The following is a 288,358-nucleotide window of genomic DNA, read 5'->3' on the forward strand; positions in this document are numbered from 1 at the left end:
TGATGGTAAAAAGTATACGCAAATTAATAGGGGTCGATCGTCCAGGCATAATTCCGGTTTGGCCTGCCCCTTTAATGGTTATAATTACTGTATTTAATCGTTGGGCAAGCACCTTGGCCAGAATTTTAACATCTGAATTGATAAGCGAAATCAGTCTATATGATTTGCATAGGAGGTGATCCTTAAGAGGATCCTTAAGAGGTTTGGGAATCAAAACTATTAGTGCTTCCGACATGGAAGGCAGAAACTGTCCTGTTTTAAGGGCAAAATTGTACATTCGCAGCAAGAGTGGGATCAATAGGTCCCGAAATTGCATGTACCACTCAATAGGAAATCCATCTAGGCCTGGAGTTTTATGTCTGACGAACAACAGTATAGCCTCCCCTATTTCTTCCATCGTCAACGGAGCATCAAGTCCAGAGACCTGTTGGTCCATTAGTCTCGGGAGTGAAATATCTGAAAGATAGTCATCTAGTTCCACTATTGTATAGTGAGCTCTAGTAGCATAGAGCGTGGAGTAGAAAGTGACAAACGCTTTCATAATGTCATCATTTTTCTCAACCAGTGTGCCTGCTGAATTTGTTATTCTAGGAATATTACATGGCTGATAATCAGGCCTGGCTAATTAGTCCAGTAGGCGGCTATTTTTATCAAATATTCGTTGATTCTGATATAGTAGTTTTTTTGTGTGTGTTCCAGAAGTACCAGCTCCAATTCTCGGGCCCTGTGTTGCCATGTAGTGTGTGCTTCGGGGGTAGGGTTTGCAGAATAAGCAGTTTCCGCATCCCTAAGTCCTCCTTCTGCGTCCAACAGTCTGGACTGCGACGCCTTGCGGGCCCGCCCAATCGCAGCAGCAAATGAGCTGCGGGCAGTGGCCTTAAAGGCATCCCAGACCACAGGGACGGGCGCACTTAGTTTGTTAATCACCCAAAATGATTTAATGTCTGCCGAACTCTGGTCTATCACAGCCTGGTCTGCTAACCATAATGGGCTCAATCTCCATACCCAGTACGATAAGGGTGTGCCCAGAGCAAGGTCCACCATCAAAGGCGAGTGGTCGGACACCGCTCTGGGGAGATATTTGATTCCTGCCACTAAGTGAAGCATATCGGATGAGACAAGGCAGAGATCAATACAGGCATACCCCGGTACATGATAATGTACCATGAGAGTCAGACTGGCACGAGTATTCCCGCACATTTGCATGTTTCCATCTCCAGGCCTCCACTAGGTTAAATTGGGTTAGCAAGGATCCAAGGGGCATGGGGGGTAGCGTAGAGCATCTAAATCTATCCATAGAGTTGTCTAGAACTGTGTTGTAGTCCCCAGCTATTATTAAGGGGCCTTCAGCAATCTCCAGTATCGTGCCCATCGCCCTCTCAAAAAATTTCTTGGTAAAAGGTGGTGGGACATATATATTTGTCACTGTATGTTTACCCAGAAGTTCAAGCACCAGGACTACTAAACAGCCATTAGGGTCAAGTTTATATGTTTAATTGAGATTGGTGCTGATTTGGCAATGGATAGACGTCCCTCGAACATATGTGGAATAAGTGGAATGAAGAGCGTACGCTATTTTAGCTCTTTTAAGGACCATAACCCTGGATTCCTGGAGAAGGATTACATGCGGTTTGTGTCGTGCTAAATAGTCAAACATTATAGAGCGTTTCACTTTAGAATTAAGCCCCCTACCATTCCACAAATTCAGGCGTAAATTAGCCATGTGTGGGCGTTGGTCAAAAAAAATATGCGCGTCCATCTCTCGCGATGCTCCAGAGCCAACCAGAGTTGGGGACTCTCTGCTTCTTGAGAGGTGGGGGCGAATCCTGATAAATACATATGAGAGAACATTGTGCTTCTATTCAATAATACCTGAGTACCCTGATGGCCTGTCTGGCCTGTGAACCTGTAAACAATTGGTATAAAATAACAGTCATGTAACAACAACAACAACAAAATAGGGAAAATTCCCCAACCCTCCCAGGCCACCCTAACCCTCCCGGCTCCCATACCCAAACACATGAGAGCTTTGTTCCCTGAACTAGAACCACAAAGCAGGGGGGTTTATAAAGTAATCCCGTGGCCAACAAACCCTAGATAATAATAAAAAGGGGGACTGTGGATGTAAGCTACCATCCGTGTGCGCTTACTGGGCTGGATAGATAATAGCCCGGCCATGACGCATTATTTTCCAGAGTGGCTGGAGGATGTTCATAATTTAAGCTAGCATGGTGGTGGTGAGGATAGTCAGCCAAAAAGGATAATGGTAGTGTGGTCTCCTTTGGAGCATCATCAGGTATCTCAACCTTCCTGTAGGTGGAGAAGTGCAAGTGTGGGTATGTCGGATTCCATGTGTTGACCCCTAGTCTCTCCTATCGACACCAACAGGCAGTGGAGTTAGGATATCAGGAAATGGAAAGTTCTGTTTCATGTGTTCAGTGAGGCATTGTGCTGGTCAGCGAGGAGGGGATCTCCGTTGCTGGTTCCTCTGTTCCAAGGGGCCTAGTGTGTCTGCACAGTGGGCTGCTTCTTTAGGATCAGTGAAGATCTACCTTGCCCTGGTAGATGACACGTAGGCGTGCCAGGTATAGCATGCTGTATGGCAACTGTAGATCACATAATCGCCGTTTAACCGCTAAGAAAGTGGCACGTTGCTTTTGTGTGGCTACTGAAAAGTCAGGAAAGATGGTGATGCCATTGCCATTAAAGAGCAGGCGTCCGTTTTCTCTGGCTGCCCTGATGATAGCCTCCCTGTCTCTGTAGTGCAGTAGTTTAATAAGTATGGTGCATGGAGGTGCCCCAGGGGGTAGGGGGCGCAGTGGGACCCTATGCACTCTCTCAATGGCAAACATAGTTGAAAATGTATTGGCGCCAAATGTGGATGCCATTGTTCTATGAACATTTCTGGAGCCTTGCCCTCTGAGTCTTCTGGAAAGCCTAGGAAGCGGAGGTTATTGCGTCTCAGGCGATCCTATATGTCTGTGAGCTTATCAGATGTGTACTCTTGGGTCTGGCGCAGCTCCCTGAGTGAGCCCTGCAACTGACGTGTTTCATCCTCTAAATCCCCTATACGTTCAGCATTCTGTACTCTGTGCCTCAGATTCTGTACATCATGCTTTAGAAAGGATAAGTCAGTTTTAATTGAGTCCATCTGAGTGGTAAGGGAAGCATGGCTGTGCTGTATAGCCTCCATGATTTGTGAGAGAGAGGGCTCTGCAGGGCCTGTAGTTATGATAGCAGCATGAGGGGTTGCTGGGTCAGTGTCCTCTGGGGGGGAGAACAGGAGGGGGTCTTCAGGGCTGCAGGCAGGGGCATGTTGTGACTCACCCTTCCCACAATGTTGCTGGGCTGCCAGAGAGGTGGATGGATGGCTGAGCTTCAGTGGATGGAGCCGGCTGGCGCCATTTTGCTGCGGCTGGCATGGCGGCGCTGGTGGCGTGAATCCCAGGGCCTCCTCCATGGCTGGGCCGTATTTGACCATTGCCTGGTGTGCACAGGAGTCTCGGGGGTCTGCTAAGGCTGGAGATGGCTTCGGATGGCGGTCGGGCTAGGAGGATTGCTGCGGGATCTAAGCGGCACAGACGGAGCTCAGCGCCTCACGTCCTCACATCTCGGTTGTTGGCCACGCCCCCAGCATCTTCATCTGTGTACTTACCCATGAGGCTGTGAATGCTCTTTTGTATAGTGCAAAGCAACATTTCTTATCTAGTCTTCAGGAGATTTCAAAATCACTAAACATTTCAATTATACACATCATCTTTTTTATAACTGCTGTGCTGCACTTTTTTCTTGACTGTTCACAACAGTATTGAAAGTAAGGAAGCAAAATTATCAGGGGTCAAGTCCTGGGAAAAAAAGTGTGGGAACTCACCCAAGATTCCCCCCCCCACACCTCAAAAATAAAAAAGTGTATGTGTGTGTGTGTATATATATATATATATATTGTATATATAAATTATGTGCTCCTTTTTTAACAAATAAAGTGCAACATTTATTGTAAAGTGCCAGTTTACGAGGACACCTCCACCTTCGAGACCTGCTTGTAATGATCTCTATGCTAAATCTTCACTTAGGGTGAGGCGCCGTGGCGTGAAGGCATCATGACATCATCGAGTCATCACTCGCCTTCCGACCAATAGGTGATCCTTTCTCACACAGCCACTGCCAGACCAGCCCCGGGCTCCACTGGCCGAATACAGGATTGAATGATGGATGATTCCCCAGGATGTGGTGGCGGTTGTTAATGGGCAGGGTGTTCCTGCTGTGGAATAAGTGAAGGAATGTCATTCTCACTCGTTCCTGCAGAACTCGAGCCCTGAAAATTATCCATGTTTAACCTTCAGTCTATTTTTCAGGGAAGTGGCTCCAAAAGATGTAAATAATTAAATTGGCTTTGGTAATCAAGAGATGAGAAGGACAAGATCTGGACAAATCAGAACCAAACTGACGCTACTAGGCTGTCTGTGTCTGTAAAAAAAAAAAAAAAATCCCATCTGATTAAGATTTCACAAACATGCACAACAAATGGTTACTTTCATGTACTTAAAAGATACATGAATAAGAGATATTTACCATGTGTACAATAATGGTGGACAGTATTGTTATAGCTATAGATAAATTAGAGTTCTAATAAATCTATGATTAATCATTGACAGTATGAAGTCTGCTTAAAGCAGACTTTCAGTCATTTGTTCAACTTTCCATCTATTAAATCTTCTGCCCTTGTTGTTTTAATATTGGATAGTAAAACATTTTTTTTCTGCCAGTAAATACCTTATACAGCCCACTTCCTTTTTCTTGTCTGGTAAAAAGCCTAGGCTTATGACCTCATGCACAGCTCTCTCTCACTCTCGTGAGAAATTGCCAGGAAGGGAGGGGGGTGAGTCATAAGAGGGCCAATGAGAGCTGCAGAGCTGGAGGTGTGACTGTGTAAATCCAGGAAGTGAACAAGCAGCAGCTTCAGCTGCCTACAGTTAAAATGGATGCAGCCAGACTCAATGGAGGGAGATTTCTGCAGCATATTTGGCAAGTACAGAATCACAGTTCCTGCTAGATGCATGTCGTATGGTCTACAGAGCGATGTACAGCATGCCAGTTCACTTCTTTTATGGATGCAGAGAAAAACTCCCATTCATTCTTATGAAGAGGTTGTTTATTATGTGTTCCAACAGTAAAAAGCTTCTCTATAGTAATAAAAATTATCTTTTTGTGAATGTGCAGATAAAGCAAGGGCCCTCCTGTGTTCCAATTCAATTCATGTTTTTTTGGTTTGCAATGGTAATGGTTATTTACTACATGCATTATTATGTTTAATTGATTTTTTTTGCCACAATATTAGAATTATAATTAAAATACATATGTGATAGCAGTTCTATCATTTACTGTGAAAAAAAAATAGAAATGATGGGTTTCAGTTTTATTGTCTGGTGCAAGTAATTTGCTTCCTGCCTCCCTGGGAAAATTGAGTCTTTACTACACCGGACACTTTCATTTTGAGCAATATTTGCAAACGTGTGAATACCACTTCCTCAACATGTTTTCTGTTATATTTCATAAACGTAAAGTTCCTTCCTAAGAACATACAAAAATTAGGCAATAACATGTCTTTAGATATTACAGGAAATTGCAAAAACCCTTTGAAAAAATGCAACAAGATGCTACAAATGTAGCAGCTAGAAACCAAATTTGATTATATTTAATTAAAGAAAGCAAATTCCCCCCAAAATGTTTTTTTTTTTTCTATTTTGGGTATAGTGGGATCTTGTGGGTACAGGTTGAATGTTATAGCTGTTGGAGGAGCAGAGATAATTTGATATAGAACCTGAAAGTAGTGAAGATAGGAGGAAAGGGACACTAGAGATTGCATGGAGGATTTTATCTGTGAGCCATGACAGGAATCTGCAATGGAAATGGGATTAATCGTAGATTGATTTTAGACAATTAAAGAACAGCAGGTGATAACTTTAGTTTTAATAGTTATGGTGAAACCGTGTGACTGTATAATGGGAAGTAAGCGGAGTCTATGTACTTTTTACTGGGAAAGGAATAGCGTGTTTGAGGAATCCCAATGCCGCGCACACACGACCGGACTTTCCGGCAGAAAAGGTCCGACGCAATCAATCCATCAGACATTCCGATCGTGTGTGGGCTCCATCGGACTTTTTCTTTCGAAAATTCTGATGGACCTAGAAATAGAACATGTTTCAAATCTTTCCGACGAAATCAGTTCCTATCGGGAAAACCGCTCGTCTGTATGCTATTCCGACGGACCAAAAAACAACGCAAGGGCAGCTATTGGCTACTGGCTATTGAACTTTCTTTTTCTAGTCCGGTCGTACGTCATCGCGTTCTAAACGATCAGACTTTGGTGTGATCGTGTGTAGGCAAGTCCGTTTCAGCGGAACTCCATCGAAAAACCCGTCAGAGTTCATTCCAATGGAAAGACCGGTCTTGTGTACGCGGCATAGGTATAGTGGTGCACTGAACCATTTTTATAATAAATGCTCGCAATAGGGCAGCTATGTACAGGTTTGCCATGAGTTGACGGCAACTAGCAGCACCAGGCAAATTTGATGATATCACATCTTGACCTTAGAATAATAAATCTGTAGTTGGAAATTCAGCAACCTGGACCAAGAACAGAGAAGATCCTACATTTCTTTTCCTCTGTATACCTATATCTTTTTTTATAAAGATCAAAGATGTCACATTGCCTATTACTTGGACCAATGTAAGTATACATATGCCATACCTTTGTGCCAACTGAAATTTCCATATATTGCTTAGTAAAATGTTTTGCATATGCCATACCTGTGTGCCTACTGAATAGTCCATATATTGCTGAGTAGAACATTTTTCCTCTATTACTTTTCTGGGGACAACCCAAAATTTATTTTATTTCCACTTTCAATGATAATGGAAAACGAAACAAATAGAGAGGGTGATTAAATAACAAAACGAAGAATAAATGGGATTTTAATGGTGCTGAAACCTCCCCACAGATGAAACCTTAGACAAACATATTTTTAATAACACTGATTTTATTACAAAAAATCTTTAAAAATGGTGGGGTCTTAATCTCCATAAATGCATGTAGCTTGAGTACAATTCATGTTTAGCTCAGTCACCTTTAATATCATCCTCCCTCACATAATAGTCAAAATACAATATGAAAGAGTAAGGTCGTCGAATACAGTGCCTTGAAAAAGTATTCATACCCCTTGAAATTTTCCACATTTTGTCATGTTACAACCAAAAACATAAATATATTTTATTGGTTTTTTATGTGATAGACCAATGCAAAGTGGCACATAATTGTGAACTGGAAAGAAAATGATAAATGGTCTTCAGATATCACCTAATTAGTAAATAGAGTCCACCTGTGTGTAATTTAATTTCAGTATAAATACAGCTGTTCTGTGAAGCCCTCGGAGGTTTGTTAGAGAACCTTAGTGAACAAACAGCATCATGAAGGCCAAGGAACACACCAAACAGGTCAGGGATAAAGTTGTCGAGAAGTTAGGTTAGGTTAGGTTAAAAAAAAAATATCCCAAGCTTTGAATATCTCATGGAGCACTCTTCAATCCACCATCCAAAAATGGAAAGAGTATGGCACAGCTGCAAACCTACCAAGCCATGGCTGTCCACCTAAACTGACAGGCCAGGCAGGGAGAGCATTATTCAGAGAAGCACTCAAGAGGCCTCAAGACACTCCACAAATCTGGCCTTTATAGAAGAGTGGCAAGAAGAAAGCCATTGTTGAAATAAAGCCATAAGAACTCCTGTTTGCAGTTTGGGGGGGCACAGTAAACAAGTGATAGAAGGTGCTCTGATCAGATGAGACCAAAGTTGAACTTTTTGGGCTAAAAGCAAAACGCGAGTTGATGGAAAGATGGATGGAGCAAAATACAGGGCAATCTTAGAAATAAACGTGTTTGAGTCTGCAAAAGGCTGGGGCGGAGGTTCACCTTCCAGCAGGAGAATAACCCTAAACATACAGCCAGAGCTACAATGGAATGGTTTAGATCAAAGCATTTTCATGTGTTAGCATGGCCCAGTCAAGGTCCAGACCTAAAACCAATTGAGAATCTGTGGCAAGACTTGAAAATTGCTGTTCACAGACGCACGCCATCCAATCTGACAGAGCTTGACCCATTTTGCAAAAAAGAATGGTCAAATGTCACTCTCTAGATGTGGAAAGCTGATAGAGACATACCCGAAAAGACTTGCAGCTGTAATTGTAGCAAAAAGTGGTTCTACAAAGTATTAACTCAGGGGGCTGAATACAAATGCATGCCACACTTTTCAGATTTTTTTTGTAAAAAATGTTGAAAACCATTTATCATTTTCCTTCCATTTCACAATTATGTGCCACTTTGTGTTGGTCTATCACATAAAATACCAATAAAATACATTTACATTTTTGGTTGTAACATGACAAAATGTGGAAAATTTCAAGGGGTTTGAATACTTTTTCCTTGTCAAAAGAAGTTTATTGAGTATACAATATTATAAAGATACATAAAGTAAGTTTACAATGATCTATAAAGTAAGCTCATTGTTTTACAGTAGGGTTTATATAGGTAAATATCATGAAATTTCAAATATTAAACATTGGGTTCACATAAACCTAAATTAAAAATATATATCATTTCCTTAGTTACTTTTGTAGGTATTTAAATGATTTATACCTACTATACATATTGTTTACAAGTAGAGTGTATATAGGTCAAATAAATTCTGATAATGAGCTTTAATCGTAAGGTGGAGAAAAAGAAAGAGAAAGAAGAAAAAGGGTTGAAAGGTAGAGGTATGGTCCACAAGGTTGTCCCGCTCGTCAGTTTATTATTCTTTTTAGTTCTCTTTGAAGCCTTAGAATGGGTGTCTCTGTAAGTCATTTAATCTGTTACCATGGCAACAGGACAGAGTCATTGAAGTTTGACAGGAACTGTTGTTTTATCCAAGGATGCCAAAGTTTTTCAAATTTTGGAATTTGATTTTGATCGATGGCTACCATCTTAGCATGGGACATTGTATTATTCATTCTGTGAATTGTTTCTGCTAGTACCAACGTAGGAGATTTCCATGCCTTGGCCACTGTTTGTTTTGCAGCCGTTATTTGTTGGATCATAAGTTTGAATTGAGAGAGTGTTAACCATTCCGGTTTTAGATTAAGTAAAGTTAAATATGGATCTGGTTGTATTATTTTTTTAAATATTTTAGATGCAATCACGAAGACTTCCTTCCAGAAGGTTTGGATTACTGGGCACATCCACCATATGTGTAAATATGTGCCTATTTCTGGGCATCCTTGAAAACAAAGAGCTGAGGTATTAGGTGAATATTTTTCCACTCTAGCGGGTACAAGGTACCAGTGAGTTAGGACTTTATAATTTGTCTCCAGTGCTAAGATGTTGGGTGAAGATGACTTAGATGTGTGCCATATGTTAGACCAGTCCGTGTCTTCTAAAGTTCGTCCCAGGGCCTCCTCCCACCTCTGAACGTAAGAGGGTCTATTAAGATTTGCTACTCCATATAATTGATTATAAAGTGATGAAATTGTACCTTTAGCAAATGGATCTTTTGTACAGATTGATTCAAAAATGGATAATTGGGATAATGGTGTATCCCCCTTTAGGAATGGTGTATAGAAATTTTTGATTTGGAGATATCTAAATATCTCAGAGTTTGGTAGATCATATTTTTCTCTAAGCGATGGGAATGAAAGAAATGATTTAGATGCTATGAAGTCATTTAGTGTCTGAATGCCTGATGTTGTCCAAGCTTTAAAAGAATTTGGGTAGATCCATGCCGGATAAAAGGCCGGATTTCTGATAAAAGAAAGGAGAGGATTGTGTGGAGATTGTAACTGATATTTGGTTTTTAGTTTATCCCAGAGAGATAAGAAGTGTTTAGTTATGGGATTATGAATTTTAAAGCGGTCTTTAGGATCGAACCATAATAAATTTGATATTAATAGAGGGTCATTTTCTGAAGTCTCTATAAATACCCATAATGGGATTTCCTGTTTTGCATGGTATTTGGACAGACTGGCCAAATGTGCTGCTCTGTAGTAGTTAGTAAAATTAGGGTATCCCAGGCCTCCTTTATTTTTGGGAAGATGTAGTGTGTGTATAGGTATACGTGGTTTAGAAGAGCCCCATATAAACAAAGTTGCTCTTTTTTGTACTATTCTCAAAAAATAGGAAGGAATTGGAATAGGGAGGACTCTGAATAGATAAAGCAATTTGGGTAGAATAGTCATTTTGATTGTATTAATCTTCCCTATCCAGGATAAAGGAAGTTGCGACCATTGTTTTATTAGATTTGTGATCTGTCTTAATACAGGAGGATAATTGGTTGAGAATAAGTCAGAATGAGATGCTGTTAAATGAATTCCAAGATATGGGATTGATTTTTCTGCCCATGTGAATGGGAGTGCAGCCCTAGCCGGGATCAATTCCATGTTTGTGAGTGAAATATTAAGCACTAGGCATTTCTTAGGATTAATCATAAGGCCGGATAGGGCTGCAAATCCATCAAGAGCTGGTATTAAGTTAGGACCAGAGACCTGTGGTGATGATAGAAAAAGTAATATATCGTCTGCAAATATACATAATTTGTGTGTAATACCTCCTACTTCAATGCCAGTTATAGTTTGGTTTGTTCTGATGTATTGGGCCATGGGTGTGAGTATAAGGGCAAATAATAAGGGAGATAATGGGCAACCCTGTCGGGTACCTCTTTTGATATTAAAGGCATCAGATTTGTATCCAGCATATTTTATATAGGCTTTGGGTTTATTATATAATGCTTTGATCCATGTTAAAAAGTGGGGTCCAAAACCCCATTTTTGTAATGAATATTGCATATATTGCCAGGATACTGTGTCAAATGCCCTGTTAATATCGAGAGATAGAAAACATAAAGGGATTTTCCGTTTTTTAGCAATATGTGCCAATAACACTGCCCTGCGTATATTATCGCCTGCCTGTCTATTTGGCATGAAGCCTACTTGATCTCTATGTATTAATTTTCCTATAATGCTATTGAGGCGTTTTGCTATTATTTTTGCTAATAATTTAATATCGAGGTTTAACAGAGAGATAGGCCGATAATTCACACAGGAAGTATCATCAGAAAGGGGTTTTGGGATCATACAAACAATTGCCATTAGTGTTTCTTGCCGAAAAGAATGTCCATCTAGAAGTTTGTTAAAAGTTTCAGTGAGAATGGGAGAGAGTATTTCTGAGAATGTTTTATAGTATAAAGCCGAGTAGCCGTCTGGGCCTGGTCTTTTGTTAAGTTTTAGGTCTTTTATGGCGTTAGCAACTTCATCTATAGTTATAGGCTCATCCAAACTGCTTTTTTGATTCTGAGATAACTCAGGTAAGGTTTTTTTTTGAGAAGAAGGATTCAGCCTCTGTAGGATTAAATTCATTGTTTGTCTTGTATAAAGTTGCGAGATGTGAGTGAAATTTATGGACTATTTTAACTGGATTACAAGTGTAAACATTTTTTGATAATTTCAAACGTATTGGTTTGAAAGATTTGTTAGTTGAATTTAATGCCCGAGCCAAATATGTACCTGGTTTGTTTGTATTCATGTAGAAATTGTGTTTGGAGCGTTTGAGGGATTTATCAACTGACTCAGTGAGAAATAGATCGTATTCCAATCTAGATTTTTCCAGATGAGATTTTCTACTCTGAGATGGATTATCTTGAAATGATATGTAGGCTGCATTAAAATTGAGTTCTAGTTTTTTTGCTAGATTTTTGCGTTCCCGTTTAAATAGTGCCATTTGTCTTTGTATTGTACCAGGCAAGACAGGCTTATGAGCTTCCCACAGTGTTATTGGGGAGATGTCTGTTGTATTATTAATTGATATGTATTCCTTTAAAGCTTGTTCAATGGCCATCTGATGTAGTGGGTGTTTGAGCATTATGTCCGGTAAGTACCACGTTGGGTCATGCGCTTTTGGTATGGCTGAGGCTATAGTAGTGTATACTGCATTATGGTCAGACCACGGAATCGGAATTATATCTGATGCAATAATTTCTGGTATCATTCCTATTGTTAGAAAAATATGATCTATTCTGGTGAAGGTTTGATGAGGGTGCGAGAAATAAGTGAATTTCTTTTTCATTGGGTTACTTTCTCTCCACGAATCTACCAGATTGTATTTGGAAAGAAGTTGAGAAAAAGGTAATCTAGAGGTTATTTTGGATGGTGTAAAAGGTGATTTATCTAGAAATGGGAGGAGGACCTGGTTCGAATCCCCACACATTATCACTGTTCCTATTTTGTGTGTATTAATCACTTGTAATATATGTGAGAGGAATGGTGTAGGTTGTTTGTTAGGAGCGTAGTAGGAAATCACCGTGATTGCTGTATCCATTATATAACCCATGAGTATCAGGTATCTACCTTCTGGGTCTTTAATTTCTGATGATAAGGTGAATGGTGTGGATCGGTGAAATGCAATTAGAGTTCCCCTTTGCTTGGTACAGGCAGAAGCCGTGTAAATTTGTTGATAAAAAGGAGAAATATATTTTGGAGTAGAATCTTTGGTGAAGTGTGTTTCTTGGAGGCATACTATGTGAGCCTTCTTGTTATGGAAAGTACGGAAGGCTTTGGTCCTTTTTTGAGGGACATTTATTCCCTGAACATTCAGGGAAAGTATATTCAGTGGTGCCATGGCAACAGATCAAATAGTTTTAACTTACTTTTTGTTATGCAGAGCTGACTGCGCAGATCAACCTGTGTGGACTGAAGAGATGAATAGATAGAAAAGAAACCAGTGAATTCTGGAGTAAAGAGTAAACAAAAAACATATGAGATTAGATGATACATTGTATAAATTATTTTTTGCAAGTAATCACAATTTACCCGTGAAAGAGAATAAATATCTCTCTCAGGGGAATAAGTGCCTTCGTCACACTCCCACATAATATGGTTGGGAGAATGAGGAGGGCTAATGGGGGTACACGGATCTTCCGCTTACAGGAGAGAAGTGCTATGTCAAAAGACATCAAAATGATGTTTCATTAATTGGAGTGCAGAATATAGTTTTTGTTGAAATTATTTATTCCAGGGTGGTTGTATATGGTTAGTCTTGCCCTAGGCTAAATAATTCAGTTAGAAAGGTACTGTTAATAACTTTGGTATTGATGAAGATAGTTTGAATTATTTTGGGATTTTAACCCTTTTAGAGTAAACAATTACATATTTTATTCATATGTAACTGTTTAGATATGTTAACTCATAAAATTGAGGTTGTATTGCTTTAGATTAGAATAAACAAAAACATAATTCTAGGAACTAGTTAGGTAATAATATATTTGTTTTAAGAAAAGAAAAAAAAAAAGCTTCCATTACTTCTGGATTATTGAACATATTTGTCCTAAAAAGTAATAAATCTATTGTTATTACCTGATAATATATAACTGAACAAGAATTTCCTTATTTCACTTATATATTCTAAGGCTACATGAATCAGAAGTAATAAGAAATATAACTGGAATGTAACATGATCCCACACAGTGTGTGACTATCAGAATGCAGTTACATTCGGTTATAAATACAAGTTTTTTATAGAGAACCATCTCTTAGTATAATAAATGAAGAGATATCAGGAATTAGGATGTCAGTCCATTGAATCTTCTTGGTCCATGGATGATGTGGCATAACGGCCTCTTTTGTGAGAATGATGATTCCCATTTTGTTCTGAAATTTTCGGAGTGCTGCCTGAAGGTGAAGATGATGCCATTCTTCTGCGTGTGGGAGAGTTGCTGCTTGTGGGTTCTGTCAGATTTAATTTTAAAAGGGTTTGTTGTAGTTCATCTGCTGATCTGCTTCTGTAAATTGTACCTTGGTAGTTAAATCTGACTGAAAAGGGGAAGCCCCATTGATACATAATGTTGTGGCGTTGCAGTTCCATTAGTTGGGGTTTCATGGATCGTCTTTTAGTAATAATAAGTTGGGATAGGTCAGCAAAAATGTGATAATTGTGTCCTTGAAAATTAAGTTCCTTTTTTTCTCTTGCAGCAATTAGTATTTGTTCTTTCGTTCTGTAATAATGAAATTTTGTGATTATATCACGTGGGGGTCCATCTTTCTTTTTGGCTGTGAGGGCTCTGTGTACTCTGTTCAGTTCTAAACGTTCAATAGGGATATCTGGCTTTAGTTCTTGTAATAGAGCAGTAATAGTAGATTGCAGGTCTGTCACAGTTTCAGGTATTCTCCTTATGCGCAAGTTTGAACGTCTGGCTCTATTTTCGTAATCTTCGAGCTTAGTTTGAAGTATTAAATTCTCTTCTTTTAATTGTTCCAATTCTGTTATATTTACTTGGGTTGTAATTTCAATTTCATCCATTTTTATTTCTAAGGCTGCGGTGCGGTTTCTCAGCTCTCTTATTTCTTTGGTTAGGCTTTTTGTTATTTGGTCTGAGGTTTGTTTTAAAGCCTTATGAAGCATCTTTTCAAATTGTAATAATATTACTGGGGATGCTGAGGAGGCTTGTGGAGAAGTTTGTGAGAGGATTTGTTCTGTATCTGACTCAAATGGAGAGTCTTGCTGTGACATTTTCTGTCTGTGAGAGCGCCCTGATGCTGTATCTTGTGAGGTGACTGGAGCTGCTTCAGCTGCAGTGAGTGCCTGTGAGCTCTTTGTGAGGTGATTTTTATTTCTGCCACGGTTTCCTCCCAGTACCATATTTCCTGCCCAAACTTTCACAGTTTGTTCCCTGGGGCAAAAAGGTTCAAATGGATACCTTTTGAGCCTGCAGGCTCTGCTTTGTCCTTCTCTTCTCTCCTCAGCGGTGCGGAGCTCTAACAATGCATGTCTGCTCCGCTATGCTCCGCCCATCTCTTGAATACTTTTGCAAGGCACTGTACTTATGTACAGTGGAAGGGAGATGATGGTGTGATCCTAATGCATTTCACAATTATAGCTTCCCCAGGGGTTCAGAGGGTGTTGTTGGATATAATAGCTAATAAAAAGGAAAATAAACAGAACATATTACTACACAAAAAACAACTATATACACATACACATTGGACAGCTAAAGTGTAAATAATGAGCAAACAATACATAATACATTACTCACAGTCAATCCCCAAAAAGGGGGGGTGTATATTTTGAGCTGGTAAGAACTTCAAAGACCTGGATAAGGGGTTAACTGCAATGGATGGATGGACGTGTTCAACTCAGAAGCCCAACAGGCTACGCATAGAGGTAAAAGAACATGGCTTAATCCTCAATCTCCCTATGTAAATGATATACAAACAACTAGAAAGGAGGTAGGCTATAGTCTTTGTAAAGCTGGTGGTAAAGGAGTATAACAGCAATAACTACCTTTCAGAAGAGAAAGACATCCATAGAAAAATGTTTTTTTTCGCTGCAACGCTCAACTTCATCCAAAAGGAAGAGGAGGGAAAAATCCCTCCACCTAAAAGATAAATATGACAAGGTTTGCATTAGGTGAGAGATATTCAGCAAAAAATGGGAAGGGGGCTTATTTATTTAAAGAAGTATAGAATGTACAATAAGTTACCTATAGGTGCATTTTTACACCATTCCAGTTTTCTGCATGCAGTATCAGAATAAAACTACAGCCTGTAAATGCAATTTTACAGAAGCAAACCTGTCTTATATCTGTGATTTGTTTATAAAGTGCAGTAAAGACAATTATATAAAAGGAAGGCAGTAGGTGTTGTTGACCCTCTGTTATAAGAGAGTTTCCAAAAAAAGTGAAATAAATAGTTTAAAGGAGCTCAGGTTTTCTGATGCTTTACGTAAATGCTTTACATATAAAAGTATAAAACATCTAATGTAACATGCTGGCACATGAAATCTTCCCTGCTGAAGACTTGAACTTGACTGCCCTAAATTATATTGGCATTACACAATTCCCTTCTTTACTGAGAAAGCCAAAGTTCAAGAACTGACAGCTTGGTGTTGCGTAATAAATAAAGGAGAGGAGTGCCACATTAGCATTGTCTTGCCTTTCACTTTCATTCGCATATATGGCTGGTGGAAATTACTCAACTGACGCCTCTGATGATCTAAACTTCTCTCTGATTGCGGAGAAATCCTGAAGATTTCACTGATACATACAAGCACAAATGCACAATAAATAAATTTCTTCCAAGCAATTGAAGAAAAACGGCAATACCAAATTTTCAGATACACCCTGCAAAATGTAACAGAATAATCATATCAGGTAAGAAAACAACGTGTTTGTTGTATGTGAAGAATAGGAAATATGGGCAGTGATTTGAATCACTGCCCAAATGGTAAAAGAGTCTCAGCAACGTGCTATCATCTGCATTCAACAGCTTTAAAAGGTAGTATTGTATATATCCAGTACCCAACACTGCACCGTGGGTGTTTCACATTCTTAGACATTGCAGAGAGAATATAGTCTTGATTGATGGATTTGTTGGTTCTGCCCCACTTAGTTAAATTCCAATAAACACATGCAGTAGATTGGTTTAAACAGTCACAGCAGTTCTTTATTTAACCACAAAACCATTAACAGTTTCAGTTTACAATAATCAAAACGATCTTGACAACTGTTGGTTACAAGAAGAGGTCTTTGGTGTCTGCTAGTCAAAAGGATTTATCTAAAATCCACCCTTGTTCCCAGACACACCTCACTGGCTCAAGGACAGCTCCCTGGGCAGTACTGTATACCTGAAATTCCACTAGGCCCCAACAACTGCAGTAAAACTGTGGTAATACCTCACTCTATTGCCTTCCTTCCTAGACCCAAGTCCCTGATCCCTGTCTATAGAAGAGGAGAAAGAAAGGGTCTCACCAGGCTGCCTCTGCGCTGCCCCATGATCAGCCAGAGCTGAACCTAGATGGCTCCTCAAATGTTGCCACCACTGAAGGACTTGGTCAGGCTGCATCACTGTAAATCTCCCACAATTCGATAATAACATCTCTGGCACCACAGCCAGCCTGACTCTGCATCGTGATGAACCATGACCTCCAGCTGGGCATGTTGGGAAGCTCAGTCATGCTTGTGCCTATCGAGCCATCACCAGGTCTTCCCAGATCCGATCTCCTGCAGCTGTGTGGACTACTGGAGTAGCAGAGCAGAAGTGCTCAGCTCTGCTGCTTGAGGTGGTTCTCTTTCTATGTCGGGCTCCCCCTTTGCTCAGTACATCAGCTGTCAGGGAGGCATCAGATTAAGGTGCAGGAGCAGCAAAGAGAACTGGGCCACCCCACTGCCTGAAACTTCAGCAGCAGGAGAGTTCATCATTTCTGGACATCTAGAGTGGCGAGGGGGAAAGTGAGATGATGGCTTGGGACCCAGGCTCCCAAGGGTCCCATTGGTGGTGGAGATTCTCCCAGCCCTCACAGCTGTACTGACAATGTTGTGAAGGTCGAGAGGTGCTGGAGGGTCACTGTCAGGGCTCTCAGAGTGACAGCAGACCTGGGTGGTGTGGGAAGGACTGCGTCACTTTGGATTCCTAGACCTTCTAGTATGCTTTGCGACCGGAGGTGATGCCGAGACCTCCCTGGACCACTCCAAAACCTCTGATAGCTTCTCTGTAAGCCATTGTGGTCTCCTCTGTTCCACAGCTCACCTGACCTGTGTCAGCATGTGTTCTTATTGTATTCCTGCAGGGAGAAGATCCTGGACAACTTTTTTCCCTCATCAGTCTTCCAGAAGGAACTCTCAGAAACCCCTACAAGCCCCTGCAGCTCATTCCTGCTACCTTACCCTTGACTCCAATCAGGTGAGGCCTGCAGTTTTCTTCCAAGTTCTAACTCTTCCTGAGGACTATTCTTCCCGCAGCCAAGCAGCCCCAGTTTATTACTTTTGGGGCTCTCGGTAGATGAGCAGTGTGCATATCTAAATAGTTACCAATAGGGATTATAAACATTAACATTATATTTATTTTTTGTAACTGTTTATGTATAAGCTAGCAATGGATTTATATAATCATATTAGGGCGACGACTCTGGTTCCTGCTTTGCAGTGCTAAACTATAGTTGTGCTTTTTTAGGGATTTTTATCACAATTGAAGTCACTGGGGTCTCTTTAGGGGGTCTATGTTTTCACCCAAGATTCACAAATTTTCCCAATTGAATCAAACTAAAAATTGTATGATCTAAGGTTAACCACTTCCCATCCCAGACATAGTCATACGACGTCCGCAGGAGGGATCTCCCATACTGGGCGGGCGTCATATGACGTCCTGGGCTTCCCGGCCGCCTGGGGGGTGCGCCTCGGGACTCGGGAGCCGATGCATGTGCCAGGTGGCTGAGATGTCTGCCGGGCACCGGCGATTGCCCGGTAACAGGGCCAGGACGTGGATCTGTGTGTGTAAACACACAGATCCACGTCCTGTCAGGTGAGAGGAGACAGATCATGTGTTCCTACTACAGAGGAACACAGATCGGTCTCCTCCCCTTGTGAGTCCCTTCCCCCTACAGTTAGAATCACTCCCTAGGACACACAGTTAACCCCTTGATCACCCCCCAGGGTGTTAACCCCTTCCCTGTCAATGACATTTATACAGTAATCAATGCATTTGTATAGCACTGATCGCTGTATAAATGCCAATGGTCCCAAAATGGTGTCAAAAGTGTCCAATCTGTCCACTGCAATGTCACAGTCACAATAAAAATTGCAGATCGCCGCCATTGCTAGTAAAAAAAAAAAAATGATAAAAATGCCATAAAACTATCCCCTATTTTATAGACGCTATAACTTTTGCGCAAACCAATCAATATACGCTTATTGCAATTTTTTTTTTACCAAATATATGTAGAAGAATACATATCGGCCTAAACTTAGGGAAAACATTTTTTTTTTAAATTGGGATATTTATTATAGCAAAAAGTAAAAAATATGTGTTTTTTTTCAAACTTGTCGCTCTTCTTTTGTTTATAGCACAAAAATAAAAACTGCAGAGGCGATCAAATACCACCAAAAGAAAGCTCTATTTGTGGGGAAAAAAATGATAAAAATTTCATTTAGGCACAGTGTTGCATGACTGCAATTGTCATTCAAATTGCGACAATGCTGAAAACTTAAAATTGGCTTGGGCAGGAAGGGGGTGCAAATGCCCTGTATTGAAGTGGTTAAAGTGTCACTAAACCCACATCATAAAAAACTATCAATAAATGCTGTATTACATGCTGTTCATACTCACTCAGTCACTCACTCAGTCACTGAGATTCATTTTCTGTGTTCTACAAAAAAACCTGGTTGATCTCACTTCTCTCTATCTCCACCTTCTGTCCATGTCCCCAATTCAGCTAGGGATTTTGTAGTGGCAACTCTGCACATGCTCAGTTTCCAGTGAGTTTCCTACCTATCACATCTGAGCAGCTATGTGACTATAGAGTCACACATGTGGGTGTATACACAGTAGTAAATGACATTGCACTCTTTCCCTCCTCCTCCATGCTCACTAACCAGCTAAACAGAATAGGGGTGGGATATTACATGTAAAATGATGGTGGCTTTAGCTCCCTCTTATTCTAAAACCCAGGCTCGAGGGGAGTGACACAGCCTGTGACTGGCAGAAATCCACCTACACCACGTTATTTCCACAAAATTATAAAGATTTGGTTTCAAATATACATTTATATTCCAATTTAAAACAGTTCATTTATATTATTTTTTTATTTTTAATCTGTATTCTAAGGGCTGTTTTTTTTTTTTTTTTGAACATGTGGCCAGCAGCATAGGACTAGAAACTGCTCCTGCTTATGTTTCCCTACAGGCAGGATGAGAAAGATTTGGGTCATGTGACAGCTGTATATACACACATACACCCACATACAGAAATAGAAGGGACAATGTAAATTAAACAGTGTGCGTTTAGTATCGCTTTAAGGTCATGTGAATCTTGGGTAAAAGCATTGATAAGTAGACCCTAATGTAGTTGTTATTTTATCTCAACGATTGTTCAGAGACAGAATAATTGCACTGAGCCACTGGGGTTAATTCAGTAAGGGCAAATATGCTTTTCATTTGGCAAGGTAAGTTACACTCTGCAAGTGAATTTTCCTTTAGATTAGTGAATGAAGTGACTTCCATCAGCCAGTTATGCACAAGCAAAAATACAGTTTTTGTTTATTTTCCTTGCATGTGATCAGGGCCATCTTAAGAGCATTATAGGCCCCCGGGCAATACAGTGCACTGGGGCCCTGTCTACACAATCACACACGAGAATAAAAATGCAAATTATCAATAAGGCTATATTTATTGGTACTTCCAACAAAACCAGTGTTTAAAAATTAACACAACGTTTGGACTATATAACATGAGTTTGATGGGCACAGTAGCTGCGTTTGAAGGGCACAGTGGCTGCGTTTGATGGGCACAGTGGCAGCGTTTGATGGGCACAGTGGCAGCTTTGATGGGCACAGTGGCAGCTTTGATGGGCACAGTGGCTGCATTTGATGGGCACAGTGGCAGCTTTGATGGGCACAGTGGCAGCTTTGATGGGCACAGTGGCTACATTTGATGGGCACAGTGGCTGCATTTGGTGGGCACCGTGGCAGCTTTGATGGGCACAGTGGCTGTTTGATGGGCACAGTGGCAGCTTTGATGGGCACAGTGGCTGTGTTTGATGGGCACAGTGGCTGTGTTTGATGGGCACAGTGGCAGCTTTGATGGGCACAGTGGCTGTTTGATGGGTACAGTGGCAGCTTTGATGGGCACAGTGGCTGTGTTTGATGGGCACAGTGGCAGCTTTAAAGAGGCACAGACAGTGGCTGTGTTTGATGCACAACTTGAACTTACTTAAGTAGACAGTGTTAGACTTACTTGAAGCCGCCGGCCTAGTGCAGTACAGTCTGTCACTCACAGCAGCAAGGCAGCGCCAGCTATCAAGGGCCATCCTTCTGCTCCGCTCCCTCTCCACACTGTCGGAAGAACATGACAGAGGTGGGTGGAGCTTGTTCACTAGCTGCTGGGGCGGCCGCGTCCTCTGACTGATGTCACTGGTTGCTAGCTAGAGGCCGGGCGGCAACCAGTGCAGTCAGTCAACTTAAGCAGCAGATTGCAGCGCTGAGGATTGGCCCTGGATGGGGGCCTCCAGACAAGTGGGGGAGTGTAAAAACCACCTTTAGTATGATCTGCCATCATAGTTGCAGCTATATAAACTATATGTAGACTATATAGCCCCATCTGGGAAACAAACTGGAAAATGTGCTGTCAAGGAATTTTAACAGTGATTGCAGGAAAGAGAATACGTGACCTGTGTGATATACTCTTTCACAGCATCTACACCAGTAAGCAGAGTAAGTAGACAGTCTGCTTCCAGGAAGGAGCCTTTAAAACTGCTTTATATTTCACTTGGCTTTGGTGGTACACAGACAGGGACTGGTGATCATAAGGAATGAGCGAACTGGGCAAAGTTTGGGTCATAGAAAGCAAAAATAAAAAGCATAAATAAAAAGCACTAAGCATAAACATAGCTCTGAACCCTATTGAAAGTGGTTCTAAAGATAAAATGTTTTTTGCAGCAGGAGTCATTGGCTCCTTCTGCTGTCAGTCAAATCCTATGAGGAGGGAGCCAGGGGGGCAAGCCGCTCTGTGTGTGTCTATAGATGCACACAGCCTGGCTCAGGAGCAAGCCCGCTGGTACCCTCCCATAGGAAGCGGTTTCCTATGGTGGTGCATCAAGAAGAGGAGGAGCCTAGAGCACCGGCAGGGGACCCTAGAAGAGGAAGTTTGGGGCTGCTCTGTGCAATACTAATTCACAGAGCAGGTAAGTATAAATTGTTTGTTATTTCACAGAAGAAAAATTATGCTTTACAGTCGCTTGAAGTGGATTGGAGCTTAAACTTATTTTTTTACTTTTTTCAAGGCCAGTTTGCAACTTTTTGTTACAAAAAGGACCTGCCACATGTTCCAACATCTCCGAATGGCATTAATCAATTTCCATAATATCAAATTGCACCACCTCCTACTGCTCCAGCAATCGTTGTAGTCTATGCAAAGTTATCAGCATTGCTCATCTCAGTAATCCAGCCCTTTCTGGGATGTCACAGCCTTGCATTTTCAGGTCCACTGCAGCACAAGACCCCCTTGTTGTGTATCATCAATCTAGTACTGAAGCTGAGTTTAATTTGGTCGGCCCACAGAGTTAAATATTTTAATCAGCTTGAAGGAAGACAGCAGCTTCTGGTAGACACTGCTGATGAGGAGCTTCTGGTAGTTCACCTTCCAGAGCCCTGTAAGTTGCCTTTTTTTCTGGGTATATGGGGGTATGTGACCCTCTCCCTTTACTCCCAGTAAGCAGCACACTGCACTTTTGTGGCCACATGTTGGGCACTCTAACATGTACAGAAGGTCCTTATAGCTGTGTATGCTCCAATACTGAGCTTATTTAGGGCTTATGCTCTATATGGGGCAGAGGGTAGTGCAATAATGTTACTTTGCTATGCATGAGCATTTTACAATTAACCTTACCCTAACACTTAAATCTTACATCTCTTAAAGTGTTGCTTTACCCAAAACAGTAAACCAGTCTGTATATGCAGTAAAGCATGCTTGTTATACTCACTGTTACATAGTTACATAGTAGGTGAGGTTGAAAAAAGACACAAGTCCATCAAGTCCAACCTATGTGTGTGATTATGTGTCAGTATTACATTGTATATCCCTGTATGTTGTGGTCATTCAGGTGCTTATCTAATAGTTTCTTGAAGCTATCGATGCTCCCCGCTGAGACCACCGCCTGTGGAAGGGAATTCCACATCCTTGCCGCTCTTACAGTAAAGAACCCTCTATGTAGTTTAAGGTTAAACCTCTTTTCTTCTAATTTTAATGAGTGGCCACGAGTCTTGTTAAACTCTCTTCTGCGAAAAAGTTTTATTTCTATTGTAGGGTCACCAGTACAGTATTTGTATATTGAAATCATATCCCCTCTCCAGAGAGAATAAGTTCAGTGTTCGCAACCTATCCTCATAACTAAGATCCTCCAGACCCTTTATTAGCTTTGTTGCCCTTCTTTGTACTCGCTTCATTTCCAATACATCCTTCCTGAGGACTGGTGCCCAGAACTGGACAGCATACTCTTGGTGCGGCCGGACCAGAGTCTTGTAGAGTGGGAGAATTATCGTTTTATCTCTGGAGTTGATACCCTTTTTAATGCATGCCAATATTCTGTTTGCTTTGTTAGCAGCAGCTTGGCATTGCATGCCATTGCTGAGCCTATCATCTACTAGGACCCCCAGATCCTTTTCCATCCTAGATTCCCCCAGAGGTTCTCCCCCCAGTGTATAGATTGCATTCATATTGTTGCCACCCAAATGCATTATTTCACATTTTTCTACATTGAACCTCATTTGCCATGTAGTTGCCCACCCCAATTAATTTAGATCTTCTTGCAAGGTTTCAACATCCTGCAGAGAAGTTATTGCCCTGCTTAGCTTAGTATCGTCTGCAAATACAGAGATTGAACTGTTTATCCCATCCTCCAGGTCGTTTATGAACAAATTAAATAGGATTGGTCCCAGCACAGAACCCTGGGGAACCCCACTACCCACTCCTGACCATTCCGAGTACTCTCCATTTATCACCACCCTCTGAACTCGCCCTTGTAGCCAGTTTTCAATCCATGTACTCACCCTATGGTCCATGCCAACGGACCTTATTTTGTACAGTAACCGTTTATGGGGAACTGTGTCAAATGCTTTTGCAAAATCCAGATCCACCACGTCTACGAGCCTTCCTTTATCTAGATGGCAACCTCCTCATAGAAGGTTAGTAGATTTGTTTGGCAAGAACGCTTCTTTGTGAATCTATGCTGATTACTGCTAATGATACCGTTCTCATTACTAAAATCTTGTACATAGTCCCTTATCATCCCCTCCAAGAGTTAGGCTAACTGGCCTGTAATTCCCAGGGATGTATTTTGGGCCCTTTTTAAATATTAGTGCTACATTGGCTTTTTTCCAATCAGCTGGTACAATTCCAGTAAGTAGACTGTCAGTAAAAATTAGGAACAACGGTCTGGCAATCACTTGACTGAGTTCCCTCGGATGCAAGCCATCTGGTCCCGGTGATTTATTAATGTTAAGTTTCTCAAGTCTAATTTTAATTCTGTCCTCTGTTAACTATGGAGGTGCTTCCTGTGTTGTGTCATGAGGATAAACACTGCAGTTTTGGTTACTGAAGCCCCCCGATTCACTCATGAAGACTGAGGAGAAGAATAAATTCAATACCTTCTCCATCTCCCCATCCTTTGTAACCAGATGTTCTTCCTCATTCTTTATGGGGCCAATATGGTCTGTCCTCCTTTTTTTACTGTTTACATACTTAAAGAATTTCTTGGGATTTTTTTTGCTCTCCTCCGATATGTGTCTTTCATGTTCTATCTTAGCCATCCTAATTGCACCCTTACATTTCTTGTTGCATTCTTTATAAAGACTGAGTGCTGAGGATGATCCCTCAACCTTATATTTTTTGAAGGCCTTCTCCTTTGCTTTTATATGCATTTTTACATTGGAGTCAAGCCATCCAGGACTTTTGTTCGCTCTTTTAAATGTATTACCCAATGAGATACATTGGCTAATGCCCTTATTTAATATGCTCTTAAAGCAACCCCATCTCTCCTCCGTATTCTTTGTTCCTAATATTTTATCCCAATTTATGCCTTTTAGCAAGGTTTGTAGTTTAGGGAAGTTGGCTCTTTTGAAATTCAGTGTCTTTGTACTCCCTTTATGTTTCCTATTTGTGTGATTTATACTGAAACTAATTGACCTGTGATCGCTGTTACCTAAATTGCCCTGTATTTCCACATCTGTGATCAGGTCTGTATTGTTGGTAATCAGTAGATCCAGTAATGTTTTGTTTCTAGTTGGTGCATCTACCATCTGACCCATAAAATTGTCCTGCAAGACATTGAGGAACTGGCGAGCCTTAAATGAATGCGCGGTTCCCTCCGCCCAGTCTATGTCTGGATAATTAAAATCCCCCATTATGATAACACTTCCCATCCTTGCTGCTAATCCAAATTGTGATAGGAGATCTGTCTCGACTTCCTCCCTCAGGTTAGAGGGCCTATAGCATACTCTCAGTATTATTTTCCCCTTAGCTTCATCCCTTTGGAGCTCTACCAATAAGGATTCCACCTCCTCCCCAGCTCCCTCAATGATGTCATCTCTCACATTCCCTTGTACATTATTCTTGATATATAGGCATACCCCTCCCCCTTTTTTACCCTTTCTATCCTTGCGGTAAAGGGTATACCCTTGAATGTTTGCCAGCCAATCATGAGAGCTGTTGAACCAGGTCTCTGAAATTACCACAAAATCCAAATCCTCCTCGTACAACAGTATCTCTAGTTCACCCATCTTGTCTGCCATGCTCCTGGCATTGGTGAACATGCCACATAGTTTAGACCGGTCGCATATTGTCCTCGTATTGAGTGTTTCGAGATTGCAACTAGGACTTGCTACTATACTTACCTTGTGTTTTTGTGCTTTGGTCAACCTACCACTAATGCCCCCAATACTACCCTCTGGAATATCTTCTGCCCTATCTCTACCTCTGAACCCCCCCCCATCACCTAGTTTAAAAACCCCTCTATCTTTTTGGCCATCTTCATTCCCAGCAGATCTGCACCCTCCTCATTTAGGTGCAGTCCATCCCTTCTATAGTACCGGTTATCGACTGAGAAGTCGGCCCAGTCCTCCAGGAACCCAAACCCCTCCTTACTACACCAGCTCTTCAGCCACTTGTTTACTTCCCTAATCTCCCTCTGCCTTTCTGGTGTGGCTCGATGTACCAGTAGTATTCCTGAGAATACTACCTTGGAGGTCCTTTTCCTCAATTTAGCTCCTAAGTCCCTAAAATCGTTCTTTAGGACACTCCATCTGCCTCTGACTTTGTCATTGGTGCCAACGTGCACTATGACAGCTGGGTCTTCCCCAGCCCCTCCCAGTAATCTGTCCACAAGATCCGTGATGTGCCGAACCCGAGCGCCCGGTAGACAACATACTGTCCGGCGCTTCAGGTCTTGGTTACAGATTGCCCTCTCTGTCCTTCTAAGAATTGAGTCCCCTACCAACAGAATCTGTCTTTCCTTTCCCTTCGCTGCCCCCCCCACTCTCACTGGAGGAGTTCTTCCCCCGGCTGCTAGGAGAGTCCCTCATCTCCAGCAGTGCTGGTCCCTGACTGGTTTCACCAATGTCACTCAATGGAGCGTACTTATTGGGATGCTCCAGTCCTGGATCGGCCTCCCTGGCACTTCCCCCTCTACCCTTCCTGACTGTCATCCATCTACTCTTTGCTAGTGCCTGCACCTCTTTGTCTCCACCCGCCCCTGTGCTGGCCCCTGCCGTATACGTTCCTGGCTTAGTATGGAGGGATTTCTCAGTGCCGACAGTTGCTTCCCCAGATTCAGAACCTGGGCTTCCAGGGAAACAATGTGCTTACATTTTGCACAGCAGTATTCGCCCTCGATCGGATGACCAATGAATGCATACATGCAGCAAGATGTACAAAGAGTTGCCTCTCCACATCCGCCGGGCATCGTACCTATTAAATTTAGTGAGGATTGGGGATTTTACCCTGTCCAAATTACCTAACAGCTAGCTTCCTTGCACTAATACTCAAGACAATACACAGGTACACAACAAGACAATACACAGGTACTCACAGACCTACGTGCACTCGCAGAACACTCGCAGACCTACGTGCACTCGCAGACCTACATGCACTCGCAGGCCACTCACAGACCTACGTGCACTCGCAGACCTACGTGCACTCGCAGACCACTCGCAGACCTATGTGCACTCGCAGACTTACATGCACTCATAGACCTACGTGCACTCGCAGACCACTCGCAGACCTATGTGCACTCACAGGCCACTCGCAGACCTACATGCACTCGCAGGCCACTCGCAGACCTACATGCACTCGCAGACCACTCGCAGACCTACGTGCACTCGCAGACCACTCACAGACCTACGTGCACTCGCAGACCTACGTGCACTCACAGGCACCGCATTGTGTAAAAAAGCTGTTCGATCCTGTCTTCTCTGATCCTCCCTTTCCTTTACTGTCCCCAATAAATCTGCTGATAGTACAGATCCCTAGGAGGCACTCTGCACATGTTCAGTTGGGTGTGTATTGCTAGAAAGCTTTTTTTTTTGGGGGGGGGGAGGGTGCATGTGATCAGCACAGAGCCAATCAGCACTGTCCAGACAGAAAGTCAGGGGTCCTACAGCCTCATAGGACAGTCAACAGAGAATGAAAACTCCTCCTACAAGCTTTAACCAGTGCTCGGCCAGACACTGATAGAAGTCACAAGACTGCTATATACTGCTAATGAGAAAAGATGTTTAGCAATTTATATTTACTAAAATAATTGCATTTCCATGTTCTATGTACTGTTGGAGACCAGATATAGTGAATGCAGGGCATACCTCCCGACTTTCTGAGATGGGAACAAGGGACAATTAAATGTAAGTAAGGTCCTTTGCGCTATCAAAGTGAATGTATAATATTGTACTCTGATAAATTGCAGCTAGATCTAAAGTGTATGAGTGCACTAAATTGGTATAAAATAAATAAGTGATCAGCGCAACTTAACATTATAAATATAGATGATTTAGCACTGTGCAATAATCTGTGCAAAAATTGCTAAAAAATGTGACTGTGCAAAAAAACGCTAAAGATGTTGTGCAAAATTGCTAGGTGTAAATATGAGCTTGTGTTCAAATAAATCAATACCAATGAACGCTCATGGCGCTGTGTAAAATACAAATATGAATCTGTGCACATAAGATGATTTCAGTGCAAAAAAATTATATAAATATCAATAATACAATTCCTATGCATATGCAATATATCAATGAGCACATGTAATTATTATAGATGAATGTAGCAATAATCCGTATAATCTCTCTTTATCACACTGCTGACACAACAAATAGTGGTGGCCTAATGATAGATGATTTAGCACTGTGCGATAATCTGTGCAAAAATTTCTAAAAATGCGACTGTGCAGAAAAAACGCTAAAGATGTTGTGCAAAATTGCTAGGTGCAAATATGAGCTTGTGCTCAAATACCAATGAACGCTCATGGCGCCGTGCAAAATACAAATATGAATCTGTGCACATAAGATGATTTCAGTGCAAAAAAAAAAAATATATAAATATAAAAAAAAAATTCCTATGTATATGCAATATATCAATGAGACACATGTAATTTATATAGATGAATGTAGCAATAATCCGTATAATCTCTCTTTATCACACTGTTGACACAACAAATAGTGGTGCTGCAATAGTTCATGAAGTGAAAATAAATAAAGTCTATGATAAAACAAAGTGCAGACAGTGCTTCAATAAGTGCTTTTCAATAAAATCGCCGGTGTGTTCCTCTTTGTGTGTATCACTCAGTGTTCACTAGACTCTTACCTCCATATGGATAGTGAAAAGCAGTGGAGATGGGTATAGCTGGAGACCTTTCCAAGATGTTGTGATGGTAGATGGCCCTCTCCAGGTATTGTACAAGTATATTAGATGGTGGCTCCGGCTTAGTCCATACGGACGTTGATCCCCAGCGGATATGTACAGGGGATAAAGAAGAATCTCCCATAGTGTAGAATGTATAAACTGATTAATTTATTTAAAAACTAAGTGGAAACTTACAACAGAGTAGTGAAAAAACAGCAGATCTGTAATTTGGACGGCGTTACAGGTGCCTCTTACATCACTTCCGGTTCTCGCGTGGTCCGGTCACTTCCTATGCATTACGTCACACCACGTGACGTAACACCCCTGGCTTTAGGACTGGAATGGGACTGGGAATGGAATGGGACACAGATGGTAAAAAAAAATACACTGACAGGGATATAAACCTACCTTACTCAATCCAAAAAAAAAAGTTTTTACTATAGTTCTACTAACTGAAAACGTAACCTGAACCCTAAGCCTTAACTCTAATGCCGCGTACACACGAGCGGACTTTTCATCGGACTGAACTCCGAAGAACTTTTCGACGGAGTTCCAACAAAACGGACTTGCCTACACCAAAGTCCAATCCTTTCGAACGTGATGACGTATGACCGGACTAGAATAGGGAAGATCATAGCCAGTAGCCAATAGCTTTCGAACGTGATGACGTATGACCGGACTAGAATAGGGAAGTTCATAGCCAGTAGCCAATAGCTGCCCTTGCGTCGTTTTTGGTCCATCGGACTAGCATACAGATGAACTGATTTTTCGATAGGAATCGAGTCCGTCGGAAAGATTTGAAACTTGTTCTATTTCTAAGATCCCTCAGATTTTTAGACAGAAAGGGTCGGACGAAGCCCACACACGATTGAATTGTCTGATGGATTTGTTCCGTCGGACCTTTGATGCCGAAAAGTCTGGTCGTGTGTACGCGGCATATCTCCACCCTTAACCACCAGACTACTTACGTAATTGTCACTGAATATCTTTGATGCCTGATTCAGACCTATATTGAAACTATTGTGCTGGAAACTGGTCAAATATCAAATATTTTCTTGCATTTAAAGCTGCTTGCTGAGACTTATACTGATGCACCAGTTATCACTGTCCCCTCCTTTCTCTTTCACATCTTATCTTGTTATTGCTTTCACACATTGAGTATCAAAACTCAGTCTGTTCATTCTAATGCCAACTGTGTGGGCTATACAGCTGAAAATCTGCTGCTACTGTATAGCTTAGACTGATTAGATGTACTGTACAGTATCTAGAGTAATAAAGTATACGAATGACAGAATAGAGGTATACAGTGTATGCACTTTTGCAAAAAAAAGTTAAGAACTTTTTGGAATAAATCATCGCCTGGATGAATGTTTTTATAAACGTGGTCTACTTTTTCTAGGTCAAAATAATAAACTGTCTTAGTTAACACAGATGTAGCGCCCCGGGGTTTAGTCAGGGAGCTCCTCATCAAATTTCTTGTCAGGAGTAGCTATTGTAGTTAATTACTAGGGATCCATTGACTTCTCCCGAAGTTTGGCCTGGTTGTACTTTCCTCTTCTACCACCAGGTGGCCCAGGTACTCAAAGGTATTAGATTGAGAAGGGCAACTCAAGGCCAGGTTATGGGTATATGGGGTATCTCTGCCAATGGGCAGAGATTTTTTTGAATCCCTTGGTCTGCTGGGAGAGCCTATATATTTGGGTGAGGTCAGGTGATCAATTGTTCTTGTGTGCCACCCAGGATGGACGTGTGTTGCCTGCCCCGGGCTGCTAGGCCAGAGATTGGGCCTGTTCTGGGGGCATCAGGCTGCCGGGCTGTGTGAGGGCCTATCCAGAAGTAAGAGGGTAGCGCAGGGTTGGGACTACGGCTTGCAGTCCAACAAAAAGTGACGGTCCTGCCAGCCAGAGAACCTGTCGTGGTCGAAGGTAGAAGAGGAGCTGTCTCCACTAAGGGACCAACCACCTTTACCAGAGACCACAGTGATTAACTGAAGCAAATACCGGAGCAGTATTCTCACCAAACGGGCACGGTTGAGAATCGGGAAACTTCAGACGGTGATCATGTCAGGGACCTAACCAGTGGAGGTGATGCTTGCAGAGCAGCCTTGTGTGCCAAGCAAGGGGCCGAGTCGGTCAGCAGGGGTGAAGCTTGAAGGTATCCGAAGTGCCAAGCTGGGGACCCAGCAGGGAAGCGTGGGTGACGCTTGAGGGAGATACCACCGCAAAAGCCTTGAGGAGCTCATGGGATTCAGAGTCAGTGAATCAGAGGATCCAGTGAGAGACCAGGAGCTCAAGGGGCTGAAGAGCTACAGGAGAAGTTGTAGTACAGGTGAGAGAACTGTTATGTTGCGTTAGAAACTGTTTAAGTACTGTTGGCATAGAAGACAGCAATCCTGTACGTGCAGAAGTGGCACCTTGCTAGAGCTTTTCCCTGTACAGCTGTCCTCCTGTTGAAGTCTCAGAGTCTGCCATTTGAAATTGCAATTACTGAAGGGTGTCCTGGCCCTAACCCTCTTTCCCTTGCGAAATATAAAAAGGACTGTCAAAGAAATAAAACCTCTTTTACATCCAAGAAGTGCCTGGCGCCCAATGACTTTTACCACCTTTGCACCCACTATGCCTCACAACCCACTACATATTGAAGGATGTCAGCTATCTTTGGCCTTGAAGGTTCTCATTAGACTGGAAGAGGTCAGAGATTCTGCTACACATAGCACATATGTAGGGGTGTGTTGCCACTAGTTACTAACATCCACCATATCACCCTGCTGCCAGACCTCCATATATCACCTCTGAGACAATAAACAGTAATTTGCTTTGTTTTGTTTTTGTTTATTGGGGGTATAACTTGGTTGGGGGAAAGGGTATATGGGATGCCCATAGATCAAATTACTTTGCCATCATATTAATAAATTAGAACTTCATTTGAGCCTTGAAGAAATGATACACATGTATAACATCTACAGTCCCCTCCCTGCATCACCATGCAGATTATTGCTCCTCCTCTGCGTAACTCCTGCAGACTATTACTCCCAGGAATCCTTACCTCCTACACAAACTTATTCTGTAGCACATTATGTTTCTTGTACATCCTCTTCTATATGCAAAAGAACCCACTCTGAATAGTCTCTAATGCTGACTCTAATTGGTTGCTGCTACTAGGCCAAAGGTCTGCAGTACCTCTCCCCGGAGGCCTAGTAGTTTAATAGCATGTGCTGAATAGTGGACTACGGTTCCCAGCTAGCCCAGCTTGCAAATCCTGTGCCCTCGGGCCGCGTCGATTTGACACTATTCCCCACAGTCTCTCCTCTGTTTCAGGACTCCTCATCAATGACCGTGTAAAGATGAGGACTTCATCCATGACCGTGTAAGGACAAAGTTCCCTCACAGACTTCCTGGCATGTCTCCACATCCAGCCCTCCACTGTGGTACACTCACCAACCTTTACCCTGAGTCCATGATGGAGAACTTAACCGGACTGTATGACAGCTTCTCCTGCCCCTCTGCTCCAGAAACTCCTTATCAATGACCGTGTAAAGATGAGGACTTCACCCTGTGTAAGGGTGGAGTTCCCTCACAGTTCTCCCGGGCCTCCTCCTGCGATCGGCGCACCCCCCCAGATAGGGGTGGCCTCATGCTGCTGTCTAGTACTCCATTATCCACTTCACCCGGCCGACAACTCCTCCTAGTGGCCTGTTACCTTATATGGGAGGCCTGCCCCCTGCCAATTCCAGTTGGGGATTGGTCAGGGCTCCTCACATGAGCTGCCTGCCACTCCAATTCTAGGCCCTGCCGCTCTTCCAGAACATTATCCCTGGAAGCAGGGGAGGCACTTCAGAACCAAAGCACAGTGGTCACACCTACTGCTATAGTAACCACTCCCTGCCACCAGATCAAAACAAACAGGCCTAGCCTGAAGCATAAGCCTGCCTAAATTTACCTGTACTGATAGTTCCTTACCAAAAAATCCTCACTCTAGCACCTACCTATGGCATAAGGGTGCTACACATATATAACTTAATGTAATTTATTTAATGAACAAATACTTTAAAGTAAATGAGGACAGGTTTACACCAGAGATGGCTTTCTCAAGGCAGTAAGACCGTTTTCACACTGGGGCACTTTTCAGGCATTTTAGCGCAAAAAATAGCACCTGAAAAGCTCCTCTCATGCCTCCCCAGTGTGAAAGCCCGAGTGCAAAAACTAGCGGCGCTTTACTGCTAACGCTGGTACCGCCCCAGTGTGAAAGTATAAAAGCCCATTTGCATCAAGGAGAGTCAATATCCCTGCAACTGAACTGAAGATCGGTGAATATGCCAAAGGGATGGGGCAGTCTCTGTGAAAAGCCCCAGTGTGCCCACTGGCAGACCTTTGGGAAGAGAGGACAGTCTGGAGAGAGTCTGGCAAAGAGCATGGAACCACCAGTGCTGGCATGAGGTCATACCAGAGGGAAGATGCCAAATTGCACCTCTCCTTGTGGAATACGGAGCAAGGGCTAATAGCAGTGCATGCAGCATGAGCCAAAACTTATGTAATGGTTGTGGCATGCACTAAAATGCTGCCTATGGTTGTGACACACCACAGTACATCATGGACTAACGGCAGTGAAGGAAAAAATGTCCCTCTGCCCTTGTTGTCACTGTAAGGAAAAAAAATGCCACTGTGTTTTTATTGTCACTGGGGGCAAATATGCAGCTGCTTCGGTGTTGGTAGGAAAAAATGCCAATGCATCAGCGGTGTCAGCCTGAGGAGGACTAATTTGGCATCTGTGTCAGTGGGATAAAGGAGGCAAGCTGAGAGGTTCTTGGGGGACAGTAGTCGTTTCTCCTGGCCAGGTTAAATATTGTGCCAGTGAAAAAAGGTGGGCCAGTAAAAGGAGCATGCCAGGTGTGTTACAGTACACCATGGCTGTGTAGAAGTGTGGGAGGCGGATCATCTGTATCAGCAAATGAGGTGCCTATTGAGTTCCTTGGTCTTGGCTTGACCTGGACCTGGAGGAACAAGTCTTCTTGGATAAAAGCATTGATAAGTAGACCCTAATGTAGTTGTTATTTTATCTCAATAACTGTTCAGAGACAGAATAATTGCACTGAGCCACTGGGGTTAATTTAGTAAGGCCAAATAGGCTGTTCATTTTGCTCTGCAAGTGTAACTTAACCTTTATTTTATTAGATCAACCTGATTCTAAATGTCCTTGCCTTGGTCAAATATAAATGGACTGCTTGTCTGTTTACACCCGACTGCCATCCAATCCGCCAGAAGGATGGGGAATGGATCTACATTTTTTTTTTTTTTTAAAGCAGTGATACGGCAATACACTGTTTTTTTATTTAAATCACGAGGAGCGATAAACAGCAGATAAAGCTAAACATAGTGGGACCCCACAGACCAAAAAGAGCCATCTATGAATAGGAACTGAAAATGATGCTCTTCTGTAGTAAACTGAGAGAGGGTATGCTTGAATATTTTATGGGGCTGGGGTCCTATCTTGCATGGCCTCATCCCGAAACTATACAGCAGAGCCTTGGTCTTGGTTACCTTTCATATGCTGCTTAGCCAGTTCAAATCCTTCCCACTCTCCTATAATACATTTTCGCTGGGATTTAAGTTTAATGATGATTGAGATAAGCACAGTAATCCTCATTTTTAACAAAAAGCATTTGTCTGCATTAATGTATGGTGTACTAAAATAAATATAAGGTAATAAATGGTGACATTCCCAAGGCGAATGCTTTAATGTTTCTATGTAAATACACCTTTACCTGCATTGCAGACATATTACCTGCATTGCAAACATGATAAACAAAAAAAGGGTGAACATGAACAGTTCACCAGGCAAGCAATCATGGAGATATCACCTATTACCTTGAAAACAGCCTTAGGCTAGGTTCACACTGCTGCGAATTCCATTGCGAATTTGAGCCGTTGCGATCGCTCAAATTCGCAAGTCATTTAAATGACATAGATTAACATTAGTGCCGCTCACATCAATGCGTTGCGAATATAACCTGCGTGGAAAAAAGGTCCTGTGCGAGTTTGATCCGTGTGCGATGCGAATTCAGCTCCATAGACTGCAAAATTTGCAGTAGAATCGCAAGAACACATATAGAATTCGCAATGCAAATTCGCAACGCAATCGGAACAAAATCACGCTAAATTCGCACTGCAGCAGTGTGAACCTAGCCTAAAAAACAAACTAAAATCCTAATGTATTAACTTTTATTTTGGCTAGAAAAATATAAGCTCACCAACCATGCTTTGTCTGCTGAGCTTAAATTCTGCTGTACAAAGAAGCATTTTTGATTAGTTTCTTTTGTATGAAATGCATATTAATTGATATAAAGGCACATTAGAATAATTTAAATAAGATGAATTATTTATACAAGGATGTTCTTTATTTTATCTTACAATGATTTCCCATTAAAATGTTCAATTCACATACATGAATAGTGCATAAGTGCAGGGTTGTGATTAATCATCAAGTAGTTATTTAAAGCTGTACTGCAAGCAGATATGAAAAAAATGTGGTTATATATTTATTAAAATATAATTACAATTATTTTCAAATTCAATTTGAGAAAGTCCCCATTAGGGATGAGCCGAACACTCCCCGGTTCGGTTCGCACCAGAACCTGCGAACGGACCGAAAATTCGCACGAACGTTAGAACCCCATTGATGTCTATGGGACTCGAACGTTTGAAATCAAAAGTGCTCATTGTAAAGGCTAATTTGCAGGGTATTGTCCTAAAAAGGGTTTGGGGACCCTGCCCCAGGAGACATGTATCAATGTAAAAAAAACTTTTAAAAATGGCCGTTTTTTCGGGAGCACTGATAGCAGAGGAGAGCAAAAAAATCCCAAGAAATTCTTTAAGTATGTAAACAGTAAAAAAGGGAGGACAGACCATATTGGCCCCATAAAGAATGAGGAAGGACATCTGGTTACAAAGGATGGGGAGATGGCGAAGGTATTGGATTTATTCTTCTCCTCAGTCTTCACAAGTGAATCGGGGGGCTTCAGTAACCAAAACTGCAGTGTTTATCCTCATGACACAACACAGGAAGCACCTCCATGGTTAACAGAGGACAGAATTAAAATTAGACTTGAGAAACTTAACATTAATAAATCACCGGGACCAGATGGCTTGCATCCGAGGGTACTTAGGGAACTCAGTCAAGTGATTGCCAGACCGTTGTTCCTATTTTTTACAGATAGTCTACTGACTGGAATGGTACCATCTGATTGGAGAAAAGCCAATGTAGCACCAATATTTAAAAAGGGCCCAAAATACATCCCTGGGTACTACAGACCAGTTAGCCTAACATCAATAGTATGTAAACTCTTGGAGAGTATGATAAGGGACTATATACAAGATTTTAGTAATAAGAAAGGTATCATTAGCAGTAATCAGCATGGATTCATGAAGAATCGTACTTGCCAAATCAATCTATTAACCTTCTATGAGGAGGTGAGTTGCCATCTAGATAAAGGAAGGCCCGTAGACTTGGTGTATCTGGAATTTGCAAAAACATTTGACACAGTTTCCCATAAACGTTTACTGTATAAAATAAGGTATGTTGGCATGGACCATAGGGTGAGTACATGGATTGAAAACTGGCTACAAGGGCGAGTTCAGAGGGTGGTGATAAATGGGGAGTACTCAGAATGGTCAGGGGTGGGTAGTGGGGTTCCCCAGGGTTCTGTGCTGGGACCAATCCTATTTAATTTGTTCATAAACGATCTGGAGGATGGGATAAACAGTTCAATCTCTGTATTTGCAGACGATATTAAGCTAAGCAGGGCAATAACTTCTCCGCAAGATGTGGAAACCTTACAAAAAGACCAGAAAATTAATGGGGTGGGCGACTACATGGCAAATGAGGTTCAATGTAGAAAAATGTAATGCATTTGGGTGGCAAAAATATGAATGCAATCTATACACTGGGGGGAGAACCTCTGGGGGAATCTAGGATGGAAAAGGACCTGGTAGATGATAGGCTCAGCAAGGGCATGCAATGCCAAGCTGCTGCTAACAAAGCAAAGAGAATATTGGCATGCATTAAAAGGGGGATCAACTCCAGAAATAAAACGATAATTCTCCCACTCTACAAGGCTCAGGCCCGGCCGCACCTGGAGTATGCTGTCCAGTTCTGGGCACCAGTCCTCAGGAAGGATGTACTGGAAATGGAGCGAGTACAAAGAAGGGCAACAAAGCTAATATAGGGTCTGGAGGATTTTAGTTATGAGGAAAGGTTGCGAACACTGAACTTATTCTCTCTGGAGAAGAGATGCTTGAGAGGGGATATGATTTCAATTTACAAATACCGTACTGGTGACCCCACAATAGGGATAAAACTTTTTCGCAGAAGAGAGTTTAACAAGACTCGTGGCCACTCATTAAAATTAGAAGAAAAGAGGTTTAACCTTAAACTACGTAGAGGGTTCTTTACTGTAAGAGCGGCAAGGATGTGGAATTCCCTTCCACAGGCGGTGGTCTCAGCGGGGAGCATTGATAGCTTCAAGAAACTATTAGATAAGCACCTGAATGACAGCAACATACAGGGATATATAATGTAATACTGACACATAATCACACACATAGGTTGTACTTGATGGACTTGTGTCTTTTTTCAACCTCACCTACTATGTAACTATGTAACTATGATTTTAATAATACTTAAAGTAAAAAAAAAAAGGGGAACTATTCCTTTAAATATCATACCTGGGGGGTGTCTATAGTATGCCTGTAAAGTGGCGCATGTTTCCCGTGCTTAGAACAGTCCCTGCACAAAATGTCATTTTTAAAGAAAAAAAAGTAATTTAAAACTGCTTGCAGCTTTAATGTAATGTCACGTCCTGGCAATATGGATGAAAATCAGTGAGACAAATGGCATGGGTACCCCCCAGTCCATTACCAGGCCCTTTGGATCTTGTATGGATATTAAGGGGAACCCCGCACCCAAATTAAAAAAGGAAACAGCAGTATACAGGCTCTGTACTCTGAACAGCAGTATACAGGCGATGCAAACAAGACAGGGACTGTAGGTTTGTTGTTAAGTAGAATCTGTTTGTAATTTTGAACTGGTACATTTTTAACGTGTTTAGCTCCAGCCAAAAAATCTATTTTAAGCTTTTTGGAAAACATAGGGAAGGGTTATCACCCCTGTGACATTTGTTTTGCTGTCTGTGCTCCTCTTCAGAAGATTTCACCTCACTTTTTGTCCCAATGACAAATGTTTTTTGAAAATTTGGGGTTTTTTGTGAAACAAGGATTGGCGATAAAGCATCAGTGGAAAGGAGAAATGTTTTTCCCATATTAACTCTTACAGGAGAGAATTTCCCTTCCTAGGGGTAGATTTCATCTCACTTCGTGTTGTCTCCTTCCGTTTGCAAGTAGGAGTCGTTTGCAAGTTGGATGTTTGAAAGTAGGGGCCTGCCCTATATACTCAGCAGAAATTTGGCCCTTAGGTGTTGTTGTGGCCACAACACTGTAAGTCCTCACAGGGCCCTGCTGTGAAATATTAGATAAAGAATTGTAATTACATGCCCCTGTTGAACAGGGGCAGAAAAATTGGGCCTTTGGTGGTGGTGGTGGTGCTGGTGCCACAGCACTGTAAGTCCTCACTCGCTCTTGGTGGGCGCAGAAACGGGCCCTGCTGTGAAATATTAGATCAAGAATTGTAATTGCATGCCCCTGTTGAGCAGGGGCTGAAAAATTGGGCCTTAGGCACTGGTGCTGGTGCCACAACACTGCAACCCCTCACTGATACTCTGGTCGGAACGCAGGAACGAGCCATGCTGCAAAGTATTGCATCAAAAATTGTAATTACATGCCCCTGTTAAGCAGGGGCTGAAAAATTGGGCCTCAGGCACTGGTGCTGGTGCCACAACACTGCAACCCCTCACAGATACTCTAGTTGGAACACAGGAACGAGCCCTGCAGCAAAGTATTGCATCAAAAATTGTAATTACACACCCCTGTTAAACAGGGGCTGAAAAATTGGGCCTTAGGCACTGGTGCTGGTGCCTCAACACTGCAACTCCTCACAGATACTCTAGTTGGAACGCAGGAACGAGCCCTGCTGCAAAATATTGCATCAAAAATTGTAATTACACGCCCCTGTTAAACAGGGGCTGAAAAATTGGGCCTTAGGCACTGGTGGTGGCGCCCAGAACCAAAAATGTTCTTACAAGCTATCAGCGTGATCATTGAGGAGGAAGAGGATAATTACTCAGGATAGTCATTCAGCATCAGCATAGGCAGTCTTTGAAGGGATCTGAGATTTAAAAAAAAATTATTCGGTTACATCAGCATCAGGTGCTTGGTAGCTGGTGGTGATCCAAGACTGATTCATTTTTATGAAGGTCAGTCAATCGACCGAGTTGGTGGACAGACGCACCCTGTGATCGATTACACAGCCTCCAGCAGCACTGAATGTGCGTTCCGAAAGAACGCTGGATGCAGGACAGGCCAGTAGCTCAATTGCATACTGTGCAAGCTCTGGTCAGTGATCCATCCTCAAGACCCAGTAACCCAAAGAATTTTCGGTGGGAAAGGTGTCCAAGTCAGATCTTGCCCCTAGGTATTCCTGCACCATGTAAAACAGACGCTGGCAATGGTTGCTGGAACCAACCATACCTTGGGGCTGCGGACTAAAAAATTGTCTGAACGCATCGGTCAGACGGCCACCTTCTCCACCGCTCCTTCTTTGACTGACCGAAGCCTCAGCAACACGTTGTCCAGAAACAGGAGTTTGTAACCTCCCAGTCTCTGGGAACGCGTTGCACAGACCTTTCTGCAAGGCCTCCCGAAGATGTTTCATCCTCTGCTCCCTCTTCGACAGCAAGATAAGGTCCGCAACCTTACCCTTGTAACGTGGATCAAGGAGGGTTGCCAGCCAGTATTGGTCCTTCTCCTTGATACCACGAATACGAGGATCCTTACGCAGGCTTTGCAGGATCAGGGAGGCCATGCAGCGTAAGTTTGCTGAGGCATTCGGTCCGGAGTCCTCTGGGTCACTAAGGACGACATGGTCCAAAGCCACCTCCTCCCAGCCACGTACAAGTCCATGTGTTTCTTGGGACTGATCCCTTAAAGACTGCTGCTGATGCTGAGTGCCAGGCTCCACCTCCATACTGACACAATCCTCCTCCTCCTCCTCTTCCTGTGTGATCGGCGGGCACGCAGGAACACTGTCTGGATAAAGGGGGCCTTGAGAGCTAAGGAAGTCCTCCTCTTCCTGCCTCTGTTCTGCCTCAAGTGCCCTGTCCATTATTCCACGTAGCATGTGCTCCAACAGGTGGACAAGGGGGACAGTGTCACTGATGCATGCACTGTCACTGCTCACCATCCTCGTGGCCTCCTCAAATGGTGACAGGACAGTGCATGCATCCATGATCATGGCCCACTGGCGTGGGGAAAAAAAACAAGCTCCCCTGACCCTGTCCTGGTGCCATAGTCTCACAGGTACTCATTGATGGCCCTCTGCTGCGCGTGCAGCCGCTGCAGCATGGCCAACGTTGAGTTCCACCTGGGGGGCATGTCACAGATTAGGCGGTTCTTGGGCAGGTTAAACTCCTTTTGGAGGTCTGCCAGCCGAGCACTGGCATTATATGACCGGCAGAAATGCACACAGACTTTCCTGGCCTGCCTCAGGACATCCTGTAAGCCCGGGTACATGCCCAAGAACCGCTGCACCACCAAGTTAAGGACGTGAGCCAAACAGGGCACATGGGTCATTTGTCCCTGTCAGAGGGCAGAGGGGAGGTTGGTGCCATTGTCGCAAACCACCATTCCTGTCTTAAGTTGGCGTGGCGTCAACCACCTCTGAACCTGCCCCTGTAGAGCTGACAGAACCTCTGCCCCAGTGTGGCTCCTGTCCCCCAAGCACACCAGCTCAAGCACCGCATGGCATCCATTGGCCTGCATACTTGCGTAGCCCCTTGAACGGCTACGGAGCACTGCTGGTTCCGAGGACCAAGCACAGGAAGAGGCCATGGAGGAAGAAGAAGAGGAGGGGGTGGAGGAGAGAGGTGTGTCACAATCATTAGTAGTAGCATTTTGGAGGCGTGGTGGCAGAACAACCTCCAACACTACTGCACCTTGTCCTGCATCCTTCCCAGCTGCCAGCAGAGTCACCCAATGCGCGGTGAAACTTAGGTAACGTCCCTGTCCATGACTGCTGGACCATGAGTCAGCGGTAATATGCTACTTACCACTGACTGCCCTGTCCAGCGAGGCATGGACATTGCCTTCCACATGCCGGTAGAGAGCAGGAATCGCCTTCCGTGAGAAAAAGTGGCGTTTGGGTACCTGCCACTGAGGAACCGCACATTCCACAAACTTATGGAAGGGGGCAGAGTCTACCAACTGAAAAGGCAGCAGTTGAAGTGCTAGCAATTTTGCCAAGCTAGCATTCAACCGCTGGGCATGTGGATGGCTGGGAGCGAACTTCAGCAGCAGCTGGGGCAGGGAAATTTGCCTGGTACAATCTGACGTCGGTGTACCGAAAGCAGATTGCCCACAAGTACTTGGCTGTGACACACCTAATTCTACACCTTCATTCCTCTCAGTGCAGGTCTCAGAGAGGACTGAGGGTGTAGTGGGTTTGGAGATCTCAGCTGATGAGGAGCAAGAAGAGGTCCTCTTTGTTCTTTGGTGTGAGTCTTTTAGATATGCTTGCCAACGAACTGCATGGCAGGTCAACATATGTCTGGTCAAGCATGTGGTGCCCAAGCGGGAGATATTTTGGCCACGCGAGATACGCTTGAGACATATGTTGCAAATAGCAGCGGTGCGATCTGATGCACTCGTCTCAAAAAACGCCCACACCAAAGAACTTTTGGAATAACGCGCAGAGACAGCAGCGCCCTGCACATGTGGAGATTTGGGGTATGATGCAGTCAGTGTGCTGCCCTTAGGCTGGCCCCTGGAGGGCATCCTGCCTCGTTGGTGATGTGCCTCCTCCTCCTCTCTCCTATCAGGCACCCACGTTGAGCCAGTGACCTCATCATCCCCTCCCTCCTCATCACTGGAGCAAACCTGGCAGTATGCTGCAGCAGGGGGAGCATGACTGCCAGATTGCTGTCCTTCTTGGGCACCCCCTCTGTCCGTGCTCACGTTACTGCCTTCATCTAGCTCAGTATCATCATCAGAGCCTTCTAAACGCTGGGCATCCTCCTGGAGCATGTACCCAACATTGTGGTCAAACAGTTCGAGGGACTCCTCAGGAGGACATAGTGGGGCTAGGGAAGGAGTCACTGATGCCATTGAGCCGAGGGAAGAGGCCGCGTTGGCAGCTGCTTTGTCAGACAAAGTACCCTGAGCATGGATGAGAGAAGATGAGGAGGATGAGGACGGCTTGGTCATCCACTCGACCAAGTCTTCCGCATGTTGCGGCTCAACACGGCCAGCTGCCGAAAAAAAGGCCAAGAGTGTCCCACGGCCACGTGCTGATGAGGATGCACCGTCTCCACGACCAGCACTGTTGCCTATATATATATATATATATATATATATATATATATATACTGATACTGCAGCTAGCAAAATCAACTGCCTGCCTGTAGTATGAGAACACCACCAACCTTCTACAGGTAGCTTTAGCTGAACACTGTGCAGAGCTCGCAAAAAACTAACTTGTAGCTTATTTAGCTGCCTGCGGTAGTGATAGGATCAGGAAAACACCACCAACCTTCTACAGGTAGCTTTAGCTGAACACTGTGCAGAGCTCGCACTACACTAACTTGTAGTTTTAGCTGAACACTGTGCAGAGCTCGCAAAAAACTAACTTGTAGTTTATTTAGCTGCCTGCGGTAATAATAGGATCAGGAAAACACCACCAACCTTCTACAGGTAGCTTTAGGTGAACACTGTGCAGAGCTCGCAAAAAACTAACTTGTAGCTTATTTAGCCGCCTGCGGTAGTGATAGGATCAGGAAAACACCACCAACCTTCTACAGGTAGCTTTAGGTGAACACTGTGCAGAGTTTGCAAAAAAATAACTTGAAGCTTATTTAGCTGCCTGCGGTAGTGATAGGATTAGGAAAACACCACCAACCTTCTACAGGTAGCTTTAGGTGAACACTGTGCAGAGCTCACAAAAAATAACTTGTAGCTTATTTAGCTGCCTGCGGTAGTGATAGGATCAGGAAAACACCACCAACCTTCTACAGGTAGCTTTAGCTGAACACTGTGCAGAGCTCGCACTACACTAACTTGTAGTTTTAGCTGAACACTGTGCAGAGCTCGCAAAAAACTAACTTGTAGCTTATTTAGCTGCCTGCGGTAGTAATAGGATCAGGAAAACACCACCAACCTTCTACAGGTAGCTTTAGGTGAACACTGTGCAGAGCTCGCAAAAAACTAACTTGTAGCTTATTTAGCTGCCTGCGGTAGTGATAGGATCAGGAAAACACCACCAACTTTCTACAGGTAGCTTTAGGTGAACACTGTGCAGAGCTCGCAAAAAACTAACTTGTAGCTTATTTAGCTGCCTGCGGTAGTGATAGGATCAGGAAAACACCACCAACCTTCTACAGGTAGCTTTAGCTGAACACTGTGCAGAGGTCGCACTACACTAACTTGTAGTTTTAGCTGAACACTGTGAGGAGGACGCACTACACTAACTTGTAGCTTTAGCTGAACACTGTTCAGAGGACGCACTACACTAACTTGTAGCTTTAGCTGAACACTGTGCAGAGGTTGCACTACACTAACTTGTAGTTTTAGCTGAACACTGTGAGGAGGACGCACTACACTAACTTGTAGCTTTAGCTGAACACTGTGCAGAGGTCGCACTACACTAACTTGTAGTTTTAGCTGAACACTGTTCAGAGGACGCACTAAACTAACTTGTAGCTTTAGCTGAACACTGTGCAGAGGTCGCACTACACTAACTTGTAGTTTTAGCTGAACACTGTGAGGAGGACGCACTACACTAACTTGTAGCTTTAGCTGAACACTGTGAGGAGGACGCACTACCCTAACTTGTAGCTTTAGCTGAACACTGTGCACTACACTAACTTGTAGTTTTAGCTGAACACTGTGCAGAGCTCGCAAAAAACTAACTTGTAGCTTATTTAGCTGCCTACGGTGGTGATAGGATCAGGAAAACACCACCAACCTTCTACAGGTAGCTGAACACTGTGCAGAGGTCGCACTACACTAACTTGTCGTTTTAGCTGAACACTGTGAGGAGGACGCACTAGACTAACTTGTAGCTTTAGCTGAACACTGTTCAGAGGACGCACTACACTAACTTGTAGTTTTAGCTGAACACTGTGAGGAGGACGCATTACACTAACTTGTAGCTTTAGCTGAACACTGCGCAGAGGTCACACTACACTAACTTGTAGTTTTAGCTGAACACTGTGAGGAGGACGCACTACACTAACTTGTAGCTTTAGCTGAACACTGTGCAGAGGTCGCACTACACTAACTTGTAGTTTTAGCTGAACACTGTTCAGAGGACGCACTACACTAACTTGTAGCTTTAGCTAAACACTGTGCAGAGGTCGCACTACACTAACTTGTAGTTTTAGCTGAACACTGTGAGGAGGATGCACTACACTAACTTGTAGCTTTAGCTGAACACTGTGAGGAGGACGCACTACCTTAACTTGTAGCTTTAGCTGAGCACTGTGCACTACACTAACTTGTAGTTTTAGCTGAACACTGTGAGGAGGATGCACTACACTAACTTGTAGCTTTAGCTGAACACTGTGAGGAGGATGCACTACCCTAACTTGTAGCTTTAGCTGAACACTGTGCAGAGGTCACACTAAACTAACTTGTAGCTTTAGCTGAACACTGTGAGGAGGACGCACTACACTAACTTGTAGCTTTAGCTGAACACTGTGAGGAGGACGCACTACCCTAACTTGTAGCTTTAGCTGAACACTGTGCACTACACTAACTTGTAGTTTTAGCTGAACACTGTGCAGAGCTCGCAAAAAACTAACTTGTAGCTTATTTAGCTGCCTACGGTGGTGATAGGATCAGGAGAACACCACCAACCTTCTACAGGTAGCTGAACACTGTGCAGAGGTCGCACTACACTAACTTGTAGTTTTAGCTGAACACTGTGAGGAGGACGCACTAGAATAACTTGTAGCTTTAGCTGAACACTGTTCAGAGGACGCACTACACTAACTTGTAGTTTTAGCTGAACACTGTGAGGAGGACGCATTACACTAACTTGTAGCTTTAGCTGAACACTGCGCAGAGGTCACACTACACTAACTTGTAGTTTTAGCTGAACACTGTGAGGAGGACGCACTACACTAACTTGTAGCTTTAGCTGAACACTGTGCAGAGGTCGCACTACACTAACTTGTAGTTTTAGCTGAACACTTTTCAGAGGACGCACTACACTAACTTGTAGCTTTAGCTAAACACTGTGCAGAGGTCGCACTACACTAACTTGTAGTTTTAGCTGAACACTGTGAGGAGGACGCACTACACTAACTTGTAGCTTTAGCTGAACACTGTGAGGAGGACGCACTACCCTAACTTGTAGCTTTAGCTGAGCACTGTGCACTACACTAACTTGTAGTTTTAGCTGAACACTGTGAGGAGGATGCACTACACTAACTTGTAGCTTTAGCTGAACACTGTGAGGAGGATGCACTACCCTAACTTGTAGCTTTAGCTGAACACTGTGCAGAGGTCACACTAAACTAACTTGTAGCTTTAGCTGAACACTGTGAGGAGGACGCACTACACTAACTTGTAGTTTTAGCTGAACACTGTGCAGAGGTCACACTAAACTAACTTGTAGCTTTAACTGAACACTGTGAGGAGAACGCACTACACTAACTGTAAATAGTCTATCTGCCTGACTGTGGTACTAATAGGATCAAAAGAACACAATTTTCTTCAGGTAGCTGTAAATACTGTAACAAGACAAGCCTGCCTGTCAGTAGGAAGATAACAGGAACGGATCTAGCTAAACTGAATACAGTGTGTATATATATATATATATATATATATATATATATATATATATATATATACACACAACACCTGGGATGCATATATATACACAATACACTGTAAGTGCAGCTAACTCACTGACTGTCCTGCCTAATCTATCTAACTTAAATCAAATGACACTGTCTCTCTGTCTATCGCTTTCAACGCCGGAACACACACTACACAGGGCCACCGCGCAGGTGGCCTTATATAGTGTGGGGCGTGTACTAAATCCCCTGAGCCATAATTGGCCAAAGCCTCCTTGGCTTTGGCCAATTACGGCTCTCTGTTCAGACGGCGCTGTGATTGGCCAAGCATGCGATGCCACAGTGAATTATGGGCCGTGACGCGCCATGCGAATTTGGCGCGAACGGCCCATATCGTTCGCAGTTCGTGAAGGGGCAAACACACGATGTTCGAGTCGAACATGGGTTCGATTCAAACACGAAGCTCATCCCTAGTCCCCATATCTGACTTGGTATCAGCCTCATATAATCCCCGGGACAACAGTATTCTGAATAGGATAATAAAAAGCAGCACTACAGGCCAATCAGATGTTCTGCATTCGCATTTGTGTTGATATAAAGAACAAGATGAAAGAAGCAAAGAGCAGAGTGAGCAGTGGAATAAACTCATGCATTTCTGCTGATCCTTCATTGTCCAAAGACTAGTGACAGAGAGGTGGCCAGGCTTTTTTATTTTATTATATTATATTATTTATTTATTATTATATTTTATTTTTTTAACAATATTTTTTCACTAATCACTCACATGGAGTATTGATTGTTTAGTACACCCCCTATCATAACCAGACACGTCTATTTGATGGTTGGAGGGTACTAAACATATGCTTGTTGGCTCTATGAGCTTTCACCTTTATATATGTATTTAATTGGTTTACTACACAGATTGTAGAGGGGAATTTCACAGATTAGACCCCCTTCACTTAATAGGTGGGGACATTATTTATGCACAAAGTTTTTTGCTGTTGAGCGGTTGTCCTTAATCACTTATTTAGCACACTTATCACAACAGATACCCCATTACAGGTAGCGCCACTTACCCCTACCTTAACATTCTCTTTACCATTAGCCACCCTCTAGGAGGGTTGTTTAAGGGGAGGCTGCACACCTAAGTCCGTGAGCGCGGAAACCCTCCTTTATCCTTTATCCAGGCTTATTGCTTAACAGCAAAAGAAAAGTCAGGTCACCAACTTGGCTCTGCTGTTTGGCAGGGCTGTATAATCTCAGGACGGGGTGAACATAGATTCAAATTCTTTAGCAGGTAAAACAGCTTCTCTATATGAATTCCAATTGTGCATCATCTAAAATACCTCCATTCTCTGCTGTCCTCAACAAACTCCTTGTGGAGACTTTAAACAACAGTGAAAAGTTTATTGCTTCCTTAAAGTGACACTAAACTCAAGATGTATTCTTAGAAGACCTAATCTGATCTTTAATGAAGCGCCCTAATATTACATTGAATAGCACATGTCGGTTGGGATTTTTAAGACACCGATGAATAAAAAAATATATTAAAGAAAAGTACAAGTTTCCTTTATTAGACCTCACATAAAAACACAATTCAATAACAATAAAATTTTTTTAAAAAATCATCCGTTAGATGGCATAATGTTATACAAAGACCACCCTTAATATGTTATATGTAAACACTCAAATTCACCAATGATGGTCAATCTGAAACATTGATAAATATAGCTTTACAAATATATAATAACATCCTCTGCACATATACAATAAATTAACACAATCCAGTGTCTCCACACACTTACATCAGATATAAAGCATCAACAGCATTGTTCAAAATACAAAGAGGTGTGTCCATGTGTCACATGGACACACCTCAAAGGCACTAAAAACTTCCAACTGTTAAAAACATAATAATAAATATCATATACCACGCAGAGGGTTTCTATAAGTCACACAATCAAAATAAATATAGTCTCACTGGGGGTTATTTACTACAACTGGAGCATGCAAAATCTGGTGCAGCTCTATATATAAACCAATTAGTTTCCAGGTTTTACAACCAAAGCTTAATTGAACAAGTTGACGTTAAAAACTGATTGGCTACCATACACAGCTGCACCAGATTCAGAGTGCTCCAGTTTTAATAAATCTCCCCCCCACTGTGTCCTTACCCCAGTATGGGAGAGCCAAAAAATGAGTTAGCTTGGTTGGATGTGCCACATAAGACTCATGGTAAAAATCAAAATAAGCCCATATAATTGACACATACCATCTCCTATTTAAGTTAGATCATATATACGTTCGTGGAGGAAAAATATAGCAAATAAAGAAAAAATAATATAGCGTGTACGATTGCGATACAAGTCATATTGTTTGTTTTTTTTACATTACTTCTTTATTCAACATTTTCTTATTTACGTGTTACAATATCCATACATACAGCAATTTTAACACGGATTTTACAAAGTATATGTTTTTAAATTCTAATTTCTTATTTCCATCGATCCCCAGCAGTGACTATATACCACAAGTAGAATTACCTGCACAAAACCATTCATAACAAAACAAAAAAACAGGAAAAACAAATAAGAAAACAAAAAGGGGAAGAAAAGAAAAAAAAAAAAGAAAGAAAGAAATAAAACAAGCCCCCTCCCTCTCCCTCTCCTCCTCCCACACTGCTCAACACTTCCCATACAGCCTATACTTTTCCTATGTACTCTTTCTTCTTACATTCTTTACTATTATATTTGGAATCCAAGAGAATGAGGCCAGACCTGGTGTTATTAACCAGGGACCCCACAACTTAGCTAATATATCCATTGTACCCCTTTTCTGACAAACCTATCGCTCCATTAATATTGCCTCATTTACCTGGGAGAGCTATTCCTCAAATACTGGTACACTGGAAGACATCCATTTTCTAGCTATTAGTTTACGGGCTGTAAATAATAGTCTACCAATTGAAATTGACATTTCCCTCGGGTATAGCTCTTCATTAAGATAACCCAGTAAACATATTTTGGGGTCCAATTCTATCTGGCTGTTATAAGCCCCATTAATTGTAGACACCACTTCTCGCAAGTACCTAACCAGTTTAGGACATTTCCAAAGCATATAAAGCAAATCTGTCTGGGGTTGCTTACATTTTGGGCAATCCGAAGTTTCCCTCCGCCTCCACTTATATAATTTTACTGGAGTACTATATGTCCTATAGATAATGAGCAGTTGTAATAGGCAGTGTGTAGATGATAAAGAAACCATCGGTGCCCTCTTCAAAATATTTTGCCATTCCTCGTCCAGTATAACCCCCAGATCCATCTCCCAACCCTTTCTGCCTGGGCTATCCAAAATATCTTGATAATTCGCCATAAGTTGACTATATACTAGAGAGGTTAAACCTTTTTTTCTCCCTGCACCTGCTAATAAAGATATCATTGGTATTGGTCTTATATTCATCCCTCCTCCTTTAAACTGGGAATAGACTGCATGTCGTAGTTGTAGATATTTATAAAAGTTATTATGCGGCAATTTATATAATTCCTGTAGCTCCTGAAAAGACCGTATAGCGCTTTAAGCATGATGCTGAGGAATATATTGTATTCCTTTAGAATGCCAATATTCAAACCCCTCTAGTTTACAGAGTTCTCCAAAGTACCTATTCCCCCCATATTGGAGAGAATTCTGACACCCCTTCATATTTCATTGTACGCCTCATTTCCTGCCATACTTTATTTATTAGCACCAATGTTGGGCTAGAGTGAGTGCAGGCAAATGATCCTAATTCTAGTTGGGCCGTAAGGTTATAGATCGAACATTGACTTAATAACATAGCCTGTATTGGATCTCTCCAATCCATCGTCCCCCACCCCGCAAAATGCTGCAATTGGGAAGCTATAAAATACACTCTTGGCTGTGGCACTGCTAGACCCCCTCCTTCTTTAGTTCTCTGAAGGGTAGACAGTCTAATCCTAGAGCTCTTACCTTTCCATAATAGCTTACGAAACAAAAAATCGATTTTTTTAAACCATTTTAACGGTATCCAAATAGGTGAATTATGTAAAACATATAATAATTGTTGGGCCCATATCATTTTTATGAGGTTGCTTGGCCCACAACTGATAGGGGTAATTTGGACCATGCTATACTCTTTTGTTTAAATTTATCCAGGATGGGAGTTAAATTATACTGCAAATAATCTTTCAACCTTGAGTATATCCATATTCCTAAATTTTAAAAAATTTCACAACTTTAATTTGTTGGGCCTCCTTCGGTATATCAAAACTTAATTCATCAAGTGGGAATAGGACCGATTTGTCCCAATTAATAGTAAAGCCTGAGAATAAGCCAATTTTTTTTACAAGGGTCATTAAGGATATCAAGGAATTGTCCGTATCACCAAGGAACAGCAGTGCATCGTCCGCATATAATGATATCTTTTCGTGCCTTGCCCCTCTAATAAACCCACAGATATCCTCCGATTGCCGAACCGCTTCTGCTAGCGGTTCGACAGCCAATGCAAACAATAATGGGGACAATGGGCACCCTTGTCTGGTGCCTCTTGATAATGAAAAGAACTCTGTCACTACCCCATTAATTTGCATACAAGCCCTTGGGTCAGAGTATAGTTGCTTATCCCATTGTATAAAGTATGTCCCAGGCCAAACCTATCTAGTACCTCCCACATGTATGTCCACTCGACGCTGTCGAATGCTTTCACAGCGTCAAGTGACAGAATAGCCCTCCTCCCAAGGTTGTCCACTGGTAACTGCATATTTAAGAAAAGTCTCCTCAAGTTGATCGCTGTGGACCTAGTATGTATGAAACCAGATTGATCTGCATGGATCAATCCCTCCATGACTCTACCCAATCTAGCTGCCAGGATCCTGGACAGAATCTTAGCATCCGAGTTTAATAACGATATCGGACGATAAGATTCCGGAGCCAAAGAATCCTTATCTGGCTTTAGTAGCACTATAATACAAGCTTCATTCATAGAATCTGGAAGTTTAAAGGTTTCCCATGCATGGTTAAGTACCTTCAATAGTTCCGGTAACAGAATATCCCCATAATATTTGTACACTTCTGATGGTAACCCATCTAAACCTGGGGCTTTATTATTTGCGGCTTCTAACACTGCCCGTCTTAACTCCTCCAAAGTCAGAGGGGCATTAAGTTCCTCTCTAGCCACACTAGAGAGAGAAGGCAATTTTAAAGGGTCCAAAAAACCTCTAAGAAGTGCCATGGAATATTCAACCTTGCTCTGATACAAATCACTATAGAAAGAGAAAAAAGAGTCTTTAATTTCATTTTGATCGTTTGTAATCTCACCCCCTATTTTTAATGGCGGAAATAAAATTAATTTTCTCCTGAGATTTTGCTACTGCTAGCATATGTCCTGGCCTTATCAGCCTCATCCAATACCAATCTTCTATATGATTGTTGTGTATCCCTCCAGGTGCAGCGGTTGGGGGTGGTAGGGTCCTGTATATATTGATCTTCCATTTGCTGAACCTCTGCTGCTAATAAAGATTCACTTTCTAAGTTCAATTTTTTTGGACACTTATTGCCTTCAATAAGAGTTCTCATTAATGGAGAAAAACTCCACTAGAGCTCGACTCATTGAATCTCCCTGCAACATTTCCTTTAACCAAGAAGCAGGAACCCGTCAATTAGGCTTCATCTTAGGCTTTATTTTATTTAGGGAGACTAAAATGGGGGAATGATCTGACAAGCCCATAGTCAAGTATTGTATATTAGACACCCATGGTAAAGCTAGTTCCGTGCCCAAAGTTAGATCTATTCTTGATAGAGTCTGATTCGTACTAGAACAACAAGAGTAGGTATAGGACAGTGGATTTTTAAGACGCCAAATATCCTGTAGACCCCATTCTCTACAATATCTAAGAAAAGGAGTATCTCCTTGAGGGCCAGCTGGATATCTATCTCTGTTAGGATCACAAACACTGTTAAAATCTCCCACAATCAAGAGAGGCATCCCTGGATTATCTATGAAGAATTCACCTATCTGGCGAATTACCTCACCATTATATGGTGGAGGGATATATACAGATCCCAATATAAATTCTATGGAGAATAATTTACACACTAGCAAAATGTATCTACCTTAAGGATCCAACAGCACTTGCCTGCAGGAAAACTGTAATTTGGAAGAGATTAATATACTTGTACCTCTAGCATATGTAGAATATACAGCATGATACTGAATTGGGTACATTTTATTTTGCAGTAGATTAACTGTATCTCGAGTTAAATGTGTTTCCTGCGGGCAAACTATCTATGGTAAATATTGCCCTAGTGTTTCAAACATAGCCCTCTTCTTAGTACGATCCTTTATTCCTCTTATGTTCCATGATAGTATCAAGATTTCATTTGCCATATTCCTCTATATGAATATATATATATACACACTAGTATTATTTAAAGTCTTAATAAGCAAAAAGAAAGACAAGAAGAATAAGGAGTACCTAGGGCCTATATGCAAATTGAGGCTTAAACTTTTATCCATATAAATATTAAGCAGAATCCTAGAAGAGAGAATTGATCCATAAGTATATAACCCATTATATTCTGTATGGATGGAAAAGGTGGATATAGCTGAAAGAAAGGGACGGAATGGAGCAAAAAGGAAAAAGAAAAAAAAAAAAAAAGGAAAAAAAAAAAAAAAACAAAGGTGGAAAAAAAAAAGAGAAAAAAAAAGAAAAACCCAGCACGTCCACACAAGCATCCAAAAAAAAAGAAGGGAAATAACAAAAAACAAAAAAACAAAATGTTTTCCTTTCCTTTTTCTTCCCTCCCCTCTTCTCTTGAATGCCACACAAATTCCCACGGTAAGATGTAAAAAAGGGGGAAAAAAAAAACAAGAGTTCATCCAGGCTTGTCAATGGCCTGCTAGCCCACTAGTAGGAAGATAAGTTTGTCTGGCTATGCTCCACTGCAGCTCCGCCTATAGCCAATATCCAGCAAAACGGAAGACAAAGGAAAATCTAGAGAAAAAAATGATGCACTTATATAGTGGAAATTATATCCTAATGATTAGACCAGCATTTTTACTAGTCAGATTCATTTAGAATGTAACAAAAATATAGCAAGAGGCAAAGAAAGTGACATAGAAAAAAATAAAAAATAAAAGGGGAATTTTTCTCTTTTCTTTTCTTTCCCCTCGATCCAGTCCTCTATCCTTCAAGCTGTATTCTTATTGGAAGTAGGGATAGACAAGGATTGTTCATTTCTGTCCAGCCAGCTATTGGCCTCTTTAGGGTCAACAAAAAATATAGTTTCTCCCTTAGCCACAATCCAGAGTTTAGCAGTGTAGAGCATTGCATATTGAATCTGGAGGGTATGGAGGCGCCTTTTAATATCTATAAATTGGGCTCTTTGTTTTTGAACTGACACAATGAAGTCCGGGAAGAAAGAAACTCTTGATCCATTCACCTCTATATTTCCTTTAGTTCGTGCTAGGGAGAGGATCTTATCTCTATCTCTAAAATGGAGCATTTTTAAGATAATTGGTCGGGGGAGATTACCCGGAGGAGGAGGTCTAGCTGGAATGCGATGCGCCCTTTCTACAGCGAAAAAGTAAGTAAAATTTTGTTTTTCAAAAACGTCCAGCAGCGATTTCTCAATAAACTCAGCAGTATTGCCCCCTTCCATGCATTCTGGAATTCCAAGGATACGTACATTATTTCTTCTTAATCTATTTTCAATTTCATCAATACGGTTATCGTGGTATTTCGATTGGAGCCCTGCTACTGCTTTAAGTTCTTGTTTCATGCAGCCCGAGTCATTCTCTATAATAGTAACCTGGTTCTCTAGTATTGAAGTACGTTCACGCACCTTCTGTATGTCTAGGTGCATAACAGAAACATCCTTCCTTAAGCAGTTAACCTGTGAAGATAATATATTTAATGTATAGTTGCAGTTCTGTATAGCATGGAATACATCCTTAAGTGTCGGCTCCCCCTTCAGAGCAGCTGCAGGTAAAGATACCGCAGGTCCCACAGGTGCAACAGGTAAAACAGGTGAAGCCAGTAATTTATTTTTAGAGATACCATCTGATGCTTCTGAAACTTCTGAAACTTCTGAGACAGAAGCACTTAATGTATCGCATCCCCCTCCCTCGGTCATAACAGTCCTAACCAACTCCCCACCATCCACTGCAGGCTTTCCTCCGTCTCCCACTTCAGATACTTCCATTATCTCCCGTTCAGAAAAAGTCTGTGTGTGGTTCCCTGCAGACTCCTGCTCCTCCCAGCTCTCTATCTTTGGTCCTATCTCCAGTACTGTCCTCTCCTCTCCTCTACAGACATGCTACCGTATTTAGCAAAAACATCCTTGCCAGAGTCCGTGACCTTAGTATTCTTAGTGGAGCTCCATGTGAAACGTTCCAATTTAGCAACTACTGCATCCATCCCATCCTCCCTCATGTCTCTCTCCACTATCGATTTACACAGCAACTTACTTGACAGACATTCCTCACCTCCAGCATATGAGCCTGTGTCTGTCTTTTCTCTGGCCATTACACTTCTCAAGTTTACTACTCCAGCCTCTCCAGCAGCCTCTCTTTCCGCTCTAGACCCCCCTGCTCCACCGGACCTTCCTGCTCCAGCTTCAGCAGCTTTAAGCTTCCTCCCCATCGCTCTTGTCACTGCTCCTAGCTGAATTTTGACACCGCAATCACTGCTAGCCCAGTGTCAAAGGTAGCGCTGTAAAGCTGTAAGGCTAGAGGATGATAAGCGGTGAGCAGTCAGCAGGTGAGTGGGTATTCCTTGGTGTTACCTGGTGCTTGTTGCTGATTAACAATCCAGCTATCCAGACAGCAGTCCCGCCAGCTGACCTGCCTGCAAATCCACCTGCAATTAGCGGGTAGTTAATACGGCACTAGAAGCTAGCAAGGATCAGGCAGGGATCTGGCAACAGTAGCAGTTGTAAAATTAGTAGATTTGGGGGAATTAGCCACAGTACAATCCACAGGATAGTCCGTTGTATCACAGGGCAGAAATCCACAAGTAAACTTCACATATCATATCCCTTATTCCCAGCTGATTTTCAGCGGAGCTCCAGGAGACATCACACAGCTTCTCTCACATCCTAAGCCTAGCCTCTCCCCTGTCTGATACAAGTCATATTGTAATTGAATGTTATTAAAAATTACCTTTTCTTTTCAATCTGCAGCCGCTGTTATTTTTATAAATGCAATGCAATATGGCTACATGGAGTTGTTCTGTACACAGAATGTGTACTGACCACTCCCCAGAAACATGATTTCCTGCTTGTGTGATTGGCTCACCAATTTTCCCAGAAGTCTGCCTAAGATACAAGACAGATTTCAGGCATCCCCTGCAACAAAAATGTCAGTTTTGGTGAGATATTTCCAATAGGAACACGTCTAAAGGGATGCAGGCCCAGCAGCTTTCCTCATTAGTGCCCTGCAGGTGCCACAGCTGACTGATAATTATGAAACCACTCCCATTAAACTCACTCAGCACAGAGGTACAGAGAAACACACAGGGATTTTTTCAGAATATCAAAAGGTAGGAATCCGCAACAAAGGTTGTTATAATCCTTGGGAACAAGATTAGAGATTTTTTTGGATACATTCTGGTGTCACTTTGACTTTGCATAGAAGTAACGGGTGCTTAAAAATTGGTCTTTGGGTGTCGGTGGCGCCTTTCCACTGTAATCCTATAGAGGTAATCATGATGAAAGCAAGAATTGGCCTTGCTGTTAAAAATTGCAATGATATGCACCTGTCAAACAGGTGCAGAAAAATTGGTCTTTGGGTGTCGGTGGCGCCTTCCCACTGTAACCCTATAAAGGTACTCTTGATGAAAGCAAGAATTGGCCTTGCTGTTAAAAATTACAGTGATAGGCCCCTGTCAAACCAGTGCAGAAAATTGGTTTTAGGGTGTCGGTGGTGCCTTCCCACTGTAACCCTATAGAGGTAATCATGATGAAAGCAAGAATTGGCCTTGCTGTAAAAAATTGCAATGATGTGCACCTGTCGAACAGGTGCAGAAAAATTGGTCTTTGGGTGTCGGTGGCACCTTCCCACCATAACTCTATGGAGGTACTCTTGATGAAAGCAAGAAATGGCCTTGCTGTAAAAAAAATCACAATGATATGCACCTGTCAAACAGGTGCTGAAAAATTACTCTTTGGGTGTCAGGGGCACCTTCACACCATAACCCTATAGAGGTGCTCTTAATGAAGGCAAAAAAAATTGCAATGATATGCACCTGTCAAACAGGTGCTGAAAAATTGGTCTTTGGGTGTTAATTGTGTCCATGAAACCTATACCAAAAACATTCTTCCAGATGAAATGATTGAACACCCTCAAAGCTAGGCAGCCTCGAAGTCCTGCAGAGATTCCACATCCCAAAAAGACTTAATCAGTGACATCGGCATCAGGGGCTTCATAGCTGGTAATCCAGCACTGATTCATTTTAATAAAAGTTGAACGGTCCACGGAGTCTGTGGATAGATGCGTTGTATGATCAGTAAGGAAACCTCCTGCAGCATTGAATGCCATTCTGAAAGCACGCTGGATGCAGGGCAGCCCAACAACTTAATAGCATACTGCACAAGTTCTGGCCAGTGGTCTATTCTCTTGACCCAGTAAGCCAGTGGAGCGTCAGCTGGAATGCTCTTCATCTCTGTTTTGGCCCCGAGGTAATCATCCACCATGTGATGCAGACGCTGCCGATGGGATGTGGAAGCTGACAGCCCTGGGCGGGGAGGACTAAAAAAATTCCAAAATGCCTCACTTAGGTGGACGCCTTCTCCAATGCTCCTCTCTTTACCAACAGAAGACTCCAAATGACGTTTTCCACGACACTGTAACCTACTGGAGTCAGGAAAAACGGTCAATAAAATCCTCTTTAACGTGTCCTCAAGAGATTTTATCTTCTGCACTCTCTGTGGGGACGGGATGAGTTCTGAGACCTTCCCCTTATAACGGTGGCCAAGGAGAGTTGCCAACCAGTAATCATCCTTCTCCTTTATGCCACGTATTCTTGGGTCCTTTCGCAGGCTTTGAAGCATGAGGTTGCCCATGCGTCTCAATTTTGCCGAGGCTTGAGAAGCAGACTCCTTGGGGTCAATCAGGATGACAGCATCTGGAACTTCCTCCTCCCAGCCACCCTCCCAGTCCTCCTATTCCTCCTGCTGCTCTGCCTCCAGTTCCCTGTCCATAATGCCATGCAGAGTCTGCTCCAGCAGGAACACAACAGAGATTGTGTCACTGATGCATGCACTGTCACGGCTCGCCATCCCTGTGGCCTCCTCAACTGGTGACAATACAGTGCATGCATCCTTAATGATCAGCCATTGGCGTGGGGAAAAAAAGCCGAGGCGGCCTGAGCCTGTCGTCATGCCGTATTTGCACAGGTACTCGTTGACGGCCCTCTGCTGCATGTATAGCCACTGCAGCATTGACAAAGTTGAGTTCTACCTGGTGGGCATGTCACAAATCAGGTGGTTTATGGGCAGGTGGATTTCCCGCTGAATTTTAGCTAACCAAGTACTGGCTGTGTATGACCGATTGAAATGGCTACATACTCTTCTGACCAGCTTTAGCACATCTTGCATCCCTGGGTACGTATTTTGGAAATGCTGCACCACCAAATTGGGGACATGTGCCAGGCATGGCACATGTGTCAACTTTCCCTGTCTAAGGGCAGACAGGAGGTTGTAACCATTATCAGACACCACCATTCCTTGCTCCAGCTAGTGTGGTGTGAACCACCTCTGGGCCTGTCCCTGCAGAGCTGCAAGAATCTCTGCTCCGGTGTGGTTCCTGTCCCCTAAACACACCAGCTGAAGCACTGTATGGCACTTTTTAGCCTGACTCTGAGAAAAGCCCTTTGAACGCTTAGGGGGTACCTGATGCTCATAGGACAAATCTGCAAAGGAGGGCATGAAGGTGGCGAAGGAGGAGGAGGGCTGTATGGAGACGTGGGGGCACAAGCTGCACCACTGAGCCCTGTCCTGTATCATTTCGAGTTGCAAGCAGAATTTCCCAGTGTGCTGTGAACAAAATATATCGTCCCTGTCCATGCTTGCTGGTCCATGTGTCAGCAGTAAGGTGGATTTTTCAGCTGACTGCCTTGTCCAACGATGCCAGAACATTCCCTTCCACGTGAGGGTAGAGAGATGGAACAGCCTCACGTGAAAAGTAGTAGCGATTGGGAACCTGCCATTGTGGTACAGCACATTGTGCGAATTCACGGAAGGGGGCAGAACCCACCAGGATTAAAGGCAGAAGTTGGAGAGCCAACAGCTTTGACAAGCTTGCATTTAGACGCTGGGCATGTGGGTGGCAGGGACTGTATTTTTTTTCCCGCTTCAGCAAACGGGGCAGAGAAATTTTTTGGCATCAGTCTACAGCTGGTGGTGTGCTGCTGGCAGATGTGCTGCTAGGACCTAGGACACCCTGTGCTATACCATCATCCCTGTCAGTGGAGGCTGCTGAGAGGTAATGACTCGGTATAGCAGGGCAGACTGAAGTGGGTAAGGAGGAGGAGGAGGGACAGATTTGTGCCCCTTTTGTGTGGAGACAACTTGGCAATACGCTGCGGCTTGGGGAACATGAATGCCAATTTGTCTACCAGTGTTCCTCCCTCTCTCTAGGCTCATGTTCCTGTCACCCTCAACCTCAGAACCAACATCTGAATCCAGTAATGGCTGGGCATCATCAAGGAGCAAGTGGCTGACGCTGTGGTCAAATAACTCTGCTGACTCCTCAATGGCTGATGTGTGGGGCTATGGCAGGAATAGATGTGGATAAGGAGGTAGGTTTATCCACTCTGGCAACTGCAGGGGACTGCACACTTGTCTCTGCTTGCATGGCAGAGGATGAGGAGGATGAGAAAGGTTTAGTAAGCCAGTCCACCACCTCCTCTGCATGCTGCAGCTGGATAGCACAGGCAAACTCACTAAACAGAGGAAATTATGCACTGCCTGAGGATTGACCACCACGTCCATCTTTGCCTGTGGACACATTTGTTGCTGGCCCCATTACAGTGCCAAGGGAACGTCTGCCTCTCCTTGTTGTCCTCCCAGACATTATTGGGAGGGAGCTGGCAGGGCTTATAAGCAAATGTAAAGAAGAAGTTGAAATCTGTACGTAGATGCACTTTAATCAACGTAAAGAGGTGTTTGGTGCACTTTAATTTGAGTACTCACACTACAGACACACTTCACAGATGCCCTATAATATAACTGCAATATAAATGTACAGTGACACATAGAACTATATGACGTTAAACTGGCAGTAACACACACAGAACTATATGGCGTTAAACTGGCAGTAATGCACACAGAACTATATGGTGTTAAACTGGCAGTAACGCACACAAAACTTTATGGTGTTAAACTGGCAGTAATGCACACAGAACTATATGGCGTTAAACTGACAGTAACGCACAAAGAAGTAAAGGGCGTTTAACTGGCAGTAACGCACACAGAACTATATGGCATTAAACTGTCAGGAACACACACAAAACTATATGGCATTAAACCAGCAGTAACGCGCACAAATCTATATAGTGTTAAACTGGCAGTAACGCACACAGAACTGTATGGCGTTAAACTAGCAGTAATGCACACAAAACTATATGGCGTTAAACCAGCAGTAATGCGCACAAAACTATATGGTGTTAAACTGGCAGTAACGCACACAGAAGTAAATGGTGTTAAACTGGCAGTAACGCACAAAATGATATGGCGTTAAACTGGCAGTAACGCACACAGAACTATATGGCATTCAACTGGCAGTAACGCACACAGAACTATATGGCGTTAAACTGCCAGTAACGCACAAAACTATATGGCGTTAAACTGGCAGTAACGCACACAGAACTATATGACATTAAACTGGCAGTAACGCACAAAACTATATGGCGTTAAACTGGCAGTAATGCACACAGAACTATATGGCGTTAAACTGGCAATAACGCACAAAACTATATGGTGTTAAACTGGCAGAAACACACACAGAACTATATGGCGTTAAACTGGCAGTAACGCACACAGAACTATATGGCGTTAAACTGGCAGTAGCGCACAAAACTATATGGCGTTAAAATGGCAGTAACGCACACAGAACTATATGACGTTAAACTGGCAGTAACGCACACAGAACTATATGGCGTTAAACTGGCAGTAACGCACACAGAACTATATGGCGTTAAACTAGCAGTAACGCAAGCAAACAGACGGTTTTCAACCGTCACTACACTGACGCTATCTGAACTGTCCCTACTCTTGCCCAAGTACCAGCTGTATGCCATATACCCAGTACCTCTTTACTTATTTAAATAAATCAGACCAGACATACTTCTTGGGTTTAAATGGCCATAGCAGCCCTTTTATTATAATAACCAACCATGAAAATAACTTTTTTACATAATATAACCGTTAATAAACAGAAAAACATACCCTAACCTCTCAGACTGAATGTAACTGCCTGTTTCTATGTCTTAGGATTTTTGGAGGCACCCTTGACTGACCAACTTGCTGTATCTGGTACCACCTTGCCTTTTCACGGCCCCCATCCACAATTTACACCGCCTCGGGGACAATTGTTTGGCAACTTCTCCAGCCGATACAGCCAACTGCCCCAACACATATTACTTCCGCCCTTATTAGGACAGGATCACCCATACCAGAGATGGGCCCAACCCATCGTTCACCAAAGAACGTAACCATCCCCGCCTTCCAAAACCCTACGACCTCTGCCACAGACGCCCAGCGTGAAACCTTATGCCTGGGTGGCCCACCACACCCGAATGGCCCGCTGGATACTTTCCTGCAGACCCAAAACCCAAAGGTCAATCCCCACCGCATTCAAATGAACCCCGTCCCCTCTCAGGAACAGCCAATGGTCCTTTTCCAAGTCCAAGTGGCGAATAACAAAGCCACCAATACGGACAAAAAAACGTTGCCACTTCTTTGTTAACTTTGGTTCTACCTTTGTTAACCCGCTCCACCAACATTGCCAAACGCCAGGAAGACCTGCCCACCATGTCGGACCACACAACAATAGTGTTAGGGAACAGGGACCGCAAGCGCAAGAAATCAAATTTGATATCCCTGCACAATTTTTGTGAGGCGTGAAGCCCCAGGTTATTGCCCCCCCACATGCAACAGGAGCATGTCTGGGGGCCTGTCAAGCAGAGAATAGTGATGTACCTCTGGTAAGACCCTGGACCATAACATCCCCGGGACCCTGATCCATGTGATCCTGACCTGTCCCCAGGGAAAACCCAACTGTCAACCCTCAGGCCTAACCGCAGCCCCTTTAGCCTCCCAAAAAACATAGGAATGGCCAAGGATCCACACCAACCATAAAAACCAACACTAACCTTTTTTTGTTTAAACACACACAGACAACATTGACCAACGCCACTGAAACTGACGGACTACCACCACACACATAGAACACACACAAACATAGACAGATAACCATGTCAACCCCGCCCTGAGTTAGACACAGGCCGGCACCCCACCAAAGAAGGACCCAAACCATTACTGCAACATATGGGGCTGCACATATAACCTGAAGCTCTGCGACTCCCAGTGCCCAATCTTCCATACCAACCAGTCCTCCAAGCCCCAGCGAGCTGCCTCAGTGGCCGCTCCGATCCAAAACACTCCAAGTGGCCGGGCACACCGAATTCTGAAGTAGCCCAGCTACCATTCAAAGGCGAAGTCCCACAAGTGGTCCGGGCAAGGCATCCTAATGCTACTCCGCTTCCGGTGCCAACATATGGAATCTGTCCCACTGCAAGCGAGACAATGCATCAGCCACATTGTTGTTCACACCCAGCACATGCACCGCACAAACGTAACAATTCAGACACAAACATTGAAGCACCGGGTGTCTAAGAAGAAGTGGAGAAGAAGCAGAAACTTTGTTAATGGCCTGCACCACCCCCAAATTGTCGCAATGAAAGCGAACCCTCTTGTTCCTGAATTCCTGTCGCCTAATCTCTATAGCCAGTACTATTGGAAACAATTCCAATAGAACCAGGTTGCCCAGCAAATCTGCCTCACGCCACAAATCCGGCCATCTACCTGCACTCCACAAAATGCCCTTATCCCATCGCACCTGCCGCATCTATAAACAGCTCCAAATCCCAGCCGAAAACCATCGCCTCCATCCACAAGGACCGCCCATTGTACTGCTCCAGGAACAGCTGCCACACCCGTAAATTGGCCTTGTGGGCTACATAATGGTGCGGAGACCTGATACTCGCTGTAGCCAACCTCCTGCAAAAAATCCACCCCATGGGCATGATTCGACACGTGAAATTCAGCTTGCCCAGCAGCGACTGCAGGGAATGCAACTGAATCTTTTTGCTGCCGAGGGCAACGGACACAACCGACCGCAGGTCCTCCACTTTAACAAGTGGGAGGTGGCAATCCATCACCTCTGTGTTAATCACAATACCCAGAAATTTCAATGCGGTGACCGGCCCCCCTGTCTTCTCAGCCACCAACGGCACTCCGAAAAACTCAAATACATGTTGCAGGGTGGCCAACAGAGTATGACACACCCGGCTACCCGAAGGGTCGATCACCAAAAAGTCATCCAGGTAGTGGATTATGGACAGCAAGCCCGACACGCCCCTCACCACCTATTCCAAAAATGAACTAAAAGCCTTGAACAAGGAACAGGAAACATCCCATAGGCAAGCAGAGATCCACAAAATATTGACCTTCTCAGACGCAGCCCAACATGCAAAAACTGCGAGGATGAACCGGAAGAAGGCGAAAAGCTGACTCGATGTCAGTCTTAGCCAACAGAGCCCCTTTTCCAAACTTACGAATCCATGCAACCGCCTTATCAAATGATGCATAAGAGACGGCACAAAATTCATGGTCATTGGCATCATTGACCGAATCGCCTTTAGGATGAGAAAGATGGTGTATCAGCCGAAAGGAATTGGGTTCCTTCTTAGGAACCACTCCCAGCGGCCAGACAACCAGATCATCCAGGGGAGGTGAAGAGAAAGGACCTGCCATCCTCCCCAAGGCCATCTCTTTAGACAGTTTTGCCGACACCACCGAAGGGTGGAGCTGTGCAAATTGTAAGTTAGTGGGGACTGGAGGAATGCTGGACAATGCGCAAGGTATCAAGAAACCCTCAGGAAAAACCCAAGAAAAGAAGACGGGCCGCCGCCCGGTCGGGATACCTACTTAAGAAGGGAGACAACTTTTACACCTTCACCGGAGTCCTCCCTCTTGCCAGCCTCACCGGACTTACCTTTGCCATGTTTGAAGCACTTTGTGAGTGGATGGGAACCTCCGCAGGCAGAGCATTTATGACGGAAACTACAGGATCCCCCGAATCTGCAGGTCCCCTCGTTGAATTGCCAACAGAAACCTTTGCGCTTTCCGGTCGATGGTGATGAGGTTGCTGAACCACCACCAGCCCCCCTTGAAAGGGAGCGTTAGGGGCCGCGTCTGAGTCATGAGTTTCATCCACAGACTGATATCTTTGTGGTCTCACCTCAAAGAGGGGCCTGAGCGCCTTCCGCTGCCTGAACTGTTCATCGTATCTTAACCAGGCCACACCTCTGTATACCCGCTGGGCCTCGCTAATAGAATCCAAATATCAAAAAAGCGCTGAGCACTGCTCAGGGGGACTTTTTACTATAACACTGGCCAGAATATTAAAAGCCTGATGCCAATTACCAAACGTCCTGGGAATAAGCCTATAAGCTGTCTTATCTCCCCCTATTTACTTTCATCCGGCTTAACCTTATCTAGATTGAATTTCTCCAGGGGTAAAAGGGAGAATATCTCCACATACTCACCTTTCCAGATCCGATTTCTATCACTTCATGCTTCAAATGAGCACCTAGTGGTCCCTCGAAGCACACGTAGACTTCACACTTTGCAGAATCTCCCAAACGTACTCCATCTGCATCCCCCGTCGCCTTCTTGTCCTCCCCTGCCACCTTATCTTGTGCAGGCAGCAGCGCCTCCATGGGAGTAGTCGCCTCAGTGTGCTGCCCATTCCCTGACGGAGAGGAATTAGATGCCCGAGCCCCGAAATCCTGGCCCGACTGTGTTACGGGAGCCCTCATAGACGTCCATGCGGTCACTGGGGAAGCCAATCCTGACAAACCCCCACCCGAATCACAACGAGCCAGCACCTCACTAAACCCAGCCATGAACACCTACAGTATGGTGTTTATGCAACCCCCTGCGGCTGCCGCCACCACCTGCTGAGCTAACCCCTGTAGCTGGAACCCCCCCTAGAGACTGATCATAAGATTAGGGCACACGACAGCAGACAAACAGTTAACAGAGGAACACAGAGCTGATTTACCAGGCTACCCTGCGACATCAGTCAGCACAGCCGCAGATCCATATCCTTGTAGCGCAGCTTCTGAACCTTGTAGAGGGTCATCCCTGGCATCCACCTCTCCATCCTCCGAGGCGGTCAGCTCCCTTTCCGATCTGTCTTCCTCCATAGAGAGCCCGCGGCCTCGGGTTCTCTGTTCCGTTACCCGGCGCTCGGTGATGACATCACTGGGGGGCGCTGCTCCATTCACCCGATCACTCCTCCTCCCCGCTGCGCTCTCAGCCTGGAAGGCCTGGCAGAAGCAGTGCGCCAGTCCTGATCAGGTGTAGACATGCCGGCGTCCCCTCCAGCAGTACCACGGCTTCTCCCGTTGGCAGCCCCGGTCACCCCAGGCACCTGGCCGGCACTGGTGGATCTCGCTCTCCCTCGCCGGGTCGTTCCAGCGGCGGGCAGGACAACCGCCATGATGGTCGCATGGTCCCGATGAGCAACAGAGGGGGCTTGGGAGCAGGTTGATGACCTACGCTTCCCCCCCGGGGTTCGACTATGATGAGGATTCTTCCCAGCCCCACCAGCCAACAGAGCAGGCATTCTCTTGGTGGTGGAGGCTAAAGGGTCCAAGATTGGACTCTCAGCACGGCGACAACCCCTCAGGGTCAATTCAGGGTCAATCTGATGGGGCACTCGATGCAGGGAGGAGCCAGGAGCGCCTCTGAGGGATCCCAGAAGAGGAGGATTGGGGCCACTCTGTGCAAAACCAACTGCACAGAGGAGGTAAGTATGACATGTTTGTTTTGTTTTTTAAATAAAAAAGGAACCTTTAGATATCCTTTAAGTAGTAGGTGTGCATGGATGTTTTTTAGAAAATAAGAATATTGTTTCTTGTCACTTTAACCTCCCTGGCGGTATGATTATTTCAGATTTTTAATGCTCAAAGCGGTACAATTCTTTTGCATGGAAATTTGGCGTTTTATATTGTAGGCCTGTAATTCTTAGGAATAACACACTTAAATCTGTCCAAACAAGAGTCTAGTAGACATCCCGGTTACAATAAAGTTTGAAACACGAAATAATAAATTATAATATAATAGATAACTATAATTATAACAAATAATAATATAATAATAATAAAAATTATTCAAATTCAATTAATCAAATCAAAAACACTGAAATTTGCTCAGTTGCAGAATTGTTGCTGTCATTACTTTCAGTGTTTGATGACGGATTTCCCCACAAATCACTATCGCTCAATTCTGCAAGTGATTCTAATTTATTATCGCTGTTTTCTAGCTGGTCTAAAAACGCTTTTGATGTAAAGGGACGGTTTTGGTTGCTATGGACAATCTTCACTTTCCAGGCAGAAATAACAGTATATATAATATAAAATTGCATGCAGGGCACGGGACAAAGCACTAGGGACAAAGGGGATGTGAAATTATACAGTGTACTGTATATACTATATTTGTTTCACTTTTTGAATTTGGCGCCATCCCTGTGCGTCGCAACGCTCACAGGGAACGAAGCCTGGCTCTGTGATACATCGAGCGGAGACACAGCCGCCGCACACTGCGGGGAGACATCGTAGGATCACTGTACCTGGATCCTGCGATGTGATCCGAGTGTGGCTCGGGGTTACCGCTTTTGGTACTGGAAATCCACCCCGAGCCACACTCTGGAATACTGTCAGGGAGGTTAAAGCAACCCTGTTGCTTTACTGACAGAGCCCATTAAACCTGTTACCTGCAAAGAAAAAAAGTGAATATATTTTATCTATTGCTATCTGCACTGCTGAACACTGCTGCATTGTAGAGAAATCTTTGCCTGATGTCTTCTTCAGAAACCAACACTTGCAGGACTGTCAGTCTCATGGTCTGCCACAGTGATCAGTGTTTCCTTTTTCCTCTATGTCACTACAGGACACATAAGAGATGTGGAGGCCAGCCGTAGAAGCCACAGAGCATAGTGGAGGATCAGACATCTGACACATCCATAAGTGTGTCTGAAGCAGATGATTATTCCACCAGTGTAGCTGTTTAAAAGAAAGATAAGATTGGCAGTGTGGGCGATTGGTAGGTAAATATTATTTTCAATCGTACATTAACACTATTAATACAGTTTTGGGTGATTGTCCTCACAGACAGTCACACATCCATTTAAAGCCAACCTTCAGTGAAAACTTATTTTATTCTGAATAGAGCCAGGAAGGCTTAAAGCTTAAGGCTCCATTCACACTTGTACGACTCCAAAATAGTTTGACTTTGGAATGCAACTTTTGTGCCATTTTGATGCAATTTCAACGCAAGTTTGATGCAACTTTGACGTAACTTTGGATGGGTATGACTTGAATGCGACTTTGGCTTTGGCCCATGGAAAATGAAAAATTGTTGCATGTTTAACATTCAGGTACAACTTTCATGCAACTTTTGAGGGTTAACATTGAGGTCTATGGCCATCACGTTGCATGAAAGTTGAACAAAAGTAGTGTTTAAACTACTTTGAAGTCCCTGTAACTTTAAGTCACACATATATGAATGGGTATTATAGGAAAACATGGGGTTCAACAACTTGTCATTCGACTCTGATGTCCAAAGTTGGATGACAAGTCGTGCAAGTGTGAATGGATACTAAAGCTTCTGTCAAGTCTTTCTTGCTGTCTTTGTCTTTATTGAAGAGATTTCATCTTGTTTACCATCAGAACAGGAAGTGATGGAAAATCTTTCTAATAGTGATACATACAAAATCTTGTCCCAGTTATGGCCACGCACCTTCATCTTATGTATAGGGGGCACAGGAAGTGCAGGAAATCTTCCTAATGAGGGTCAAAGACAGAAATAAAAAAAACTGTCAGATATTTTAACTCTTCCCTACTCGATCCAAAAACAAAAAAAACGTCTGTAGTTATGCTTGAAATTAACTGAAAAAATGCCAGAATTTCCCTTTACCAGTTCAGCATTGTACACGGTATACAAGAAACATAATTATAAATCAGATTGATTTTTTATTTTTAATACATTTTATTAAGAATCTCGATAAGCTTGCCCTTTGATATTACCTAATATTAGAAATAATCCATGATAAAAGGAGAAAAGATGTTAAATTTACAAAATTGATACAAGTGTGGGCCTATGTCAGTGGGCTTTTGTTTCCACCATAACTGCTTTACTCTCCGTACATAAAGTCGGAATGCAAAAGCAGCTTCAAGCTGGTCAGAAGAGTTTAAAGTGTATCTAAACCCAAGACCAAAAATGTAATATATTGCAGCTTACTAGTCATTGGTGTGTTGGATACATTCCTTTTTCCAAGCTTCTTTTGTTTTATTTTCACCTGGTAATTCTGCAGATAACACACTTTTGGTCCATGAGCCGTTATGTCACATCTCCACATCTCTATCTATCTATCTATCTATCTATCTATCTATCTATCTATCTATCTATCTATCTATCTATCTATCTATCTATCTATCTATCTATCTATCTATCTATCTATCTATCTATCTATCTATCTATCTATCCTCGGCTGCTCAACTGATATAGACTACAAACATGTCCGTGTCTCTTCATCTCCTTTACATTGGGTTAAGGGCAATTGATAGTTTACAGAAGATAGCTAGTAAGTAGGGATGAGCCGAACACCCACCGTTAAAGTCTACGGGACTCGAACGTGAGAAATCAAAAGTGAGAATTTTAAAGGCAAATATGCAAAGTATTGTCCTAAAAAGGGTTTGGGGACCCGGGTCCTGCCCCAGGGGACATATATCAATGCAAAAAACAGTTTTAAAAACTGACGTTTTTTCGGGAGCAGTGATTTTAATGATGCTTAAAGTGAAAAAATAAAAGTGACAAATTTCTTTAAATATCTACCTGGGGGTGTCTATAGTATGCCTGTAAAATTGGCGTGTGTTTGTGTTTAATGACATTTCTAAAGGAATAAAAGTCATGTAAAACTGCTTGCGGCTGTAATGTAATGTCGGGTCCCAGCAATATGGATGAAAATTATTGAGAAAAACGGCATGGGTAACCCCCAAGCCCATTACCAGGCCCTTTGGGTCTTGTATGGATATTAACCACTTGACGACCGCCTCACGCCGACGTACGTCGGCAAGGTGGCACGGACAGGCAAAATCACGCACATATACGTGATTTGCCTTCCGCGGGTGGGGGGTCCGATCGGACCCCCCCCCCGGTGCCCGAGGCGGTCGTTTTTTGTCCCACGGCGATCGGAGGTGAGGGGGAGGCCATCCGTTCGTGGCCCCCCCCTCGCGATCGCCGCCGGCCAATCGAATCATTCCTTTGCTGCTGTATGCTAAACAGCAGCAAAGGAAATGATGTCATCTCTCCTCGGCTCGGTAATTTCCGTTCCGGCCCGAGGAGAGAAGACAGGTATGTGAGTGCACCAACACTACACAACACAGTAGAACATGCCAGGCACACAAAACACCCCGATCCCCCCCCCGATCGCCCCCCGATCCCCCCCCAATCACCCCCCCCCTGTCACAAACTGACACCAGCAGTTTTTTTTTTTTCTGATTACTGCATTGGTGTCAGTTTGTGACAGATACAGTGTTGGGACAGTTAGTATTAGCCCCCTGTAGGTCTAGGATACCCCCCTAACCCCCCCTAATAAAGTTTTAACCCCTTGATCACCCCCTGTCACCAGTGTCGCTAAGCGATCATTTTTCTGATCGCTGTATTAGTGTCGCTGGTGACGCTAGTTAGGGACCTAAATATTTAGGTTCGCCGTCAGCGTTTTATAGCGTCAGGGACCCCCATATACTACCGAATAAATGTTTTAACCCCTTGATGGCCCCCTAGTTAACCCTTTCACCACTGATCACCGTATAACTGTTACGGGTGACGCTGGTTAGTTTGTTTATTTTTTATAGTGTCAGGGCACCCGCCGTTTATTACCGATTAAAGGTTTAGCCCCCTGATCGCCCGGCGGTGATATGCGTCGCCCCAGGCAGCGTCAGATTAGCGCCAGTACCGCTAACACCCACGCACGCAGCATACGCCTCCCTTAGTGGTATAGTATCTGAACGGATCAATATCTGATCCGATCAGATCTATACTAGCGTCCCCAGCAGTTTAGGGTTCCCAAAAACGCAGTGTTAGCGGGATCAGCCCAGATACCTGCTAGCACCTGCGTTTTGCCCCTCCGCCCAGCCCACCCAAGTGCAGTATCGATCGATCACTGTCACTTACAAAACACTAAACGCATAACTGCAGCGTTCGCAGAGTCAGGCCTGATCCCTGCGATCGCTAACAGTTTTTTTGGTAGCATTTTGGTGAACTGGCAAGCACCAGCCCCAGGCAGCGTCAGGTTAGCACCAGTAGCGCTAACACCCACGCACGCACCGTACAGCTCCCTTAGTGGTATAGTATCTGAACGGATCAATATCTGGTCTGATCAGATCTATACTAGCGTCCCCAGCAGTTTAGGGTTCCCAAAAACGCAGTGTTAGCGGGATCAGCCCAGATACCTGCTAGCACCTGCGTTTTGCCCCTCCGCCCGGCCCAGCCCAGCCCACCTAAGTGCAGTATCGATCGATCACTGACACTTACAAAACACTAAATGCATAACTGCAGCGTTCGCAGAGTCAGGCCTGATCCCTGCGATCGCTAACAGTTTTTTTGGTAGTATTTTGGTGAACTGGCAAGCACCAGCCCCAAGCAGCGTCAGATTAGCGCCAGTACCGCTAACACCCACGCACGCACGCAGCATACGCCTCCCTTAGTGGTATAGTATCTGAACGGATCAATATCTGATCCGATCAGATCTATACTAGCGTCCCCAGCAGTTTAGGGTTCCCAAAAACGCAGTGTTAGCGGGATCAGCCCAGATACCTGCTAGCACCTGCATTTTGCCCCTCCGCCCGGCCCAGTCCACCCAAGTGCAGTATCGATCGATCACTGTCACTTACAAAACACTTAACGCATAACTGCAGCGTTCGCAGAGTCAGGCCTGATCCCTGCGATCGCTAACAGTTTTTTTTGTAGCTTTTTATTGAACTGGCAAGCGCCAGCGGCCTAGCACACCCTGGTCGTAGTCAAACCAGCACTGCAGTAACACTTGGTGACGTGGCGAGTCCCATAAGTGCAGTTCAAGCTGGTGAGGTGGCAAGCACAAGTAGTGTCCCGCTGCCACCAAGAAGACAAACACAGGCCCGTCGTGCCCATAATGCCCTTCCTGCTGCATTCGCCAATCCTAATTGGGAACCCACCGCTTCTGCAGCGCCCGTACTTCCCCCATTCACATCCCCAACCAAATGCAGTCGGCTGCATGAGAGGCATTTTCTTTATGTCCTCCCGAGTACCCCTACCCAACGAACCCCCCCAAAAAAGATGTCGTGTCTGCAGCAAGCGCGGATATAGGCGTGACACCCGCTATTATTGTCCCTCCTGTTCTGACAATCCTGGTCTTTGCATTGGTGAATGTTTTGAACGCTACCATTCATTAGTTGAGTATTAGCGTAGGGTACAGCATTGCACAGACTAGGCACACTTTCACAGGGTCTTCCAAGATGCCATCGCATTTTGAGAGACCCGAACCTGGAACCGGTTACCGTTATAAAAGTTAGTTACAAAAAAAGTGTAAAAAAAAAAAAATATATATAAAATAAAAAAAAATAGTTGTCGTTTCATTGTTCTCTCTCTCTCTATTCTCTCTCTCTATTGTTCTGCTCTTTTTTACTGTATTCTATTCTGCAATGTTTTATTGTTATTATGTTTTATCATGTTTACTTTTCAGGTATGCAATTTTTTATACTTTACCGTTTACTGTGCTTTATTGTTAACCATTTTTTTGTCTTCAGGTACGCCATTCACGACTTTGAATGGTTATACCAGAATGATGCCTGCAGGTTTAGGTATCATCTTGGTATCATTCTTTTCAGCCAGCGGTCGGCTTTCATGTAAAAGCAATCCTAGTGGCTAATTAGCCTCTAGACTGCTTTTACAAGCCGTGGGAGGGAATGCCCCCCCCCCCACCGTCTTCCGTGTTTTTCTCTGGCTCTCCTGTCTCAACAGGGAACCTGAGAATGCAGCCGGTGATTCAGCCAGCTGACCATAGAGCTGATCAGAGACCAGAGTGGCTCCAAACATCTCTATGGCCTAAGAAACCGGAAGCTACGAGCATTTTATGACTTAGATTTCGCCGGATGTAAATAGCGCCATTGGGAAATTGGGGAAGCATTTTATCACACCGATCTTGGTGTCGTCAGATGCTTTGAGGGCAGAGGAGAGATCTAGGGTCTAATAGACCCCAATTTTTTCAAAAAAGAGTACCTGTCACTACCTATTGCTATCATAGGGGATATTTACATTCCCCGAGATAACAATAAAAATGATTAAAAAAAAAAAAAATGAAAGGAACAGTTTAAAAATAAGATAAAAAAGCAAAAAAATAATAAAGAAAAAAAAAAAAAAAAAAAGCACCCCTGTCGCCCCCTGCTCTCGCGCTAAGGCGAACGCAAGCGGCGGTCAAACGTAAACAGCAATTGCACCATGCATGTGAGGTATCGCCACGAAGGTCAGATCGAGGGCAGTAATTTTTGCAGTAGACCTCCTCTGTAAATCTAAAGTGGTAACCTGTAAAGGCTTTTAAAGGCTTTTAAAAATGTATTTAGTTTGTTGCCACTGCACGTTTGTGCGCAATTTTAAAGCATGTCATGTTTGGTATCCATGTACTCGGCCTAAGATCATCTTTTTTATTTCATCAAACATTTGGGCAATATAGTGTGTTTTAGTGCATTAAAATTTAAAAAAGTGTGTTTTTTTCCCCAAAAAAATCGCTGCGCAAATACTGTGTGAAAAAAAAAAATGAAACACCCACCATTTTAATCTGTAGGGCATTTGCTTTAAAAAAATATATAATGTTTGGGGGTTCAAAGAAATTTTTTTGCAAAAAAAAATAACTTTTTCATGTAAACAATGAGTGTCAGAAAGGGCTTTGTCTTCAAGTGGTTAGAAGAGTGAGTGATGTGTGACATAAGCTTCTAAATGTTGTGCATAAAATGCCAGGACAGTTCAAAACCCCCCAAATGACCCCATTTTGGAAAGTAGACACCCCAAGCTATTTGCTGAGAGGCATGTCGAGTCTATGGAATATTTTATATTGCGACACAAGTTGCGGGAAAGACAAATTTTTTTTTTTTTTTTTGCACAAAGTTGTCACTAAATGATATATTGCTCAAACATGCCATGGGAATATGTGAAATTACACCCCAAAATACATTCTGCTGCTTCTCCTGAGTACGGGGATACCACATGTGTGAGACTTTTTGGGAGCCTAGCCGCGTACGGGACCCCCCGAAAACCAAGCACCGCCTTCAGGCTTTCTAAGGGCGTGAATTTTTGATTTCACTCTTCACTGCCTATCACAGTTTCGGAGGCCATGGAAAGCCCAGGTGGCACAAAACCCCCCCAAATGACCCCATTTTGGAAAGTAGACACCCAAAGCTATTTGCTGAGAGGTATAGTGAGTATTTTGCAGACCTCACTTTTTGTCACAAAGTTTTGAAAATTGAAAAAAAAAAAAAAAAAATGTTTTTTCTTGTCTTTCTTCATTTTCAAAAACAAATGAGAGCTGCAAAATACTCACCATGCCTCTCAGCAAATAGCTTGGGGTGTCTACTTTCCAAAATGGGGTCATTTGGGGGGGTTTTGTGCCACCTGGGCATTCCATGGCCTCCGAAACTGTGATAGGCAGTGAAGAGTGAGATCAAAAATTTACACCCTTAGAAATCCTGAAGGCGGTGCTTGGTTTTCGGGGCCCCGTACGCGGCTAAGCTCCCAAAAAGTCCCACACATGTAGTATCCCTATACTCAGGAGAAGCAGCTAAATGTATTTTGGGGTGCAATTCCACATAGGCCCATGGCCTGTGTGAGCAATATATCATTTAGTGACAACTTTTTGTAAATATTTTTTTTTTTTTTTTTTGTCATTATTCAATCACTTGGGACAAAAAAAATAAATATTCAATGGGTTCAACATGCCTCTCAGCAATTTCCTTGGGGTGTCTACTTTCCAAAATGGGGTCATTTGGGGGGGTTTTGTACTGCCCTGCCATTTTAGCACCTCAAGAAATGACATAGGCAGTCATAAACTAAAAGCTGTGTAAATTACAGAAAATGTACCCTAGTTTGTAGACGCTATAACTTTTGCGCAAACCAATAAATATACGCTTATTGACATTTTTTTTACCAAAGACATGTGGCCGAATACATTTTGGCCTAAATGTATGACTAAAATTTAGTTTATTGGATTTTTTTTTATAACAAAAAGTAGAAAATATCATTTTTTTTCAAAATTTTCGGTCTTTTTCCGTTTATAGCGCAAAAAATAAAAACTGCAGAGGTGATCAAATACCATCAAAAGAAAGCTCTATTTGTGGGAAGAAAAGGACGCAAATTTTGTTTGGGTACAGCATTGCATGACCGCGCAATTAGCAGTTAAAGCGACGCAGTGCCAAATTGGAAAAAGACCTCTGGTCCTTAGGCAGCATAATGGTCCGGGGCTCAAGTGGTTAAGGGGAACCCCGCACCCAAATTAAAAAAAGCCGTGGAGCCCCCAGGCCTATATACTCTGAACATCAGTATACAGGTGGTCCCAAGAAAGACAGGAACTGTAGGTTTGAATCTGTTTGTAATTTGGAACAGGTACATTTTGTAAGTGTAGCTCCAGCCAAAAAATCTATTTTTAAGCTTTTTGGAAAACATAGGGTAGGGTTATCACCCCTGTAAAATTTGTTTTGTTGTCTGTGCCCCTATTCAGAAGATTTCACCTCACTTTCTGTCCCAATGACAATTGGATTTTGAAAATTTGGGTTTTTTAGGGAAACAAGGATTGGTGATAAAGCATCAGTGGAGGAGATACCTTTTTTCCATATTAACTTTTACAGGAGAGAATTTCCATTCCTAGGGGTAGATTTCCTCGCACTTCTTGTTGTCTCCCTCCGTTTGTAAGTAGGAGTCGTTTGTAAGTTGGATGTTTGAAAGTAGGGGCCTGCTCTATATATTCTGCAGAAATTTGGGCCTTAGGTGTTGGTGGTACCAGAACACTGTAAGCCCTCACAGTTACTCTTGGTGGGCGCTGGAACGGGCCCTGCTGTGAAATATTATATCAAGAATTGTAATTACATGCCCCTGTTGAACAGGGTCAGAAAAATTGGGCCATTGGTGGGGGTGTGATGGTGTTGCCACAACACTGTAAGCCCTCACAATTACTCTTGGTGGGCACAGGAACAGGCCCTGCTGTGAAATATTAGGTCAAAAATTGTAATTACATGCCCCTGTTGAACAGGGGCAGAAAAATTGGGCCTTAGGCACTGGTGGTGGTGCCACAACACTGAAACCCCTCACAGATACTCTAGTTGAGCGCAGGAACAAGCCCTGCTGCAAAATATTACAATAAAAATTGTAATTACATGCCCCTGTTGAACAGGGCAGAAAAATTGGGCCTTAGGCATTGGTGGTGGTGCCACAACACTGCAACCCCTCACAGATACTCTAGTTGAGCGCAGGAACAAGCCCTGCTGCAAAATATTACAGCAAAAATTGTAATTACACGCCCCTGTTAAACAGGGGCAGAAAAATTGGGCTTTAGGCACTGGTGGTGGTGCCCAGAACCAAAAATGTTCTTACAAGCTATCAACATGAACATTGAGGAGGAATAGGATAGTCACTCAGCATAACAGGATAGTCACTCAGTATCAGCATAGGCAGTCTTCAAGGGATCTCACATTCATAAAAAAATTAGTCGGTTACATCAGCATCAGGTGCTTGGTAGCTGGTGATCCAAGGCTGATTCATTTTTATGAAGGTGAGCCGATCAAACGAGTCGGGGGACAGGCGCACTCTGTGATCGATTACGAAGCCTCCAGCAGCACTGAATGTGCGTTCCAAAAGAACGCGGGATGCAGGACAGGCCAGTAGCTCAATTGCATACTGTGCAAGCTCTGGTCAGTGATCCATCCTCAAGACCCAGTAACCCAGAGGATTTTCGGTTGGAAAGGTCTCCAAGTCTGATCTTGCACCTAGGTATTCCTGCACCATGTAAATCAGACGCTGGCAATGGTTGCTGGAACCGATCAGACCTTGCGGCTGCGGACTAAAAAATTGTCTGAACGCATCTGTCAGATGGCCACCTTCTCCACCGCTCCTTCTGTGACTGACCGAAGCCTCAGCAACACGTTGTCCAGGACCAGGAATTTGTAACCTCCAGGCTCTGGAAACGCGTTGCACAAACCTTTCTGCAAGGCCTCCCGAAGATGTTTCATCCTCTGCTCCCTCTGCGACAGCTGGATAAGTTCCGCAACCTTACCCTTGTAACGTGGATCAAGGAAGGTTGCCAGCCAGTACTGATCCCTCTCCTTGATACCAGGAATCCGAGGGTCCTTTCGCAGGCTTTGCAAGATCAGGGAGGCCATGCAGCGTAGGTTTGCTGAGACATTCGGTCCGGATTCCTCTGGGTCACTAAGGACAACCTGATCCGCAGCCACCTCCTCCCAGCCATGTACAAATCCATGGGTTTCTGGGGACTGTAAACGATCCCTTGAAGACTGTTGCTGATGCTGAGTGCTAGGCTCCACCTCCATGCTGACACAATCCTCCTCCTCCTACTTTTCCTGTGTGATCGGCGGGCCCGGAGGAACACTGTCTGGATAAAGGGGGCCTTGAGAGGTAAGGAAGTCCTCCTCTTACTCCCTCTGTTCTGCTTCAAGTGCCCTGTCCATTATTCCATGCAGTATGTGCTCCAACAGGTAGACAAGAGGGACAGTTTACTGATGCATGCACTGTCACTGCTCACCATCCTCGTGGCCTCCTCAAATGGTGACAGGACAGTGCATGCATCCTTGATCATAAGCCACTGGCATAGTGAAAAAAAGCCAAGCTCCGTTGACCCTGTCCTGGTGCCATAGTCGCACAGGTACTCATTGATGGCCTTCTGCTGCGTGTGCAGCCGCTGCAGCATGGCCAACATTGAGTTCCATCTGGTGGGCATGTCACAGATTAGGCGGTTCTTGGGCAGGTTGTATTCCTTTTTGAGATCAGACAGCCAAGCACTGGCATTATATGACTGGCGGAAATGCAAACAGACTTTCCTGGCCTGCCTCAGGAGATCCTGTAAGCTCGGGTACCTGCACAAGAACCAATGCACCGCCAAATTAAGGACGTGAGCCAAACAGGGAACATGGGTGAAGTGTCCCTGTCGGAGGGTGAAGAGGAGGTTGGTGCCATTGTTGCAAACCACCATTCCTGCCTGAAGATGGCGTGGCGTCAACCACCTCTGAGCCTGCCCCTTCAGAGCTGACAGAATCTCTGCCCCAGTGTGGCTCCTGTCCCCTAAGCACACCAGCACAAGCACCGCATGGCATCTTTTTTCCTGAGTGCTTGCGTAGCTCCTTGAACACCTACGGAGCACCGCTGGTTCTGAGGACAAATCTATAGAGGAAGAGGCCATGGAGGAAGAAGAAGAGGAGGGGGTGGATGAGAGAGGTTTGTCAGAATCACCACTAGTAGCATTTCGGAGGCGTGGTGGCGGAACTAGCTCCAACAATACTGCACCCTGTCCTGCATCCTTCCAAGCTGCCAGAAGGGTCACCCAATGCGCCTGAAAGATAGGCAACGTCCCTGTCCATGCCTGCTGGACCATGAGTCAGCGGTAATATGCACCTTACCGCTGACCGCCCTGTCCAGCAAGGCCAAGACATTGCCTTCCACATGCCAGTAGAGAGCCGGAATTGCCTTCCGTGAAAAAAAGTGGCGTTTGGGAACCTGCCACTGAGGTACCGCACATTCCACAAATTCACGAAAGGGGGCAGAGTCTACCAGCTGAAAAGGCAGCAGTTGGAGCACTAGCAATATAGCCAAGCTAGCATTCAGCCGCTGGGCATGTGGATGGCTGGGACCGAATTTCTTTTGCCGGTTTTGCAACTGGGGTAGGGAAATTTGCCTGCTACAATCGGACATTGGTGTAGCGATAGCAGATTGCCCGCAAGTACTTGGCACACCTAATTCTACACCTTCATTCCTCTCAGTGCAGGTTTCTGAGAGAACTGAAGGTAAAGTGGGGTTGGAGATCCCAGCTGATGAGGAGCAAGGAGGAGTCTGCCTTGTTCTTTGGTGTGGGCCTTTTAAGTACGCTTGCCAATGGACTGCATGGGAGTTTGACATATGTCTAGTCAAGCATGTGGTGCCCAAGCTCCTGCTGTTTTGGCCACGCTTGATATGCTTCAGACATATGTTGAAAACAGCAACGGTGCGATCTGCTGCACATGTCTCAAAAAAGGCCCACACCAAAGAACTTTTGGAAAAACATGCAGAGCTCTGCGGTGTGATGCAGTCGGTTGGCTGCCCTTAAGCTGGCCCCTGGAGGGTATCCTGCCTTGTTGGAGATGTGCCTCCTCCTCCTCCTCTCTCCTATCAGGCACCCACGTAGAGTCAGTGACCTCATCATCCCCTTCCTCCTCGTCACTTGAGCAAACCTGGCAGTATGCTGCAGCTGGGGGAACATGACTTGCCAGTTTGTTGTCCTTCTTGGGCACCCCCTCTCTCTGGGCTCACGTTACTGCCTTCCTCAATCTGGGTACCATCATCAGAGCCTTCAAAACGCTGTGCATCCTCCTGCAGCATGTACCCAGCACTGTGGTCTAACAGTTCGGGGGACTCCTCAGGGCATGATGGTGGGGCTAGGGAAGGAGTGACTGATGACATTGAGCCGATGGAAGAGGCCGCTTTGGCAGCTGCATTGGCAGCCAAAGTACTCTGAGCCTGGGTGACAAAGGATGAGGAGGATGAGGACGGCTTGGTCATCCACTCTACCAACTCTTCTGCATGTTGTGGCTCAACTCGGCCAGCTGCCGAAAAAAAGGACAAGCGTGCCCCACGGCCACGTGCTGAGGATGCACAGTGTCCACGACCAGCAATGTTGGCTGTAGACACAGAGCCTGCTTGCCCTCTTTTAGTGGCCTGTGAGCATCTGCCGAAATTGTTGGCACCCCACATTTTTCCAGAGAATCAAGTATTTCTCACAGAAAAGTATTGCAGTAACACGTTTTGCTATACACATGTTTATTCCCTTTGTGTGTATTGGAACAAAACAAAAAAAGGGAGGAAAAAAAAATTGGACATAATTTGGGCACCTTTTCAAAATTGTGGATACATAAGATTGTTTCAAGCATGTGATGCTCCTTTAAAGTCACTTGGGGCAAGTAACATGGTGTGGGCAATATAAAAATCACACCTGAAAGCAGATAAAAAGGAGAGAAGTTCACTTAGTCTTTGCATTGTGTGTCTGTGTGTGCCACACTAAGCATGGACAACAGAAAGAGGAGAAGAGAACTGTCTGAGCACTTGAGAACCAAAATTGTGGAAAAATATCAACGATCTCAAGTCCATCTCCAGAGATCTAGATTTGCCTTTGTCCACAGTGCGCAACATTATCAAGAAGTTTGCAACCCATGGCACTGTAGCTAATCTCTCTGGGCGTGGACGGAAGAGAAAAATTGATGAAAGGTTGCAAGGCAGGATAGTCCGCATGGTGGATAAGCAGCCCCCAACAAGTTCCAAAGAAATTCAAGCTGTCCTGCAGGCTCAGGGAGCATCAGTGTCAGTGCAAACTATCCGTCGACATTGAAATGAAACGCTATGGCAGGAGACCCAGGAGGACCCCTCTGCTGACACAGAGACATAAAAAAGCAAGACTACAGTTTGCCAAAATGTATATGAGTAAGCCAAAATCCTTCTAGGAAAACATCTTGTGGACAGATGAGACCAAGATAGAGCTTTTTGGTAAAGCACATCATTCTACTTTTTACCGAAAACGGAATGAGGCCTACAAAGAAAAGAACCCGGCGGCACAGTGGTGCAGTGGTTAGCACTCTCACCTAGCAGTAAAAAAAAAAAAAAAAAAGGGTTGCTGGTTCAAATCCCAACCACGACACTACCTGCCTGGAGTTTGCATGTTCTCCCTGTGCCTGCGTGGGTTTCCTCCGGGTACTCCGGTTTCCTCCCACACTCCAAAGACATGCTGGTAGGTTAATTGGCTTCTGTCCAAAATTGGCCCTAGTATATGAATGGGGACCTTGGATTGAGGGTAGGGATTGATGTGAGTGTGCGATGTTCAGGGTTAGGGACAAGGGTCAGGGTTGTAGACCCACACTCACTCAGGTTGAACTGGATGGACTGGTGTCTTTATTCAACCTTACTAACTATGTAACTATGTAACTATGTAACTATGTAACCCAGTACCTACAGTAAAATATGGTGGAGGTTCAATGATGTTTTGGGTTGTTTTGCTGCCTCTGGCACTGGGTGCCTTGATTGTGTGCAAGGCATCATGAAATCTGAGGATTACCAAAGGATTTTGGGTCGCACTGTAGAGCCCAGTGTCAGAAAGCTGGGTTTGCATCCGAGATCTTAACCACTTCCCGACCAGAGCACGCCGATATACATCGGCAGAATGGCACGGCTGGGCAAATGGGCGTACAGGTAAGTCGTCCGGGAGCTCCGTGAGTCGGATCGCGGGTCCCGCGGACTCAATCGCCGCGGGGATACCCGCGATCGCCTCACGGAGAGGATGAACGAGGAGATGCTGATGTAAACAGCATCTCCCCGTTCTGCCTAGTGACAGTGTCACTAATCTCTGCTCCCTATCATTGGGAGCAGAGATTAGTGACGTGTCACACACAGCCCATCCCCCCTACAGTTAGAACACATCCCTAGTACTGACTTAACCACTCCCCGCCCCCTAGTGGTTAACCCCTTCACTGCCAGTGTCATTTACACAGGAATCAGTGCATTTTTATAGCACTAATTGCTGTATAAATGACAATAGTCCCAAAAATGTGTCAAAAATGTCCGATGTGTCTGCCATAATGTCACAGTCACAATAAAAATCGCTGATTGCCGCCATTACTAGTAAAAAAAAAATATTCATAAAAATGCCATAAAACTATCCCCTATTTTGTAAACACTATAACTTTTGCGCTAACCAATTAATAAACGCTTATTGCGATTTTTTTACCAAAAATATGTAGAAGAATGCGTATCGGCCTAAACTGAGGGAAAAAAATGTTTTTTTAATTATTTTTTGGGGAAATTTATTTATAAAAGTAAAAAATAATGCGTTTTTTTCAAAATTGTCGCTATTTTTTTGTTTATAGCGCAAAAAATAAAAACCGCAGAGGTGATCAAATACCACCAAAGGAAAGCTCTATTTGTGGCAAAAAAAGAACGTCAATTTTGTTTGGGAGCCACGTCGCACGACCGCGCAATTGTCAGTTAAAGCGATGCAGTGCTGAATTGCAAAAAACGCACTAGTCAGGAAGGGGGTAAATTCTACCGGGGCTGAAGTGGTTAAAGTGGCCAGCAATGAGTCCAGATCTAAATCTCATTGAACACCTGTGGAGAGATCTTAAAATTGCTGTTGGGAAAAGGCACCCTTCTAATAAGAGAGACCTGGAGCAGTTTGCAAAGGAAGAGTGGTCCAAAATTCCGGGTGAGAGGTGTAAGAAGCTTATTGATGGTTACAGGAAGCGACTGATTTCAGTTATTTTTTCCAAAGGGTGTGCAACCAAATATTAAGTTAAGGGTGCCAAGAATTTTGACCAGCCCATTTTTGGAGTTTTGTGTGACATTATGTCCAATTTGCTTTTTTTCCTCCTTTTTTTGTTTTGTTCTAATACACAGAAGGGGAATAAACATGTGTATAGCAAAACATGTGTTACTGCAATACTTTTCTGTGAGAAATACTTGATTTTCTGGAAAAATTTCTGGGGTGCCAACAATTTCGGCCATGACTGTATTTGAATAGGTACACCAGGAATAGCCTGCAGTGAGATGTAGCTGCACAAAGCTGGGATGTATATATATATACTAACTGAATGAACTGCCTGCCTGTAGTATATTAGGAAGAGAACAACAGGAACGGTCTGCAGCGAGATCTAGCTGCACAGGATACAGTACTAAGTATACTGCAGCTAACTGAATTAACTGCCTGCCTGTAGTATATTAGGAAGGGAACAACAGGAACGGTCTGCAGCAAGATCTAGCTGCACAGGATACAGTACTGAATGTACTGCAGCTAACTGAATGAACTGCCTGCCTGTAGTATATTAGGAAGAGAACAACAGGAACGGTCTGCAGTGAGATCTAGCTGCACAGGATACAGTACTGAATATACTGCAGCTAACTTAATGAACTGCCTGCCTGTAGTATATTAGGAAGGGAACAGTAGGAACGGTCTGCAGCGAGATCTAGCTGCACAGGATAGAGTACTGAATATACTGCAGCTAACTGAATGAACTGCCTGCACCCTGCCTTTGGCCAATTATGGTTCTGTTTGCTTACGGCGCTGTGATTGGCCAAAGCATGCGGGTCATAGTGCATGCTTGGCCAGTCATCAGTCAGCAAACCACTGCGATGACGCAGTGCATTATGGGCTGTGACACACCGCTCGAATTTGGCGCGAACGGCCCATAATGTTCGATCTTCATTGAACAATCGAACCTGCCGATGTTCGAGTCAAACTCATGTTCGATTTGAACTCGGAGCTCATCACTACTAGTAAGGAAGATATTCATCGGTGCAGCTTACAGGAAGTGACAAGGACACTGAATTTCTGGCAGGATCAACAGGTATTTTCTCTGTTTGCAAAAAATTTTCTCAGTTTGAGAAAAATTAAAACAAATACATCCACCATATTAAAGGACTGTAAGCTGCAATATGTTGCATTTTTATCATTTATCTGATGGTCAAATGCACCTGTCAGTTAACTGTAAATGATCTTACAAGTGTTGTAAACACATTTCGCAGGAGATTAGAAAAAGTATGGTTAGGATGAGTCCAGGGCAACCAAAGGTGGCTCACTAAACTGTAATTGACAAATTAGCAGCCCATGAAATAAGAATGTAATTTCAAGAAGTCATCTGGTTCCCCTCTTCTTGTACTGGGTCAGTTGTACCCTATTTCCTTTTACTCTATGGAGAACTGATGGAGACGTAGAGGAAAATGCTGTATTGTGACTCAAATCGAAGTATTTAACCTTATATGGTTAAGCAATGCTTAGTGACGGGAATCTACTGACTAATCCTTTGACAGCTAGGATACAATAAAGTTTCTGCCATTATTTTATAACTGAAGAAATAAGAGAGAAAAGCAAACAATGGACACTGATGTTAAAGTAATTCTATTCCTAATGCTGTGACCTAAGGCTCCAGTATTTTACATGTACATAATTTAAATATGCATCATTTACAGTTTTGATAAATTGTTTTATAACACGCTGAATCACACTAACCAATTGAAGCCAAAATTGCGTAGTCATAAAAAATGAATAGCACATGTACAGATATTGCTTTAAAGAGGTAGAAATGTTCCCACGTGTCCTGTATCTGTTTATGTAGAAATTCTTTTTTTTGTGGTGGAGCTCTCTTCACTCCACAACTTAAAGCAGAATTCCATTCTGTATTTGAAGTTTGGCCCCGAATGTTTTTTTTAAAGCATTTTACCCTTTTCGGGTCACTAAAAAGCTCCCTTCCTCAGTACCTCGCCGCAGCGAAGTACGTACTTTCCAGTCACCCATTGGCTCCTGGGATACATGTCATCAATCCCAGGAATCAAAGTACCTGCAGTACACTTTGTTCGCACTGCGCAGGCACGAGATCGGGAGGTGCAGGCTGAATAGCTATCTACACCATTTCCCGGAAGAAACTCTGAGTGGGCTTCAGATGCCCATACTAAGGATAGAAGTTCACTGGATCCGGAGGGTTCAGTGAGTAAAAAAAAACAATTAAAAAAAGAAAAAGTCTTCATATGCAGCATATGCCGATTTAGATTGCATAAGCTGCAACTATCGCAGGGGTGATTAAAAAAAAAAAAAAGGCCGGAGCTCCGCTTTAAGCTGGCCATACAGCAGTCGAATTTTGTTTGCAAAATTTCATTTTTGAAACATTCCTTTTATTTTCTAATGGTCAGTGGGATCAAATTGGTGCTTGTTTTTGACCATAATGCCGAAAAAATTCTAAGGAGCCAGATGGAAATTTTTTCTCAAATGAACAAATTTCTAACTGTGAATGTGGTTTTCATTTATAAAAAAACACACATACTGGATTTCCATTCAAATAGTAGGTCTGGGTGAATTTCTAAGGGCTTTTTGAATGAAGTTAGTTGACTCAACGATGGAATGATTTTTCTATGAGCATTTGAACTTTGAACTAAAAATCTAACCATGCATGGCCAGCTTTACAGATTTAAACTGGGATTTCAGGGAAAGTCCACTGAACTAAAATAGACTTCTGAGGCAGTAATCTGAAATGTTACATCTTGTTATGGGTTACTGAGCATTGCTTGATTTTAGTAATGCAGTAGAGGCCTGAGCTACTAAAGATTATGTGTGTATTGCCCCGTACACACGGTCGGACTTTGTTCGGACATTCCGACAACAAAATCCTAGGATTTTTTCCGACGGATGTTGGCTCAAACTTGTTTTGCCTACACACGGTCGCACAAAGTTGTCGGAATTTCCGATCGACAACCACGCGGTCACGTACACCACGTACAACGAGACTAGAAAAGGCCAGTTCAGAACCAAGCGCGGCACCCTTTGGGCTCCTTTTGCTAATCTCGTGTTAATAAAAGTTTGGTGAGAGACGATTCGCGCTTTTTCAGACTCGTGGCTTTCAGATCGTTTTCTGCCGTTCAGTTTGTGCTTGTGGGTTTGTATCTGCTCTTCAGTGCGTGCAGTCAGTTCGTATCAGAGTTTTCTGTGTGATCTTGCCTGCTCGTTGCTGTTTTTCAGGTCGCTCTTCACAGGCCTTGCTGTTCTTCAGTGCGTTCTGTTACTTCGTTCTGAGCAGCCGACCGTTTTCTAGCCATGTTTCGTATGCGTACTCCTCGTAGAGTTCGTGCTGTGCGGGGGCTTGGTGTTGGGGTCCTGACCTTGACACAAGTCCAGTCCATGAACAGGGTGGGGAGGAGTTCATGGACCAAGAATTGGTTGCTTCAGCGTGACCAGTTCTCTCATATGCCTTTGCTCCGTGAGATCCGTGAGAATAATCCTGATGATTTCAGGAACTTTCTCAGGATGACGGACCCCGTATTTCACCGTTTGTTGGCTTCGCTGACCCCTTATATCAGCAGTCAGGATACCTGCATGAGGCAAGCCATCACTCCGGAGCAGAGGTTGGTCGCTACCTTGCGGTATTTGGCCACAGGGAGAAGTCTGCAGGACCTCAAGTTCTCGACAGGCATCTCCCCCCAGGCTCTTCTTTGTGGACATTTACTGCTTGTGTTTGTTTTAGCTGACCCAGACAGAAATGTGTGGAGTGCAGAAAATGTCGTGATTGTGTAACCTTATACAAAGCACTGTTGGCTGTTATTTACTAAATGCAAAGACACTTTTCACTACAAGTGCACTTGCAACTGCACTGAAACTGCACTTGTAGTGCAAAGTGGATTTGCCCTTAGGAAATTACCCCCATTTTCTCATAAAACAACAATTACATCACCCCAAAAGTGTTGTAGCGTTGAGACAATAATCCACACATTCTTGATGAGCAATCTTTTTAATACCTGCACAATCACATGTGCATTTACCAAAGGTTTTTCTGACAAACCAACATGTTTGTTGTATAACAATTTTTGTGGTGTCATTATCCAAAATCAAAATGTGCATTTTATAGAAAACAGGCCTGTGTAAAACCCACAAGAAAGACACAAATCTTGATCTTACAAAGTTCACATTTGGTAGAACTTGAAGGCAATATCAGACATGAGTATTTAGGAACTGTGTTTGATATTGCGTTCAGATGGGGGGAAATCACCCCTGGAAAAGCCAAATTTGGAAGATGCACACAAATTTCACAATGTCAACATGTGCTATCTGTCATCACGGGGGATCAAGGGACGTGTTTTGGGGGAGAAAGCCCTTCCTCACAGCTACTTTATAATTGAGGAAGGGGTTGCACCCCCAAAACGCGTCCATTGATCTCCCGTGATGGCAGATAGCACATGTTGACACATTGTGTGCATCCTCCAAATTTGGCTTTGGAAAAAATCACAAAAACATTTTGTACATTGTAGCAGACAAAAGAAGAAAGTGATTTGGAGGGGTTTTAAACTCGCCCCAAAACATCAATGATGTTTTTATATTTTGGAATAACATCATTGATATTTTGCTTGATGTTTTCCAATTGTAAATTACACCCCATGATCTCCCCGATCACGATCTGGGCACTTTCTGATGTGAAAGGATCTTCATCCACAACCTCACGATCACCTAAAAAGAGAGGAAACCCAAAATAAATTAGGTCTAAAAAAAATGCCACCATCCATCTCTTATCTGAGCCTGTGGTCGCAGACACTCACCTGTTGTGGTGACTACTTCCACCACGTCTTCTTCCTCCTGCTAATCTTGTGTTGGGTGGATTTCCCCTTCTTCCAGAGGGGGGGGGCTCTGGTCTCCTCGGATGAGGGGTGTCCTCCGAGTCTTTTCTCCCCTATGTAAAACAAAAATGGTATAATTAGCACACAGATATTTGATGGCAGAACTAGAAATAGGAAACATTGCTTGGAAGTGGGGTACAATTGTCTATTTTAGCAGAGTTCCAAGATGTAGCTTTTTTAGTGTCCTTTGTCAACCTGCAATACTTTACCTGTTTTGTACAAGCTTCACAGATGGAGACCCCCCTATAGGATACACTGGAGCACCTGTGTGGCCCCCTAATAAAAATGGTGTTCTTGTGTCCCACACTAGTGCTCCAGTGTCCAGATGTGAAAACAGCTGCTCAGTGTCCTCTCCTTACACAGAATCTAGTTTGCATTTCATTCTATTAACAAAGCCATCTACACAACCAAATTCTTTGAAGACAAGTATAGGGCCTCAAAATGGTGGCCAAATGCATATGGCCTAAACAATGGTATTTTATAGTCCGAAATAAAAATGTGTGATCCGAACGAATAATGTGCCCATGAACATGAAAGTTGCCATTTTAAACTGTACAACAGTTCCTAAAAGCACATGGAGCAGCACGAACGTAATAAACACAAAAAGAATTGGAACACAGCACAACTACTTACTTTTTGCAGCACTCTCCGGATCTTTCTGTACTGCTCATGTTCTCGTAATTTCAGGTCCGACCACCGCTTCCTGAGCTGATCTTTCGATCGTCGTACCCCGAATTTCCGGTGCAGACTTCTGACCACTTTCGCCATGATCTTGGCCTTTCGGACATTGGGGTTGGGGTAAGGCCCATACTTTCCATCATAGTCGGCCTTCTTCAGGATGTCCACCATCTCCAACATCTCCCCAAAGGACATATTTGAGTCCTTTAATCTCCTTCTGGATCGGGACGTTTCAGGCTCCGGCCTTTCCTCCCCCTCCTCCTCCTGGTTACTGTACTTAGCACGATCCTGCTGTGTCTCCGCCATGTGCTCTTCCTCCACTGCGCCGAACGAAAAGGGGCGGGGAATAGAATAGAAAGAATGTCAGGGGCGGGCGGAGTTATACGCATGCGCAGTGTGTATAAATCGTAACGCGTGCGTCTTACGTACGATCTGTGAGCGGAGGAAGGAGCATCGGAGATGCCGATCGTGCTAACGAAGGTAGGATCTAAACTTGGGCCTATACTGCTTCGAAATGGAAGCCTATATTGTAACAAGATTAGGGGAGTTTGGCCTGACATTAGGGTTTGTCTTGTGTTGTGTCTTGCAGAGAAAATGGATGGGTTCAACGACCACAATTTCCTGCCCCTGTTTATTGACAAGTACAGGGAGCTGCCCTGTCTGTGGCAAGTGAGACACCCCCACTATAACCACAAGTAAAAAGAGGCAGGCAGCGCTGGAGAAACTGCTGGAGTTGGTGAAGCCGGTGGTCCCCACAGCAACCATCCCTTATTTAAAAGCTAAAATTGGTGGCCTGAGGAGCACTTATCTTAGGGAGCGCAAGAAGGTCACAGATTCCCAGAGATTCGGAGCTGCAGCAGATGACGTTTATGTCCCCAGGCTGTGGTACTATGAGAGACTGCGATTTCTGTCAGACCACACTGAAGTCAGGGAATCCCTCTCCACTCTTCCTTCCACGCTTCCTTCCATACCAGCTGAGGCTTCCGATGTCCAACCTGGGCCTTCCTGCCAGGAAGAAGTGGAGGAGCCCAGCTGGAGTCAGGTATAGCATTCTTCTACAGATTTCTGGGCAATAAATAAATGATGTTTACTAGATGTTATTATTGATCATTAATTGCTGATTAAAAAAAGTGTTTTACATATCAATAGACAGTAGTGGGCACCCAAAATTGGAACAAGAATGCAAAATGCTGGGCTCAGAAGGATAGTCTGTTATATTTGTTAACATTGAATTTGCAGCAGTCAGGAGGTGAAAATTGTGTGTGATTGATGTAAAAAAAACTAAAACTATGTCCCTTTTTCATACACAGGAAGACCTCAGCCAGGAGGAGGCTGTGGAATGTGGCAGTCAGGAGGAGGCGGGGATTATTAGTGTCAGCCAGGAGGAGGTGGGGATTAGTGGCAGCCAGGAGGAGGCGGGGCTAAGTGTCAGCCAAGAGAAGCCTGGGACCAGTCGCAGCCTGACTGAGTCTCAGGTTCCTCCCCTCCGCCTTCCATACAAAAGGGCCAGGAAGGCCACTCCCAGTCCTGTGCAGGATTCAGCATACAGGCTGATCCAGGAGGCTTCTGCGTCCCTCAGAGCCTTCCCCAGTCCTGAAGAGGCCTTTGCCTGCATGGCTGCCACCAAATTGCAGGGCATGCAGGAGGGTCAACGCAAGATCTCTGAGGACCTGATTTATAAAGTCCTACGTAAGGGGGAGAGTGGAGAACTGACACACAAGACGGATGTCATTGAGATGGACGATCCTCCTCCTCCTCCTCCTCCTGCTGCCACAACTCCACCACCACAGCCAAAGGCTGGAAGGAGGCGTGGAAGGAAGACCTGAGAGTGATTGCCCTGGGTTCAGTCTGGTCTGACAGAAGATGCAGTCTCTCGTATGACCACAGCCTGGGGACACAGATGTCATCTGCTGCTTTCCGGATCTCTGTGACTTCTGGACCAGACTGTACTCCCTTAGATATGGACTCCTCAGGCCACCAATTTTGCTTTTAAATAATTGATGTCTGCCCTGGGGGTCCAAGGCTTCACCCACTTCTGCAGTTTCTCCAGCATTGCCTCCCTCTTTGTTTATAGTTGTGACCCCTTAATAAAATTTTTAAGGTAAATTCTACTCTCCTGTGTGTGTTTTCATCCAAAAAGGACAGTTTGTTGGTGAGGATTCAGGTACATTTCTAAAGTACAATGTGAAATTAACAAGGGACAACAACACCAAACAATCTCCTACAGATTAAATAGAACAACATATCAATGGTGTTGTGGGAACTTGTCACAAAAAACACACAAACATTTTCGGGAGTACAAATCAAAATCACCAAAAAAAAAAAATTAAAAAAGAGAAACACAAAAAAAGATTCTACATTAAAGTAAAAAAAAAAAAAAAAAATTATGTTGTCAGATGTGAGAAATCAAAATATATTGAGGGAATCCCGATAAATAGTAACGAAAGAAGTTTGTGAGAAGTGTGTGTGAATATGAGCATCAAAACTACTTAATTCTTGTCACATTATAAAGAAGAAGAGAGTGCGCTGTATTAAACCATTTTGAACACTGCAGCGTGACGAAAGTGCTGTATCCATTGCGAATGCTAAGTTTACCAGAACGAGCTGTCCCGTGTCGGAATTTCTTCTGAGCATGTGTGGCACTTTGTGCGTCGGAACAGGCCACACAAGGTCGGAATTGACGCAATCGGATTTTGTTGTCGGAAAATTTTATCTCCTGCTGTCCAACTTTGTATGTCGGAAAATCCGATGGAAAATGTCCGATGGCGCCCACACACGGTCGGAATTTCCGACAACACGCTCCGATCGGACATTGTCCATCGGAAAATCCGACCGTGTGTACGGGGCATATGACTGCAAAGTAATTGTACATGTATACCCAAAAATGGGACTTCCGCTTTTCCAGTTCCACCCCCCCCTCCGATGTCACATTTAGCACCTTTCAGGGGGAGGGGGGAGCAAATACCTGTCTAATACAGGTATTTGCTACCACTTTCGGCGATAGATCGCCACAGATTCTGCGGCGATCTACGCCATGTCCGGCCCCTCCTCTGTCCCCCCCTGCTGTCTTCTGGGAGACACAGAGGTCCCAGAAAACAGCAGAGACCAGTGAGGACACGCAGCACGCCTCACGCATGCGCAGTAGGGTACCAGGCTCATTCACACTGTATGGGACAGAGCACAAACATGAATAAAGCTGGTCATAGAAGGTTCGAAAATTGGCCAGTTCGGCTGGAACCAGCCAGATTTTGATCCATGTGTGACCAACCCCGTTCAGAAGAAGTAGAACATTAGATCAACTTCTGTTGAACGAGAATGTTGGAAAACTTTTGTTAATCAGCGGCTGCAGCCCCTGATCATTGTATTCTAGTAATGAAGAATCCCACTGTCAGAATACAATGTCTCAGCAGGGAGGATTCCTCCATCTACCTTGCTAGTGTGGATGGAGGGCTGAATGAAAAAAAGACAGATCTATCTTCAGCTATACTGTATTACTATATCAGACAGGCATACACATGCCAGAGAGTACATTTCCTGAATTTAGTAAGCAGCAGTGGCGGCCCGTGCATTGTGGGCACACGGGCGCCGCCCCCCCATTCATGCGCCCGGCCCCTTTCAGGACGCCGGATGCATGGATTCCCATGGCAGGGGTGGGAGGGGTGGTATTTTTCAAGCACCTGATTAGAGCCAGAGGCTCTAATAGGCTTCAAAATAGGGTGGGCTCGGGGCGCAGAGAGAGCGCCCTGATCCCACCCAATTGTGTGACGATAGCAAAATAATTTCTGCTATTTTCACACTAACCTTCCTCCCCGCCAATCAGGAGGCAGTGCGTCAGACCTGTTTCCTGATTGGCCAAAGCGCCAGGCCACCCTATTGGATGCCTGGCGCTTAGGAAGAGGAGCAGAGGAGACACACGCTGAAGCGGAGGTGCACTTGGAGGAGCTGCTTCCTGGCTGTAAGTGCCAGTCAGGGGGTCTGTCAGAGCAGTGCGCGGTGGGGTTGGGGGTGCTGCCGGAGCCGTGAGCCCCGCGAGTGGGGGGGGGTCGGTGGGCACAAGTGGCTCCATATACTGGGCACAAGTGGCTGCATTTGATGGGCACAAGTGGCTGCATATGATGAGCACAAGTGGCTGCATATACTGGGCACAAGTGGCTGCATATACTGGGCATAAGTGGCTGCATTTAATGGGCACAAGTGGCTGCATTTAATGGGCACAAGTGGCAGCATATACTGGGTACAAGTGGCTGCATTTAACAGGCACAAATGGCTGCATTTGATGGGCACAAGTGGCTGCATATAATGGGCACAAGTGGCTGCATATACTGGACACAAATGGCTGCATATAATGGGTATAAGTGGCTGCATTTGATGGGCACAAGTGGTTGCATTTGATGGGCACAAGTGGCTGCATGTGATGGGCACAAGTGGCTGCATTTAATGGGCACAGTGGCTGCATTTGATGGGCACAATGGCTGCATATGATGGGCACAAGGGGCTGCATATAATGGGCACAAGTGGCTGCATATGATGGGCACAGTGGCTGCATATGATGGGCACAAGGGGCTGCATATAATGGGCACAAGTGGCTGCATATGATGGGCACAGTGGCTGCATATGATGGGCACAAGTGGCTGCATATGATGGGCACAATGGCTGCATATGATGGGCACAGTGGCTGCATATAATGGGCACAGTGACTGCATATGATGGGCACAGTGGCAGAAATTGATGGCACAGTGAGGCTGCAATTGATGGGGGGGTTTCAGTATTTTTCAGCTTGTTTGCGCCACCAATTTTGAGCACCAGCCACCACTGGTAAGCAGTGCATTTCGCTATAGAGTGTATTTTCCAGCATCCAAACCTACGCAAACAGTGACATGTCTAAAATACAAATGTGACTTTCTGTAGGTCTATTTGATTACTGTTAGCAAATTTTACAAACACATTTAATGTAGCAACAAAACCGATGTACTGATATAATTAAAGTGTCATTAAACCCACATCATTAAAAACTATCACTAAATGCTGTATTACATGCTGTTCATACTCACTCAGTCACATGTCCATGTTCTCACTGCAGTTTGGGATTTTGCAAAGCAGTGTTGGCAGCTAGTGCACATGCTCAGTTTTCAGTGTATTTTCTATCCTGAGCAATACTCCCTATCACATCTGAGCAGCCTATGTGAGTATAGAGTCACATACAGCGGGTAAAATAAGTATTGATCACGTCACCATTTTTTTAGGTAAATATATTTCCAAATGTGCTATTGACATGAAATTTTCACCACATGTGTGTAACAACCCATGCAATCCATAGATACAAAGAACCCACAAAACAAATACGTTAAAAAATGAAGTTATGTTTAATAAAATAGAATGACACAGGGGAAAAGTATTAAGCACGCTAACTGAAATTTATTTAAAGCGACTGTAAACCGCTGGCTTTTTCTTTTTTTTTTTTCTACCTGCAAGGCAAAGGCATAATGTGCTATCTAAAAACGAAGTCTTCCAGTGATGCAATGAATTCGCTGGAGACAGCTTCCATCTTCACCCGTCTTGCTTCTGGGTTTGCGGACTCCGGCTCTTTGACTGGCCAGAGCCACAAAGATGTCACTCATGCATGCGCACGGGAGCCGCCAGTCACAGCACAGGGGTCTGAAGGAACGTGGCCGTTACTTCAGAGCGCATGTGCCAGTGATGTCGCTGGTTGCATGTACAGTAAATATCTTCTAAACGGTGCACGTTTAGGAGATATTTACACTACCTATAGGTAAGCCTTATTATAGTCTTACCTATTAGTAAAATTCAAAGATGGAAGTTTAATTCCTCTTTAATACTTTGTACAAAATCCTTTGTTGGTAATTCCATCTTCAAGATGCCTCCTGTATGGAAAAACTAGTCGCATGTATTACTCGGGTGTGATTTTGGCCCATTTTTGGCCCACCACCACCAATGAAAGGGATCTTTAGTTCACACAAATTGCAATACATATTTAAGCTGGCCAACTGCATCAAAGTAATCCTCTTATGGCCAGCCCAACTCTGCTCTGTCAAAGGAAATGCTATGGTGGACACCATGCCAACATGGGGCAAACAGACACAAAGTGGGGGACCACGCCCTATGCCTATAAAAGTTGTTGCGCACCGCGCACATGGCATTACAGCGGGAGAGAGCATTGTGTCAACATTGGAAGAAGACCAGAGGGAAGAAGGCGAAGGAGAAGACCGGACCAAAGCTAGCAAAAAAGCCGGCAAAAGAGCAGAAGATAGCGGAGGAGCCCGGCAGAAGACACCGGAGAGCGGGAGAAGAACCGGAGAGCGCGGAGAAGAGGCCGGAGAATGCGGAGTCGAAAGACACCCCCAAAAGTCGGAAGACCCCCAGAGCTGCCTAATAAATTACTTTAAAAATTGTCTAGTGTGTTTGTTTATTTTAATTGACAATTTTTTCCCCCAGGTGAATGGGTAGGGGTACGATACCGAGATCTGGGGGCCCCCTTATTAAAGGGGGCTTCCGGATTCCGATAAGCCCCCCGCCCGCTGACCCCAACAACCAACGGCCAGGGTTGTCGGGAAGAGGCCCTTGTCCTCATCAACATGGGGACAAGGTGCTTTGGGGTGGGGGGCCGTAGTGCGCCCCCCTGCCCCAAAGCACCCACCCCCCATGTTGAGGGCATGCGGCCTGGTACGGTTCAGGAGGGGGGGGGGGGGCGCTCGCTCATCCCCACCCCCTTTCCTGACCAGCTGGGCTGCATGCTCGCATAAGGGTCTGGTATGGATTCTTGGGGGGACCCCCACGCCATTTTTTCAGCGTAGGGGGTTCTCCTTAAAATCCATATCAGACCGAAGGGCCTGGTATGCTCTTGGAGGGGGAACCCATGCTGGTTTTTTATTTAAAATTTGGCGCGGAGTTCCCCCTCAAGATCACCAGAGCACAAGGGGCATGCCAACATTGGATGCCAACATTGGATGCCAACATTGGACAGCTTCAATGATAGTCAATAGGCTGAAGTAGGATCAAAGTCGGACCAAAGTAGTACAGGGAGCATTTTCAAAGTCAGACAGACTTGTGTCGGACTAGCTAAGACGGCTCCCATAGGGAAACATTGATTTTCACGCGTCATGCGACATGAGCTCCCAATGTCGGAGCTTTTGTCGCACCAGTGTAAACCCGGCTTCAATTAAAGAGCCAATCAGCAGCTCTTTAGTACATGATCAGCTGTGTCCAATCACAGCTGATCAGGGATGTAAATAGAAGCCGATAACCGGCTTCTCTAAAAGGGATATGTACACTGATAATCAGGGCACCAGTGGCTGCAGCATGTGTGACATTGTCAGTGACAGCCTGACCTATGTAGCTGTGGTCCAGAGTGTGCCTCTGACCAGGGCTACATAATATTTATTGTAGCTTCTTGTTATGATTATGTGCCATAGAACCTTATTTTTATTATACAATGTGAGCTAGGCAGCAGTGGGCTCACAGAGAGGGCTATGCCTAAACCAATGAACAGATTTGCCTGCTCTATCACAGGCTCAAATGCAGACAGAATGTCTATGGCCACTTTAAAAAGCACCAGCCATAAGAGACATATGAAAACTTTTATTGTTACTGCAGCGCTTTCTCCTGTAGGAGCCACTGGAAATTTGCCTAGGTTCTTCCCCAGTGGATTGCCCCGCAGCCAGCTACATGATCTTAGACATACTTTTCCTCAATAACCAGTCTAGGGGTGTTGTTTTTATTTTTGGAGAACTTGGATAGGGTTGAGAGAATTGAATGGGATACTGCAAAAAACAGAAACTATGTACAGATTGAGGACAGTGAACTCCTTTCTATTAAGCTAAAGCAGAAGCCCTTCCATATAGCAAACTGTGGACTTGGCTTGTAGTTAGGGTGACCACATTTCCAAACTGCCATTCAGGGACAGCAGAATGGAGGGGGGTGGGGGGCACAGCAGCAGAATGGAGGGGGGTGGGGGGGACAGCAGCAGAATGGAGGGGAGTGTGGGGGACAGCAGCAGAATGGAGGGGGGTGGGGGGGACAGCAGCAGAATGGAGGGGGAGTGTGGGGGACAGCAGCAGAACGGAGGGGAGTGTGGGGGACAGCAGCAGAATGGAGGGGGGTGGGGGGGACAGCAGCAGAATGGAGGGGAGTGTGGGGGACAGCAGCAGAACGGAGGGGGAGTGTGGGGGACAGCAGCAGAACGGAGGGGAGTGTGGGGGACAGCAGCAGAATGGAGGGGGGTGGGAGGGACAGCAGCAGAACGGAGGGGGAGTGTGGGGGACAGCAGCAGACCGGAGCGGAGTGTGGGGGACAGCAGCAGAATGGAGGGGGGTGGGAGGGACAGCAGCAGAATGGAGGGGAGTGTGGGGGACAGCAGCAGAATGGGGGGGTGGGGGGGGGGCAGCAGCAGAATGGAGGGGGGTGGGGGGGACAGCAGCAGAATGGAGGGGGGTGGGGGGTACAGCAGCAGAACGGAGGGGGGTGGGGGGGACAGCAGCAGAACGGAGGGGGAGTGTGGGGGACAGCAGCAGAACGGAGGGGGAGTGTGGGGGACAGCAGCAGAACGGAGGGGGGTGGGGGGGACAGCAGCAGAACGGAGGGGGAGTGTGGGGGACAGCAGCAGAACGGAGGGGGGTGGGGGGGACAGCAGCAGAACGGAGGGGGAGTGTGGGGGACAGCAGCAGAATGGAGGGGGAGTGTGGGGGACAGCAAGAATGGAGGGGGGTGGGGGGGACAGCAGCAGAATGGAGGGGGAGTGCGGGGGACAGCAGCAGAATGGAGGGGGGTGGGGGGTACAGCAGCAGAACGGAGGGGGAGTGTGGGGGACAGCAGCAGAATGGAGGGGGGTGGGGGGGACAGCAGCAGAACGGAGGGGGGTGGGGGGGACAGCAGCAGAATGGAGGGGGGTGGGGGGTACAGCAGCAGAATGGAGGGGGGTGGGGGGTACAGCAGCAGAACGGAGGGGGGTGGGGGGGACAGCAGCAGAACGGAGGGGGAGTGTGGGGGACAGCAGCAGAATGGAGGGGGAGTGTGGGGGACAGCAGCAGAATGGAGGGGGGTGGGGGGGACAGCAGCAGAATGGAGGGGGAGTGCGGGGGACAGCAGCAGAATGGAGGGGGGTGGGGGGTACAGCAGCAGAACGGAGGGGGAGTGCGGGGGACAGCAGCAGAATGGAGGGGGGTGGGGGGTACAGCAGCAGAACGGAGGGGGGTGGGGGGGACAGCAGCAGAACGGAGGGGGAGTGTGGGGGACAGCAGCAGAACGGAGGGGGGTGGGGGGGACAGCAGCAGAACGGAGGGGGAGTGTGGGGGACAGCAGCAGAACGGAGGGGGGTGGGGGGGACAGCAGCAGAACGGAGGGGGAGTGTGGGGGACAGCAGCAGAACGGAGGGGGGTGGGGGGGACAGCAGCAGAACGGAGGGGGAGTGTGGGGGACAGCAGCAGAATGGAGGGGGAGTGTGGGGGACAGCAGCAGAATGGAGGGGGGTGGGGGGGACAGCAGCAGAATGGAGGGGGAGTGCGGGGGACAGCAGCAGAATGGAGGGGGGTGGGGGGTACAGCAGCAGAACGGAGGGGGAGTGTGGGGGACAGCAGCAGAACGGAGGGGGGTGGGGGGGACAGCAGCAGAACGGAGGGGGAGTGTGGGGGACAGCAGCAGAACGGAGGGGGGGTGGGGGGGACAGCAGCAGAACGGAGGGGGGTGGGGGGGACAGCAGCAGAACGGAGGGGGAGTGTGGGGGACAGCAGCAGAACGGAGGGGGGTGGGGGGGACAGCAGCAGAACGGAGGGGGAGTGTGGGGGACAGCAGCAGAATGGAGGGGGAGTGTGGGGGACAGCAGCAGAATGGAGGGGGGTGGGGGGGACAGCAGCAGAATGGAGGGGGAGTGCGGGGGACAGCAGCAGAATGAAGGGGGGTGGGGGGTACAGCAGCAGAACGGAGGGGGAGTGTGGGGGACAGCAGCAGAATGGAGGGGGGTGGGGGGGACAGCAGCAGAACGGAGGGGGGTGGGGGGGGCAGCAGCAGAATGGAGGGGGGTGGGGGGTACAGCAGCAGAACGGAGGGGGGTGGGGGGGACAGCAGCAGAACGGAGGGGGAGTGTGGGGGACAGCAGCAGAACGGAGGGGGAGTGTGGGGGACAGCAGCAGAACGGAGGGGGGTGGGGGGGACAGCAGCAGAATGGAGGGGGAGTGTGGGGGACAGCAGCAGAACGGAGGGGGGTGGGGGGGACAGCAGCAGAACGGAGGGGGAGTGTGGGGGACAGCAGCAGAATGGAGGGGGAGTGTGGGGGACAGCAGCAAAATGGAGGGGGTGGGGGGGACAGCAGCAGAATGGAGGGGGAGTGCGGGGGACAGCAGCAGAATGGAGGGGGGTGGGGGGTACAGCAGCAGAACGGAGGGGGAGTGTGGGGGACAGCAGCAGAATGGAGGGGGGTGGGGGGGACAGCAGCAGAATGGAGGGGGAGTGTGGGGGACAGCAGCAGAATGGAGGGGGGTGGGGGGGGACAGCAGCAGAACGGAGGGGGAGTGTGCACTGCTCACTGTAAATGTAAAGTTACACTAACCTGGAAGTTTGTCTGGCGGCGGCGGGCGGCAAACTCACGGACTTCGTGGGCGGGAGGGAGGGAGGACTCGGAGACTGGACTGGAGAAGTTGAAGTCGGGCAGCTCGGAGTCGGGTTGCGCTGCTGGCAATGTGCTGCTGCTCTCTGCTGCACCGGCTGCTGGATAGTCGGCGGCCCCGGGACTGGCACTGACTGGGCACAGGGCCAAAGGCTAGTAAGTGTGGCTGGCTGCCTGGGCCAGGCTGGCAGCTGCTCTCTCTATCTCTCGGAGCGGAGGACAGAGGCGCGCTGCTCAGCTGTAGCCGTAGGTCACTGCCCAGTGCCCACAATGTGCCTGACTGCCCATGTGACGGTGTCCGCTGACGTCACTGGTTGCTAGACGCGGGGCGGGCGGCCCTAGCCTAGCAACCAGTTAACTGTTAAGCATATGATGATGTGTGTGTTTTACTGTTACACAGTTTATGATTATAAGGGTGGCGGAGTCGGACTGGTGCTGGCGGTGTGTTTTTTTTTTCCATTCCGGGACACTGTATTGTCCCGGAATGAAGGTGCCCGGGACACGGGACGAAAATCTGAAATAAGGGACAATCCCGGGCAATCCGGGACACGTGGGCACCCTACTTGTAGTTAAATGTAGAGCTGAAGCAAAAGTCCTTGCATATAGCAAACTGTAGACTTGGCTTGTAACAGAAGCAGATATTAGCAGGCTTCACAAGAGATTAGATAAATTAAGCTCCCCAGGACACCAGCCAAAGTCCCCTTTGGCAAACACCCAGTTGACTCTCTAGCACAAGAGGGGTGGCAGCAGCCCAAAAGTCTCTAAGTTCTCTCAGCAGTCTATACTCCAAATGTCCAGGGAAAGCTGATTGCCTCCTTCCAACTTCCAAGTGACACTTTCCTCCAGTGATACCAGATTAGATCTTCAATAGACAGCCCCTCAGTCAGCACTTAGCAACTTCAGCATCCAGGCCCTCAGGTCGCCCACCTGAGGCCACACAAACAGAAAGCACATGGCAGCACTGTCCTGGAGGGCTGTGCTGATCCTCTCTAGGAAAAGACCCTGAGCTCAGTGTGCTTAGAGAATATTGACAGTCTCCCAGCAGCCTTCAGGGCTCTGCTCCCTGAGATTGGCAAGGCTGTATAAATATTCATGCTGCCATCTGCATAGTTCCACACCTATAATCCAGAAAGTTCTACTGATTTCTGGAAAGCAGAGGGAGCTATCAGACTGGTAGCAGCTGGGAACACTGAACAGACCTAACTAATGAATTGCAGCCACACTGGTTACAGTGAGGTAAGCTAAATTTACCTAACAAAATACACCCACAGCTCCACAGAACACAGTGAGCCAACACTAAATGTAACTAATCCTAGCACCCATCTAGGATGGTGCTACATTCGCTTCTGGCTGAAAATGCTAGTTGTTTGGCTTTGTCTGGCTTTAGTAACTTCACCCAGTGCTTTCTTCTAGTTTACAGACTCAGAACCTCATCTAACTATTTGGTGAACACTGTAATGCCGTGTACACATGATTGCACATTCCGACAACAAAATCCATGTTTTTTTTCTGACGGATGTTGGCTCAAACTTGTCTTGCATACACACGGTCACACAAAGTTGGTCGGAAATTGCGAACGTCAAGAACACAGTGACATACAACACATACGACGAGCCGAGAAAAATGAAGTTCAATAGCCAGTGCTGCTCTTCTGCTTGATTCTGAGCATGCGTGACACTTTGTGCATCAGAATTGTGTACACACGATCTGAATTTCCGACAACGGAGTTTCCCCATAGAAGTCAATGGAAACAAAAGATAATTCTGCATTGACTTCTATTGCATGCAATACCGTATGTGGCCAGAGGTGGGGGGGGGTGTCGGACAGCCTCAGAAATACTCGGAGACAGCTTGGCTGAACTCAGAAACCCTCGGAAAGGCTTGGTAACACTCGGGAACAGAATATTTCCTAGTGATTCTGAGTATTTCTGAATGGCTCCGAACCGTTCTGAGTGTCACCGGCGCCCCCACACCTCTGGACAAATGCGGTACTGCACAACACATTAGCTTGAATTCTGCTCGTTTTGGAGACAACACTCGCAAACCGAGTCAGGTTTTAAAAAAAAAAGTTGCTCATCTTTCAAAACGCTTGTTAACCACTTGCCGACCGCCTCACGCATATATACGTGAACAAAATGGCACGGGCAGGCAAAATCATGTACCTGGTACGTGATTGCCTTCCCGCGGGCGGGGGGTCCGATCGGACCCCCCCCAGTGCCAGCGGCGGTCGGCTTCGGTCTGGGAGCGTTGAGAGGCGAGGGGGAGGCCATCCGATCGTGGCCCCCCCTCGCGATCGCTCCCAGCCAATGAGAAACATCCCCTGCCTGTGTATAGTACACACAGGCAGAGGATGTGATGTCATCTCTCCTCGGCTCGGCAGTTTCCGTTCCGGCGCCGAGGAGAGAAGACTTCACAGTGAGTGAACACACACACACACACAGTAGAACATGCCAGGCACACATAACACCCCCAATCCCCCCCCCCCGATCGCCCCCCGATCACCCCCCAATCACCCCTCCGCCCCCTGTCACACTGACACCAAGCAGTGTTTTTTTTTTTTTCTGATTACTGCATGGTGTCAGTTTGTGACAGTTAGAAGTGGTAGGGCAGTTAGTGTTAGCCCCTGTAGGTCTAGGGTACCCCCCTAACCCCCCCAATAAAGCTTTAACCCCTTGATCACCCCCTGTCGCCAGTGTCACTAAGCGATCATTTTTCTGATCGCTGTATTAGTGTCGCTGGTGACGCTAGTTAGGGACGTAAATATTTAGGTTCGCCGTCAACGTTTTATAGCGACGGGGACCCCCATATACTACCTAATAAATGTTTTAACCCCTTGATTGCCTCCTAGTTAACCCTTTCACCACTGATCACCGTATAACCGTTATGGTTGACGCTGGTTAGTTCGTTTATTTTTTATAGTGTCAGGGCACCCGCCGTTTATTACCGAATAAAGGTTTAGCCCCTGATCGCCCGGCGGTGATATGCGTCGCCCCAGGCAGCGTCAGATTAGCGCCAGTACCACTAACACCCACGCACGCAGCATATGCCTCCCTTAGTGGTATAGTATCTGAACGCATCAATATCTGATCCGATCAGATCTATACTGGCGTCCCCAGCAGTTTAGGGTTCCCAAAAACACAGTGTTAGCGGGATAAGCCCAGATACCTGCTAGCACCTGCGTTTTGCCCCTCCGCCCGTCCCAGCCCAGCCCACCCAAGTGCAGTATCGATCGATCACTGTCACTTACAAAACACTAAACGCATAACTGCAGCGTTCACAGAGTCAGGCCTGATCCCTGCGATCGCTAACAGTTTTTTTGGTAGCGTTTTGGTGAACTGGCAAGCACCTGCCCCAGGCAGCGTCAGGTTAGTGCCAGTACCGCTAACACCCACGCACGCACCGTACACCTCCCTTAGTGGTATAGTATCTGAACGGATCAATATCTGATCCGATCAGATCTATACTGGCGTCCCCAGCAGTTTAGGGTTCCCAAAAACGCAGTGTTAGCGGGATCAGCCCAGTTACCTGCTAGCACCTGCGTTTTGCCCCTCCGCCTGGCCCAGCCCACCCAAGTGCAGTATCGATCGATCACTGTCACTTAAAAAACACTAAACGTATAACTGCAGCGTTCGCAGAGTCAGGCCTGATCCCTGCGATCGCTAACAGTTTTTTTGGTAGCGTTTTGGTGAATTGGTAAGCACCAGTGGCCTACTACACCCCGGTAGTAGTCAAACCAGCACTGCAGTAACACTTGGTGACGTGGCGAGTCCCATATGTGCAGTTCAAGCTGGTGAGGTGGCAAGCACAAGTAGTGTCCCGCTGCCACCAAAAAGACAAACACAGGCCCGTCGTGCCCATAATGCCCTTCCTGCTGCATTCATCAATCCTTATTGGGAACCCACCGCTTCTGCAGCGCCTGTACTTCCCCCATTCACATCCCCAACCAAATGCAGTCGGCTGCATGAGAGGCATTTTCTTTATGTCCTTCCGAGTACCCCTACCCAGCGAACCCCCCCCAAAAAAGATGTTGTGTCTGCAGCAAGCGCGGATATAGGCGTGACACCCGCTATTATTGTCCCTCCTGTCCTAACAATCCTGGTTTTTGCATTGGTGAATGTTTTGAACGCTACCATTCACTAGTTGAGTGTTAGCATAGGGTACAGCATTGCACAGACTAGGCACACTTTCACAGGGTCTCCCAAGATGCCATCGCATTTTGAGAGACCCGAACCTGGAACCAGTTACAGTTATAAAAGGTACAGTTACAAAAAAAGTGTAAAAAAAAAAAAAAAAAACCACAAACAAAAATATAAAATAAAAAAAAATAGTTGTCGTTTTATTGTTCTCTCTCTCTCTATTCTCTCTCTATTGTTCTGCTCTTTTTTACTGTATTCTATTCTGCAATGTTTTATTGTTATTATGTTTTATCATGTTTGCTTTTCAGGTATGCAATTTTTTATACTTTTTATAGTTTACTGTGCTTTATTGTTAACCATTTTTTTGTCTTCAGGTACGCCATTCACGACTTTGAGTGATTATACCAGAATGATGCCTGCAGGTTTAGGTATCATCTTGGTATCAATCTTCTCAGCCAGCAGTCGGCTTTCATGTAAAAGCAATCCTAGCAGCTAATTAGCCTCTAGACTGCTTTTACAAGCAGTGGGAGGGAATGCCCCCCCCCCCCCCACCGCCTTCCGTGTTTTTCTCTGGCTCTCCTGTCTCAACAGGGAACCTGAGAATGCAGCCGGTGATTCAGCCAGCTGACCATAGAGCTGATCAGAGACCAGAGTGGCTCCAAACATCTCTATGGCCTAAGAAACCGGAAGCTACGAGCATTTTATGACTTAGATTTCGCCGGATGTAAACAGCGCCATTGGGAAATTGGGAAAGCATTTTATCACACCGATCTTGGTGTGGTCAGATGCTTTGAGGGCAGAGGAGAAATCTAGGGTCTAATAGACCCCAATTTTTTCAAAAAAGAGTACCTGTCACTACCTATTGCTATCATAGGGGATATTTACATTCCTTGAGATAACAATAAAAATGATTTTAAAAAAAAAATGAAAGGAACAGTTTAAAAATAAGATAAAAAAGCAAAAAAATAATAAAAAAAAAAAAAAAAAAAAGCACCCCTGTCCCCCCTGCTCTCGCACTAAGGCGAACGCAAGCGTCGGTCTGGCGTCAAATGTAAACAGCAATTGCACCATGCATGTGAGGTATCACCACGAAGGTCAGATCGAGGGCAGTAATTTTAGCAGTAGACCTCCTCTGTAAATCTAAAGTGGTAACCTGTAAAGGCTTTTAAAGGCTTTTAAAAATGTATTTAGTTTGTCTCCACTGCACGTTTGTGCGCAATTTTAAAGCATGTCATGTTTGGTATCCATGTACTCGGCCTAAGATCATCTTTTTTATTTCATCAAACATTAGGACAATATAGTGTGCTTTAGTGCATTAAAATTTTAAAAAGTGTGTTTTTTCCCCAAAAAATGCGTTTGAAAAATCGCTGCGCAAATATTGTGAAAAAAAAAAATGAAACACCCACCATTTTAATCTGTAGGGCATTTGCTTTAAAAAATATATAATGTGTGGGGGTTCAAAGTAATTTTCTTGCAAAAAAAAATAATTTTTTCATGTAATCAAAAAGTGTCAGAAAGGGCTTTGTCTTCAAGTGGTTGGAAGAGTGGGTGATGTGTGACATAAGCTTCTAAATGTTGTGCATAAAATGCCAGGACAGTTCAAAACCCCCCAAATGACCCCATTTTGGAAAGTAGACACCCCAAGCTATTTGCTGAGAGGCATGTCGAATCCATGGAATATTTTATATTGCGACACAAGTTGCGGGAAAGAGACAATTTTTTTTTTTTTTTTTTGCACAAAGTTGTCACTAAATGATATATTGCTCAAACATGCCATGGGAATATGTGAAATTACACCCCAAAATACATTCTGTTGCTTCTCCTGAGTATGGGGATACCACATGTGTGGGACTTTTTGGGAGCCTAGCCGCACAGGACCCCCGAAAACCAAGCACCGCCTTCAGGCTTTCTAAGGGCGTAAATTTTTGATTTCACTCTTCACTGCCTATCACAGTTTCGGAGGCCATGGAATGCCCAGGTGACAAACCCCCCCCAAATGACCCCATTTTGGAAAGTAGACACCCCAAGCTATTTGCTGAGCATTATAGTGAGTATTTTGCAGACCTCACTTTTTGTCACAAAGTTTTGAAAATTGAAAAAAGAAAAAAACATTTTTTTTTCTTGTCTTTCTTCATTTTCAAAAACAAATGAGAGCTGCAAAATACTCACCATGCCTCTCAGCAAATAGCTTGGGGTGTCTACTTTCCAAAATGGGGTCATTTGCGGGGGTTTGTGCCACCTGGGCATTCCATGGCCTCCGAAACTGTGATAGGCAATGAAGGGTGAAATCAAAAATTTACACCCTTAGAAATCCTGAAGGCGGTGATTGGTTTTCGGGGCCCCGTACGTGGCTAGGCTCCTAAAAAGTCCCACACATGTGGTATCCCCATACTCAGGAGAAGCAGCTAAATGTATTTTGGGGTGCAATTCCACATATGCCTATGGCCTGTGTGAGCAATATACATTTAGTGACAACTTTGTGCAAAAAAAAAAAAAAAAAAATGTGTCACTTTCCCGCAACTTGTGTCAAAATATAAAATATTCCATGGACTCAACATGCCTCAAAGCAAATAGCTTGGGGTGTCTACTTTCCAAAATGGGGTCATTTGGGCGGGGTTTATGCCATCTGGGCATTTTATGGCCTTCAAAACTGTGATAGATAGTGAGGAGTAAAATCAAAAATTTACGCCCTTAGAAATCCCGAAGGCAGTGATTGGTTTTTGGGGCCCCGTACGCGGCTAGGCTCCCAAAAAGTCCCACACATGTGGTATCCCCATACTCAGGAGAAGCAGCTAAATGTATTTTGGGGTGCAATTCCACATATGCCCATGGCCTGTGTGAGCAATATATCATTTAGTGACAACTTTTTGTAATTTTTTTTTTTTTTTTGTCATTATTCAATCACTTGGGACAAAAAAAATGAATATTCAATGGGCTCAACATGCCTCTCAGCAATTTCCTTGGGGTGTCTACTTTCCAAAATGGGGTAATTTACGGGGGTTTTGTACTGCCCTGCCATTTTAGCACCTCAAGAAACGACATAGGCAGTCATAAATTAAAGGCTGTGTAAATTCCAGAAAGTGTACCCTAGTTTGTAGGCGCTATAACTTTTGCGCAAACCAATAAATATACATTTATTGACATTTTTTTTTACCAAAGACATATGGCCGAATACATTTTGGCCTAAATGTATGACTAAAATTGAGTTTATTGGATTTTTTTTAGAACAAAAATTAGAAAATATCATTTTTTTTCAAAATTTTCGGTCTTTTTCCGTGTATAGCGCAAAAAATAAAAACGGCAGAGGTGATCAAATACCATCAAAAGAAAGCTCTATTTGTGGGAAGAAAAGGACGCAAATTTCGTTTGGGCACAGCATTGCATGACCGCGCAATTAGCAGTTAAAGCGACGCAGTGCCAAATTGTAAAAAGTGCTCTGGTCAGGAAGGGGGTAAATCCTTCCGGGGCTGAAGTGGTTAACCGCGTTACTCGTTAACCAAGCTTCCACTGTAAAGGTTTTGGCTGGAGTTACATTTTAAGAGTTCTAGCCCTAGAAGCCCTAAAGCATGTTATAATTAAGTGTCTGAATTCTTTATTTCTATATTTTATTTCAAATTAGTGGATCAAAGCCTTGAAGGCAAAGCATCAGCATGGCTACAAGGCAACTAACATTCTCATAAAGAAAAGTCAGTAATGGCAGCCATCATAATTCTCTTGTGACAAGTGTACTTTAATTCCCAGGTAAAATGTGGGTTATCTCCTTCTCTTCCATTTCCTGTTCTAAAATGAGCCTAAAATGGCAAATGGGTTATTGACTTTGCAACACTCATTGACAAGCTCTGTACTAGATACTTTAAAGAGACAGAGAATTAGGCCGCATTGACACCTGAGCGACACGTTGCGTTTTTTTGGCTACATTTTTTGGATATTTGGAGTCTTTTTGACCCCAGATCTTTTCATAAAGAGCACCTGTCATCCTTATTTCTATTACAAGGGTTGTTTACATTCCTTGTAATAGGAATAAATGTGATAAAAAAAATGTAAATGGATAGTGTAAAAATCAAAATTCAAAATCAATAACAATAAAAAAAAAAATGTAACCGCCCCATGCCTCTGTGCTCGGGTATTCGAACCACACATGTGAGGTATCGCCGCGAACATTAGAGCAAGAGCAATAATTCTAGTTCTAGACCTCCTCTGTAACTCTGAACAGGTAACCTGTAAAGGCATTTAAAGCATCGCCTATGGAGATTTTTAAGTAACATAGTTTGTTGCCATTCCACGAGCGTGTACAATTTTAAAGTGTGACATGTTAGGTGTCATGTTATGTCGATTTACTTGGTGTAACATCATCTTTCACATTATACAAAAAAAATGGGGTAACTATTGTGTTTTTTTAAATTCCTTAAAGTGTATTTTTTTAAAATTGCGTTTGCAAAACCGCTGCTCAAATACCGAGTGACATAAAAAATGTAAACGATTGCCATATTATTCCCTAGGTAAGGCTAAGGCTAAGTGCTTGACACCTGTAAATCTGCGTAAACATTTGTAAAAGCATTAGACACTTTTACAAGTGTCAGGGTTTTTTGTTTTTTTTTCTGCCAAACGCTCCTGTTTTGGACATACACTTATCCACCAGAGAACAGGTCTGAAAACAAGAAGACATAGATACATGGAACTATGGTGACTACATTGCCTAATTTAGGTCTGACTTCATAGCAGTAAGGCTGTATTCACACCTAAGCATTTCGTTTTCAGGCAGAAATTCGCACGTTTTTATCGTGATTTTGCCGCGTTTTTGCCATGATTTTTGCACAGGTCAAAAGGTCACCAATGTAAAAAGCAGAAAAACGCCTGTAATCTGCTCAAAAAGAAGCTTATGTACTTTTTTGACCTTCAGGCGTTTTGCTTCAGGCTACAAAACGCTCAGATGTGAACAGGAGCTATTTAAATGAATGTGATTTTGCTTGTTGGGCGTTTGTCAGTGCTTTTTCTGGACGTTATACAAGCGTTTTATGAGCTGAAAAGGTGTAAATGCAGCCTAAAGAATACTATTTGCAGAACTAGTAAACATAAATGTTATACTATCTGTGTGGGTGTTTTCATCTGGCTTTTATAACATTCACTTCCTACGAGCAGACCTGAATGTCTGTATTTCTTTAGTGGAAACCTTTTGAGTTAGTAGTATGATTTGTGTAAGCATGGAATATCCCCAGCATGAATCATATAACAAAAATGTGGGAGTGCAATTCATAGGAACATTTCTTTAAAACACATCAACTATTATTATTACATTTATTTTATTTATTTTTAGTGCCATTATTTCTTATTATAGTCATTAATATAACTTTATTGCATACAGCCTGGCCAGTGGCGGCTAGTGCTCAAAATTTTTGTGGGGGTGCAAACAAACTGAAAAATTCTGAAAAATACTGAAACAAAAACATCAATTGCAGCCACTCTGCCTTCAAATGCAGCCACTGTGCCCATCACGTGCAGCCACTGTGCCCATCATATGCAGCCAACTGTGGCCATCATATGCAGCAACTGTGCCCATCATATGCAGCCTCTGTGCCCAGCAAATGCAGCCAACTCTGCCCATCATATGCAGCCACCTCTGCCCATCAAATGTAGCCAACTCTGCCCATCATATGCACCCAACTCTGCCCATCAAATGCAGCCAACTTTGCCCATAATATGCAGCCAACTCTGCCCATCATATGCAGCCAACTGTGTCCATAATATGCATCCAACTGTGCCCATCATATGCAGCCAACTGTGCCCATCATATGCAGCCAACTGTGCCCATCATATTCAGCCTCTGTGCCCAGCAAATGCAGCCAACTGTGCCCCATCAATTGCAGCCTCAGTGCCCATAATATGCAGCCACTGTGCTCCCCCCACCCGCCCGTTGTCTGCCCGGCACTTACCCATCGTGGTGGCAGGTCAGGCAGCGATCTGTGGGACGGGTAGCGTGGTGATGGCTCCTGTGTCCTCCATGCGCATCTTCTTTCTGTTCTGCTAAGCGGCCAATGAGATCGCCTCTGCCTTCAGCCAATCAGGTGACCGGTATTACATTTGCACCTTCTGATTGGCTGAGAGGCGGTTCTGTGTTAATAAAGCAAATATTCATTTGTTTTGCTAACACACCTGAGTGGACCTTTTCACCTTTTTTGAAACCTATTAGAGCCTGTGGCTCTAATCAGGTGCTTCTAAAACACCCCCCCCCCCGCTAGTGTAATTCATTACTTCATTAAAATAGTCAGGGACTATTACGAATTTATCCAAAGTTACGAATTATCCGAAATAACGAATGCTGCATCTAAACAAATGGAAAGGAACAAATTAATAATAAATAATAATAATAAAAAGTTTTTATTATTGTTATTTATTATTATTATTAATTCATTATGTTCCATTCGTTTGGATACGGCATTCGTTATTTTGGATAATTCGTAACTTTGGATACATTTGTATTTGGTACGTTCACTAACAGCCAAATTTGAAAGGAAATTACAATACCTATAATTTAATAGTTAGTAATAGCTAAGTTATTATTAGTTAATTATTATTTCAGATTTCCGAATTCCTGAATTTACGAATGTGCGAATGTACGAATTTACGAATGTAGGAATTTACAAATGTGCAAATGTACGAATTTACGAATATACGAATATACGAATTTACAAATATTTGAATATTCGAATTTCCGAATATTCGGAAAAATTTGTTAAATGGGTTTTTGTTAATTCGGATATTTCCGAATTAAGGAATTTGTCGAAATTAGTTAAAAACTAATTCGGAACGAAACAAATTGAACATGTCTAGTGCTGGGTTAAGGAGTACATGACACACAGAGAGCCGGGTCCAGGAGTACATAACGCAGAGGACAGGAGTGTGTAATGCATAGTAAGATTCAGGAGTACAAAACAAAAAGTGCAGAAGTTAGGGGTAAGGAGAGTGCAAAATCCCACCCGGCAATACTTTCCCCCACTTTACCCTTTCTGCAAAAAATCCCACTCCTTTCCCTCCAAAAAATCCAGCACTAATTTGCATGTTAACCCCCCAAGTACAAATCCTCCCATGCAAATCTCCCCTCCCAACACAAATCATCTTCCCCCTTCCTCAGCACAAGTCCTTCTCCACCCTCCCCAAATCCCCAGTCCCAGCACAATTTCCCCCTTCTTCCCTATCCTAACACTTACCCCTCTCAGAATAAATACTCTTCCACCCCTCTTATCCTTCATCCAAGCACAACACCCCATTCTAGTACAAATCCCCCCCCAATCCACCTTCTCAGCAATTCTCCCAAATTTCTTCTCCCAGAAAAAATTATCTCCCTCCTCAAGCAATCCCCAACCCCATCAACAACCACATCCCCCCCCCCCCCTCCCCACACGCGTTCCATGCTGGTTTCCTACCCCACGTTAAAAATGCACTGCAGTTGTGATCTGTAGCGGGTGTTGATGTTAACTTAGCGACAACCCAAGCGCCGGTCGCAAGTGCAGTACGTTTGCCTGCACTGCATCGCATAGTACAGTAATACCATGCGATACAGTTGCTGTGCATGCACTACTTTTGGTGCGCTCTGGTGTGACCTAAGCCCATTCAAATGAGTGGGCTGAAATCGCATTGCACCCAGGTAACATGTGAATCGAACAGAATGCATTTTGCATTCCTGTGTCATTCATGGTGTGAACCTGCCCTGTGTCCTGGAACCCAGTGCCAGAACAAGTTCCAGCACTTGGCTCCACTAACTTGCCTGGCAGGGGGGCACTAGTTTGGGCAATTGCATCGCATCTCTGGCGGAGTGCCTGGGGTCACCCCCTCTGTAGCAGCCAGCATGTCTTTCATTTGGAAGGAGGGTTAGAAGATATGTGCTAGGGGGCACTTTAGGAGGGGAGAAGACTTGTGCTGGGGGGTGGGTTGATGGATTTCATATCTAACCCCCCCTTCTAGCACAAGTCCTCTCCAATCCCAAAGTGCCCCCCTGCACATATCTTCTCGCCCCCCCCCCCCCAAATCACTCCAGGTGAACTTAGAAAACTTCATCCTCTGCAAACTTGTAAACTTCACCCGCCCCCTTCCCCATATCCCTCTACAGTATTATGTATTGATTACAGACCTCAGATCAGAACGGTGTGCCTTCTTCCTGCCTCCTCCTCCTATCTGTGTACCGGAAAACATCACAGCAGGAGGAGGAGGGGGCAGGTTCAGTGTCAGAGGCAGCTGGCGGGGAGAGATGACAGCTGTCATAGAAAGTTTTGATTGGGGCATGTGGGACCCTAGACCAGTGCTTTTCAACCTTTTTTCAGTCAAGGCACCCTTTAGAACTGTGCACAATCCTAGTGCACACCAGTCTGAGGGCGCATGCACACAAGTAGGTGCATCCAAGCACGATCGCTTTTTTGCATGTCCCTGCATGTTGATTTTTTTTATTAGGCTGTTCTATGCATTTGAAACATGCAAAAAGGTGCTGGCATGATTTTTAACCACTTCAATACTGGGCACGTTCACCCCTTTTTTGCCCAGGCCAACTTTCAGCATTCAGTACTGTCGCACTTTGAATGGAAATTGCGCGGTCATGCAACATTGTACCCAAACTTAATTTTTACCATTTTTTTTCGAGACAGATAGAGCTTTCTTTTGGTGGTATTTAATCACCACTGGGTTTTTTATTTTTTGCTAAACAAATGAAAAAATACTGAAAATTTTGAAAAAAAAAGTTTTTCTTTGTTTCTGTTATATAATTTTGTAAATAAGTAATTTTTCTCCTTCACTGATGTGCACTGATGAGGCTGCACTGACGCGCACTGATGAGAATGCACTAATATGCAGCACTGATGAACACTGATAGGTGCAATGATATGGAGCACTAATGGGCACTGATAGATGGCACTGATATGCAGCACTGCTGGGCACTGATGGGCAGCCTTTATGCGTACTGATAGGCAGCAATGATGGGCACTGATGGGCACTCATAGATGGCACTGATAGGCGGCACTGATGAGGAGGAACTGACAGGCATCGCTGATGGGCACTGAAAGGCATCATTAATGGCCCTGATTGGCATCACTGATGGGCACTGATTGTCATCACTATTGGGCATCACTGGTGGGCTCTGGTGGGCATCGCTGATGGGGCTGCACTGATAATCACTACACTGATTATCAGTGCAGATCCCCCCAGGTCAGGTGAGCGGCTTATCGGCTGTCCTCTACTCATGCTCTATCAGCAGGAATAGAGGATTACCGATAACCGGCACTTCCTAGTTATGCTGTGATCAGCTGTGATTAAGTACAGTTGATCACATGGCAAAGAGCCTACGTCATAGGCAAAGAGCCTACGTCATAGGCTCTTTACTGTGATTGGATATGCGTTGTGTCAGAGTGACACACTGCACTGCTGATCGCCGCGCTGCGCCCCTTGTTCTGAAAGACTTCATATGATGTCCAGGTAGAACGAGAGAGCCATCGCCCACCCGTCATTCTGCTATAGGCCGGATGGGATGTGGTTAAACCTACATTTGGTGGTTACGTGGGGGTAACATTAAGACTTAATGCCACCCACACACAACTGCAAAAGGCAAGACATTATTTTGTCGTGCGGGAAAATCTGAAATAGCCCTAAAATTTAGTTTACAGGGCAGATTTACGTGGTCCGTAGGTTGTAAATTGCCCCTCTCCTCCCTGCTAGCACAAATCACCCCCTCAAATCCCCCTTTTAGTATAAATCCCCCCTCCAAAATCAGCCCTCCTAGTACGAATCCCCCTCCTCCTAGCACAAATTCTCCTCCCCCCATCCCCCATGATGTCATCGGTTGGTAGGACGGGGGCGAGCAGCTTGCATAGTGTCACAGACCTAGCCAGAACAGAGGCTGTTGGAGAGGACTGTATGCAAGCCTGTTGCCCACCGATTATGGGCCCTGGATTTTCAATGGAACAATACTCTTTGTGAGGTGAACGAGAAATCCAGTCTGAACTGTATTAATCGGACTCAGTCGTGTATATATGTATATATTGTATGGGGACTCCTTACTGTAGATTTGTGTCCCTGAAGAGGGAGGGGGGATTTCTCCAGCAGCCCCCTGCTGATAAGACTGATTCATTCTGTTGGGACACATCCTGTGAGGAGATGCTGGTGTTATCAACCTGTGTTTATGTTAATTGAGAGAGCTGATCACATTAGCCACCAGCCCTGGCTAGGAGACGAATGGTCTAGGCTGAGGAGGGGGGAGATTGTTGTTTGTATTGTTAATTGTAATTAGCTCCAGCTATTGTGTTTATATTAATGTGTGAAGCTCGGCGCCCACAAGACTGTCATCTGGTCTGGGTACATTTTGTAGTAAATTAGCTCATGTTAATTAGGTTAGCTTTGAGTCATCCCTGCTGTATAAAGGTCTGTGAGATCTCAAAATAAAAGTAGTTCTGATCCAAGACTGGTGTTGTCTAGTTCTTGGGGTTCCTATAGCCAGATCCATTGGACTCGTTTTCCAGAACTTAGGAAGCGGTATATGACGGAAGCACTCAAGCGGAGTGTGGGACGTTCCGTGACATTGGTGGCAAGCAGCGGGAAAGCTTCCTGAAGTCTGAAGTCTGGGACATCCAAACCTCCAACTGGATCCAAGATCAGCATAGCAGACTTCAGTCACCCCAGCGGAGATATGGACCTGGCATCAGAATTCCCGGGGCTGCTGCGGATCATCCTTTCAACGTACACCAGGACTGTGTCTGAGGATGAATACCTGGAGCTCAGGCAGCTGATTCGGGTGGAGCTCTGGATTGCAGCCCTCCGTCTCGCTGGTATAAAACAGGGCAAGTGCTTTCCAACCCAAGAGCAAGGGGCCAGTGACCAACGGGCATTGCGGATGGCATTCCTGGGAGAGCAGCCCCAGGAGCAATGGGTGACTGAGTTGGACAGGTTGGTCCAGCAGGAGATAGAGCTGGACAATCGTTATCGGGCTCTGCAATGGCACGCAGAGGAGGGATATTTAGGGGAGACAACAGAATGCTCTCCAGAGGGATATGACTTTGGCGGCCCTGGATTGCTGTGGGAGAACCTTACAGATCTTTTTATGTTTGGCGATGAAGGGGAACCTGACCTTGAGGACCTGAGAGACTATAGAGAGTCTATGCTCGGTCTTGCAGGGGTCTCAGAGCTCAAACCTGATCTGGACCATTTGCTAAGGAAGGAATAGCATCTGGAAAGGGCATACAGGAAACTGCTAGAACAAGTTCAGCGGCATGCCAGAGAATCGGCAGTGGAAAATCTGGAAATTGCCGTCCCCAAACCTGAAGTGCTGACAACAGGGCAGAGCTCTGCTAACCTCTGCCCAGAAATGATAGCATCTTCTGGGTTCCATGGACTGGAGATGGTGAACCTATATCCCCAGACATCAGTTGCAGAGACATGGGATTTGATAGACTTTTCTGCTGAGGAAGAACAACCTGATGAGCCTCCAGCAGAAGAGCTGCTATCAGGGCCAAAGTTCACTGTGTTCTGCCCAGCACCAACAGTGGCTTCGGCCTTCTTGAGAGAAGAGGTAGTCGGCCTTTCTCCCACAACACTGACAGGGACATGCGATTTTCTGCCAGCAGCATCTATGGAGTTAAAACAAACTTCTCCAGCAGAAGATCTGGTAACTGAACAGAGGGTCCAAGACCTCTGTCCCACACTTTTACCAATTCCAGAGACTGGGGATTTAATAGACGTTTCTGTAGAGGAGGAACCACCTGGCAAACCCCCAGCAGAAGTGCTGGCAACCGGGCAAAGGGTCCAAGACCTCTGCCCCACACCTGCAGCAATTGTGGAGGCCCAAGGTGAGGAGGTGGCAGTCTATCGCGAGCTGCAGATCAGGATCCAAGGAGAGAATGCAGTCATCACCTCACAACTGCAGCTTGATCTGGTGTCGGTTGATGGGGCTTCAGTCCCCACCTGTATACCCCAGGGATGCTGGGCAGTCGGCCCAGATCCCCAACAGCAGGCTGGAGTGAGCCCAGTCCCCCTGTCTTCTCTCCAGTGGCAGAAAGGATTCCAGGGAGAAGGGCCAGTCCGGGCCTCTCCCCAGCGGCAGATATGTTCTCTGAGAGAGGCAGAGGATGGCTGGGTGAGTAATACACTGTTTGGAATAATTTGTTTGGGGTACTGTGTGGGTACAGGCAGTAGAGGACTGGAACTATGGACTAACTTCGGAGTCAACCCGTCTGGGGTCTCCTCCTGTGTTAGTCTCCTGCCGAAAGGGGAGAAATGTCACAGACCTAGCCAGAACAGAGGCTGTTGGAGAGGACTGTATGCAAGCCTGTTGCCCACCGATTATGGGCCCTGGATTTTCAATGGAACAATACTCTTTGTGAGGTGAACGAGAAATCCAGTCTGAACTGTATTAATCGGACTCAGTCGTGTATATATGTATATATTGTATGGGGACTCCTTACTGTAGATTTGTGTCCCTGAAGAGGGAGGGGGGATTCCTCCAGCAGCCCCCTGCTGATAAGACTGATTCATTCTGTTGGGACACATCCTGTGAGGAGATGCTGGTGTTATCAACCTGTGTTTATGTTAATTGAGAGAGCTGATCACATTAGCCACCAGCCCTGGCTAGGAGACGAATGGTCTAGGCTGAGGAGGGGGGAGATTGTTGTTTGTATTGTTAATTGTAATTAGCTCCAGCTATTGTGTTTATATTAATGTGTGAAGCTCGGTGCCCACAAGACTGTCATCTGGTCTGGGTACATTTTGTAGTAAATTAGCTCATGTTAATTAGGTTAGCTTTGAGTCATCCCTGCTGTATAAAGGTCTGTGAGATCTCAAAACAAAAGTAGTTCTGATGTACTCCAAGACTGGTGTTGTCTAGTTCTTGGGGTTCCTATAGCCAGATCCATTGGACTCGTGTTCCAGAACTTAGGAAGCGGTATATGACGGAAGCACTCAAGCGGAGTGTGGGACGTTCCGTGACACATAGCTTTTACATTTGCCGGCAAACATACAGGGCTCAACGTAGAGGAGAGGAGAGCCGGGAGGATGCTAGGTGTGATCTCTCCTTCTCCTCCTTTGTACGCAGAAGTTAACAGTGGAAATCTTTAATGGTCAGTCAGTAGTACCGGCAGGTGTGTCATTTTGCCACGGCATCCCATTTGAAAAAGACCCTGCCCTAGACACCTCGCACAAGCCATGGACAGAACTCGGTGCCTGCGCCAGTGCACCCCAGCTGGGCGAGTCATAGGAGCCCAATTTCGGAACTTGTTCCGGCACTGGGCTCCATTCTGGGACTCAGCCTTGATTTGTTCGGACTCCGGGACATACAGAAAATCCTGGGAAGGTCCAGGCGAAGCAGGGACGGTTAGGAGTGCTGCTTCGTCTTCATGATTGAAAAAAATGAAATCCAATCAATGACATAGGTAATTTTACAGCTGAACTCCAGACTAAATACATTTATGTGATCTGCCATATCTGCTAAAGGATTACTAATTCATTTCAGAAATATTTGTGCTTAAGACAATCTCTGCCAGACCACACAGCCAGGAAGGTAAAACCACGTCTTCTGTTAGTGATATCATCTCCCAGTGCAGCAGCCTGCTATTTTGACAATGAAAACAATATACTGAGAAGTCATCAGCTCTCTATCTGTCTGCATTTTTTTATATCAGTCGTATGTTAAAATTAATATCACCGGCGCTGTATTCATATCATGCAGATTGCATTTTAACACACCTATGCTAACCAAAGAGAATATGACTTGATTACGATCACTCACTCTATAATCAGAATATTAGTTGAAACCTTCTTCAAAGGTGTTAGCAAGTCTTTCTGTGTCTGGGAAAATGAAGTACCACCTAGTTCCTAGAAAAAGGTCTTCCTGTCAATAAACATAAAACGTATATTACTTTTTACAGTACTTCACAATTATATGTCTAGAAATTTGATGACTCAATACAGCTATAACATCACACAGCTATAACTACTGCAAAGAATTGGCTACTCTGAGAGATTTAAAAAGAGCTATTGGAGAGTTATTAAAAATGTGTCTCCAGGAACATAATTGTTCCATCATTGATGGTTGGTTTCTAATAGAAATGTGCACAACGAAAACATTTGTTTTGTTTCCTTTCAGATTCATTAGTTACGTTAATCATTTCATTCGATCATATTCGTTATAATAAAATGATTCCTTTTCGGAATTTGTTTTGTATATTTGTATTCGCTTTGTATATTCATTTTGCATATTGTTCTGAATCGATTCATATTTTGGAAGGTATTTCAGAAGATTGGCTATATTCATTTTAAGGTGTTAATTTGTTCTTCCAGAAGATTACTTATGCACTCTGTTTTTGGTTGGATGGAGGTGAATCCATCCGAATCTCCAAACCATAACATAAAGAACAGGACCAAATTAATTTTGAAATAATTTGTTTTGTTATGATTCAGAGATTCTGATGGATTCACCTCCATCCAATCAAAAAAATAAGTATTAATCATCATCAAGATCATTTCACTTGTATGTTTTTGTCAAAACTTAATAGAACAAGCTGAAGTTAGAAGCTGATTGGCTACCGTGCACAGCTGAACCAGATTTTGCACTCTCCAGTTTTAGCCCACGTTTACATCGGGCCGATTTGGCATGTGATTTGACATGTCAAATCGCATGCCAAATCGGCTGCTATTGCCGGTGCTACCCATGCTGCTACCCATCAGAAAATGCAACCGAATTGACGTTTCATCGCTGCCATCTTGGTACACCCGCACTCCGCAGTAAGCCTACAATCAGAAGGCAGCAAGCAGACATCTTTTTACACCCACCGAAGTCTTGCATTTCACATTTATTTTTACCAGTAAACTCAGCTTATATAGTGAAATACAGTATTTGGAAGTCTGTGACACTGTTTGGATGTTACATTTTAAAAGCTTTGGCAAGACTGCGGATCTGACAGGTTTGCTAATCTAACAGAACACCGCTGATTTTAAAATTCAACATCAAAACTTTGACAGATTCCAAAATATTGTATTTCACTATATAAGCTGAGTTTACTGGCAAAAATAAGTGTGAAATGCAAGACTTCGGTGGGTGTAAAAAGATGTCCGCTTGCCGCCTTCTGACTGTAGGCTTACTGCGGACGATGGTGGGTGTACCAAGATGGCAGCGACGGAACGTCCCTTCCGTTGCATTTTCTGATGGGTAGCGGTATTCTGATAGAACACCGGCTATAGCACTGTCTGAACCGGTGCGGCGCCGCTCCGAATCCCAAAAGTAGTTCCTGTACTACTTTTGGTGACTTCGGGGGCGATTTGAATATTCATCTGTGCATGACCCGCAGGGATATCTGTCAAATCACCCCCGAAGTCAGACTGTATTGCCCGTTTGAAATCGTGCAAGTTCATCTGAACTTGCGCAATTTCTAACCCGCAGTCTAACCCGCAGGAACGGTTCACACTGGTCTAACATGTGCTCTGACTTCAAGAGCCCAAGTCGCATGACATGTCAAAATCAATGGTTCCCTATGAGAGCCATCTTAACTGGTCTGACTTGTGTCGGTTTGACTTTGATAATTCTTCCTGCACTACTGTGGTCCAACTTTGCCATGATTTTAGCCAGGGCTGGATTTCCCACAAGGCCACCGAGGCCAGGCCTCGGGGCGGCAGTAGTGCAGGGGCGGCGCCGCTCCTGCGGCGACTTCTCGGCCGCCCCCCACACTAACATAGCAGCATGCAGTGCACCCAGGCGCCAGAAAGGTGGGGGCGCTGAAGCACCAGAGTGCTCCCCTCCCTCCTTCTCCTCTCTGTGTCCAGACTGAGGCGGCTCCCTCCGCAGGTCACCGCCGCCGCTACTGTACTTTTCCAAGCTCAAGCCCGTCCCCCCTCCCTCCTCCTGTCAGAGAAGGAGAGCAGCCGCCAGAGATCGGAGTGACATCGCTGGGGGGCGGTCCGTGCCCGACATGTTCTCCTCCTCTGTCGCTCAATCCCACCCAATCCTGTCGCCATCTGCTTTATGTACACTAATGGGGGGGAGTTGTCCTGGGAGGTCTGTACTAATAGAGGGGGGATTTGTCCTGGGGGGACTGTACTAATGGAGGGGGGGTTGTCCTGGGGGTCTGTACTAATGGAGGGGGGGTTTGTCCTGGGGGGGTCTGTACTAATGGAGGGGGGGTTTGTCCTGAGGGGGTCTGTACTAATGGAGGGGGGTTGTCCTGGGGGTCTGTACTAATGGAGGGGGGTTGTCCTGGGGGGGTCTGTACTAATGGAGGGGGGGGTTTGTCCTGGGGGGTCTGTACTAATGGAGGGGGGTTTGTCCTGGGGGGGTCTGTACTAATGGAGGGGGGTTGTCCTGGGGCGTCTGTACTAATGGAGGGGGGGTTGTCCTGGGGGGTCTGTACTAATGGAGGGGGGGTTATCCTGGGGGGTCTGTACTATTGGAGGGGGGTTATCCTGGGGGGTCTGTACTAATGGAGGGGGGGTTTGTCCTGGGGGGTCTGTACTAATGGAGGGGGGGTTTGTCCTGGGGGGTCTGTACTAATGGAGGGGGGGTTTGTTCTGGGGGGTCTGTTCTAAAGGAGGGGGGGTTTTCCTGGGGGGGTCTGTACTAATGGAGGGGGGTTGTCCTGTGGGGTCTGTACTAATGGAGGGGGGGTTGTCCTGGGGGGGTCTGTACTAATGGAGGGGGGGTTGTCCCAGGGGTCTGTACTAATGGAGGGGGGGTTGTCCTGGGGGGGTCTGTACTAATGGAGGGGGGTTTGTCCTGGGGGGGTCTGTACTAATGGAGGGGGGGTTTGTCCTGGGGGGGTCTGTACTAATAGAAGGGGGGTTGTCCTGGGGGGTCTGTACTAATGGAGGGGGGGTTGTCCTGGGGGGGTCTGTACTAATGGAGGGGGGTTGTTCTGGGGGGTCTGTACTAATGGAGGGGGGGTTTGCCCTGGGGGGTCTGTACTATTGGAGGGGGGTTGTCCTGGGAGGTCTGTACTAATGGGGGGGGGGTTTGTCCTGGGGGGTCTGTACTAATGGAGGGGGTGTTTGTCCTGGGGGGGTCTGTACTAATAGAAGGGGGGTTGTCCTGGGGGGTCTGTACTAATGGAGGGGGGGGGTTGTCCTGGGGGGTCTGTACTAATGGAGGGGGGTTTGTCCTGGGGGGGTCTGTAGTAATGGAGGGGGGATTGTCCTGGGGGGTCTGTACTAATGGAGGGGGGTTTGTCCTGGGGGGGTCTGTACTAATGGAGGGGGGGTTGTCCTGGGGAGTCTGTACTAATGGAGGGGGGGTTTGTCCTGGGGGTCTGTACTAATGGAGGGGGGTTGTCCTGGGGGGGTCTGTACTAATGAAGGGGGGTTGTCCTGGGGGGGGTCTGTACTAATGGAGGGGGTTGTCCTGGGGGTCTGTACTAATGGAGGGGGGGTTTGTCCTGGTGGGGTCTGTACTAATGGAGGGGGGGTTTGTCCTGGGGGATCTGTACTAATGGAGGGGGGTTGTCCTGGGGGGTCTGTACTAATGGCGGGGGGGTTGTCCTGGGGGTCTGTACTAATGGAGGGGGGGTTTGTCCTGGGGGGTCTGTACTAATGGAAGGGGGGTTGTCCTGGGGGGTCTGTACTAATGGAGGGGGGGTTGTCCTGGGGGGTCTGTACTAATGAAGGGGGGGTTGTCCTGGGGGGGGTCTGTACTAATGGAGGGGGGGTTTGTACTAATGGAGGGGGGTTTGTCCTGGGGGGTCTGTACTAATGGAGGGGGGTTTGCCCTGGGGGAGTCTGTACTAATGGAGGGGGGGTTTGTACTAATGGAGGGGGGTTTGTCCTGGGGGGTCTGTACTAATGGAGGGGGGTTTGCCCTGGGGGAGTCTGTACTAATGGAGGGGGGTTTGTCCTGGGGGTTCTGTATTAATGGAGGGGGGGTTTGTCCTGGGGGAGTCTGTACTAATGGAGGGGGGTTTGTCCTGGGGGGGTCTGTACTAATGGAGGGGGGGTTGTCCTGGGGGTCTGTACTAATGGAGGGGGGTTTGTCCTGGGGGGTCTGTACTAATGGAGGGGGGTTTGTCCTGGGGGGTCTGTACTAATGGAGGGGGGGTTGTCCTGGGGAGTCTGTACTAATGGAGGGGGGGTTGTCCTGGTGGGGTCTGTACTAATGGAGGGGGGGTTGTCCTGGGGGGTCTGTACTAATGGAGGGGGTGTTGTCCTGGGGGGTCTGTACTAATGGAGGGGGGGTTGTCCTGGGGGGTCTGTACTAATGGAGGGGGGTTGTCCTGGGGGTCTGTACTAATGGAGGGGGGGTTGTCCTAGTGGGGTCTGTATTAATGGAGGGGGGGTTGTACTAATGGAGGGGTGTTTGTCCTCCTGGGGGGTCTGTACTAATGGAGGGGGGTTTGTCCAGGGGGGGTCTGTACTAATGGAGGGAGGGGGGTTTGTCCTGGGGTGGGGGGTATGTACTAATGAAGGGAGGGGGGTTTGTCCTGGGGTGGGGGGGTCTGTACTAATGAAGGGAGGGGGGTTTGTCCTGGGGGGGCTGTACTAATGGAGGGGGGTGGTTTGTCCTGGGGGGGTCTACACCCAGGAAAGAACACCCAGGGCTCCAGAGGGAGAGGGCAGTGCGGAGAGAACACCATCAGAGAGAGAACCCCGCTGCCCTGTGCCAACAGAGGGAAAGCCACACAGCCTGGTGCCATCCCTGGCAGAGAAAGGAATGGAGTCATTGCAGGAATACAGATCTGGGTGCTACACAGCGGAGTCGCCACAGGCAATTCAGATGAGCTGACTCCTGATCAGAGGAACCGTTGCTGTATCGCTGGGTCAGGTGAGAGGGCCAATCGGCCATTATCTATTAACGTCCATAGGAACTACAGTCTCTGACCATCTCCTGTACTATATCTGCAGTCTCTGACCATCTCCTGTACTATGTCTGCAGTCTCTGATCATCTCCTGTATTATGTCTGCAGTCTCTGATCATCTCCTGTACCATGTCTGCAGTCTCTGATCATCTCCTGTATTATGTCTGCAGTCTCTGATCATCTCCTGTATTATGTCTGCAGTCTCTGATCATCTCCTGTACCATGTCTGCAGTCTCTGACCATCTCTTGTATCATGTCTGCAGTCTCTGATCATCTCCTGTATTATGTCTGCAGTCTCTGATCATCTCCTGTACCATGTCTACAGTCTCTGACCATCTCTTGTATCATGTCTGCAGTCTGACCAGCTTCTGTCCCATGTCTGCAGTCTCTGACCGTCTCTTGTACCATGTCCACAGTCTCTGATCATCTTCTGTACTATGTCTGCAGTCTCTGACCGTCTCTTGTATTATGTCTGCAGTCTCTGACCGTCTCTTGTGTCATGTCTGCAGTCTTTGACCGTATTATGTCTGGGGGCTCTTTCTAACAGAAGCCCTCTGTGTGTGCATCAGAAAGACTCCCCTCCAGGTCTCATTAGTGTACGCTCTTCCTGCATTTTCTTTATTGTTAAGAGATCATGGGAGGATCCCACGGTAACGAAGACTTCTAAGGGGAGCATCTCTGTGTTTGAGTCGTTGCCATAGAAACATTTGTAAAGGGGAGGAGTTGGTAAGATGACCACGCCCATGTGGGGGCGCCAGAAATATTTCTGCACCCAGGCGTCTGTGACCCTAGGATCGGCCCTGGCAGCATGGCAGGTGCGGCAGGTCCGTGCCTTCTCTAATATCACTGCACTGCCTCCTCCCCACACTGCCTGTCTTATTCACACAAAACATGAAGCGCTAGACAAAGGGCGGGACTTTTTAAGTTAAGAAGTGGGTGATTGGTCGCTAGGCATCGGGGCAGTACCAGCAATAAATCACTCACTTTTAACGTGAAAAGTTCCGCCCATTGTCCAGAGCGGCCAGGCTCCATGTCTTGTGTGAATAAGGTAGGGTTCTTTGGGGAGGGGGGAGTGCTGTGCTGTAAAGGATATTGAGGGAGGACTGTGATGGGGGCTCAGTCTGTGATTGGGGGGATCAGTCTGTGATTGGGGGGATCAGTCTGTGATTTGAGGGGTCAGTCTGTGATTTGGGCGGTCAGTCTGTGATGGGTCAGGACCAGTTTGTGATGGGGGGGGTCAGTCTGTGATGGGTTTGGGTCAGTCTATGATGGGGGGTCTGCAATGGGTCAGGTCAGTCTGTAATGAGGGGTCTGTGATGGGGGGTCAGTCTGTAATGAGGGGTCTGTGATTTGGGGGGTCAGTCTGTGATGGGAGGGTCTGTGATTTGGGGGGTCAGTCTGTGATGGGAGGGTCTGTGATGGGTCAGTCTGTGATGGGGGGTCAGTCTGTGATGGGTCAGTCTGTAATGGGGGGTTTATGATGAGGCAGGGGGGGATGTGACGTAAGGGGGGGGGGGCTAAGGACACTGATGTAAAAGGGGGTCATGATGTGAAGGGGGGACTGAAGACACTGATGTAAAAGGGGGCTGTGATGTGATGTGAAGGGGGGGACTGAAGACACTGATGTAAAAGGGGGTCTGTGATTTCTGCACTAGCAAAACAAAGGTCTCTGCAAGGGTAATAGAAAACAATTGTTTTCTATGTGTCCTGTTCACACTGCAACAGCGCCACTGCGTGCTGAGCAGTGTGGTGCAAAATGCATACTGTTTCTATGCACTGCAACTGAGCTGTGGTGCATAAAAATGAATGAAATGTATTTGCATAAAGAACTATTTACGATCATCTTTGGGTCAAGAAAGACTGAACAGTTTAGCTTTACTTGCCATTGAGTCAGAACTTTGAAATACTTTGTCCTACGAAGATATTATCGATGAGTTTGCCAAAAGAAAAGTTAGAACTAAAAAATTGTAGGGAGTTTCTTACTGCTATAATCTTTAAAAGGCATTTTCTGCATTACAGAGTATTTTCAGTCTGTACAATTAAAGCCAGTTATTTTCAGTGTTCTCGTTTGTGGAGAGATGTTTTTAATTGATCTATTGTAGCAGTCATCGATAAAGAACGAGAATGGTGGTGTGTGTGTGTGTGTGGGGGGGGGCGGCATTGTAGGACCCGGCCTTGGGGAAGCAAAGGGAGTTAATCTGGGCCTGATTTTAGCCCATTGATTTGAATGGAAGTCGGGATCATCATCCTAACTGACGTCACCGGATGGCTACGCCCCATGGCTATATAAGAACTGTGAGCTAAAATTAAAAGAAATTGTAGCGCTGATAAACTCATATGCAAATAGTCTCTGTGCACATGAACATAATGTCCCAATGGTGACGTGTTGTTGAAACGACAAAAACAGTCCACCGTGAATATGTATGATCCGTGTGGCAGTTCATTCAGATTCTCAACGGTCAGCTCAGGTATCAACAAGATAAACGAATAGATGGAATACGCTTACCGGACAAGTTGGATTCTACTGCCATGAGCATAGAATCAATGAGGCTTTGTGCCACCAAGGGCAAAGGTGTGGAGTGATGGAGGCAAGGGTAGAGCCTCTGCCAGACCTGGACGTCCCTCTCGGTCCACCGGAACAGGATCAAAACAGTTCCCAAAGGAGAGTGATTTCTCGATTCACTAGGGCATGTGGAAAAAAGAGGGATGCTTCCACCTGAGTGTGACTCAGGTAGTTTTATTGTTAAAAAACCACAATGCATAAAACAAAACGTGATCACGGAATAAAAAGCAGTGTATGGGGTATAAAAACGCCTATATAAGAACTGGCAGACATTGCAGATGACACAACGGACAGGAGCCAGCGTCGGAGGTGGTCCGGGTCGGCGGCAGAGAAGACAGCAGCGGCGGAGAAGAAAGCAGCAGAGGGAGAAAATCAGAGGAAGAACATATCACCAAAGAGAGAAGGAGAAGACGAAGACTGGAGGAAGAACACATGAGCGGAGGGAGAAGACAGCAGCAGAGGGATTAGACTGGAGAAAGAAGACACACTGGAGCTTTGACAGTGGACATCAGTGCTCGGATAAGGTCATTCGGTGCCCAGGGCGAAGATGGCAAACTGCGACACCACCCCCCCCCCCGGGTGTAAGAAAAAAAGCGACCATTCCCTCTGTAAAGAGTCCTGCATTGATTGTCAGCACAGGGAAACATGTCACTTACCACCGTCACCTGCTGCCAGATGTAGCATGTCACTTGCCACCCTCACCTGCTGCCAGATGCCACGTGTAATTCGCCACCGTCACCTGCCAGATGCAACATGTCATTACCATCGTCACTTGCTGCCAGATGCCATGTGTCATTTGCCACCGTCACCTGCTGCCAGATGTCATGTGTCACTTACCACTGTCACCTCCTGCCAGATGCCACGTGTCATTTACCACTGTCACCTCCTGCCAGATGTCACATGTCACTTGCCATCGTCACCTGTTGCCAGATGCCACGTGTCACTTACCACTGTCACCTCCTGCCAGATGCCACGTGTCATTTACCACTGTCACCTCCTGCCAGATGTCAACTCCATCACCTCCTGCCAGATGACACATGTCACTTACCACTGTCACCTCCTGCCAGATGACACGTGTCACTTGCCATTGTCACCTGCTGCCAGATGCAGCGTGTCACTTGCCATCGTCACCTGTTGCCAGATGCCACGTGTCACTTACCACTGTCACCTCCTGCCAGATGCCACATGTCACTTACCACTGTCACCTCCTGCCAGTTGCCACATGTTACTTACCACCATCACCTCCTGCCAGATGCCACTTGTCACTTACCACTGTCACCTCCTGCCAGATGTCAACACCATCACCTCCTGCCAGTTGTCACGTGTCACCACTGTCACCTCCTGCCAGATGCCACATGTCACTTACCACTGTCACCTCCTGCCAGATGCCACGTGCCACTTACCACCACCGTCACCTCCTGCTAGATGCAACACATGTCACTTGCCATCTATAGCATGGCTCTCTCTCTCTCTCCCCTTCAGTTCGGCATGCTGGGGGCTGCAGTTTGCCTCTTAGGAATGAATTGGGCTAGTCCTCAGCACTACATATCCCATGATCCTCCTTTGTGCTCCTTTTTCAATTTTTTTTTTTCTTCTGCCCAATAGGAAGGAGAGGGCGCCGCTCCCCGCTCGCGAGTACAGCAGCAGGAGAAGGGGGGGAAAGAAGATCTTGCGGGTGCTCTCTCTACACAGAGACACAGCCGCTCTCCCCGCTCCTGAGTGCTGACCGAAAGAGGGAGGGGGAATGGGCCGGAAACAGAGCCCTCTCCTGACAGCGGCGGCTCAAGGGGGGGAGGAGGGGGGCAGCACAGTTTCTCCTTCTCACACCCGGTCGCCGTCCCTATCATTTGCCGACAAGAAGAGTTTCCGCGGCAACTGGGCCCCTCCCCCCTCTGCCCTTGCTCGCGGCACCTGCCTGGGATCAGCCGTGATTATAGCTATTAGCGGCTCCAGTGGCTAGTGTGTACAGTTACACACACACAGTTGTGAAGCACACTGCCACACTTCACCTGCGCCCCCCGACCTCCAGCTTATTGTACCGCCCCTGCCCTGGTGGACATTTTTCACTTTTAATAAAGGACTTTGTCAAAAACTGTCTCTTGTTTTAATTTACACTACACTGCTTTTTTTTAGGGGTGAATGGGTAGGGGTTGAATGCATCCCGTTCATTGAAGTCGCATGGAAGTCGGACACGAAGTCGCAGGGCAAAATCAGATTAGAAGTCGTATGACTTTTGTGTCAGATCAGTGTGAAAATAGCCTTAGTAGATCAACCCCACTGTCTCTAAGCATTACTACTTATAGTATATCACAAAAGTGAGTACACCCCTCACATTTTTGTAAATATTTTATTATATCTTTTCATGTGACAACACTGAAGAAATGACACTTTGCTACAATGTAAAGTAGTGAGTGTACAGCTTGTATAACAGTGTAAATTTCCTGTCCCCTCAAAATAATTCAACACACAGCCATTAACTACCTCAATACAGGGCACTTTCACCCCCTTCCTGTCCAGGCCATTTTTCAGCTTTCAGCGCTGTCACACTTTGAATGACACTGTAAAAATAGGAAATTGTTATCATTTTCTTCACACAAATAGAGCTTTCCTAAAAAAATAAAAATAAAAAAAAAGACCGAAAATTTTGAAAAAAAAAAGGTTTTTCCTAGCTTCTGTCAGTAAATTTTGTAAATAAGTAATTTTTCTCCTTCACTGTGTTATGGTAATGATTAAGAGCTCCAATCGAGCCCAAGGTTATCTGCTGCTGTCTCTAATTTGAAAAGTGTTGATATGCATGCATATAAAAGTAAACACTCTGAGACACGCTCAGCGCTATTACTTGTTTCACTTCTAATTTATTCAAGGCGGTGTTAATGTTTTATACACACAAATACGTCATTGCTATGTTAGTCTAATAGGTACATTTCATTGGTTAAGAAGGAGAATGTTCATAACGAGGTCTGGCTGATCTTTGGTTTTATCTTCAGTTCCGCGTTCTTCTGATGTGTGGGATGTAGGGGGTACCCGCCATCTTGAGAAAATATAGGAACAGAGCAAACCTGTATACTTATATAATGAGTAAGGAGAAAAATATGTATGCACATAAGAAAATAGACATTTTCAGATTACTATTATTATTATCTATATCACATTCCTTCACAATCCCCCCTAAAATGACTATTTTCTCTTTTCTGTCCCTAATACTAAAAGTCCCACTTTGGCCTGGCCCTTCTCCTCAGCAACTCTTTTAGGCTGTATATAGAATTGGGCAGCAACTGTTCACTTCCCTCCTCGATACAGCTGGAGAGGTGCAGTCAGGCGCTATCTATCCCTAAAACCACATAGGATTGTGAGGTTATGGACAGGGAGTGACTGTAGGGGAGTGAAGGGTTTGTCATCTTCCATCATAAGGGGGTCCTCTTCTTCTTGGTGGAGAAATGTAGGTGTGCTATTGTCTACAGCCTTGTTCATTAACTTTTTACAAAAGGTAGAATACAGCATACAATCAGGGCTAAAAGAACCAGGATTATTATAACCGTTACCCGTATCTGGGCGAGCACCTTCTGCCACCCACTCATCCAGCTAAAATATTGATCCCATGGGTCTGTGATACCTGAGTTCTTCTTCAACTCCAGTGACAGATCTTCTAATTTCTTTATAGCTAGAGTAACCTTACCATTTGGGCCAATATTATCAGGAATGTATGTACAACAGGTTCTCGTTTTTTCCTATGATTTTACAAAACACCTTCTTTCCCAGATAGCACCATGTCTAAGGCCATCCGGTCCTGGAATGTCATATAGAAAGTGGGGGCTAACTGGTCAGCAATTCGCTGGAGGGCATCTTTAGAGTAATTTACAAATCTCTGTTGGTTATAATATGTGTAGTGTCAGGTCACCTAGAGGCTGGGTGACAGATGCACACCGTTGGGATCAGGAATGCACCGCAAGGTAGTGGTCCCTATGGCTGACTGCTGTGGATTGTACCCTGGGAGGTTCAGGAAGCAGGTCTACTGGATCACTGACACAGATCCCACTGGGAGCTAGAGCATAGATTCCCCAGGGCGCGGAGTCTAAGAGCCAGCAGGTGTTCACCAGAGCATCTAGTGGTGAGGATGGACTGCGCTGCAGTCTGGCTCCAGGTCGCGGCCCCCGGGGTCTCACAGCTCACGCTCACACTACAGGAGAAGAGGAAGGAGGCAGCAGACTGGAACAACAAGGAAAGTAAGGTACAAGCCAAGGTCGGTAACCGGAATCAGATGTAGGAAACACAGCAAGTACACACAGAGGCTAACACACAGTGGTTGATCAGCACTGCTGGCTTGCAGTGCACAGGTTAATATAGGGTTCCCTGATAGGGCCTGGGGTGGGGCCATGCTTAGAGGAGAGGTTACAAAAGCAGTCAGGTGAGGGTCAGCTGGTCTCTAGAGATGAACACATGGAGACAGGTATGCTGATCGACAAACTCTATTGCATAACCATGACATGTAGTCAATCCAATCTACATTCTTGCTGACAGTTGTTATGGGGATCAAAGACTCAAAACCAGCTTTTACCTGGTCCCTGGCTTTAAACTCATCAGGGACCCCCCTTGTAACCCCTATGACATGTATGTATACATGAGGGTCAAAGCTTCCGGAGAGAGCTGCTCGCTTCCTCCTCTGACTGTGTGCTGGGTCAGTGTATGTATCAGGGGTATCTTTGGTTAGGATATGGGGCTTTCTATTTTCATCTTTTTTTGTCTAATGCACTCTGTGGTCGCCCAGTCTGGCCCTGTGTTCCAACCCACTGGCCCCCACAGAAACCACAACTCTGTCCCCAGTAACTGTCTGTGTGGCATACATATATGTCCTTACCGTCAGGGATATCACTGTACCAATGGCATCACCATGAAGGGTCAAACGGACAAGGTACTATGTCACAATAATCTAAGGTAAAGGTGGTCACATGTGTACCTGAAGAGTTACACCAAAATGTAATTATGTTATCATTTTTGTGATGGCCACTTCCTGGGCCCCTCCCCCCTAGATCAAACAGAAAAAGGATATGCAGCACCCGAAAACACGCTCTCCTGCAGTGATAAGCGTGCATTCAGGTGTTCTTCCTGGCCAACTTGACTGAGGTGGCTGTGGTCACCAAAACTTGGAATGGACCATCATAACTTGGCTCAAGGATCTCCAGACAGTAGTTGGTGTGTTCCTGTATCTAATTCAGGATCTGGAATGGAAGAAAACACCTGGACATGCATTCAGGTTAATTCTCGTGATAATGTGGTTACATAATTAGTCAACACATCAGACTGTAACTGTAACTGTTGTGGAAAGTAACAACCAAGTCTGGGAGCTGAACCAAACAAAATTTCATAAGGGGATAGGGCATGTTTCCCCTGGGGATGTGTCTGACACTGAACAGGGCAATGTGCTAACTGTCTGGCCAACTCATGTTAGTCTCTTGGGCCATCTTTAACATCCTGTTTTTAGTGTCCCATTCATCCTTTCTACCTTCCCGCTACTTTGAGGGTGGTATGGGATGTGTAGTGCCAACTGAACCCCCAGTGCTGCCTAAATCTCTTTAGTAAGGGTTGTTGTTAAGGCTGGTCCCTGATCTCTCAATATCACCTCTGGGACCCCAAATCTACATACTATCTGACTCAGTAGTTTCTTAGCTGTGGTCCTGGCAGTCATGACCACTTCCACTAAGGCGTATTCGAATCTGCCACTTCTTGGCACTTGAGAATGATCAATTTGCATCCTCTGGAATGGGGTATAGGGCTTTTGCCAGGTGCTTCTTCTGTGCTTCTTCTGTGCATCCTGGGTTACATTTGGTGTAGATAATGCATGATCTGCAGAAGCTGTCGGTCAGTGGAGTAACTCTTGGTGCAACACTTGTTGATAAGAGAGTTCATAAAAGTCTTTGTCAAGTGGGCACTCCATGTGCCCATTGCACCACGGCTGGGTACATACTCCTGGGTAGACAAGGCTTCTTGTTGCACTCGAATAGTCCATTTCTGAGAGTTGTTCCTCTCCGTTTCCAGCTTTCCTTCTTATCCGCACTTGTTGTTTCCTGTAGTTCTTTTAGATAAACTCTGTCCACTGGGAAAGTCTGTAAGGTCACCCCCCTGATGACGTCTTTTGGGACGAAACGCGTCGGGCAGGACCCCATTGTCGCCACTTTTTCTCTAACAGCGCTGTTTTAAGTTTTGGATCTACATGTGAGTGTACATCTTTTTTATCCGTAATAAATATTTTATTTTTTTGGATTTACACTATGTGGCCCTTTTTTTCTTTTTCCATCCTTCCGCATCAAAATCTGGTCCGGTGAATGTTGTTTTGAGGGGTCTTTGTGTGGAATACCCCATTACTTCCTCAAGACCCTCATCTGTGAGATTGTGCACACCTCTCAAGCTCCCGACATCACTGGACGAACACTACCAATTCGTGAGACCGCATCCTCCTCGGAGTACATACAGCCACTTACCACCTAAGCCTTGTCCGACCCAATCCGGCGTATGCCCCATTGGGTCCACCTCATCTGGTAAGCCTCTCCAACTCTTGGTGGTAGTGAGCAGAATTTCGGTCAAGATTTTCATATTATTCTTCATTATTTTGTTTTTACACGTTGCCATAGAGACTATGTGCCTTTGATGTTCTTAAAAAGGACTATATGCTTGTAGCAGATGGTATTGATTCTCCTATTGTCTATTGACTTGCATATAGTAGCATCATATATTGTTTAGCGCCACACTTGTTTTGGTGTCTTTCTCACTGGGAAAGTCTGTAAGGTAAGCACGGGGTGGTCTTCTTCTACCACCCTGCTGTCCACTTCCCGTGGACCACCAGCTGTCTGTTTGGCAGCTGAATTGGCTAGATGATTGCCTCGAGCTTCCTTTGAGTTCATTTTGTCGTGTGCTTTACTCAGAATAGTCACTTGGGTTGGGAGAAGCAAGGCATCAATTTTTCACAGGTGTTCCTGCAGCCGTCAGGAATCCTCTGTCCTAGATAACACCATAATCATGGGCAATGCTGAAAGCATATCTTGAGTCCATATGAATGTTGGCTCTTTTTCCCTCTGCCCATTTATATGCTGTAGTAAGTGCTTACAGCTCTGCCTCCTGTGCAGACATCACCAGTGGTAAGGCTTCAGCTTGTAGAACAGTGTTTTCAGTGGTGACCGCGTGTCCTCCTCCTCCTCCTTTCCCCCCTCGAGAAGTGGAAGAAGGGTGGTAGAGTTCAGTGTTTGACAACTTAATAGAGTAATGCTGTCCAGTAGGAGGGAACACAGGAGTCTCAAGTGTCTGGTAGTAGACTAGTGTTTCGGCTGGATCTTGGTTGAATATGGCAACAACGTCATGGGGAGCAAGCAGAACGAGGCAGTGTTCGAGGACCAAGTTCAAAGTTTTTGTCAAGCAAGGCTTGTGTAGCAAAGCCAGCTCACAGACACAATAGGCCTCCTCTTGCTACCGCATCCAGCCGACAGGAATAATATCCTATGGGGCGTAGGCTGATGCCGTGTGATTGGGTGAGTACACCTGCAGCATGTCCCAGACGTTCGGATACAAAGAGCTTGAGCGTTTTGTCGTAGTCTGGGAGCCCTAGTGCCTGAGATGGCACACTTGAGGGCCTCAAACTTAGATATTTCTTCAGGAGACATCTGGAAGGGGTCTGATTGCAGAGCATCAGTAGGAAGGCTTCTGGAATCCATGCTCTGCACTAGGAAATTAGTCCAAGGAAAATGACAGGTGTTGAGCACCACTGCAATTTGGGCTTTGAGGCTCTGCAGCCCTGGTTGGCAAGATAGCACAACAGGCTTTCTGAGGTGACTTCAACAGGGGGTAAGTCAGCTGCACAAAAGGAGAAGGTCATCAACACGTTGGAAGAGAATCACTTCCGGGTGTTCCTCTTGTCATGTGTCAAGGATGATAGCCATAGCTTTTGCAAACTGGCTTGGAAAGTTCTGTGCCCCTTGTGGCACAACTGTTTAGGTATGTTGCCATTTCTTTCCGTGGATGAATGCGAAAAGGTACCAGCAGGAGGGGTGAGGGTGGACACTGAAGAAAACGTTTGTAAGGTCCACCTCTGTGAGGTATTTTGCAGTCAAAGGCATCCACAGTAGGTACCTGGTTCTCTTTTTAGGATTCTCTTCTTGGGGTTATTGTGGTTTCCGGGGCAATGAAGCGCCCTCTTTTAGCTTGACTGAAACTAGTGGCACCTTTAAGAGACCGTTGTCTTCCGGTCCTGTGGACCATAGGCACGCAGGGATTCTGTCAAGTACTTCCTGCAGTATTGAACTTGAAGTTTTTTGCTTCATTAAGTGTCATCAGGAGAGGCAGAGAACACAAGGCAGATGAGTCTTCTAAAGATAGGGGAGTATGTAACTTCATCCCCCCTTCAGGCGTGTCCTGATTGAGGCCTGTAGTCTGGACAACACATCAGCTCCTAGTAGATTCAAGGGACATGTAGAGGACACCACAAATCTGGCAAGCAAATCAGTAAGTGGACTGGAGCGGGGCACCCCATCCATTCCTACGCAGGAAACATCAATAGTGGAAAGGAAAGAACTATTAGGCAGGTTCACCGCCCTCAACACACTTTTGGCTGCACCCCTGTCAATGAGGAAAGTGGTAGGTTTTTCGTCTGGGACATCTTGGGGCTCTGCATTCTTTTCTGAAGTGACCCCGTTTCCCACAGTTGTAACAGGTGATCCTTTCCCTGGTATTGAGCAGTGGTGGTGGACTAGTGTAGGCGGGATCTTCGTCATGGGTTACCATGAGGGGCGTTGGTTTTTTACCTTTTTGATTTTCTATACCTCTGGTTACCAACAATAAATCAGACATTTTCATTGAATGGTATTCAGGGCGGGCCACCATCAGGCCTTTTCTGATATCCTCTCTGAGCCCTGAAACAAAAGCAGTTGATAACATGTGTGTGTGTGTCTTTATGAGTCTAGCATGATACTTCTTCACAGACTCCCCTTTATCTTGGGTAATATCTTGGATTGTGGTCTTCTGATCCGTCAACTTCTCCTTTGCCCAGTCGTGGAGTTGTGCACAGAACTCCACGCCTGAGGTGTAGGAAGTGGCACTTGTCAGGCAGGCATCATTGAAGGCCATCTGCATGACTGGCCAAAAGACATATCCTGCTTTGATTTGGCATAGGCTGATCAAGTCTCTCCAGGCAGCTGAGTAAGTTTCTTGTATCTGCACTATCCTGTGGTAGAAGGGAATTGGCTGCTTCTCTGGGTCAGGCAGACTTGTCACTAAGGCCGCTGTTTGTGATAGAGTAAAAGCGACATACATCACTGGTGCCCCTTCTGGTAACCGAGACTGTTGTTGGGGCAGGGTCTGGCAAGAGGCACTGTTCCTTACAGTTGCCAGCATGTGTTTGAGATCCTCTCGGAACTGAGAGTCTGGAGCCGGATTGGGGGTTAAATCAGTGGGTGGCCTTGCTGCCTGCTGTCGGGCTTCCCACTCAGATGCTTCTTCATCATTAACATATCCGGCTTGGGAATGTGATGCTCCCGTATTGGGGAAGACAGGTGTGTGGTATGAACCATCTTGGTTTAAAACAGGGAGGGCTGGGTACAGGCTGTTTAAGCTTACTGGGTGTACCAAGATGGCCGCCGGCAGGAAGTGCACTGGACTGGGTAGAAAGTGAAGGCATGGGTGCACTAAGATGGCCGCCGGGCTGAGTTGTCACAGTGGGTTGTGCTTGGGTGGTGAGAAAGGAGTGGTTGTTAGACGGAGGGCAGTGCTGTCCCTCCCCTCCTTTGTTTCAAGTTCCAACATATCATCAGCTCTGTGATACACATACATAATACAATCGCCATCTTTCTTAACTTCCTTTATCCAATTTTCTTTATCACACAGGATTTTTCTCCCTGTTTTCTTCAGCAACATAACTTTCGCCACTTCTTTCAACTTTGTTAACTATTTCAACATCTTCTTTGCAATATCACTTTCTTTACAATATCACTTTCTTTTCTCTAGTACAACCAAGGGGTTAATATTTTTCTCAGCGTTCTTATCAGCAAATTCCTTCGGTGGGGGCTCATAAGACTAATGTATGGTTAATCTCAGAACAAGAACAAACACATCAGGGGTAGTGAGGAGCAACGTCCCGCGACCCAACAGATCCTTCGGGTAGCCTCCTTCTCTGACTTTCACCAGTCCCCACCCCCTCTCATGTATAGCAAACAATAAACCACAAATACACTCACGACAGGACATTACACCTGCCACTCTTCGAACTGCAAAATTTCAGCAGGCTAAAATAACCACAAGGGCAGACCACCCTGCAAAAATAAACCCGTTTATAGACGTTTTTTTTTTTTTTTTTTTTTTTACCCGCTCTACACCAAGAGGCCGACAACTCGTCTTGGGGTGAGACTTCTGTAACACTTTCAGACTGCAAAGCCAGCAGCTGAGACAACCCTCAAAGGTTCATCGAACCCAGAGTACACCCGTCTATAAACGTTTGCCACAAGGGAAACAATCTCATTCCAGAGGCCGACAGCTCATCTGGAGATGAGACCACACATTCACGCATGTAGCACCCTTAGACTGCTGAGTTTCGCAGCCCAAAGAATGGCAGACAGTGAACAAATACAGTCAGCAGAAACCCATTGGCAGGTTCGTTAAAACAACCTCAGGCGAGGAAATACCTGCCTCTAAGACAGTCTCAGCATACCGACAGAATCCAGCCGTCAACCGAAAGATAAGAGAGTCGTACAGTGGTAAGAATATTAATTAAACTCACCGGTACTGTTAGGGCTGCGCAAACCCCGTCTCATCAATCAGTTAACGCCCGAATGCTTATCGCGGTACGGCTTCGACTGTAGCCTGAGGTCCCGGGTTTCGGCACCATCTGTTATGGTAATGATTAAGAGCTCCAATCGAGCCCAAGGTTATCTGCTGCTGTCTCTAATTTGAAAAGTGTTGATATGCATGCATATGAAAGTAAACACTCTGAGACACGCTCAGCGCTATTACTTGTTTCACTTCTAATTTATTCAAGGCGGTGTTAATGTTTTATACACACAAATACGTCATTGCTATGTTAGTCTAATAGGTACATTTCATTGGTTAAGAAGGAGAATGTTCATAACGAGGTCTGGCTGATCTTTGGTTTTATCTTCAGTTCCGCGTTCTTCTGATGTGTGGGATGTAGGGGGTACCCGCCATCTTGAGAAAATATAGGAACAGAGCAAACCTGTATACTTATATAATGAGTAAGGAGAAAAATATGTATGCACATAAGAAAATAGACATTTTCAGATTACTATTATTATTATCTATATCACATTCCTTCACAACTGATGGGCGCTGATGAGATGGTACTGATGGGTACTGATAGGCTGCACTGATGGGCACTGATGAGGTGGCACTTATGGGCACTGATGAGGCGGCACTTATGGTCACTGATTAGGTGGCACTGATGAGGAGGCATGAATATGCCGCACTTATGGGCACTGATAGGCGGCACTGATAGGTGGCACTGGTGGGCACTGATAGGCAGCATTGGTGGGCACAGATAGGAGGCACGAATAGGCGGCACTAATGGGCACTGATGGATGGCACTGATGGGCATTGATGGATGGCATTGATGGACAGCAGTGATGGACATTGATGAGCAGCAGTGATGGGTATTGATGGGCAGCACTGATAGCCAGCACTGACTGGCATCACTAATGGCCACTGATTGCTGGCACTTGGCACTGATTGCTGGCAATGGTGGGCACTCATTGCTGGTACTGTGGGGGCTTTATTGTAATCAGGGCACTGATGACCAGTGCCCTGATTACATACCTAGATGTCCTCTGTGAGGAGATGTCGCTGATCGGCTCTCCTCTCCTCACGCTCTGTCAGTGTGAGGCGAGGAGCGACAATTAATGGCATCTCCGTGTGACACAGCCGATCACATGGTTAAAGAGCCATGGCTCTTTACAGAGATCGGTGTTGCGCCGTGTCCTTGCAACACGACGCGGCCACGATTACTGCGCTGCGCACCCCAACGGGCACGCGAGAGCGTTCTCGGAAGCCACCATATGATGTTCACCCAGAACGAGAGCCGCACCGCCCCACCGTCATTTGACAGTAGGGCAGGCGGCAAGTGGTTAATGTCTAAACCGCAACAAATTCTCCCCCTTATTGGTTCACTGACGTGGCGTTGGCGGCATAAATTCATCCCCCCAGTGTAGTGAGCTGCTCTTTATGAACAGTCTCCATCTGGGGTCTCTACACACCAGCTGTATCGGCTTGCTGGTTGGTGTTTTGATACAATGTTGGGGTAAGGCACTTACCTGTTTTTGTTTTGTTCTTTATTTTCTTTCTTCCTCTTTCCACCCTCTTTTTGTCGGATGCAGTCTTCACATTATTATTCTTTCCACGTGGCAACTTCTTATTTCCAAATAATCCCTCCACGTCTATATAATCATTCATCACCCCTACACTCAGCCCCCCCCCCTTTTTCCTTCATACTCCTATTAGCACTGTACTTTCACCTCTTTCTTCTCTGACACCTACTGGGTTCATTATCTATATACCATTATTACTTTTAATTATATTTTAATTACATTTCCATACTATACATACATTTTGATATTTGTTCCCAGATGGTCCTCTATGGATTATACACTGTGGTTTGTTATATGGATACCTCAGTCCCACCACACACGTCCCCACACTGCCCGACATTGCTTCTATGAAATATGCCGCCTCAGCTCCCGTGGGGGAGCTATGTCCTCGGCCACCCTTATGCTGACTGCCCCGCATTGCATTTGCTGTCTGAATGGGTGAGTGTGGACGTTTTTTTAGTTTTATACATCTAAAATAATATATACGTATTCTATTTAGAGTATGACTTATTCCATCTTTACTTATATACTCCATAGATATGTCTATTGCATCTGCTCCTGACGAGTGGGAAAAACCCACGAAACGCGTCGAGCTACATCTGATGCCACAACTACACCTTATATGGACTGATACTTACCTATTTTACCATTCTTATTCTTTGATTTTATCTATATACTCATTTATGAATACATTTATACTATGTGGACGCATGTACCAGTATTGGGCTTTTTGCCATTATTATATATATGCTCATTACCTTACTCATACGTTGTCTGTATGTACTTTTATACATCTTTTTATACATCATGTTCAGGTCCTATGCAAACCCTGCTATATACAAGATGAATTATGTATTTATGTTACTCAAATAAATTATAATTTGCATATACCTCCACTACCCAGTTGTTTCATTTAAAGTCCCAACTTCCTTGTACTTTGAACCAAATTATCGGGATGGAGGTACCTTCGGGTGCTTCATTTAAAGTCCCAACCCCCCTTCTTTTTTACCAAACCGCAACAAATGTGAGTACACCCCTAAGTGAAAATGTCCAAATTGGGTCCAGAGTGTCAATATTTTGTGTGGCCACCATTATTTTCCAGCACTGCCTTAACCCTCTTGGGCATAGAGTTCACCATAGCTTCACGGGTTGCCACTGAAGTCCTCTACCACTCCTCCATGATGGCATCATGGAGCTGGTGGATGTTAGAGACCTTGCGCTCCTCCACCTTCCGTTTGAGGATACCCCAGAGATGCTCAATAGGGTTTAGGTCTGGAGACATGCTTGGCCAGTCCATCACCTTTACCCTCAGCTTCTTTAGCAAGGCAGTGGTCATCTTGGAGGTGTGTTTTGGGTCCTTATCATGTTGGAAAACCGCCCTGCGGCCCAGTCTCCGGAGGGGATCATGCTCTGCTTCAGTATGTCACAGTACATGTTGGCATTCATTGTTCCCTCAATGAACTATAGCTCCCCAGTGCTGGCAGCACTCATGCAGCCCCAGACCATGACACTCCCACCACCATGCTTGACTGTAGGCAAGACACATTTGTCTTTGTACTTCTCCCCTGGTTGCCTCCACACATGCTTGACACTATCTGAACCAAATACTTTCATCTATCTCTTATCAGACCACAGGACATGGTTCCAGTAATCCATGTCCTTAGTCTGCTTGTCTTTAGTAAACTGTTTGCGGGCTTTCCTGTGCATCATCTTAAGAAGAGGCTTCCTTCTGGGACAACAGCCATGCAGATCAATTTGATGCAGTGTACGGCGTATGGTTTGAGCACTGACAGGCTGACCCCACACCCCATTCAACCTCTGCAGCAATGCTGGTAGCACTCATACGTCTATTTCCCAAAGACAACCTCTATATTTGATGATGAGCATGTGTACTCAACTTCTTTGGTCGACCATGGCGAGGCCTGTTCTGAGTGGAACATGTCCTGTTAAACCACTGTATGGTCTTGGTCATTGTGCTGCAGCTCAATTTCAGGGTCTTGGCAATCTACCTATAGCTTAGGCCATCTTTATGTAGAGCAAAAAATTTTTTTTTCAGATCCTCAGAGAGTTCTTTGCCATGAGGTGCCATGTTGAACTACCAGTGACCAGTATATGAGAGTTAGAGTGATAACACCAAATTTAACACACCTGCTCCCCATTCACACCTGAGACCTTGTAACACTAACAAGTCACATGATACCGGGGAGGGAAAATGGCTAATTGGGCTCAATTTGGGGTGTACTCATTCATAAAAGTTCAGTTATGCTAGTTTAAGCCCGGTTTCACACATGTGCGGTGCGAATTGAAGCTCAGGTTTCACTGGGGAGATAAAAATCTCCTGTTCAAAGGCTCATCTGCGTTTTAGCTCAGGATCAGTGAGCAGGGAGAGGGGGAGGGAGAAGGGGAGGTGTAGTGAGGAGAAGGAGAAAATCCATGTTCAGAACGCAATGCATCTGCGAAGCAGATGCGTTCCCATAGAAGATAAGGGGCTCGTAATTCACACCGCAATGCCCAGAAAACGCACACGTTTTTTGTGCAATGCGCAGTGTGAATGCAACGCACATATGTGAACCAGATGCATTCATATGAATGTATTTTAAAATGTCCTGCAAATTAGATGCGGTGTAAGCCGCATCTAATTTGCATAGGTGTGAACCCGGGCTAAAGCTTTTTGTTAACTCTAAACAGGCCCATGGAAATCAGCTTAGCATGCAACTAATGGCCACCAGGGATGAGTTTCAGTCCCATAATAGCATATCTACCCAACTGCATTGTTGCCAACCTGGGATGAGCTTAGGCATGTTTGGATACTAGTCCAAACCACCACCTGATCTATCCTGCAGAAGGCTATCACTGTGGACTGCTAATCATTAAGGATGGGCTCTGGCGTGTTCGCACACTCCACGTGCAGATCCCGCGAGGAAGTTGGCACGGCACTGCGCTAATCACAGGCAGTGAGATATTTTCCCGAGGTGCGGCTGCAGAGATCGGGAAATGTCTCACTGCCTGTGATTAGCGCAGCGCCGTGCCGACTTCCTCGCGGGATCTGTGCGGGAGTGTGCGAACACGCCCAAGCCCATCCTTACTAATCATAAGCAGCCAGGCGTTACTTATCCCACAGCCTCACGTATACAGCACATGCCCCTTGTATATGTGAGGCTGCGGGGTGGGAATGACAGCTTCACTCATCTGAATTGAGAAGGGCTGTAGATGGCAACTTTTCTTGATCCCAAAAGATACAGGATGCCTGGAATCCAAAAAATATCTTTGGCCCCATTCACAGGTCCGCCTGTCAGTTTTTGCAGGCGGACCTAATCGAAAACCTCCATTCACCTCTGTGAAGCGGTGGATGTCAGCGGTGACATGTCTGCTGACATCCACCGATATGCAATCCGATCCTGTCCATGAAATCCAGATGGATGGTGACCCTATTTTCCATCCGTCTGGAGGATCGGATTGGATCGGATGAAAACGGACAGGCGGATCCATTTTCATCCGATCTCCTCATAGAGGAGAGAAGGGCTCTGACAGGTCCATCTCAACACAGTGAGCAGAGATGGGACTGTCAACCGCCTGCTCAGTGGGGATCAACAGATCGATCCCCTGCTGAACAAAGCGGAGTCCGTCGGGCGGACTTTATTGTTAGGATCCATTTTCTGAGTGAGGCTCTATTCCACATTTTTTCTATTATCCCCTGGAACAGAGAGGTATTTTTCTGTAAAGGTTTGATTATTTATTTGTTTATTTTAGAAAATCTTTTTTTTGTATGTTATTTGTAACCTGTAATTATGCCTATTATATCCCTTTTGTGGACTGTTAAAGTTTTCTGATTAGAAGTGTCAGGAGGGGTGTGGATTTCACATTAACTCATAATTTGAGACTGATGAAAGTCCAGGTGCATGTGTTTTCCCGTATCCAGATCTGAGGCCATATGTTCTGCTTCATTTTCAAGGATCACTTTTTTTCCTTTATCTCCCCTATATGTGACAACACAATTAATTATTTTTTTAAGAAAACCCACAACTGCATTAAAGGATGCAGTAAAGCAACATGCTGTAATATGCCGTAGGTTACCATCATCCAAGGTTTGTGGTGGCCACCTCTCCACTATATATATCTTTTTGGAATGTTAAATAAAAATGAGTTCCTTTTTTTAATGCGCTAAGGCTACGTTCACACTACTGCAATATGATTTTGACTTTCAGTGCGATTATGTAGTGCTGTTTGGATGATACTTTGATGACGTTATGCACATTCTGTGGGGCCAAAAATGCACCGGAATAGCACCAAAGTAGTACATGAACCGTTTCCCAGAATGTTCTGTGCTTTAGCCACATTGATGTATTCTGGTAACATTGAAAACAATTTGATTTTCCTTGTCATGCAATTCAAGGAAAAAAAAACACCAGCCGCCATTGGTTCTAATTACATTTGTTCAGCAATTTCACATCTTTCATCTTCTTAACAATTGCCAACAGCTTACGGTGTAATTCTTGTGTTATTGTTGTGGATATGTGTTATTTATTCACTAATCATCCATATTTAAAATGCTTCTGTGGCTGATTTTAAACTGCACTTTACACTGTTGTGTATTTATTTGGGAGTGTGTTACATGTAAAAAGGACCATATAACCGATAAATGCTATTTACATAACATGGTGCTTTCACAGATCAAAAAATTATCTCCGGTACAAAAGGAATTGTTATAAAGCTACATCATAATGTATGTGGTAGGTCCCCTGATTAAAGGAAATGGGCTAGACGTACTTGAAGAGAAGCTTCATCCGGTTTGTAAAAAATTAAAAGTCAGCAGCTACAAATACATGGGGGGAGATTAACTAAAACTGGGTGGGGGTGTAAAATCTGGTGCAGCTGTGCATAGAAACCAATCAGCTTCCAGGTTTTATTGTCAAAGCTTAATTGAACAAGCTGAAGTTAGAAGCTGATTGGCTACAATGCACCCATTTTAGTAAATCTCCCCATGGAGTCCAGCAGTGGCGTCACTAGGGGGTGGCTTTTGGGGTTATAGCCCGGAAACTGGGGCCCATAGCCCCCAGTCTCTTAAAGATGGCCTTGGCCTCTCTGCAGCTGGGCCGCGAGTGTGGCGAGCAGCACCGGAGAGCAGGCAGGCAGGCAGCACGGGAGAGTCGGGAGGCAAGAGAGCAGAGAGATAACATCATTTCTCACTGGATGCTCTCTGGGGGACTCTGATGTAAATGGGGAGCACTCTGGGGACCCTGATGTAAGTGGGGGGCTCTCTGGGGACCCTGATGTAAGGGGACGGCTCTCTGGGGACCCTGATGTAAGGAAGGAGCTCTCTGAGGAACCTGATGTAAATAGGGGGTACCTGGGGACAATGATGTAAGCAAGGGGCTCTCTGGGAACCCTGATGTAAGGAAGGGGCTCTCTGGGAACCCTGAGGTAAGAAAGGGGCTCTCTGGGAACCATGAGGTAAGGAAGGGGCTCTCTGGGGACCCTGATGTAAGAGGAAGGCTCTCTGGGGACCCTGATGTAGGGGTCTCTCTGGGAACCCTGATGCAAGGGGGCCTCTCTGTGGTCTCTGAGGTAAGGAAGGGCTCTCTGGGGACCCTAATGTAAGTGGGGAAGGCTTTCTGGGGACCCTAAAGTAAGGGGAGGCTCTCTGGGGACTCTGATGTAAGGAGGGGCTCTCTGGGGACCCTGATGTAAGGGGGGCTCTCTGGGGACCCTGATGCACGGGGGGCCTCTCTGGGGACCCTTATGTAAGGAAGGAGCGAAGGAGCTCACTGGGGACCCTGATGTAAGTAGGGGCTCCCTGGGGCCCTGATGTAAGGGGGGCTCCCTGGGGACCCTGATGTAAGTAAGGGGCTCTCTGGGGACCCTGATGCAAGGGGGGTTTCTCTGTGGACTCTGAGGTAAGGAGGGGCTCTCTGGGGACCCTGATGTAAGGGGACGGCTCTCTGGGGACCCTGATGTAAGGAAGGAGCTCACTGGGGACCCTGATGTAAGTAGGGGCCCCATGGGGCCCTGATGTAAGGGGGGGCTCCCTGGGAACCCTGATGTAAGTAAAGGGCTCTCTGGGGAACCTGATGCAAGGAAGGGGCTCTCTGGGGACCCTGATGTAAGGGGGAAGCTCTTTGGGGACCCTGATGTAAGAGGAGGCTCTCTCGGGACCCTGATGTAGAGGGGTCTCTCTGGGGACTCTGATGTAAGAGGGAGGCTCTCTGGGGACCCTGATGTAAGTGGGGAGGCTCTCTGGGGACCCAGATGCAATGGGAGGGTCTCTGGGGACCCAGATGCAATGGGAGGCTCTCTGGGGACCCTGATGCAAGGGAGGCCTCTCTAGGGACCCTGATACAAGGGGGAGGCTCTCTGGGGACCCTGATGCAAGGGGGTCTCTCTGGGGACTCTGAGGTAAGGAGGGGCTCTCTGGGAACCCTGATGTAAGGGGGATCTCTGGGGACCCTGATGTAAGGGGGAGGCTCTCTGGGGACCCTAAAGTAAGGGGGGCTCTTTGGGGACCCTATGCAAGTGGGGGGCTCTCTGGGGACCCTGATGCAAGGGAAGCTCCCTGGGAACCCTGAGGTAAGGAGGGGCTCTCTGGGGACCCTAATGTAAGTGGGGGAGGCTTTCTGGGGACCCTAATGTAAGGGGAGGCTCTCTGGGGACTCTGATGTAAGGAGGGGCTCTCTGGGGACCCTGATGTAAGGGGGGGCTCTCTGGGGACCCTGATGCAAGGGGGGCCTCTCTGGGGACCCTGATACAAGGGGGAGGCTCTCTGGGCACCCTGATGTAAGGGGACGGCTCTCTGTGGACCCTGGTGTAAGGAAGGAGCTCACTGAGGAACCTGATGTAAATAGGGGGTACCTGGGGACAATGATGTAAGCAAGGGGCTCTCTGGGAACCCTGATGTAAGGAAGGGGCTCTCTGGGAACCCTGAGGTAAGAAAGGGGCTCTCTGGGAACCATGAGGTAAGGAAGGGGCTCTCTGGGGACCCTGATGTAAGAGGAAGGCTCTCTGGGGACCCTGATGTAGGGGTCTCTCTGGGAACCCTGATGCAAGGGGGCCTCTCTGTGGTCTCTGAGGTAAGGAAGGGCTCTCTGGGGACCCTAATGTAAGTGGGGAAGGCTTTCTGGGGACCCTAAAGTAAGGGGAGGCTCTCTGGGGACTCTGATGTAAGGAGGGGCTCTCTGGGGACCCTGATGTAAGGGGGGGCTCTCTGGGGACCCTGATGCAAGGGGGGCCTCTCTGGGGACCCTGATACAAGGGGGAGGCTCTCTGGGCACCCTGATGTAAGGGGACGGCTCTCTGTGGACCCTGGTGTAAGGAAGGAGCTCACTGGGGACCCTGATGTAAGTGGGGGAGGCTCTCTGGGGACACTGATGCAAGGGGGAGGCTCTCTGGGGACGCTGATGTAAGTGGGGGAGGCTCTCTGAGGACCCTGATGTAAGTGGGGAGGCTCTCTGGGGACCCAGATGCAATGGGGAGGCTCTCTGGGGACCCTGATGCAAGGGAGGCCTCTCTGGGGACCCTGATGCAAGGGGGAGGCTCTCTGGGGACCCTGATGCAAGGGGGTCTCTCTGGGGACTCTGAGGTAAGGAGGGGCTCTCTGGGACCCTTATGTAAGGGAGGCCTCTCTGGGGACCCTGATACAAGGGGGAGGCTCTCTGGGGACCCTGATGTAAGTAGGGGCTCTCTGCGGAGCCTGATGTAGGGAAAGGGCTCTTTGGGGACCCTTATGTAAGGAAGGGGTTCTCTGTCGACCCTGATGTAGGGAGGGGGGGCTCTCCGGGGACCCTGATGTAAGGGGGAGGCTCTCTGGGGACCCTAAAGTAAGGGGGGCTCTTTGGGGACCCTGATGTAAGTGGGGGGCTCTCTGAGGACCCTGATGCAAGGGGGAGCTCTCTGGGGACTCTGAGGTAAGGAGGGGCTCTCTGGGGACCCTGATGTAAGTGGGGGAGGCTCTCTGGGGACCTTGATGCAAGGGGGAGACTCTCTGGGGACTCTGATGTAAGAGGGAGGCTCTCTTGGGACCCTGATGTAAGTGGGGAGGCTCTCTGTGGACTCTGATGTAAGAGGGAGGCTCTCTGGGGACCTTGATGTAAGGGGGAAGCTCTCTGGGGACCCTGATGTAAAGGGGAAGCTCTCTGGGGAGCCTGATGTAGGGGAAGGGACCCTGATGTAATGATAGTATATGTAATATAATAAAAAATATATTTTAATATAATCTTTACCTTACTGGTATGGGCTCTAACCCCAGATCTTTTGTAGACCTAGCAACGCCCCTGGAGTCCAGTACTGTTCTCCCCACAGCTGATTCTTTGCTGGGCTTCAGCTCTCTAAACCTGCCATTTTGGACTTAGGAACCCGGCTGTAACTTTATGATGTCTCAAAGCTGGCTCCCTGCTGCTCTTGCTTGAGACATGGCAGTGCAGGTAGGCTGGTCCTGCAACCTCCTTGGAGGTGTGACATGTCCCTGAAGGCTATGGGTGGAAGGAGAAGGTGGCTAGCAATGGGCTGAGGAAGTGGGAGCAGCTGCAAATGTGTTAGAGAGGGGGTGGAGGGAGGAGGTTAGTTGCCCTTACCTTCCTGGGTGAAGGTCTACGCTAAAGTACATATAAGTGTAGCACCCCCTAGCATTGCTAGAGTGCTATAGTTAAGGTTTTTTGTTTGAGCATAGATAATTGTGTGCAGGCTTGGCTGGCAGCCAAGCCTGTGTGTTTTTTCCTGGGTTGGCAGAGACACATGAAGGGCTGGATGACTCACAGACAGCATCACTAAGCCCCCCCCCCACTTCTAGAACTCACTGGAGACTTCTAGAAGAATGGGAGGGGAAGTAAGGCGGAGCTGTCTGGAGTGTTCTGAGGGCCCTGACCAATCCCCAACAGATGGGTTGACAGGGGGTAGGCCCCCTCAAATACTCTGGGTCAGCCCAGCTAGGGAAGGGAGTTCGGGTGTTAGGCTGTTGAAGGCCTTTGTGAGTAACCCCCTAGTTTGGGGGAGGGGGAGGGTTGAACTTGGGTAAGGAAGGGATTCCTGTTCAAGACGCACAGCGGGCTCCTGAACAGGAGGCATGGGAGCAAGGAGAGGACAGCAGGAGGACACTGCCGGGAAAATCTCCAGGGAGGAAGACAATTAGGTGGGCTGGTGAGTGCACAGTCAGAAGACTGAGAGGCATGCCTGAAGGAGCTGGGTGCAAGCAGGCTGGGATGGATGCAGAGTCAGTCTGGGAGGACTGTAAAGTCTAAGCCAGGAGGGCTAGTGAAAGGGGCAGCTGCAGCCAGGTGGGCTGGCAGTGCCAGAAGAGGTGGTGCTGAGACCAGTAGCCACAGGAATAGGACAGCTAAGCACTGGGACTTCTTTTCTGCTACACTACCAAAGGGACCCGCGGTCCCTACCTGCAAAGGGTATTTGCTACGGATCTAACTGAGACTATGTTGGATCATCCTTGTAGTGCTAGCTGGTCCTGGGAGATGTAGTTCTACAAGCAAGATTGTGCTGGAGGTAGAAGGAGAAGTGTATAGTGTAAGTGTATATACTGTGTGTATATAGTTTGTGTCCCTTAAGAATTCTTCCTGTGCCGATCAAGTGCGCATTCCATAATACACTATCCAAGTTCAACTCCCCTAATAAAATACAAAAACAAGCTGCAAGGACTGATTCGTGACTTCAGTGTGTGTAGAGAATTCTGTGTGTCTGACTGTGCAGGGTGAGAGATACTCATATTTACCAGTGGCTCCTGCGGGGGTAGCGCTTCACACTAATCATTTCTTCCTGTACCATGCTTTGGAGCCCACAATGGTCTGTAGTTGTAGATCAAGGAAATCATAACAAGGCACAAGAGAAGCCAATATTAAAGTAATTAATATGGGATGTTATATTTTTCCAGTCCTATGGACATCGCTGTCTTTAAGGTGGGCATAGATGGGCAGCTATCTCAATGAGAATGAGCAGAGCGACTCCTGCCAACCCTACAACACCTCCATTGGGCTGATAGGACTTGCTTTAATTTGTTTGATAGTGGCACTGTAACACCCATCTAGAGGAAAAGATTGTCATTTATTTGCATTGAGATTTTTCAAACTAATCAAAAAACTTCTATGTGCAAAAACGCACATGCAAAAGCAACCCTTATGACTGCAGATATTTTCTTACTGTCCTCTGGGAGGTTAAAAACTCCTTGGAGTGGAGCATGCACAAATATGCAGCCTCTTGGAGGTTCGGCCCTGGCACCAAGTGGCCACATTTGCAGGCAATAGAAGCAGTATAGCTGTGCCGCTCCCAGCACAGTCACCGGCGGCTATTGGAAAGCTTCCATTCACAGCTTGTGATCAGGAGCTTTTTTGATCATGTAACTGCCGTGGCAGTCGCATGACCATAAGCCCCACCCTGCCTCCCAGCATACTAAGCACCTTAAAGGGCCGGCAGAAACCGGCTCTAAAGGGGTTAAAAAAATGAGCCTATCATTTCAAGCAATGAAGTTGCTTTATGACCACTTTTTCTAAAACCATCTCCTTTTGCAAATATTTCTCGTCAATATGAGCATGACATTATGGTTTTGGTTTTACACAGTTACACATTGGTTTCCATGATAATGAGGCAATTGAAATTTAAAAGAAATCGAAAAATACATTTTTGAGATGTAATGTTGGAGCTTTAATAATACCATCATTATTTTGAAATAAAGCACACATTTAATTTCTTTTAAAATTGAATACATGTAGAATGGACATGAAGGATTTGTTTTGTGGATATAACCATAACATGTATACTTTCCTGGAAATATTCCTTAAAGCGGAGTTCCACCCAAAAGTGGAACTTCCGCTCATTTGTCTCCTCCCCCCCTCCAGTGCCACATTTGGCACCTTTCAGGGGGGGGGTGGGGGGTTGTGGATACCTGCCTTTGACAGGTATCCTGTCCCCACTTCCGGGAGCCAGGGCTGCGGTCATTGAGGTCACCGCTCGGCTCCCTCCTCTTCCTTCCCCTGTCGCTGGGCCAGTAGGAGAGAGGAACGGAGCCTCGCGTATGCTCAGTAGGGTTCCCGGCGCAAAGCCATAAGGCTACACTGCTGGGTTCTCTTACCCACAATGGCGACGTCAGCACCCGTCAGCTGATGGAACAATCAGCTGCTGTGCCGACATCACTGGACTCCAGGACAAGTAAGGGTCCTATTATTAAAAGCCAGCAGCTGCAGTATATGTAGCTGCTGGCTTTTAATTTTTTTAGCAGTGGGCGGAACCTCTGCTTTAAACCTTTGCTTTAAAGCAGAGCTCCACCCAAAAGGTGAAACTCTGCTTGTCTGCCTCTTCCTCCCTCTGTTGCCACATTTGGCACCTTTTGGGGAGGAGCCGATATCTGTTTTTGACAGGTACCCATTCCCACTTCCAGCTGAGTTTGCCAAAAGTTTGGTCCCCTCCTCCTTCCCCCACAGCTGGCCCAACGAGTAAGTGCAGCACGCTTCGCGCATGCGCAGTAGAGTATCGGATCTGAAGCTGCAAGGGTTCACTGCCGATTTCTCTTAGTGGAGATGGCGACAGCAGAACCTGATAGCTGCTGACTTTTAATTTTTTCTGTAGGAGCATGGAGCTCCTCTTTAACAGGGTGTTAGAACATTTCAGAATGAAGAAGTGAAGATCAGTCTATACAGCTGACTCTTGTAGACAATACTAAACCTCCTCTGTAGTGGTTATAGAGAGATAGAGAACATAGAGAACTCAGGCATGCCTGATAATGTTTTAGGGGATTTCAGTGTTGCATTGTGAGCTCACTACAGACAGGCGCTCAAAGGATTTCTTGTAGGATCAACAAGTATTTTTTGCACTACTTATTAAACATACAGTATGTAACATTATGCTTGTACTGGTATACTTAGCAGACCAAAAAGAGAAAATAAGAGAGCTCACTGTTAGGGTTTACATAAACTTTGGGGTTGATTTACTTAAACTGGAGAGTGCAAAATCTGGTGCAGCTCTGCATAGAAACCAATCAGCTTCCAGGTTTGTTTTTTTTGTCAAAGCTTAATGTGTAAGTCCATCCTAACACTAAAATCTGTACATCTACAGGCATCCACGATCTAAGACTAACCTATCTAGCCCTGTAAAGAAGAAATCGCTAGACATGCCTTTTTTTAAGTCGCTCTGGTCCAGTCTCCAGCAGCGGAAAGCTCTGCAGAGGAGACAGCTGACATGACTGGTAAATGAATGGGAAGTGACGTCACCCATAAAGTTACTATGGGGCTTCCGTTGTCGGCTGCCTTCTCTGCACCCGCCTCCACAGCAAAATCGCTGCTGACAGCTCAGCATGGGACCGGAGCGGAGCGGCTTCAGAAAAGGTATGTATACCGATTTTCTTCTTTACAGGGCTAGATAGGTTAGTCTTAGATCGTGGATACCTGTAGATTTACAGATTTTAGTGTTAATGGCGTGTACACAAGGGCGGACTTTTCAGCATCAAAGGTTCGACGGTCTTTCCGACGGACTTTTGATGGACTTCCAACGGACTTTCGAATGAACAGACTTGCCTACACACGATCACACCAAAGTCCGACGGATTCGTATGTGATGACGTACACCTGGACTAAAATAAGGAAGTTCATAGCCAGTAGCCAATAGCTGCCCTAGCGTCGGTTTTCGTCAGTTGGACTAGCATACAGACAAGCAGATTTTTCGACCGGGCTCGAACCTGTCGGAAAGATTTGAAACATGTTCCAAATCTAAAGTCCGTCTGATGCTCGACCAAAAAAGTCTGCTGAAGGTCCGATGAAGCCCACACACGGTCGGATTGTCTGACGGATTCGTTCCGTCAGACCAGTCTGGTCGAAAAATCCACCCATGTGTACACGGCATTAGGGTGGACTTCCCCTTAAATTGAACAAGCTGAAACTAGAAGCTGATTGCCTACCATGCACAGCTGCAGCAGATTTTGCGCTCTCCAGTTTTAGTAAATAAACCCCTTAGACCCCTTTCACGCTGAAAGCAATTTTCAGGCGTTTTAGGGCTAGAAATAGCGACTGTAAAGCACCTGAAAACTGCCTCCCATTCTGCCCTAATGTGAAAGCCCGAGTGCTTCCACACCGGGGCGGTGCACTTGCGGGACGTTACAAAAAGTCCTGCAGGCAGTTTCTTGGGGGTGGTTTGGGAGAGGTGTATACAGCACTCCTAAACCGCCCCTGCCCATTGGAAAGATCAAAATGAGGGACAAATGAGGAGGAAAGAGGGACATTGTTCCAAATCAGGGACAGTCCCTCGAAATCAGGGACAGTTGGGAGGTATGCTGTTATGTTCTGATACCTGTATATGAGGCTGTGCATACAGTAACACGTTGTAGGTGTCTTTAACAGATTGTGCAATGCAATATACAACATTACAGTTGCTATATAAAACATATGTTTCTCGGTTATCTGATAACCTTCAGAGCAGCTTAGATGCTTCACATACCATCGCACTGATTTCTGACACATGTTTCTAGTGATATTAACATCATATCATGAGAACTCTTTTTGTCAATAGTTACTTGTGATACACATTACCATAAAGTATAACTAAAGCAAAACGTTAACTTTAGTTTTAGATAGAGTAGAGAGGGAATACAACATCTGTGAGATTTTTATTAGTCTGTGGCCCCGTTGGAGAGATTCACCCTCTCTATCTGTCCTGTTTACAGTTATTAGCAAGAAGTGAAAGAAAATCCAACATTTTGGGTTGTCACTAAAAAAAGGAATAGAGGTGGAATGCACCTATGGAGACACTAATTTTGGTGACCATGATGACAACCAGTAAATCTCTATATTTACAGAGATTTCCTCTCACTTTCTATTTTGACTTAAAACAGGAGGTGAAGGGAAATCTACCCAATGGGGGCAGGGATGGTAAAACATCTCACCCTCCCTTATACTACCCAAAGTGACAAAAAAAAGTTATGCCTTTAGTTCTGCTTTAAATCTAAAGACTATGCAAATATAAAAGACACACATTTTACAAAGCAGCACTGTAATCATTAATACATTCAAAAAATGATTAAATGTAAGCAATGCAAGTATCTGAATTTTAACTGTTATCAGCCTCTTGTTGTGCCTGTAGAACAGGGCTGGAGTTTGAGAGGAAGAAGCAGTACAAGGAGCCAGTCAGTTTATGTGCTGACTTGAGGCATGCTGATAGAAGGAGAAAGCAGAGTGACAGAGAGATGAACTCATCATTGTGTTTGCTTTTTTCACTGGCTGGGGAGGGTCCAGGATGACCTGAGGAGGTGGTTTGAAAGATGCTGGCCATCAGACTGAGAACATTTAGTGGCAGAAAAAAACACTGCAGTGCATATATTTGGAATATATATACACTGAGCAAAATTATAAACGCAGTACTTGTGTTTGCCCCTATTTATCATGAACTGAACTTAAAGATCTATGACTTTTTCTATGTACACAAAAGGCCTATTTCTCTCAAATATTGTTTACAAATCTGTCTAAATCTGTGTTAGTGAGCACTTCTCCTTTGCCAAGATAATCCATCCACCTCACAGGTGTGGCATATCAAGATGCTGATTAGACAGCATGATTATTGCACAGGTGTGCCTTAGGCTGGTCACAATATAAGGCCACTCTAAAATGTGCAGTTTTACTGTATTGGGGGGTCGGAAAACCAGTCAGTATGTGGTGTGACCACCATATGCCTCACGCAGTGCAACACATCTCCTTCACATAGAGTTGATCAGGTTGTTGATTGTGGCCTATGGAATGTTGGTCCATTCCTCTTCAATGGATGTGCAAAGTTGTTGGATATTGGCAGGAACTGGAACACGCTGTCGTATACGCCGATCCAGAGCATCCCAAACATGCTCAATAGGTGACATATCCAGTGAGCAGTGGCAGCCCGTGCATTGTGGGCACACGGTCGACGCCCCTCCCCCCCCCCATCCATGCGCTCGGCCCCTTTCAGGACGCAGGGATTCCTATGGCGGGGTGGTACTTTTTGAAGCACCTGATTAGACCCAGAGGCACCTGATTAGAGCCAGAGGCAGAGTCGGGGCACACAGAGAGTGTGCCCTGATCCCACCCAATTGTGTGACTATAGTGAATTAACTTTCGCTATTTTCACACTAACCTTCCTTCCCGCGAATCAAGAGGCAGGGCGTCAGACCTGTTTCCTGATTGGCCAAAGCACCAGGCCACCCTATTGGATGCCTGGCACTTAGGAAGAGGAGCGGAGAAGACACACGCTGGACTGAAGGAAGGATACCTCCGCTGCCGCTCTGGTGCACTTGGAGAGGAGCCTGTCAGTGGGCACAATGGCTGCACATGATGGGCACAGTGACTGTATTTGGTGGGCACAGTGACTGTATTTGGTGGGCACAGTGACTATATTTGGTGGGCACAGTGGCTGCACATGATGGGCACAGTGGCTGTATTTGGTGGGCACAGTGGCTGCATATGTTGGGCACAGTGTCTGCATATGATGGACACAGTGGCTACATTTGATGGACACAGGGGCTACATTTGATGGGCCCAGTGGCTGCATATGATGGGCACAGTGGTTGCATTTGATGGCACAGTGCCCGTATTTGATGACTCAGTGGCTGCATATGATGGGCACAGTGGCTGCATATAATGGGCACAATGGCTGCGTATGATGGGCACAGGGGCTGCATTTAATGGCAAAGTGGCTGTAATTGATGGGCACAGTGGCTGCATTTGATGGTTACAGTGGCTGTATTTGATGGGCACAGTGGCTGTATTTGATGGGAACAGTGGCTTCATTTGATGGGCACAGTGGCTGCATATGATGGGCACAGTGGCTGTATTTGCTGGGCACGGTGGCTGCATATGATGGGCACAGTGGCTATATTCGCTGGGTCCAATGGCTGCATATGATGGGCACAGTAGCTGTATTTGATGGGCACAGTGGCTGCATTTGATGGGCACAGTGGCTGCATTTGATAGCACAGTGGCTGCCTTTGATGGGCAAAGTGGCTGAATTTGAGAGACACAGTGAGGCTGCAATTGATGTTTTTTTTTAAGTATTTTTCTGAATATTTCAGTTTGTTTGCGCTCCCATACCCCCCCCCCCAAAAAAAAAAAATTTGAGCAGCAGCCGCCACTGCCGGTGAGTATGCTGGCCATGCAAGAACTGGGATGTTTTCAGGTTCCAGGAATTGTATACAGATCCTTGCCATATGGGGCCGTGCATTATTGTGCTGCAAAATGAGGTGATAATCATGCATGAATGGCACAACAATGGGCCTCAGGATCTCATCATGGTATTTCTGTGTATTCAAAATGCCATCTCTAAAATGCAGCCGTGTTCGTTGTCCATATCATACGCCTGCCCGTACCATAACTCCACTGCCACCATGGGCCACTCGATCCACAATATTGACATCAGCAAACCGCTCACCCACACAACGCCATACACACTGTCTGCCATCTGCCCTATACAGTGAAAACCGGAATTCATCTGTGAAGAGAACACCTCTCCAAATTGCCAGACACCATTGAATGTGAGCATTTGCCCACTCAAGTCGGTTATGACGACGAACTGCAGTCAGGCCAAGACCCCGATGAGGACGACGAGCATGCTGATGAGTGTCCCTGAGACAGTTTCTGACAGTTTGTGCAGAAATTCTTTGGTTATGCAAACCGATTGTTGCAGCAACTGTCCGGGTGGCTGGTCTCAGACGATCTTGGAGGTGAAGATGCTGGATGTGGAGGTCCTGGGCTGGTGTGGTTACATTTAGTCTGCAGTTGTGAGGTCGGTTGAATGTACTGCCAAATTCTCTGAAATGCCTTTGGAGACAGCTTATGTGTCAGAAACCATGAATCAGACTGAGACAGCAGTACAGTTAAATCACACTTGTTTAACCACTTGCTTACTGGGCACTTAAACCCCCCTCCTATCCAGACCAATTTTCAGCTTTCAGTGCTGTCGCACTTGAATGACAATTGCACGGTCATACAACACTGTACCCAAATGAAATTTTTATCATTTTTTTCCCACAAATAGAGCTTTCTTTTGGTGGTATTTGATCACCTCTGCGGTTTTTATTTTTTGTTAAAAAAATGTAAAAAGACCAAATAAAAAAAAAATTTTTTATATATTTTGTTATAAAATTTTAAAAAGGGTAATATTTCTCCTTCATTGATGTACACTGATGGGTACTGATGGGTGGCAATAATGGGCACTGATCGGTTACACTGATAGGCAGCACTGCTAGGTGGCACTGATTGGCACCACTGGTGGGCATTAATAGGTGGCACTTGTAGGCATTGATAGGTGGCACTCATGGGCATTGATAGGTGGCACTGGTGGGCATTGTGGGCACTGTCAGGTGGCAATGGCAGGTGGCACTGGCAGGGGGTACTTGTGGCACATATGAGGCAGAATTGCCTCTTCCTCTTTGGGACCGATTTCCCTTGCTGATAAGCCGGTGATCGGCTTTTTTTTCTCCTCGCCCTGTCAGCGTGAGGAGAAAAAAAAACGATCACAGAGCTTTTGTTTTGATCATGTGATCAGCTGTCATTGGCTGACAGCTGATCGTAGTAGAACAGCAAGCAGGATCTGGAGCCAGAAGGAATGTCAGCCAAGCAAGTCTTTAACAGGAACACAGAAGATAGTCTCTAGAGATGTGACCAAGGTGAAGGCAGAGATCATCTGGACTGGACAGCCTAAGTGGGCAAGACTGACGAGCAGGATATCATCAACAGGTGAGTCACGGTGGAGAGATAGGAGCTGGCAATTAGCCAACAGCTGAACGGCCAGCTTTGAGAAGGAAGGGCTGAGCCCAGCCCTGACATCATGGTAGAGAAATGAACATTCAATTTAAGGGCAACAGCTCTGGTGGACATTCCTGCAGTCGGCATGCCAATTGCACGCTCCCTCAACACTTGCAACATCTGTGGCATTGTGCTCTGTCATAAAACTGCACATTTTAGAGTGGCCTTTTATTGTGGCCAGCCTAAGGCACACCTGTGCAATAATCATGCTGTCTAATCAGCAACTTAATATGCCACACCTGTGAGGTAGATGGATGAAGTGCTCACTAACACAGATTTAGACAGATTTGTAAACAATAATTGAGAGAAATAGGCCTTTTGCGTACATAGAAAAAGTTGTATATCATTAAGTTCAGCTCATGATAAATAGGGGCAGACACAAAAGTGTTGCATTTATAATTTTGCTGTGTGTGTGTGTGTGTGTGTATATATATATATATATATATATATATATATATATATATATATATATATATATATATATATATATATATATATATATATATATATACACAGAGGGGACGGAAAGTATTCAGAACCCCTTAAATATTTCACTCTTTGTTATATTGCTGCCATTTGCTAAAATCATTTAAGTTCATTTTTTTCCTCATTAATGTACACACAGCACCCCATATTGACAGAAAAACACAGAATTGTTGACATTTTTGCAGATTTATTAAAAAAGAAAAACTGAAATATCACATGGTCCTAAGTATTCAGACCCTTTGCTCAGTATTTAGTAGAAGCACCCTTTTGATCTAATACAGCCATGAGTCTTTTGGGGAAAGATGCAACAAGTTCTGCCATTGGCCATTCCTCCTTGCAGATCCTCTCCAGTTCTGTCAGGTTGGATGATAAACGTTGGTGGACAGCCATTTTTAGGTCTCTCTAGAGATGCTCAATTGGGGTTAAGTCAGGGCTCTGGCTGGGACATTCAAGAACAGTCACAGAGTTGTTGTGAAGCCACTCCTTCGTTATTTTAGCTGTGTGCTTAGGGTCATTGTCTTGTATGAAGGTAAACCTTCGGCCCAGTCTGAGGTCCTGAGCACTCTGGAGAAGGTTTTCGTCCAGGATATCTCTGTATTTGGCTGCATTCATCTTTCCCTCAATTGCAACCAGTCTTCCTGTCCCTGCAGCTGAAAAACACCCCCACAGTAAGATGCTGCCGCCACCATGCTTCACTGTTGGGACTGTATTGGACAGATGATGAGCAGTGCCTGGTTTTCTCCACACATAATGCTTAGAATTAAGCCCAAAAAGTTATATCTTGGTCTCATCAGACCAAAGAATCTTATTTCTCACCATCTTGGAGTCCTTCAGGTGTTTTTTAGCAAACTCCATGCGGGCTTTCATGTGTCTTGCACTGAGGAGAGGCTTCCGTCGGGCCACTCTGCCATAAAGCCCCGACTGGTGGAGGGCTGCAGTGTTGGTTGACTTTCTACAACTTTCTCCCATCTCCAGACTGCATCTCTGGAGCTCAGCCACAGTGATCTTTGGGTTCTTCTTTACCTCTCTCACCAAGGCTCTTCTCCCCCGATAGCTCTAGGAAGGGTTCTGGTCGTTCCAAACTTCTTCCATTTAAGGATTATGGAGGCCATTGTGCTCTTAGGAACCTTAAGTGCAGCAGAAGTTTTTTTGTAACCTTTGGCCAGATCTGTGCCTTGCCACAATTCTGTCTCTGAGCTCTTCAGGCAGTTCCTTTGACCTCATGATTCTTATTTGCTCTGACATGCACTGTGAGGTGCATATCTTATATAGACAGGTGTGTGGCTTTCCTACTCAAGTCCAATCAGTATAATCAAACACAGCTGGACTCAAATGAAGGTGTAGAACCATCTCAAGGATGATCAGAAGAAATGGACAGCACCTGAGTTAAATATATGAGTGTCACAGCAAAGGGTCTGAATACTTAGGACCATGTGATATTTCAGTTTTTCTTTTTTAATAAATCTGCAAAAATGTCAACAATTCTGTGTTTTTCTGTCAATATGGGGTGCTGTGTGTACATTAATGAGGAAAAAAAATGAACTTAAATGATTTTAGCAAATGGCTGCAATATAACAGAGTGAAAAATTTAAGGGGGTCTGAATACTTTCCGTCCCCACTGTATATATGTGTATATGTGTATATATATATATATATATATATATATATATATATATATATATAAATAATTTCATCTTGGTTTTTTCGTCTAAAGTTCTGCTTTAACCACTTGGCGGCCTGCTCACGCCGATACACGTCCACAAAGTGGCACGGGTGCGCAAAACGTACCCATAAGTTGTTGCGTCATCCGCGGCTAGTGCGCGCGCCCACTGCGTTTGCGTGCCCAGGGGTCCCGCAGACTCGATGTCCACCGGTGGCGCACATTCTAGCAACATGACAGGGATCTACTGCTCCCAGTGATCAAGAGCAGTGATCTCTATCATGTTCTAGTGAGCCCATCCCCCCCTACAGTTAGAACATGCTGAGGGAACACACTTAACCCCTTGATCGCCCCCTAGTGTTTAACCCCTTCCCTGCCAGTGACATTTACACAGTAATCAGTGCATTTTTATAGCACTGATCACTGTATAAATGCCAATGGTCCCAAAATAGTGTCAAAAGTGTCCGTTCTGTCCGCCACAATGTCACAGTCATGATAAAAATCGCAGATCGCTGCCATTACTAATAAAAAAAAAATAATAATAAAAATGCCATAAATCTATCCCCTATTTTGTAGACGCAATAACTTTTGCGCAAACCAATCAATATAGCCTTATTGCAATTTGTTTGTTTTTTTACCAAAAATATGTAGAAGAATACACATTGGCCTAGGAAATAGAAATGAGACTTTGCATGAAACATGTCATTGTGGGTAGTGATAATATGTATGAATGAATTAACTAAATTTTAAATTTATTTACTATCATTAACCCCTAAGTGTAGTCCATTATTTTTAAAGCATAAATAAATAAAATATAATACATATATAATCATAGAAGATTGATATAATTTTTATAATAATAATAATAAATTTGATGAAAACAAATCAAAGGACATGATTAATATATATGTTACAAACAAATGCATAAATCAATACATTTGCAAATCAAAAAATACATAAATCATACGATACAAATACAGACAAAGAAAAATAATGTTATTGAAATTCATGATTAAAACAAGCTTGGCTGGGCACCCTTAGTTTCAAATCTGATGCATTTCTTGGCTTCCTGCCATTCATCAGGGGTGAGATGCACGTATTTACTCAAAATTCAAAATAAAGTAACTATTAGTATATGTAACCTTCTAATAAAAAAAGAAGAAATATCAGAGACAACTGTCTACTGAAAAGTACTTACAGAGTAACCCGTAAATAAGGCCCAATTATGACAGCCACGGACAAACCCAGATAGTCACATCACCTATCCAATAAATATTGTGTGTGCACATATTGACCAAATCTGTAAAAAAATATTGAAATAAAAAACAGTGACTATCAAAAATGACTGAAAGGTCAAAAATAGTTATGTGTTTCAAAGATAAAGGTTATATGAAAAAATGAGTAAAGTGTCTGTAAGATATGTGAGATTAAAGTGTGTGTGTAACAAATGGAAAATATAAAAGATGTAAACACACCCATGGGTGCACTTATTCACATAACCTTTATCTTTGAAACACATTTAATTTTTTGACCTTTCAGTCATTTTTTGATATTCATTGTTTTTTATTTCAATATTTTTTACAGATTTGGTCAATATGTGCACACACAACATTTATTGGATAGGTGGTGTGACTATCTGGCTTGGTCTATGGTTTTTGGCTCCCCTGGCCCTTTCTCCGTTTTTTTTTAAATTGGGGAAGAATACAAAGATGTGAATTCTTCACAGCAGCATACCTCTTAACTTTTGCAGTTAAAAATGAGAGACACTTCATGGGGCAGCGACCTGCGGAATGCTACGTGCATCTTGGTGAAAAGTGGGTGTGGTTAAAAGGTGGGTGTCGTTTAATTATGATGGTCAGGGTGGGACAATCTGGCACTCTCTGGTTGCCTCATCTGCTACCCCTTTTAGCTGTAGGGGCAGCATCTGGGGATGTACACCTGCTGCGATGCTTTACTTCACCGCCACGGCATGAATTATACCCCCTGTTGAATGCAACTCATTCATGGGAATTGTGCTGCTCTGTACGTGCCCCACAACTGAGTGCAATGCACATGGTCGTGGCATGCTAGTGTGGGGTTGAAGTGGCTGAAGGGAGAAGAGGTGAGCTGGCTGCGCTGCAAGGGGATTGGAGCCCAGGATCGGGACAGGGGGATTAGTGGAGCCAAGTGCCAGAACGCTTTCCAGTACTGAGCCCTGGGATTTAGCCTGGATCTGCAGGACGCCAGAGTTTTATTTAAATCTCTGGATGGTCCCACCCACTTTACTTAGCTACTTCCTGCCATGTGTACACATATATGTGGCCTCACTGAAGCAGGTCTTTTTCCGTGAGGCTGCATATATGTGTACATGTGTTTGTGCTAGGAGTGAGCTGCACAGCACACTCCAAGCACAGGGACAGGGCTCTCACCAACAGCCCTGGGTCCCATAATAACGATTGGGAACTGGGAGGCCCAGTTCCTGATCAACTGATTACTGTGATAGTCTCTGATTGGCTATCACAGTGATCAGTCACTGTACAGCCCACCTCTGTGTATAAACATACATTTTATTTTTTTCTCCTGCTAGAGGAGAAAAATGTAAACAAAAACAAATGTGTATAAAAAAAAAATAGCTAAAAAAAAGAGAAAAATAAATATGTAGATCATGTTTTATCTAGGTTAGTGGCAAGGTTAGAGTTAGGGCCAGGGTCAAGGCCAAGGGTCGAGTTTAAAGGTCAAGATCAGTGTATTTTAAGTAAGTCAAAATTAATTTTTAAACTAGTTTCAATGTCACATAGTTTAAGTGTCAGTGGGAGTTATTTACTAAAACTGGTGCGTTTTTATCCTTGGGCAGCTCTGCATAGAAACCAATCAGCTTCCAGTTTTATTGACAAAGCTTAATTGAACAAGCCGAAGGTAGAAGTTGATTGGCTACCATGCACATGTTTTAGTAAATCCCCCCCCCCCAGTATGTTTTAGGTAAGATTAAAAAAAGAAAAGCAAAACGTGTACTATTTTTTCTGGGCCCTACTATGTGTACAAACAACAAATAATTTACTTATATGTGTTATCGCTGCGGTCATGAGGAGCAAGAGAATTCATTTTGGGTATTTCTTTGGTGGTAGGTTATGCTAATAGTGAGAAATGTACAACTAAATAAAAATTATATTTTTACTAATTTGTGCCAATTTTCCTGTGATAATAAAAAAAAAATTGGAGCTCTCCATTTCCATTTACCAGCCAATGAAAGCCACTTTCTCCTGAAAGAAACAAGGTATACAGTAATTCACCTAAATACACTAAGTAGTTGCGGTGATATGCACAGTTTTACTAACACATGTCAAAGTTGCAAAACTGTTTGCAGACTTTAGGATTTGTTTTACCCTCATCATGAAGAGGTTAACTTTTTTTTATTTTGGATATAGTAAGGGAGGGTTTAAAGTGTAAGTAAACCCTCCTAAAGTTTTCAGCCAAGGAAGCTGCCATCTTGGCCTCTGTTTAGTCTACAACTGCCATGATGCTGCACATGTGATCAGTTTTGACACCAGTCATTGGATGGCTTGACAGTTTGGTTGAGAGCACAACCAATGGTAGTGTTACATTTCTGGCTTGTACCCGAAATGAAACTGTTTTATGGATGGGTTTACTTCCGCTTTAAATATCTCAGTTCATTTTTTTTGCAATCTGTTTCCCATTGGAGAGATTTGCCTTCAATACCTATCTCATAGCCAAGTGAGAGGAAATCCCTTCAAAGTGAGGCAAACCAGAGGTGTCACCAGGGACACCAGAACTAGTGTCCCCATTGACTGATTGAAGATTTCCCCTTAGGGAGGGTAAATATCTCTAATATAGGCACAGGCAGCAATAAAACTGACAGGCATTCTAATCCCTCTCCACTCTATCCAAAAACTTAAAAAAAAAAATTGTCTTTAGTTACACTTTAAAAGAGAAGTGTTTTATTGCTGTGCATGTCCCCAGAGGAGAGATTACTCCACTTCCTGCCCTGGTGACAACCAGTAAGTAAGTGGAAACACAAGCAGCAATGAAAACCTTACAGAGGTGTTATTCCCTTCCCCACTCCATCCAAAGCAAAACTAGGTTTGGCTACAGATCTGTTTTAACAGATTTTTGGAACATTTGCAGATCAGCTGAACTGGCACAAACATTACCTCTTTAACGAATCATGTAAATATTACTCAGCCTCCAAGAAAAGTGTATAGACACACCCAGAGCTCCACATTACAGTCTAAAGTACAACTTCTGCTTTGAATATACCCCTATTGAAATTTGCTTAGTATGTAAAGATTTAACTTTCTGCATGTCTGTCCTTATGTAGAGTTATTATAGCAGGAACCATGGGAATGTCCCTTTTTATGCAATACGTAGAAGACGCATGACTTTCGTGTGTTTCTGATTCATGGGTGTATGAATAAAGGAAGTGTCTAAAGAAGGCAATTGGGCAATAGACCAGCTTTCACTTTAGTGCCACCTATACACAACTTGCAGTGTACAGGAGGTCTTTCCATGAGTAGTCTGTGGAAGGACTTACAAAGCTGTTTGGAGAGGGGGAGGCAGAAGGCTGGAGGAGGAATGTTGTGTATTAATCCTGAGTAATCATGAAGTCTCTGCGCTGGTTGCAATATTTTTTTTTCTAGGAAGGATCGAATTGCTCAGCTGTGTGTACTGAATCTCCCCTGACTGTTACTGAGTATACACAGAAGAAATGGAGCCAAGGTAAGCCGTTCAGCTTTTACGTCTTGGTGCTCGATTTACTAAAGCTGAATGTTCCTTCATCAGCCGCAGATCCTTGGAATGCTGTAAGATTTCTCCTTGGTTGTATAGGCAAATAATGCCCTTTGCAATGTTTACTGTTTTGTGCTCAAAGCTCATCCAGGACCATAAGCATGTACATTTACCAAGGGTTTCTATTTATCTGTGTTTTTATACACCACTTACCCAAGATTACTTAAGATTTAATTAGAAACATATGAGAATTTTGGGTGAAAGTTATGTGATATTTCAGTGAAAACAAGGATAAATAGACCTCTAAATGCTGTTGCCGATCATTCCCAGCTCCAACCTTCGACTTCAGGGACTAGTGGAACTTATAAATTTTATGCTGCTTTTTTTTTTTTTTTTTTTTTTTTTTAAAGGTGTAATTTTATTGTACACAAACAACAGGTGCATACAAACATAAATAATGATAGTGGTGCGAACAGTGCTCAATCATCAATATGTTGCATCTACAATATATCCAGTCAACATATATATCTCAACGCAGAAGCTACAATTTTACATCCGTAGCTCAAGTGAGGAAAAATAAAACAAATATACATAACCCTGGCTTTCGGTTAGAGAAAAGGAAAAATAAGAAAGGATATGGTCTAAATTTACATCCCTATCCTATGAATCAAGTAGTAGGCAGTATAGTACGATGTGAATTGACCCATAAGTACCAGATTTTATTAAACTTCCAGGGGCATCTACTGGCCTCATATGTCAATTTGTATAATGGAAGTCCTCGGTTAATGATGGTAAGCCAAAAAGCTATAGTGGTTGAGGACGGTGACTTCCCTGGCCTCATATGTCAATTTGTATAATGGAAGTGTTCGGTTAATGATGGTAAGCCAGAAAGCTATAGTGGTTGAGGATGGTGACTTCCCTGGCCTCATATGTCAATTTGTATAATGGAAGTGCTCGGTTAATGATGGTAAGCCAAAAAGCTATAGTGGTTGAGGACGGTGACTTCCCTTGTCTCATATGTCAATTTGTATAATGGAAGTGCTCGGTTAATGATGGTAAGCCAGAAAGCTATAGTGGGTGAGGACGGTGACTTCCCTTGTCTCATATGTCAATTTGTATAATGGAAGTGCTTGGTTAAAGCGGGGTTCCACCCAAATTTTGAACAATATCTGTAGGTATTCTCTTCCTTGCCTAGATGCTGACATGCCCTTTAAAAAAAATTGAAATCGCCGTAATTACCTTTTATTTTTCTATTCTTCTTTGCACTTCCTGGTTCTCCTCCCGTGGGAGTAGGCGTGTTTCTAGCCTCTCCCAGACTCCACACAGTCTCCTGGGAGCTAGTCTCAGGCTTCCCAGGATGCCACTGAGCATGTGCGGGAACGAGCGGTGAATGCTGGGAGCACATCATTCACCGCATCCAGGAAATAAATGCTTGTGGGCTTCAAATGCCCACAATGAAGATGGAAACCGCCTGCAGTGAATAATATAAGTTATTCTTTCCGACGAAATCTGACACTGGCGGACATATTACACACAATATGTGAGTATGTAATGCTGAGAAGAAAAGTTTGTGAATGAACTAAAAAAAAAAAAAATGATAGATAGGTGGACCCCCGCTTTAATGATGGTAAGCCAAAAAGCTATAGTGGATGAGGACGGTGGCTTCCCTGGCCTCATATGTCAATTTGTATAATGGAAGTGCTCAGTTAATGATGGTAAGCCAGAAAGCTATAGTGGGTGAGGACGGTGACTTCCAGTGGATAGTTATGGATTTCTTTGCATAAAACAAGACTATGCGTAAACAGGTTTGTACACTTTTGGATAGACATTCATCGTCAATGTAGCCCAGTAGGCATCTCAAAGGGTTGCAGACATTGGGTATTTGAGTGATTGAACTAATAAAAGCAGTGACTTCTGACCAAAATTTAGTAATTGGTGGACAGTCCCACATCGTATGGTAAAATGTACCATCTTATGCAGTTTTTTTGACATTCTTTTGAAAATTTCAGATTTATAAATGTGTCAATAGAATAAAAAAATTGTCATCTCAGATTTAATGCACAGAAGGACATTTATTATAGTCCTTGATGCCAAACTATGGCCCACCTACACATAACATGGGATCTGGAGTGCTTTAGCCATGCATTATTCGAAAAATCGATGGAGTTGCCGGAGGACAACTAAAATTCACCATTAAAGCCGGCCATACATGTAACAAAATTTGGACGGTTCAGCAGGGACCAGCGAAATTTCTTCTTTACAAACTATTTATTAAAGTATATAAAATACATAATATATTTCTTGTTAAAAAAATACATAATATCATGACAATATACAAAAGAGGATATACAGTATGTCATAAGTACAGATTTAAATCATAAAACAAACAGCAATCTAGAAGCATACAGAGAATCTTCAGAGCATCGGTAAATATACAGATATAGGTACACTGAGGGTCAGAAATGTGCCTAATGGCATTGATTCTTTAACCTATGATAATATAAGCAAGTACTGGGACTGGCCAAATTTCAATCCATGAATGGGAACAGTAGTTGTACAGAAGTCGATCTACCAGCCAACTTCTGTACAACCAGCCTGCTGGATAAAGGCTTTTCGATCAGCACTGGAGGCTATAGCTAGCAGCACTGGTCAGTGTATTCTGACAACAGGGAAGACTCCCCGCCGTCAGAATACAATAGCTAAGCGGGAGTGATTCCCTCATCCACCTCAAATGTGTGGCTGGGGGAACCGGGTCAGTTGTTTTCGTTCAATCCACTGGTCAAATAAAAAAACTGAATTATCTATGGGCTGCTTATTACAGTCTGACAGTCAGACTGTAATATGTATGATGATCTTTAACCTGTTTGATTATAGATTAAACACTATGCAGGCATACCCCACTTTTAAGTACACAATGGGGTTTATTTACTAAAGCTGGAAAGTGCAAAATCAGGCTCAATTCTGCATAGAAACCAATGAGCTTCTAACCCCAGCTTGTTCAATTAAGCTTTAGTAATAAAACCTGGAAGCTCATTGGTTTCTATACAGAAGTGAGCAGAAGTGAGCCTGATTTTGCACTTTCCAGCTTTAGTAAATAAACCCCATTGTGTACTTAAAAGTGGGGTATGCCTGTAATCAAAAAAATTTGCACCGTGTAGCCTTAGGCCTCATGCACACTGGACGTTAAAATAAAGTTATAAAAACGCCAGTAGCTTTGCAGTGAGTTTTTTAACGTTTTTCAACGTTTTTGCAATAGCGTTTTTTAGTGTTTATTAGCAGTTTTCCGCGTAAGCGGTTTTTATCGCTTTTTTTTTTAATGGATCAAAAACGTCAGAAGACGTTGGTGAGCCACATTTTTGGGCGTTTATCGGCTTTTATCAGCATTTTTTGACGTTAGAGCGTTTTTACAGTTGAAAACAGCTGAAAAACTCCTCTCAGAACCCACTAGATTTGGGGCTTTTTTAAAGCCAAAAAACACCCCATCCAAAAACTGTTGATAACAGCCTATGTGTACATGGACACATAGGATAACATGATGGGGAGTTTATTGACTGTAGAAAAAAACGTCTGAAGCCAAAAACAGCTGCTGTAAAAACGTCCAAAAACGTCCAGTGTGCATGAGGCCTGAGAAGCTGCTTGGCTACAATGCAGAGCTGCTCCAGATTTCTCACTCTCCGGTTTTAGAAAATTAACCCCTATGTGTCCATGCACACATAGGTATTAGAAAAGGAGCATTTACAGGCAGAAAAAGACCCATCACCAGTGAGTTCAGGAGAGAAGCTCTTGGGTAGAAAAAGCGCCAAGTGTGCATAAACTAGCGTAAACACTAGGCGCATTTACATGTTTGCATGTGAATGTATTCTAATGGGCAGAATAACTTATTATTCTGGCAGACAGAATGCATTAATGGGCATATGCACAAACCTGAGTAAACGCATGTGCAATACTCTGATTTTCTGCGTTTTTTTTAAGCTGCTTCTCTCCTGCCAGGAGAAAATGCGTTCAGTATCTGAGCAAACACTCAGTGTGCATTAGGTCTAAAATATTAAACTTATATGCTCGTATATATGCTCATATATGCTATATACCAGTGATAGTGAACCTTGGCACCCCAGATGTTTTGGAACTACATTTCCCATGATGTTCATGCACTCTGCAGTGTAGTTGAGCATCATGGGAAATGTAGTTCCAAAACATCTGGAGTGCCAAAGGTTCGCCATCACTGCTATATACTCATTGTAATTCAAAAACTGACAGATAAGGGATTCTGCACTCACTTTTTTTACCATACAGCTGGACTCCAGACAATAAGCTAATGCACAGTTGAAATACAGATATAGAAACTGTTTTACTTGACTGTGGATTCATAATTCTATCCTGCTAATCTTGTAATCAGGAAACCCCTATCAGACAGACTGGTTTCATTTCCTTTGGTCGGCTATGTAGGGAATTACAGAAAGGTCATAGTAAGACAAATTACAATGCTAGAAATAATAACTGGCTTAAAATGTGTTCTGGAATTACCGCCTAGAGTTTTGCTTTAACTAATCGCCCATATATATCCCATATATGAGAACTGGACCATAAAATGATCGCTGTGCAAATGCTCATGAGGTTTACAAGCATAATAGCACAGGGGGAGATTTGTGCATAGTAACCATTCAGCTTCTGGGTTTTAGCCCTCGTTCACACTGAACACGGCTTTGAAATTGTGCAACTTCTTCTAAACTCGCACAGTTTTAAAGCTGCATTTCAGTCCAACTTCAAGGGCGACATGAAAGACACCTGTGCAAATTCATGCACAGATGTCTATTGAAGTCGCCCCCGAAGTTGCCAAAAGTAGTGCAGGAATTACTTTTCGCAAAGTCGGCGTCGCACCGATTGGGCGGTGCCATTGCTGGCAAAAGGCTGCAATTTAACATAGGATTTGACCTGTCAAATCGCATGCCAAATCGTGCCGATGTGAACTGGGGGGCTTATTGTCAAATTGAACAAGCTGAAGTTAGAAGCTGATTTGTTACTATGCACAGCTGCACCAGATTCTGTGTGCTCCAGTTTTAGTAAATCCCCCCCCACAATGTCAAGCAGACCTCACAGAGTTCCCTTCAAGTGAGACATCAATCTTAGTAAATCACTGACTTATACTGATTGAGACAATTTCTTTCATGCTCATGTTTTATAGAAACCCCTCTGTCACTCGGTTCATGGCTGTGACCTCTTCTATGGTGGCCCCCGCAACCACTGGTAAGCACTCATGTGTCTCTTTACTATGTGATTTAAAGAAATGGTAATATTTAGAATAAAATCAACAGCAGACATGAATATCAATACCTGAATCCTAGAAAAGTCATTTTATTCCATTTCTGGAATAACAGGTTTTAAGATTCACTTCTTTTTTAGTCAAAAACATCAGAAGTCAGTCGTTGGAAATCATAAAGGTGCAGACAGATTTTGCAAAAGAGTCTCTCACGCATTCTAAAAGTGGTGCAGAATGCGCCAAATTCATGTATCTGTCCAGAACTTGTACTTAAATTTGGTGCATGCAGCAGCACTGTAAGGCTCCATGCACACTGAAGCTCATAAACGGACATTTTTGGGCGTTTTTTTTAACAGCCCATAAACTCCCCTCTGTGTTATCCTATGTGTCCATGCACACATGGATGTTTTTTGGACGTTTATTAGCAGTGGAGTACATGGGCTGTTGTCTGAACGCCCAAAAATTGCGTTCAGGAGCTGTTTTTCTGACCACAAAAAACACTTAAAAATGTTAAACGCACATAAACGCTGATAAACGTTGGTAAACGCTCAAAAACGTGGCTCACTAGCATTTTTTAACGTTTTTGATTTATTGGAAAAATTTTTTTTAAATTCTTAATAAAAATAAACGCAAAAAAAACGATAACGCGGAAAAACACTAATAAATGCTATTGCAAAAACTTAAAAAAACAATGAAAGACTCACTGCAAAGCTACTGGCATTTTTATAACGTTCTTTTAACGTTCAGTGTGTATGGAGCCTAAAGCCTCATGCACACTGGATGTTTTTGGACGTTTTTACAGCAGCTGTTTTTGTTTTACAGCAGACGTTTTTTTCTACAATCAATTAACTCCCCATCATGTTATCCTATGTGTCCATGCACACATAGGCTGTTATCAGCAGCTTTTGGCTGGGGCGATTTTTTTTTAGCTGTTTTCAGCTGTAAAAATGCTCTAACGTCCCAAAAAGCTGATGAGCACAGATAAACGCTCAGAAAAGCGGCTCACCAGCATTTTTGAATGTTTTTGATCCATTGAAAAAATAAATAAATAAATAAAAACCGCTAAAAAACGCTAACGCTGAAAAACGCTAAAAAAAGCTAATAAACACACACACAAAAAAAAAAAAAACGCTATTGTAAAAATGTTAAATGTTGAAAAACTCACTGCAATGCTACTGGGGTTTTTATAACGTTATTTTAACCACTTCAGCCCCGGAAGGCTTTACCCCCTTCCTGACCAAGCCCCTTTTTTGCAATTGCGCAAAAGTTATCGTATCTACAAAATAGGGTATAGATTTATGGCATTTTTATTATAAATTTTTTTTTATTAGTAATGGCGGCGATCTGCGATTTTTATTGTAACTGCGACATTGCAGCAGACAGATCGGACACTTTTGACACTATTTTGGGACCAGTGACATTTATACAACGATCAGTGCTATAAAAATGCACTGATTACTGTGTAAATGTCACTGGTAGGGAAGGGGTTAAACACTAGGGGGCGATCAAGGGGTTAAGTGTGTTCCCTCAACGTGTTCTAACTGTAGGGGGGATGGGCTCACTAGAACATGACAGAGATCACTTGGAGCAGTAGATCCCTGGCATGTTGCTAGACAGAACAGGAAAATGCCTTGTTTACATAGGCATCTCCCCGTTCTGCCTCTCCGTGCCATGATCACGGGCCACCAGGGGACTCGATGTCCGCCGGTGGCCCACGATCGTGGCACAGAGAGGCTGATTGGGGAGATGCCCGCTAGCCACCGATGACGGAGTGACGTACAGATACGTCATTGTGCGCATTCGTGCCACTTTGCCGACGTATATCGGCATGAGCTGGTCGGCAAGTGGTCAACATCCAGTATGCATGAGGCCTTAAAAAGCACACAAGGCACTTTCCCAAAATCTGTCTGCACCAGTTTCTCTCTCTCTGTACACCAAAGGAGAGTTGGTATTAAAGCGAGATTAAACCCAAAACCAATAATGTAATATATTGCAGCTTACCAATCACTAGATGTAGTGGTTGCATTAGTTTTCTTTTGTTCATTTTTTTTTTTTTTTTTTGTCCTCTGTTCACCTAGTGATCTGGCCAGTAACACACCTCCTGTATTGGAGTGCCCCCACTCTGGATGAATGAGCACGGGGACACATTTAGACAGCATGATTGTCAGTCTGGGGGAAGGGGAGTGTTAGATGTACTAGCAGCTTTGAATTACCTAACAAACTGAAGTACAACTTGAACACAACAGACCTGTAGAAGGAGCAGTAAGCTCCTAGTGTGTAGCCTGCCTGTAAGCTGGCCAGGCATGGTCTCGGGATCCCATTCAGTGTCCTCGGCTTTGTCAATACAGCCCACAGCCACACCATCGCTATCAGCACACAGTGATAGTGGCTTCTTGTTTATGAACGTGATCCTTCTTTGCATATTATGAGTTTTTTTATTACCGTTGCTACATTACTTTTACTACATTGGTTTGCATACTGCACTTAGATGGCCCTTCCCTTCTTGTTTGTTTTTCCCTACAGAAGCTGGGTTACTATGAAGACTATTAACTAAGTCTTCTATGGACCTTTTATTTGGATTTCTAGATCTATGAGACTGCATTTCCTTTATTGCATGGACATTATATTCCCCCTTCTTGCGCCATTACTATCCACATTAGAGTCACAGATAACCCCTGCCCTGCTCAAGCTGTCTCAATGGAGTTTATGATACTGCTAGGATTTTTCATTATCTTCTGCTAAGAAATTTTTTAGCCTAGGTTCCTACTATAGTGGTGCGTGAAATGTTGTGATCCGTGTGCACTTCCCACACCGTATTCCAGTCTCACTGCCTTTGCGATCCGTTGCAGGTGTCAATATAAAGTTAGCAACACCCCAAATGCAGGTCGAAAACGCAGTGGGTTTGCTTGCACCGGATCGCATGGTACAAACCGACAGAGGGTTCAAAAAAAGGGGCATGCATGTCTTTGATGCGATGCGATTTAAAATGAATAGGATTAGATCGCACCACACTGAATTTCATGGGAATTGCATAGGAAGGGAATAGGCAAGGGAATTCTTGTAGCCTGCTTGCTTCCAAAGCCGAATGGTTTAGTCTTACAATTTGATTACTGGATTATGAAATTTGTGGGGACAGTCACCCTAGACATCCGTAAGCACTTTCAAATGATCAATTCTTCCTACCATTATAACCACTAGGATTTACTTTGGGTACAATGTACTAAATTCAGTGAAGGAGCATGCAGCCAGCTAATGGAACCAGTGGAACCCATTACTGATGGGATTATTCCTTGTACAGTCTAAAACAACCAATGCAAAGGTAGTTAATTCTGACTGCCTTCTTATCAGTTAGTTTTGGAGACTTTAGCAGACTGATCTGCCGGAAAGCCTTAGTATTTTGTTGTTAACATGTGGTCAGTGATATATTGTGTTTTTTTTTTTTTAAGTTCAATATTCTTTATTAGATTTTTCTTGTTACAAAAAAGAAGAAAAAGTAGGAAACTTATAAACTTTACCCATTGACAAATGGGGATCAACAAATGATCACAAATTATGCAAAAGTACATTTCATTCTATTCCACCTATATCTCCTCCCCCCTCCCTCGGCCCAACCCATTCCCTCCCGTCCTCCCCAATTTTTAAGCTATATTAAAAGGTTGCCTAGACCACATTTTGTACTGATACTGATACGATCAGCTATCCTGCCTCGTTACACCTATTCTCATTTACCTATAATAGCTAATGGTTCCAAAACCTTAGGCATTTTCCTTTCCTTTTTCTCTCTCCCCTCCCTCCCTCCCCCCAGAGTTGAATCCAGGTCAAGGGGCCATGCCCGACCACTGTAGCCAAGGGCTCCAAATCTTTTTGAATTTTTCATAGCTATTTCTCCTAATGTAGACTGTTTTTTCAGTCCAGACTAGCTTGTCCACTGTCCTAAGCCAGTCTTCTATTGTTGGGGGCATAGTGGATAGCCAGGACTGTGCAATTAATTTCCTTGCTTGATAAAGGCACCTTCCTATAGCAATTTTCTTGTTATTGCTCTCCCCCCTTTCCCCTAGCAAGCTGAGGATACATTCCCTGGCCTCCTGCTTTAGCTTGGTTTTGAACCTGATTTCTATTGTCCTAATTATCCCTGACCAATATCTCGCCAGCCTTGGGCATCTCCATACCATATGAATTAGGTCGCCAGTATCCAAGCATCTAGGGCATTTGTCATCCAGTCTGCGCCCAAACCTATACAATCTCTTAGGGGTATAGTAAACATATATTGTGTTTTTTTAATTCTTGATACATTCACAGGCAGGACAAATTGCAAAAAGGTTTTTGCTGATTGTTTTCTAACTGGTATAATATAATGTTATAGCAAAGTTCTTTATGACTATGATTTTATGGTTTATCCTTGCCCTTTCGTGTTTGCCTTCTTGTTTCTGGAGGTACTTTAACATTTACCCTTTATAAAGGGTAAAACTGGGTGTTCTTAGTTTTAGGCATGTTTCAGCAAGACAAATTGATTTGATTTTTTCATATATTAACAGAAGAGCATCTTTAGCTTTAAGAATGCAAAATTTTTTACCGTGAACTTCCTGGGACTGAGCCAGTGAAACTCCTCCGGAGTCATTTTGTGAGATGCACTCTGATGTCTCATAAAAGCTCACTAAGTCATATGTTATTGAATGAACCAGTAAAACAGATGTTAACAGTTCTACAAAGAAGGATTTGTTCACAGCATTTAGGATTAACTAGTTGCTAAATGTCTCTGAAGTTCAAATGACACAGAAATATCAAATATATAGTCTTAACTTCATACCAGGAAAACAAAAGTGAAGGTAAATTGCCATTAATATATTCAGCTGACCTTGGCAAACTGGGCAATAAAATGCCGACTTGTGTACTGGCTGACAATCTTAAGATGGTTGTAAAGGGGATAGTTAGTACAGCGGCTCCGACCTGAGCTGTCCGTGAGTGTGTACAAGGCTTTAAGGTAAAAAACCTTCAGTGTGTAGCTCCCCCCCGCAACCCCCCCCCCAACACTTACCTGAACCCGATCTCGATCCAGCGATGTGCATATCAGCAAAGGCTCTCCCAGGTCTCTCCCTACTCATTGGTTGAGACACAGCAGCGGGAGCCAATGACAGCGGGAGCCACAGCCAGTGGGGAGGGAGTAGGGAGGCTGGATTGAGCCACATTGTGTGTGTCCTATTGACACACAGAGCTGGCAGAGCTGGCTTGAGAGCCAGCAAGCACGAGTGCCCCCAGAGCAAGCAGCCAGTGGAGGGCGGATTTGGACTGCTCTGTGCAAAACCATTGCACAGAGCAGGTAAGTATGATGTGTTTATTATTTTAAAGGAAAAAAAAATAACCTTTAGAAATAAATCTATATTTAAGCTTTTTTACCTGACCAAGAATTTGTAATTTAAAGCATAGTTCTACTAAAAAAAAAAAAATTAAAAGCGCCGCACACCGTGACTGGCCAGGCAATCATCTGGGACCTGTGACGTGTCCCAGATGATTGTCGAGAAGGGGGGGTGATCTCCCTTCCGGTGCCGCGGTGCGCCGGGAGGAAGTGGGAGCTGGAACCCTCTGAAAAGAGGGTACCGACTCCCCCCAAAAAAAATGACATGCCAAATGTGGCATGTCAGGGGTCGCCTACCTTAAAGCAGAAGTTCCATTTTTGGGTGGAATTCCACTTTAAGGTCACGTTATAATTTACACACTTTTGCCACAAAAAACAGCCAAACAGGGGCATGCTTATTTTCTGGTTCAACAATGCAACTTCCTATGTCAGCTCTCCACCTACAGTACATCCTGCTTAATGTTTAGTAAATCAACATCATCACCTCTGTCCATTGAGCAGGGAGCTGATCCAGGAAATACTAACAGTAAGCCCTGGTTCACACTGGAGCCTTTTGACATGCGATTTGACATGTCAAATTGCATGTCAAATCAGTGGCAATTGCTGTCAATGGCACCGCCCTAATCGGTGCGATACCGCATCTGCGGCGCTGCACCGATTTCAAAAAGTTGTTTCTGTACTACTTTTTGCAATTTCGGGCTGCGATTTACATTGACATCTGTGCAGAAACCCGCTGACATGCGGGAGTGAAATCGTGCGAGTTCACCTGAACTCACATGGCTTCATTCCCGCAGCTCAGTGTGAACCTGGGCTAAACCAGGAAGTAGCAGAGTGATCCACCAAACTACCTGAGATCTGAGATGTTTCACAAGAATATCTGGACAAAATTGCAAATCTATTAGTAGGTAAAACAGTAAACTCAGCCTATGTCTAGACCAGCCTTTTTCAAGCAGGGTGCCTTCTGGGTTCTTCAGGAGTGCCTTGGAAAAATGCTTAAAAATTACTCCAAATTGCCCAAAAACTGTGTACCAGCCAGCAGGTGGATCAAGATTGCTCTTTATTACATAAAGCCATTGGTTTTTATTGTGCAAATTACAACCTTGGGCATTGGGCAAGCCAGCATCCTAACAACTCTTGATGTAATTGATTGATAAGGAGAAAATCGGGCACATGCACAGCATCCTTGTTTGACCCCGCTCTGCTCTGTCGGGTCAAACAAGGAGTCACCTTACCTGCGTGGGGGAGAGGAAATGGGGAATACTAGTCAGTACTAGTTAGTACCAGTGTGCAAAAGTGTATTTGCTTTGAAAGAATAAATCACCTCTAACACTGAATGTCCTATGTATGTGGATGCTGCTGTAATATGTAAAACTATTTAGTTTAGTTTTATACATTTTAGAATAAGGTGCCTCGTTATAATTTTAAAGGGTGTCTTGACTGGAAAAAGCTGAGAAACACAGGTCTAGACAGTGAAGGAGCAACAGCAGACCGATAAGCTCTTCCTTCTGCTCTCTTCACGTGCCAGCATGTTCCCTGCCAGCAGAACCTAAATAGACTCCTGGCCCCCCGGTCTGCTATTCAGGGGGGTTACAGAAAATGGATACCATTTCAGATTCCATTTTTTTTTTTTTTTTTTACTATATGCATTTAAAAGTACATTTAATGATTTTAATGAATGCATAACTGCATTATCTGGTGTATTGTTGTTTTTCCCTAGAGTTCAGCTTTATTTGTAAACTATACAATATCTTTTTATTGTCTATTAGCATGAGAGCAAGCTCCTATTAACAGATGTCTCTTTTGTAGAATGTTGAAATCAGTGAGCTGCAAGTGAGATGATGTGTCACTATTATTTTTTAACATGGTACTAAGTAATTAAAAAGATCCACCATGCAGGTTAAGTGTGTTTGTCTCACTTGTAACATGTTATGTTTTATTGTAGCAAATGGCACAGACTGCACCAGCATCATGAAGGAAAGAAACAATAACCTGGAACTTTTCTTGTTTATCTTTCTCATACTTGTGTTGGTTTTTGGTGTGATATTTAACTCCTTGGCAATCTGGGTTTTCTGCTTTAAGATGAAAAAATGGACAGAGACAAGAGTCTATATGATGAACCTCCTTCTTAGTGACTGCTGTCTTCTTTTTACACTTCCCTTTCGCATCTATCTCACCCGGCACACAATTAATCTGGGTGCTGAATTCTGCACTGCACTCCTGTCGTTTTATTTCATGAACACATATATAGGCATTGCCACCATCACCTTGATATCTGTGGACAGATATGTGGCCATAAAGTTTCCGCTAAGAGCAAGATCTTTTCGTTCTGCCAAGAAGGCAGCCATATCTTGTGCGATTGTCTGGCTCCTCTTCATTGCCACCCGTCTCTACCTTGACCTACTCGCAACTCCACCGTTAAGAAACCCATCTCTGTGCTTCCGAAAAGCCTCCATCAAACCGTTAAAGAGAACATTGTACTTTTCTATTCTTGGCTTTTGTGTTCCAATGCTTATATTAGTTTACTGTTCCACACAAATTATCCTCACCCTGAAAAGGAAGGAGAAAATTAATGCTCAAGAGGAGAAAGAAATTCAGAAAACCATCAACATAGTAACCACAAATATGGCAATTTTCTTGTTTTGTTTCTTGCCCCTTGGCGTTGGAAATATAGTGAGATTTATTATGGAATCCATGAAACTGGAATGCTCAGTGTTAAAAACTGTAAGTGACTTTGCCCTTTTTGCTCAGGGCCTGAGTGATCTGAACTGCTGCTTGGACAGTGTCTGCTATTACTTTGTGGCCAAAGAATTCTGGGAAAAAGTATCTTTATTTCCAAAGTCTAAAAAACATCTGATGCAGGACCAGACCCAGGAGTCCAGCATCTAGAACAGAAATCCTATACTGTGTTCTATGTTGAAATCACAGATTACTACTATCTTTGTTGTAAAAAGATATTTTCTTTATGGGACCAAGGCTGACATCATAAATTGTACCAAAGTTTGGTTACAACATTCCTTACAATTTTATATTGGTATCATTTATCTCTGTGTTATGTAGGTGCAGTCACTGTCTCTGTGTAAAAGTACCAAGCCCTAGTATCTTACTAGCATGACCAGATAGGTGACAACTACACAGAGGAGGTCAGACTCGTAACTGAATGCAACTATACTATTTATTATGGAACACAATTGGGGGGGGGGGGGGGTTACTAAAGCTGGTGCACACAGAAGCTGGTGTAGCTGTGCATAATAATCAGCTTCTAACTTCAGCTTGTTCAATTAAAAAAAGGCAGAAGGTTTTTTTATTCTATGCATTAAGATAAAAAGCCTTCTGTGTGCAGCACCCCCCCCCCCCCCTCAGCCCCCCCTAATACTTACCTGAGGCCCATCTAGATCCAGCGATATTGCAGGATTGTCTCAGCTGCCCGGGACTCCCCTCCTTATTGGCTGAGACAGCAGCACAGCGCCATTGGCTCCCGCTGATGTCAATCAAAATCAGTCAGCCAGTGAGGAGAGAAAGGGGGCAGGCCCCAGCCGTGGCTCCTTGTTGAATGAACACAGGGAGCTGTGACTTGGCTTGGGTGCCCCCATAGCAAGCTGCTTGCTGTAGGGGGCACTCAACAGGAGGGAGGGGCCAGGAGAGCCAAAGAGGAACCCGAGAAGAGGAGGATCCGGGATGCTCTGTGCAAATCCACTGTATAGGGCAGGTAAGTATGACATGTTTGTTATTTTTAATTAACAAAAAAAAATCAAGACTTTACAATCACTTTAAGCTTTGACAATAAAACCTAGAAGCTGATTGGTTACTATGCACAGTTGCACCAGAACCACACGGGCATAAGCTGGGGCAGTTGATAGGATATTTAAACCCAACAACAAAAATGTAATATATTGCAGCTAACCAATCTCTAGATGTGATGACTGCCTTCGTTTTCTTTTTTCTGGCTAAGAAAGTTTTCACCAAGCACAGAAAATTTAAGTCTGCATACATTTTGGAATGTTCCTGAATGCGCAAAAAAGCATGCATTTCCACATGTGTTCTCAGAACTTGTAAAAAGTGCACATTACACTTGCGGTGTCATTCATTGTTAATGGCACCCCAAACACAGCAAGCAGATGCCTATTTTTACGTGTGTCAAAATGCACGACACTTGGGGGTGGATTTACTAAAGGCAAAAAGACTGCACTTTGCAAGAGCATTTGTCCCGGAGGTTAGTAACTGAGCAGAACAAGCAAAAATGTTGTTGTTTTATTTTCCTTGCTCATGATTGGGTATTTTTTGCAAAATTGAGCTTTACCTCTTTTACTAAGCTCTGGGGCAACTGCAAAGTGCACAGTCTTTTTGCCTTTAGTAAATCAACCCCATAATGCCCAAAAAGGTACATGAGCTCTTTTGATGTGGTTGTCATACATAGGTCAACCCATTCCAATGAATGGGCTACCCTGCACATGTAGTATGCAAACATGCAAAAAAGCACTCAAACAAAACATTCACAACAAACAATGACAATCACAAACAATGTCACCCTCCTTCCATGCTAGATTTTGTAAACTACAAATTCTCACCTTCCCCCAATGTAATTGAGATGAAGAGAGGAAAACATAGACAGCCATAGCTCCACCCAAAATTACAGTGGAGTGCGTAAGTGTAGCCACCCTTGTGCAAGAAGTGTCATATCAACATAGTAACCAGTACAAAAATAGAGCAAGATTAAGTGGGACTTTGCAGGCACCTTCTAAGGTTACACAATTTAAAAAGAAAATAAACAAAGTTTTTATTCTACAAATACTAAAAAACATTCAATTGTTAATTGGTTAAAAACACCATTACAGTTATGTTGTCCAGGGTGTTATTGATCCTGGCTGAAAAATCTGATGGGTCGGCCTACGCGTTTCGTGGGATAAACCGCTTCATCAGGGCCTCGGATTATACTTTAATTAATATATCTACTGTAATGATAATACATAAACATATTATTAGTAAGCAAGATTCTCTAACTAGAGACGCTAAATATTAAAGCATAAAATATTATTAATAACTACTAGTATCACATTTTAATTTGAATTCTAATTTAATGAATTTGTAAATATATCCAATATAACATAATAAAACCTGTATTATGCACTGCAGCAAAACACTGGGAGGGAAAAGGAGAGAAGGAGAAATCCAACTGCTGTAGCAAAGTGTATAATTTATATAATTGGGATATAAATATTCAAATTTGAATCATATAAAGAGTCTATGAAATTGTAAACAGAAAATAGAGACTCCACCTGTAGGATCTATTAATGACCAGTTTGATGCAGATTTAGTCTGGGTATTAGCTTTGCCCCTCAGCAAACAAAGAGATGTTCCCATATATTGATAGATGTTTGTGTTAAAGCGGGGTTCCACTCGACCATTCCCATTTTTTTTTTATCATTATTACACATGTACAATCATAAAGTGACACTCACTGTTTCAGTTGTTTTAAGCTGCTGCTGTCCGTTTTCGTTTTAAATATATACTTATAAATCTCGATCGTGACCATTCCCATCTTGCTTGTGGGCATATGAAGCCCACAAGCATGGATTTCCGGGATCTGGTGAATGCTGAGCTCCCAGCATTCACCGCTATTTCCCGCGCATGCTCAGTATTTACGGTGAGCAGCCCTGTAAAATTCAGGGTTGCCATCACAACGGGCGGGCCATCGAAATCCCGCGAGAACTCGCGGCAGGCCTCCGCAATGACTCCTGAGAATAATGACAGGAGCTCCCAGGAGACATTGCAGCTACAAAGGAAATTACGAAATAGCCGCAGATGACCCGCCCATATCCGCAGGGAGCTAAGACAGGAAGCAGAGATGGACATTGAAAAAACACAGGTACAAACGAAAAAAAAAAAAAAAAAAAATATCCGTTTATAACTGAATATAGTCCTGGCATGTGATTGAGCAAAACTTGTAAAACAGGGTGGAGCTCCGCTTTAAGTTAACAATTATGTCTAGAGAAAATGCCAAATTTTAGAGGGTCTCTTAAGGATTGGGGAGGGGTGGGGAAAGTATGGGAGGAGAAGAGGAGGGGGGGAGGGAGATGCAAAGCTAATCCCCACGGGCTCCACAGGCTAAATCTCCATCAAACCGGTCATTAATAGATCCTATAGGTGAAGTCTCTCTTTTCTGTTTACAATTTCATAGACTCTTTATATGATTCAAATCTGAATATTTATATCCCAATTATATATATTATACACTTTGCTACAGCGTTTGGATTTCTCCTTCTCTCATTTTCCCTCCCCGTGTTTTGCTGCAGTGCATAAAACAGGTTATATTATGTTATATTGGATACATTTACAAATTCATTAAATTAGAATTTAAATTAAAATGTGATACTAGTAGTTATTATTAATATTTTTTGCTTTAATATTTAGCATCTCTAGTTAGAGAATGTTGTTTACTAATGATATGTTTATGCATTATCATTACAGTATATATATTAATTAAAGTATAATCCAAGGCCCTGATGAAGCAGTTTATCCTGCGAAACGCGTAGGCTGACCCATCGGATTCCTCAGCCAGGATCAATAACACCCTGGATAACATAACTGTAATGGTGTTTTTAAGCTATTAACAATTGAATGTTTTTTAGTATTCGTATATGTAGAATAAAAACTTTGTTTATTTTCTTTTTAACCTCCTTGATTCGTGTATTTATTAAACCCTACAAGGTACATGCAAAGTCCCACTCAATCTTGCTCTATTTTTGTATATGTTCCTTTGGGATGGTACCTGTGTAGGGGTATAATTATCTCACACTTACTCCCCACACCCCTTGTTCACCAGTAACTAGTGCAACTTAAAGCAGGTCAAATGTAGCCACTAAAATATGCCATGTGTACTGCTCAATTAATGTCAATGAGATTTTGCTGACCTGAATTGTTCCAAACCACATCCGTCGATATGAGACATATATTTTAGAACTGGATTTACAGAAATCCAAATCCTTTGGCAAGTAAAACAGCTCCCATGTTTATATGTAATCTGTATATTTAGCTGAGTTCATAAGCAATGGAACAATGGGAAATCCCACTCTGCGGCTGAATGCATGCGGTGCACACATTCTGACAGAAGCCGGCTTCTTTTGGACGAGCATGCTGGAAAACCAGCGGCCGACTGGCTCCCAGTCAGTGCTCTCAGCCAATGGCTTAGTGTGTAGACTGGAGTGTTCTGGCAGGGGCCGTCCCCCTGTGAGAACACAAAAGAACAGCAGGGGAGATTGCTGTAGTAACATTGGATTATTAGTACAGTGGCTCCGACCGAAGCAGTCAGTTTTCTTTCATTCAACCCGCTGGGTTTAACAAGTAAATCTATTAGTGTGTACCAGGCTTAAGTGTAGGCCGTTTTTTTTTTTTTTCAAAATGCATGTATGACGTCAGGTGGTATTGTCTTCTGGGATACAAATTTTTGAAGGCCCAACACAAGTTAACAATACAGCTCTCATCTAAGAGTTCCCATGCATCTCAAGGTAGCACTTAAATAATTTATAGTTATTTGAAGAGGAGTTATAGTTGAATTATTTTTTCAGATATATAATACATACAATAAAGATCATCTTTATGCAGATTTTATCAATGATATAAAAAAATTGTTTCTATGTATAGTGCATTGTTTATATGGAAAGGCAGTAATATTTGCCTTTCACATGTGAAGGGTCTGCTCCTAGTACTGCTGCACAAAGATTCTGCCAAGCTGATCCTTTTACTCACTGCAAGTTTGCCAAACAAACATTCTGACTGGAAACAATATACTCTCTGCAGTCTCTGTTGCTATGAAAAATCCACAATGCTTATGGTAGCCAGAGGCTTTGTGACCTTTGTATATGTGTTGCAATTTTGCTAACCTACCAGATTGAAATTTACTGACACGGCACCCAAAATTTACTGGCACAGCCAGTAAGTGCAAATTTACAAGTATTTACGAGTGCAAGTTTCAAGTGCACATTTCAGTATTTAGGCTACAAACAAGTACAATATGTGATTAGCAATATGATGTAAGGTAGATATATAATGGCAAAAATCATATTTCTTACATTATTTTTGATATAGTAAGTAAGTAGCTCAGGGACAGGACTCAGGAGGGCAAGAAATCAGAATGGGCAGGCGCACACAAGACATTGACTCACAGTGACACTGACAGCATTGTGTAGCACCACAGATGATGATGACACTTCACCAACATGACACATCAACTACTGAGTCACAGTAACAATCTCTACCCACGCCAGGTGGTCCCTTTAGTCCACTGAAGTCCAAATAGCATTGACAGTCCCACTCCCGGCTTGCCTAGCTCCAATCCCACAGTCCCGCAAACGAGGCTCTGCCCACTCTGCTCAGGTTCCCTTGCACGATGAGGTGACACAACACGCTCAGGCACCGCATTTACTGGCAGGAGAAAAGTGCCCGATTTTTACTGGCTGCCAGTAAAAATACTGACGGTTGGCAACACTGATGTGTTGGGTCATGTGATGGAGCTTGAAATATTTTCATGATCATAAAGAAAAAAATGTACTGTAAACAATATTGTGGTAATATTGTGATTTGTTATTGTTGATATACACTTTTGCAGATCCCTATGAACTGTGAATTCACAGGTTTTCTTTAGTTGTTTGGTGCCTGCAAAAAAAAAAGTATAGTAACTTGTGTATTGATGAGAACTGACTATCTACTTCATTGAGCAGGGCTGCAGAAAATCAGTGTACAGTATGTGTACAAATGACAAGTGGTCTGTAAGACTAAGTTACAAATGTCATGTGCTATTGTATATATCTATGTATGTGCTGTTTACAAAGGGTAACAACATTTCATTTAAGGTATTTAATGGAAAATAAAAACAAAATAAAAACATCTGTTTCTTTTTTGTGAGGATGAAATACTTATTCTTCAGTTACTTTAATAAGAAGTACAACCACACAGGAAAAGGTAAAATTTCTGTGAAATGTGAAGCAGAAGAAGTACAATGACACAGGAAGAGTAAGTTGAAAGTTCTGTAGAGGGCAAGCAGGCAGGGCCGCTGATAAGCCAGTACAACTGGCCCTGTTGTACCGGGCCCGGCCAGCAGGGGGGGGCCGGGCAATCTGAACAGAGTTCAGAATAAGAAAAAAAGTCAGTGACTGCACAGGGCTGACCGAGGGAGGTGGAGAGTGTCGCTCCAGGAGCATGGACATCGCCACTGCTCAGATACGACACCCCTCAGGTCTATGGATAAGAGAAGAGCGGACTTGTATTCCTATCAGCACCGAAGTCCCCCCACCCTCCTTGGCAAGGACAGAGCAAGCAGGACAACACACTGGAGCTCTCCTCAAGGCAAGATAACAGGTGACAGATTGCATTCTTCTCCTGTGAGAGTCACAATTGTTCTGCCTCCGTACAAATGTGTGCTGTAAACTTGCACTGTACCACAGCAGGACAGGTCTGGTGAAAGTAAAATGTCTGAACATGTTAGGAATATACTGGGACTTTTCAGGTACTACACACAGATGCATTTCACAAAATCATTCTTTTTAATATATGTGTATATAGAATATATTTATGCAGCACCTAAAAAGTCCCAGTATATTCCTAACATATTCATAAAGTTCAGCATTAACAGCAAAGAATGTGTATATATATATATTATAGCCCATCTCCAGGAAATTAAATAAAGTCCAATCTTGCAGTGTGTGTGTGTGGGCGGAGGGAAGGGGGAGAATAGACTTTCACCTACCTGTTTCAATGCTACAACCAGCAGTGTTCTCTTCCTCCACCAAAACCTCAGCCTCATCACACACCATACAGGAACATTTACCCTGTATGGTATGATAAGGGGGCTGGAGTGTGAGCAACTGAGCATAGTCAGTTAGACCCCTTTCACACTGAGGTGTTTTTCAGGCATTTTTGGGCTAAAAATAGCGCCTGTAAAGCGCCTGAAAAATGCCTCCCCTGCAGTGTCATCAGGGGCTGAAGTCACGTGATGTGTGACGTCACGCATAGGGACGGGACAGGCACTCTATGCTGACTGTGGAAATGAGCTCGCCGCTCGTCTGTGATAAGGAATCGTTTTACTTGTTTTTATGTGAGTACCTTTTATGCTAATAAAGACCCAGCTTGTTGCCAACAATACTATACTATTTGGGACCTTCCTTTTGTTCTTTTCATATTGAGGACCCCCCCTATATTCGTGGAGGGACTGAGTTCCCGTATGAGGCTGCCGGTCATAGAATAAAGGTTGTCGCCCCCATTATCTGGTCTGACGCTGGTATCCCATTACCGGGAAGGATCTAGCCCCTGCACCAGGAGGAAGGGCTGTTACTCCTACTATTGGCTTATGCTGTTACCCCATTACCTATAGGTAAGGGACCACTATTTATAAGTGTGTGGTGTGTTGCACGAAGAGGAAACATCACTGTACACCTGTTCTAGTCACCTCACCGCCCTCAAGAAGATTGCTATATGTGCACTTTATTTTGGGCATTTTTAGTCATTTGTCACAAAGGATTTTAAGTTGTTTTGCACTAGTCACTTTGTTCATTGTTTGTTTGTTACCTGGTGTGCACATTACTTACATATGCCTGGCATGTATTTGTTTTGCATCATCTTACCAGCCCAGCTTAAGATTTAGTTCACCCTCTTGCACTGTATTTATTGATTGGGGCTGTGTATTGTGCTTTACATACATAGTTACATAGTAGGTGAGGTTGAAAAAAGACACAAATCCATCAAGTCCAACCTATGTGTGTGATTATGTGTCAGTATTACCTTACATATCCCTGTATGTTGCGGTCATTCAGGTGATTATCTAATAGTTTCTTGAAGCTATCAATGCTCCCCGCTGAGACCACCGCCTGTGGAAGGGAATTCCACATCCTTACCGCTCTTACAGTAAAGAACCCTCTACGTAGTTTAAGGTTAAACCTCTTTTCTTCTAATTGTAATGAGTGGCCCCGAGTCTTATTAAACTCCCTTCTGCGAAAAAGTTTTATCCCTATTGTGGGGTCACCAGTACAGTATTTGTAAATTGAAATCATATCCCCTCTCAAGCGTCTCTTCTCCAGAGAGAATAAGTTCAACGCTCGCAACCTTTCCTCATAACTAAGATCCTCCAGACCCTTTATTAGCTTTGTTGCCCTTCTTTGTACTCGCTCCATTTCCAGTACATCCTTCCTGAGGACTGGTGCCCAGAACTGGACAGCATACTCCAGGTGCGGCCGGACCAGAGTCTTGTAGAGCGGGAGAATTATCGTTTTATCTCTGGAGTTGATCCCCCTTTTAATACATGCCAATATTCTGTTTGCCTTATTAGCAGCAGCTTGGCATTGCATGCCATTGCTGAGCCTATCATCTACTAGGACCCCCAGGTCCTTTTCCATCCTAGATTCCCCCAGAGGTTCTCCCCCCAGTGTATAAATTGCATTCATATTTTTGCCACCCAAATGCATTATTTTACATTTTTCTACATTGAACCTCATTTGCCATGTAGTCGCCCACCCCATTAATTTGTTCAGGTCTTTTTGCAAGGTTTCCACATAGGATTCACTATTATTTTGCACTTGTTCTTGGTCACATGTGGGCTGATTAATTTACTTGTATGGCTTATCATAGTTACTAGTTATTTACTAATACTAGCATGATACCTTTAGCACTGCCACCTTTTTGATATATTTTGTATTATTTATGTTATTGCATTAGTGCATCTACCACTAGCACCGTCACTTTAGTTTTTAGTCTTTTAATGCTTATGTACTTTATTTATCATGTCTTTGTTGGATGAGCGCAACACCAAGTCTGAGAAAATACCAGACAATGAAAAAAAGCATGCAGTACAGGAGTGCAGAGGGCAAGACAATGGGAAGTATGTGCAGTAGAGGTGCACAAAGGCTATGGCAACAGTAAGCAGTATGTACAGGAGAGGAGTGCAGAGAGTAGGACAGTGGACAGTATATTTTAGAAGAAGAGTGCAGAGGCTATGGTAGTAGAAAGTGTGAGCAGGGGAGAAGTGCTGAGGTTATAACAGTGGGTAGTATATACAAGAAAGGAGAGTGAAGCAGTGGGCCTGGTGAAGCTTTTGGATGGGGGGGCGCCAGACCCCGCCCATCGTTTTTGACCCCTCCCACTTCTCATAAACCACATCCCTTATAGAATCCACCCACTCCCTCCCCTGTATTCCACTTGCTTCCACCCATAGTGTAAGGAGTATACAGCTCAGATCACAGGACAGAGTATACAGTCCCAGCATCACAGGACAGATTACATATCTCAGCAGCGCAAGACAGAGTATATAGCTCAGCCTCGCAGATCATGGTATATAGCGCAGCCTCGCAGATCATGGTATATAGCACAGCCTCGCAGATCATGGTATATAGCACAGCCTCGCAGATCATGGTATATAGCACAGCCTCACAGATCGGCGCAAAAAAACTGAAAAATTACATTGTTACACTGTGTACAGCTGTACACAGTTAGCAAAATTGTGCAGAACCCTTTTATTTGTCCGAACCAGAATCGAATCACATGGATGTTAACACCCATGCGATCCGATTCCTGTACGAATTCACAGTTCGTACTGCGAAATGTGAACCGAATTGGGGGTGTCATTAATTTTCTATTGGATTAGCAGCAAGGATGGGAAGTGTTATCATAATGGGGGATTTTAATTATCCAGACATAGACTGGGCAGAGGGAACCATTCATTTAAGGCTCGCCAGTTCCTTAATGTCTTGCAGGATAATTTTATGGGTCAGATGGTAGACGCACCAACTAGAAATAAAACATTACTGGATCTATTGATTACCAACAATACAGACCTGATCACGGATGTGGAAATACGGGGCAATTTAGGTAACAGCGATCACAGGTCAATTAGTTTCAGTATAAATCACACAAATAGGAAACATAAAGGGAATACAAAGACACTGAATTTCAAAAGAGCCAACTTCCCTAAACTACAAACCTTGCTAAAAGGCATAAATTGGGATAAAATATTAGGAACAAAGAATACGGAGGAGAGATGGGTTTGCTTTAAGAGCATATTAAATAAGGGCATTAGCCAATGTATCCCGTTGGGTAATAAATTTAAAAGAGCGAACAAAAGTCCTGGATGGCTTAACTCTAATGTAAAAATGCATATAAAAGCAAAGGAGAAGGCCTTCAAAAAATACAAGGTTGAGGGATCATCCTCAGCATTCAGAATTTATAAAGAATGCAACAAGAAATGTAAGGGTGCAATTAGGATGGCTAAGATAGAACATGAAAGACACATAGCGGAGGAGAGCAAAAAAAATCCCAAGAAATTCTTTAAGTATGTAAACAGTAAAAAAGGGAGGACAGACCATATTGGCCCCATAAAGAATGAGGAAGGACATCTGGTTACAAAGGATGGGGAGATGGCGAAGGTATTGAATTTATTCTTCTCCTCAGTCTTCACGAGTGAATTGGGGGGCTTCAGTAACCAAAACTGCAGTGTTTATCCTCATGACACAACACAGGAAGCACTTCCATGGTTAACAGGGGACAGAATTAAAATTAGACTTGAGAAACTTAACATTAATAAATCACCGGGACCAGATGGCTTGCATCCAAGGGTACTTAGGGAACTCAGTCAAGTGATTGCCAGACCGTTGTTCCTAATTTTTACAGATAGTCTACTGACTGGAATGGTACCAGCTGATTGGAGAAAAGCCAATGTAGCACCAATATTTAAAAAGGGCCCAAAATACATCCATGGGAATTACAGACCAGTTAGCCTAACATCAATAGTATGTAAACTCTTGGAGGGGATGATGAGGGACTATATACAAGATTTTTGTAATAAGAACGGTATCATTAGCAGTAATCAGCATGGCTTCATGAAGAATCGTTCTTGCCAAACCAATCTATTAACCTTCTATGAGGAGGTGAGTTGCCATCTAGATAAAGGAAGGCCCGTAGACGTGGTGTATCTGGATTTTGCAAAAGCATTTGACACAGTTCCCCATAAACGTTTACTGTACAAAATAAGGTCCGTTGGCATGGACCATAGGGTGAGTACATGGATTGAAAACTGGCTGCAAGGGCGAGTTCAGAGGGTGGTGATAAATGGGGAGTACTCAGAATGGTCAGGGATGGGTAGTGGGGTTCCCCAGGGTTCTGTGCTGGGACCAATCCTATTTAATTTGTTCATAAACGATCTGGAGGATGGGATAGACAGTTCAATCTCTGTATTTGCAGACAATACTAAGCTAAGCAGGGCAATAACTTCTCCGCAGGATGTGGAAACCTTGCAAAAAGACCTGAACAAATTAATGGGGTGGGCGACTACATGGCAAATGAGGTTCAATGTAGAAAAATGTAAAATAATGAATTTGGGTGGCAAAAATATGAATGCAATCTATACACTGGGGGGAGAACCTCTGGGGGAATCTAGGATGGAAAAGGACCTGGGGGTCCTAGTAGATGATAGGCTCAGCAATGGCATGCAATGCCAAGCTGCTGCTAACAAAGCAAACAGAATATTGGCATGCATTAAAAAGGGGATCAACTCCAGAGATAAAACGATAATTCTCCCATTCTACAAGGCTCTGGTCCGGCCGCACCTGGAGTATGCTGTCCAGTTCTGGGCACCAGTCCTCAGGAAGGATGTACTGGAAATGGAGTGAGTACAAAGAAGGGCAATAAAGCTAATAAAGGGTCTGGAGGATCTTAGTTATGAGGAAAGGTTGCGAGCACTGAACTTATTCTCTCTGGAGAAGAGACGCTTGAGAGGGGATATGATTTCAATATACAAATACCGTACTGGTGACTAGGGATGAGCTTCGTGTTCGAGTCGAACCCATGTTCGACTCGAACATCGGCTGTTCGAACGTTCGCCGAATTGCGAACGTTATGGGCCGTTCGCGCTAAATTCGTGTGGCGCGTCACGGCCCATAATTCACTGCGGCATCGCAGTGCATTGCTGGCTGATGATTGGCCAAGCATGCACTATGACCCGCATGCTTGGCCAATCACAGCGCTGTCAGTAGAGAGAGCTGTAATTGGCCAAAGCCAGGGTGGCTTTGGCCAATTATGGCTCAGGGGATTTAGTACACACCCCACACTATATAAGGCCGCCTGCACGGCGGCCCTGTGTAGTGTGTGTTCCGGTGTGCTGAGAGATAGAGAGAGAGAGAGACAGTGTCATTTGATTTGAGTTAGATAGATTAGGCAGAACAGTCAGTCAGTTAGCTGCACTTACAGTGTATTGTGTATATATATGCATCCCAGGTGTTGCATATATATATATACACTGTATTCAGTTTAGCTAGATCCGTTCCTGTTATCTTCTATCTAGACTATTTACATTTAATGCAGTGCGTCCTGCTCACAGTGTTCAGCTAGATCCGTTCCTGCTATTTACATTTAGTGCAGTGCGTCCTGCTCACAGTGTTCAGCTAGATCCGTTCCTGTTATCTTCTAGACTATTTACATTTAGTGCAGTGCGTCCTGCTCACAGTGTTCAGCTAGATCCGTTCCTGCAATTTACATTTAGTGCAGTGCGTCCTGCTCACAGTGTTCAGCTAGATCCGTTCCTGCTATTTACATTTAGTGCAGTGCGTCCTGCTCACAGTGTTCAGCTAGAGCCGTTCCTGCTATTTACATTTAGTGCAGTGCGTCCTGCTCACAGTGTTCAGCTAGATCCGTTCCTGCTATTTACATTTAGTGCAGTGCGTCCTGCTCACAGTGTTCAGCTAGATCCGTTCCTGTTATCTTCTAGACTATTTACATTTAGTGCAGTGCGTCCTGCTCACAGTGTTCAGCTAGATCCGTTCCTGCTATTTACATTTAGTGCAGTGCGTCCTGCTCACAGTGTTCAGCTAGATCCGTTCCTGTTAAATTCCTACTGACCGGCAGGCTTGTCTGGTTACAGTATATAAAGCTACCTGAAGAAAATTACAGGTGTTCTATTTGATCCTATTAGTACCACGGTCAGGCAGCTAGACTATTTACATTTAGTACAGTGCGTCCTGCTCACAGTGTTCAGCTAGATCCGTTCCTGTTATCTTCCTACTGACAGGCAGGCTTGTCTGGTTACAGTATATAAAGCTACCTGAAGAAAATTACAGGTGTTCTATTTGATCCTATTAGTACCACGGTCAGGCAGCTAGACTATTTACATTTAGTACAGTGCGTCCTGCTCACAGTGTACAGCTAGATCCGTTCCTGTTATCTTCCTACTGACAGGCAGGCTTGTCTGGTTACAGTATATAAAGCTACCTGAAGAAAATTACAGGTGTTCTATTTGATCCTATTAGTACCACGGTCAGGCAGCTAGACTATTTACATTTAGTACAGTGCGTCCTGCTCACAGTGTTCAGCTAGATCCGTTCCTGTTATCTTCCTACTGACAGGCAGGCTTGTCTGGTTACAGTATATAAAGCTACTTGAAGAAAATTACAGGTGTTCTATCCCAGCTTAGTGCAGCTACAGGCCATTAGTATGTCTGGAAGGCCAAGAAGGAGAGGCAGACAGTCACAAGCCAATAAGAGAGGGCAAGCAGGCTCTGTGTCTAGTGCTGGTCGTGGAGACGGTGCATCCTCATCAGCACGTGGCCATGGGACAAGCTTGGCCTTTTTTTCGGCAGCTGGCCATGTTGAGCCGCAACATGCGGAAGACTTGGTCGAGTGGATGACCAAGCCGTCCTCATCCTCCTCATCCTCTCTCACCCATGCCCAGGGTGCTTTGTCTGGCAAAGCAGCGGCCTCTTCCCTCAGCTCAATGTCATCAGTGACTCCTTCCCTAGCTCCACCATGTCCTCATGAGGATTCCCTCGAACTGTTTGACCACAGTGTTGGGTACATGCTCCAGGAGGATGCCCAGCGTTTGGAAGGCTCTGATGACGATACTGAGCTCGATGAAGGCAGTAACATGAGCGCGGACAGAGGGGGTGCCCAAGAAGGACAGCAATCTGGCAGTCATGCTCCCCCTGCTGCAGCATACTGCCAGGTTTGCTCCAGTGATGAGGAGGGAGGGGATGATGAGGTCACTGACTCAACGTGGGTGCCTGATAGGAGAGAGGAGGAGGAGGAGGAGGAGGAGGAGGAGGAGGAGGAGGAGGAGGAGGAGGCGGCAGCACATCACCAACGAGGCAGGATGCCCTCCAGGGGCCAGCCTAAGGGCAGCACATTGACTGCATCACACCCCAAAGCTCCACATGTGCAGGGCGCTGCAGTCTCTGCGCGTTATTCAAAAAGTTCTTTGGTGTGGGCCTTTTTTGAGACGAGTGCATCAGATCGCACCGCTGCTATTTGCAACATATGTCTCAAGCGTATCTCGCGTGGCCAAAATATCTCCCGCTTGGGTACCACATGCTTGACCAGACATATGTTGACCTGCCATGCAGTTCGTTGGCAAGCGTATCTAAAAGACCCACACCAAAGAACAAAGAGGATCTCTCCTTGCTCCTCATCAGCTGAGATTTCCAACCCCACTAGACCTTCAGTCCTCTCTGAGACCTGCAGTGAGAGGAATGAAGGTGTAGAATTAGGTGTGTCACAGCCAAGTACTTGTGGGCAATCTGCTTTTGGTACACCGACGTCAGATTGTACCAGGCAAATTTCCCTGCCCCAGCTGCTGCACCGCCGAAAGAAGTTTGCTCCCAGCCATCCACATGCCCAGCGGTTGAATGCTAGCTTGGCAAAATTGCTAGCACTTCAACTGCTGCCTTTTCAGTTGGTAGACTCTGCCCCCTTCCGTGAGTTTGTGGAATGTGCGGTTCCTCAGTGGCAGGTACCCAAACGCCACTTTTTCTCACGGAAGGCGATTCCGGCTCTCTACCGGCATGTGGAAGGCAATGTCCATGCCTCGCTGGACAGGGCGGTCAGCGGTAAGGTGCATATTACCGCTGACTCATGGTCCAGCAGGCATGGACAGGGACGTTACCTAAGTTTCACGGCGCATTGGGTGACTCTGCTGGCAGCTGGGAAGGATGCAGGACAAGGTGCAGTAGTGTTGGAGGTTGTTCCGCCACCACGCCTCCAAAATGCTGATTGTGACACACCTCTCTCCTCCACCCCCTCCTCTTCTTCTTCCTCCATGGCCTCTTCCTCGGAACCAGCGGTGCTCCGTAGGCGTTCAAGGGGCTACGCAAGTACGCAGGCCAAAAGATGCCATGCGGTGCTTGAGCTGGTGTGCTTGGGGGACAGGAGCCACACTGGGGCAGAGGTTCTGTCAGCTCTGCAGGGGCAGGTTCAGAGGTGGTTGACGCCACGCCAACTTAAGGCAGGAATGGTGGTTTGCGACAATGGCACCAACCTCCTCTCTGCCCTCCGACAGGGACAAATGACCCATGTGCCCTGTTTGGCTCACGTCCTTAACTTGGTGGTGCAGCGGTTCTTGGGCAGGTACCCGGGCTTACAGGATGTCCTGAGGCAGGCCAGGAAAGTCTGTGTGCATTTCCGCCGGTCATATAATGCCAGTGCTCGGCTGACGGACCTCCAAAAGGAGTTTAACCTGCCCAAGAACCGCCTAATCTGTGACATGCCCACCAGGTGGAACTCAACGTTGGCCATGCTGCAGCGGCTGCACACGCAGCAGAGGGCCATCAATGAGTACCTGTGCGACTATGGCACCAGGACAGGGTCAGGGGAGCTTGGTTTTTTTTCCCCACGCCAGTGGGCCATGATCAGGGATGCATGCACTGTCCTGTCACCATTCGAGGAGGCCACGAGGATGGTGAGCAGTGACAGTGCATGCATCAGTGACACTGTCCCCCTTGTCCACCTGTTGGAGCACGCGCTGCGTGGAATAATGGACAGGGCACTTGAGGCAGAACAGAGGCAGGAAGAGGAGGACTTCCTTAGCTCTCAAGGCCCCCTTTATCCAGGCAGTGTTCCTGCGTGCCCGCCGATCACACAGGAAGAGGACGAGGAGGAAGAGGAGGAGGAGGAAGATTGTGTCAGTATGGAGGTGGAGCCTGGCACTCAGCATCAGCAGCAGTCTTTAAGGGATCAGTCCCAAGAAACACATGGACTTGTACGTGGCTGGGAGGAGGTGGCTGCGGACCATGTCGTTCTTAGTGACCCAGAGGACTCCGGACCGAATGCCTCAGCAAACCTACGCTGCATGGCCTCCCTGATCCTGCAAAGCCTGCGTAAGGATCCTCGTATTCGTGGTATCAAGGAGAAGGACCAATACTGGCTGGCAACCCTCCTTGATCCACGTTACAAGGGTAAGGTTGCGGACCTTATCTTGCCATCGCAGAGGGAGCAGAGGATGAAACATCTTCGGGAGGCCTTGCAGAAAGGTCTGTGCAACGCGTTCCCAGAGACTGGGAGGTTACAAACTCCTGTTTCTGGACAACGTGTTGCTGAGGCTTCGGTCAGTCAAAGAAGGAGCGGTGGAGAAGGTGGCCGTCTGACCGATGCGTTCAGACAATTTTTTGGTCCGCAGCCCCAAGGTATGATCGGTTCCAGCAACCATCGCCAGCGTCTGTTTTACATGGTGCAGGAATACCTAGGGGCAAGATCAGACTTGGACACCTTTCCCACCGAAAATCCTCTGGGTTACTGGGTCTTGAGGATGGATCACTGGCCAGAGCTTGCACAGTATGCAATTGAGCTACTGGCCTGTCCTGCATCCAGCGTTCTTTCGGAACGCACATTCAGTGCTGCTGGAGGCGTGGTAACCGATCACAGGGTGCGTCTGTCCACCGACTCGGTCGATCGGCTGACCTTCATAAAAATGAATGAGTCTTGGATCACCACCAGCTACCAAGCACCTGATGCTGATGTAACCGAATAATTTTTTTTGAAATCTCAGATCCCTTCAAAGACTGCCTATGCTGATGCTGAGTGACTATCCCTGAGTAATTATCCTCTTCCTCCTCAATCATCACGCTGATAGCTTGTAAGAACATTTTTGGTTCTGGGCGCCACCACCAGTGCCTAAGGCACAATTTTTCAGCCCCTGTTTAACAGGGGCGTGTAATTACAATTTTTGATGTAATACTTTGCAGCAGGGCTCGTTCCTGCATTCCAACTAGAGTGTCTGTGAGGGGTTGCAGTGTTGTGGCACCAGCACCAGTGCCTAGGGCCCAATTTTTCTGCCCCTGTCTAACAGGGGCGTGTAATTACAATTTTTGATGCAATACTTTGCAGCAGGGCTCGTTCCTGCGTTCCAACTAGAGTGTCTGTGAGGGGTTGCAGTGTTGTGGCACCAGCACCAGTGCCTAAGGCCCAATTTTTCTGCCCCTGTCTAACAGGGGCGTGTAATTACAATTTTTGATGCAATACTTTGCAGCAGGGCTCGTTCCTGCGTTCCAACTAGAGTGTCTGTGAGGGGTTGCAGTGTTGTGGCACCAGCACCAGTGCCTAAGGCCCAATTTTTCTGCCCCTGTCTAACAGGGGCGTGTAATTACAATTTTTGAAGCAATAATTTGCAGCAGGGCTCGTTCCTGCGTTCCAACTAGAGTGTCTGTGAGGGGTTGCAGTGTTGTGGCACCAGCACCAGTGCCTAAGGCCTAATTTTTCAGCTCCTGTTCAACAGGGGCATGTAATTACAATTCTTGATCTAATATTTCACAGCAGGGCCCTGTGAGGGCTTACAGTGTTGTGGCCACAGCAACACCTAAGGCCCAAATTTCTGCTGAGTATATAGGGCAGGACCCTACTTTCAAACATCTAACTTACAAACGACTCCTACTTGCAAACGGAAGGAGACAACAGGAAGTGAGATGAAATCTACCCCTAGGAAGGGAAATTCTCTCCTGTAAGAGTTAATATGGGAAAACAAGTTCTCCTTTCCACTGATGCTTTCCAATCCTTGTTCCACAAAAAAACCCAAATTTTCAAAAAACATTTTTCATTGGGACAAAAAAGTGAGGTGAAATCTTCTGAAGAGGAGGAAAGACAGCAAAACAAATGTCACAGGGGTGATAACCCTTCCCTATGTTTTCCAAAAAGCTTAGAAAAGATTTTTTGGCTGGAGCTAAACACGTTAAAAATGTTCAAAATTACAAACAGATTCTACTTAACAACAAACCTACAGTCCCTGTCTTGTTTGCACCGCCTGTATACTGCTGTTCAGAGTATATAGGGCCTGGTGGCCCCACACCTTTCCTTATTTTAATTTGGGTGCGGGGTTCCCCTTAATATCCATACAAGACCCAAAGGGACTGGTAATGGACTGGGGGGTACCCATGCCGTTTGTCTCACTGATTTTCATCCATATTGCCATGACCCGACATGACATTAAACCCGCAAGCAGTTTTAAATGAGATTTTTTCCTTTAAAAATGACATTTGGTGCAGGGACTGTTCTAAACATGGGAAACACGCGTCACTTTACAGGCATACTATAGACACCCCCCAGGTACGATATTTAAAGGAATATTTCACTTTTTTTTTTTTACTTTAAGCATCATTAAAATCACTGCTCCCGAAAAAACGGCCGTTTTTAAAAGTTTTTTTTGCATTGATACATGTCCCCTGGGGTAGGACCCGGGTCCCCAAACCCTTTTTAGGACAATACCATGCAAATTAGCCTTTAAAATGAGCACTTTTGATTTCGAACGTTCGAGTCCCATAGACGTCAATGGGGTTCTAACGTTCGTGCGAACTTTCGGTCCGTTCGCGGGTTCTGGTGCGAACCGAACCGGGGGGTGTTCGGCTCATCCCTACTGGTGACCCCACAATAGGGATAAAACTTTTTCACAGAAGAGAGTTTAACAAGACTCGTGGCCACCCATTACAATTAGAAGAAAAGAGGTTTAACCTTAAACTACGTAGAGGGTTCTTTACTGTAAGAGCGGCAAGGATGTGGAATTTCCTTCCACAGGCGGTGGTCTCAGCGGGGAGCATTAATAGCTTCAAGAAACTATTAGATAAGCACCTGAATGACCGCAACATACAGGGATATATAATGTAATACTGACACATAATCACACACATAGGTTGGACTTGATGGACTTGTGTCTTTTTTCAACCTCACCTACTATGTAACTATGTAACTATGTGACACCTGTAGCGGATCGCATAGGGCAGTGTGAAGTGCCTGCGAAGTCTATGCGATGCGGGACCTGGCACTGGAATTGCGCTGGTTCCCACATCGTGCTGGTGTGAACCGGCATTCAGAGCCTATGCAATTCCAGCCTGAAGCTGCAGCACCCCTTCCCTGTCTCTGATGTTTTATGTGCTCCTGGTAACAGCCAGAGAGCATGTAAATATAAATATATAAATAAAAATATAATATAAATAAAATATAAATAAAAATATAAATATATATAAAAAATCCTGGGGTAGTGCACACTATAAGCACAACATTAAAAAAGAGAGGCTCCCACAACATTTGCATATAAATATAAAAAATACTGGAGTAATGGTCTCTTTATTAGTCCCGACTCCCTCCAGTGATCTGTGATTGCCTTTGAACTGAATTCCTCATGCTGCGTGGCGTGCTCTCTTCCTTCCTACCACTCCAGCAGCTCCGCTCGGGCCGAAGAACGGAGCTACCAACGTCACTTCCGGTTTTCGTCTGTTCCACAAAACCCGGAAGTAACCTCTAGATTTAAACAACAATGCTCCCGCCAGTGGCAGCCCCCCCCCCCCCCCCTCCTGTAGTCACCAAAAAACCCCAAAAATAAATAAATAAATATTTTTTTTTAAACTGCCCCTTTAAGAAAAAAAAAAGTCCTTTAACTAAGTGCACTGTGTTCGGGCGCTGGACACAGTGCACTATGGGAAGCACCGCATCAATGCAATCACGAGATTGCAGACGTGGCACTTCATTTGCGGGCCTTTAACCCGCCTTGCGTAGCTTCAGCCTGTAGAATCACTACGGGCGGGTTCATTATTGCTTAAATCTAGAGGTTACTTCCAGGTTTTGTGGAACAGACGAAAACCCGAAGTGACACTGGCAGCTCCGTTCTTCGGCCCAAGCAGAGCTGCTGGAAGGTAGGAAGGAAGAGACTGAGAGCGCGCCATGCAGCATGAGGGATTCAGTTCAAAGCCAATCAAAGATCACTAGGGGGAATCGGGACTAATAAATAGACCACTACCCCAGGATTTTTTATATTTATATGCAAATGTTGTGGGAGCCTCTCTTTTTTTAATCAATATTTTTTATTGTTTTGAGAATATGCGAAAGACATACAATGTACACATTGTATTACAGTTTACATGTTATCATAAAATGAAGGTTGTTAGGTACAGACTTGTTTGATATTCTAACATAGAGATACCAGAAACAGTAAAACTTGCAAGAAAATGCACTAATATGTTAACTCCTATAACACTGTAATCCACTAGTGGTCACCTCTCCCGGATACCCCAATGGGAACTCAACTGTATCCCAGGGGAGGGTGTAGACGTGATATTGGAGATCAACATATTTCTTTAAACTAAATCTTAATATGAATAGTGAGTAATGTACTACATAGTCCAAGGTCACAGATAGAATATATCAAGGCAACAGTTGTGGGTATTATAGGAAATCAGCGGCTCCCGACCACTGTTCCCACGGTTTCCACCTACTTTTTTCTTTGGTTAATCGACCTTTGCTGGAGGCCATCATCATCATTTCATAACCATAATGGAGGTTGACAGTTACCAAGAGCTGGTTAGTGGAAGGAGTCTTATCTGTTTTCCATAGCCTGGTCAAGAACAGTCTAGCTGCCAGTAGGATGTGGGTCGTTACGTGTCTAAGTGGGTGAGGAATTTCATCTATGGTTAGGTTCAGGAGAGCTAAACCCGGAGTGCGGGAAACACGTAAGCATGTTACGTCAGCAATGATTTGGAATACTGTTTTTCAAGAGGACTGGATAGTTTTACAATTCCAATGTGAATTATGTCTCCTTTGTCAGAATTGCACCTCCAACACATGTCTGGGGTGTTGGTGTTGAATGATGCTAACCTTGAGGGAGTTAGGTACCATCTAAGGGACAATTTTTGGGTCAGTTCCCATAAAGCTGAAAATTTTTTGGCTTTGTAGATGGACCGTAATGCTTGTTCCCACTGGTTTTCAGTAAAAGTCTTGTCTAGCTTGTTTTCCCAGTGTGTATAGGAGGCTGATTTCGTGAATTGTCATTTTAGGTGCAAGGTATTATATAGGAGTCCTTTTGTTTTAGGGGAGGTAGAGTTTAAATATTCCCATGTTGCTACTGGGATCGTGTAAAAAGGAGGTCTGAGTTTGTCAAGGCAATGTTTTACGCAGATGTAAGTAAAGAGGTCTGAATGGGGCAAGTCAAATTCACTTGGGAGTCTAGAGAAGGTTTTTGGGTAGGAGTCTTGGAATAACTGTTGAATAGTTGTAAGACCTTTCCTAGACCATTGAGTCAGTGACAGGTCAGGTGACAGATGGTGCAAGGATTCGATTGGGATCGGTATATGCGGAGTGTTTAGTTTATGGTGGATGTCATGGGTTAGTTTTTGCCATGCTTTGGTCGCGGCCACCATGGTGGGGGGGATTGTCTTGGTCAGTGTAGATCCTAGTGGGGTGATCATTAACCACCACTTCAAATTAGGGCGTAGTAGTAATGAGTTTTTTGATCGTACTCCACAATTTCCTAAAAGGTTGTTGGAACCAATCGTTGATTTGATCTACAATTTCTGCTGTGTGATAATCTTCAAAATCTATGGATCCAGATCCTCCCACCATTTTATGTTTCCTACGTTTGAAATCTGCGCTTCTAGGTTTAGTTCCATGCCAAATACATTGGTTGAGTGAATGAGGTGAAGTAGTATTTAGGAATGGGGATGGGGAGGGTCCTGAATAGATAGAGAATTTGTGGCAACTACATCATTTTAAATTCTGCTAATCTACCAGACCACGATAGTTCCAATTTAGTAATGTTTTGAGAGCTGAGTGCAGAAGGGGTTTAAAGTTGGTCAAAAAAAGATGTTTAGTTGAACTCCCAAATAAGAAATGCTATGATCTGGCCATGTGAAGGGGTATTGGGTTTGTAACAAGTTTTTCGTAGCGGCGTCTAATTTTAGATCGAGGACGTATCATTTGGTAGTGTTAAGTTTGTAATAGGATATGCGTCCAAACCACTCTAATGATTTGTGAGCTTCTGCTAGGGATGAGGTTGGTTTGTAAGGATCAGTATCACATCATCCGCAAAGACGCCGATCTTGTGCGTGATTGTCCCTATATTAATCCCTGATATCTTAAAGTTTGTGCGTATGTGTTTCGCCAATGGTTTCATTGCTAGGTTAAATATCAACGGTGATAGGGGGCAGCCCTGACGGGTACCATTTGCAGGGCTTTTTTTCAGGGGGAACGCATTTCCTCTTCTCCAGCTCTCCGGTTCTTCTGCCAGGCTCCTCCGCTATCTTCTGCTCTTTTGCTAGCGGTGGCCCAGTGTTCGCTGTTCTCTTCTCCTGCTGTCCGGTTCTTCTGTCGCTGTCTGGTTCTTTTCCGCTCTTTGGTATCTTCTGCTGGACTCCCCCGCTATCTTCTTCCAGCTCTTTTGCTAGCGGTGGCCCGGTCTTCTCCGTCGTCTTCTTCCCTCTTCTCTTCTTCTGATGTTGACACGATGCTCTCTCCTGCTGTAATGCCATCTGCGAGGTGTGTGCCGACTTATATAGGCATGGGGCGTGGTCACCGTGTGATGTCAACGGGTGACCACGCCCCTTATGACGTCACAGTCCCGGGGCATGCTGGACAGCTATTTTAGATAAGATCAATTTCCTAAACATGTCCTGTCGGGGGGTACTTGAGGACTGAGGCTAAAAACCACTGCTCAAAAGGAAAATTGAATACTTACCACTCTAAAATTTACTTTCCTGGGGACTATCCATGGCAGCATATACACAATCCATGCATGTGCTACCATGAGGGGACCAGGAAAGTAACATAAAACTAAAAAAAAAATGAAAAAGGGATTACAACGTAAGCCGTCACGATTGCCCCATGTTATGCACGGGTTATTACGATTCTTATATGCCGGCTTGTTTTTAATTGTATTTTTACCTCACGGAGCGTGCACTCTCCGTTGCGGTTTGTACTTTTATCCAATAAATTCCGAAACTTTTTACACTATTGGAGCTCCGCTCTTTTGCTTTTTCCTTTGCCACACTGGAAGCAAGAGAGCTTTCCGTCCCCCCTCTCCAGGCGTTTCACTTGGACCAGCCCGGATCGGAGACAACATTCCTGACAGCTGCTGGGGAGATCTTCTCATCACACGGTCCCTGCAGAGGGCAAAATCTGCATGCCTGATAGACCCTGCCAAGGAGGGGGTCCAACACGGAGGGTAAGAGTCCACCTTTATCACTTTTCTCACTTATTGGAGTCACCGCCAGTGGATTTGCACCATCCTGCACATCTCTCTCCTTTGTCAATCCACTCATAAGGGGATTGGTTGCTGCTGAGCTGTATAGTGGATGGAAGCTTTTTTTCACTGATGAACTTTTTATGTTTGAACCCATGGACTGAGTTTGTTTGATTTTCAGATTTTCACGCTATTAATATTATTGTACTTCACATGTACACATTTTTTTGTTTCTCCTTTTTATTTGAGTTTTTATGATTGGCACTTATATATTTCTACCACTTATGGAGTCATTTACTTGCTCTCAGTAGATTGTGGTTTTTACTACCACCCACATGTATTCACATCTATGTGTGTATTTTCATATAATTAGCGCACTTTACTTATTTTTTAAGTCTATAGTGATATCAGCATGTCTTTTAACGTGGTATCCATGACAGGTTGGCCTGATGTGGGGAAGGATGCCATGGATGTGTGTAAGGTCTGGTTTGATTGCAACAGGTTGAAGGCCTCGACTTCTAGTAGTGGTTGGGGCGGCCGCGGTGGCGGTGCACCCATCCGCATCCTTGCTTTGGCGGGGGTTCATCATGGGATCCGCACCTGGGTCAAGTGTAGGGGATCTTTGTTTTTCTCCTGTGTTTATTTCTCCCTGATAATCATCAGGGAGATCCGTGTATGCCTCCCGCGGCGCAGCTAGGCAGCCGCCGCCATCTTGACTGTAACTGACCTGTTTCTCAGGAGGAAACAGCAGCGTGGTAAGCTTCTTGGGCTTGTGATCGCCCATCCTCTTGCGGGACATTGTGGGCCGATGTGTCCGTGAGTTGCTGTGTGACTGTGAGGTGATATCTCCGTCTCAGGCCGGTCCCGTTCGTTCCGGTGTTCTCCCTCACTGTGGAGCGCTAAGCTTAAGCATCCATCTTCCTTGCCCGCTGGCCACACCCCCCACTGAGCCTCTCTTTTTTTAATGTTATGCTTATAGTGTGCTGCAGGCAGTAATGCAGCACATTATAAGCACAACATTAAAAAAAAGAGGCTCCCACAACATTTGCATATAAATATATAAATTCCTGGGGTAGTGGTGACTAGCATTTTTTATATGTATATGCAAATGTTGTGGGAGCCTCTCTTTTTTAATGTTGTGCTTATAGTGTGCACTACCCCAGGATTTTTTATATTCATACACAAATGTTGTGGGAGCCTCTCTTTTTTAATGTGTTTTTAGTGTGCTGCAAACAGTAATGCTATTTCACACCTCCTCTAACATATCTGATTTCTTGCAATAGCTGGAGCAGCTTCCGCTGATCTGCAGAGATTTTTTTAACATCATATGAAGGCTCTCTGGCTGTTATCAGGAGCACATGTGACATCAGAGACAGGGAAGGGGTGCTGCAGCTTCAGGCTGGAATTGCATAGGCTCTGAATGCCGGTTCACACCAGCACGATGTGGGAACCAGCGCAATTCCAGTGCCGGGTCCTGCATCGCATAAAATTTGCAGGCAATTCACACTGCCCTATGCGATCCGCTGCAAGTGTCAATAGAAAGTTAAAGTTAATGACACCCCCAGATCAGTTCGCATTTCGCAGTGCGAACTGTGAATTTATACAGAAATCGGATCGCATGGGTGTGAACATCCATGCGATTTGATTCTGGTGCAGACAAAAAAAGGGTCCTGCACAATTTTGCTAACTGTGTACAGCTGTACACAGTGTCATTTTTGAGTTGGTTTGCGCTGATCTGCGAGGCTGTGCTATATACCATGATCTGTGAGGTTATGCTATATACCATGATCTGCAGGCTGTGCTATATACCATGATCTGCGAGGCTGCTCTATATTCCATGATCTGCGAGGCTGCACTATATACCATGATCTGCGAGGCTGAGCTATATACTCTGTCCTGTGATGCTGAGATATATAATCTGCCCTGTGATGCTGGGACTGTATACTCTGTCCTGTGATCTGAGCTGTATACTCCTGACACTATGGGTGGAAGCAAGTGGAATACAGGGGACAGAGTGGGTGGATTCTATAAGGGTGTGGTTTATGAGAAGTGGGAGGGGTCAAAACCGATGGATGGGGTCTGGCGCCCCCCCATCCAAAAACTTCACCAGCTGCCACTGGCTCCCGCCCATAGTGATTCTACGGGCGGAAGCTACTCGGCGCTTTGTATTGCACCTCAAGGCGGGTTAAGTGCCCTCAAATGAAGCGCCACGTCTGCAATCTCGCTTCCCATAGCGCACTGTGTCCGGCGCCCGAACACAGTGCACTTAGTTAAAGGACTTTTTTTTTTTTTCTTAAAGGGTCCATTTAAAAAAAAAAAAAAATGTTATTTATTTTTTTTGGTGACTACAGGAGGGGGGGCTGCGCCCGGGTGCCCCCAATGGACGGGCTGCCACTGGTGTAAAGAGTATTACAGTGGGCAGTATGCACAGGAGAAGAGTGTGGGGCATATGATGTTAAGCAGTATGTACAGGAGAGGAGTGCTGAAAGTATAACAACAGGCAGTATGAATAGAAAGCAAAGGCTATGACAGTAGGCAATATGTGTGGAAGAAGAGGACAGAAGCAACGATAGTACGCAGCATGTACAAGAGAGGAATGCAGAGGGTATAACAGTGAGCACAATGTACTGTATGTACAGGAGAAGAGTACAGAGAGTATGATGTGACGAATAATTTTGTTCAGCACTATAAAAGGAAAAACAAAAAGAGAAAAAAAACAAACACAAAAAATCACTTGTGTGTGCAAAAGAACACAAGATCACTAGAATGTAAATTAGCTACATTCCGAAGTGCAATAATAAAATGTCCATCAAGTCCAGTCCAGTTATATACTTCTCATGTGCATAACAATAAACCACAATTTATGCAGTACTTGCGCTTAGGTCTAAGATGACCAATGGGCAGAAGTCTAGGATTAGTCCAATAATGCAATCCATAATATAAGGGGTTAGATCTCTTGGTCTTCACACAACCTTGCTGCCTCCACAAACAGTGGGCACTGGATACTGTAACAATACAAAGGAGAGAAGAGCACAAAAGCTCTGGTTCAAAATCTTTTATTTGCATGAGCAATAGACAATAAAATAAGTACATTCACAAACACAGGCAAATTCAGGCATTAAAAGCCACAAAGGTGCATCTCTCAGCTGTCATGGCAATTTTTATACCTACCTCACTTATACGCTTAATGATATATCAAATAAGTGAGTACAACCTTGTCTATAATAGAATCAACCAATGCTGTTGCAGCTATAACCAATAAAATCAGTAACGTATGATAAGTTGCAAAAAGGATAAAAATCTAATTTATTTATACAGAAAAGAAATGTTACCAATGATACAAAGTAATACAAATAGGAATATTGCTATAATGGACCTACAAATGCTATCAGTATATCAGGAGGACAAATTGTAGGACAGGAAAAGTTACAGAAAAGATGAAGTTACACACCAAGAAAGTAAAGGAGGTGCATTCACAGAGAGAAATCTTACGTTCCCATGCTTCTTAGACCACAAACCAAATAGACTGAGCCAGGGGTGTGTATTCTGATATATACACACTTGTAAAAAATCCACCCCTCCTCACCCCCTTCCATGTGCTAAAACTGATACATTGAGCCAATGGGGGTGGGGGGATCTCTTAAGCTAGGACACCAGCTACCTTTTTAGGATCAAGTTCTTCCTGTTCCCTTCCCACCTCCCACCTCCTTTGAATTGACATTATTATGCTACCAAATGGTCAGAGAAGAGGCTTTTGTCAGATAGCGCCTCCAGATAAAATTCCACAGCTGGGTATGGTGTCTCTGTTGATTCTAAACATGTTCTGAAACTATAGAGTCATTGAAAGATCACTGTTATGCCCTGTACACACGGTCAGATTTTCCGACGGAAAATGTGTGATAGGACCTTGTTGTCGGAAATTCCGACCGTGTGTAGGCTCCATCACACATTTTCCATCGGATTTTCCGACACACAAAGTTTGAGAGCAGGCTATAAAATTTTCCAACAACAAAATCCGTTGTCGGAATTTCCAATCGTGTGTACACAAATCCGACGCACAAAGTGCCACGCATGCTCAGAATAAATAAAGAGATGAAAGCTATTGGCTGCTGCCTCGTTTATAGTCACGGCGTACGTGTTTTACGTCACCGCGTCCAGAATAATCGGATTTTCCTACAACTTTGTGTGACTGTGTGTATGCAAGACAAGTTTGAGCCAACATCCGTCACAAAAAATCCTAGGATTTTGTTGTCGGAATGTCCGATCAATGTCTGACCGTGTGTACGGGGCATAAGTGATATTAATAATAAAGTCTATCATTTTCAGGGCTTACATTTCCACATCAGTTCCCCCTGAAGTTCATTCTTGAACTTATGCCCTCCCTCAATGATTTTGTACCCATCCACAACAGCCCAGAAGCCCCGACCCTCCCCACCACCACTGCGACCTCCTCTTCTTTTTTTTAACAGGCCGGAACCATTCAAGGTAGACTTGAGACAGCAGAGAAATCCTGGTGCTTTTTAGTAGACTTGTGCACAATGGGAAATTTTGTTTAGTTTCGGTTCGTTGTCATTTGTAAAATACATCATTTCGTTCTGTTATATTCGTTATGTTACGTTAATTCGTTTTTGGATAATTCGTTATTATTCGTAGAGTGTCGATATTCGTTATACTGAATCTTGAATCATGTTGAATTCATTCGTTATATCTTTCATATTAGTTGAAATTCAATATTTATGCATGTATATATATTCCTGATAATGATTCATAGTTTGGAAAGTCGTTTGTTTATTAAATCTATTAACACACACAATGACAATATCTCTCCTCCTCTGCTCAAATACAATACAACACCCTTCTCACTCAGTTCTTAGGAATGCACTTTGCCAGTAATCCAACTCCAGCACAAAATTAATCAGCTGATTGGACTGTAAGATTTACTAGTTGACCTTTTGTTTCATTAGATCTTTAACGAATTACCGAATCATGTCGAATTCATTCGTTAGATTCACTACAATTTCTTTCGTATTAGTTGAAATTCGTTATTTTTTTATTTGGACATTCAGATGCATCCGAATGTCCGAAAGATGCAAAATTCGGCCGAAACGAATTGCACATGTCTACTTTTTAGACATCCGGACCATGAGTGCCTGTGCTGCAATGTTTCCACGCTCCTCTGCCTTGGAAGAGCGGAATTCCAACATCGATGGCGGGATCCTGGCATCTTTTAGTCTCGTAACTTGGGAATGCTGTGTGATATTTGCAAAGATCGGATTGGACCGCGAGACGGCACTGTTCAGCATGGTAAAGGAAAGTTAAGGACAGTCTAGTCATTGCACCTTGGTTTCAAGATATGGCGTGATGGTTATTGTTGCTTCTTCAGGTGGTGGTAGGGTGGGCCTCCAGACAGTCATGCATGAATACAAAAAAGAAAAAGGAGAATGTCAGTGTACAGTTATTGGAGGAATGCCAGACAGTAGCAGCGGTGTGGCCATGAATGCTAAATACTTATAAGGGGTGTAATGTGGACGAGTAAAATGGAATCCCCACAGGGCATGGTGTCCGAGCCACAGCCAGTATCCACTAGAGCCCTTGAAGGTAGGGTTAGTCAACACTGCATCCTATTGTCAGGTCCCTTGGTACACCACGCCTGCTCACCTGGTTCAGGTTAAAGCAGTAGACAGACTGGGAGATGTAGAATTACAATGAGCCATAAGACTTGGATGTCCAGGGATACTTTTTGAAATATGGTACTTGTATGCTTCAGGAAACCATTCTATAGGACCCAGTGGACTCTTAAAAACAGAGTCAGGCAGAAATGGTAAAGCTTTACAATTCACAGCTCATTTCTGATATTCAAACAAAAGTTCCAGACGATGAATACATTTACTTTTAAAGATATAGAAGAACATTATCAGCTAATGGACTGGTACCATCACTTAAAGTATTTAAAGATAAGAATATGAAACAAAGAAAGTAGGAAATGAAAGAAGAGAAAAAAATATAATAAGCAAAAAAATTAAAAAAACACACACAGGTTTAATGCTGCTTCAACCCAGACTGTTTATCACACACATTTCACTTTATGTCAAAGAGCATTGAATCTGCATTCATAAAAACAAACAAACAATACATAACTGTCCTGAAAAAATATTATAAAGTGCCTTGAAAAATAATACATTGCAGCTGTTGCAGCAGCAACTTAGCAAAAAAAATAAAAATAAAGAGGAACAAAAAAAATTAAAATAGATAACTCCTCTTCTATATTAGTGATCAATAGGTGAACAGGATAACTGTTACTAAAAATTTACAAGTCGGGTACAAAAAAATATTAAAACAGGAGAGAATAAAACAATGGTTGACAAAAACTTTTGGAATTTAGTCAAACCTGACTGCACTTTATTGCTCAAATTTGTTTATAGGCTTTTTCCCAAAACAACAAAAAGAAAACTATAGTTCTAGGGTCCACTTTTAAATGCGCACAATACTATACATTGGTCTCTTAATAGATACCCACATCAGGACAGCAACAGGGTGGAGTTTACTAAAGCTGTGGCCCTAAGACTGTACCTGAATAAACTTTTCCCATTAAGAAACCTTAGAGAAACCTTGAGATATTTGGATTAACCTCTTTCAATCTTGAGATATCACCTAAATCGTCCACTCCGCTCCTCCTAAGACATCCTGATTTCCAGCTTCCTTGTTACCTCCTTCCATGCTCAACATCAGGACCGCTCCAAAACCTCTGGAACTCCCCACCCCAATATGTCCAGCCAGCTCCTACCCTGTCCACAACTAGGTGATCCCTAAAAACTCTTTTATTCCGGGAAGCCTACCCCGCCTCCACCTAAAATGTTACCTCAGCCAGCTCCATATCAGATAATTCCCAGCAGCTATTATTTTTGTACCACCCTTCCTCCCCTTAGATCATAAACCCCATGAGCAGGACCCTTCTATTCACGCCCTGCACAAACTGTTGGCACTATCTAAATCCTGTTGCCCAAACTCCCTAACTACCCAACTTTTAACTCCTCCCTGAATCCCAACGGGAGTTTCAGTAGGTGAAGGGGAATGTCAGGTTTGCTATAAAACCTTTCTTCAGGGTTTATCAGGGTACAACCCGGTGTTCCTTCTATATCCATGCCAAGGACAAGAGAATAAGTACAATAGACTCCCCAAGGTAGTGTACCCTGCTGAGTACAATTTAACCTGATGCTGAAAACAGTGCATCATTAGATATGTGATACCAGTACCCTGGCCTCAAGTATTTTTAACTTTGTTTAGGACTAGTTGGGACACTACCTCAGTGTCAGGGCTGGGCCCAACCCCTCCTTATCTGAGATGGCCACTCAGCTGTCGGCTAATTGCCAGCTCCTATCTCTCCACATTTACTCAGCTGTTGATGATATCCTGCTCGTCAGTCCTGCCTACTTAAGCCATCCAGTCCAGAGGATCTCTGCCTTCGCCTTGGTCAACATCACAGAGCCTATCTCCTGTGTTCCTGTTTAAAGACTTGCTTTGCTGACATCCCTTCTGGCTCCAGATCCTGCTTGCTGTTCCACTACATTGATCCCTGACTTCTGGCTTGGCTGACTATCAGTTCCGGTTACTGAACTTTGGCTTTGTTTTGACTATGTTTGTTCTTTTTACTTTGATTGTTAAACAAGTGTGATTTAACTGTACTTCTGCCTCGGCCTGATTTCATGGTTTCTGACACTCAGCATCCATTGGACATGACCTCTTCCTGTGCCAGCATTGCTGTTTCATGATTCTGTCTTTTCCCATAACACAACACCTTCCTTTCTCCAGCACTTATCAGTACCAGTCATCTGAGGCTCTCCGGATTCAAACCATCAGAACAAGATGGACTCCAGGGTGTAACCCAGTAGTCTGATAGAATAGTACCCAAATTGGCTGTGATATGTGCACAATATTCCATCCCTGCCATTAGGGAGGAGAATAGTACAAGTTAGATTTTGACAACCCTGGAATTGAGTCATCCACCAATCCATACGACTCATAGTCAACTTGGATGCTACCCCCACCTGCCTGTTTTTGCAAAGTGGAAATTGTCTCACTGAGAAAGAGTCAGATACTTCCCCGAGGTCCTGGATGCTGGACAGAGCAAGTTGGATTTCCTAACCCTACCCTAATCCTGGCACACAGAGATACAGTGCATATACAACAGAGTATAAAATAATTTAACCCCAATATGTGCTATATCCCCCAAGATAAACAAACTTAATGTGCACAAATAAACAGTGCAGTGAGCATGTGAAATGGTAATATGAACAAAAAAGCTCCAAAATGAATCATTGCAAGCCAGGTGCTAAAAGTGTAATAAACAAATAAATAATAAAATAAATAACGTTAATTCATAGATGATTCATATATGCAAACAAAAGCTCAAAAATGACATGTGCCAGCCAAAAAGTGCAGAGTGTCACACAATGTATATACTTAATCGTCCATCATAAATAGACATATATTAAACACAAAAGTCCTTAATGAAAGTGATGACAACTGTGCTTCAGTGATGATGTTTTCAAACGTGCTGCGATTCCATGTGCCACATATCCTGCGATGGTGAAACAAAAGGTGACCCCCCCCAAGGTAAAGCGCTCACCTTAGGGAATGTGACTAAGTCGCAAGACAGAGTCAGGAAACACTTATGAGCCACCCAGGGCTCAGTATGGATCACAGGAAAACAGGCTCCAGCATAGGCTCAAATCATTATCTGATCCTCGTTCATCACTCAGGCAGCCAACATCGCTCCCGGAGCTACTTCCGGGTATTGCGGGCTCTGCCGCTGTGATTGGTCGGAGCCGCAATGACGTCACTCCCATGCATGCAGGCGGGAGCTGTTGGTAACGGCACAGGCTAACTGAAGCAATGGCACATATGTGCCATTGCTTCAGTGCGTATGTGCCGATGACGTCAGCACATGCAAATACAGGGGATATCCGTGTAGGTTCCCATCAATGCTGACCACTAAACTCACCTGCCTGCCACACTGACCTGCCTGCCTGCCACACTGACCTACCTACCTGACATACACTAACCTACCTACCTGACATGCACTGACCTACCTGACATACATACACTGACCTACCTACCTGACACGCACTGACTTACCTGACATACATACACTGACCTATCTACCTGACACGCACTATATGCAAAAAGGGAGTTGGGACTTTAAATGAAGCAGTTGGAATGCGGAGGATTAAAATTGTAAATGTATTAATCATAGTAGAAATAGTAGAAGGTTTCATATATATACATACATATTTACTTGGCATAAAAGGTGCAGGCATACAAGATGGAAGAGTACATGCAATTGAATGCGTAATCATACTAAGTAGGTAGTGATCAACATGATATTAGTACAAAACAGTGGATAGCCTGCAGATGCCAGAGGTGGCATCTCCAGTGACTGGAATAATAATCCCATAATAGCAATATGGTATTATTAAAATAATGACATCATCAAGGTGCAGTAGATAAGGTTGTAGCATCAAGTGTAGCTCGACGCGTTTCGTGGATGATTTTCTCCACTCTTCAGGAGCTGATGCGACATAATCCTGTGGGATATATACATAAAGTAAACCTTAATCTATGTAGAGAGGAATTAGGTAAAAAATGCTAGAGATGGTTGGCCAAAGAAAAACACACTTACCAACCCTGACACTGAGTGCGACGCATGGCAGATGGCACGGAGTGGGCCGGAAGCAACAGACCTCGCAGTGGGACCTTCCTGACATACATACACTGACCTACCTACCTGACATACATACATACATACACTGACCTACCTGACATACATACACTGACCTACCTACCTGACATACACTGACCTACCTGACATACACTGACCTACCTGATATACATACACTGACCTACCTAACTGACACACACTGACCTACCTACCTGACATACACTGACATACACTGACCTACCTACCTGACATACATACATACACACATACACTGACCTACCTACCTTACACGCACTGACTTACCTACCTGACATACCCTGACCTACCTACCTTACACGCACTGACCTACCTGACATACATACACTGACCTACCTACCTGACATACATACATACACTGACCTACCTGACATACATACACTGACCTACCTACCTTACACGCACTGACCTACCTGACATACATACACTGACCTACCTACCTGACATACATACATACACTGACCTACCTGACATACATACACTGACCTACCTACCTGACATACACTGACCTACCTGACACGCACTGACCTACCTGACATACATACACTGACCTATCTACCTGACATACACTGACCTACCTGACATACATACACTGACCTACCTATCTGACATGCACTGACAAACCTGACATACATACACTGACCTACCTACCTGACACACACTGACTTACCTGACATACATACACTGACCTACCTACCTGACACGCACTGACCTACCTGACATACATACACTGACCTACCTACCTGACATACATACATACACTGACCTACCTACCTGACAAACACTGACCTACCTGACACGCACTGACCTACCTGACATACACTGACATACCTGATACGCACTGACCTACATACACTGACCTACCTAACTGACACTCACTGACCTACCTACCTGACATACACTGACCTACCTACCTGACATACATACATACATACACTGACCTACCTGACATACATACACTGACGTCCCCAACCTGACAAACACTGATCTACCTGACATACATACACTGACCTACCTACCTTACATGCACTGACCTACCTGACATACATACACTGACCTACCTACCTGACATACATACATACACCAACCTACCTGACATACATACACTGACCTACCTACCTGACATACACTGACCTACCTGACATGCACTGACCTAACTGACATACATACACTGGCCTACCTACCTGACATACACTGACCTACCTGACATACATACATTGACCTACCTACCTGACACGCACTGACCTACCTGACATACATACACTGACCTACCTACCTGACACGCACTGACCTACCTGACACGCACTGACCTACCTGACATACATACACTAACCTACCTACGTGGCACACACTGTCCTACCTGACATACATACACAGACCTACCTGACATATGTACACTGACCTACCTACCTGACATACATACATACACTGACCTACCCAACACACACTGACTTACCTACCTGACATACATACACTGACCTACCTACCTGACACGCACTGACCTACCTGACATGCACTGACCTACCTGACATACATACACTAACCTACCTACCTGGCACACACTGTCCTACCTGACATACATACACAGACCTACCTGACATATGTACACTGACCTACCTACCTGACATACATACATACACTGACCTACCCAACATACACTGACCTACCTACCTGACATACACTGACCTACATACACTGAAGGTAGTGACACACACTGACCTACCCGACCAGGAGACTTCATGTGTCCTGCAGCAGCAGCTCAGCCGTGGTGTGCCGTGCACGCCCATCTTCACTGCAGGCAGCCGGAGGAGAGCCGAGCGTCGAGCGGGGATCTCACGCGGCGGCTGCATTGTAATTCCCGCCTTCTGAAGCCTGCAGAAGCCGGGATCTGCTATGTGACTCGGCCACACTCGGCGGCGCTCGGGATAAGATCGGTCCCCCCTCTGCGGTGCTCGGGGCTATAAATAGAACGGTGCCCACTCGAGACTCTGGGCTTTTTGGGGACTCACTCAGGGGCTTCAGCCACGGTGAACCCCCCCCCTGCCGACACCAGTGACTCACACAAATGACAGGGGCTTTGTGTAATACTGGGGTGCTGCTGGTCTTCCTGGCATGCAGGACATGGACAACTAGTTAAGGTACACAAGGAGTCTAGGACAGGAAGGACCCCTATGGGTATTAACTGAGGAAAATACAGCATGCCCACACATATAACCAAAGTGAGGGCCCTTGGAACAGCCAAGAGCTGGTAACACCCCATACAATCTTCCTGCACAGCTCTTCTCCAGACTCACCCAAAACTTTACAACATAAAGCCAGACCTATACACTGTCAACTTGTATGCAATCAGGCAGGCCCTCGTACTACACATCTGAAAGTAAATCTAAAGGAAATTGAACAACAGAACTTGTATAATGTGTATCTAGCTTAAGGAACTGCTGCTACCAGACACAACTGGCCAACAGGCAAAGAAAAAAAAGAAAACAGGCACTGAGGCACTGGGATCACTGAACAGTAGGGGGGTACAATTCGAGTCGACCGTTGTGCCTTGAAACACACAGATATTAGTGACAGATACGCCAAAGACACATTAGACAATTGGTAACAAATAGCAATGTAAAAACAGACAAACGGGAAACTCTAGGAGCAAATATAGTTGCATGGTGACACTGTTCAGGAAACAGGCTTGAAATACACTTGAGGACACACAGATAGACTGCTAGGGACATTAACATACCTTAGCCTGAGACAATGAGCGGAGCTTGAACAGCCAGGCATGGCTGGGCGTGTAACTAATTACAATAACAGCAGGGGGGTTAGGCAGTCTTAGGCCCCTTTCACATGATCGGACCGTTCAGGTCCACCTGTCAGTTTTGACGGCGGACCTGAACAGACGCTCCATGTTAGCCTATGGAGCGACGGATGTCAGCGGAGACATGTCCGCTGACATCCGACCCGGTCCGATCCGCTAAAAGCAGACGGATGGCCCTACGTCCAGGTCCGACGCTGGCGGATCGGATCGGGTGAGATCTGATGACAATGGGCATGCTGTCCGTTTTCATCCGATCCCTCTCTAGGCGGCAGCGGCGCCTGACAAGCCCCTCCCCGCTCAGTGAGCAGAGAGGGACCTGTCATCCGCCGGCTCAGCGGAGATCAACGGAGAGATCTCCCGCTGAGCCGGCGGACCGAGGCGGACTCCGTGGAAGCGGAGTCCGCCTCGTGTGAAAGGGGCCTTAAACACAAGTCTACACAAAAGTAACATCAGACCTATACCCTTTAAAGCCTTGGAACTGCAAGTATCAGAATAGCCACTGATCTTTGGGAGTAGGAAACAGATATGACAGATATCTATGACAGATCCAATTCAAACTCTTGATAATACCAAAACACTCTTACCACTAAATTCAGTACCACTGACAGAGATTTAGAACACTTCTTAGCCTAATATATGTGTTATGCCCCGTACACATGGTCAGATTTTCCGACGGAAAATGTGACATCTGGATCTAAAATTTTCTGACAACAAAATCCGTTGTTGTAAATTCTGATCGTGTGTACACAATTCCGACGCACAAAATTCCACGCAGGCTCGGAATCAAGCAGAAGAGCCGTACTGGCTATTGAACTTAATTTTTCTCGGCTCGTCGTACGTTTTGTACGTCACCACGTTCTTGGCGATCGGAATTTCCGGCAATATTTGTGTGACCGTGTGTATGCAAGTTTGAGCCAACATCCATCGGAAAAAATCCATGGATTTTGTTGTCGGAATGTCCGATCGTGTGTACGCGGCATAAGAGTGACAATTATGTCCTGCAGTCTTAAGCCCCATACACACTATCAGATTTTCTGCAGAGTTTTTCCTTCAGATTTACCAAAACCATTTAGTTCAAGGGCCTGCCTGATTGCATACACATTGAAACTCCTAAGGTTTGACCTCATATTATATGGTTTTGGTAAATCTGAAGGAAAAACTCAGCAGAAAATCTGATAGTGTATATGGGGCTTAACTCAACTTTTCATTTAAAAAAACTAAGTGAGAACTGGAAATGCGGACTTCAGTTAGTTGGTTCTGCTAATCAGTGGAGCAAAGAAACTCGTCCACACCAGAGCTTCATACGTGTCGATCAGAACATACAACACACACACACACTAGGTAGTTCAAAACACACTTGAATGAACTGACAAATAGAAGCACCAACTAAATACTGGTGATGAAAACCTAAAACATTTACATGTGGAACCCGACAAACCAGGAATCAAATTTTGTATAAAGTTGTCTATGGAGGCTGTGATTTCCCTTTGTTCTGAAAGCCATGAAACCAATTTATCGAATCTGAATCTGTATAAAACACCAATAAAGATTAGTAATAAACATTCCATTTTTCGTCTAGAAACAAAATAAACCAATGGTTATATACCTGTAACAAGACATTAGCATATGAAACACAAATATACATTAGTAAAAAAACCCGAATGGGTAACGCTGTGCTAGAAAAAAATATATAAAAAACTAGAAATGAAACCAGTAAAAAAAAGCTGCCAGCACCAGAAGTCTAAATACAAAACTCAAACAAATAGAAAAAATTGTGGGTGCAGCGCTGGTGTGAGTGAAGTCCCTAAGATAATAGATAAGGAAAAAAAAAATTTTTTTTTTTTATTTTATTTTATTTTTTTATTTTTATTTTTTTCAAAAATTTCAGAGGTAGTGAACAAAGACTGAAAAATAAAAACTAAGGCAGAGTCCCAATATGAGAAATTGGGAAACTGAAAAGAAGAAAATCAGAGTAATTAGATCCAATCTCCTAATAACATGCTTTGATAAAATATCAGAAAATATTGCATGTTGTGCTCAAACCAGTAAAAATTGAAATATACATATATTGAATAATAAATAATAAAAACTTGCAAAAAATGTGCAAATGTGAAAAGAAAAAAAAAAAACTTTTCTTATCTATTATCTTAGGGACTTCACTCACACCAGTACTGCACCCACAAATATACATTACATTACATTGCATAAAGAAAGTCTTTCTTATTTGTTTTGGAACAGTGCACTTTTTTAAAATCCAAAAAATTGTTGAGCTCAACTTGAATTACTACGGCGTGGATTTTTACTTTATGGTATACCATTAATTTCCCCCCCAAAAAATGTATTCACCATGGTAAGAAAAAAAAATTAGTAACTCGTAATAAATCTTTTATCAATACCATTTATCAACAAATCATAATACCTCACCACAAACCTCTCCAGAACTGTCTCTTTGGAAAACAAACATATTTTAGTAAATACACATTTCAGTTCACTATTACAGATATTTATCTTTGCTCGGGTAATTTGCATGTCAATACAGTTCTCTTTACACTCTCACCGACCTGGTCAGAAAGAAGGGGTGGGGGGGTCATTTGGGTGGGTTCTCAGCAGTTGAGACAACAGACCTCAGAGTTAGACGACACAACATATATTCCATATTCCACACAAACACAATCACATAATTAGCTAGGTTAAAGACAAACTCTAGACATCACACATATCAGCATGTTTTCTATAATAACCCGTACTTCTTCTTAAACCCATAACATCTGTTTTGTAAGGTTGAAATTCTTTCAGAGATCCATCCCATTTCATTAGCCCCTCCTCAGCCTGTATGGACGCTTTCTTAGGATTTTGGCATGGGACCCATGACCTAGGTGGTCCATACTTCTTAGACCTAGGCCACGTGGCGAAGCGCGCAGAGTACACTTTAAAATCACGTCTTGTGGTCCAATATGGATTATGTTTACCGACTTTTTCAATGGGACTGGATAGACAGAATTTAGATATGTGACCAAATACCCCACATAAGTGACATTTTATCTTATTTAAAGTGGTAAAGAATCTCTTAACAAATGGCTTTGTTTTAGATTACAGAGAATGTTCGATGGCTACAAGTGGGATGGCTAAAATTGGATTAGTAGCTGGCTGTTTACTAGATATAGGGGCAATTTTTAAAGCGCTCTTAAAGAGGGAGTCCCGCGAAAAAAAAAAATTTAAAAGTCAGCAGCTACAAATACTACAGCTGCTGACTTTTAAAATAAGGACACTCACCTGTCCCAGGGTCCAGCGATGTCGGCACCCAAGACCGAATCGTTCCTTGGTCCTCGGGTGCTGCCGCCGCCATTCTCTGTAAGGGAATCAGGAAGTGAAGCGCTGCGGCTTCACTTTCTGGTTCCCTACTTCGTGTGTGTCCCAGCAGACAGCGCGGTGGGGACGGGAAGAGGCATAGACTCCCATGGGAGTCTATGCCGGAAGTGGGTGCAAATACCTGTCTTATACAGGTATCTGCACCCCCCTCCCCCCTGAAAGGTGCCAAATGTGACACCGGAGGGGGGAAGGGTTCCGAAAAGCGGAGGTTCAATTCAATTCCAGGATTTATTCTTGTTGGTACATACCTTAGGTGTGGAGGATGTCCCCCTGAACTCAGACATACCCAAATCAGTTGCTTTGTTATCCACTCTATCTGAGAACTGAGCAAACGGCTCCTGGCAGCTGACAGATAATGGTTTCACTTCGCTTTCTGCATCCTTCAGTCTTTTTCCAAACTGATGAATGTCCTCCTGTAATCTTTGGTTTTCTAGTACTAATTGCTGGTGGATAGCCTCAGAATTTGACATAGAAGCTTCTAAAGTACTGATGTTACCTTTGGTTATTTCTAGCGCTTATTTTAGGGATGTGTTTTGCACTTTCAAATGTTCATACTGTTTTGCTAACCACCTGGCCGCAAAGATTAGCGGCATTTTTCCCGTGCGCTTACTACAGCTTCTTGCAGTGAAACTTCATTTCACATCCTCTCCCGTCAGCGGGACAGAACGTGTCCCTTCTGCCTGGAGACTTTCCTTCCTTAATGCCAGCATGGCCATTTCCTCTCCATGTCCCGCTGCTCTGCCTTCCTCTTCCTGTACCTTCCAATCCCCCTGTACTTCACATGTTACTGGGGTATCAGACTTGTGTTGTGGCTCTCCCTTTTTGTCAGCCACTGAAAGGTGACAGTTCATGTCAGCCCTTGAGCACTCTGCTAACAAGGACTGGGCAACTGCATAAGGCCCCAGTAGTGACAATTGCTCCTTGTCTCCCTGATCATCACAATTTTGTTTCTTTGTTTGGAATGATTTCTCCTTAAATCCCATAGTAAAAACATTAATTTCCTCTGTTTTATTCGCTGACTCCAGCATCCATATACTCCAAGTATCTTTTTCATATGGCCGTGTCATTTTTTTTGTATTGAGCACAGTACAGATTTTCCCATACTTTAAGTTTAACCACTTGCCGCCCGCCCTATAGCAAAATGACGGCGGCAAAGTGGTTTAGTTATCCTGATCGGATGTCATATGACGTGATCAGGATAACAGAGCCGGCGCGTGAGATGTGTCAGTCTGACACACCACAACTCCGATAGTGGTATGAAGCCTCTTCATACCACGTGAACAGCTGTAACCAATCACAGCTGATCATCGCGTGAACCAGGAAGTGCCGGTAAACGGCTTTCCTCAGTTGACGCTGACAGGGAGAGCCGATCGGCGCCTCTCCCTGTCAGAGGGGGGGTCTGTGCTGATAATCAGCACATTGATTATCAGCACAGCCCCCATCAAAAGGTGCCCATCAGCTGCCAATCAATGCCCATCACCTGCCAGCCTGTCCCCCTCTATAAAGCCTGTCAGTGCCCATGAAAGTGCAGATCAGTGCCCATAACAGTGCCCAAAAAAGTGCCAATCAGTACCCCATCAGTGATGCCTGTCAATGCCCCATCAAAGTGCCAATCAGTGCCACTCAGTAAAGCCTGTCACTAGCTCCTCATCAGTGTCGCCTATCCAGTGCCACCTATCAGTGCCCATCAGTGCCGCCTATCAGTGCCATCAAATCGCAGAGGTGATCAAATACCACCAAAAGAAAGCTCTATTTATGGGAAGAAAATGATAATAATTTACTTTGGGTACAGTGTTGCATGACTGCACAATTGTCATTCAAATTGTGACAGCACTGAAAGCTAAAAATTGTCCTAGGCAGGAAGGGTGAAAGTGCCCGGTATTGAAGTGGTTAAATGTACCTTTCTTAGAAAATCTCATTCTAGTCCAACTTTCCCAATCATGAATATATTTTACCACCAGGGCCCATATTTATCTATCATCTCTTCCCTTGGGGTCAGTTGGTAGGGTTTACCCCTCTCAGACCCCCTCTTTGAAGCGATTCTATTAGCCATCCTTACTGATGCTTGGACCCTGACCTGATTTCCCAACCTTTTATAGGTTTCTCCTTCAGAGGTAGCTACTCTCTGGACCGTGATTGGGTTGACAGGTACCGCCCCTGTCACCATTGCTGCGTTTCACTACTTGTCAGAACAATATTTTCCCTGTTTGTGACGATAGTCCTTCAAGTCAGCCTGGAGATTTCGTAAACTCATTACTAGTTCAATCTCTTTTCTGAGGTATTCTAAAAAATTTCTTAAAGTAGGGCTATTACTTTTGTTATCTCAAGAATGATTAGAGCAAACTTGGATAATCAAGACAATATATGCCTGCTTGGAGTACAGAAAGCATTCAATTGAAGCACACTTATTTGCAATATGATTTGTATTAGTTACAATATAGCCAGTGTTCCCATGTCTAATTACAAAGCTTACAATCCCCAGTTAGTAATTGTAAAGAAGAAAGATTCATACCCAAGATCATTCAGTGTGATTTAGTCTCTGTTTCCACTAGTGCACTTTCTCATGCTACTTTGGACACAAAGTTGCATTACAAGTCGCAGCCCATTGATTTCAATAGCACCCGTTCCAATCTATGCGACTCAAAGCTGCAGTGACTCTGAAAAGTTACCTGCACCACTCTGATGCGACTCCAGACGCGACTCCGACCCAGAGTGTAAATATGGATAAAAGTCGCATTCAAAGCTACACCACAGTAAAGTCACACCTCAGTCACACACTAAATCATGCGACTTTGGAGTTGCACCAGTGGAAATGTAGCTCTGGGTCCACAGGTGCATTTCAATCACAAAGCTTGCATAATCTCAGTCACTAGTCAACTGGACCTGCTTTTTGGCAGAGAGGCACGTATCCTTTTGCACTGCCTCCAAGATTCCAAATGGAGCCCTCATAATTCATACTTACAATTTAATTTTTTATATACACATTATTCAAAATCAGTCTCATCAAAGTATTAGTATAGACAAAAGGTAAAAAGGAAAGTTTGTTAATCTGGGTATTCAGACGGGAGACTGGTGAACACAAAAGACATAAGAAAAAAACGCTTAACGTTTCTGGAGTTAGGACTGTATAGACCAGCTCTGTCTTCCATACAAGAAATCACATTCACCCAAACGTTAAACTTCCTCACACAAGGAGGCACCATCTGTCATGGCAGTTTTTATACCTACCTCACTTATATGATTAATGATACATCAAATAAGTGAGTACAACCTTGCGGTTGCAGCTATAACCAATAAAATCAGTAACGAATGATAACTTGCAAAAAAGGATAACAATCTGATTAATTTATACAGAAAAGAAACGTTAAAATAATCAGATATTACCCAATATAACGTAGATGATACAACCTTAAAACAAAGATGTTACCAATGATACAAAATAATACAAATAGGAATATTGCTATAATGGACCTACAAATGCTATCAGTATATCAGGACAAATTGTAGGACAGGAAAAGTTACAGAAAAGATGAAGTTACACACCAAGAAAGTAAAGGAGGTGAATTTACAGAGAGAAATCTTACGTTCCCATGCTTCTAATGCCGCGTACACACGACCGGACTTTCCGTCAGAAAAGGTCAGACGGAATCATTCCATCGGACATTCCGATCATGTGTGGGCTTCATCGGACGTTTTATTTCTAAAATTCTGACGGACCTGGAAATAGAACATGTTTCAAATCTTTCCGCCGGAACGCCGCCGAAACCAGTTCCTATCGGGAAAGCCGCTCGTTTGTATGCTGTTCCGACGGACCAAAAACGACACATGCTCAGAAGCAAGTACAAGACGTAAGAGCTTGGTGTGGTAAAACTAGCGTTCGTATTGGAGCTAGCAATTTCCTCATGCTGCAAATTCTGTGATCGATCAATGCAGCGCATTTTTTTCTTTGTTATAATGCCATAAGAATTAAGTTGTTTTGCTGCTCATATTCAAACAGAGTTCTCACAAACTGATTTCTGGATTATTTCTCCAGATCTCATGAATAATATTGTATTTTTTAAAAACCCGATCTCCATAATAATGTTTCCAATTTTTTTTATAGTCATCTTTTATTATTTTTAATTTCATCAAGATTTTTTTTAGTATTATTTTAAAATTATTTTCTAGTGATCTCCATATTTTTTTTGTGTGTCAAGTTACCACAATAACATTATTATTTTTATTTTTTTTTAACCTCAAGGAGGTTGGTGTCCCTTGTTAATTAGACATTGTCTTTTAGAAATGTATTTGAATAAAAACATATAGGCAAGTATTTTCAAAAAATAAAATATCCATTTATTCTGGGTAAAAAATAAAGATGATGGCAACGCTGGAGAAACTTTTAGAATTTGTGAAGCCTTTTGGCCCCAGGGCACACATCTGTGGAAAAAAAAATTGGGATCTTGAGGAGTCCATATAATAGGGAGCCCAATCTGGTCCAGGAATCCCAGAGATCAGGACCAGCAGCAGATGACATATATGTCCCCAGGCTGTGGTAGGGATGAGCCGAACACCCCGCTGTTCGATTTGCGCCAGAACATGCAAACAGGCAAAAAATTTGTTCGAACACGTGAACACCGTTAAAGTCTATGGGACACGAACATGAATAATCAAAAGTGCTCATTTTAAAGGCTTATATGCAAGTTATTGTCATAAAAATTGTTTGGGGACCTGGGTCCTGCCCCAGGGGACATGGATCGATGCAAAAAAAAGTTTTAAAAACTGCAGTTTTTTCGGGAGCAGTGATTTTAATAATGCTTAAAGTGAAACAATAAAAGTGTAATATTCCTTTAAATTTCGTACCTGGGGGGTGTCTATAGTATGCCTGTAAAGGGGCGCATGTTTCCCGTGTTTAGAACAGTCTTACAGCAAAATGATATTTCAAAGGAAAAAAAGTCATTTAAAACTACTCGCGGCTATTAATGAATTGCCGGCCCGACAATACACATAAAAGCTCATGGATAAAAACGGCATGGGAATTCCCAGAACCAAAATTTAAAAAAAAAATGGCGTGGGGGGTCCCCCTAAATTCCATACCAGGCCCTTCAGGTCTGGTATGGATATTAAGGGGAACTCCGGCCAAAATTTAAAAAAAAAAATGGCTTGGGGTCCCCCTCAAAATCTATACAAAAGTACCCATACCATTTCACAAAAAAAGTGTCAAAAATGTTAAAAATGACAAGAGACAGTTTTTGACAATTCCTTTATTTAAATGCTTCTTCTTTCTTCTATCTTCTTTCTTCTATCTCCTATCTTCTATCTTCCTTCGGTTTCTTCCTTCATCTTCTTCTTCATCTGGTTCTTCTGTTTCTTCCTCCGGTGTTCTCGTCTGTATCTTCCTCTGCGGCGTCTTCTTCCCTTATTCTTCTCGGGCCGCTCCGCATCCATCATGGGCGGCTCCCGCTGTGTGACGCTTCTCGTCTTCTGACGGTTCTTACATAACGGAGGGCGGGGCCACCTATGCGCCCCTTTACAGGCATACTATAGACACCCCCCAGGTACGAGATTTAAAGGAATATTACACTTTTATTGTTTCACTTAAGCATTATTAAAATCACTGCTCCCGAAAAAACGTCCGTTTTAAAACTTTTTTTTGCATTGATCCATGTCCCCTGGGGCAGGACCCAGGTCCCCAAACACTTTTTATGACAATACCATGCATATAAGCCTTTAAAATTTAGCACTTTTGATTTCTCTCATAGACTTTTAAAGGGTGTTCCGCGGCTTTCGAATTTTCCGCGAACACCCCAAATTGTTTGCTGTTCGGCGAACTCGTGAACAGCCGATGTTTGAGTCGAACATGAGTTCGACTTGAACTCGAAGCTTATCCCTAGGCTGTGGTACTACACCAGCCTGCGTCTTCTGTCAGACCAGACTGAACCCAGGCCATCACTTTCTTCTCTTCGCTGCAGCCTTCCCTCCAGGCTGCCCTGCAGCCTTCCCTGGAGGCTGTGGCTCTGGTGGTGGACTTGTGGCATGAGGAGGAGGAGGAGGATGGGCTTGTTCATATATGTGGCTGTTCTCAGTTAGCTGGCCCCTCAGCCCCTTCTGAAGGGCCTCAACAAAAATTCCCTCACAGAGGAGGCGTTGGCCCTTCTCCAATTCTACCAACCTGGTGGCTAGATAGCAGCCATAGGCCTCTTCACCGTCGGGGGGCTCCTGAGCACATCAGTTGCTTCCCTAATGAGGCCCAGTGCTGCCTCCTCTGTCACTGTCCCCTTCCTGGGCCTTTTTGTTGGAAGGCGGAGGGGAGGCACCTGGGATTGGGTGAGGCTCCTACTGGGCCCAGCCATCTCCTGGCTGTCACTGGGCACGGCCACCTCCTGGCTGTCACTGGGCACGGCCTCCTCCTGCCTGCCACTTTCCAGACCCTCCTCCTGGCTGAGCTCACCCTGTGTATAAAAAAGGACATAGTTTTAATTTTTGGTTCATCAATCACACACAATTTTAAGATCATGACTTGCAAATTCAATGTTAATGCATATAAAAGACTATCATTCTGACCCCAGCATTTTTCAAGCTGGTTACAAACATTTTTGGTCACTACTGTCAACTGATATGTATACATAATTTTTTGGATAAAATCCTTAATAGGTAATTAGTTATAACATCTAGTTACATCATTAATATTAGGACAATAAATATGTTGAAAAATAATATACCTGGCTCCAACTGGGCGCATCCGCTTCTTCCAGGATGAAAGGCCCAGGTTGTTCCTCGTCAGCCTCTGCTGGGGTGGAGGGAAGGGTGGAGGGAAGGCTGCAGGGAAGGGTTGAAAGAGATTCCCTGGCTTCATTCTGGTCATCCAGAAGCCGTAGTTTTTGGAAGTACCACATCTTGGGTACATATACGTCATCTGCTGATGCTCCTGATCCTGAAGCCTGGATATTTTTATGCTCCTTCCTATACCTGTTCCTCAAGATCCCAATTTTACTTTCCAAAAACTTAATTTCTGCTTCTGGGATCCAAGTCTTCACAAATCCCAGAAGTTTCTCCAGCGTTGCCTTCCTTACTTGTTTATTGCAATGTGAACTGTGTTTGACTTCCCACAGATTCCTCATCTCCCTGTACTTGTCAATAAATCTGGACATAAATTCTGGGTCCTTAAACTTATTCATTTTTTCTGTAAGACAATACACAAGACAAAAACACTAATGTCAGCCTAAACTCCCATAATCTTATCCCAATATAGGCCTCAATCTTTAAGCAGTATAGGCCACTGATATTCAAAATTTTTAAAAATTTACCTTCTTTTCAGACGCTCGCAACTTCCGTTACTCTTTCTTCTGCGCACAGAACGTACGTACGTATGTACAGCTTAGCTTTATATACACTGTTAGCTTTATATACACTGCGCATGCGTAAAACTCTGCCCGCATCATCCGCCCCTGACATTCTTTTTCACGAATATTCCCCGCCCCTCCTCTCTATGGTGCACGGTAGGAGCAACATGGCGGAGACACAGCAGGTGGTTGTTAATTATTCCAGTAATGAGGAAAGCCTGGAGCCCGAAAAGCCCCGATCCCGGAAGAGGAGGTTTAAGGCCTCCAATATGGCCTTTGAAGAAATGGTGGAGATGGTGGACATCTTGCGGAGGGAGGATTATGATGGGAAACATGGGTCGTACACCCATCCCAATTTGCGCAAGGACCAAATCATGACAACAGTTGCGAACAGTTTGAAGCAGAATTTTGGAGTACAACGCTCCAAAGACCAGTTAAGAAAACGCTGGTCCGACCTTAAGCTGAGGAAGCCAGATCAGTATCAAAGAATAAAGAAGGTGCTTCAAAAAAGTAAGTACTTGTCATGTGTTCCTATTATGATTATTAACTTGCATGCTGCTCCATGTGCTTTTCTTTACTGTTGTACAGTTTTAAATGGCTACTTTCATGTTTGTGGACACAGTAATCGTTCGCAGGAAACATCGTTAGTAGGAAACATCGTTAGTAGGAAACATCGTTAGTAGGAAATATCGTTAGTAGGAAACACCATTAGTAGGAACCATCGTTTGAAAATATATACGATGTATTTAGTTGATACATGGTTTTAATTACATTTTGGTCTTGCTAATTTGTCTTATTAAAAGAAGTTTAGGACATTGTTGTCTAGATGTCTTTGAAACTTGAATGAATTGCAAACTCGATTCAGTGGAATGTAAGGAGAGGACACTCAGCAGCTGTTTACACATCTGGACTCAGGAGCACTAGTGTGGGACACCAGAGCACATTTTTTAGGGTAACCCACACAGGTGCTCCAGTGGATACTTGGGGTGTCTCCATCTGTGAAACTTGGCCAAAAAAGGTAAGTATTGCAGTTTGGTTAAAAGCGATTTTTAATCATGTCTTCTACTTGGATCTCTTACCAAATAGACAATTGTACACCACTTCAAAGCAATGTTTCATATTCCTATTTCTAGACTAAAATATCTGTGTGCTAAGTATACCTTTTGTTTCATTCTCATAGGGGAGAAAAGACTCAGACAACAGGATCCCAGGGATCTCCGACCTCGTCAGCCTGAATGGGAAGTAAGCCCCAGTCCCCCCGAGGATGTGGAGGAAGGAGAGGTGGAGGAAGTGGGTGACATGGGCACCCCACAAGGTGAGTGTCTGACACCCCATCTTCAGGTAATCTATGTATGCCTGCATATTTCTAAATACATTTTTCATCAATTTTAAATGATGTTCTGGTTGTGGAAGGGGAAGCGGCGGAACCTTTTACTAGCGCCAGAGCCCAAAATCATGGTGTGAAATGGGGAGATCGACGCAATGCGAAATCGCCTGGACATCATGCAGCAGCAAATGAAGAACATGATCGATGTTTTGGGGAGAATATAATCCCTTTTTCCCTAAAACAAAATCAATCATGTTCTTCATTTTCTTTTTAGATGACCAGATTCGATTTTTTATATTTGTACATTTTAAAAGCCAAATTTTGAAGATGCACACGGTGTGTCAACATGTGCTATCTGCCATCAGGGGATCTCAATGTATGCGTTTTGTGGGTGCAACCCCTTCCTCATAACGCTAGTAGGTGAGAGGAAGGGATTGCACCCACATTACCCGTTTGGAATCCCAATTTGTGTGCATCTTCAAAATTTGTTTTTTACAGGGGTGACATCACCCCATCTGATTTATGGCAATATCAAGACATTTTTAACACTATAATGTCTGATATTGCCTTCATTTTTGAGATGTTGAACTTTGTAAGTTTCAGAGTTGTGTGTATGTTATGTTTTTAAACATGCCTGTTTGTAAAAAAAAAATAAAAAAAAAAAAAATAAAAAAGAAAAGATTGTTAAAAAATATATATATATATTGATAAAAAAAGAATTATATATTTAAAAAAAAATTATAAACGCACATGTGAATGTGCATAGATTAAAAAGTTTGCTAATCAACAATGCGTGGCTTCTTCTTTCAATGCTCAATACCAGTTTTGTAAGTAATTTTGTGTTTACAGTGACAATGGGGCTTATTTACTAAAGGAAAAGCCACTTGGCACTACAAGAGCACTAGCAGAACCTAGGAGACAGCCAAAAAGAAAAGCAAGCAATAAATACATTTCTAGATTTTATCTGATCATTTTTTTTATTAATAAAAATTAGACATTGGCATTGCAATGGCTAAATTTACATACCTATTCTGTAAATCCCCACAATGGATACCTTGCTCATTTTTTTACGAAATTGAACCGAATGTTCTCCTCCTTCCTCTGGGGCTCAAACCCCCCTAGATTTAAACTGTCCACACTGATGCGTCCAGTGTCGCGCGGGGGGGGGGGGGGGGGTTGGCGTTTCTGGACTGCCAGAAATATTTTCTGGCAGCTCAGCTGGTCACGGCAGTTTGGTGGCTAGTGCCGGATGCATCCAACCCCGTGGCAGTTCTGGAGGCTGCGGTGGTCCGTTCTGTGGAGGCCCTAACACATTTACCCCTTTGAGGTCCCAAGGCTCCATATGACTTGACCACCTCCATGCACACGACTCTAAGGGCCTGGAAGGCAGGACTGGGACTTGAGAAGTTCCCACGGAATGCAGTATCCCCACACTCCCACCTATGGAACAACCCGACCTTACCCCATCTTTACTCACTACCAGACCCCAAAATATGGGCCAAATGTGGCATTAAACTGATATCTGACCTCATCACCGGCACGGCAATACACCCCTTCAATCATCTAGTATGCCACAATAATGTTCCCCCCTCGCGTTTATTTCGCTATATGCAAATATTTCATATATATGCAAATATATCATGTGTTTAAAGCCCAAATATTACCCAATGACACGCAAATAGTGCAATCCGATCTGGAGAGGGTCACAAGATATGAATGCACCAGGAAACCGACTTCGGTCCTCTATGCACATCTCCTTAGAGTTTCCTATCCAGATCTGTCAAAGCTCCGTCAGTGATGGACACAAGACATCCCGGGACTGGACTCCGAGGATTGGGAGGACATGTGGGACTTCCCCTTCAAAATCCTGGTCTCACTTCGTGACCGCCTCATACAATACAAAATACTACACCCCGTATAGAATGCATAAAATGAGAACCTCCCTGTCCTCAGAGTGTTGGAGGTGTACTGGGGATCCGGGCGACTTTATACACATCTTCTGGTCCTGCCCAGCAATTCAAAACTACTGGTCACAAGTAATATCTGTAATAAAAGAAGTGGTGGGAATAGATATAGCCCCAACCCCGCAGATATGCCTTCTAGGCTTAGTAGAAGCATTAGCCCCCAGGATAGCGGAGAGGACTCTGATAGGACTCCTGATTTTCTATGCCAGAAAAATTATCACTCTCTGTTGGAAAAAATGTGCCCCGCCGTCAATATTGCTATGGAAAACACATGCCAATAAAGTACTACCACTCTATAAGGAAACCTACCAAAATAGAGGATGCCCCAAAAAATACCGTAGAGTGTGGGCCAAATGGCTGGCGGAGGCCTCCGGGGCAACCGCAGACTGATTGAGCATGTACATAATACCACTCTACTGGTGGATGTGATTTTTATACTTTGGGTGACTTTTTTGTATTGTAATCTCTGATATGGGTTTATTTGATATCTATTAGTGTCCCTTGGGTCTCGAATGAATGATCTGATCCTTAGATATTTCAATTGAGCAGGAGCCAATACAGCACTAGGTTGTTTGTTGTTCTTTTCTTATAGACGTGCTACAGCTGTATGTCACTAATGATGGAAACAGCCCAGTTGCTGGCTGACACTGGGTCTAGTCCCAATGCTGTAGCGGGTTTACTGTTGTTTTCTGTTTGTATGTCTTATACTCAATAAAAAGATTTCCAAAAAAAACAAAAAAAACCTCTGTCAATATTGATTGCACTGCTTCTAGGGAGGAAATTAGAGTAGATAACATAAGTATTATGTCATCTGCAAACAAGTTGATTTTGTGTTCCCTATGACCAATTTTGAACCCTGAAAGTGGAAGCGGACGTTTTGGGCTAGTGGTTCCATGAGAAGGTTAAAGACAGAGGCGGCTCTAGACTTTGTGAGGCCTTAGGCAAAACTTAGACATGAGGCCCCACTCACTCCCATAATGGGAAAAAAAATTCAAGGGATGAAAATGAACTGTATTAGGAGGGTACAGTATAGGCGAGTGGACAGTACAGGGGGTAGGTAAGTGGGCATAATAAAGATATATTTTCCTCAAGCAGAGCTGCACAGGGAAGCTGCTCTCACAGATCCTACCTATTCTGGTAGGCTGTCACAAAGAGAGAAATAAAAGGGGGATGGGTGGAGAAGGAAGGAAGGAAGGAAGGAAGGAAGGAAGGAAGGAAGGAAGGAAGGAAGGAAGGAAGGAAGGAAGGAAGGAAGGAAGGAAGGAAGGAAGGAAGGAGAAAAAAAAGAGAAAGAAAGAGAAAAAAAGATGGAAGGAAAGAAAGAAAGAGAAAGAAAGATGGATGGAAGGAAAGAGAAAGAAAGAGAAAGAAAGATGGAGGGAAAGAAAGAAAGAGAAAGAAAGATGGATGGAAGGAAAGAGAAAGAAAGAGAAAGAAAGAAAGTAAGAAAGATGGAAGGAAAGAAAGAAAGAAAGAAAGAAAGAAAGAAAGAAAGAAAGAAAGAAAGAAAGAAAGAAAGAAAGAAAGAAAGAAAGAAAGATGGAAGGAAAGAAAGATAGATAGATAGATAGATAGATAGATAGATAGATAGATAGATAGATAGATAGATAGATAGATAGATAGATAGATAGATAGATAGAAGGAAAGAAAGAAAGAGAAGGGGTTGGAGACGGAAGGGAAGGAAGAACATCCCCTACATCAGTGTACTCACTGGGAGGCAGGAGGGACTGGATGGATGGATGGATGGATCAGACTCCCCTTGTCCTTTTCTCTTTGCTGGTCTTCAGCTTGAACCTTCCCGCCCACACATCCCCTTCTCTGAGGCAGAACAGAGAACGATGCCGAGGAGAGTGGGCGGGGCAGACACAGGAGGAGAGGGCGGGAGGAGGAGGAGCAGAAGCTCTCTCTCCTCTTCTGTCTGGCTGTGCGGGTAGCAGGGGGAGGGGGGAGATCTGCTGGAAGGGCGGCTCTCTAATTAGGTAAACTAGCCAGCTGTGCGAGGCCCCTATGACTGCGAGGCCTGAGGCCACCGCCTATTTTGCCTAATTAGAGAGCCGCCTCTGGTTAAAGATGAGCAGAGATAAGGGGTACCCCTGATGTGTGCCGTTTGAAATAGAAAAGGTTGTGGAGAGTATTGCTGAACAGTAAACTTGGGCTGATGGTTTGGAAAAAAACTCCATGATCGTGGATAAGACCTTGAAAACCAAATTTCTGCTGGGTCTGCATTAGATATGATTAATGAACTCTATTAAATGCCTTCTCTGCATCCAAAGATATAAGCAGAGTAGGTATTTTCTGACAATAGGCATGGTGGATAATATTGATTAGACGTCCGGTTGGCGTCTGCTGTTTGCCTCACTTTTGTGAGCCCTGATTGGTCTGGGTGAATTAAAGTGGGTAGTATGTCAATGATCCTGTTCATTACCACTTTGGCGTAAAGTTTGAGGTTGTGATTTATTAGCAATAGAGGACGAAAATTTTGGAGGGAAGTGGGTTCTTTCCCAGGTTTTGGTAAAGTAATTATGAAAACTTTTAACATATCATCTGGGGAAGAGGAAGAGAGTGCAGCAGCATTGTCCATTGATGCGAGAGGATCCATTAGAACAGAAGTGTATTGTTTATAGTATTCAGCAAAAAATAATCAGGTCCTGCTGTTTTGTTATTGGGGAGAAGTTTAATAGTTTTAGCTATCTCTTGGCTTGTAAATGGGGAGTTCAGGGCCTCAAGTTGTGAATTAGTAAAACTGGGTAGTTGAATGGATTGTAAAAATGATGCTATGGCAGAAGGAGAGGGTTGCTTAACATCAGGGTCATCTTTCAGATTATATAAAGAGTTATAATGTGCACTAAGTGCATTAGTTGTTTTGGGGGTTTAACAGCTTTTCCTTAGTAACGGGGTGATATAGGTAAAAAATGGTCAATTTGGTGCGTTGGCTTTTAATTTGTTTGGATAGGAGTTTGCCTGCTTTGTTGCCATTGGCATATAAAGAAGATTTAAAGCATTTTTGATTGTACTAAAATTGGTCAAATAACATGGATCAGAGTTCTAATTGGAGGTGGCCTCATCTATTTTTCAGATGGTCGTTTGCCTGTTTTTTGTTTAAGGAATCAAGATCTTGGATTTCTTTAAGAAGGCTGTTAATGCGCTGCAATCTCTTTCTCTTTGGCCTGGACCTTTGTTGTATAAAAATGCCACGCATATAGGCTTTGTGTGCTGCCCATACTGTGGCAGGGTTCAAAACTTTTTTTGTAGAGTCCACTGGTCAGTTAGGAACAAGTCAATTCTGGAGTATGGCTTGTGACAAGGGGAGAAAAAGGTATAAACGCATTCTATTGAATGCTGGCTTCCCCATATACGTCTTGCAGTTGGTATTCTTTCAGGTGAGGATTCAGAAAGAGATTATGACATCTGGAATGGAGGAATCCATACTGGTGTCCTCAGTTATAGTGAAGTCACCACCCCAAAGAACTCCTTTTTTGAATAGCATCGATCCTACTTTTAAGCTTCCGTAGGAAGCGGATTTGGTGTACGTTGGGTGCATAGACCCTAAATTAATGTTTACAAAGAGTTGTTAAGGGAACACGCAAGAATGATATAACATTGACAGCTTGATCCAGAATGGTGCAGTTGGAAAGAGAGAGTAGATTTTATCGCTATCAAAATGCCTCTTTTTTTTGGAATCTGTATTAGCTGTGAAAATGTGTGGGAACTGGCTGTTGGAGCATAAGGGTGGAGAAAAAGGCTTAAAGTGCTTCTCTTTCACACAGAGAACATCACATTGGGTCTCACTGGCCAATTTCCAAAGGGAGGACTGCTTTACTGGATGGTTGGGGCCTTTAATGTTAATTGTAAGTAATTAAACAGCCATCTTCCTTGGTAGGGTGCCGGTGCAAGAAAACCCATAGAGAACTCAGGTGGTGGTATGATATGAGTTACAGTTGTAGTGGTCAGTCTGATTTTAGGTGATTTAGAGAACAAAGGATGGTTTTGCTCATTGAAGTATAAGCATATGTTGGTTGCCCAGTATGAAATTAAGCAAAAATTGTAAATGAAGCACAAAAACCCCCCAAAAGATAAAAAAAAAATGAAGAATAGTCAGGCCACCAAAAAGAAAACAATCTGCATGACCATAAAAATAAGAAAACAATACTGTTAACCAAGCAGTCAGGAGATCAACCTCACAATGAAGTGCTTGGCTGTAGTATCGGGGGAAAAAGTCCAAGTAGTCGGTGCCATATAGCTAACGGGGTATAAAGGCTATTGTGAATAGGGAACCTAGTTCAGCATTTGTTTAAAAAGTTAGGGCATTGAGGAAGTTGTCAGAAGGAGGCTTTGTATGTCTGCGAATTTCAACGGGTTTGTAACTTCTGGGATTATACCCCAAGGTATAGGTAAGCGATAAATGCGGTCTATCACTAATTTAATATTTTTGAGGTCAGGTAGCAGTGCTTTGATCAACCCTTTAGCGTATCCTGCCAACTTGAGACTTTGTACTGTTTCCGCTATACATCTAATTTTTATGATTACGGCGTGACCTGTCCTCCAGGTCTGCCAATTTGCGTTAGATCCATGCATACTCCTCTAGGTTTTTCTCATGTGTATCCACCAATTTGTTTACAGTTGTAGAAAAATACCCCATCTGGTTTTCAATGTGAGAAACTGCTGGTAACTGAGGACATGTGGAATCGCTGCACGTTTTGTAATGAATTTCTTAGGGTAGTTAACATTTCTTTGAGGGTAGTATCCAGTAAAGGTTGGTCACTTGTAGGGAAGATGGCAAAGGAATCAGGAGCACTATTTGCATTAAAAGTGGTCATAATGTTTTGGTTCACCTCTGGAGTAGGGATGAGCTTCGAGTTCGAGTCAAACTCATGTTACACTCGAACATCGGCTGTTCGCCGGTTCTACGAACAGCGAACAATTTGGGGTGTTTGCGGCAAATTCGAAAGCCGCGGAACACTGTTTAAAAGTCTATGGGAGAAATCAAAAGTGCTAATTTTAAAGGCTTATATGCATGGTATTGTCATAAAAAGTGTTTGGGGACCTGGGTCCTGCCCCAGGGGACATGGATCAATGCAAAAAAAGTTTTAAAAACGGCTGTTTTTTCAGGAGCAGTGATTTTAATAATGCTTAAAGTGAAACAATAAAAGTGTAATATTCCTTTAAATTTTGTACCTGGGGGGTTTCTATAGTATGCCTGTAAAGGGGTGCATGTTTCCCGTGTTTAGAACAGTCTGACAGCAAAATGACATTTCAAAGGAAAAAAAGTCATTTAAAACTACTCGCGGCTAATAATGAATTGCCGGTCCGGCAATACACATAAAAGTTCATTGATGAAAACGGCATGGGAATTCCCCACAGGGGAACCCAAAACCAAAATTAAACAAAAAATGATGTGGGGGTCCCCCTAAATTCCATACCAGTCCCTTCAGGTCTGGTATGGATATTAAGGGGAACCCCGGCCAAATTTTTTTTTAAAAATGGCGTGGGGTCACCCTCAAAATCTATACCAGACCCTTCAGGTCTGGTATGGATTTTAAGGGGAACCCCACGCCAAATTTTTTTTAAAAAAATGGCGTGGGGTCCCCCCAAAAATCCATACCAGACCCTTATCCGAGCACGTAACCTGGCAGGCCACAGGAAAAGAGGGGGGGACGAGAGAGCGCCCCCCCTCCTGAACCGTACCAGGCCACATGCCCTCAACATTGGGAGGGTGCTTTGGGGTAGCCCCCCAAAATACCTTGTCCCCATGTTGATGGGGACAAGGGCCTCATCCCCACAAACAAAATAATAAGCTGCGCTGTATATTGAGATTCTCTACATAAACCTTTGCAAGTCATGTAAATATATACTTATGCATAAATGTGTTCGCTGTCACCAGTGATAAGTGCACAGAGAGCAGACAGTGAAAAAATGTATATATATATATATATGTCCAAAAATTATATAGGTGAAATAAAAATTATTTAAATAATAAAGTCCGCTCCAATAGACAAAAATGAAAAATCCACTAATATAGACAATCCTCCGGGGGGTGACTCAATGATCTTTCATAAATGGTGGTATGCAGTTCCAACACTGGAAGTGATGAGTGTAGGGGTACAGTGCAAAAAAGTGCCTCCACCACAGGAAATACTGCCGCTTACCAGCTCCCTAGATCTCTTTTTACAGAGACCCAACGTGCCGTAGGCTTTTAACCCAGCCTCGGGTGTTGCGGTGGCTGTCAGCGCTAGGAAGATTCCCCACAGTTTCAACAAGAGATGTCATCTCGTATGGCAAGTATTCATTCATAGGCCGTGAAAAGATATAAAACTTCCATAGTGTATTACGTTTTAAAATTTTATTAAATTAAAAGAATGTTGCACTTACAATTATGCAGATAGTTATTCAGCGTGGGGGGTCCCCCTAAATTCCCTTCAGGACCCTTCAGGTCTGGTATGGATATTAAGGGGAACCGCGGCCAAAATTTAAAAAAAAAAATGGCATGGGGTCCCCCTCAAAATCTATACAAAAGTACCCATACCATTTCACAAAAAAAGTGTCAAAAATGTTAAAAATGACAAGAGACAGTTTTTGACAATTCCTTTATTTAAATGCTTCTTCTATCTTCTATTTTCTTTCTTCTATCTTCCTTTGGTTTCTTCCTCCATCTTCTTCTTCTTCTGGTTCTTCTGGTTCTTCCTCCGGTGTTCTCGTCCTGGATCTTCCTCCGCGGCGTCTTCTTCCCTTCGTCTTCTGGGCCGCTCCGCGTCCAGCATGATGGGAGGATCCCTCTGTGTGACACTTCTCCTCTTCTGACGGTTCTTAAATAACGTAGGGCGGGGCCACCTGGTGACCCCCGCCCCCCTCTGACACACGGGGACTTGATGGGGACTTCCCATTGGCATTCCCCGTGACGTCAGAGGGGGGCGGGGTCACCCGTTACGTAATTGTCAAAAACTGTCTCTTGTCATTTTTTAAAATTTTTGACATTTTTTTGTGAAATGCTACCATTTCACACAGGGGGGAGGGCCGGGATCTGGGGGTCCCCTTGTTAAAGGGGGCTTCCAGATTCCGATAAGCCCCCCGCCTGCAGACCCCCACAACCACCGGGCAAGGGTTGTGGGGATGAGGCCCTTGTCCCCATCAACATGGGGACAAGTTGTTTTAGGGAGCTACCCCAAAGTACCCTCCCAAGGGGCATGTGGCCTGGTACGGTTCAGGAGGGGGGGGGGCGCTCTCTCGTCCCCCCTCTTTTTCTGCGGCCTGCCAGGTTGCGTGCTCGGATAAGGGTCTGGTATGGATTTTTGGGGGGACCCCACGCCATTTTTTTTTCAAATTTGGCCGAGGTTCCCCTTAAAATCCATACCAGACCTGAAGGGTCTGGTATAGATTTTGAGGGGGACCCCACGCCATTTTTTTTTTTTTTTTAATTTTGGTTTGGGGTTCCCCTGTGGGGAATTCCCATGCCGTTTTTATCAATGAACTTTTATGTGTATTGTCGGACCGGCAATTCATTATTAGCCGCGAGTAGTTTTAAATTAGTTTTTTTCCTTTGAAATTTAATTTTGCTGTCAGACTGTTCTAAACACAGGAAACATGCGCCCGTTTACAGGCATAATATAGACACCCCCCAGGTACGAAATTTAAAGGAATATTACACTTTTATTGTTTCACTTTAAGCATTATTAAAATCACTGCTCCCGTAAAAACGGACGTTTTTAAAACTTTTTTTTGCATTGATCCATGTCCCCTGGGGCAGGACCCAGGTCCCCAAACACTTTTTATGACAATAACTTGCATATAAGCCTTTAAAATTAGCACTTTTGATTATTCATGTTCATGTCCCATAGACTTTAACAGTGTTCGAACAAATTTTTTGCCTGTTAGCATGTTCTGGTGCGAACCGAACAGGGGGGTGTTCAGCTCTTCCCTACTCTGGAGTAGCTGTGGATACCGTATTCCGGCATTGGCTGGGCTGCCTGCATGTGGTGGCCCCAGAGGCAAGGAGGGCAAGTGCAGGGCAGAGGTGGATAGTTCCATGACGCTGTCCCATTCATCTCCATCAGCTGGATAGTGAGAAACCAGGAGCTGTGTGGGGAGAGAGACAGGTGCTGCAGCCAAGGTTATCTTGGCTGAGTTCCAAGGCCGACTGGAGGAGGAAGGCCATAATTTTTTTCAGGTGCCTGTTCCCCTTCTGTTTCGGAGACATGCCGCCAAGATAGTGCGGGATGTGGGGATCGTCTGGTGACAGTTGCAGTGGTATTCGAGGTCCTGAAGCGCTGGAAATAGTCGCTGATCCCGAAGCTGTATGGAGAGCTCAGATTAGATCATCCATGCTGCATGGGTGCTGGCCATGCCCCCCTCTTCTGTTAGTTTTTTACTGGGGTTTCACCAGATAGAAAATTAGGGAAAATCTACAACAAGGAGATAGACAGAAGTAAAAATCTGGCAGTGGTTCCAGCCTTTCTCTACTCTAATAAAGAAAAGCATTTTTTAGGTCTGTTTTGATGTTGTTGTCAGCAGGTTAGGAGGTGCAGGTAAATCTTTTTAACAGATCTAAAAACTTGAAAGAGTTCCTAAACCATCTTTTCTTAGGCCCCTTTCACACATTCGGACCGTTTGTCCGTTTTTCATCTATCTGTTGACAGTAGAAAAACGGACATTAAAGCAGAGTTCCACCCACATTTTTCACTCCTCGCCATGCAGCACTAATGTGCATCCTTAAAATGAACTAGCAATTTATTTTTTTTTTTTTTCTGTTCACTTACCTTATTTATGCCTATATCTAATTTCACTTCCTCCTTTAGGAAAAATATGACATCATATTGGACACCCACGTCTTTCCTTAGTAGCTGGGCCATCTTATTATCCATTAGCTGACATGTAAGTGTTAGACCCTCTGTCTTGCCTACATTTTCCCTTCTTTGTTCAACATAGGCAATCCCTATTAATACACCATTTTTTACCATCCATACTTATAGATACCTTTGGCATTACACTCCGGATGAGAGGATGGATCCTTGAAACGCGCCAAGTTCTTTTATGTTAAAACAGTCTGACTTTTTATTACGTACCTGTCTTATTATTATTTTATCAACTATGTGAATGTCAGCTTCTAATGGAATTTGTTTCAACAATTGCATTATGTATTTGGAGAACATTTTTAATTCTGTCTGTATAATAAATGTTTTATTATTTTATTTTTTGTACCATTACTTCATTTAGTGAATGGCCTCACAGAAAGTCCCATGGCCATAGTTCTTTGCATACATATTTAAATAATTATAATTCTGTTTATTTCTGAAAGAGTTACATATGTTCCCTCTTCCTTTTTTTTTTTCTACTTCTCTGATGAAAACCCTGTGACTCAAAAGTTCCCTGAGGTCAGAGAATTGCTGCCCTATCAACACCCAGCCGCATGCTGATGGCTTATATTATCCCCAAAATCTTGAATATGCATAATAATGTCAAATAGAAGAGCAATACTATTCTGTAAACTACAGGCCTCAGTTTTATATCACAGCGGTGCACTCTCAGGAGTTGGGAGACAGTAAATTAGATGACTGAAGTTGTTATATCACTACCAATTCAAGGCAGGAAAACTTTTTGAGCATTGTAAATGCGAAAGAGTAAATGTTCAGCTTTTTCCCTGGGGTTTCTGGCAATGTTCTTGCAGCTTTTGCCATGGGAGTGTATTAATCAACTGACAATGACCAAACAGGATCATTTTCATCCTGGGAGTTAGATCCAAAGTAGAGATAGGCAGCTATTTGGGCACATTTGAGGAGGTATTTGAAGTTGATATAGGGATTCAATCCGACTGGGGCCACAAGAGGGGAAAATAGGGAGGAATGAGGGAGGAGAGGCTAGGATGAGAGAGAGGAATAGATGGCAAGAAGAAACTTTTGGAAAGGGAATGTAGAATGCAAAAATACAGAGTAGGGTGTATAACTTAATCAAGTTACAAAGTATTGCCCTAGTTTGGGAACACCAAAAAAAAGGAAGGGCTCCTATCTGTAATCTGGTGGGACGTCAACTATAAAAGATGAGGTGCCTAAGGGCCAGTGATTGTGTTAGGGTATTGGAGAGAAAAATGAAGATGGAGAACTGCGTTTAAGGCAGGGGAATACCAACTGTAGGCACAGGTTATGGGTTAAATATAAAAATACCAAACACTGGCCTAGCCTGTGTGTATTCAGGATTTCTTTCATGTGGGATGACTACACAGATCTAGGAAAAACACAAAGGCGACCAAGATTTAGGGCTCATGCAAACAGGATGTTTTTGCAGCTGCTTTTAGGGGCATCTGGCATTTTATTTTACTGCCTCTGAACTCTCCTCCTTGTTAGCCTATGTGTCTATGCACGCATAAACTTTCAGAGGAGTTTGGAGGCATAAGCGTTTAGGGGCAGTAAAAAAAAAAAAAAAAAAAGAACTACCAGTGCGTCCAGGAGCAGAGGCTGTTTGGCTGCTAAACGCTGCTAAATGCGGCTAAATGTTGTAACAACCTACTAGCCATGTTTGGTGTTTTTTGGCGCTTTTACATTTTAGGAAGTGTTACATAGTTACATAGTAGGTGAGGTTGAAAAAAGACACAAGTCCATCAAGTCCAACCTATGTGTGTGATTATATGTCCCTATTGTGGGGTCACCAGTACGGTATTTGTACATTTAAATCATATCCCCTCTCAAGCGTCTCTTCTCCAGAGAGAATAAGTTCAGTTTTTACTGTAAGAACGCTTAAAAACGCTAACGCTCAAAAACACGCATAAGCGCTAATCGATGCTATTCAAAAATGCGGCTAAAAACAGGTTTTTATAACGCTGCTTTTTCCTGACAGCAGCGTTGCCCTTTTTGAAATGTCCTGTGTGCATGAGTTCTAAGTAAGAATACACCTGCAAAATACAAATGCCTCTCGTATTTAGACAATATTCCTTTACCCTGGAGTTCAGCTTTAAATCAGAAAACTCTCCAGCTGTTGTCCTTAACTAGATGTCCTTTCACACTGAGGCGGTTTTCAGGCATTTTAGTGCTGGAAATAGCCTCTAAATAGCCTCTAAATAACGCCTGAAAACCACCTCCATTTCAGTGTGACTTTTCACACTGGGGCGGTGCGCTTGTGAGACATTAGGAAAAGTCCTGCAAGCAGCATCTTTGGGGCAGTTTGGGAGCATTGTATACAATGCCCTGCCCATTGAAATGAATTGCCTTTACAAGCTATTGATCTGGCTACTATAACAAGTGCTAAAGAGCCACAATTTGGGCAACAGGGCCCTAAAATATAGCAACACGAAGGACTAAGATTTATCAGGTTGTGTAACTGATAAGGCCTATTCAGAAATTGAACGGTCTGCTGAACCATTGTCTAAGAGACTAGATGCAACATTTGAGCCATTGGGTATGTATCTCCAATGATAAGCATCTCACATGATGTCTTTTTCTTTAAAGCTGCGCTTTCTTTGTCTTTCTTAGCTTTAAAAATATTTCTGAGCTTCATAGTCTAGTTTGAAGCATATCTGTTGTTGCAGATAAAGTACTTCCAAACACCTTCACTATCAGTATCTGGGCAGGTTTACGCATTTACCTGAATGCATTCCATAGATTGAGGAGTGTTTGGTGTGGACCAAAACCTGGGAAAAACATCTTGAGAGCATGACTTACACGCTAATTGATTCTCTGAATTATCCATGTTGAGAGTTTCAAAGACAAGGAAGTGTGTAATAGCAGTGCGTGTGTTTCCTGGTCTGGCCAATCCTATAAACGAACAAGGAAGGCCTAGTGCTCTGGGCACAGCATACCCCTCAGGATTTTGAGGACAGACCAGGAGAGTATTTAAAAGATATCACTTTATTAATTAGCAAATAATTATACAGTAGAAAACATTAAAATCAATGGTCAATTAATAATACAAAATTGCAGGCATGGTGGTGACTGCCCTGTGAAGTAGCAGCGGGCTAGTACATGTGACTATATCGGATGACGCCTGACATGTTTCAGACTAAATGTCCTTTTTCAAAGGTTTTGTGTCATCTATAGCATACATATTCTATAATGTAAACATATTTGAATGTTAGTACAATAATGCAATCAAGTTTAAGATTGTTTTTATACAGAGATTCTATAATCATTCTATAATCAGAGATTCTATAAATCATCAATCAATCAACAGTGAACATTACAAGGAAAGACATACACTTGCATACCTGAGCTGACTGCTGCCAGGCACAGAGGGGAAAAGCAGAATGGATATGACCTGCGCAATAGGTGCCTTGTGGTGCAGAGGTAAGGATATGTGGCCAGAGATATGTAGCCAAAACAAAGAAGACCTGGAGGGTCAGAGCTGGACAAACCCACAGTCACTGCAGGAACTCCCACTGAGTGGAACAACTACTCCAATCAGCATAGGGTCAGCTAGAGGTAGAGGAGTATACCTAGTAGTCTCCTGTCTAGGAAAGACAGAAAAAGGATATTAAGTATCTTAAAGTATCAGAACGGATCAGAAATTAATGGTGTCAATACCATGTAAGAATAGTGAGAGTATGAGCTTACCATAGCAGGAGTAAATACAGGAAAATGGGTCCCAGCAGCAAGCAAGCACCATCAATGTGAGTGCTGCTGCTGATGAAAACCTTTAAATAGCCTATATGGCCATTGCAGACAGCTGAGTATGGGCAGCAACAAGCGCCCAACTCAGCTGTAGCTGATGAGGCAGAGTATTGCACCAGAGATGGCTGCAATAGTCTGCCTCAGAGTTCCCAGGCAGAGCGGCGCACGGCACGGGCCTGCCCCCTAGGGGCAGAGCCGTGTCCCGCATCATCCCGCCACTGGCGCGCGTAAGACCCACCTATCTGCGATCCAAGGCTGGAAAGCAAACAGGAAAGAGCAGAGCCAGGAGGCTGGGCTCCATAGGGCTAAGAGACCCCGAACTACCGCCAGAGTAGGCGGTGATCGGGCATCTCCTACACGTCGGACAGTGAATGAAGGTGCCCAGGCCAGGACCCTAAACAAGGTGAAAACAAACTGTGGCCCAAAAAGGAGTAAAATGACGGAAAAAATATCTGCAAAAAGGATGAAGTGCGCCCCCTGGTGGTAGGAAGCAGTCAGCTCAGATCACAAAATCCACATTGCAGTACATCACCGTAGGTTGTAGGGAATATCTAAAACAGTGAGAGAAACACTGTTTCCCTCTTTTGAAAGGATTGAACCAGAATTTAAGACCGCTTGGGAAAAAATGCTCAAACAATGCTCAGCTGATCTCTTGAATTTATTAATTCAGGAGTACAGCAGGAGAATCGCAGAGCTGGACACCAAAATTGACACTATCAATCTCCAACTTACTAAATTCAAAACACATGCTCTTTATGACCAGTTGGATGTACAATTAAGGGAGAGATTTGATAAATTCAATAAAGACACTTTTGATCAAAAAAGACAAAAAATTCTTCAGGGATAAAAAATCTTTTTAAGAAGAACGAGCTTACAGGTGGACCGATGGACACCGAGTACCTCATTCCAAACATAGGGCTTCCCAAAGAGTTGACACTCAAATCAAAACATCTAAGGCTACCAGCCTTTCAAATAACATACCATCTGCACCAGTTCAGGCTAATGGACGCAGACGTCAGAAACGCAGTCGCCCAAGATACATCTCGAACTACGACATTTCTGACACAGATGAATCCTCAACTTCACAGGTCAGAGAGCATTCCAACTTATCACACCAAATCAAAACTTCTCACACTCACAGTAATGTTTCACACCAATCTGACACACACAGATCTAATTCACTCCCAGGCACATCACATCAAAGTGATTTGAGAGCACAAATCATTCTCACAAACCCAAGAAAAAGTTCCAATCACCTCACACTCGTTAAACATTATTAATCTTTCTGATCACATTTTATCCACAGATGAAATCCCTGTCTTGGAAAAGGGCCTTACCTTCTGCCCTGTAACACATATTGACAAATCTGAGGTCATTAAAGACATACACTTATTTAGTCGCACTTTACATTCACATTTAACTCTTGTTGAAATGTCTCTATACCAAAACACTTTCGGACCATTCAGCTCACACCCCTGCTGAAACCACTGCCCTCCAAAACCTCATCGACCTTTTAGATGAGAATAAACCAGTTGATCTCATAGATTCCATAGAACTTGAAGGCCTACTGGCCAGGGCTGAAGGGGTCAACCTGACACCTTCCCCAAGAAAAGTATTTCTCTGAAAAAGAAGCCCAGTTTATTTCCCCCACCCAGCACAAACCCCAACGCTGCAACATTTTTGAAACTGGTCTCTAAAGACATAAGCAACCTAAAATACTCACCTCGCGGACACAAAAATCTTACATACAATGATCAATTAGCAATACAGTCATTGAAAGAAAATTCCACTATAACTATAAAACCAGCTGATAATGGTGGTAACATTGTTATTCAAAACAATGTACACTATGTCAATATGTGTCAAAACATTTTGGATAACCCCCAGTGGTACAAGCGAATATCCAAATCACTGATTGATGGCTTTACACAAGAAATCTATGCATTTATAGATGAGGCATATAACCAACATATTATTGATAGAAACACTTGGGAATTCGTAAGAACACCATTTCCACGTGAGGCAACCTTTTATGCACTTCCAAAAGTGCACAAGAGTGTTCACAGGCCCCCAGGAAGACCCATTGTGTCTGGGAAGGGAAGCCTCACAGACAATCTGAGCAGATACATTGACAAAATACTCCAACCAATGGTCGAGGCATTGCCATCTCACATTAGAGATACAACTCACCTCCTTCAGATTTTGGATGGCCTCCACGTCAGTGGCGACACTTGTTTGGTCGCCATCGATGTGGAGGCCTTATACATCTCTATCCCACACGATGTTGGTCTCTTGGTTATCCATCACATTTTGTCGAGGTCAGGGTCACATACTGACCTGTCCGTGGACTTTGTGGTGGCAGCTTTGGAACACATTCTCAAGCACAACTTTTTTTCATTCAATGGTTCCCACTACCTCCAGGTACAGGGCGTTGCCATGGGCACATGCTGCGCGCCAACATACGCAAACCTGTACCTGGGGGAGTGGGAAAAATTGTTATTTGTGGACACTCAGGCAGCGGTATATACTGAACATGTCGTAGCATGCCATCGCTACATAGACGATGTCATGTTTATGTGGGATGGCCCAATTACACTTTTGTTGGAATTTCTGGAGTACCACAAGTCCAGCAATACCTTCAATCTTCAATTCACAATGACTTACAATATGACCAGGAATCCTTTCTTAGATCTGACCATCATAAAGGACACTGATGGTTCCTTCCAAAGTGAACTTTTCAGAAAACCCACTGCGGGTAACACGATACTGACCGCATCAAGCTTCCACCCTGAACCGTTATTGGCATCTACCCCCTTTGCCCAATACATCAGGGCGAGGCATAATTGTTCCAGTGATGCTCTCTTTGACCAAGAGGTAGCCATACTCAGACAAAAGACTTTGCGCCAGGGGATACTCCAATGGTATCCTCAAGAAGGCCTATAAAAAAGCCAGAGATAGAAATAGAAGGCTCCTGTTTCCTAAAAAATCAATTAATGAATCCCCTCCCACACGGGTTATTACGAGATACTGCCAACAGCATCGATAAGTCAGAGACATATTGCAAAAGTATTGGCACCTACAAAGTATGGATGCCACATTAGCACCTTTCATGTCCACGCAGCCTCTCATTACCTATAGAAGGGCCCCCTCTCTATGAGACAAACTGGTCCACAGTGAATTTAAAATCAATACACCAGATCACAGGAGACTGACGGGTACATTCAGATGTGGGAACTGCAATTATTGTCAATATATGGACACAACCAAATCAGTGGTGTTACCCAATGGGGAGTTATTCCGATCCAAACACTTTGTAAATTGTCGCACTGCAGGGTGGTATATCTTTTTCAGTGCGAATGCAGTTGCTTTTACGTAGGAAAAACTAAACTACCCTTCTGGCAACGCATTTATCGTCATACAGTTAGTTTTAACAAAAAGGATCCTGATCTCCCCATTGGTCGTCACTGCTGCATAGTGCGTGCTGATTTTACTCCCAAAGTACGTTTCTTGGCTTTGGACCACATTCCTACCAACCCCAGAGGGGGTGACTCCAATAAAGCACTTTTACAAAGCAAATTGAGGTGGATCTTCCACCTCAATGCCACTGCACCCCCAGGCCTTAATGAAGCCTTCAATTTTAAGCCCTTCTTGGAGGGCTTTCAATCAGGGGTTTGTGAGTTGGACCTTTAGCCAACCTTCATCAGAATTAGCCCTCTTTGGTATTTCTATTCTTACACTGATGTTAATCTCTCCACAACAATATAATTTCACTCATTTATGTATCTCGTTTTTTGATAATTTATGAATCTTTACATTTTCCATGACAGTGTTATATCCCTTGTATTTTACTAACTACTGTTTCTCTCACTGTTTTAAATATTCCCTACAACCTACGGTGATGTACTGCAATGTGGATTTTGTGATCTGAGCTGACTACTTCCTACCACCAGGGGGCGCACTTCGTCCTTTTTGCAGATATTTTTTCCATCATTTGCCCATACTCCTTTTGGGCCACAGTTTGTTTTCACCTTGTCACCGGAAGCTAACAATCCCGGACGACGCCCCCGCATGTAGCACTAACTCACGGTGGAGCTGCTGGTTTAAAGCGGGCTGTTGCCGTCACCTTTATTACCTCAATTTCACCAGAACCAGGTCTAGGGTCCCGTTGAGTTTAATGCCAGACAGTGTAGACACCAGACACTTGAGTATCTTTTCCAATGCTTTAATAAAGAGTAACTGAAGGAAGTAGCAGGAAAGAGGTAGAAGAAGAGTTGCAGGGAAGTTCAAATACCTTTTCTTGATGTAGTATTATGAATTGGAATCTTGTAGATGAATGTACTCTCCTTTTAGAGTTGAACCTTTGCCCGTCCAGACAGGTTTCTCTCACTAACCTAGCAACCGGCACACAACACAAACAAAAGGCTCTGCCACAGACTTGAATGTAATAGAAACCCATACGATCCTCTGCCACAGGATGTAATGGTTTACGATGAACAGCACTAGAACCTTTAGGCCGACCCGGCAGTACTATGCGGTAGGTTAACTTTAGGATGCGTCCTCCAACTGAGTCACCAGGCCCCTCTCCAGACCAGCACTCTGCATGATCCTTCCATGGTCCTCCCCTGGGATCTTCTCAGTTGTCCAGCTTCTTCCTGTAGGACAGACTGCACAGGACCATTCCCTCGCTACTGTGGTAGGCCCCAGACAGGCTTCTGGGCCCACCCACACGCTGCAGCAATGTGGTCCTCCCGGTCGGAGGACCACGCGGTAGTACTCCTAATACATACCTGTCGGCCAGGAGGGCCAGCAGGTTGAACGAAACAGACCCTAAAACATGGTGTCTGTCCCATAAATACCCTCTCCCAGAATGCAACTCCGAGGACCACCTCCACCGAGTTATCTCCGGGACAGAAGAGCACTCATACCCTTCAGCCCGTTGCCTTTCCAACACAGACCCATGGCGACAACGACACCCACAGGCACAGTGTGAAACTACATGCAACACAGCCAAACTGGAACAGAGGCTAAATCTGACTATGTATAAAACAGATAACCCACTAAATTTACCTATAAACGGTAGATGAAAATCTACCAGCGCTACACAGTATATCCACATTACTTCTAGTTGTTATGCCTAAAACTCAGCATAGCATAAGATGCAAACACTAATGTACATGTACCTAATGGGACACTTTATGAGCTTTAATAGCTGCACCTTTTTCTGCACCTTAACTCAAAGAACAACCTCAGCCCCCTGACACATCTGGTTGAATGAAAGTTATTGCAAGCACTTATAGGAACACAAGTATAGATACCAATAAACAGTGCAAATAAGTATTAACTACAATGTGAATAATAATATTATAACTAGCCTAGAGGGCACTCTAGGAGAATGGATAGGATATGGTGCAATGTTCCCTGAGAGGTACCTCTTAGTATAAGCAATAGGTAAAGATTTCTGTGTAGCAGCTGTAAAGGGACCAGGGGCGGACTGGAAGCGGGCCCGGTGGCGCAGGGTTGCCTCCTGTCCTGTTTTAAATGTTTCAGAGTGTCGTGATCGCTCCGAGCCCAGCTCAGCAATGGGCGGCGACCGCCCTGTGATTGGCCGATTGGGGTCATGTGTGGGCGGCCGACATGGGCTTTTTCGATTGGCCCAGCGGAGCTGATCGCGTATGGAGGCGGGGCTGGTCTGTGGGTGCATCGCAGCCGTCCCGCCTCTCTGCCTGGCACGCTGTGTGTCTCCTGAAGTCATTCATCATCTGCCCCCTCACCTCCTCTCTGTCAGTGCCCCCCCCTCTGTCAGCCCCCCTCTCTGTCAGCCACAGCAGAGTGCACCATGCCAACCACCCACCCACCCACTGACCCACAGCAGGGAGCCAGGCCAGCCACCCGCAGCAGAGTGCATCATGCCAGCCACTCACCCACAGCAGGGAGCCAGGCCAGTCACTCGCAGCAGAGTGCACCATGCCAGCCACCCACTGATCCACAGTAGGGAGCCAGGCCAGCCACCCACAGCAGGGTGCCAGCCAGCCAGCACCCACAGAAGCCAGCTACCCACAGTGACCCACAGCAGGGAGCCCGGCCAGCCACGCATAGCAGGGTACTAGCCAGCCACCCACAGGTGACCCATCCACAGCAGGGCCAGGGTGCCAGCCAGCCAGCCACCCACAGTGACCCACCCATGCCAGCAAACCAGCCAGCCACAACAGGGTGCCAGCCATCCACCGACAGGAGTCAGCCACGGTGACCCACCCACAGCAAGGAGCCAGTTAGTTCTCTGTCAGCCCACCCCTCTCTGTCCACCACTTTCCGTCAGCTCACCCCTCTCTCTCTGCCCCTCTCTATCAAACCCTCTTTCTGTCAACCCCCTCTCTGTCAGCCCCCCTCTCTGTCAGCCCATCCCTCTCTGTCAGCCCCCCTGTCTATCAGCCCACCCCTCTCTGTCAGCCCACCCCTCTCTGCCAGCCCTCCCCTCTCTTTCAGCCCCCTCTCTCTCAGCCTACCCCTCTCTGTCATCCCACCCCTCCTTGTCAGCCCCCCTCTCTGTCAGCCCCCTCTCTGTCATCCCACCCCTCTCTGTCCGCCCTCCCCTCTCTGTCAGCCACAGCAGGGTGCACCGTGCCAGCCACCCACCCACCCACTGACCCACAGGAGGAAGCCAGGCCAGCCACCCGCAGCAGAGTGCACAATGCCAGCCAGCCAAGTAAGCTTGTTTTTTTTTTCTTGGATTTATCCTTGGCCTTGTTTGTACCCCTCTCTGTTAGCCCATCCCTCTCTGTCAGCCCACTCCTCTCTGTCAGCCCCCTTCTCTGTCAGCCCACCCCTCTCTGTCAGCCCCCCTCTCTGTCAGCCCACCTCTCTCTGTCAGCCCCCCCTGTCAGCCCGCCCCTCTCTGTCACCCCCCCTGTCAGTCCACCCCTCTCTGTCAACCCCCCATGTCATCCCGCCTCTCTCTGTCAGCCCACCCCCCCTCTGTCTTTCCCTCTCTGTCAGCCCACCCCTCTCTGTCAGCCCACCCCTCTCTGTCAGCCCATACCTCTCTGTCCACCCCTCTCTGTCTGCCCCTCTCTGTCAGCCCACCCCTCTCTGTCAGCCCACCCCTCTCTGTCAGCCCCCCTCTCTGTCAGCCCACCCCTCTCTGTCAACCACCCCTGTCAGCCCGCCCCTTCTCTGTCAGCCCCCTTCTCTGTCAGCCCATCTCTCTCTGTCAGCCCCCCTCTCTGTCAGCCCAACCCTCTCTGTCTGTCTGTCTCTGTAAACCCGCCCCTCTCTGTCAGCCCCCCTGTCAACCCGCCCCTCTCTGTCAGCCCCCCTGTCAGCCCACCTCTCTCTGTCAGCCCGCCTCTCTCTGTCAGCCCACCCCTCTCTGTCCAGCTGCCATTCTCTGTCAGCCTGTCTGTCCGTCTTTGTCAGCCCGCCCCTCTCTGTCAGCCCCCCTGTCAGCCCACCCCTCTCTGTCAGCCTGCCACTCTCTGGCAGCCCGCACCTCTCTGTCAACCCACCCCTCTCTGTCCACCCGCCATTCTCTGTCAGCCTGCCCCTCTCTGTCAGCAACCCTCTATGTCAGCCTGCCCCTCTCTGTCATTCCACCCCTCACTGTCAGCCTGCCCCTCTCTGTCATGCCACCTCTCTCTGTCAGCCTCCCTCTCTGTCAGCCCACCCCTCTCTGTCTGTCCATCTTTATCAGCCCACCCCTCTCTGTCAGCCCCCCTGTCAGCCCGCCCCTCTCTGTCAGCCCGCCCCTCTCTGTCAGCCCACCCCTCTCTGTCAGCCTGCCCCTCTCTTAGCCCGCCCCTCTCTTAGCCCGCCCCTCTCTGTCCGCATGCCCCTCTCTGTCCGCCTGCCCCTCTCTGTCAGCCAGCCCCTCTCTGTCAGCAACCCTCTATGTCAGCCCCCCTCTCTGTCATCCACAGCAGGGTGCACCGTGCCAGCCACCCACCCACTGACCCACAGCAGGGAGCCAGGCCAGCCACCCGCAGCACAGTGCACCATGCCAGCCAGCCACCCACCCACTGACCCACAGCAGGGAGTCAGGCCAACAACCCACAGCAGAGTGCACCATGCCAGCCAGCCACTCACCCACTGACCCACAGCAGGGAGCCAGGCCAGCCACCTGCAGCAAAGTGCGCCATGCCAGCCAGCCACCCACCCAATGAACCACAGAAGGGAGCCAGGCCAGCCACCCACAGCAGGGTGCCAGCCAGCCACCCATAGAAGCCAGCCTCCCATGGTGACCCACAGCGGGGAGCCCGGCCAGCCACTCATAGCAGGGTGCCAGCCAGCCACCCACAGGTGACCCATTCACAGCAGGGCCAGGGTGCCACAGCCAGCCACCCACAGTGACCCACCCACACCAGGAAACCAGCCAGCCACAACAAGGTGCCAGCCATCGACCCACAGGAGCCAGCCACGGTGACCCCCTAACAGCAAGGAGCCAGTTAGCCACGGCAGGGTGCCAGCCAGCTACCCACAGGAGCCATCAAGCCAAGGTGACCCATCCACAGTAGGGCCAGGGTGCCAGTCAGCCACCCATGGTGACCCACCCACACCAGGTAGCCAGCCAGCCACAACAGGGTGCCGGCTAGCCATCAACAGGATTCAGCCAGCCACCCACAGGAGCCAGTCAGCCATGGTGACCCATCCACAGCAGGGCCAGGGTGCCAGCCAGTCACCCATGGTGATCCACCCACACCAGGTAGCCAGCCAGCCACAGCAGGGTGCCAGCCAGCCACCAACAGGAGTCAGCCAGTCAGCCACAGAGGACACGGGAACCAACCAGCCACAGAGGAAGTGGGAGCCAGTCAGCCAAAGAGGACATGGGAGCCAGCCACAGAGGACGCGGGAGCCAGCCACAGCTACAGTACCCAAAGTTAAGGTAAGAGGAGCGCTACACAGTGCCAATTTTATTTCTACTTTGTAAGAGGATGAGGCAGGGGTGAGAGTCATGGCACAAGGAGGGGGTCCCATTAAGATCAGAGTGAATGAAGGTGTTCACTGTACGCTCTGTTAGAAAGAGGCCCCCTCCAGGTCCCATTATACTCTTTTCAGTCTCTAATGGGACCAGAAGCGCACCCCCGTGATCCAGAAGAGAAGTATGGCCATACTTCGCTATTAAGTTAGGAGTGCCAAGATGAACCAGTGGAGACTCCTGTTGTCTCACATTGGCCCATACCCTCAGTTATGTCATTACACAGATTGCCAGACCATGGCTCCCCTCCTACTTTTCCTACCTGCCACTGGTTTACTTCTATCTACTATTGCTGAAGCCAGGCTGATAAGGAGTAAGGAATGGGCTTTATTTACTAAAGCTAGAGAGGGTAAACTTAGTTACAATTCTGCAGAGAAACCAATCAGCTTCCAGATTGTATTGCTAAAGCTTAATTAAACAAGCTGAGATTAGACTCTGATTTCTCTGCAGAATTGCGACTCTGAATTTTGCCCTCTCTAGCTTTAGTAAATAAACCCCAATGTATCTCCACTTAGTGACATGGGCAGAGTTTAGAATAATGGATCCTGCAGCCTTTGATTACAATAAAGGGCAGTGGGACTAGAGGTGTAACCCATGGAAAGAAATTCAGGACATTTCCACACAATTCAGGGCTGTTGTTAGGTATGCTTATGGAGAACAATCATGGAGAGAAAAACAATAACATGATTGTGACATCTGATTTTGAAGTAATCAGTATAACATACACCACTAATCAAACCTGGAGGTTTTGGAACCAATTCACTAATTCACACTAAATAAGCTGATAGTAGTGCAGGCAGCAGACCTAAACTTGGCTTGGAATGTGGATGACGATATTTACAAACAACTGGTTGTAAAATTGTGGAGGAGTGGGGCCCATGTGAAATCCCAGCAGTGGTTTTGTCTACATGCACAGAAAAATGGTTCTCTTTTCTAGAGACCTATTATTCACAAATCAGAAGAAAAAAGTACATTTTCACTGTGGTTTTGATGACACAATAAAACTGAGTGGAAAACAGAAGTAGAACTAGTAAAGTAGAAACAAGTCAGTCCTCTATGGTGTTAGATTTCTATCTGGTTCTGCATTTTAGCACAGTTTTACTGTGAAAAAGTCATGCATACAAATATGTGTAGAGTGAGTAATGTTTAGTACTTTTCATTGCAATCATAAGGCCCACTAAATAGCTTTAAAAAAAGAAAAAAAGAAGAACAAAAGATATCCAGAAACTTGATTAAAAAAAAAATAATCTAGCAATATATTAATAACAAAAGCAATAAATGTGCTTCTACATGCAACCAAGAAAACACCTTAATCCAGGGCTTGGCAAAGTATGCTTTGAATCTAGGAGGAAGCTAAAAAAAAGTTAGGAGCCAGTTTTTTTAAAGTTGTTGTTACCATGAAAATGTATATCACTGCCAGCCCCTCTGTCACGGATAGTACTTACCAAGGCCGAGATGCCGAGAGCGGCTCGCCCTTGCGACCACGCGCACCCTGTTCCCCGAAGGTGATACAAGGAACAGGTGACACGCGGAGGCATGGGCCACCAGCAGGTGTGAGTTCCTTGAAGAGCCTGAGGAGCTGTATGAAGGATTAGCTGAGCTTCAGGAACTGGCTGAGGGTCCAATTCAGGACAGGGGAATCAGGTACCAGAGGAAGTAAATAAGTCTGTGAACCAGGCCAGAGGTCAAATTCAGGTAAGGCAAGTAAGAAAGTCTGTTAGGTAGGCCGAGGGTCAAACACTGGTGAGCAGATCAAGCAAAGTCCGTTAGGCAGGCCGAGGGTCAAACACTGGTAGGCAGATCAAGCAAAGTCCGTAAGGCAGGGCGAGGGTCAAACACTGGTAGGCAGATCAAGCAAAGTCCGTTAGGCAGGCCGAGGATCAAACACTGGTAGGCAGATCAAGCAAAGTCCGTTAAAGTAAGCTGAGGGTCAGATCAAGGAGAGCAGCAGCGTAGTCAGGAACAGTCTGGGTCAAAGCAGGTAATCAGGTATGGCAAACTGGAAACAGGCACAAACAGGAAGCTGACGACAAACCAGCAACCCGTCTGGGCGCCAGAGCCATCTGAAATAGCCCCGCTACAGTGTGCACCCTGGCATGCACCATTACGCACACTGCATGTGATACCGTGCACACTCGCGATCTACTGCGCGCACACGGGAACTGTTGTGCACACGCACGGGCCATGCACACTTGTGCGCCAGAGCGCCAATCCGCCGCGCATGCGTGCAGGAGCATGGCGAGCAAGAGTAGAAAAAGTCCTTCTCTGATACCCTCTATTATAACGAGACATAACACACAGGGTCAATGTTTTTCTTAAACAAAGCTTGTAAATACAGTTTTACAGCTATCTTCAAGCCGATCATGTGACTCACGGCCAGTCTCCTACTCCGATCCAGGGCTACTACGGTAGGGGCCGAGATCTCCCTCTGACATTAGCCGGGTAGGTCACGTGGCCGCTCAGCCCCTCCCGCAGTAGCCCTGGATCAGAGTAGGAGACCAGCTGGGAGTCACATGACCCTGTGTGTGACTCCCGGCTGGAGTCACACACAGTCAAAACATTTGCCCTGTGTGTTATGGCTTGTTATAATAGTGGGGCTGGCAGTGATAATTGGTAATCTTTTATTTTCTTATAATAGCGGCAGGAGGGGGGGGGGGGCAGAGACACAGGAGCAGACAGGCGGGGGGGTGAGGATGACAGAGGAGAGCTGCGGATGACGGAGGCACGCAAGCTGACCACGGTAGTCAGGGCTCAGCAGCCATGATCATCGTGGTCAGCTCACAGTGGGGAACACAGGAAGTGACAAGATCAGACAGGTTTTTTACAGTTTAGAGAGGGGCAGATTAGACAGTACAAGCACTGTGCTGTTTAATCTGCTATACAGGAACAGGATTTCTTTTTTTTTTTTAGGGTTACAAACACTTTAACCACTTCCCTACTGGGCCCTTTCACCCCTTCCTGCCCAGGCCAATTTTCAGCTTTCAGTGCTGTCACATTTTGAATGACAGTTGCGCGGTCATACAACACTGTATCCATATGATTTTTTTATCTTGTTTTTACACAAATAGAGCTTTCTTTTGGTGGTATTAAATCACCACTGTTTTTTATTGTTTTTTTTGCTAAACAAAAGACTGGAAATTTTGGAAAAAAATACCCTTTTCTTTATTTCTGTTATAAAATTTTGCAAATAAGTAATTTTTCTTCTTCACTGATGTGCGGTGATAAAGCTGCACTGATGTGTGGTGATGAGGCCGCACCTTTTGGTTATAGCACAGTCAAAAAGTGGGAGGCAAATGTGGACGGCTGACAGAAGCCCAGGAGCCAGGATGCAATTTCTACTCACCATTGCAACCTAGTTCCTGGGATTTGTCGAGCCCTGCCTTAATCTGTCTTCATAATATCCTCTTGTAAACCTATGTACAGCAGCAGCATAGGTGTGCGCAGCCTATTGTATTAGGGTGTGCACCTGAAAGCTCCAACACACATGCCTTTGTGACATATTAACCGGCCTCTTCCCCACTCGTCATCCTAAAACAATGGGGGGAGCAGGTGAGCACACAGGGGGACCTGGGCAGCAGAAAGAAAAGGAACTGGGACAAGAGGGGTGGTACTAATCCCCTGTATTTTCCTCCCGTGGCAGCTGAATATCAGCGGGAGGAAGAGGAGGAGAAGCCTACTTTCAGCTGCTGCAGAAGAAAATACAGATCGGTCCATTAGTTTCCACTCCAGCTGCCTATCTTGTCCAGGTTCTGGGGGTCGGCAAGTAAGGATTGCGGCTTACCTGTCACCTGCTCACAATTGATGGGTTGCCAACTCCAGGATTAGGGTGTGCCCAGGCACACCTGGCACACCCCTTGCGCACACCTTTGAGCAGCAGATAGAATCTGCACTATTAGATCTGCCTAAAGAACAAAAAATATACATCATAGAAATGGAACACAGCTTATGGGGAAGTTTACCGTGAGTGCGTGTGTTTGTCACTACCATTTCCCATATCACTGTATATGCATCCCTGTATGCATTTGCTAAGATCTTAAAGTTCTTTGAAATTATTGACACCCTGACACACTGATACCACCAAACAACACAACACAATCTCCAGCGCTTGGGGGCTTAGTCTATGAGTAGGTGGTGTAGCCAACCCTTCAGATAGAGTATGGAATGTCAAAGGTCTTGCTGCCCTCCTCAGAACAATGAGTATCCATAGAAATGAAACATATAGAAAGAAAAGGAGGGCACACCGACCTTGTGCATTACCATAGATAACATTTATTTTAAAAATGTGATAACAAGAGTAATACTCACAAATTAACGTTATAATCAGTGCTCCAGCAAGTGGAACCGTGTATCTAGACACCTGCAACCTGGACCGGGTGTTAGGGGGAACCAGATGGCATCCCAAACGGCTTACTCATTATGAGATTCTCATGCAGGGCAAGGAGGAGGTGGGGGGAGGGGGTTTTGGTGGTTTAGGGGGTGAGGGGACATTAGATGTCCTCTGGAACAGGAGTGGGTGCTGTGTTCAGAAGTGCTTGGAACGCAAATCCACTCACACTTCCTGGTTACAGTGTGGCGTGCGTACCACACTTTCTAAGTGGTGGCAGTGTCAAGCACTTCTGAACACAGCACCCACTCCTGTTCCAGAGGACATCTAATCTCCCCTCACCCCCTAAACAACAAAACCCCCCTTTTGTTGGCGCAGGGCTATGGCTATATGTTCATGGGCTAATGGACAACTTTATGCAGAAAGATTTAAGATGGTGGATAGCAGTACACATCCTAGGATAGATTGACATGGTGGGCGGCGCCCAATCGGATGAGTGTGTCAGGCTCTGATGGCCGTTCACTTGGACATGTGCATGTGGTTATATACAGAGGAAACTGGAGGAGGTCAGTCTACTACTGCTGTGGCTCTGATGAAGAGGGTCCTCCCTTGTAACGCGTAAGCTGTTTAAAATGCCATCTGGTTCCCCCTAACACCCAGTCCAGATTGCAGGTCTCTAGAGGCATGGTTCCACTTGATGGAGCACTGATAAGCTTTTTTATAACGTTTGTTTGTGAGTATTACTTTTGTTGTTACACTTTTTTTTTTTTAATAAATTTTATTTTTGGTAATGCACAAGGTCGGTGCGCCCTCCTTTTCTTTCTATATGTTACACTGATACCACCAGCTGTGGAAGGGAGTTCCACATTCTCACCATTCCAACAGTAAAGAACCACTTACTCAGTTTAAGGTTAATCTGCTTCTTGTCCAACTTCATCGAGTGGCCGCTTGTCTTCTTAAGGTGGAAGTAAAGATCGCTTTGCAACTTTTACCTACAGGTAGGCTTATAATAAAGCTTACCTGTCGGTAAAATGAATATCTCCTAAACATGCACCTTTTAGGAGATAATCTAATGAGTATCAGCTGGTGACATCACTGGGGCATTCTATCCATTGAGAGAGCTGTGCTGTGGTCGTGACTCCCGCGCACATGCACTAGAGTGATGTCACAGCTTGGCTATTCAAATGCCCGCATCCTTTAAAGAGTCTGCATGCAAAGGTTAATGCTCTTTAGTAAAGATCAGTCTCCCTCTGCTAGCAGTGGTAAAATAAACCAAACAAGTAGCTGATCACCGGTCCTGTGCACTCAGCAGTCCACATGCTTGGCAAACAGGAATGATGCTGCCACCACCATGTTTCACGGTGGGGATGGTGTGTTCAGGGTGATGTGCCGTGTTAGCTTTCTGCCACACTTAGCGTTTTGCTTTTAGGCCAAAAAGTTAAATTTTGGTCTTATCTGACAAAAGCACCTTCTTCCACATGTTTGCTGTGTCCCCCACATGGCTTCTCGCAAACTGTGAATGGGACTTCTTATGGCTTTCTTTCAACAATGGCTTTCTTCTCGCCACTCTTCCATAAAGGCCAGATTTGTGGAGTGCATGACTAATAGTTGTCCTGTGGACAGATTCTCCCACCTGAGATGTGGATCTCTGCTCTCTTTTTCAGACATGTCAGTTTAGGTGGCAGGCCATGTTTTGGTGGGTTTGCAGTTGTGCCATACTCTTTCCATTTTCAGATGATGGATTGGACAGTGCTCTGGGAGATGTTCAAAGCTTGGGATATTTTTTTATAACCTAACCCTGCTTTCAACCTCTCCTCAACTTTATCCCTGACCTGTCTGGTGTGTTCCTTGGCCTTCATGATGTTGTTTGTTCACTAAGGTTCTCTAACAAACCTCTGAGGACCCCACAGAACAGCTGAATTTATACTGAGATTAAATCACACACAGGTGGACTCTATTTACTAATTAGGTGACTTCTGAAGGCAATTGGTTCCACTAGATTTTAGCACATAAAATATGTGGGAAGACAGAACTTTTCAGGTTCTGAATGAGTGCTAAAAAATGTTGAAAAAACAAAGGATATAAAGTAAACATAAAGTCAATATGTGAAAGTGAATGTCCCAATGTACAGGAAGGTGAATATAATACCAAAGGTGGTGATATTCAAGTGGTTGTCTGAAGTCAGATTCCCTCATAAACCGACATTCCAACTGGATGGACAAATCATGGCAGAAATAATGTGTAAAGACTCTTACCAGATCCCGTGGATTCCCGTGTCAGCGACATGGAATCGCATGAGCGGTGTGCCACCAAAGACTTGGAGACGGGGTGAAGAAGGAAGTCTTGACGCTCAGGTCCTCTAGACTGTGGTCTGCATGGATCTCCAGGGGCCACCAGGTAGGTCCTCACGGTAAACCGCCAAGGGGTAGATGGAATGAGCACAGACGTCACCGGAAAAGCTTTAGAGGCACTGGACCTCATGCAGGAGATGTGGAGAAAGAAAAATTATGCCTCCACATGGTGCAGGTAAAAAAGGGGTGTTTTTATCCATATATGGGCCCATATACTATCCTCCATGTTGCCCACTTGTTTTTATTGATCGTGATCACTTTTATATTATTCATGGTTGTTTTATGAATAAAAACACCCCTATTTTTTTCTTTCTCCACATCTCCTGCATGAGGTCCAGTGCCTCTAAAGCTTTTCCGGTGACGTCTGTGCTCATTCCATCTACCCCTTGGCGGTTTACCGTGAGGACCTACCTGGTGGCCCCTGGAGATCCATGCAGACCACAGTCTAGAGGACCTGAGCGTCAAGACTTCCTTCTTCACCCCGTCTCCAAGTCTTTGGTGGCACACCGTTCATGCGATTCCCTGTCGCTGACACGGGAATCCACGGGATCTGGTAAGAGTCTTTACCCATTATTTCTGCCATGATTTGTCCATCCAGTTGGAATGTCGGTTTATGAGGGAATCTGACTTCAGACAACCACTTGAATATCACCACCTTTGGAATTATATTAACCTTCCTGTACATTGGGACATTCACTTTCACATATAGACTTTATGTTTACTTTATATCCTTTGTTTTTTCAACATTTTTTAGCACTCATTCAGAACCTGAAGAGTTCTGTCTTCTCGCATATTTTATGCGCTGCGTTTTTTCATATGCAGGTTTTTGTCAGACTGTATGCAGCAGCTCCTTTATAGTTGTATTTGTTAGCGCGGTGTTTCACATCCATTCTGTCCACTAAATTTTAGTTAGGGGAATCAGAGTAAAGGGGGCTGAATACAAATGCATGCCACACCTATCAGATATTTATTGGTAAAAAAATTTGGAAACCATTTATCATTTTCCTTCCACTTCACAATTATGTGCCACTTTCTGTTGGTCTATCACATAAAATTCCAATAAAATACATTTACATTTTTGGTAGTAACATGAGAAAATGTGGAACATTTCAAGGGGTGTGAATACTTTTTCAAAGCACTGTACATTAAAAAAAATGGGGCAGACTCAGTGGACTACTTGATCTTTTTTCTGCCATCACTTTTCTATGTTTCTCTCCTTCTCAGCTTGCCAGAGAGCTCAAGGAGGGACTGTGTGGAGAAGGGAAAAAGAGAGAGACAGAACACTGAAAGTTTTAAGGACTGTTTAAGGATAGTCCTGTCCCCAGTGCTCTGTGTATTATGCAGTCCTGTGCCAAGCTCTCTGTGTATTATGTATTTCTGTGACCAGCGCTCTGTGTATTATGTTTCCCTGTGACCAGCGCTCTGTGTATTATGACCAGCGCTCTGTGTATTATGTATTCCTGTGACCAGCGCTCTGTGTATTATGTATTCCTGTGACCAGCGCTGTGTGTATTGTGCAGTCCCGTGCCCAGCACTCTGTGTATTATGTATTCCTGTGACCAGTGCTCTGTGTATTATGCAGTTCTGTGCCCAGAGCAGTGTGTATTATGTATTCCTGTGACCAGCGCTCTGTGTATTATGTAGTCCTGTGCCCAGAGCTCTGTGTATTATGTATTCCTGTGACCAGCGCTCTGTGTATTATGCAGTCCCGTGCCCAGCGCTCTGTGTTTAATGTAATCCTGTGCCAAGCGCTCTGAGTATTATGTAGTCCTGTGCCCAGCGCTCTGTGTATTATGTAGTCCTGAACCCAGTGCTCTGTGTATTCCTGTGACCAGCACTCTGTGTATTATGTATTCCTGTGACCAGCGCTCTGTGTATTATGTAGTGATGTGACCAACGCTCTGTGTATTATGTAGTCCTGTGCCCAGAGCTCTGTGTATTATGTATTCCTGTGACCAGCGCTCTGTGTATTATGTAGTGATGTGACCAGCGCTCTGTGTATTATGTAGTCCTGTGCCCAGAGCTCTGTGTATTATGTATTCCTGTGACCAGCGCTCTGTGTATTATGCAGTCCCGTGCCCAACTCTCTGTGTATTATGTATTTCTGTGACCAGCGCTCTGTGTATTATGTATTCCTGTGACCAGCGCTCTGTGTATTATGTATTCCTGGGACCAGTGCTCTGTGTATTCTGTATTCCTGTGACCAGCGCTCTGTGTATTATGCAGTCCCGTGCCCAGCACTCTGTGTATTATGCATTCCTGTAAACAGTACTCTGTGTATTATGTATTCCCCTGCCCAGCTCTCTGTGTATTATGTAGTCCCGTGCCCGGCGCTCTGTGTATTATGTAGTCCCGTGCCCGGCGCTCTGTGTATTATGTATTCCTGTGACCAGCGCTCTGTGTATTATGTATTCCTGTGACCAGCGCTCTGTGTATTATGTATTCCTGTGGTCAGTGCTCTGTGTATTATGTATTCCTGTGACCAGCGCTGTGTGTATTATGCAGTCCCGTGCCTAGCACTCTGTGTATTATGTATTCCTGTGACCAGCGCTCTGTGTATTATGCAGTTCTGTGCCCAGAGCAGTGTGTATTATGTATTCCTGTGACCAGCGCTCTGTCTATTATGTAGTCCTGTGCCCAGAGCTCTGTGTATTATGTATTCCTGTGACCAGCACTCTGTGTATTATGTATTCCTGTGACCAGCGCTCTGTGTATTATGTAGTGATGTGACCAGCGCTCTGTGTATTATGTATTCCTGTGACCAGCGCTCTGTGTATTATGTAGTGATGTGACCAGCGCTCTGTGTATTATGTATCTCTGTGACCAGCGCTCTGTGTATTATGTATTTCTGTGACCAGCGCTCTGTGTATTATGTATTTCTGTGACCAGTGCTCTGTGTATTATGTATTTATTTGACCAGTGCTCTGTGTATTAAGCAGTCCCGTGCCCAGTGTTTTGTGTATTATGTATTCCTGTGACCAGCACTTGTGTATTATATGGTCCCGTGCCCAGCACTCTGTGTATTATGTATTCCTGTGACCAGCGCTCTGTGTATTATGGATTCCTGTTACCAGCACTCTGTGTATTATGCAGTCCCGTGCCCAGCGCTCTGTGTATTATGCAGTCCTGTGCCCAGCGCTCTGTGTTTAATGTAATCCTGTGCCAAGTGCTCTGAGTATTATGTAGTCCTGTGCCAAGCGCTCTGTGTATTATGTAGTCCTGAACCCAGTGCTCTGTGTATTATGTAGTCCTGTGCCCAGCCCTCTGTGTATTATACAGTCCCAAACCCAGCGCTCTGTGTATAATGAAGTCCTGTGCCCAGAACTCTGTGTATTATGCAGTCCCGAACCCAGCACTCTGTGTATTATGTAGTCCTGTACCTAGCACTCTGTTTATTATGTAGTCCTGTGCCCAGCACTCTGTGTATTATGTAGTCCTGAACCCTGTGCTCTGTGTATTATGTAGTCCTGTGTCCAATGCTCTGTGTCTTATGCAGTCCCGTACCCAGTGCTCTGTGTATTATGCAGTCCTGAACCCAACACTCTGTTTATTATGTAGTCCTGTGCCCAGCACTCTGTGTATTATGCAGTCCTGAACCCAGCACTCTGTGTTTTATGTAGTCCTGTGTCCAATGCTCTGTGTCTTATGCAGTCCCGTACCCAGTGCTCTGTGTATTATGCAGTCCTGAACCCAGCGCTCTGTGTATCATGCAGTCCTGAACCCAGAGCTCTGTGTATTATGCAGTCCTGTGCCCAGCGCTGTGTATTATGTAGTCCTGTGCCAGGCATTCTGTGTATTATGTAGTCCTGTGCCCAACGCTCTATGTATTATGTAGTCCTGTGCCCAACACTCTGTGTATTATGTAGTCCTGTGCCCACTGCCCAGCACTCTGTGTATTATGTAGTCCTGTGCCTACTGCCCAGCACTCTGTGTATTATGTAGTCCTGTGCCCAGTGCTCTGTGTATTATGTAGTCCTGTGCCCAGCACTCTGTGTATTATGCAGTCCTAAACCCAGAGCTCTGTGTATTATGCAATCCTGTGCCCAGTGCTCTGTGTATTATGCAGCTCTGTGTATTATGCAGTCCTGTACCCAGCAGTCCTGTACCAGCACTTTAAGACCCTCCCACTGTGCAATCTGGCCATACCCACTCTATGACGCGGCATGCTTCTCCGTAGGAAGGGGGGGCGGGGAGTTCCCGCACTTATTCTCTGAGAAGAAAAACCCTGGGCCCAGCCACCCAAAAAGAACAGGCCATGCACGGAAAGCAATGGGCTGACAGGGAGAGATCTCCCCTGGCGTGAACCCCCCTGAATTCTGCATGCACCGCCTGGCCGCCGATGGATGGCGGGATTAATAACGGGCGCTGGGCGGGCAGTCCTAACGAAAGCCTGGTATTCTGCTTCCATAGTGTTGTATTAGCCCTGCGTGGCTGCACTCTTCCACCTTGGAGCGCACGCCGACACACAGCACTTAAAGCCCACCAAAATTCTCAGCACCAGGCCCATGATGCTCTTAATCCAGCCCTGGGTGCTACATTTATAGTAGCTGAAAAAAATGCTTTTTACTCCACTGCTTCTTGCAAAACCAATGACATAATGGATTGCTGGGTCTGCAGAATAGACCAGTACTTATCAAAGTAAATGAATGTGCATGATGTACCTAAAAGGTAATGATTGTAGTAATCTCTATGCAACTGTGGTTGGGTGTCAGATCATGCATGTCTATGGTGTGTGAGATTTAAAGGTGCTAGTCATCACACCATCTATGGAAAGTTTCTGTTCTTATAACATTGCCATTCTGTAGCCTGTACACCTGATCCTCACTGATCACCTATGTAAGGAACTTGTTGTTTCCATCCTTTTTTCTGATTGACCAGTTCTTTCAGTTTGTATCTGCCTGTGAATATTATTGTCTTTTTATTGCTTCCTGGATATTCAACCTGAATATCCAGGAAACTGCTTTCTGTCTTCCATCCAGCTTGACCCTTCACCTGACTACATTCTCATAGTTGGCAACAATGCAAACAAATTTCAGGTGTCCCCAGTGGAGTGCCCCTTACATCAGGTGTCCCCAGCGGAGTCCCTCCTTACATCAGGTGTCCCCAGCTGAGTCCTGCTTACATCAGGTGCCCCCAGTGGAGTCCTTCCTTACATCTGGTGTCCCCAGCGGTGTCCCCCTTACATCAGCTGTCCCCCAGTGGAGCCCCTCCTTACATCCTTACATCAGGTGTCCCCCTTATATCAGGTGTCCCCAGTGTAGCCCCGTTACATCAGGTGTCCCCCTTACATAAGGTGTCCCTCAGTGGAGCCCCCCCTTACATCAGGTTCCCCCAGTGGAGCCCCCCTACATCAGGTGTCCCAGCAGTGATGTCCCCCTTACATCAAGTGCCCCCAGCGGAGTCCTGCTTACATCAGGTATCCCCAGCGGAGCCTCCCTTACATCAGGTGTCCCCAGCGGAGTCCCCCTTACATCAGGTGTCCCCAGTGGTGTCCCCCTTACATCAGCTGTTCCCCAGTAGAGCCCCATCCTTACATCCTTACATCTGGTGCCCCCCTTATATCAGGTGTCCCCAGTGGAGCCGCTTACGTCAGGTGTCCCCCTTACGTCAGGTGTCCCCCTTACATCAGGTGTCCCCCTTACATCAGGTGTCCCTCAGTGGAGCCCCCTTACATCAGGTGTCCCCCAGTGGAGCCCCCCTACATCAGGTGTCCCAGCAGCGGTGTCCCCCTTTCATCAGGTGTCCCAGCAGCGGTGTCCCCCTTACATCAAGTGTCCCCCAGTTGAGCCCCCCTTACATCAGATGTCCCAGCAGTGGTGTCCCCCTTACAATAGGTTTCCCTTAGTGGAGCCCCCTTACATCAGGTGTCCCCCAGTGAAGCTCCCCCTTACATCAGGTGTCCCCCAGTGGAGCCCAACCTTACATCAGGTGTCCCAGCAGCGGAGTCTCTGCCACCATTACAGAAGACCAGAAATAACAGGTCATTCGCCGAGGGGAACAAACAAGAGGCAGAGCCAGACGGGTGGCTGCCAATATAAATTGAGCTGCCGCCAACTCCCTGTCCCGCAGGCTTTCCCACAACAGGTCACAGACCGGCAGCAGACAGCGGGGCGGGGGGTCGGCGGCAGCTCAATTTCTATTAGTAGCCACCGTCTGGTTCCGCCTCTTGCTTGTTCCCCTCGACGAGTGACCTGTTACTTCTGGTCTTCTGTAGAATGGCGGCCGGCAGAGACAATTAATGGTGGTCGCTGACCTCTAGCGGCAGCGGTGGCAAAAAAAACGGGAAAACACAGATTTCCCGGGACATTTCCCGAGAAACGATATGCCCTGTACACACGGTCGGACTTTCCGACGGAATATGTGTGATCGGAGCTTGTTGACGGAAATTCCGACCGTGTGTGGGCTCCATCGGACTTTTTCCATCGGAATTTCCAAAACACAAAGTTTGAGAGCAGGCCAATAAATTTCCCGACAACAAAATCTGTTTGCGTAAATTCTGACTGTGTGTGGACAATTCCAATGCACAAAGTGCTACGCATGCTCAGAATAAATTAAGAGACAAAAGCTATTGGCTACTGCCCCATTTATAGTCCCGACGTACGTGTTTTACGTAACCGCGTTCAGAACGATCGGATTTTCCGACAACTTTGTGCGACCGTGTGTATGCAAAACAAGTTTGAGCCAACATCCATTGGAAAAAATCCATGGATTTTGTTGTCGGAATGTCCGATCAATGTCTGATCGCGTGTACAGGGCATAACACTTGGACAAAGATCTAAATCCCGGGAATGTCCTGGGAAATTCGGGACAGTTGGCAAGTATGATTCTGTCCCGTGATTTGGTACAGTGCTTGACAATCTGTCAATTGGCTGTCACAACCAGATCCTTTGCAAGTTGCACACCGGAGAAGACCAGATGGTAATAAATGTACTTTGGAGGGAGTGTGTCACTCTTGTGGCATAAAGGGTTCATGAGCCATAAAAATCACCTCTCAAACAAGTCCCCTGTCTGAACACTCAATTTAATATATTATCTATGATCTCTAAAAGAACTGCTAAAGGGGTGATTTCCTGGCTAGATGAAAGTTCTTCCTATCCCAGCTATGCTGCAACCCCAGCACTTCCCATGGCTTTCAAGCTGCGCTGTGGAGCACTGCCTGGAGCACTTGACCCTTGTGCATGAGGTTATGGCATTTAGATGTGGGTGGAAGGTACATGTGCACCATCCAGGCCCTGCTGCTGACAGCCTGTCCAGCTATATGAGCCTACATTATACCTTCCAGCCATACCTACATACCCGAGCCTCATGCACGGCTGCTAAACACGCAGTATGCATGAGGCCCTAAAATTAGCAATTTTTTGGGACATGATTTGGGTACAAGTTTTTTAAAAGGAAAAGATGATACTGAAACAACACATTTTGCCAAAATATACTGTAGATATAGTAAACATAAGTTTTTTTCATGAGTCTTTGGTCTTCCATCTGCAGTGGGTGGGTCCAAATTTCTGCAGAGGACAGTGCCTGTGTCGCCACTCTCTACAGAATTCTTCTGTAACCCCAGGCTCCTAATTGTTGGGTCCTTGACAGCCTGAGCTCACGGGAAATTAGTTGAATGATGGTGGCCCTCAATCAGTCTGGAAGATTGGAGCCATTTAGTGGTAGTGAAGAAATACTGTGAGGACAGCTCCTGACTAAAGGTAACTATTGCAGTGAAAGCTGCTTTTATACAGTAGGTTAATCTGACCTGGGATCTTTTTTTTTTAAAGACTATATTTTAGCTTTGTTACTTAGATTCAGAGCTGTTTTAACACTTCTCGTTGCAGTCATTTTTTAATTAAGTTTCTGATCGTATTACAGAACTATAAGACCTTCTGCACTGTCCAGTGACATTTCTCTGACATCATAAAGATTTTGTTTAAGCTTCAACAGTTATCCTAGTAAAAAGCAGAAGGGATTCTGGCAGTGAAAGGTCAGAGGAGGAGTGTTTTTTTTTTTTTTTTTTTGAATGAGCAATACATCATTACTATCACTATTAAACATAATAATCTGTTTTTATAGAGGTATACGAGGGATTTGAATCATAACCCCCGGCCTCATCCACACTCGAAAATACTCATCTCTGGAAGTATGATATGACACTCATGAAGTATTGCAATATCTTTCAGCATTTATGTTATTGCAAACCTTTGAAAATAGCATAAGGACACCAATTACCATTTGCATATACCTAAGTCTTATTTTAATTTACACCATATTGTCAAAAGTATTGAGTCCTGACCTCAACACCTTTGGGATGAATTAAAGCGGAGACTGCAAGCCAGAGCTTCTTGTCCAACATCAGTGCCTGACCTCAAAAATGCACTTCTGGAAGAATGGTCAAACATTCCCATAGACACACTCCTAAACTTTGTGGACATCCTTCCCAGAAGAGTTGAAGCTGTTATAGCTGCAAAGGGTGAACTAACTCACTATAGAACCCTACGGACGATTACGGCGTGAAAAGGCAGGCGTCCCAATACTTTTGACAATATAGTTTATAATATCATAGTAATAATCATGCAAGCAGATTTTCTTCACCCACATGTATCTTGATCTAAAATCTTTGAAACTGGTTAAAATCCAGCTATGTCTGCGTTTTGTAATAGGGCAAATGATTTTGGCAAGTAGTAAGCAGATGCTACTTTATGATTAGAAGCAACCTTTAGGCTGGATTCACACCTATGCATTTTTAGTGCTTTTTGCATTTTGCAGATTTGCACCACAGTCCATTTAACATGGTTTCCTATGGAACACTTTCTAAAGTGCAAATCTGCAAAATGCAAAATGCACTAAAAATGCATAGGTGTGAATCCAGCCTAAGGCTGGATTCACACCTATGCATGTTGCTTTTGAGCGTTTTTGGAGGTTTTTTTTTTCATGCTTGGCACGTTTTTGAGCAGCGTTTTTGTAGCGTTTTTGCGGCGTTTTTGCCGCGATTTGCGTTTTGCGTTTTTTTTTTTTTTTTTTCATTTTTTTTTACAGTCTTAAAAAAAAATTACAAAAAAAAAAATAAAAAAACGGCAAAAACGCACCAAAAACGCACCAAAAACGCTGCAAAAACGCTGCAAAAACGGTGCACTTGCGTTTTTGATGCTTGTCCATTGAAATCCATTACATGCAAAACGCTGCTTTTTGCATGAAAAAAAGTCCCCGACCCTTTCCAAAAATGCAGAGAAACAAAAAGGCATTGATGTGAACATGTTCCATAGGAACCCATGTTAAAAAATTCCCGTGCATTTCTGCAAAATGCAAAATGCATCAAAAAACGCGCTAGTGTGAATGGAGCCTAAAGTATGATTAAAGTTGACCTTCCCTCCACTCCTGCATTCAGTGCAATCTTGTTATAAAAATTCATATAAACTTATTTTTTTCTTGCCTCTTAGGCTCGATTCACAACTATGCATGTTGCTTTTGGGCGTTTTTGGAGGATTTTTTTCATGCTTGCCACGTTTTTGAGCAGCGTTTTTGCGGCGTTTTTGCCGCGATTTTGCCGCGATTTGCGTTTTGCATTTTTTTCTTTTTTTTTTTTTTTTTACAGTTTTTTTTTACAGTCTAAAAAAAATAAATAAAAAAAAAAAACGGCAAAAACGCATCAAAAACGCTGCAAAAACGCTGCAAAAACGGTGCACTTGCATTTTTGATGCTTGTCCATTGAATTCTATTACATGCAAAACACTGCATTTTGCATGAAAAAAAGTCCCTGACCCTTTCCAAAAATGCAGAGAAACAAAAAGGCATTGATGTGAACATGTTCCATAGGAACCCATGTTAAAAAATCCCCGTGCATTTCTGCAAAATGCAAAATGCATCAAAAAACGCGCTAGTGTGAATGGAGCCTTACTTCCACTTTGTGCCCAATCTCAGTGCTCTCTTAACCCCCTTGCTTTAGAAACCAATGCTGCTAAAAAAAAAGTTAAAAAAAAAATAACCAGTGATATCTGCACCTAATTTCACAAATGTGCTGTAAGTCATCTGGGGAAAAGTTTTTTCCACCAAGATAGTGCAGATTAGAAACAAGATCTCCAATTAAAGTGGATGTAAACCCGATTCATGAAACTTGAGCTGGGCAAATATATCTGCAGTGTTTTCATATCTCTCTTCAAAGCCCTATGTCCTGTAGCTGTCTCCTGCTCCGTTTTTCTGTTATCAGCCTGATAACTTCTGACAAGTTCTCCCTCACATATGATAAAAGCAGCTGGAGTTTTGTGTTGGGGAGGGTGCTATAAATAGATTAGCACTGAGCTGAACAATTCAACAAACAGAGCTGAAAGTCTCTACCTATGATGAGAGGGGGTGTGTGCCTTTCCTCTAATCAGCTGTCTTGGCTGTATGCCCAGGCTTCACTGCAGTGCTAACCAGGAAGAGAAAATCTACTAACACGATCTAAACTTTCTAAACAGTATATAAATCTAAAGACAGCAGAAACATATGTAAAACATATGTAGGGAGATTTGTTTCATCCCTGTGTATCATCTGAGGCTGTTCACTTCACTGGGTATTGGAGAGGGTTTACATCCACTTTAAGGCATTGGTGACGTAGCCTAACGAGGGGGCAGCTATAAAGCTCTGGCTACATCACAGGTTTCTTAATATACATCTTGAAATGTAACTTTCAGATTTGATATCCGAGCTGATTGCACCATGGATTCTTAAAGAGGAACTGCAGTCTGCCCACATAATTTGTATTAAAAACATATTTGCCATTCTGAAGCGTCCCTCCAACCACTTTGTATATTATTGTATATATACTGCGATTCTGTACTTGCCAAATATGCTGCAGAAATCTCCCTCCACTAAGTCTGGCTGCAAACATTATAACTGCGGGCAAACTGAAACTGCTGCCTGTTCACTTCCTGGACTCACACAGACACACAGAGGCACACCTCCAGCTTTGCAGCCCTTCTGATTCACCCCCCCCCCCCACTTTCCTGGCAAATTCTCACGAGAGTGAGAGAGAGAGAGCTGTGCATGTTGTCATAAGCCTAAGCTTCTTACCAGACTAGAAACAGGAAGTGGGCTATATAAGACATTTACTGGCAGAAGTTAAAACAACAAGGGCAGAAGATTTAATAGATGGAAAGTTGAAAAAATGACTGAGGGGCCACTTTCAATTTAGGGGGAAAAATCCTGTCTACTTTGCTCATTTTGGCAGCATTCACTTTGTCCAATCCCGCGTACACACGATCAGAATTTTCGGAAAAGCCTTGGATGGTTTTTCTGACGGAAGCCTGCTCAAGCTTGTCTTGCATACACACGGTCACACCAAATTCCGACCGTCAAGAACGCGGTGACGTACAACACGTACGACGGCACTAGAAAAGGGAAATTCAATAACCCAATGTGCCACCCTTTGGGCTCCTTCTGCTAATCTCGTGTTTATCTCGTGTTAGTAGAAGTTTGGTGAGAGACGATTTGCGCTTTTCAGCCTCATGCTTTTCAGATCATTACTGCTCTTCAGTTTGTGCTTGTGGGTTTGTATCTGGTTTTCAGTGCGTGTAGTCATTTCGTATCTGTTTTTCAGTGTGTTTTTGCCCGCTCGTTTCTGATTTTCAGCTCTCGCTTCACAGGCCTTTCTGTTCTTCAGTGCATTCTGTTAGTTCGTTCTGACCACCCGACGCCATGAAGCAATGTTGCAGTTACATAGAGTTCGTGTTATGTGGGGGCTTGGTGTTGGGGTTCTTGGAGTTCATGGAAGAAGAATTGGTTAACAGCGTGACCAATTCTGTCGTATGCCTTTGTTGTGGAAGATCCAGGAGAATAACCCTGATGATTTCAAGAATTTTCTCTGGATGACGGACCCCGTTTTTCACCATGTGTTGGCTTTGTTGTCCCCTTTTATTATGAAGCAGAATACCTGCATGCAGTAAGCCATCGCTCCCGAGCAGAGGCTAGTCGCCATGTTGCAGTACTTGGCGACAGGGAGAAGTCTACAGGACCTCAAGTTCTCTACATGCATCTCCCCCCAGGCTCTGGGGATCATTATTCCAGAGACCTGTTCTGGCATCATACAGGTCCTGCAGAAGGACTATATTAAGGTAAGTTTTCTCCTTTAACATCACATTCCATGTATTTCATGTTTGCTAATGTATTGTATTTCTTTCATCATTCCCTAATTACCATGATTGTAATATGCTGTGAATGTCCTCTTTGTCCTCATGCATGCTGTAAGCTTTTAATGCTCCTTGTTTGGCCTACATGTATATTTTCCTTCACTAACCTCCCCAGCATGCTATCCTGGGCCCATACACACCTAGCCTAGTCACTTAACAATGTATTTTGGCAGCTCCATAGTAGTGCTTTACCCTAAACACCCCCTAAAATGTGTCCAAATGTTATTACTGTCCTTAAATTCAGGCAGAGGCTTTTTTTGGGGTCCCAAACTCATTTATAACCCCCCCTAGAATTTCTCCAATGGTCCATCAGAAGGGGTGGGGAATCTGATAAGTGGACCTTATATTTTTGTCTTTAAATACTCCTTAAAATAAATGTTATACTGATGTTGGCCAAGAATGTTTGTGTCTAATCTGCTTGCAATGTTATGTGCAAAAGTACTAATATTTTTTTTTCTTTTTGACTTCACAGTTTCCTTCAATGCCAAAGGAATGGCAGACTGTGGCCTCCCAGTTTGCCCAGCGGTGGGACTTTCCTAACTTCGGAGGGGCAATCGATGGGAAATATGTCCACATCGTACCACCACCCCACTCAGGGTCATACTATTTTAATTATAAGGGTTTCAATAGTATCGTGTTGATGGTGGTGGTGTCGGCGACATATGAATTTTTATATGTGGACATGGGGAAGAATGGCTGGATGTCGGATGGTGGAGTCTTTGCCCAGACCAAGTTCTACCGATGTCTCCAGTGGTGGCGTGGGAGTGGTGGCTTGGGATTGCCACCTGCAGAAGAGAACGCTGAAGGACTCCCATTTGTTTTTATCGCTGATTAAACATTTGGTTTGGGTGATCACCTGATGAGGCCATTCCCCCAGAGGACCCTCACCCCGGAGAAGAGAGTTTTTATTTACTGGCTGGCCAGAGCCAGAAGAGTCGTGGAGGATGCCTTTGGGATAATGGCCAACCAGTTCCGCCTATTTCTTACGGCAATTAATATGATGGAGTACAAACTGAACCACATAGTTCTAGCATGCTGCATACTTCACAACTTTTTAAAGAGAAATGCTCCTAATTATATTGCCTCAATACACTGACGGCCCTGGAAGCTGGCCGCCCTGGCTTGCCCTCCCAAAGCGCCTGTGAAGTGCGGCAAAAATATGTTGATTATTTTACGGGTAGGGGGGCCATTGCTATTCCAGCAAATTTGTAAATATTTTCTATTTGAAAAAAAAAAATGTATCTGATAAAATCTTGATTTTGATTTACTGCTTGTGTTTGTTTTATCTGACTCCTAGGTTCTCCTAGTGCACTTGTAGTGCCAAGTGGTTTTTCCATTATTAAATAACCCCCATTGTCACTGTAAATACCAACTTAATACAAAAACTGGTATTGAGCATTGAAAGAAGGAGCCACACATTGTTGAGTATAAAACCTTTTACTCCGTGCACATGCACATGTGTGTTATAAAACATTTTTGGGTAAAAAAACATCATCTTGGTTTTATAAAGTTTTACCTTGAAAATATTTTTTTAGCACATAAACAGGCATGTTTAAAAACATAACATACACAACTCAGGAACTTATAAAGTTCAACATTGAAAAACTGAAGGCAATATCAGACATTATAGTGTCAAAAATGTGTTGATATTGTCTTTATCAGATGGGGTGATGTCACCCCTGTAAAAGCCAAATTTGGAAGATGCACACAAATTGGGAGTCAAACTCGGGATTTCCCTCCTGATCCCATGCCTAATGTCAACATGTGCTATCTCCCATCATGGGGGATCAATGGACGTGTTTTGGGGGTGCAACCACTTCCTCTCACCTACTTGAGTTGCGAGGAAGGGGTTGCACCCACAAAACACGTACATTGACATCCCCTGATGGCAGATAGCACATGTTGACACACTGTGTGCATCTTCAAAATTTGGCTTTTAAAGTGCGAACAACATTTTTAAAAATTGGTCAAAAAATAAATAAAATGGTGGCATTTTGTTGGTATTTAGATTCTCCCTAATACATCAATCATGTTCTTCAGTTTTTGTTCAACCTCATTGGTTTTTTGCTTTATGATGTCTAAATCCCGACTGCACACCATTATCTCCTGCATTAGTATTTGTGCATTTGCACTGGTGAAATGAGGAGAAAAAATACACACCATGTATTATAAATATGCAGGCATACCTCTATTACCTGAATCTGTGGTGTCAGACACTGACCTGTTGTGGTGACAATTTCAACCACTTCTTCCACCTCTCCTTCCTCCACATCCTGAGGTTGTGGTGTCCTCTGTTCCCCTTCTTTCGGAGGTGGGGGGTTCCTGGTGTCTTCAGACGTCCTGAGTCTTTTCTCACCGTGAGAATGAAACAAAAGGTATACTTAGCACACAGATATTTGAGGCCAGAAATAGGAATATGAAACATTGCTTGGAAGTGGGGTACAATTGTCTGTTTTGGCAGAGTTCCAAGCTGAATACATGATTTTTTCCCTTACCAAATCTGGAATACTTACCTTTTTTGGACAAGTTTCACACATGGAGACACCCCAAGTATCCACTTTAGTACCTATGTGGGACACCCTAAAAAGTTTGTTCTGGTGTGCCACACTAGTGCTCCTGAATCCAGATGTGTAAACAGCTGCTGAGTGTCCCCTCCTTACATTACACTAAATCAAGTTTGCAATTCATTTTAGTTTCAAACACATCTAGACAACAATGTTCTTGGCGGTTCTTGGGCAGGTACCCGGGCTTAAAGGATGTCCTGAGGCAGGCCAGGAAAGTCTGTGTGCATTTCTGCCGGTCATATAATGCCAGTGCTCGGCTGGCTGACCTCCAAAAGGTATTTAACCTGCCCAAGAACCGCCTAATCTGTGACATGCCCACCAGGTGGAACTCAACGTTGGCCATGCTGCAGCGGCTGCACACACAGCAGAGGGCCATCAATGAGTACCTGTGCGACTATGGCACCAGGACAGGGTCAGGGGAGCTTGTTTTTTTTCCCCACGCCAGTGGGCCATGATCAGGGATGCATGCACTGTCCTGTCACCATTTGAGGAGGCCACGAGGATGGTGAGCAGTGACAGTGCATGCTTCAGTGACACTGTCCCCCTTGTCCACCTTTTGGAGCACACGCTGTGTGGAATAATGAACAGGGCACTTGAGGCAGAACAGAGGCAAGAAGAGGAGGACTTCCTTAGCGCTCAAGGCCCCCTTTATTCAGACAGTGTTCCTGCGTGCCCGCCGATCACACAGGAAGAGGATGAGGAGGAGGAGGAGGATTGTGTCAGTATGGAGGTGGAGCCTGGCACTCAGCATCAGCAGCAGTCTTTAAGGGATCATTTACAGTCCCAAGAAACCCATGGACTTGTACGTGGTTGGGAGGAGGTGGCTGCGGATCATGTCGTCCTTAGTGACCCAGAGGACTCCGTACGAAATGCCTCAGCAAACCTATGCTGCATGGCCTCCCTGATCCTGCAAAGCCTGCGGAAGTATCCTCGTATTCGTGGTATCAAGGAGGGGGATCGTTACTGGCTGGCAACCCTCCTTGATCCACGTTACAAGGGTAAGGTTGCGGACCTTATCTTGTCGTCGCAGAGGATGAAACATCTTTAGGAAGCCTTGCAGAAAGGTCTGTGCAACGCGTTCCCAGAGACTGGGAGGTTAAAAACTCCTGTTTCTGGACAACGTGTTGCTGAGACTTTGGTCAGTTAAAGAAGGAGCGGTGGAGAAGGTGGCCGTCTGACCGATGCGTTCAGACAATTTTTTAGTCCGCAGCCCCAAGGTATGATCGGTTCCAGCAACCATCGCCAGCGTCTGTTTTACATGGTGCAGGAATACCTAGGGGCAAGATCTGACTTGGACACCTTTCCCACCGAAAATCCTCTGGGTTACTGGGTCTTGAGGATGGATCACTGGCCAGAGCTTGCACAGTATGCAATTGAGCTACTGGCCTGTCCTGCATCCAGCGTTCTTTCGGAACACACATTCAGTGCTGCTGGAGGCTTTGTAACCGATCACAGGGTGCGTCTGTCCACCGACTCGGTCGATCGACTGACCTTCATAAAAATGAATCAGTCTTGGATCACCAGTAGCTACCAAGCACCTGATGCTGATGTAACCGAATACATTTTTTTGAAATGTCAGATCCCTTCAAAGACTGCCTTTGTTAATGCTGAGTGACTATCCTGTTATACTGAGTAATTATCCTCTTCCTCCTCAATGATCATGATGATAGCTTGTAAGAACATTTTTGGTTCTGGGCGCCGCCAGTCCCGCCACCAGTGCCTAAGGCCCAATTTTTCAGCCCCTGTTTAACAACTTACAAACGACTCCTACTTGCAAACAGAAGGAGACAACAGGAAGTAAATTCTCTCCTGTAAGAGTTATAATGGGAAAAACTCCTTTCCACTGATGCTTTATCACCAATCCTTGTTTCACAAAAAAAAAAAAAATTTTCAAAAAACATTTGTCATTGGGACAAAAAGTGAGGTGAAATCTTCTGAAGAGGAGCACAGACAGCAAAACAAATGTCACAGGGGTGATAACCCTTACCTAGGTTTCCAAAAAGCTTAAAACAGATTTTTTGGCTGGAGCTAAACACGTTAAAAATGTACCAGTTCAAAATTACAAACAGATTCTACTTAACAACAAACCTGCAGAACCTGTCTTGTTTGCAACCTGGATTCGTTTGCAACCTGGATTCGTGGAAGTTCAAAAGTCCCTAAAAAGTTAGCCAGGTCCTCCCAGGTACGTACTTGCCATTTTGGAATGCAGAGAGTTGGAAGGGGAATCCCCACCTGTATTTGATCTGCTTAGCTTGTAAGGCATCTGTTACTGGTTTCAGGGCTTTCGGCATAAGCAGGGTCTGTCTCGATAAATCGGTTAAGAGCATAACAGGGTATCGTTGAACATGATGGATTCCTGGGATCGAGCTGTATGCATGATGTCAGATTTCACATTGAAAAAATGTGTGCGGCAGATGACATCTCTGGTATAAGCTGGGTTAGGGTTGTGGAGTCCCAATGACCTGTGGACCCTGTCTATTTTGATCGGTGTCTCTTTGGGCTTATTCAGCAGCTGGTTAAACACAGTAGCGACCACCATTGCTAAATCTTTGTTTTCCACTGATTCTGGCAATCCGCGTATGCGGATATTGTTGCAACGGCTTCTGTTCTCTTGGTCGTCCAGACCATAAAACAGTTGTTGAATTTGGTTAGTGTGCTCTTGCAATATGTTCTCATGTTCTGAGATTCTGGAGGCTGATTCCTCTACAGTGTTCTCAATATTTTCTATGCGGTGGCCTATGTCCTTATGGAGGTCACTTATCTTCCTCCTATATGATCTCTCCAGCCTGCTAATATAGGATTTAATATACTGTTTTGTGGAGAGGGCTTTTATATAGGCCTCCATGTCCCAGCTGTCCCCCGGTTGTGATGGAGAGGAGAGGGGCTTCTGGAGTGAGGGGGACTCCTTGGGTGATGGGGTTCTGGTTCTGAAGAGCGGGGGAAATGAGGGGAGTGCACGGCCTGTACCTTGTTAGCTGTGTGTGCGGCCTGTGCTGCCGCCGAGCGGGTTGCCGCCATCTTGGGACCCGGCGTGGTCTTGCTGTCCGGTCCTCTCATGGGGAAGTAACTGCCTATTTCCCTGGATTTCTGGTTCCCCAAGGTGCGGGGGGTATTGCTGCAGCCTCTCCGGCTCATAAGGGAAGCCGGGGGGGACTCTGTCTGCGATGCTGTGAGCTGATTGTAGGACGGGAGCTGGAGCCGAGCTATCAGGCGTCCGTCCTCTCCATGCGCCAAGCCACACCCTCAACACTTTCATTTTAGAAGAAAAAAATACTTCTGGTCTTTTTTAAGTAATGAAAAGAGCCCTCCTCAATCTATACTAGCTTCTACATTCACTAGGCTGACTACACTTTTTGCTGTATTTACTAGCTAATCCTAATTTTGTAGCAATATTTTTAAAGAGTATATTTTATAATACATATCCAGTGAGAAAAAGAATGGGGTCAATCTAGTAAAAGTGAAAAAATTGTTCACTTTGTAAAATCAAAGTTTAATTAGCTTAGTGAAAAGGGTAAAGTAGTTTAAATGTCAATCATCCAGTCATGTGCTAACCTCCTTTATACAGTAATGAATATACAAAGTGGATATTTTCTAAATCCATTGCAATAAAAGGATTGGGATTTTAAAATTTGATTTATTCTTTCCAAATATACATATTTTAAAATATGTATTTTATGTGATCACGCACTATGAACATAGAAAGAATATTCCACTAGGCTTCATACTTTAAAAAAAAAAAAAAAAAGTTTCCTGTTTGCAAGCTCTGTCTAAGACCCCATACACACTATTAGATTTTCTGCATGGGAGATTTTTGCGCGGGAGACTTCTTTCCGGCAAGGTCCGGCATCTGCCGGGCTTTCAGCCGAGAATCCCCCAAGTGGCTCATTGCAAGGGGAATATCTCCTAAACCGTATAGGTTTAGGAGATATTTTTTTTACCTACAGGTAAGCCTTATTATAGGCTTACCTGTAGGTAAAAGTTAAAAAATTGACTATACAACCGCTTTAAGAGTTTCAATTTGTATGCAATCTGGCAGGCCCTTGCACTATATGGTTTTGGTAAATGTGAAGACAAAAATCTGCAGAAAAACTAATAGTGTGTATGGGGTCAAAGAGTTCATAAACTGCCCTGGAAATTAACAATATTCTTTACTTTGCTGCCACCTAGTGGAAGCAGGAGAGAATGATGGGGATTGGGGACCAAACAACTGCTTCTCTAAAACACTTTTATTCTATTGAATGATTGTGCATACAAGCGCAGGAATCATGCAGAGCAGCAAATAACAACATAGCAGGGGGTATGCCAGTCTGCATACCAGGCGTGCTAGGATGGTAAGTTCTGTTTTTTTTTTTAATCTATTTCTTTATAAATTTTTTAAATAACCATAGAAGTGCTGAATCTGTACTAAAAACACAGGATTAACAAGCTCAATAGATGATCGTTGCATTTTCAATACACAATGCAACGATCAAACGATCCAATTTATATTGACAAAAATAGGTTATGGGAATATCAGGTGAATGTGCAGAGAAGGTAACATTCACCCTTTTCCCATATTTCCATCTGGTGAATGTCATAGTAAAGACTCTTTCCTAATAAATAACAGATTTTGCTAAATGTCAGGCAACATAGTTTTCACTAGACTAATCTTGTGCGAATTTCTACTAATTTGCTCTCTAGTCTGTTTCCCTTGTTACCTCTCATTCTCACCTTCGGGACTTCTCCAGTGTCTCTCCCATCCTCTGGAACTCCCTGCCCCTGTATGTCTAGTCAACCCCTATCCTGTCTGCCTTTAGGTGATCCCTGAAAACTCACTTATTCAGGGAAGCCTATCCCACCTCCACCTAAGGACTATACCCGAGCCATCTCCATCAGATTATCCCCCACAGCCATTACCTTTTGCACCATCTCCCCCTCCCTTTAGATTGCTCCACAAGCAGGGCCCTCCTGTCCCTTCTGTATTGAACTGTATTGTAATTGTACTGTCCCCCCTCTACATTTTTAAGTTCTGTGCAACCTGTTGGCGCTATAAATCTTATATAATAATAGTAATAATAATCTGCCTTGATACATAGGGTAAATGTACACTAAATAATTTTGATAGAAAGTCAGGTGAAATATTTAATTATTAGATCCCATAGTTTCAGTTGATATGACTTAAAGAGCATCTTAATCATTTTGGGGGGATAGAGTAGGTAAGGGTTAGATCATCTGTGATTTTTTTTTTTGCTGTATTGCTGTTTGTGACTCCACTGGGGGGGTTCTGTTTGTCCAGGTGACCTTTGTGACCATTGTGACCAGAACTGAACGTGAAGGATATTCAAAACTTCTAAGTTGTCATTGGCACAGGAATAGAGGACAAATGTCATATGAAACTTGTTCTGGTGACAACTGTCTAAAAGAATTCAGTTACTAACAGAACTCTCACCTGGCATGTATACTGTAGCAATGAATACATTGAGAGCAGATTTGTCTTGGAGGTAGCTGATTTCTCTTGAAAAGTGCAGGAAAATACCAGACTTGCTCAAAGCTGTGACGATTGTAAGTTCTAATGAGTCCCAAATTGTGAGAAACATAGGGAAGTCATACTGAACACATCCCTACCCTCATTTCTCCATATTCAGAATTTGGTAACACAATTGGTCAGATTTAAATCCCATATCTGTTGGGACAGCTAGAGAAGGTGACATGTTCAATAAATCATATTTCAGGTTAAAGCACATTTAACAGAACATAGGCAAGCTAAGAAGGAGTGCAGCAGACTCATAAACCTCCACTTGCTGGGTCTGCAAAAAACTTCTAATTATACTTGTCAGAAATCGTCTAATAAGTAATAAACTACTGTGAATTTGTTTTTTGCACTAAAACTAAACTTTCATACATCTCAAGCGCTCAACTCTAGTTCATATTGCATAACTTCTACAGTAATGAACTTACCTTCATAACAAGAGGTTATATGAATGTACAGTATGAGTAAACACCACTCAATTGAACACCAAACATGCCTATCTTACAAGGTCCAGAAGGCTAATAAAGCACATTAAACCTCATAAAAGAAATCTGCATAGCATCTTTATCATATTTGGTCTCTAACAAAGTGTAATGTAATTCTGTTAAATAATTATTTGATTATTGGTCTGTGAAAACCTGTCATATGGAAATATAGATATGTTTCAAATTTTTGGCATTGAGGATGTGTCAGTTGGAGCATAATACTGTACGTTACTCCAGAACACTTACACCACTTCCTTAGAACTCTATACTTGGGTGTGTCAATTCTGTAATGTCCTCTTCAGGGGCAAGAAATGGACATTACAGAATAAAGTAATTCATGAGTAAAAGCATCAGAAGAGACATCAGGACATCGCCACCCGAAGCGGATGTGCCCATTCTGCCATCTTGAGTATTGGAATATTGTATATGCCTGCTGGTGTAAGCATTTTTAACCTAATAAATGTGATTAAGTGCAGATTTCTGTACTATGAGCATGTTTTATTATTTCATGTCCTGGTTTAACTTGCCTATGGGGGATTGAGAAATTTTGGATGCTGGAAGAGTAAACACCCTGAAGGAGAGATTGTAAACGCTATTACCCAATCTTGTGATATTGGGGCTCTTTGGGGTAAGGTGTATTGGTAATTGAGGGAAGGTGCACTTTATGGTAAATATATGGTTACATTTTTGGCACATTTGGGAGCACGGGTTTTTGTAATCACATTTAACGTAAATTATATTATATAGTTTTGTATGGATATACAGTACTGCACTATTGAGTTTCTTACTTTTGGTACAACTAAAAACGTAAATGTATTTTATTTGGATTTTATGTGATAGACTAACACAAATTGGCACAAAATTGTGAAGGAAAATGATAAATGGTTTTCAAAATTTTTTACAAATAAATATCTGAAAAGTGTGGTGTGCATTTGTATTCAGCCCCCTGAGTCAATACTTTGTAGAACCACCTTTCGCTGCAATTACAGCTGCAAGTCATTTGGGGTATGTCTCTGCTAGCTTTTTGCCTATTCTTCTTTGCAAAATAGCTCAAGCTCTGTCAGATTGAATGGAGAGGCACTGTAAACAGCAATTTTCAAGTCTTGCCACAGATTCTCAATTGGATTTAGGTCTGGAGTTTGACTGGGCCATTCTAACACATGAATATGCTTTGATCTAAAGCATTCCATTGTAGCTCTGGCTGTATATTTAGGGTCTTTGTCCTGCTGGAAGGTGAACCTCCGCCCCAGTCTCAAGTCTTTTGCAGACAGGTTTTCTTGTAAGATTGCCCTGTATTTGGCTCCATCCACCTTCCCATCAACTTTCCTGTCCCTGACCAGCTTCTCTGTTCCTGCTGAAGAAAAGCATCCCTACAACATGATGCTGCCACCACCATGTTTCACGGCGAGGATGGTGTGTTCAGGGTGATGTGCATTGTTAGTTTTCTGTCACACATAGCAGTTTGCTTTTAGGCCAACAAGTTCCATTTTGGTCTCATTTGACCAGAGCACCTTCTTCCACATGTTTGCCGTGTCCCCCACATGGCTTCTTGCAAATTGGACTTCTTATGGCTTTCATTCAACAATGGCTTTTTTCTTGCCACTCTTCCATAAAGGCCAGATTTGTGGAGTGCACAACTAATAGTTGTCCTGTGAACAGATTCTCCCACCTGAGCTGTGGATCTCTGCAGGTCCTCCAGAGTTACCCTGGGCCTCTTGGCTGCTTCTCTGATTAATGCTGTCCTTGCCCGGCCTGTCAGTTTAGGTGGACGGCCATGTCTTGGTAGATTTGCAGTTGTGCCATACTTTTTCTATTTTCGGATGATGGATTGAACAGTGTTCCATGGGATGTTCAGAGCTTGGAATATTTTTTTATAACCTAACCTTGCTTTAAACTTCTCCACAACTTTATCCCTGACCTGTCTGGTGTGTTCCTTGGCCTTCATGAAGCTGTTTGTTCACTAAGGTTCTCTACCAAACCTCCGAGGGCTTCACAGAACAGCTGTATTTCTACTGAGATTAAATTACACACAGGTGGACTTTATTTACTAATTAGGTGACTTCTGAAGGCAATTAGTTCCACTAGATTTTAGTTAAGGGTATCAGAGTAAAGGGGGCTGAATAGAATAATGCACGTCACACTTTTCACGTATTTAATTGTAAAAATTGTTGAAAACCATTTATAATTTTCCTTCCACTTCACAATTATGTGCCACTTTGTGCTGGTCTATCATGGAAAATTTCAAAGAGTATGAATACATTTTTAAGGCTCTGTATGTCTGTTTTGTAATGTTTTTTCTCTAAATAGTTTTTACACCGTCTTTCTTTTCATTAAAGTATCACTAAACTCAATACTTGACATTTTATCTTGAGATGTCAAATTATATATTTACCATTTTGGTAATTGCTTGGTCATACAACACTGTACATGGATGAAATTTATATAATTTTTTTCACACAAATAAAGTTTTCTTTTGGTGATATTTGATCACCACTGGGTTTTTTTATTTTTTATGATATAAATTAACATTTTGAAAAAAGACTATATTTTCTACTTTCTGTTATAAAACATATACAATAAAACCAAATTTCTTCATACATTTAGGCCAAATTATATTCTGCAACATGTCTTTGGTAAAAAGAAAAAATCCCAATAAATGTATATTAATTGGATTAATTGGGTTGTGTGAAAGTTATAGTGTCCACAAATAAGGCCCCTTTAGTTGGGCGGTTTTAACCCCCGCTAGCGGCCGAAAAAGGGTTAAAAAGACCCGCCCACTGCAGCGGCGCTTTGCCAGTGGTTTGGCAGCGATGCCCATTCAGTTCAATGGTCAGGAACAGTTTAGGAGCGGTGAATACACCGCTCCTTCACCGCTCCAAGGATGCTGCTTGCAGGACTTTTTTTTAGCATCCTGCCAGCGCACCACTCCAGTGTGAAAGCACTCCGGCTTTCACACTGAAGAGATAGGAGAGGCGCTTTACAGGCTTTACAGGCGCTATGCAGACGCTATTTTTAGCACTGTAGTGCCTTTAAAGCCCCTTAGTGTGAAAGGGGTCTTTTGGTATATATATATATATATATATATATATATATATATATATATATATATATATATACTGTAATTTACGCAGCTCTGACGTTCTGACTGCCTATCAGATTTCTTGAGGTGCTAAAATGCCAGGACAGTACAAACACCCCCCAAAATGACCCCTTTTTGGAAAGTAGACACCCCAAGTTATTTGCTGAGAGGCATGCTGAGTCCATGGAAGATTTTATTATTTTTTTTTTTTTACACAAAGTTGTCCCTCTAATGAGATATTGCTCACACATGCCATGGGTATATGTGGCATTACACCCCAAAGCACATTCTGTTACTTCTCCTAAGTATGAGCATACCACATGTGAGAGACTTTTTGGCAGCCTAACCACGTACAGAGGCCCAAAATCCAATGACCACCTTCACGCTTTCAAGGAGCGTTAAATACACATTGGATTTCCTGACTATCTATCACATTTTCAGAGGCCCTAAAACGACAGGACAGTATAAACACCCGTCAAATGACCCCTTGTTTGGAAAGTAGATGCCCCAAGTGTTTTGCTGAGAGGCATGTTGAATCTTTGGAAGATTTTATTTTTGCTACAAGTTTTTATAAAAATGACAAAATTTGCATAAAGTTTTCACTTTAATGAGATATTTCTCACGCACCTCATGGGTATATGTGGCATTACACCCCAAAACACTTTGTGCTATTTCTCCTGAATATGGGTATACCACGTGTGAGATGTTTGGGGAGCCCAGTCGCGTACTGTGGCTCGAAATCCAATGAGCACTTTCAGGCTTTCCAGGGACAGGACAGTATAAACACCCCCCAAATAACCCCTTTTTGGAAAGTAGCCACTGTAAGGTATTTGATAAGAGACATGCTGAGTAATTTGCATATCTAATTTTTTGAGAAAAAAATCTGTCTATTAAAAAAATAAATAAATAAATAAAAGAAAGATTAACTAGTTAAGGGCTTGATCTCCTGTAATGAATGTGAGGCCTCTTCCACACAGGTGGAGTAGGCCAGCGGATCCTCCTGCTCAGCAGGGAATTTCTCCGCTGATCCCCGCTGAGCAGGCGGATGACAGGTCCATGTCCACTCTGCTAATGCAGAGTGGACTTAGACACAGGCCACTGTCCTCTATGGACTGTCAACTGGAAACGGACTGCCTGTGGAGCAAATTGGATCATTCTTTTCTGGGTTTTTTGCCTTCCTCTGGACAAACTGTGGGTATAGGATTGTGTAGCTAGGATTGTATTTTTATTGGTTGAACTGGACGGTCTTTTTTCAATCAGACTAACTATGTAACATTTTCCAGCTAGAGTCCATAACCACTTGAGTCCCAGAGCCATTTATTCATGCAAAAATGGACTGTTTGTCTGTTTACATACATTTTTTGATATAACTCTTTTTTTAATGGAAGAAAAATAGGGCTTTGATCTGTTCCAAAAAACAGATGTTGACGGAACACGGATGTAAATGGATGATCATTAGTTTACATCCGTTTTTCCATAAAGATGCATTGATGTCTGTTTTTCATCCATCAACGGATGGATGAAAAACAGAAAAACAGTCCACATGTGTGAAAGGGACCTTAGTGTCAATTTACTGTTAGTGGCAGTGTCAGTTAGTGGCAGTGTAAATATCAGTTAATCACAGTAAGTGCAAGTGTCAGTGTATCACATAGTGTCAGTGTAATTCTTAAGCCCCGTACACACGATCAGATTTTCCGATTGGAAATGTTCGATGTTAGGCTGTTGGCGGAAAATCCGACCGTGTGTATGCTCCATCCGACAATTGTTGTCTGACTTTCTGCCAACAGATGTTGGCTAGCATGTCTTCAAATTTTCCGCCAACAAATGCGTGTTGTCGGATTTTCCAATTGTGTGTACACAAGTCCGTCGGACAAAAGTCCAAAGCACAAACACGCATGCTTGGAAGCAAGGACGAGCCAGAAGCGGTCGGTCTTGTAAACTAGCGTTCGTAATGGAAAATTAACATTCGTGACGTGGTAAATTATGAAATCTCGAAATGCAGCTCATATTCTCTTCTTCTTTAATGGGATAATAATGAAGCTGCTTTGCTGGTGATACTGATGGAGTTATTGCAAACTAATTTTCAAAGGCTTTTTTTTCTAGTTATATCAAGAATAATATTATTATGCTTTTTTTTTTATTATTTGGGCAAGTTACCACCATTATCTTGTAGTTTTTAGGATCAAAGTCCCTTGTTAAAGTGTCCCTTGTTAATTTTACATTTTATTTTTTAAAATGTAACTGCCTACTCCTAAAATGTCATTTGAAGTAAAACACATAGCCAAGTATTATTCTACACAACTTTTTTATTGTGCATTAAAAAAAGAAAACAAATAAAATTAGACATGCTATCTGCCAACAGAACTTAACCAAACAGTGCATTCTATGCATCCAAAAATATAGAAAATATACCAAATCAAATAATTATTCAACCAAAAAAATAATGTTAAAGCAATAACTCCAAGGCCAATAATAAATAACACGTTATTCCTCCGATTCCACAACATGTCTGGTTGAAGAACGGCAGTTCAGAAACGAACTGTAAAGCATGAAATGAAAAACAAGAACTGAAAAGTGCTAAATGAAAAGCGCGAAAAGAAAAGTGCGAATCAACACTCACTGAACTTCTACTAACACAAAATTAGCAGAAGGAGCCCAAAGGGTGGTGCTAAAGAGCTGAAAAACCAGGTAGTACATCTAGTACGTCACTACGTTCATAATTGTTGGCCAACAATTGTGTGACCGTGTTAGTGTCAGTGTGTTTTAGGTATGAAAAAAAAAGGATTTATATTTAGTGCCAGTGCGAGTGTTAGTGTCAGTGTGTTTAGGCAGGACAAAAAAAAAAAAAAATGATATATATATATATATATATATATATATATATATATATATATATATATATATATATATACACATAAAATACACTCACTGGCCACTTTAGGTATACCTTATAGACAAAGGGGACAGCGTCCAGAAAGAAATTCTTCAATAAGGAGCAGAAGGTGTGTATCAAAAATGATATTAAACTTTATTAGAAAAATTAATCCACACATAAAACAACATGAGATTGTGTCCTCCACCACAAAGAAGAATTAAAAATTGACAATGTTGTCACAACAAAGGTAGCTACCACAAACATTCAACTCTCACACTGTCTAGTATGATTAAGGGGATACTGGCTGAATGATATATAAAGTGGAATAGGCTAGCAATACTGAGTTGGCTGGTTGCCAGATACCTGAGTATAGGCAGTCCACTAGAAAGATATAATCAACTGCACACCAGTAATCGATTTAGATATAGCAGTGTAATACACTCATGGACAGTCTCAGATATGGACTTCAATCATCTGGGTAGTCACATATAGTGAACACTGCACAGTCCCGGTGATGGAAATATAGGCAGGGAATGTAGAAATCCAGAAACACAACGATGCGGTGACAGATTGACTGTGGGTCAGATATACAGCTAGTGTATGGATTACAGTTCGGCAGTGGCCCAAGTGTTCGTGTAACACCTTCCACTCTCAGAACGACACAAATGGGGGAAGGATACTGGACAGTAAAAGGCCGTATTTTAGCCGTATGCCAAAAACACTGAGCTGGCTCCGTTCTCCGGATTCCAGGCAGTTGAACTGAGCTGGAGGTCATGGGATCCAAGTTGTGGAAGTAGGGATGGAGCGTGAGTACACCAGCTCTGTGGACATCGCTTGTAACTGGCGTCTCACGCAGCAAACACTGCTCAGGTCAAGGAATTACTTCTGTTACTTTCATCTACCGTGTCCTGCTGAACATCCGAGAGTGTCACCAAGAGGAAAGTTCATGGTAGGGGAACTGTGTCATCATTGAAACACAATGTGGTGGCGTCCCACTGACATCACCACATTGTTTTCAATGATGAAACACAATGTGGTGGTGTCCCACTGATGCGTTTCACTCAAAAATTTGAGTTTCTTCAGAGCATAAATGGGAGTGGGAAGGGGTCTCCTTATATTGAAAAATCAATTAGACTTAATTGGTGTAGACATACATCACTAAACACATGCCCATTTCTTTCTGACAAGCCAAAACACACCGACTTGTGGAAAACCAATCTCTGAATGCAATAGTCATATATGTATACAGACTAATACTGACATTATTTCTTTGTAGAAAAAAATAATAAATAAATAGATGATGATATTTATGTAAAACATAGACAGAGCGGGGCTCAAAAGCCCAGAGTTGTCCAAGAAGAGAGAATATTATCAAAATACGAACACACAAGCATTGGTAAGCCATTGGAACATGATTGTATCAATCTAAAACTAGCTCAACTAATTACCTACGAGAATAGTGTAACTGTCAGAAACCATGAAATCAGACCGAGACAGAAGTACAGTTAAATAAAAGTAAATAAAATAAAAGTAAAAAGAACAAACATAGTTAAAACATAGCCAAAGTTCAGTAACCGCAACGGATAGTCAACCAAGCCAGAAGTCAGGAATCAAAGTAGTGGAACAGCAAGCAGGATCCGGAGCCAGAAGGGATGTCAGCAAAGCCAGTCTTTAAACAGGAACGCAGGAGATGTTTCTTGTGATGTTGACCAAGGCAAAGGCAGAGCTCCTCTGGACTGGACGGCTTAAGTAGGCAGGACTGACGAGCAGGATATCAACAACAGCTGAGTAACTGTGGAGAGAGATGGGGACTGGCAATTAGCCAACAGATGAGCGGCCAGGTCTGAGAAGGAAGGGCTGAGCCCAGCCTTGACAGTATACCCCCTCCTCAATGACCCCTCCCCCTCAGAGGACCACCAGGCTTCAGGTGAAAAAGTCTATGGAAATCACAGAGGAGGACAGGGGCATGTACGTCCGAGGATGAGACCCAGGAGCGTTCCTCCGGACCGTACCCTTTCCAATGCACCAGGTACTGTATGCACCCACGGAACCTACGGGAGTAGACCAACACTGTGGGTTACCGTTCTTTCTGGTCATATCAGTCAGGGACTTGACCAGAGACGAGAAGTTATGAATAAATTTATGATAACAGTTGGCAAATCTCAGGAAACGCTGCAGAGGATGTAAACCCACGGGACTACTGTAGGACTGCTGAAAGTTTCTCTGGGTCCATCGAAAAACCAGCAGTGGAAATGACATAGCCCAGGAATTTAACCTGTTCACGATGGAACTCGTACACGACAGACATCTGTGTGGTGGCTCTCCAGGGACTTGGGAAATATGAGGATATCAATGAGATAAGCCACCACACATACCTGCAACAAATCTCGGAGGACATCGTTAATAAATTCCTGGAAGACTGCCAGGGCGTTACAAAGGCCAAAAGGCATTACGAGGTACTCATAATGGCCTCTTCTAGTATTAAACACAGTTTTCCACTCGTCACCCTCCTTAACTGTGTGCGAGATTGTGTGCCCCTCTCAAATCAAGCTTCGTGAAAACCATTGCTCCCTTGAGGCGGTCAAATAACTCCGTAATCAACGGAATCGGATAGGCATTTTTAATCGTGAAACAATTGAGACCCCTATAATCAATACAAGGTCAGAGGTTAACCACTCTCCTTCTTCACAAAGAAGAAACCAGCACCAGCAAGAGATGAGGATTTGCAGGTGAAACCTTGAGAAAGTGCGTCTGCAACATACTCCTCCATGGCCTTATCCTTCAAGACCAACAGAGGGTAAACCAGGCCATGAGGGGGTATGGCACCAGGTTGAAGGTCAATTGCGCAATCATTAGGTCGGTATGGAGGAAAACCGGCTTGACCGTTGTCAAAGACATCGCTAAAATCACGGTACTCCTCCAGCAGGGAGCAGAGTGAAGAGGTGCACAGGACCTTGGCTACCTTCTGGAAGCATGTCTCACTGCATTGTGGTGACCAGGAGAGAACCTCAGCACAGAGCCAATCAAAAGAGGGGTTATGCCTTTGTAACCAAGGATATACAATAACCAGCGGAAACTTAGGTGAGGAAATAACTTGGAATTGGATTATCTCATGGTAAAGAGCCACTACGGCCATGGACAATGGAACCGTCTCATGAGTCACATGGGCAGGCTGTAGAGGTCAAGAGCCTCAATGTCAAGTGGAGTGTCACGCAGCTGCAGCGGAATCAAGTGCTTCGATACAAAGGCAGCATCAATGAACAGGCCTGCATCCCCAGAGTCGATTAGAGCCTGTATCTCGATAGACTACTCAGACCAAGAAAGGGTGACCGAAACCAGGGGCTTATCCTTCTGGATAACTGGGGATGAAACAGCGCCACCTAAGGTCTGTCCATGACAGGACCTCAAGGTTCGGGCATTCCCTGGACAGGTAGGACAAGACTTCAAAAAGTGACCTGCCTGGCCACAATAAAGGCACAATCTCTCCCTCCTCCTAAGGGCTCTCTCATCCGCAGAGAGATGCATGAAGCCCAAGTGCATGGGTTCACCTTCACTGCCTGACTCAGTACCAGGAGGCATGGGAGGTGAGGGAGGCACGGGTGGGACTGCAAAGCTTGGAGACAAACATACAGGAGGCTTCTGCAAGCGCTCCTTAAAAGAGAGTCTTTCTCTGAGTCTGGGGTCAATGAGGATGGCAAATGTGATCAACTTCTCCAGCTCAGTGGGTATATCTCGGGCTGCTATCTCATCCTTGATGATATCTGAGAGACCATGAGAAAAAGCAACCACGAGGCCCTCATTGTTCCATGCAACCTCTGCTGCCAGAGTACGGAATTCAATGGCGTAGTCGCCAACAGTTCTTGTACTCTGTTCGATTGACATGAGGCACTTTGCAGCAGGAACGTCAAATACCCTTTTAAATGAAGCCACAAACTCAGGGTAACTCAAGACAACAGGTTTTTGCGTCTCCCATAGAGGGTTTGCCCAGGCCAAGGCTCTCTTAGAAAGCAAAGATATCACGAAACCTACTTCGCTTCTGTCCGTGGGAAATGCCTGGGGCAGTATCTCAAAGTATATCTCAACCTGGTTGAGAAAGCCTCTGCATTGGACTGGATTGCCCCCAAATCGCTGGGGAAGCCGGACGAACCAGACATACCTCTTACAGAGGTAATACTCAAGGTGGGTGAGACTGGAGCAGCAGCAGGGTCGGCCTGCAACATAGGTTGTATCGGGGTCGGCCACAGTGGGAGATTCGAGGTGACTAGAGGATGCATTAAGGTGAAAAAACACGAGCCTTTACAACCCCTTTAACCCTCTTAGGCATGGAGTTCACCAGAGCTTCACAGGTTGCCACTGGAGTCCTCTTCCACTTCTCCATGATTACATCATGGATCTGGTGGATGTTAGAGACCATTTGAGGATGCCCCACAGATGCTCAATGGGGTTTAGGTGTGGAGACATGCTTGGCTAGTCCATCACCTTTACCCTCAGCTTCTTTAGCAAGGAAGTGGTCATCTTGGAAGTTTGTTTGGGGTCGTTATCATGTTGGAATACTGTCCTGCGGCCCAGTCTCCGAAGGGAGGGGATCTTGCTCTCTTAGCATTCTTGGTTCCCTCAATGAACTGTAGCTCCCCAGTGCCAGCAACACTCATGCAGCCCAAGACCATGACACTCCCACCACCATGCTTGACTGTAGGCAAGACACACTTGTCTTTGTACTCCTTACCTGGTTGCTGCCACACACGCTTGACACCATCTGAACCAAATAAATGTATCTTGGTCTCATCAGACCACAGGACATGGTTCCAGTAATCCATGTCCTTAGTCTGCTTGTCCTCGGCAAACTATTTGCAGGCTTTCTCGTGCATCATCTTTAGAAGAGGCTTCCTTCTGGGACGACAGCCATGCAGACCAATTTGATGCAGTGTGCGGCGTATGGTCTGAGCACTGACAGGCTGATCCCCCACCCCTTTAACCTCTGCAGCAATGCTGGCAGTACTGATACGTCCATTTCCCAAAGACAACCTCTGGTTATGACGCTAAGCACGTGCACTCAACTCCTTTGGTCGACCATGGCGAGGCCTGTCCTGTTAAACCGCTGTATGATCTTGGCCACCATGCTGCAGCTCAGTTTTTAGGGTCTTGGCAATCTTCTTATAGCTTATGCCACCTTTATGTAGTGCAACAATTCTTTTTTTCAGATCCTCAGAGAGTTCTTTGCCATGAGGTGCCAAATTTTAATTATGCCTATAAAGTCCATCCCTTCCTTATCCTCGATTTTCAATAACTAATTATAGGACAAGGCATTATTTTGTTGTTCACAGTACCACCCTGTGTTGACATAATTTATTTGTTCATTGACTGTTGTCTTTCTATCAACCTCAAACCAGTCTGCTCATTTTCCTCTGACCTCAGACATCAGATTGTTCACACACAACTGTCGCACACTGGATATTATTCTTTGTAAACCCTAGAGATGGTTGTGTGTGAAAATCCCAGTAAACCAGCCCATCTGGCACCAACAACCATGCCACGTTCAAAGTCACTTAAATCCCCTTTCTTCCCAATGCTGATGCTCAGTTTAAACTTCAGCAAGTCATCTAAAAATATACAGCTAAATAATAGATAAATTAAAAAAAGATTTTTTTTTACTATTTTGAGCCAGGCTTCCTTTGGTAATAATAATAAAAAAAAAAAAAACAGGAGATATCCATTAACATTTCCCACAAAATCCAAATCCATTATGTCCTGAAAAAAACAAGGTATTATCTACCTGGATACACTAAGTAGTTGCAATAATATGTACAGTTTTTGTATTATTCTTAATAAAAATGTATTATTCAGATATGTACAATTTTACTAACATATGTCAAAGTTGCAAAATTGGATTTGTGCATTAAGGTTTGTTTTGAGTCTGGTCATGAAGGGGTTAAAGGGTTTGTTACCCCAGCATTTCATATTCCTGATATACAGTCAGGTCCATAAATATTGGGACATTGACACAATTCTAATCTTTTTGGCTCTATACACCCCCACAATGGATTTGAGATGAAACGAACAAGATGTTCTTTAACCGCAGACTTTCAGCTTTAATTTGAGGGTATTTACATCCAAATCAGGTGAACGGTGTAGGAATTACAATAGTTTGTATATGTGCCTCCCACTTTTTAAGGGACCAAACGTAATGGGACAGATTAACAATCATGCATCAAACTTTCACTTTTTAATACTTGGTTGCAAATCCTTTGCAGTCAATTACAGCCTGAAGTCTGGAACGCATAGACATCACCAGACGCTGGGTTTCATCCCTGGTGATGCTCTACCAGGCCTCTACTGCAACTGTCTTCAGTTCCTGCTTGTTCTTGGGGCATTTTCCCTTCAGATTTGTCTTCAGCAAGTGGAATGCATGCTCAATCGGATTCGGGTCAGGTAATTGACTTGGCCATTGCATAACATTCCACTTCTTTCCCTTAAAAAACTCTATGGTTGCTTTTGCAGTATGCTTCGGGTCATTGTCCATCTGCACTGTGAAGCGCTGTCCAATGAGTTCTGAAGCATTTTGCTGAATATGAGCAGATAATATTGCCCGAAACAATTCAGAATTCATTCTGCTGCTTTTGTCAGCAGTCACATCATCAATAAATACAAGAGAACCAGTTCCATTGGCAGCCATACATGCCCACGCCATGACACTACCACCACCATGCTTCACTGATGAGTTGGTATGCTTTGGATCATGAGCAGTTGATGTAAATTCCCTCAAATTAAAGCTGAAAGTCTGCAGTTAAAGCACATCTTGTTTGTTTCATTTCAAGTCCATTGTGGTGGTGTATAGAGCCAAAAAGATTAGAATTGTGTCAATGTCCCAATATTTATGGACCTGACTGTATGCTTATTGTACTATGTACTTGTATGAAAAAGTATCCTTTTCTCTATGTATTGCTTCCTTAGTGTGAAATCCCTGGTGTTCCTGTCAGTCCCTCTGCTTTCCTATTAAAAACTAACCACATTAAGTAGGATAGCTTACCGTGGTCAGTTCTCTAGCTATGCTGAGAACTCAGCCTGCTCTCCTCCAATGATCGGACTTGTCCTGACATGCCCCCACTGCACAGCCATTCACTGGGGAGCTCAGTGTGCTGTTGCTTCTCTTCCCCCAGTTCTTATGCAGCTGAGAACAAAGGGAGCGGAGGGCACGTGATCACTTGTAAAAAGAGGAAAACAGGAATTTATAATGTTTTTTTTACATCTATGCATAAATGTTTTGCCTTTTGTTTCAATTGTAACCACCTCCCATCCGCGCTATACCTGAAAGACGGCTACAGCGCAGACCTAATTTGCCAGTAGGGCGTCCATGGACGTTCTCCCATTCTCGAGCAGCCTGCGCGCACTCTGCAGGGAGAGCGCGGCTCACTCTGTGATTAGCGAGTCTATGAGACTCGCTGGATCACAGATCGGAGTAAGGGGTCGGTCCACCAGGATTTTGACAGCTGTCATCCTTGTGTGCAGCCTAGAACGCCGCCGCTAATATCCATACTTCCATACTTTGAGCTGGCTGGTTCCATGTCATCCTCGGTCTCTGGTTGCTTAGTGGGGATGGGCAAACAGTTCGGCCCGAGCATGAGTTCGGGCCAAACATTGGCTGTTCGCCCATTCGAAGAACACCCACATTATTGGGGCATTCGACCATTTGTTCGGCCCACTGAATGACCACAATGCCTTGCACTGTTGCATAGTGCAATGGAAGCCCTGATTGGCTGAAGCAATGAAAGCTTTGTCCAATCAGGGCACAGAGCACTGTCAGAGTCATGATTGGAGAAAGTAATGATGACTCTATCCAATCATGGCTCATTGCTCTTAGACCCGCCCCCATTGGCGTGCGCAGCCTATTGCATTAGGGTGTGCACCCTTAAGCTCAAACACACATGCATGTGTATGTGCCTACATATATATGACCCCGGCACATTGATCTCCCTGCCGGCACAGTGAAAGAGAAGAGCATAAACACTTTTCTTATGGCAGAGCAGGTAAGAGGGAGATCTTTACCATGTTCCTGCTGCTACCCAGAGCGATAACACTAATGCGCATGAGGTGATTAGGGTGTGCCTGGGCACACCCGGCACACCCTGTGCGCACGCCTTTGCCCGCCCCACACTATAAAAGTATTCTTTCAGTAGTGGCCATTTGTAGTGTGATATTGACGCAGAGAGAGATAGAACAGGGCTCTGTTCAGTGCTACTAGAGAAGTAAGCCTCGTACACACAATCTGACTTTCCGACGGGAAATGTACGATGACTAGGGATGAGCTTCATGTTCGAATCGAACGCATGTTCAACTCGAACATTGCCTGTTCGGTCGTTTGCCAAATTCCGAACGATATGGGCCGTTCACGCCAAATTTGAGTGGCGCGTCATGGCCCATAATTCAGTGCATTGCTGGCTGATGATTGGCCAAGCATGCACTATGACCCACATGCTTGGCCAATCACAGCGCTGTCTGTACAGAGAGCCGTAATTGGCCAAAGCCAGGGTGGCTTTGGCCAATTATGGCTCAGGGGGTTTAGTACACGCCCCACACTATATAAGGCCGCCTGCACAGGGGCCCTGTGTAGTGTGTTCCGGCGTTGAGAGAGAGATAGATAGACAGAGAGACAGTGTCATTTGATTTAAGTTAGATAGAGTAGGCAGGCGAGTCACTTAGCTGCACTTACAGTGTATTGTGTATATATATATATATATATATATATATATATATATATATATTTATATATATACACCCTAGGTGTTGTATATATATATATATATATATATATATATATATATATATGTATATATGTACACTGTATTCAGTTTAGCTAGATCCGTTCCTGTTATTCTCTTCCTACTACTGACAGGCAGGCAGGTGTTTTTACAGTATTTACAGCTACCTGAAGAAAATTGCTTGTGTTCTTCTGATCCTATTAGTCCTATTAGCTACAGTATTTACAGTTAGTGTAGTGCGTCCTCTGCACAGTGTGCAGATAAAGCTACCTGAATAAAATTTGTGTTCTTCTGATCCTATTAGTACAGTACAGAAGGCAGCTACAGTATTTACAAGTTAGTGTAGTGCGTCCTCTGCACGGTGTGCACCTAAAGCTACCTGAAGAAAATTAGCGGTGTTCTTCTGATCCTAATAGTACAGTACCACAGGCAGCTGTAGTATTTACAAGTTAGTGTAGTGCGTCCTCTGCACAGTGTGCACCTAAAACTACCTGAAGAAAATTAGTGGTGTTCTTCTGATCCTATTAATACCACAGGCAGGCAGCTACAGTATTTACAGTTAGTGTAGTGCGTCCTCTGCACACTGGGCACCTAAAGCTACCTGGAGACAATTGCTGTTGTTCTGCTCCTATTAATACCACAGGCAGGCAGCTACAGTATTTACAGTTAGTGCACTGTGTCCTCTGCACAGTGTGCACCTAAAGCTACCTGAAGAAAATTAGTGGTGTTCTTCTGATCATATTAATACCACAGGCAGGCAGCTACAGTATTTACAGTTAGTGCAGTGCGTCCTCTGCACAGTGTGCACCTAAAGCTACCTGAAGACAATTGCTGTTGTTCTGCTCCTATTAATACCACAGGCAGGCAGTTACAGTATTTACAGTTAGTGTAGTGCGTCCTCTGCACAGTGTGCACCTAAAGCTACCTGAAGACAATTGCTGGTGTTCTCATACTAATAGTACTACAGGCAGGCAGTTGATTCTGCTATCTGCAGTATCAGTATATATATACATCCCAGCTTTGTGCAGCTACATCTCAATGTAGGCCATTAGTATGTCTGGAAGGCCAACAAGGAGAGCCATACAGTCACAAGCCAATAAAAAAGGGCAAGCAGGCTCTGTGTCTAGAGGCAACAGTGCTGGTCGTGGAGACGGTGCATCCTCAACAGCACATGGCCGTGGGACATGCTTGTCCTTTTTTTCGGCAGCTGGCCGCGTTGAGCCGCAACACCCAGAAGACTTGGTAGAGTGGATGACCAAGCCGTCCTCATCCTCCTCATCCTCTCTCACCCAGGCTCAGGGTACTTTGTCTGGCAAAGCAGCTGCCAAATTGGCCTCTTCCCTCGGCTCAATGGCATCAGTCACTCCTTCCCTAGCCCCACCATGTCCTCCTGAATAGTCCCCCGAACTGTTTGACCACAGTGTTGGGTACATGCTCCAAGAGGATGCCCAGCGTTTTGAAGGCTCCAATGATGGTACCCAGCTAGAAGAAGGCAGTAACGTGAGCCCAGAGAGAGGGGGTGTCCAAGAAGGACAGCAATCTGGCAGTCATGTTCCCCCAGCTGCAGCATACTGCCAGCTTTGCTCCAGTGATGAGGAGGGAGGGGATGATGAGGTCACTGATTCCACATGGGTGCTTGATAGGAGAGAGGAGGAGGAGGAGGCACATCACCAACGAGGCAGGATGCCCCCCCAGGGGCCAGCTTAAGGGCAGCCCACCGACTGCATCACACCGCAGAGCTCCGCTTGTGCAGCGCGCTGCTGTCTCTGCACGTTATTCCAAAAGTTCTTTGGTGTGGGCCTTTTTTGAGATGAGTGCATAAGATCCTACCACTGCTATTTGCAACATATGTCCCAAGCGTATCTCTCGTGGCCAAAACATCTCCCGCTTGGGCACCACATGCTTGACCAGACATATGTTGACCTGCCATGCAGTTCGTTGGCAAGCGTACCTAAAAGACCCACATCAAAGAACAAAGAGGACCTCTCCTTGCTCCTCATCAGCTGGGATCTCCAACCCCACTATACCTTCAGTCCTCTCTGAGACCTGCACTGAGAGGAATGAAGGTGTAGAATTAGGTGTGTCACAGCCAAGTACTTGGGGGCAATCTGCTATCGGTACACCGACGTCAGATTGTACCAGGCAAATTTCCCTGCCCCAGCTGCTGCACAGCCGAAAGAAGTTCGCTCCCAGCCATCCACATGCCCAGCGGTTGAATGCTAGCTTGGCTAAATTGCTAGCACTTCAACTGCTGCCTTTTCAGTTGTTAGACTCTGCCCCCTTCCGTGAGTTTGTGGAATGTGCGGTTCCTCAGTGGCAGGTTCCCAAACGCCACTTTTTCTCACGGAAGGCGACTCCGGCTCTCTACCGGCATGTGGAAGGCAATGT

The 288,358-nt window shown here is 44.6% G+C and overlaps 1 protein-coding gene across 2 annotated transcripts; it reads left to right on the top strand.

The window, feature by feature from the left end:
* The first annotated feature begins 16,010 nt into the window (after positions 1 to 16,010).
* Positions 16,011 to 172,888, top strand: GPR35 (G protein-coupled receptor 35). Of its 2 annotated transcripts, XM_073625846.1 has the most exons (6): positions 16,011 to 16,224; positions 17,640 to 17,752; positions 65,663 to 65,815; positions 158,849 to 158,927; positions 164,119 to 164,180; positions 171,489 to 172,888. In XM_073625846.1, exons 4-6 carry the CDS (start codon positions 158,917 to 158,919, stop codon positions 172,430 to 172,432), a joined length of 1,017 nt encoding a protein of 338 aa, XP_073481947.1. In that variant the 5' UTR covers positions 16,011 to 16,224; positions 17,640 to 17,752; positions 65,663 to 65,815; positions 158,849 to 158,916; the 3' UTR covers positions 172,433 to 172,888. The 2 variants fall into 2 exon arrangements, with proteins under 2 accessions (XP_073481947.1, XP_073481946.1); XM_073625845.1 differs by lacking the exons at positions 16,011 to 16,224; positions 17,640 to 17,752; positions 65,663 to 65,815 and having other exon boundaries at positions 158,628 to 158,927.
* Positions 172,889 to 288,358: the final 115,470 nt, after the last annotated feature.

Source organism: Aquarana catesbeiana, linkage group LG04, assembly GCF_042186555.1.
Source record: "Aquarana catesbeiana isolate 2022-GZ linkage group LG04, ASM4218655v1, whole genome shotgun sequence".
Classification (NCBI taxonomy): domain Eukaryota; kingdom Metazoa; phylum Chordata; class Amphibia; order Anura; family Ranidae; genus Aquarana; species Aquarana catesbeiana.

What these genes read in the sequence shown, in the direction of transcription:
- GPR35 (XM_073625846.1), top strand. An exon ending in GGTGGCCCCCGCAACCACTG is followed by an intron (nt 164,181 to 171,488) that starts GTAAGCACTCAT and finishes GTTTTATTGTAG; the next exon opens with CAAATGGCACAGACTGCACC.